Source organism: Cyprinus carpio, chromosome A20 (assembly GCF_018340385.1).
Source record: "Cyprinus carpio isolate SPL01 chromosome A20, ASM1834038v1, whole genome shotgun sequence".
In the NCBI taxonomy this organism is placed as follows: domain Eukaryota; kingdom Metazoa; phylum Chordata; class Actinopteri; order Cypriniformes; family Cyprinidae; genus Cyprinus; species Cyprinus carpio.
This window is the reverse complement of record NC_056591.1, coordinates 15,887,840-16,128,587: the sequence shown is the minus strand read 5'-3', so window position 1 is coordinate 16,128,587 and position 240,748 is coordinate 15,887,840. Positions and strand designations below refer to the sequence as shown.

The window sequence follows — 240,748 nt, the reverse complement described above, 5'->3', positions numbered from 1 at the left end:
GGCCTCAATTTAACTTTATGTTAATTATCTGCTTAGTATAAACACTAAACATGTACGAACAGTACATGAATAATTGATAAGAAGATGTCTGCTAAAAATATGTACACATTTACACATTTATGTAAATGTTTATGCTTTATGGACCAGGATTGGAGCTTTCAGAAAATATATTAAAATAATGAAGTTAATTTGAATGTTCATAGACCCATGTGCATCTATTAAACTTTTCATATTATATTAAGTGGTAACCTTAGATGAGCAAAAGTTTTCAATGCTACACTGACAGCCCAACTGTCCATCAATTTAATCAATATGTTTAAATATAATGTATTTTAAATGTTTTCACTGAAGATGTAACATATAATCATTGCTGTTAATAGTGTTCGTCGTCTGTTTGATTAAAGTGACGTGACATACAGCCAAGTATGGTGACCCATACTCAGAATTCGTGCTCTGCATTTAGCCCATCCAAAGTGCACACACACAGCAGTGAACACACACACACGCAGTGGAAAGCCATTTATGCTGCGGCGCCTGGGGAGCAGTTGGGGATTTGGTGCCTTACTCAAGGGCACCTCAGTCATTGTATTGCCGGCCCGAGACTCGAACCCACAACCTTAGGGTTAGGAGTCAAACTCTCATCATTAATTGCATCATTAACTGAATTTTACCATACATTTCTGCCATGTGTACATCAATTTGACATAGTCACCACTGACAAGCTACTACTAAATATATTGTAGAAACTTAATTTTCTGTAAAGCTGAACAATTTGTATCGTGAAAAGTGTTATACAAATAAACTTGAATTGAATTGAATGTACCAATTTACAGAGAACATCACATTAATTTTGTGTTCTCACTTTGTGTTCATGCCAATGATCTTTAGCTAAATAATAAATAAAAATGAAAATGTTTTCTAATGTTTATGTTATGAAAGTTATTTATGAATGTTCTCTGAACATTCAAAATGTCCAGGTTTTTAAAAAAGTTTATGCGAACGTTAAGAGAATGTTTCCTGTTAACTGGATTATTCATTGTGCTTGATTTAAGATGTTGTGAAAAGTTATAAGTGATAAGGTTATGAGCTTTTTTTTCTGTCTAAGACATTAAATGCATGCAAGTAAAGAAAATAAACACTCAAATTTGACTTTTAAATTGAAGCACCCAAAACTGAACCAACAAAAGGAATTAAATAGGGAACTGGATTGAAAATAGTAGACCTTTAGCTCTAGGTCAGACTCGGCTCCACATGGCCTGCTCTGAAACAGAAAAACTGCGGATCAATTACCAAGAATGATCTCTTGCCCTGTAATCCCATCCTTTTGTTATAGACTGGAAGGGTGTATGGGGTTTTTTATCACTGTATGAAGCTTTTCTAAATCATGGCATGGCATTCCTCAGGTCTGTTGTGTAACACATAAATAGGCTACTTTCAATTTTTACAGATCAGCTTACACTGGATCTTCCAGCCAGATCATATTTCACTGAATCACAGGAACAAAAAATGATAGAGATGCTATTAGGCATCTGTTTATATCTTACACCATGTTATAGTGCTGTCTTTTTAAATCTTCCACTTTATACTTCCTCTTACTCCACTTTATATTCTTCTATCAAACCTAAAATTATATGGTGACATTACATCGATAGAGAATAGTAATACTCTGAGCCTCCTTCTCAGCACACATCCAGCCTACTTGGCTTATCTAACACTCACATGGAGCCTGCTGTGGAGAATGTGTGAGAGTCTGCATATGATGAGTGCTGGGCATTTATGTGAAGTTTCTGAACTGCTGCTCCCTCTTTGGCCTCAGGGCTGTAAAACATTCATAGGAAGCGGAAGAGAATGAGGGAGAGGGAAAGTGTTCCCTGATTAGAAAAACCTAAGATAAGGAAGATGTTTCTAATGAAGTTTGACTACGGTACTATAAGTACCCCTTAAAATATATAACAATCATATACGATGAATAATAAGTTTTTATTTTTTATTTTTATAGAGCAACATTATTCGTGTAAAAAAAAAAGTGAAATTAAAAAACAATGTTTTGATTAAAAATCACATAAATATAAAAGCAACCAGAGGAGCACTATTCTGAAATGAGGGGCGAAAGTGTAACATATTAATTGTTATATATTTATTATGTATTTTTATTTTATTTTATTTTTTCTTGGATAAGCTTCAAATACTTTAGCTGATGCACCAATTTTCTTGAATTAAATCACTTAAAAAGGACTTATTTAGTAAAATCCAGTGGATCGTTTCAGGGTACCTTTTATTCCTTTTACTATTCTTTCTCTTATTTGGCAGCTATGAAAAATATTTAATCATAACATGATATTACCTTCAGCAAAACCATAATATATAATTCTTTTATTCTTTAAAATATTTCTTAACTGTTTCTTCTGGACAATATTTGAAACTGTATTGACAGTACTTCTTATGTTATTGCCCCCTTAAGTTGAACTGCCTGTTGTATTTCTTATTTGGAAGTCACTACCAAAAAAAAAAAAAATCTGTAAATGAATAAATATAATAATATCAAGTTTTTGTCTCAATTATACATCTAAATATTCCTTACAATATCAGATACATCTATATTAGATACAATAGGTACAACATTTTAAAAGGATTATATATAAGATCAGGAAAATTTGGCAATGCATAATGATATACACATCAGTGGTAAACTTCATTGTGAGCACAGAGCAAGATAAACCCTTCTAGTGAAATGCATATTGCATCGCTCACACCCTCTCCCATCTCTCCACCACCTCCTCCCAGCCCGTCTGCTGTCATGCACGCTCGCAGACTGGATCAGTCAGGCTGTCGGCTCACAGTTTCTACACAGGCGAGGACTATTACGTAATGGGTTCTTTTTCAGTGAATAAGCGAAAAACAAACATAGAGAAGGAAAAATGACTCCCAGGGCGCCAATGTTAAGTCATCCAAAACTCCTGAAAACCTGCCAAGAAAGCTTAAACAAACCTTACACAGACTTGTTATTACCACAAAAAATAATTACTATTTCTATTTCCCATTTCATCCCCTAATCTAAGAACAATAATAAAAAATCAAAAAACAAAAAAACAAGCATCAACAAAAAAAAGAAAAATTGCTCTGGGAGTGACCTAAGCAGAAATGAATTCAGTGGGGTATTTCATAGGCGACTGTCTCAAATGTGCCTGAGCATGACTGTCCTCTGTGAACCTGTGATCCAACACAGATGAATCAGATGCTTTGGTGGAGTCACATCTCTGGGGACTATTATCTTGTCATTCCAAACGTTCCTCTAGTGCTTCTCCACTTTCGTCATTTTAGACAAAGCATTGTGAAATCTACTGAACGTGCCTACAGTTGATGTCCTTCCATCTTTGCTGGTTGAGACTTTTTCTCCTCCCTGAGAGTGATCAGCTTGCACAAAAACTCCTGATGCAAGGGGCTATTGATTAAATTGACTGGAGGGACATAGAACCAGCCCGCAGATCTTCGCATCTGCTAACAGATGTTGATCAGAGTCGTCGTTCAGGACGCGATTGAGGTAGTTGACCTGGTAGTGAGCCAGGCCCAGATGCTCTCGATGGTGACCTTCTTGTACCAATGTCTCGTACATGATGGGGGTGGGGCTTCTGTCTCTCCTCAGTCTTGCGTGAGGAAGTAGAGGACGCCATGCGGTGATTTCCATATGCCAGTGGCTGCAGTGTGGTCGGTCCAAGGAGGGTGGGGCTCGAGTGGATGTTCAGCTTCCACACGAACTTGGTGCTGCTCCTTCAGTCTCTCTCCAACAGTATCCACCTCCTTGATGGTCCATGAGGAACGTGCTGAGTGTGTGCTCATCCTGAAGTCTAAGCAACAATCTCCTTGCGGTCTTCCTCCCGATCTGTTTCAGAGAGAGATTGTTGTCCACTGCACACCCGGCCAGGCGGCTCACACTCCGCTCCTGTAGTTTGTCCTCATCTCTGTTGCAATGAGACCCATCCGTCAGGTCGTGTCAATCCGCCTTCTGTAAAATGAATGAGAGGTTGGAGTCTTTGTGACGGTGGTCATCCTCATGGGTCGCAGAGGAAGAGGAAGGGGCTCAGCACACTCCTTGCGGTGCCCCAGTGTTTCGTTGTGATGGTGCTGTAGTGTTGCTGTGCGGTGCCGACCCGTACTGCAGTGAGGCTCTTCCAGTCAGAAAGTCCAACACCATTTGCACAGTCGAAGTGCTGTTTAGTTCTTGCCCCAGCTACAACCATTTCCTTCGCTTCTGAATGAGCTTTTGCGGATGATTGTTTTGAATGCTGAACTGCCAGTCTATGGCTCACCTCGCTCATGAGAGCTTTGGCTCATCTGGTGTTGCTGAAGGAACCCACCCCAGTCGGAGATCCGCAAACTTAATCCAGAGGTGAGTGTGTGAACGGTTGTGACCATTCCATTGGGGTCCAGTGAAGAGAGGTGGCGCAGCACACATCCTTGATGTGGTCCCCCAGTAGCCTTCATCTTCGTGATTTGTGCCTGATGTGTTTGCTGCCGACCGTACGGTAGGTCCCGTAACAGCAGTTGCACAAACTTTGGTGAATTGAGCTGTTTGATGGGGATGATCTGTGTTGGAATGCAGAACTGAATCTATATTTATACAGATATAGGTGCATGACTGCAGTGTGTTTGGAGTAACACCTATTGCAAACTGGAAAGGGGTCCAGTAAGAACGGGTATGGTGCATGAATCCCGTTCAAGCATGCACCAGACGGTTTCCTAAAGTTTTAAAGCTTTGGGAATACACAGCCTGACTCAGTGAGATTTCAAAAATCTGTGAAGCTCAGTGAGTTCTGCTGCACAGTCCTTTCAAGTAACACGCCCAGGGATGTTGTCAGGACCCGGTAGCTTTGTCGGGCATGGTAATTTTCTCTGAAGTCCTCACCTGGTCGCCGGGAGAGGTGGAGTCTGCTGCAGTGGTGCGTGTTTTTGCTCAAACTCGAGCGAAGAAGGTTTCATCTGCAGGGGGTGCTAGGTCCGTCTAGGGGGCTTGTAAGTCCTTAGGTCATGCTCCCTCCAGACCTCCTGATGCACTTTAACCGCGGTGAAGCTCGGTGTTCTCAGGCCCACCTCATCTCCAGCTAAGCTTCTTATCTCTGAACTGCTGTTAAAAACCACACTGTGTGTATATATAAAAACAAAAAAAAAAATACCACAAACAACACTTAAATATCTAAACTCTGAACTGCTGTTAACCTCCTCATCTGCTCAACTGTACTCCTCATCACATTAGCCATGATCCCTCCAGACCCCAGATAAACCTGTGTCTTGCCCTTTATAAGTCTGCTTGTTCCCTGCCACTTTGTTCATTCTTGAGCCTACATACATCAGTCACCAGATCTCAAGTTAAGCTTGTGCCTTATTGTACTTTTTTGACCCTTGTGTTTATTTTTATTTCTCTGTTTTGTGAAAGCTCTGCTATCCTAGTTTAACCTTCAACACCGTCTAATGTGGACTGTATTTTGGCAGCGCTCTCAGATCAAGCAGTATCCATAAAGCAGCATGACCAAGCTCTGTCTGAGATCCTTCATCTTTTGAATCTCCAGTCTCAAGCTTCCTCACTCTGAGAACCTCAGTCACCTCCTGATCTTCCAAACAGATCCATGCTGGTATTCCCATCAGAGCCCAAGTTACCAGCACCAGAGAGATGCAGAAGGTTCATTATCCAGTGTGCCCTGGCTTTCCAGCCCAGCAGTTATCCTACTGAGAACAGTAAGGTGGCTTACACTATTAAAATTCGAGTCTTTAGTCATTTTCAAAAAACATCTAAAGACACATCTTTTTCGCCAGCACTTGACCAACTAATAATAGCACTTACCTATTCTATTCTATTCTATTCTATTCTATTCTATTCTATTCTATTCTATTCTTTAAAAAACCTAGCTACGTGTACTGTGCTAGACTAACTGAGACTTGTCATGGCACTTGTATACTGTTGTTGTTCTCTTGTTGGTCTGATTGCTTCTATTGTTCTCATTTGTAAGTGGCTTTGGATAAAAGTGTCTGCTAAATGATTTAATGTAAATGTATTACACTCCTAACGGGAAAAGCTTTGGATTGGGCGTCTGCTTTGTGGGATTAGAAGTCTCCACTGACAACCAACTGCCATGGTGGGATCAACTAGCCTTGAGGGCTACCTTTCACCATGCCTTTTCTCCCGAGATCAAGGATGAGTTAGCCTTCTGAGACCCTGCACCTGATCATGACATTGACGTGGCTATCCAGGTAGACCATTGCCTCAGGGAATGCTAGCAGGAGAAAACTAGATTTCTTGAGTCTGCCAGCCCTGTTAAGCTGCCTCCATCTCTTAACACCCCTGAGGAACCCATGCAGCTGGAATACAGCTAGAATGCAGCTGAATTTCCAAAGCTTAGTGCAGCCGACAGATGAGGGAGAAATGCTGTCTCTTTTGTGGCAAGCTAGGTCACTTTAGCTTTGCCTGTCCTGAGTTATCGAGAAAAGCAAAATCTCATCCAGGAGGACAGGGGCCAGGGTGAGAAAAGGAACCATCCCCTGCTTGGATACCTTAGGTTTGACAATCCAAGTTACTATCGCACAGGGCAACCAACATCACCAAGTATGTGCCTTTGACTCTGGGACCACTGGGAGTTTTATTGACTATGAGATGGCCATGAAACTTGCCATTCAGCCAGTTATCCTCCAGAAACCCCTTAACATCATGGCAGTTAAGGGTTCAGGAGAAGTCAGTCAATGTAGTTCACCTCTCCAGGTGGGGCAACACCAGGAATGGATACAGTTCTTTTTGATTCAGTAAAGTAAGGTTCCTCTAATCATCACCTTCCCTTGGCTGACTATACACAACCCACACACTGACTGGTCCTGAGGGGATGTTAGAACCTGGGTAACTGACTGCTAAGTTTCAGATAATGCCTTCTGCCATTCTTCCAAGCTATTAGAGACATTTCCAGAACCCTCACTAGACATCTCAAGGTGGAGATCTGCATCTATTTCTGAGACCCAATCCATAAAGGTCATGGCCATTTCCGAAATATATTTACTCACAACAAAATCTCTAGCTTATTGTCCCGAGTTATCCAGAGTTCCCCAGGAGTATGCAGACCTCCAGGAAGTTTTCAGTAAAGCCCAAGTTGCCATACTACCACCTCATTGATGTTATGACTGTGCTATTGAATTGGTTCCTGGTACTTGCCCACCACGTGGAAGGCTCTATTCCCTCCCCTGCCCTTAGAGATTGACCATGGATAAATCTCAAAGAAACCCTAGAGAGTGGATTCATCCGTCCATGCACCTAACCTGCAGGGGCCGGATTTCCTTCATTGAAAGAAGGAGGGGGGTCTCAGACCCTGCATATACTATTGAGGTTTAAACCGTATTACCATCAAGAACCAATACCCACTTCCTCTTATGTCCATGGCTTTCGAGATCCTGCAAGGTGCTACCATCTTTACTAAACTTGACTTTCATAATGCATACCATCTAGTTAGAATCTGTGAGGAGGATGGGTGGAAGATGGCATTCACCAACCTGACGGGCCACTACGGATACCAGGTAATGCCATTCGGCCTGGTAAATGCCCCAGCTGTCTTCCAAGCCTTTATTAATGATGTTCTTAGAAAAGTGCTAAAAAAAATTGTTTGTTTATCTGGACTACATTTTTGATGTTCTGCTACAATTACCAAGAGCATGTTCAGCATGTCTGAGGTTTGTGCTGAGGTTTTGCAGTGGGGTCATTTTTCTCTCCTTTCTGGACACCCTAAGTCATGCAAGCTCATCCAGAGAAAGTTCTGGTGGCCTAGATTGCAGAGGGACGTCCGGGACTTGTCGCTGCTTGCGCCATCTGTGCCCAGAACTAAGAATCAAGGACCCAGCCTCATGGCCTGCTGCACCTGCTGCCCATTCCAAGACACCCTTGGTCCCTCATTTCCTTGAACTTCATCACAGGCTTTCCACAGTCTCAAGAAAATATGGTAATCCTGGTAGTGGTAGAGGTATTTTCAAAGGGTCCAAGCTCCCCACAGCTAGCCAAACTGCGGAACTGTTGATGAGGCATGTGCTCAATAATATTCACTATAATGGATCCTTAAAGAAGAAAATTAAAATTATTATCAATTTGATAAACCAATTTTGGAAGTGGCATCTGCTGCTGAAAGAGACTTTGGCAACAGCATATCTTAATTTTTACTGCTGGCACCATCTCAATTCAATTAATCTCTCACTACTCACACTCATAGCTACTCCTAACTTGGCTGCATCTGAGCAGGCTGAAAATTGAAGAGCAATGGCTTTTTAAACATGACAGAAGAGTTTCTGATGTTATTGAAGAGAATGGCATAGCTCGATTAAATTCCTGGGGTCTTCCAAGAGAAGGAGACATGGAAACACTGTGCCACATCATCTCTGAGGTGCTTTGGTGTATAAAGCTTGGGTACAAGTTTTCGCCCTCATTTCTGGCTCTGTCAATATGCTGCTGGCTGTCAGGGTTCATTTGTCATTTTAAAGGAGCTGTTAAAGTATTTAACACTGATGCTAAATATGGCTGCTGTGTTCTTGGGCAGAATCTTCCATCTGTGCATGTAAAAGTTTCACCAAAAACAAATACAAAATTTCTGTCTTGTATTATTCTTACACACTTAAAAATAAAGGTTCTTTATTGGCATCTATGGTTATTAAGAAGCTTTAACATCCATGGTACCTTTTAATTGATATAATGGAAAAATGTTAGATTATTAAAATGTTCTTCTCACAAAGAAAAAAAGGTATTTTTAGGTACTGTTTACTGAAAGGTTCTTTGGGTAACCAAAAATGGTGCTTCAATGGCATCGCTGTAAAAAATCCCTTTTGGCACCTTCATTTTTAGTGTACTTTGAAAATGTAGCTTGCCAAGTTACAGTCCAATGATATTTTGAAGTAGTTACAGTCAAGCTACTGAATTGAAAACATAGTTAGAAACATTTCAAGCCACAAACAAAAAAGTAGCTGCAAAGCAATATGTTATTTATAATTAAAACATACATTTCCAATTAAATAATTTATACTTTTTATATAATTATATTAAATCTATATTTCTACACATATTTTTACTGTATTTCCCACATATTTATACCATATTTTTGCTAGTACATAAGCAATAAGGGTTTTTAAATGAGTGATCTCAATTATAAAACAGATAAATAAAACACAAACACAACTCAAATAGCTGAATCATTTTTAATCCGTTCATTTACATGAATTGTCTCAATGGACCTATTCATTGGAATGAATCAGACTTCATGTGAGAGAGAAATTACCATTTAGAAAGAACCTAATTATGACCCCATCTCAGACGTTAAAAAGCTATAGCTTTTCATCGTTCTACACCACTAAACAGTAGCTTGTTGTCAGAAAAGCTACACTATTTTGAAAGGAGCTAAACTAGTTACACCTCTGAAAAATAGTAAAGTTAATATAATCACTATTTTTACTTAGTTTTGCTTGAAATAGCTGTAAATCTCAAATCATAAGGGAGCTATTACAACAATCTAAAATATGAATTAGTGTTAAAGCCACTGTATTTCTGGCTTAAGGGTGTTCTATAGTTTAAAGAGAAAATGACTGCCTATGATGTTATATAAGTACGATCTGCGATCAAAAGCGTAATGTATAACACTAGCAGACAAATGCTTAATCACATCCCGCATCCGGTCATTTTAGCCAGAAGCCAAAGGCAAGGATTATACTTTGCTGTGGTTTCACAGCGCGCACACACACATATACACAAAGGAAAATTCTCAGTCATTTTCTCTTTCCCTCTTTTTTGCGCGCACACACACACACACACACACACACACACACACACACACACACACACACACACACACACACACACACACAGTCAAACATTCCTTTGGTTTGTTCTTGGATACACAGTGAATTTGCAGCAATTTCATTCAGTGCAGTAAGGGCTTCTCTCTCCAGACCCTGATAGGACATGGAGCTCTCATTTGGCAGAGTACCAGCGGGCTGCTCAGTCCAAAAGAGAGTGAAAGGGATAGCCAACATATGGAGTCTGTAGACCACTCACCCACAAAAGCGTGCCTCAGCTCTCAGGGTGATGAAAAATTCATTGAGCGTGCTCAAATTCACATTGCACGTTTCCTCCATTTTTTAAGTGGCACAGAAGTGGACCTTCTCATCATACTGGCCATAATTCAATTAGGTTTTCTTCTGGTGATCGTCAAATGCACACATAAAGCAGCCTAGCTGGATAAACACTTCCCAAAGCTATCTTATTACTCTCAATGAGGTGACTGACTGACTTACTTGGGGCCGCTGTAGTTCTGTCAACACTTATTCTAATCCATTTGTATTGCACAACTTTGTAATTCAGGGCTGTCCTCGACTAAAGAGTTTTCTGGTCGACTAGTAATCATTCATTTTAAGCATTAGTCGACTAATCGCACATTTATTAATAAACCATTTAAATCATGCTAATGAGCCTTTAATTGCTTACATAGCCTAATAAACATTCAAGCACATGCATAGCTTGCCACACACCAGCAGAAGTAATGATCATGAATGTGTCAGAGAAAAACAGTAAGATTAAACTGCATTAATATTTTAATAATCTATTGATGAACTAGTGTTTTCCGTGTTAATATAACCGCATCATCGGCTGCTTTTAATGGCGGTTCAGTGTCTTTATAGAGAAAGAACACACGGGACAAGTTTAAATGAAGCCTGTTTGGCTCTAGATAAAAATATTAGAGGACAGAACATCGAAAGATCATTACAATAAGGTCATTTTGTCAGCTGAAAAATCCCTCAAGGCCTCATTTTCATTCCTCTCAAAAATCCCATTAAATATGGTGCTACACTGACTGAGATCTATGAACAAAGGCAAAACAACATGTCTAAATTACATATTTGTGACATCTGATATGTGTTTGAGTTCTGTCTTGAGTTGAACTGAGTTTCTTGTGTTAGTTTCTCATGTTTCCTTTGTCCCTGTTTATTAGTTGCCAATGCTATGGTCCTCAAATTCAGTTGTTCCTTGTCTGTTGTTGTCAATGTTTGCTGGTTGTTCTGGGGTACGTTTCCCAGAAGCATCATTAGCTAACTATGAACATAATTTCCTTTGAACTCTATTGGTAATGACGGAACTTGCAACCACAGTAGCTTTTGGGAAACGCAACCCAAGTATTTTATCTTGACTTTATTATTAATAAAGACTGCTGCACCTAGATCCTGCTTTTTATTCTTTTTTGCAACCAGGCCATGACAATAGTGCACCTCAACAGTTCAAGTCCATATAACTGAAATGTTATATTTTCAAAAACTGCACTATGAAGTATGATCTGCAATAGTACACACATTGCAACACAACTATTGGCTATTTCAGCCCATTAAATACTGCACATAGTGCAAGATGGTTGACTGAAATAAACAGTGTTTTTATTCAGTTTAACCCAGTTTGTATGCGTTTGTATAAATTGTGCAAATTGTGAAATGTAACTGTCATGATTATGAGCTTATTTGTCTTATTCAAACCTCTCACAAGTTGGCGAATGTTTCGTGAATCTTTTTGAATGACTCAATAATAAGAACTGGTTTATAATTCATTTGTTTGCGAACCACCTTGCGCAGCTTCTTTTTTTTTTTTTTGACTCCTTCAGAAGAGTCTGAGGAGTTGAATATCAATAATTCATGTTGTTTTTATCTCACTTTTACAAATATGTTTGATATAAACCAGGAAGCTCAGGATCCCTACATACTGTGTTGCTGCTTCCACCCACATTGCCTCATTATCCACTGAAGGTCTGAATAAAGCATAGACATTAAAAAATGTGTTTTGAAATACTGCTGCAGCATTCTAGTTCACACAGATTTTTGCAAGACTGCATCATTCTTCTGCATAACTTTAAAATATATAAAACTATGGCAGATAGACATGTTAAATGAATTACATACAAACTCCTACTATATGAACACTGAAGATGAGTTATAAAACAAAACAGGACACTTAAAGAAGCTTAACCTTGAGTCAGCGGGTGGTGAGATGGTGGAAGGACAGTGCCTGGAGCAAAGAAACTAGTGAGACATGCAGCCTCAGTCTGGTCATGGGATTTCATCACTCTAAAAATACATCCTCTCAAAAGCCCAAAGAGCTTTTCTGTGCTCTCAGTGTGTGTGTGTGTGTGAGAGAGAGAGAGAGTGTTGAATAATAAAGTGTGAGAGCTGGCAAAGCATGCACAGTGTACATATTGTCCTCAGGACAAACTAGGTTTCGCCACATCATTTGGACTCTGCCCCTTTGTGGAAAGATGGAATAATGCTGGGCTCTTCTGTAGTTCACTTTGCTGTCCATTAAGGGGGTACTCCACCCAAAAAATGAAAAATCTCATCATTTACTCATGCTGTCCCAAATGTATTGACAGAGATGCAAAAATGACTCTTTATCTGCATGTAAGGCCTATTACTTATACAACAGTTCAATAAACATTAAGTTAATTATAATAATTGATCAAATATAATATATAGCAAAAATATAGTTCCAAACAAATCAGAACAGCTGTGTCTTCAATGACACATTCATAAACACAGTGGCCACTCGCTTTGTTCATGAATGAAGCTGGTTAAAATTAGAGAATTAAAATTTTTAGATGGAGTATACATTTCATTCTCCAGCTTTGTCCATTAAATAAAGTGCTTCAAAAATGACCCTAAACTTCTGTTTACATATCAAATGGATCAATATATTTGGCAAATTACAGTTGCTGTACTAGCAAAACATTATTTACAAAGAAGTCAAATGAACATAGAGATCAATAACTAAAATGAAGAAAATAACAACTGGAAAATTGTACAGGCCCATTAATTTACTGAAAACTGTTATCCTGTCTTCCCTTCTGTTATTAGTTTTTCTTTTGATGTCACATGATATTTAAATGTCCTTTTAAAACCACTCTGTCTCTTAAATCACACACACTTTCACACATGTAAACACAATCATTCTGTTGCCAACAAGGGAAGGGTAAGATGTGAGTGATGAAGGAATAAAGCTAGGCTACTTAATTCATGTGTGTGGACAGGTGTCACATTATTCTGACAAGAGAATTCTAGTGACAAAAAGCCACATAACTTCAAATTAACACTAATGAAACATAAGATTGAGTGATCCTTTGTTCTGACTTCAACTTCAACTTCATCTTCAACTTTATTTATATATATAGCACATTTAATGGCAAATAAGTTGCCCAAAAAGTGATTCACAATAGAATTGTAAACAGTACACAAAAATATATAATCCAGAATATACATAAACATAAAATATAGTATAACCATAACAATACCCTATGTTCACATGCACCCCCCTCAAAAGCCAAGCTGAACAAATAGGTCTTCAGCAGAGTCTTAAAAACCTCTATAGAAGGGGCCTGCCTAATATAGAGTGGGAGGCTATTCCACAATTTAGGAGCAACTACTGAGAAGGCTCTGTCACCCTTTGACTTTTTAATTTGAGGGACTGCCAGCAACAGTTGATCCGCTGATCTTAAGGTCCTGGCTGATGTAAAAAATCCTAAAATATTACTAGTATATACTGGAGATAAGCTGTGGAGTGCTTTAAAAACCATTATTACAATTTTATAATCAATTCTATACTGAGCCGGCACCCAATGTAGGGAAGATAGCACTGGGCTAATGTGATCACTTTTTTATATGCCAGTCAGAATCCTATAGCTGCAGCATTCTGAACAAGTTGCGAATGGGATAGTTGTTGCTGACTAATCCCTGCATAAAGGGAATTACAATAGTCTAGTGTTGAAGTAATAAAAGCATGAATAATGATCTCCAAGTCTTTAAAAGTAAGAAAGGGCTTTAACCTAGAGATCAGACTCAGTTGATAAAAACTGCTTTTCACAACAGATTTTATCTGTTTTTCAAAACTAAGGGATGAATCAATTATAATACCCAGATTCCTCACACTGTCTTGCACAGTTATGCCTAAGGGAGCGATAGTGCAGGCTATCATATCTTTCACTTTTGGTGGGCCAAATATTACTATCTCTGACTTCCATTCATTAAGCTGAAGGAAATTATTTGAAAGCCAAATTTTGACCTCATTTAAACAACCCAACAATGTCTTCAAGGACTGCTCATTCCCAGCTTTTACTGGTAGATACAACTGTGTATCATCTGCATATATATGATATAATATATTGAAATGGAGACAGATCCCAGGGGGCACATGTACAATGAAAACAATGTTGGACCCAAAATAGATCCTTGAGGAAGACCATATTTTAAAGAAACCACAGAGGATGTGGTATTAGCTAAATTAACAGAGAATGTTCTATCCTGAAGATATGAATGAAACCATTTTAAAGCTGTTCCGTGAATACTAACCTCACACTCCAGACATTCTATAAGAATCAAGTGATCAGCGGTGTTGAATGCAACACTGAGATCTAACATAATTAAGTCCCAGAATCACCATCCCAGTACTGTGATTAGCTCTAAAACCAAATTGATCGAAGACATCATTCTCTAATAAATACAGGGAGATAACTATCTTCTCTAAAACTTTAGATAAAAACTGTAACTAAGAGATAGGACAAAAGTTATTCAGATCAGTAGAATCTAGGCCTGGTTTCTTAATTAGGGGTGAGATCACTGACCCTCACCCACTGATGCAATTAATCTATTATGAGTACATGACTACATGCCAGCTGAGTAATCATGAAATATAAATGTTTTTTTTTCTAGTTAATGCATGTTAATACCTATTTTATGCAGCATAAATATAAAACAAATAATGTAGATTGGAGACATATGTCCTGAGGTTTTCCTGAGGTTATCAAACTGAAGTGCAGGTTAATGTTTGGTTTGTAATCTCTTTGATGTGTGAAAGTGCAATTTAAGTAAATGGCTCAATAGCCACAGCAATAATAACAGCCCTCTGTGAAAAAAAAAAGTGTAATGCACTGCGGTAACCAAACACTTGGAAAATTATTACTAATAAACAAAAACTTTTTCACTGTCTTCCTAATATTAGGAATAATCAGGGAATGATATTGGGAACTGCTTGAAAAATTATTTTTATTTAAGAAAATACATCATTCCATAAACCTTTAAAATAAAACTCTTAAAAAGAAATTTCTAAAAATTATTACAATTTTAAATAAATATTTTTATTTAATTTCTTACAGTGATATTGTGAAATATTATTACAATTTTAAATAAATATTTTTATTTAAAAATATTTAAAAATATATTTTATTCATGTGATGGCAAAGCTGAATTTTCAGCAGCCTTTACTCCAGTCTTCAGTGTCACATGGTCCTTCAGAAATCACTCTAATATGCTGATTTGGTGATCAAGAAACATTTCTTTTTATTATCAATTTTGAGAGCAGTTGTGCTGTTTAATATTTTTTTTTGTGAAAATGTTTTCTTCATGATTTTTGTGTTGAATAGAAAGTTCATACACCTTTTATTTAAAATAAAATGTAACACTTAATATGTCTTGTTACTTTTGATCAATTTAATGTGTCCTTGTTGAATAAAATATTAATTTTGTTTATTAAAGTAAAAAAAGTTTGTTTTATACATAAAATGAAAACTACCCATTGAAACAGACACACTAAACATTAAACATTAATAATAACAGTGTTAAAAGAAAGAAGAAAAAGTATTTGCACAGTCCTATAATTTTATTCTGAAATGATGCACAAAATTAATCAAAAGTAACTTTAATACAAAAAATGTGTGGTTGTTGGGATACTTTTATTCTGAAATGATGCACAAAATTAATCAAAAGTAACTTTAAAGAGCTTTACATTATTTTTATTCTGAAATGATGCACAAAATTAATCAAAAGTAACTTTAAAGAGCTTTACATTATTACAGAATAATTTTTTCATCAAATATCTTTATATTCAAGAATCCAGAATCCTTTATCACAATTTGCACAAAAACATTAAGTGCGCAGTGTTTTCATTGATAATAATAAGATATGTTTCCTGAGCAGCAAATCAGCATATTAGATTGATTTCTGAAGGATCATATACTGAAGACTGGAGTAATGGTTGCTGAAAATTCAGCTTTGCCATCACAGGAATAAATTGCATTTTAAAACATTGTATTTTTAATAAAATAAATGCAACCTTGGTCAGCATGAGAGATATCTTTCAAGAGCATAAAAATAAATCTTACCAACCCCACATTTTTGAATAGTAGTATTGTCAGAAATACACAACTTTTTGCTTTTTGCTGTCATATTGTGTAGTTACCAGCAGGAGCTAATGGGGACATGCAAATCAGTTAAACCATGTCACCGTGGATGAGATAAAATTAGACAAAGCTTAGGAAAAACAAAGAAACATTGTGCTGTTTTATCATTGTTTGCACATCCCATGTGAACAGGTAATGTAATAGCTCTTATCTACTCAGTTAGAGATACCGATAACAGGCAATTAGATAAATGTAGCAACACTTTATGAATAAGACATGAAATTACCCTCTCCATGGGATAAATTAGTAAAACCTGGCAGCCAGTTTCCACCATAATACTTCAAAGTTGAGGTGGACTATAGGCTTCGTTGGCCATGACATAATCAGGAATGATTTAATGCAATGTTTTTTTGCAAAATCAATCTTACATGATTAGCACAGAAACTTGCTTAGCACTGGGAACCATGCGTTGTTCTGGTAATAACCAAACCTGCACTAATCTACAGGGCAATAGAGTTACCTTCATATGTTTGTAACATTGAACCAGATGTGATATTATTAAGCTATAAACATTTCTACTTTAGCTAACTTCCTCAGCAAGATTCTCTTTAGGTTTTCTTTTTCATGACAGTAGTCGACCTGAAGGGAAACACCAACACACTCTCATGGCAATTCATAACTATTTTACATTTAGGTGAATTGGTGGCTAATTCACATGAATTTGTGCCTTATTCCTACATTTTTATACAACCTCTCTGCCAATTAGATCTAGGGGTGGATCTTCATGTTTATTTTTTCCTAAAGAGCATACATTTTCATTTAAAATCACATCAAACTAATTAATTGAAATCACAATCACTTTTTCTCATAAGATCAGGATGGAAAAAAGCAGAAGACAGTTTATGCTAATGTCCACTATATCCCTGCTTAAAGCAGTGTTGAGAATACAACATGTTCTTGCACTGTATGAATCACAGTTTGATACATTTCTGAACACAAGAGCAGACAAAACTGAGTTTGTGTAGCTAAAAGCATCTGCAGTCACATACTTGTAGAGTAGGCCTTTGTTTTGTGCTTAAATCTCCATGTGTGCCACTCCATCAAAACAGAAGAGGCTTTTACTATGCACTACCCACACAAATCTTTAGTTCTTTACTATCTTCAAAAGATATTAAGCATGTTCAAATGAGGTGTTTCCTAAAAGACTATGCAATTACTGTAATAGGTGTATTGGAATGTAGGAGACGTGACATACAATGGATCTATTTTTAGTAGGATGCAAGGAGTTAATTACCATAGATTTCCTCTTTCTCTGTGCCTCTTTTTATCTCACACATACACACTCTATCTCGCATTGTCGTAGCATCCACCGTTAGCTAGAGTCCTTCATAGTTGCTATGGAGACAGCCCCTGTTATCCCACACTTGGTATTGTATTCTGAACGACACTTTAGCAGGTGGGGGAGCTGTGGAGACCAGATCCGCAGATGGGTACGTAACAATCACAAGATCAGACCTCACAGGGGCACCCTGGCTATTTGTACCTTTCATGTAAAACTGCTGTCTGTTAAGTCTTTACTCACTGGGCTATGTTCCGTTTCAGATACAGCCTATATTCATAATATAATATGGCCTCGCATGCTGTACCGCTTAATTAAAAGAAAGAAACTATTGGTCATGTGAATGCCACAGTGCATTAATTTCAAAAAAAAACCAATAAGAAACAAACACTCAAAACAAACATAAGGAATTACAATCCAAATGTAAGAGATAATTTATTAAATATAGTTTTACATAAATATGCAGCAATGCCATATTACTAAAACGGTCTATATCCATCTCCTACTATTTAAACATTGTGACAACAGACCTCAGTTACTAATAAACTGAGCTGAAAATGTCTTGTGAGAGTATTATGAATCTGAATTATTCTAAAAGAGAGCTTGCCCAGCAGAAGTAATTTGCATAAAGAAATATCCATATAAGGTCTTTCTGTACAATCTTACATCTCTCTTTCTTTGACTCTTCTAATGTTCAAGTGCCAATTCTTAAAACCAGTTAAAACACACACACATTTTATATAGGCCAGACTACACTCGACCAGACTCTCATTTGCATTTGCTGTGCATTCTCATATAGACATTACTCAGGTTAGAAGCCATATATAATTATATCTTTATAGAGTCACTTAACTATTCCGTTTCTAATAAAATATTTTAGGCTATCGGAAATGCTATTTTTGCATGGTAAGTTGTTTCAGTTGGTTTTAAATGTTATTGTAAATTTAGATTAAATTTCAGTAGAAGTTTATTGATGAATGACACCAGTAATTGTAGAAAGTGAATCACCCTCCTCAGCAGCTGAAGGAGTCAGCTGAATTTCAAAGGTCATCCCAGGACACTGGGAAATGCTTCATTCCTTGACCACAGTATGTCCTAATGGGGCTGTCAGAGTAATGTCAGTCAATCACTGACCATGTTCTGAAGATCATATTGCTGTTGTGGGGAAGTAGGAAAGTTCTGAGTCTTTTGTTTGCAGAGAAGCAGGAATAAATAACCATCTGGATATGGAAAACAAGAATCTGAGCTGCTCATTCATCCAGGGGATCTGGGAAGCATGTTGAGCTTTAGTGTTCCACAGATGTGTTATGCTTCCTGCACATATTGTGTAGGCAAATGTATGGCACAGTCATCGTGACTTCTGCTGTCCTCTAAACATATGCCTGTCTAGAGTATTTCTGAAAGAAAGGAAATATGTGCAGCTCTTATCACCATGGTGATGACAGGCTGAGTAAACAGTGGGTCTGCTGACAGGCTACCACAGTGACTAATGACGGCAATGAGGTCATTTGTTCCAAAGCAATGAGAGGAACTAAAATCTGGTCTGTATGTGTAGCCTTACCCATAGATGGAGTGAAAATTACCTGTGAGTGTATAACCTACTTGTTTATCCTGCACCCTGTTGTGCTATTCACCTTATTTTTAACGTAAGAGTTGCTGTGACCATTTGTACATTGAACGTATGAGGTTTCTGGTGTCATGCGCTTCCAGTTATTTTTAGCAGTACATAACAGCTCATTTTGAAAACTGGTATTTCTTATGATATTATTTTAACATATTATCGTGGGATTGTAATTTACGTTTACTGCACTTTGTTATTCTTCTAGTTATTTAAACATAATGGCTAATCAGAGAAAAAAAAATCGTACTTCCACGTTGAAAAATAAAGTAGACAGAATGGATTCTATTTGGAAATATAGATCCTGCAGTCTATTTACAGACCAGTAAATAGCTCTAAAGATTTTAGTGATATCTTTAGAGCTTAACTGATTAAAAACAAAAGAGTTTTTCTCCACATGAAATTTTTCTGCAATCTTTTACTGTATTTTCTACTATGAGTTTTTGCTGTGGTCGAATTGACCTCAAACAGAAGCATGAATGTCACTACAATGACTGACAGTTAAATTTATGAAATTTGCATGTCTACTTTGTGATTCAATAAACAAGTTAATGCTGCAATCAATTTAAATTACTATTTTTACACATATAACTTTGGAGTTTTGGGACCCCAAACATGAACATAAAGTCAGAAAATTATGGTTAACAACAACACCACATTGGTTCTCCAATGTGCCTCTGCATATTAACCCTTACTTAAAATAGGTAAAATCAAACCATCTTATTAATGTGTAATATTTAATTGCTTCCAGTAAAAACGATGGTCGACCCAGACTCACAAAACATCTGCTCCTTTGTGGGTGCATAATTCTAGCAGTTCTGACAGCCTCTTTGAGATGAGAACTGTGCACAGTACACACACTCTCATCTTTGATTATGCATGAACTACCCCCTCCGTTTTCTCCGGCTGCCACTACGTGGTGCGGTTGCCTTGGTAACCGACAGGACGCAGACCTGAGTTGGGCAACAATAGGATTTTCCATGTGTGTAGTGTGTAAGAGCGAATGAAGGTTTTACTGCCTTCATCTCAGCATATAACTGTATTTGATGCCGGAGAGAATCTGCAAAATTGAATCAAGAATTAAGTTATAGATTAAATATTTTAGTTTTATTTAATAATGCATAGTGTACATAATTAGTTAAACAGCAATGTGTAAACAGAAGGCTTTAGTATGCCAATACAATGCCTGTCAACATTGTGAGAATTTGACTGATCATGGTTGTTTGTCTTTAGATATGTGGTTCAGCATGTTGGATTATTATTCTCTTTGGCTTTCCCTTCACTAAAATGATTGCATCACACCAGCCTTCATCCTAACTAAACAAAAGAATGGTGCCTATCAAGAAAGAGTGATTTTGTGGCTGAAAAGAACAATCATGTTAGTTCAAGTGCTGATCTAGTTGATGATGGACCAGCATAGCCATGTAATGAAGCTGGTTGACCAGTTAAGGGAGGTTAACTGGTTAACAGTGATGTATAAAATTGCTATTATTTCCACTACATTTCTTATTTGAAATCTTTTTATTTTTCTTTCTTTTTTTGTAGTTGTGAATTGCTATTTTCTTGAATTTTTTATTATTTTCATTCTGGCAACATTTCAGCAGTAAAGATTTGTGTACAGCATTTTCTCTTGGCTTTTTAGAATCAGAAGAATGAATGACGCTTTTGAGTCGGTTGTTTTCATTTGAACGGATCGAACCTGTTTGAGATCGGAATGGTTCCATGTCATATATGACAGCAAATATTGCTTAATGGTTAGGTTTTTATTAATTTTCCAGTGAATTTTCCACTGAACTGATTGATCGGTTACACCAAACTAGGCCTACCTCAAGCATGGTGTGCGTATATACTTATGTACTGAGTGTTACATCAAGGCTAAGTATAAACCCGATTCCAAAAAAGTTGGGACACTGTACAAATTGTGAATAAAAACAGAATGCAATGATGTGGAAGTTTCAAATTTCAATATTTTATTCAGAATAAAACAGATGACATATCAAATGTTTAAACTGAGAAAATGTATCATTTTAAGGGAAAAACAAGTTGATTTTAAATTTCATGGCATCAACACGTCAAAAAAGTTGGGACAAGGCCATGTTTACCACTGTGTGGCATCCCCTCTTCTTTTTATAACAGTCTGCAAACGTCTGGGGACTGAGGAGACAAGTTGCTCAAGTTTAGGAATAAGAATGTTGTCCCATTCTTGTCTAATACAGGCTTCTTGCTCAATTGTCTTAGGTCTTTTTTGTCGCATCTTCCTCATATGATGCGCCAAATGTTTTCTATGGGTGAAAGATCAGGACTGCAGGCTGGCCAGTTCAGTAGCCGGATCCTTCTTCTACGCAGCCATGATGTTGTAATTGATGCAGTATGTGGTCTGGCATTGTCATGTTGGAAAATGCAAGGTCTTCCCTGAAAGAGACGATGTCTGGATTGGAGCATATGTTGTTCTAGAACTTGGATATACCTTTCAGCATTGATAGTGCCTTTCCAGATGTGTAAGCTTCCAATGCCACACGCACTCATGCAACCCCATACCATCAGAGATGCAGGCTTCTGAACTGAGCGCTGATAACAATTTGGGTTGTCCTTGTCCTCTTTAGTCCGGACGACATGGCGTCCCAGTTTTCCAAAAAGAACTTCAAACTTTGATTCGTCTGACCACAGAACAGTTTTCCACTTTGCCACAGTCCATTTTAAATGAGCCTTGGCCCAGAGAAAACACCTGCACTTCTGGATCATGTTTAGATATGGCTTCTTTTTAGACCTATAGAATTTTAGCCGGCAATGGTGAATGGTACGGTGGATTGTGTTCACCGAAAATGTTTTCTGGAAGTATTCCTGAGCCCATGTTGTGATTTCCATGACAGTAGCATTCCTGTATGTGATGCAGTGCCGTCTAAGGGCCCGAAGATCACGGGCATCCAGTATGGTTTTCCAGCCTTGACCCTTACGCACAGAGATTGTTCCAGATTCTCTGAATATTTGGACGATATTATGCACTGTAGATGATGATAACATCAAACTCTTTGCAATTTTCTCTGAGAAACTCCTTTCTAATATTGCTCCACTATTTTTCGCCGCAGCATTGGGGGAATTGGTGGTCCTCTGCCCATCTTGACTTCTGAGAGACACTGCCACTCTGAGAGGCTCTTTTTATACCCAATCATGTTGCCAATTGACCTAATAAGTTGCAAATTGGTCCTCCAGCTGGTTCCTTATATGTACATTTAACTTTTCCGGCCTCTTATTGCTACCTGTCCCAACTTTTTTGGAATGTGTAGCTCTCATGAAATTCAAAATGAGCCAATATTTGGCATGACATTTCAAAATGTCTAAATTTCAACATTTGATATGTTATCTATATTCTATTGTGAATAAAATATAAGTTTATGAGATTTGTAAATTATTCCATTCCTTTTTTCTCACAAATTGTACAGTGTCCCAACTTTTTTGGAATTGGGTTTGTATTATAAATGGTAGGTAATATTGTTTCATAGGGTTTAATTGCAGAAAAAGTCTCTCCCTCTACTGTCTGGTGCAGCTCCCAGCAAGCAATGGCTAGTTTTTGGCCAACCTCAGCTGCCGTGAACAGCAGGAAGCAGAGTCGTGATGGGAAAGCCAGTGAGAGCATGTAATATTTATACCAGAGAAGAACCAAGTGAGCAAGACTCAGTAAAATTTTCTGTTTGCCCACAGCTTCCCACAATCTTTATCTACACCATGCGACGTCTGTGGAAGGCGAGTGGGGATGTAAAACCTGCCATACTGGAGGAAGAGCAGTCCGCTGTGTTTCAGTGTGAAGAATAATCCCCACACCTGCAGTTACTGACTGCTCCTGATTTCCATTGGCAACAATGCTGTGTTTTGCATAGAGAACAGAAGAGAAAGCATGGGAGGCAGTAAACCATGAAATTGGCCTAGTGGTGAAAGAAGCAGCTTTCTACAAAGAGGAGGGGAGGAGGATGGGGGAAAAAAGAGAAGAAAAAAAAACACCTCACCCATATGCACACAAACACACACTGGCACAAAAGACAAATTTCATATTGCACAATGTATCCACCTTTAATTTGTCCGGCACATATGTTTACTGAAAATGTGTTAAAAATTCATTTTGAACTTAAAATGCGTCTTCTGGACAGAAACATCAGACATTAATGAAAAATTTTATAAATATGTTGTACTTATAGATGGCAGAAGGAATGTCGAAAAAATATTTGATTTTAATACTGCGGTAAATTTACTTTGTATGCTAAGAGGCCCTTAAAGGTATACTCCACCCCAAAATGAAAATTTTGTCATTAATCACTTACCCCCATGTCCTTCCAAAGCCATAAAAGCTCAGTTCGTCTTCGGAACACAATTTAACATATTTTGGTTGAAAACTGGGAGGCCTGTGACTGTCCCATAGACTGGCAAGTAAATAATAGTGTCAAGGTCCATAATAGGTTTGAAAGCCGTCATCAGAATACTCCATCTGCCATCAGACGTGCAATCTGGGTTATTTGAATCGACGGGAACACTTTTTGTAAGTGAAGAAAACAAAAATAACGACTTTATTCAACAATTCCTTTGTCAACAGTCTCCTCTGTGTCTCTCCATATCACCATATGCTGTGTATGCTCTTCTGTATCATCCGCGCCACAAAGATGCGCGTCCTTGTGGTATTTTTGTTTTATTAGCTTACAAAAGATTACAGATTTCTTACAGATGCAGGTCTGATGGCAGATGGAGTATTCTGACTACAACTTTCATACCTTTCATGGACCTTGACACTGTTTTTTACTTGGCAGTCTATGGGACAGTCGCAGTCCTCCCGGTTTTCAACCAAAATATCTTAAATTGTGTTCCGAAGACGAACGGAGCTTTTACGGGTTTGGAACGACATGGGGTAAGTGATCAATGACAACATTTTCATTTTGGGGTGGAGTATCCCTTTAATGTGAGGCATCTCCCTTTCACTGTTGCTAATTTCCAATGTCATAACAGTAATATAGGTAAGGATAGTTTAATATCTGTCATTATGGAATGAGGAGACCAATGGAAAGAAAGGGAATGCTGTTCAGGACTTTTTTGGGAAGAAAATTTGTGTGGAGCATGTAGCTCAGGTAGGGAGTACAATAATAGTGTTTACACCCAAAGATACTGACAGCATCATGGACTTGTGCGCCATCTAGTGTCTATTGTCCATCATAATCAGAAAGAGCTTTATTGCCAAGTGTTAACACACACAAGGAATTCGTCCTGGTGTCAGGGGCTTCCTTCCAGTACTGAAAGTACAGAAATAGCGCTCACATACATATAATTTAAGGTAATAAATTGAAATAAAAAAAAAAGAAAAGGATCCTTTTTCTATTTTCTTATTCATTCTTTGATCTTGCACCTGGTCAAGATTTTTTTGGATGTGCATATTTTGATTTTTCTTTATAATAAATTTAAATAAAACACTAATAATAAAGAGAACAGACAAGAAATAAAAACATTTGGTAATAAAATATTGTGAAAAAGAAAATATCAATAGACAAAATTGTGAATGTGCATATGTGTTATTTACAGCTGAAAAGTTTTAATAAGTTATTTACAGATGTACAGTCCTGAGATGTGGAATATGGCCTGGGGGAAAAGGTTGTTCTTGTGTCTGGAGGGACAAGACAGATAAAGTGGCAGTGTTTTATTGCTTAGCAAAGAAAATTGTTATTGTCAAAGCAAACATTGGTGGAAATAAATAAATGAAAAGTAAATAAATACACTAATTACAGCATAACATAAATAATAAAAATTATATAAAACATAATAAAACATAATAATAAGAAATATATAAAATAAAAAATAAAAATATATAAAATAATGAGATAAATAATTGAATTCTTTATTTCTTCATACAGTTTGCATGAATGCATTATTGAGCAAATATGCATTTTACTAATTTATAACTTCCCTATAAAATATTTTATTTATTTGATTTTGAAGTTATATAATTATTTAATATAATTACGTAATACAATTAATACGTAATTCTTTAGATTAGGTCTATTTATGAAATAATATATACAATAAAAAATATTAATATTAAACAGTACAATTAGAAGTAAAAATATATAAAATAATAAAAGACAGAAGAATTGAATTAAATATGTTTACATACATGAGATAGTGTGCAAATGTGCATTAAAGTATGTTTTTACTAATATTTTTTAACTTCCTGGTTAAAAAGTATTTATTAAGTAATATATTTATTTTACATACAATTTTTACAGGGTTTTTTTTACATTAAAACCCAATTTCTTATTACATAATAAACAGTATAAATAATAATAAACTATACAAATGAAAAGTATAACATGGGTCAGGTGTTTACATGAAGTTTGAGGATGGTAGTTTAGTTTACTATATCACAGTGTTATGGGTGACAAAAAAAGTATCTCTCTAAAAGATTTATCACATTTTGTTTTGACAGACAGAAATTTTGTGGAATTTCTGAAAGAGATACCTGCAGAACACACAGCAAGCTTTTACCAGAAATCCAGTGTACACTCCAAGGTGATAACTTTCATTTTGAATTTAAGGTGTGGATTAATGTAGTTTTGTCCTAAGCAATGTTTCTGCTTAGTGTGCAGCATTAAACATTGCTGTCAGTGTGTTTAGATGCATTATCAATAATAAAATTATGCCTTTTACACTGTGTATACTTGTACCAGATAATTTGCAAAACATCTGATTTAGTGATATTTCTTTTCAGCATGCTCTAAAACACCAGTAAATTAACCACAAAATTGACCACAACAAACAACAACCTTTAAAGCTCCAGTATGTGACTTTTGTAATTGACCACAAGAGGGCGCATTTCCAACAATAACAAAGGCGAAGCTTGCTGACGCTATGAAGCAGGTGACGATGGGAGATGTCGTTTTTAATGCGTTTTCACCATAGAAATGTATCTAAATTGGATAAACGAATCATGATCACGGACGAGGTAATTTATTCGTTTTTTTGTATTACCTGTATATATGATCGTATTATTTTATGTCATCATAATTAATGAACTGCAAGGAACGTGAAATGTTATACTATATTATCCCGTTACAACTTACAGCTATTTGTTAAATGATTTGTTGGGTTAATGTTGTGCAGTGTTACGTGTTTATGGTTAATGCCGTGTTGTTTAACGTGCTCAAACCAATCGTTCTAAAAGTAAATTTGAACGAACATTTGCAAGTAATGACTAAATATATTCTTAACAACACATATCCGATTGTATTTAATTTTACTGCCACAATCTCGGTCACCACACGTGATAAAAATCCTTACCTTAGTACAAAGAGCAATATAACTTACGTTTTACTGGCACTTCAATACTCGCCAAAGAGTTATCGTGATCCATAACAACGACAACCAAACCATACGCGCGGCTATAACATAACCACCACTTCCGCATTTGACCATGTGATATTCCGGTGTGGTGGAACATCATTGCGTCACTGAGAGGCGACATATTTTTTCCGGGACGGCCAGTTATTTAAAATCGGAATTTCTCTGAAATAAAAAATCTTTGGAGACTATTGAGATATTGTAAGTACACAACTGGAGAGGTAGACAAATCTACACAACATGTATTTATATGCTTTTCACAGTTTTCCGGTTAAAAAGTGGTTCTTTAATGTTCGGCTGAGGTAGACAAATCTACACAACATGTATTTATATGCTTTTCACAGTTTTCAGGTTAAAAAGTGGTTTGATGTTGTACAATCTGTCTTAGAACTAGCCAGGAAGAGGGAAGAATGAGAAGAAGCCCAGTAAGACAAATCTGTTGTAATAGTTTCAATGGCTTTTTTAAAAAATCTTTTACTACAACTGTTTTCATTCTGCACTTTCAGACGGAAATGGGGAACCACTAAGCCTTTCATTACATCTTTAAAATGCAAGAGCTTGATCCTTGATGTCTGGTCACATCTCAGTGTATCTCTGTATGTCATCCAGTGTATAGCCTACCTTCACTTCTCCAGGTGTTGCTGAACATCTGGCACACAAATTTCAGAAATTTACTGACTCTGCACCAGAAAAATAATCTTCCTTTACAAATCCTCACGCCAGCTTTCGCTTCAGCTGGGGAAAAGACGAGGGTTCAGATGCACCCAGTATGTATAACAATCGTTTGGACTGTACCATTAAGAAAGACTAGTTTAAAAAATACAACACTTACATTGATTGTAGCTACACAGATGAACCAACAGGGGGCGTAACGCATCTGACAATCGAGTGCTGATGGATTATTTTGTCCTGCAGCTCACTAAAATTTTGTCAGTTATTTGTGTTAGCAAAACGGACAGTTCTAGAATATGTAAAGTAATTCTACTGGGTCTTTCTACTGCCTGAGGGTTTTGTGTCTAGTAGTTTTCTTTGTTCGTTGCAGAATTTTGTCCCAGATGAAGGGTCATAAGAAGCCATTTCAGTTGTGTTGAGTACTTTAGCCTGTAAATACAGCAGGGCAAGCCTCCAGGCAAACCAGCTGACTGTGTGTGTGCATGTAAACACCATCCACATGCTTCCTGCAAGAAAAGCCCTGACCTGTACAAACATATACAGACATGCATAAAAACTCTTTGTTTCCAGCGAAAAACCTTACCCGGCATACTTTTCAGAGTTGTTTTCCCTTCTCACGTGTGTAGGAGGGCCGTCTGCAGAGTTTTCCTGGCAGGATATCTGTTTGACTTGGGCTCTCCCAAACAGACAGCACTATTTTTGAGCCGCACACATTACATGGTGCCAAATGGAAAACACTCGGTCTGGGGATTGCACTGCATGAGCAGATTTTAACTTTGACTAGGACCATGGTTTGTGTACACACAGGTAAACACGGAAGAAAAACAGCAGCAGCAACATGGCTTTAAGAAAAGTTTGGATACAAGAAATGGAGTGAAATTTTGCAGAACAGATCATCATGTAAACAGCTTGCAGCACTAATTTCTTCCCAACATTTTCAAATAAACAACTCCTGTTTCATTTGTTGTTTCGCGTCATTCCCATTGAAATTCTCACATTTGTTTTCATGACAAAACGTGGTTTGGGTACTGGACAGAGTTGTTGGGTGAGAGAGTTGTTTGTTGTCAGCCCCCTGTTGTGGATCATTTAGTGTCACGTAGTGTGAACACCACAACGACTTCAAGACAGCGCAGCAATCTGCCGACATTTAAAGTTGTGTAGTGTGAACTAGGCCTTTATGTCAGTATTTCTTGCTTTGACGCTGAAGTTTAGTTCAACAGATTTGTCTGTGTCTAGCAATATTAATCCTCAGAAAGTTCTCACAAACATTTATGTATTATATCATAAATTTACATTAAAAATACTGAGGAAAATGTTTATAAAATAGTTGTCACTTTTGTCAGAACTTCCTTGTTAGTTTTTTAATTGAAGCAGTCTTATTTTTAATATTGTGACTTAAAAGCCACACCACCTCAAAATTGATTGCTTAATATTTTTTTCCATGTTTTTCTACATCTTTTACCAAATCACCTATACAAAAGAGCTTTCAGTGGCAAAACCTCCAAAGTCTTTATTTGAAATGGTGTAATACTTAAAAAAAGTATTATCATTTGTGTGCACTATACAGCACGCATTTACTTTTTTATCTGCAAAAATGCTTTGCAAAATATAAAATGGAATCAGAATGTGCATTTTTCTCAATATGCTGTGTGCAATGTATTTTTAGACAGGACCTGCTGTAAGTGTAGCAGTAGTAAGTGTTTTTCAGTGGTTCACAGTGAAATCAAATGCTAGTTCTGTACACTAGGTTATCTTCTGAAATCAATTTCCTGTTTAGATGGAAACCATAAATGGTTTACATTTTCTCACTGTTAGTTAAACCAAGAGGACAGACGATCTGCTTTACAGTTGTTTAGTTAGTAGTTGCTAGTAAACTGGTCAGTGTAAGTCAGTGTGCATTTATCCTTTTTTGCACTGTTGCATATTCAGTACAGGGTCGTGTGAGTACTGTGAAACTTTTTCCATCCTCCTGTGTGAGTCGTTGGTGTGGAGGCGAACTGTTTGCTCTTACAGTTTCAACTCATGTGACCATGGCTCTGAGAATTTATAAAACTCAGTCAAAATGCTAGCGTGTCTCATTCCAGGACAGAAATTGTGAGAATAAAGCAGCAACGTAAGATGCTCTTACTTTAGTTTATGATGTTAATTTCTAAATGATCATTTATTTTCTAATGAACAGGATGCAGAAGATGTGGGCTACGCAACACGGAAAGCATGTTACATCTCAGAGGTTAAAAGCACGTCCGCCCTTTTTGGATGACCTACTTTTTAAGAACCCCACCTATCTGAGCTCAAGTCATTCAGTTCAGACGCTCTGCAGCAACACATACTGGATCGAGCCCCAAAGTTTCAACTGTTTTCAACTGTTTTTCCTCAGCAGCCCAAATCGAACTACCCTCCCGAGATTCCACGGTCTCTGAGTTCAAACAGCTCATTCCATCCATCCAACACTGATGATGAATCTAGAGTCTAGAAATTTGTTTTTTTATTATTATTATTTTTATTTAAACTAATCTGTAAGACTGCAAAATTTGGTTATTTGGGAGCTGACAATGTTTGAATTTTCTCAGCTTCATTTAAAATTTGTGTGCAAAGCAATCAAAGGTTGTATGTCTTTTATAGATCTCCAAAATTGTATATATAATTCTATTCCTCATTGTCTTTTGACAGTCTCTTGTAAAAAGTTGCCAAAGGCTTCACCTTCACCACCCCTACTACCATACAAAATCTTTATTCATATGCAATTCAGCTCACTAGGAAGGAAGCAGAATCATGCACCGCAGAGGATTTTTTTTGCTGTCACATAGTGAAATGGAAAACACATGACTAATTCAAGTAGTAATATCTTGTGAAATATTTTCCACTTAGTCACTTGTATTTTATGCAAAAACTTTACATTAAAATATTTATGTAACTTGAGAAACAAAACTAGGGGTAGAATGGGGTGTAGAAGGCAACATCTGATTTTGCTTTGTAACTGTTAAATTTTGCAGAATAATGATCTTAATTTACTCTTACGTACTTTTGAACAAAAGTGTATTTTATGGTATATTATTAAATAAAAAGTCAGACATAAAAAGTATGCTCAATGCTTGAGTGGAATCCACACTATTCTACTGTTCAGAAGTTTTAGGGTCAGTAAGAAATTAATTTTATTTAACAATGACACAATAAAATTGATCAAACTTGAAGACATTTATACACTTACATTTAAATAATATTTGACAATATTACTGTTTTCATGTATTTGATCAAATAAATGCAGTCTTGTTGAACATATGAGACTTCTTTGAGTCGATCACTTACTTTTGTCAGGGTGTTTTCAGTGCAACTTTTCTTCTACACCCCTAAAGAAATGTTTCTCTAACAAAAATCCTCTTTAGTTGTTTAAATGTGTGAGTTTACCATTTATAAAAGTAAATCTGTGCCACTGGATTACCAAATATTACCAGATCTGTGGCAGAAACATTCAGTCTTTATTATCAGTCAAAATTGCTGAACCTCCTGTATATTTACATAGAATTAAATATTGCTGTTTAATAGGACATAATAATATTTGCCTTTATCCATGTGTCAATTGTTTAGGACTCATTTTATATTATTAGCTCATCTTTGTGGAAAAAAAACAATCAAAGTGTTGCCCATTTATATGTGATACATTTTAGAATTTCAACAATAAATTTACTTTATTTCTTTGATTTCCATTCTAAGAATATTAATGATTCCTGCAGTTTTTCCAAGGACACTAAATGCTTTCCTCAGCTGTACGACACATCACAGACAGACAAATAAAATCTCCTCTGTCGTTTTCAACGGATATCTGAATCTCTGAAGAGGAGGGGGCGACTGATGAAGCCTTTTGTCTGCTCAGCTCTGCTCACCCAGACAGACCTGAAAAATCACAGGCCCTCCTGCAGGGACATGCATTTAGGATGTATATGATTTGCACACACTTACACTAGTTCATACTAAAATTTTTAGTGTAGGAACAGCTAATTATCACGACAAAAACACAAAGAGAAATACATGAAGGTTAGTGTAGCTACAACAAAGAGATGCAGCAGTCGTAGGCCCCGCCCTGGATCCTTTCACAGAAAGCAGAGGTTCCTGAGTTCAGTTCAGTTCACTAAAACCAGGTCTGTGTAAGCACGTGATGCGGAGATGTAATGATTTCCGGACGCTTGTGACAACTGTCTTTGTGAGAAGACATACAATTACAGAAAAACATGCATCCTCTCACAAAGAACTTTTTTTAGCATTTTTTCTTAAAGTGTTTATTTTCGTTAAAAAAGGCTAAATAAATATGTATATGAATTATTTTGATATTATTATTGCTACTATTAGTTACTATTGTTACTATTATTGTTGTTTCATTATTAGTAGGCGGCTATTATTCATTATTTCCATTGTAGACTGTTTCTTTCATAAGCAGCATCTCACCGTGTCCCCGTTTCCCCTTTGTACACCTACTAAACATTCATGATAACACTATAGCAATACAATCTATCCATAAAAAAAAACAACAGCCATATTTTATGTAAAATATATAGCCTACTATACGGTTTTCGCTTCTTTGTTTAAAATTGTTGGCTCGCGGTACTTCATTGTGGACTCGTCTGCGCATGCCAAACTCCACTAGCACAGCTAACCAGACGCGCGCGAGTATCTCACGATTCCGCTGGTTCTCCGCGCCGACCTTTCCCCCAGTTCTCGAGCACCGGGTTCACCGGGTTTACTCTGACACCGCTGACTCCTCTGTAACGCCCCCCAACAGCCACGCACCCCGTTTCAGCCAATCAGCGAGCGATCACGTACTGATCACGCGCTGCCTGCTTTCCCATTGGTCCGTTCCTGCTACACCTTTGTTTTTGATTGGTAACATGTTACCACCCGCCAGAGTGCTCTGAATTTTGTTTCTGTTTTTTTTTTTCTTTCTGTTGTTTTTTTGCGCTTCTGATTCATTCAGCTGAGGTTGAACCTAGCTGTAAAAAGTGATTAGACTTATGTGCAGAGGCTTCGTATCACAGCTGTCTTCCCGTTGCTTTTCATAGACGTACACATATGCTGAATTTTGCTTCTGACTCCGGCCGGGTGAGTTGATTATACTACTGCCGAAGTGGTTTTATTGCTACTTTTAAGTTTTTGCGCATTGACCCACTAATGACATCCGCTTTTGCTGTAAGTTGCGACCCATGTAAAATAATTTCACGCTGATTGACTGAGAATAATTGACTTAGAGCAGAGCAATGCTTATAATTTCTGTTTACACACATAAAAAACACATTTGATCTTCTTGACGCTTGCAACGAGCAACATTCTTTGTGTTACATTGCTTTAATTAAATTAAGTCATGACGAACCGTTTGCCGCAATCATTGTTGTGCATTTCCCTCCTGCATTAAGCTGCAGTGTTACTTTACGTTCAAACTATTTTTTATTCGCTAGCGACCTTATTTGAACCCTGAACATACTCTAGTTTGAACATTTTTCTCCTATTTAATTTTTGCATTAAATTGTCAGTTATTTTAGAATGCATTGTTTGTTTGTGTTATTACAACAACGTTGTGCATTGTTTCTATCACGCTTTGTATATCACAAGGGCTCCGTTATGGCGACAAGAGTAAGAGTAACCTTAATGCAATATGTCTTGATATGGTTTACCACCCTTGGATGATACTTTCTTTGCATGGCATACTCACATGGCGCTTTGGTTGGGTGCACGTCACTCTTAAATCTATATTTGGCAATGGGAGGTTCCCAGCAGCTCACAGTTAACGCTGTGCGAGGCTCTGGGTGGATGTAGTCCACCAGCACTGGGGCCCGTTTCTTTGCTTATGAATGACAAAAGCTATTTACAGCAGATGCATGACAAACATCGCCCCTTTTGCCACTTTTCATGCAATTACATTGAGCACGTTTCATTATAATGGTATTGTCAATTCAGATTCAGTGTTATTGCAGTTCAGCAACCAGCTCACTGTGGCATTAAAATGACAAATGTACTTTTTTACAATCTGTAGTCCAGTCTCGTGGACATCTGTGAAGCGATGATGGAGAGAAACAGGCATGACAGTGAGAAGTCCTGCTCCTCCACTCTGGAATACAACGACCTGGAGGCTGCAGAGGCTTTGGTGTGCATGAGCTCCTGGGTCCAGAGGACACACAAGCCTCGCCCACTGACACCCACATCAGACTCCTGCGATTCTCTCCCGTTGCAGCCTGAACTCAATGAGTCCTCTAAAGACCTAGTCTCCCTCTCGTCACTGGTGAGTGACTCTTTTTTTAAAAAAAGAAAAAAAAAAAAAAGAAAAGAAAAAAGGTTTGGGGGTGCTGCAGAAGTGAAAGCTGTTATGGCCTAAATCATTTTGAAAGAGAAAGTGTAGTGTTGTTAAATGCAGGAATACACTACATGAGTTTAAGATCAATTTTAAAACACTAGGCACCATACACCTGCCAACTTTGAAAATGGTAGCATATACTACTACGTCATATACTACCAGACTATCAAGTCGTTACGTACACAGAAACTAGGAGATGCATTACAAATGACAACAATATTTGTTCTAAAATTGGCACAAAAATATGTTTGATATTCTTTGACTGGACGCACTCATAGTCTGAGTTTGTGCCCATCACACACTATTTGATTTTCTGTGAAATTGGTCAACTCTGACTGGCCTTCGCCAACTAGCATCAACTCGTCCAGACTTAAAATTAGTCCAAAAATCTAGGTACAAGTTGTGTAGTATACTCCAGCCTTAAAGGCAATTCTCAGTTTTCAATGCAAATCTCTTCTCTCCAACAGTGCATGACCCCTCCCCATAGCCCAAGCTTTGCGGAAACTTCAGGCACAGCAGTTCTTAGTACCTCAGTGGCCTGCTCAGGTCTCAAACCACATCCCAAACTATGCTCAGCCTTGACCAACAGGGCTGCATGTCACGTCAACTTGCATCCCAGCACCACAGTCCAGCTCAACCCATCTCTACCAACAGAACAGCCCCCACTTCGCAGAGCCACCAGCGTTATAAGGCACACCGCCGACAGATCAGTGCACCACAACATTCCATCTCCGACCACAGGGCAGGAGAAGCCATGTTCCTCAGAAATCCCTCTACAGCACACAGAGCCAATTGCCAACCTCACAGCAGAACTGCAAAGCTGCAGTAGCCCATGTGACACTGCAGAAATGGAGAGAACTTCCCCTTCTCCTCACTCCACGGGCATTGCTATCCCAACATCACAGCCCACCATTCCTCAGACGCCCATATCCAGCCCGCCAATGCTCTGTCAGGTGTTTCCTGTTAACGGGCAGACTGGAATCATCTCCGCATTTGTTCAGACTCCAGTTCAGATGCAGGCCTTGGGATCAAAGCCCATTCTTCCACATTCTCAACCTCTTCTGGTGGGCTCACGTGTGGCTCAGGGCACTGTGATGTTCGTCGTTCCGCAGTCTCAGGTATCCCAATCCTCCACCTGCCAGCAGAGCATTGTTACACTTGGGAACACGAAGCTTCTGCCCTTGGCACCTGCTCCAGTCTATGTGCCCTCAGGTCAGAGCAGTGGAGTGGCACAATCTGACTTCTCGCGCAGGCGGAACTATGTCTGCAACTATCAAGGATGCAAGAAGACTTACTTCAAAAGTTCCCACTTGAAGGCCCATTTGAGAACTCATACAGGTTTGTATCTATCTGGCAGACGATATGCTTTTGTTCTAATAGGTTGCATCCATAAAACATGTTTCTTGATCATCTTCCTCTGTATCTCAGGTGAGAAGCCTTTCAGTTGCCATTGGGAAGGGTGTGACAAAAAATTTGCCCGTTCAGATGAACTCTCCAGGCATCGTCGGACGCACACGGGTGAGAAGAAATTTGTCTGTCCTGTCTGTGAGCGTCGGTTCATGCGAAGCGACCACCTGACCAAGCATGCAAGACGTCATATGACAACCAAGAGGTCCACAGCGTGGCCTAACGAAGTTCTCGACGTGAACAAAATGGCCACTTCCCAAGCACCATCTTCCATACCCCTTAGTATGCTTCTTCCTGCCTCAAACTAGGTCGAGACTTAGACCACTCACCTCAGTCACCTCAGGACAATATCCAACTGACCATTTAACAGGGGAAATACACGAAAACCAAGGCTGCTACACATCCATGTACATAAAACAATATGACATTGCACTGGATTTTTATTTTAATCATGGTTGTTTATAAGGAATTCTTGTTTACTTTTATATGTTATGTCTCCCGATGTATATTTACTCCCTTTGCCAAAGTCTTTACATCAGTTCATCTGTTACTTACTCTTTACTGTTGTATAGTTGTATATAAATATCACTATCTATATGAATGTAATGTGTATTCAAATTTGCATTTATTGTTGATGTATGAATAAATGTTATTGGTTTTACTTCTGTTAATTGGACAGTATTCCTGTATGCGATACTACCTGCAATATTCCTTATTATTTAATAATAAACATTTGTATTAAGAATATAGAATTTGTTTTATTTGTTACCACTATTTTTGAGCTGAGTTTATTGAGATCTCAGTCATTTATTTAAAAACAATTTAAGCATTTTAAGCCATTACACACTGCCTAGATTTAAATTACCAAAAACACTTAAGAAACCCATTAAACTTAGAAATTACACAACAAAAAGCATAACATATAACAGGCTGACAAGTGTTACACAACGTGTAAAACGTCGAAAAGGAAAACAATAGAATCATTACATAGCCATGAACTGGTGTGACGACACAGTTACACAACATCAGCTCAACATCAATTCTCATCATCGTCACCCCACAGCACCCAGTAACAAAACTCGTCCAATCACATTGCTCCACTGTGGAGCGGTTAGGGGGCGTGACCAATCAAAGAGGATGACGAGTATTAAATATGGCACCAGCAGCTTGACTGACAAGCCTTGGTCTCCGCCCATTTGCCTTACTGACCGATATTTCCAAATGAAAAAACAAACACAAAGAAAAAACAAAATACATGGTTACTGGACTGAAAGTTGATGTAAAATACAGTTTTTCTATTTTAATGATGAGTATCTAAATCAAAGTGAGAAGTAAGAAAAATGGGTAAACTTTGATCACGTCTTTTTTTTTTATCTTGTGGAGAACCAGTTTTATGTCATATTCGCATTTGACCAATAGTTGTTTGTCATATATGATGATGATAACCTTTTAACAACTTTTCGCAAATTCAGGCAATTCATTTTAAATGTCTTTCAAACGGCAAATTGTATTAAAGGTTAGGTGCGTCCCCTGCTGGTTTCTTTAGCAATAGATGCATAACTGTTCGAGGATTTGTTTTATTTCCACGTATGATTTCCACCAAGGGGCTGATCGTACTATCGCATCTGGTGATTTCATAGTAGCTAAAATCATTTATATCTTTATTTTAGGTTGAATTATTTTATGTATAATAATTCAGCCAGAAACATAGAACAGACTATTATATTAATAACTAAATAAATAATGTCATCTGAGAGTAAAATAAAATATTATGAAGAAGACATGCACACAGCTTTTTTCTTAACACAAATGTTTCGCTGTTATGTGATAAGTGTCCTCCTGCCACGAGGGGCAGTATCTCAAAAGAATGCTGTGTTTTATCCCAGGCAGTGACCTCTTGGGCGTTTTTATTGTTCTTTGTCGACTCCCGCATCCTGAAAATGTTTTTGTTATGAAACAAAAAATGGATTTCAGTGTTTTTGCAAAATACGTTTGTAACACAATATTTGTAGATTTGGAAATTAATCTCAAAGCTCGTAGGACTCCGTGTTTTGGTTTGGTTGTTGTGAGTGACTTGGCTTAGGTTAGCAGCTAATAGTTTGTTGTTGCGTAAAGTTTAATCAACAATAAAATACGTATACTCAGAATCTCTCTTTTTAGACACTTAAGTAGCGTGTTATATTAATTAATGATGCCCAACGTGATCTTTGTGCTTGTGGAAGAGAAAAACAAGAAGAAGAAAAGAAAAAAAAATCTGCAACGTCAATATGATTCTTTTATGTAGGTAGTAAATTCAAAGATCACGTGTAGTTTTGTGTTCACCATTAAAAATTAATATTTCAGTTTTTCTGGATGATAGTACGGGTTATGTATTTGTTATAATCGTTTATTAAAAATCTGGCGCCAAACCATTGCTTCCTTTCGGGAGTGTGTGTTGTTGGAAATATAGTTGGATTTGTATTTTTGAAAATATATCTTCCCCATACAGCAGTGGAGATGTTGTTTAACTTAAATAATATTTATTGTGTGCTGTTTAATGCGGCATCTGTATGTGACTGATAAGTGGTTTCATTAGTACTACGTGCCATTTTCATTAATCTTATTCTGTTCAAAGGGAATTACAAACGATGCCAACTTATTAATGTAAAGTGTGAACAGAAATACTATTACTAATCGTATTACTGATACTATCTGTAAATGTAAGGATTTCATTCCATTCGTTCCATATTCGCGCCTTTTTAAACCTGTTTGTGTAATTACACGTTCAGTTTTGTAACACTTTTTTTTTTTCAGTTTTGTAACACTGCATCATCCCCCAACGCGTTTGAATTTCCCGCTAGGCGTAGCTCTCGCGAGAACTCTTGGAGAGTTCTTATTGGTCCATCTGATGATAGAATTAAAAAGACCAAACGACGCAGTAAAGTTTGCCCTTTTTCTATTGGCTGACAATGAGCGCCAAGATTCGTATAAAAAAAGAACCCCCGGCATTCAAACTTCGTTTTCTTTTCTCCAGCTGGACTGTGGACCTTCAATCTCCTACTTTTAATCTTATTTATTTGTAGCTGACTTTGTTTTAGAAGTTCTATTTTGTTTTATTGATTATCCTCATATTCTGTTTTACTTCACACTCTAAGCTTCACAATGATGTCAACTCGCTCTCCACTGAAAGCCAAGAATGAAAACGCCGTTTCTGCAAAATTGAGTAGCATGTCCTTGGTGGACAAAGAAAACACGGTAAGTTTATTATTTTAGGTATATTTAGAACGTGCTGTTACTTTTAAAACGTGTAGTGAGATGCGTTCAAGTGTAACTTAGGTGTCTTGATCAATAACGTTACTACTACTAACGTATTTTGATAGAAACCTTATATTTGCTTAACTAAAAAGCCAAATGCTAAACAGTTAATCATGCTTTATATCCTAAATGGGTTATTTTTGTCCTCAGCCACCCAGTCTGAGCTCCACCAGAATCCTGGCGTCTAAAACGGCGCGCAAAATCTTTGACGATTCAGAGGTAAGTTACACTCACTTTAACTGCATTCCTGCACGTTTCTCCAAGACTTACAACATCAATGCATATAATCTATCGCATTTTAGATGAACGTTAGTGATTTCTGGAGTGATGTCTTTAAAGTGACAGATGAAATTTGGCGGATCCAGAGCGCGCCAAGTTGGGCTGATCAATCAGTCCGGGCCTCTAATAAGAACAATAGCTCGTAAAGCGAATCTTCCTGAACTCCATGATACATGTCATTTAAAATGATTATTTTGTGGTTTGAGACTTAACTTATTGGGTAATATTTTTTTTTTGTTGGCTCATTATCTCGAGCTGACTTAAGTTAATGTTTTTACTAACGTTACACAGAACTGATGTGAAAGCTTGTCTAACTATGAAAATACTCCCATTCTGCATGACAACCGTTTGATAAACAATGTTTATACGACCGTATTATTTTCTTAAACTTTTATCCGGTTAAACGGAAGAGCACTCTTGTTTTACCGGGAAACTAGACCGGAAGTGCATCACTAGGCGAGAGGAGTGAAACGCACAAAGCTACTTGTTTATTTCTGGTGTTTAAAGTAATATGAAAATGGTTACCAAGGCAACAAAAGAAACTAGCTTTTCAGGCATATTCGTCTAAATGGTAAATATTTAAGTGTTTAATGCCGCGTGGTTTTTTTTTTTTTTTTTTTTTTTTTTAAAAAGTCGTTTTTAAAATTTGATTCATGACAATGGCAAGTCACTAAACATTTTGTGCATAGTTTTTAGCCTTATTGGCAATAGGTGTGATGGAATGACTTTGTTACTATTCACACTGGCTTTTTTTTTTTTTTTCTTAAATTTAGTTTGTTGCCAAATCTAAAGTTTTACCTTTCTAACTTGGACCAGACAAAAGCTAGAAAAAGGGCTGTGGAGGAGGAGCCCCTTCTGAAGGACAACCCCCACCGCTTTGTCATTTTTCCAATTCAGTACCATGACATCTGGCAGATGTACAAGAAGGCAGAGGCCTCCTTCTGGACTGCAGAGGAGGTAAGCTTCAAAATATGATACCATAGATAAAATTTGTTTGTCATTCTTATGGTTCTTAAATCGCATCAAACAACCTTAATGCTGCTGTCATGCATGCTTTGATTTTTAGATTGCGGCATTTTAAATGTTTTGCATTTTATTTTCTTCAAGGTTGACCTGTCCAAAGATCTTCAGCACTGGGATTCCCTGAAAGACGAGGAGAGATATTTCATCTCTCATGTTTTGGCTTTCTTTGCTGCAAGTGATGGCATTGTCAATGAGAACTTGGTGAGTTCAGAGGCAAACTTGTGCAAATATGTAAAGGGTAACTCTCTTCTAACTGCTTGTCTTGTGATGCTCTAGGTGGAGCGATTTACTCAGGAGGTCCAAGTGACTGAAGCCCGTTGCTTCTACGGTTTCCAGATTGCCATGGAAAACATACACTCTGAAATGTACAGTCTGTTGATTGACACCTACATCAAAGATCCCAAAGAGAGGTGAGCTGTTGGGCATGATGTTGGAGGTATTTGGGGCAATGATGAGTGGCGCAGGGGTACGGACCTCAGCTGATAATGGGAGCTGAGTGGTGACTGCTCAAGATCAGTGGACATGTGGTCAGCTGGTTGTAGGGCGTCAGCATGAAACTATCGCCTTACTGAGCTCCATAAACATGTTTGTCTAATTATGATCTGTGTATTTTAGTCATTAGCTGACTTGATGTGTTATGTCTTGTAGAGAATTTCTTTTCAATGCCATTGAGACGATGCCTTGCGTAAAGACAAAGGCTGATTGGGCGCTTAACTGGATTGGTGACAAAAATACACAATACGGTATGTTGTATTTAATATACTGTTATTGGGTATCTTATTTTAAATGGCTTGAGCTAATTTAAGTCCTTGAATTCAGGGGAGAGAGTGGTGGCTTTTGCTGCTGTAGAAGGAATCTTCTTTTCTGGGTCTTTTGCTTCTATTTTCTGGCTAAAGAAGAGAGGACTCATGCCTGGACTCACCTTCTCCAATGAACTTATCAGCAGAGATGAGGTAATGAATTTGAGACGCACCCTAACACTGGTATGAATGCTTTTGGAAGTGTAGTGTGAAAGCTGAAGATGTGGTCTTAATGTTACTATCATACATCCAGGGTCTTCATTGTGACTTTGCCTGCCTCATGTTCAAGCACTTGGTCAACAAACCTTCAGAAGAAACTGTAAAGAAAATCATCATGAACGCAGTTGCAATTGAACAGGTTTGTGTGCTTTAACATCTTAGGTTTTAGGGTTTCAACAGGATTAATTTAATTTTGTAGAAGCTGTACTGTAACGTCAATGAAATGCATTGTATTGGCAAGAAGAAAAATCTAGTTTCTTTAACTACTTAGGAATTCCTGACTGATGCTCTGCCAGTAAAGCTAATTGGTATGAACTGTGACCTGATGAAGCAATACATCGAGTTTGTGGCTGACAGACTTCTGCTTGAGCTGGGATTTGACAAGGTTGGTTTATTAGGCATAATTTTTTTTTTTTTTTTTTGTAGTTTTAAATCTCTGCTTATGGTGGCAGTATAGTCTTTGTGACTGACCTCGGATCAGTAGCCTTATGTGCCTCTTCAACAGATGGCATTTTAACTTGACCTTTAATTGCTTTCTAGGTCTATAAAGTGGAAAATCCTTTTGACTTCATGGAGAATATTTCCTTGGAGGGCAAGACCAACTTTTTTGAGAAGCGAGTAGGCGAGTACCAGCGGATGGGAGTCATGTCCGGACCCACAGATAACACTTTCAGACTGGATGCTGATTTTTAGAGACTCAGAGTGCCTGAATGGACACTTATAAACTCTTTGGACTCAGGAGTTTCAACCTCACTAATTTCTACATCGTTTACACAAGATTCTTTTTTTTTTTTGATACTTTGCTTTGTTTTAATGATCAATACTAAAATGCCTTTATTTTTTAAATGATTAAAAAAAAAAAGTCTACTTGCTGCTTTTCTCTTTGCTTTTGCCTTTTGGGCACGGTGAAGACCAGGAATAGTTATACACTCGTCTACAACTCATCTTATTTTATAGTAACGTGCATCTGTCCACTGCAAATAGTGTGGGTTTAAGTTATTTTTTTTCTTTAATAAAGTAGATTTAGTAATTGGTGTTGAAGTTCCGTTGTTACCTACCACCTGGTATTGTTAATTTAATGGCATTTTTATGACAAAAGTGCTTTAACTTTTCAACAGTTCCACTGAACAGTAGAGTAATAAAACTATGTAGGTGTATGTAGATCAACTTCCAGGAAAAAAAGTTTAGCTTTTGGCAAGTTTTGCCTCTTTGTTGCCTACACAGGCTTAAATTATTCCAGCTGCTGTAAAGCCTTAGCATCTTCCCAAACTGGAACAAGCTTACTGACTTCAAAGTCTCTTTAAAAATATTACCCCTCTTGGTTTATCACATTGAAGTAAGATGACGACTCGAGATAAATTCACTGAAGTCTGGTTTCCAAAGTGTTACTGTTCATAACTGATGTTGAAATTCTTTATATGATAATTACGGTCCAATAATGGTCAATATTTGCATATTCACAATGCAATAAATTTTTCACTTTCATATGAAAATGCGAACAGCTCAAGTTTAACTACTGACTTAATGTTTTCGTACACTGATTAACTGGTTTTCACCATGCACAACATTGCTGATATGGAAACTTCTAAAGCACTTCATATATTTATAGTAGTCATTATCTCTAGGGCACTCTTGGCATAAGCTGGCCACCAGTCATTCTCGATGTGCTCACAAGATGCTGCAGAACAATTTCTGCATGGGACTGCATGAACTTTAAGTTGCAGAAATATTCCTTAACTTTGAAAAGAGTAAACATTGCTCAAAATATTTATGCTTGTATTTGCGTATGCTGATATCATTTTTCTATTGTACATAAGTGTTAAATCTGCCCCATGCATTTCTATTAGAGTTGATCTGTGCTGCTGTAAAACTGATGTCATGAACTACACAGTGACACAAAGGTAGAGGATCCATCTGAGTTTTACTGTTCGAGTCGATATGAGTGTCTGAATCTGAACAGTGATTGACTCTGGGACATGTACATGTGAGGATCATTTATATGGGGTTTTCTCATTAGCATGCCTGTCAGCAGTCCATTCTAAAAGAGTCCTTTGTTGACAGCAGCTGCATTAGCTGACACATTGACACACAGTAGATCTTGTTATCAGACGTTATATCACTGAAACAACCCAGTGTTAAAACAGGCAGAATAAGCAACACTTGTATATAGAAATAAATACACCAAAGTGACGCATATGTTTTCTATGAAAGCCCCGTCTTGAGTCTGTTTCCTACAAAAACATTTCTCACCTGTCTTCCTTGTCTTTTTTCCCCCAAAAAACATTTGTCTGGAATTTGTTTCCTTAAAAAAAAATTGACACCAAAAAACAATCTTGTTAGTTTAGTATTTTATATACTATTATAGTATTTACATGTATTTAAATTATTTATAGTATCTAACATATCTCTCTTGTTGCTGTTACGGAAATAGCAGAACATTAACTCAGCTTTTATGTACTCACATTTGATAAATGAAGTGAATTCAATTTTAAATTGTGTGTTTCAGACATTCTCCTTTATTAAAGGCCCTGTGAACACTGTAGCTGCCATCAGCGCAGCATATAATCCACATCACTCTGGTATGGCCCAGCAGGGTCATGTCACAAAATCATTGTTCCCAATATAATGAATGTTAAAAAGCATTTGGGCCCAACAGTTGGCACTCTCCAATTTGGGGTCTACTGGTAAGCGCAGCTGTCTGAAACAGGCAAATCCTGTGTCCCCTCCATGCCCTTTTAAGGAGACAGGACCCTGTCAAAGTGCCTGTGTTGGTTGCTTGCTTTGTTTGACCACTGGGCCTCCCACACAGCAGCGCTAATAGATCACAACCCTGTAAATATTGCCACAGCAGAATTACAACTGTTACTGTACATTAATAGCGTAATAGGGACACCCAAATGCCTTCGTTTATCTTTCCTGAATGTCATAAATGTACTTTTTCAGTGTTTTTTCATCAAAAAGATGCTAATTCCATTAGCAATGATCACATTTTGGAAGACAGCATCATCAGAGCTATAAGATACTAGAATTGGTCACGGTACATGAGGGTTCAAGGGAATCCAAACAGATTGTGTTCTCTAGGTATCTAGCAAGCTAGCTTGAAAAATGGCTAATAATAGCACATTAACAAAGAGGCTTAAACTTCATGGTGCTCAAAAATGCTCACACATAATCCAACTTTGGCACAGCAAGCTGAAGGGTCTATAAGAAACTCCAGAAATCTGATAACAAAAGGTTAGAAGATACTATCACGCTGATATCACGGTCTTTTTCAGTCAGGCTTGAGCTTGAGGATCACAAATAGAACATTATCTCCTGTTCACCAAGCCTGAAACAATGCAAGATAACAAACACATGCCAAAACAGGAGGCAATGCTACCTTTAACGCCAAATGGTCCTTCTGAGATGTTGAAAGAACACAAATCATTTCTGAAAGGTACGTTTTGACCCAAAGTACATGTGTAGCATTTTACAAAACCATAGTCATCATAGTGAGGTTGTTTTCTCATTGTGTTGAGTGAAAGAGATAACGGGGGAGAAGGTGACAAATAAGGAGTTGGAGCACCGAGGAGCAGCACTGATGTGTAGCCAGGAGCACCTGTCACTCAACATGACCCTAAAAGGACAGAGCTGAGCCAATCAGAGAACAGCAGTTGCAGAGAAAGGACACAGGTCCTGCTTAACACCCCCATACCTCTCAGCTGTCTGGCATGTTATGGGTCCCGATCACATACCAGGGCCCAGGCCATTTGACAAAGGTGCTGTTACTCAGGTCTGGCTCCTAAATGTGACCTCACACATCTTTAGTCTTCCAAATATGTTTGATGTCAAACCATTTTTTGACATTGTAGGTCATACATTGATCTTACACATTTAGTTGTATATTGTTCTGGGTCAAAGGTCATGATGTGGGACTTCCTGACATTCTTATTGGTACAAATAGTAGCTAAAAGCTTAAAACAAACATTTAAACATGTTATTTGTACATTTTTGTGTGTATATTGGCAATCACAAACTCTTTTCCATGCATGTGCTTTTGTCTTCTTATGCTTGAATAATATAAATATTCTAGTCAATACAATTATTATTGGACAAGAAATTATCAATATTTAAAGTATATACAATTTTGACTAATTTAAAAATAAAACACTAAAAATTTAAAACCAGTCATTTTAAATGCTACAAGTGAATTTCATTCAGTATTATTTTTGTATTATATTTAAATGCTATTATAGTATTTACTTATTTTTTTTAATTAGCTTTTAATTTTATATTTTCAGGTTTTGATTTTAGCAATTTTGTTATGTGCTTTTGTTAAAAGATATGGAGAACAATCAAAGAAAAGTACTTCCATTTGGCTCTGAAATCATAACATACCATTTCCCACTGCTTATTTAGCTACCAAAGAGGATCTGTCACCTCTTAAGAAACATCTGTCCATTTTGGTAATCAAGTCAGAGACCATGGAGTGCAGGATATACTGGTTATGGGCCATTTTCTAGCATCTCTTATTTGGTCTTGTGTGAACTCCTGAGCCCGCCCCTGCACCCCAGCCACTAGCATATTTAAGAGGCATCCTTCTGCCATGCCCTTCATCCCAGCGGAAACCCCAGTCTTGTGCTACAACTTGGTGAGTGTTTGCTACTACCTACTGTATATCTCTATGGACTACTTCAGGGAAGACAGAGAGATTTAAAATGGAATAACCCAACACTTCATCTCCTACATGAGAAGGAACATTAATCTCTGGAACTGTTGATGAAGATGATGGATAGCTGGCTGGTTTTACATTGAAATTACTGACAACATAATTGCTCATTCTCTGTGATAAGATTGTATCTGTAGCTGTAGTTAGAGAAATGTATGAAAAACAATGGTTGACCGTTGCTAACTCAAAGAAATGATGCTGTTAGTGATGAGAGTTGGAACCCACATCTCATAAGATGCACTAATAAAGCGATTCATCAACAGATGAATGGGCAGAAACGGTGAGAGATTTGGACTTGTAACCAGAAGGTCGCAGGTTCGAGTCTCGGTGCTGGCAGGAGTTGTAGGTGGGAGGGAGTGAATGAACAGCGCTCTCTTCCACCCTCAATACCCACGACTGAAGTGCCCTTGAGCAAGGCACTGAACCCCCAGTTGCTCCCCGGGCGCTGGATCTATAGCTGCCCACTGCTCCGGGGGTGTGTTTCACGGTGTGTTCACTTCTCACTGCTGTGTGTGTACACTTGGATGGGTTAAATGCAGAGCACCAATTTCGAGTATGGGTCACCATACTTGACAAATGTCACGAATTCAACAACAGATGACATAAGATGCACTAATAAAGCGATTCATCAACAGATGAATTGACACACGCTGCCAGTTGAGGAGGTGACCCTTAGGTCCTGCTGTCATTTGTTATCAGACAACTGTGAAATAGCTACAGATAGGACACTGGGTCAGGGGCTTCCGTTCAGAATGACAAGAGCTGACGCCTAAAATAGTTTAAAGGGGATCTGCTGTGCTGCTTTTGGCCTTTTGTTGACCTGATGCTGCGTTTTAGAAATGTTTTCTAAAAAAAAAACATTTTAGTGGATTGTAGAGGATATTTAGATATATGGTATATATATTTATTAAAATGATTGAATACTATTAAAAATGAATGTTCTAATAAGGTTATTATTATTCAGATTTTAACTTGTTTTAACTTTACACTCTCCTAACACGTTTTCTTTCTCCTAGGACCATCCTAAAACAGACCCATCATGTGCGACGACGATGAGACTACCGCACTCGTGTGTGACAACGGTTCTGGTTTGGTCAAGGCTGGATTCGCCGGTGATGATGCTCCCCGTGCTGTCTTTCCCTCTATTGTTGGCAGACCCCGTCACCAGGTGGGCCTCCAAAGCATGTAGTAAATTCCTGGTTCCGGCAAACAAATTTGCATATTCGCTGTGGAAAATCATTGCAACATATTATACAAACTAACTGCACAACAGATGCTTGGTGATGATAACCCACGACTCTTTTCCTTTAGGGTGTGATGGTGGGTATGGGTCAGAAAGACAGCTACGTGGGAGATGAGGCTCAGAGTAAGAGGGGTATCCTTACTCTGAAATACCCCATCGAGCATGGCATCATCACCAACTGGGATGACATGGAAAAGGTAGCAATCAAAGAATTAATACAGAATGCTGAATTGTTCATTTGATGCTGATTTATTATTCATTAAAAGCAAAAATAAAAGGAAATGTATTCCTATTAGCGAGCTACATGCTGTGTTCAGTCACCTAGTTATTCACACCAATGATTTAATATATTTAAATATTTTTAGATCTGGCATCACACCTTCTACAACGAGCTGCGTGTCGCCCCTGAAGAGCACCCCACTCTGCTCACTGAGGCCCCCCTCAACCCTAAAGCCAACAGGGAGAAGATGACACAAGTAAGCTAATGCAGGGGTTTACAAACCTTTTTTTTTTTTTGCCACGGACGCTCTAGCACCCCCTTCTGGCCCCTTAGCCTTGGGTTTTCATAAAGCATTTGAGTGTGTTTACCATTGCTGAAACCAGGGTTATTTTTGTATTATTGATAAACCTATACTATTATAGTTTTTGTTAATATTTTGAATTAGATTTTATTCATTTTTTCCCCCCTCCCTTTTCAGATCATGTTTGAGACCTTCAATGTCCCTGCCATGTATGTTGCCATTCAGGCTGTGCTGTCTCTGTATGCCTCAGGCCGTACCACTGGTCAGTGTCTATCAAGTCACTAGAAGCAATAAGTAACATCAATACATTAATTCCTATATAAATCTGCAATACTTAACATGCCAATCCACCATGTTATAGGTATTGTACTGGACTCTGGTGATGGTGTTACCCATAACGTCCCCATCTATGAGGGTTATGCTCTTCCTCATGCTATAATGCGTCTAGATCTGGCTGGTCGCGATCTGACTGACTACTTGATGAAGATTCTGACCGAGCGTGGTTACTCTTTTGTGACAACCGGTGGGTGCTAGAAGAATTATACTTCAATCTATCCTGATGAATTTTGTTTAGAAATTAACAAACGCTCCCCTGGTCTCAAGATGGGGCACTTTTTTCATGAACACAAAATATATGTTTTCATTGACTTTTCCTAATATAAAATATACTTACAGTACTCTCTCTTTTCTTCCATAGCTGAGCGTGAGATTGTGCGTGATATTAAGGAGAAGCTGTGCTACGTCGCTCTGGACTTTGAGAATGAAATGGCTACTGCTGCTTCTTCCTCCTCTCTGGAGAAGTCCTATGAGTTGCCTGACGGCCAGGTCATTACCATTGGAAACGAGCGTTTCCGCTGTCCTGAGACCCTCTTCCAGCCCTCTTTCATTGGTATGTTTTGGCTGGGCCTCAGATTACCTTATTGCATTACCCAATATTGCTGTGTTTACATCACAATTGTTACCTTGCTAACATAGTTTGCAATGTTGCTCCTCACAGGTATGGAGTCTGCTGGCATCCATGAGACCGCCTACAACAGCATTATGAAATGCGACATTGATATCCGCAAGGATCTGTATGCCAACAATGTCCTTTCTGGTGGTACCACCATGTACCCTGGTATTGCTGATCGTATGCAGAAGGAGATTACAGCCCTGGCCCCCAGCACAATGAAGATCAAGGTAAACGTCAATCAAAATAAATGAGCTTGTTTCTTTTATAGCTGTAATTTTACAGTCTAACTACATTTATGTTCTTGTGTTTGTCCGCTAGATCATTGCTCCCCCTGAACGTAAGTACTCTGTCTGGATTGGCGGTTCCATCCTGGCTTCCTTGTCCACCTTCCAGCAGATGTGGATCAGCAAGCAGGAGTATGATGAGGCAGGTCCCTCCATCGTCCACAGGAAGTGCTTCTAAACCTCAAATCCTCCTCAGTTCAACCCAACTAACCCTCCGTATGCATTTGTACTGTGCTTTATGCTGTATATACATTTACTGTTGTAATAAAAGTTGTGATGAGTAACTATTTTTGGCTCGCATTGTGTTTTGTGTTTGAGTATTTGGTGAAGAAGTTGCTGCTGACAAATACAGCCTTTTCCATGTTTCCTCAACAAAGGCTATTTATTATCAGTTTGATCCTAAATTATATTAGCTATTAGTAGATTTTTTGAAAAGCATTAGACAAAAAAAAAAAACCTTCTCAAACCTGTATATGAACTATCTGACAAGCCGATAATAAAAAATAAACCTGTGCATTTAGTGATTCAGACTAACTACAGCAGCAAGTCTGTATTGGCTGAATATATTTAGTAGATTCTACAGTTAAAGATAAAACTAAAAATTAATTTAATTTTTATACCATTAATAATTAAATTATTTAATGTGTAGTTAACTATTAAGTATTTAAATAATTAACCCTTCTAGGCTGTTGTGTCTGGGCTTTAAATGACATAAGACTTTGTGACTTCCTGCACTTGTTATACTTTACTTTAGTACCGTACTAAAATGTGTTACAATAGTCATTTTATAATAAATCCAAAAGCAAGTCGTGAAAAAACTAGGGAGTTGAAAAGGTGTCTGAGCTAATGAGTGATCCTCTGCTGTCATCTACTGGTTATAATTCTAATTTCATGTCATTTTCATCTTATGAAAAGTTTTTGTTTTCCTCCAGGAGACACATTTTTGGTACATTTTTTTTCCATGTCATAAATGAAAAGTGAATCTTTAATGTGAATTTTACCACACAACTGTAACTAATCTCACTTCAGCCGGCAACCAAAGTTGGCAACCCTGTGTACAGTTACATTCATGACTATGAAGTATTGATTATCAACACCATTATGATGTCATTAACGAGACAGCATCCTAGTTAGCTAAAGTTAGCTTAAATATTTACATAGTGTTTAGTTGTAAGCATTTAAATGTACAATTACGTGTCTAGGTACTCTCCTGGGTTTGCAGGCTCAGCATATAAACAATTATATGTTGTTAAATATCATGAAACTATGCCGCTTTCATCATTTAAGATGTTGCAATTATTTTGCTTCTTAGTTTCTGGAAAGAACGTGGCAGGAGAGGTTAGTTTACGATTTATTTGCACTGTAGGCTATATTTGTAAACGTTAAGCCATTATAATTATAATTCGATTAATCTGACAAGCCCATAACATTACCGGACTATGACGACACGACACAGCTATATGCGATATAGGATACGATATAGCATTTTTAATAAGCTACCTTCCTGATATATACCTTATTTCCTTAATCTTTGTCCTTCTACCGTTCCCAATAAAATACAGCACAGCAGCATGTTTTAACGGCTATGTGCTGGCCACTACGTAAACCATTGATCATTTGTGGAGGTGAGATGATTTGGCTGCTTGGCAACAGAGCAAATGAAGCGAAGAGGAGGAGGACGGCATCTGTGTTGATCCCGACAACCTCTTTCTCAACCCAGATTGCATGGTAGGTTATCGCTTTAAATTTGGTTAAATGTTTATTTTATATAGCTACAACAAGCTGGAATTCAGTTTTAATGAAATACGAATAGGTATGCTTCTTAATTTGCGCTTGTAAAATAGTGGCCTATGTTTTTATGCAGCCTGTGCACTTGTGACGTAGTTACAATCAGGAATGCGCGAGCTCAATAATATCTAAATGATAGAAAATAAGCTTTAGATTTATAATCCAATTTCTACATTAACTTTTTATATAAAATATTAAAAACAATGAATATTTTTATTAAAAACTGTAGTTTTAGCATACATTTAAGGCGCAGCAATACTCTTCCACTAACGTTAGATGTTGTGTTAATTGTCGGTGTTTAGTGTACGTCAACGATGGGTTCTGCTCCGAAAATGACACACACGGTTCTTCTGAGTGTCATCATAAGCTCGATGGCCGTCGTTTCTGGCCGCAGTCCACGCACGGTGGATCAGGTGTCGGAGGCGGATATCCAGCGCCTGCTGCACGGTGTGATGGAGCAGCTGGGAATCGCGCGACCCAGGGTCGAGTATCCCGCGCATCAGGCCACCAACATAGTCGGTCCACTCAGCATCCAAGGTAAGAGTTTCTCATTGGTGGCAATTGCACATTTTTAAAAATGTAAAGTGTCACTAAGTTTAATAGGTTGTCATTATAATACTCCTCATCTCATTGCGTGGTTGCCTTCAGGTGTAATTTTAGACTTTGTCCAATAGGTGGTGCCCATGAGGGACTTCAACATCTCGGGCCATATGGGAACATCCCTAACATTGTCGCAGAGTTAACTGGAGACAGTGTTCCCAAAGACTTCAGCGAGGACCATGGCTACCCTGACCCTCCCAATCCTTGCCCCCTTGGAAAGACTGGTATGCTGATCCAAGTGCAATCGAATGCACAAATATACAGTGGTGTCAATAGAGAAATATATATCATATATAGAGAGAGAGAATATATAGATCAGTGGGTGTCACCATTCACTTTGTTTGATCAAAAGAGGAATTAGTTTGCTGAGGCAAAATTTGTTCAATATTTCATTAGATTGAAGGTGTTTACCATATTCTCCCAAAGGAATGAAAACTGTTTTTTGAATGGTCTAAACATTCACAGAGAATGGGGTACATCCCTCTCTTTGTTTAAAAAATGTAATGTTTTTATAGCTGCTGATGGATGTTTAGAGAACTCTCCAGACACTGCGGAGTTCAGTCGAGAATTCCAGAAACATCAGCACCTCTTTGACCCTGAGCATGACTACCCTGCACTGGCGAAGTGGGTGAGTTCACACTTGGCACCTTGAAACAGCCTGGAGGAGGCTTCTGATTTTTCATTTAAATAAAATGACTGATTCATTTAAGGACTTTTCACACTGCACTTAACCCCTGGTTATCTTTTTTGTAAACCCTGCTTTTAACCCTGTGTAAAGGTAATGTCAAAGTTTAAATGATGATGGAAAACATGTAAACTGGAGTAATTTATAATCTGAAAAGTCCATTCTGTAAAACTTGATAGTACTGTCAGCAATATATAGTATCAAGATGCGCAATGCTCATGCCATTATGTAAACAGGTAGCATGCTGTGTTTGTCCAGTTAAGAACGTTAACATGGGGTTTAGTAATGTACTGTGTGATGCAACATGAAGCAAAACATGAAGCAAGATAGCCCAAGATTCTGGTCTGTAGCAGACAGCACTAAATATCTATTTTCATTCTTTCAGAATAAAGGACTGTTGTATGAAAAACTGAAGGGTGGACCAAAAAGAACAAAAAGGGTAAGCAATGAATATAATTGTCTATGCCTTTTGGTTGATTCTTTGTCAACAGATGCTCAACACATGAACTATTAGATGGAGCACTGTTGCATATACATGTTGCATTTTCAGAAAAAAATGTCACAGGATCTGTCACTGAATGTGTTTCAGAGTACAAATCCATATCTGATGGGACAGAGGCTGGATAACGTGGTAGCCAAGAAATCAGTGCCACATTTCCCAGAGGAAGATGAGGTTGAAACTGCTACAAGCAATATCAAGACCTAAACATCGTATTATTTATAAAATCTGTACAATGAAAATCTTAACAGTTTTACAGTAAAGTCAGCATTAAATTATGTGTGATATTAAAATCAATCATATTATTAATAGAGCAGCAAAAAGTGACTGTAAAATGAATGATTATTCTCTTGGCACAACTTTTGTTGTAATAACATTTATTCAAATAAAAATAGTGTATATGTTCATGTGCAGAAAATTCCAGACGTGTTTTTAACTTCATGATTCTTCTAAATTACAAACATCACAATATGCATACATCATGAAGTTCCTTACTCTCTTGAAGCACTGGACCATCCCTAAAATGCCGTGAACGATAGAGGGGGCGTGGACTGCCCCATTCTCTTAAATGTCAGCACTCAGAACAGAGCTCCAGACCTTATTTTGACTCTGACTCTTTGAGTTCTGGATCATTTGGATCATTTGGTTTTAATCCTAGTTTGTTATACAAAGACCTTTGTGAACATAGCTGCAGTCCATGTGAAGAAGTTTGAACCATTATTAATCTGAGGTAAGTCTGCATATCTACTAGAATGTATATACATATATATTTTCAAATCACATCTGTGTGATTTTTGTGAAATGTTTATAGAAATGAGTTGCCAGAGGGAATTACCAAAAAGGAATTAGTAGGAAATGTATATAAAATGTAAATGTTTAAATGATTCTGAACCTTATATATGCTTTGAAACATTTTAAGTTTGGAATCTGTGTTCATCTTATATATGAAATGTTTTGACAAAATAATAATAATTATATAATAATTAAAAACACTTATAAATATATATATATATATATATATATATATAATATATATATTTGTTTTTTGTTTTTTTTCCTGTATATTTGCTGACATTTAATGTTGTGTTTCTTTCTTCATGTGAAAGGATGACTAAAGACGCAATAGCTGTCATTATCGTGGTCTTGTGGCTGCTCTGCAATCCGGCGAGGATCAGGGGAACCGGGGGATTTCAAGGCGCCATTCCTCACCCAAATAAATACAGCCCAAACCAGTCTGAACAGTCACCGCAGACACCGCAGGCCAGGGGAACGGGACCGCCTTCAGTCGGGGACGAGGTGCTGGACTCCAGCCAGGAGGCTTTACACGTAACGGAGCGCCGTTACCTCAAACTTGACTGGTGTAAATCGCAGCCGCTGAAACTGATGATCTACGAGGACGGGTGCCAGCCGCGCGCCATCTTCAACCGCTTTTGTTACGGACAGTGCAACTCTTTCTACATACCTCGGCACGTTTATCAAGAGGACAGTGCGTTTCAGTCGTGCTCCGTTTGTAAGCCAAAGAGTTTCACTACCGTGACTTACACCCTCACCTGTCCCGGGCAAACTCCCAGCACTAAGAAGAAGCGCGTGCGCCGCGTGAAACAGTGCCGCTGTACTTCTGTTGACTTGGATTAAACTGGCTGACGTCAAAGTTGTAGGCTTCTTCTGTATGTTTGTCTGAAAGTCACAAATTCCTATAGCTGAATAATGTAGGAGCATGATCGATTTGTTTCCTCCATTAGTTCTTCAGTCATCAAAATGTGACCTTTTATATTGTGAAGAAATACAATTGATGCAATTAAATGTACAAGTTGGATAAGTTATAATACTATAAAATAGTGACATTAAAATATGCTTATATTATTATATTCTCCACTGTGTGGAGCAAAATTTGCGCATTGATGCAAATAGCTTGTTTTGTGGCTTGATTTGTAATATAGGATACATTACATACATATTAGGCTATGGGTGTAAATAAGCAAGTTTTTTCTCTCTTTTTTCAAATCCATTCTATCATATTTTTTCCTGGTCTTTATACAATACTGCAATGTAAAACGAATGTAGTGTCAAGTTTCAGCCTTTTTAATCAATTGATGAAGAAATTCTAGGTGAACAAACATTACAGAAAATAAGTTGGATGCATGGAAAATTGTTTTTGTATTAATGGAAACTTTTACAGTGTTGCATTTATTGTAAAAGGAACAATATTACTGTGATTAAATGGCAACAAGATGTGAAGCAACATAACGGTCATCAATAAAAACGTGATGTTTATCAAAATAAAACTGATAGGGTAGTTTAATATTATATTTTTTCACATGTACATTATCTTTGTTTTGTAATATTCTGTATTGATTAAATGACCTTACAAAATTACTCAACTTTGTTACTCAATATACAAAATAAAGGTACTGCCTTTTCCAAGTCAAATATCGAGATTGCTTTTTTCAACCCTTAATTGTTTAGACTGGTGAAAATCCCAGAACATATAGATCTAACTTGCAATATAAACATTTCTTAAATGTTTCTCCTTTTGAACAGCATTCATTCATATCTGAAACAATGTCAAAGGGACTTTTGGTGATTGATTTGTTGTTGGGTTTTACACAGGATCCACTACACTGACAGACAGGCTATCATCCGCACACAAGCAGGTGCACTTCATTCTAACCCTGCCAAAAATGCAAGTTCCTGGGTCATATAAATAAATGTATCTGGTCCTCATTGGAAATGGCAGAGGGGATTAGCTGGTGGTCAGACTTGCTTCTTTAAGACGCAATCTCTCTTTCTGAAATATGCAGAAATATGCATCATTATGAAGTCCTAAGCTGTGCATGAATTTTGTAGTATAAGGGATTAGTTCACCCCAAAATTTTCTGAAAATTTACTGAACCAGGCCATCCAAGTTATACTTGACCTTGTTTCTACAGATTTTAAGAAGTTTATCATTACATCTTGCTCAGCAATGGATCCTCTGCAGTGAATGGGTGCCAGTGGAATGAGAGTCTAAAAAGCTGATAAAAACTTAGCAATAATCCACAAGTTATTAACATGACTCCAGTCCATTAATTAAAGTCTTGTGAAGTTAAAAGCTGTTTGTAATAAACAAATGAAATATTAAGGCGTTTTAACTTTAAACTTTTAACTTTATGGATTATGGTCCGAAGTGACGGTCTTAATGATGGATTTGTTTCTTAAAAACACGCAGCAATTTACTTCACAGGACATTAATTGATGGACTGGAATCATGTGGATTATTATGATGTTTTCATCAGCTGCCTAAACTCTCATTCTGATGGCACCCATTCACTGCAGAGGATCCATTTGTGAACAAGTGATGCAATGATAAAGTTCTCCAAATCTGTTCTGATGAAGAAACTCATCTACTTCTTGGATGGCCTGAGGGTGAGTAAATTTTCAGCAAAATTTCATTTTGTGGGTGAACTATTCCTTTAATAAGACAGATGTTCAGAAAGGTTTTAAAAACCTGATTCATTAAAGTACAATAGTCACTAGTGTTTGAACCACTTATCAATCTGCCACTCACACCTCAGCAAGAATGAAGGCAGACTCTTACCAGTCCATTCGCATGTGCCTTTCTGGTCTCAATCTTCTTCTCTGTTGTCATGCTGTGCACTGACTGTTGGGCCTCTTTGATTCTGAAGTCAAAAAGAGCACAGATTGTATTTTACGTAAGCGTAATGTAATGTAAATGTTTTAATGCTGAAATTCACTAAAAACAACAACCGCCAGTGAAAAAGTTACCATTAACTAATTTATCACACTGTGCGGTTGGTCAGAGCAGTTTTAAAGCACAAATTATGATACTATAGATTATCAAGATGATATTAACTTCTCACCTCTCTTTGGATATGACCTTGTTCTCTCTCTTCCATCTGATCTTGAAATCATTGCAGAATTCAAACCAAAGTGTGAAAACATGGCCAGGCACAATCTCTTGCTCTCCGGAACGTGGCTTCAGTCCAAAGTACTCCACTAGGTCAGAGAAGCTGAGGAAGGAAAGACATGAGGCAAAGCTGGAGATAATGTCAAAAATGTTTATGAAGTTAGCATTTTTTTTGAGTGATGTGCTACCTTTTATGTGCCGATATCACTTGATGTTCCACAGTAATTAGCTCTGTTTGTGCTGTAAAATGAAAAATGTATATCAACAATTAGCCAATTAGGACATTTGCATTTATATTAGATCATAATCAGTACCACGGTCAATATTAAGAGCCAATATCTCTTCTATTACTTTAGGATCTTAATTTTTCCTCTTTAAAGGAATACTCCACCCCAAAATAAAAATGTTGTCATTAATCACTTACCCCCATGTCGTTCCAAACCTGTAAAAGCTTTGTTTGTCTTCGGAACACAATTTAAGATATTTTGGATGAAAACCTGGAGGCTTGAGACTGTCCCATAGACTGCCAAGTAAATAACAGTGTCAAGGCCCATACGATGATATGGAGAGACACAGAAGAGACCGCTGACGAAGGATTTATTGAATAAAGTCGTTATTTTTCTTTTCTTCGCTTACAAAAGGTGTTCCCGTCGCTTTATATAACCCAGATTGTACGTCTGATGGCAGATGGAGTATTCTGACGACGACTTTCATACCTTTTTATGGACCTTGACACTGTTTTTTACTTGGCAGTCTATGGGACAGTCAGAGGCGTCCCGGTTTTCATCCAAAATATCTTAAGTTGCGTTCCGAAGACGAACTGAGCTTTTACGGGTTTGGAACGACATGGGGGTAAGTGATTAATGACAAAATTTTCAATTTGGGGTGGAGTATCCCCTTAACAGCAATAATGCACTGCTCTGTCATTCATACTACAAACAGCATTATTATAGCCTTTCTACAAGGGCCTCAAAGACAATGTTGAAACTCCTTTACTAAGAAGTCTGCTCCATTGCCAAAGTCTCACTGATTCCTATCTCTGCGTCTGTCTTCTGAACCTGACCAGCTATCTCACACAGGTACGGAGTCACAGACACTTATCAGGTCCCCAAAAGGGCACATGGCAGATATTCTTCATGACTGCAGGATGTGTGGTGTCTTATCTGTGTAGCAGAGACAATCAAATAATTGTAGTAGGAAGAATGTGAGGAAAGGAAAAGCTTTGGTGCTATGTACATAACATAAACATGTATATAAATATATACATAAACTACAAACAGAATAACTTTTATTTCTCTAGTTCACTACAGCTAGTGTTGTCTTGTCCAGCTGTACTGTAAATGTAAATGACAGCAAGTTTATATCTCTATATATCTGCCTCTATGATCTGCAAAACAAAACAATCCTGTATACAATCTCAGCAAACTTTTGTACTCCTTTCCATCAATCATCTAGAGAGGCAGGTCATCTCAGAGACCAACTAGATGTTATATCTGAACAAGGTAGACAAGAGGGATTGAAGAATAGAAGACTTAAAAACTACAGCTCCTCTTCTAAAAGGTAATGGGGGCTAATCTCATGCATCTTAGCATAGCTCACCGTTGGCAATGAAACATTCCATTTTCTCCTTGAAGGGATGTATGTGCTCATGAGATGAGTTGGTACACACAGTTAGGACATCCTTTTCACAAACTGTACGAGACAAAAACAATAACATTGGGTTAGAGTAAAGTCCCCAATCAGGTCCAATTTGAGAAAGTCATTCATTGTAAAACAAAGTTTACACTAACTTTAACGCAATATTTTAACCAAAAATAAACAGTCCGATTTTTTTTTTTTCTGTTAGACCACCATGAGTGCTTACTTTTTCCCAATAACCTAGATCTCGAGGAATAAATGCCATTATTGGGCAAGTAGAATTTCTAAAATATTATGTTATTTGCAGATGCCTTCTCACTAGGTGATTTATATAAAGTGTACATTTATATTACATTAAATGTAATGTAAATATATATGAAAAAATGGATTAGGCAAAATACCGTCAAATTCTTGAGGAAAATCTGCTGAAAGATTTCTGAAGGATCATGTGACACTGAAGACTGGAGTAATGACTGCTGAGAATTCAGATTTGCCATCACATGAATATATTACTTTTTAAAATATATGAAAATATAAAACAGTTACTTTAAATAATAATAATAATAATATTTCAAAATGAATATATTATTATTATTATTATTATTATTAATACATGTTTTACTGTATTTTTGATCAAATAAAACATATTATTGGTGAAACCAATACACATTTTAATAAAAACATATTTTAAATATAATGTATGTGGTCATGTTGGTCACTCTTGCCACAATTTGGAGTGCATTTTTTGTAAAAAATGTTTTATCAGAAATCAACCAGCTTCAGCAACTTCAGCTTAAGATGGTTTTATCAAGCCATATGAAATCAGAGCTACTGTCATCAAAGCCATTAGCACATAACTGATTACTTGCAGATGAAATTAAATAGCTTTCGGCTGATAAAGCAAATTCTGTTAGTGCCTTAATTACGACATCACCGCAGTGAATTATGCCGATTACATCTGTAAAAACAATGATTACAGTAAATTGATTTTGATTATGAGCAGTTAATGTGAAAATGTGCAAGATGAGGGAATTTCCAAAGTCTAAAAACAAGTTGAGCGACAGCATTCTACTGTAGGTATGTGTGATATTGTACTCTATATGTAACTGTGACAAGCTAATTAGAGTAATTGCCTTGTGTTATAAACAAATGAGAATAGTTACAAACTATCCCTTTAAACCCTTTTTGTTTGCAATTGTTTCTAACCTACCGCCTCTAACCAAAGAACAAGAAAACACAAAAGAGCTGAAGCTCCACCTGTGACAGAATCAGAAGTTATCAAATGTCTTTTTCTCTGGGTAAGATCTCAGTTTGTTCACCGTCCAATCAGAGGATCAGAGGAGCCAGTCTCCTGCCTCAGTCATAATACACCCTGATGGGAACCCAGGACTGTTGGACATGCTCCATCTGCATCTCACTCCAGATAAGGCTACACACACTACTGTTTTCATTAAGCATTTGTGTAAACTGTGAACACAACTGGCAATGACGAAGAAGTTGTGTATCTTTCCCACAGCATTTCTACAAGAAATATCAATTAATTACAGTCTAGCTTGATTAGGTCCTTATATATAAATATAGTTTCTGCCATAGCGGCTCATAGTTACATTCAGGTTTTCTCAACAGTGCACTGTGGCGAGCCAAACCACAATCACAAAGAGATCAAAAAGATGTCTGAAACGCAAACCAGATGAATCAGCTGTGGAGACGGAGAGCATTAGATGTGCTTCATAATGTTGTCATAATTGTCTCTGGAAAATAAAATCACAGGGACATTCCCTTTTTGTGTAGGCACACAGTGACTAATTTGATTAGTGCAGCACTTTCTTGCTCCGCAGAATAACATCGCAGACAAATGCGGTCACCTTGAGCAGCCAAAACCTCATAGGGCCATAAGTAATGCACCCAAGACACCAAAAATCGAACAAACACAGCACAAGAAAACAAAAAAACAAAGACATGATTCTCTCGCAGTCATGAGGGGAGTTCAAACAGCAGGAAAAAAAAAGGGAGAGCGCGATGGGCCAGATTTGGCAGTCTCTCCGTCGCCCGATAAGAAAGGCTTGTTGAAAGGTAAAGAAAAGAATCTCTGACACACATCTGCAGGGCCACACTGAACTCGGACTGATACAGTGTAGCACGAGAACGGCAGTGCATCTCTGTGCAGATAAAGCTCATCCCACCGGCGATAAGCTGCTCCTCTCTCAGATTACATAAGCGCCAAAGCACTGTAGCCTTTGGCCCCTCCGACGGAGCTAAAGAATCACACAATGCCAGAAGCATCTGATGGGCAGGATTAAAGTCATATCTAAAAGGCGCCAGGGCAAAATCACATAGACTCCACTTCGTCTCTGCATCTGTACGTGCACATGATGTTCATACGCAAACATGTCTGTATATTCCACCTGATCTAATGTCATTTAATAATGAGTTGTTGCTAACAGATGCTGTAAAGTCTTCAGGATTGAGCTGGAGCCATGTTGCAGGATTGTAGTCATTCATCCACCCAAACCCATGTAATCTTGCTTCTTTTGAAGCTATAATAAATCAGTGGCATGCTAAAATCGTTTTTTGAAGCCCTTGAAGTGTTTTTTGGTAATTCTTACCTGTCAGATCTCTGTTGATCTTCTTGAGGTCCTTTGAGAGGTCATCAAACTTCACTTGAGAGGATTGGAAAACGTCTTGAGGTTCGGGCAAAGGAAAGATGCTCTTTTCTGTCCCAGCATTCTGAAGAGATTTAAGGGTCAGTGACATAAAAAAGAGAAGACTTAACCCCCCCCCCCCCAAAAAAAACAATAATAAATAATCCCACACTTTTGAACAGTACTGTACATTTTTATTCATGTAGGTTTCAAAAACCATTTTTAAGAAAAAAGAAAATTCATTGAAAATTCATTTTTCTTCATTTTGATATCATGACGACAGCACCCTGATTTTTTAAAATCTAAATTTATTTTAATTTAGAAATTGAAAACTTTGCATTTTATTATATTCAAGTCATTGTATGCGTGAATTGCATTTCTCGTGTATCACTAAATATATCAACAGAAAATAAATAAAAAATTTAATTAATAGAAAATTGAGTCATGTCATTGACCCTGAAAATAATACGACCAGAAGTGTGCAGATGTGCACTATGCAAAATAAAACATTGCATGTGATGTGAATAATTACATGTTCATGCTTTACCTTATCAAGGTGACGCAGATAGTAGGAAACAATGTAGTCCAACAGACTCATGTGGTTTTCCTGTAGATTTATAGATAATTATGACAAAAACGTGCATCATCTTGTAAAAAACTGCTAGCAAAAAGAAAAAACAAACAAATTGAGGCTCTATCAAACCTCAGTGTGTTTGTGTGCAGCTAGGGCCTTCACAGTGTCAAACATGGGCTCATGAAATTGAGAAAAATGTTACCCTGCTCTTGACGTCTTTAAGTTTGGGAAGAATCTCAAATCCAAAGCCGTCAGCCTGTCCTCGAGCTCTGCTGCCTCCATTCATGTAGTTTCCCAGAGCAAGCACCAGTCCCATCACCTCCCTCACGCTCTCTTTCTCCAAAAGATACTAAAACACATCAATGTGTATTTGTGCATTTATCGCTCGTCATAATGGAGATGTTGGAGACAAAGCATGCACTTAGACCTCACTTGAATAAACGGCAGCTGCCCGAAGGGCTGTTATTTGACTGTTAAGAATGCCAGCATTGATACTTTATCAAATGTTTAAAAATATCTGAGGTCTGACCCCTTTGAAAAGTGCCTTTGTACCTTACAGACGTGGAGAATAATCTCGGTCTTGCACTGTATGGAGGCAACAGCATCAGTGAACTTCGACTGAAAAATTAAACAGTGAACTCGACTGGAAAACTCAGGGATCTGGGAGAGTTCATACAGGAACCTGTCAAGGAAAAGCAATGAATATCTGTCAACCTTGAACACACTACTCTGTCTTTGTCTGTCCTCAAATGAAGGAACCTTAGAGAAATATACATTGCAAAAAGTGCCCTTGTAAGTGGCAACTGATGTATCAGTAGTCACTAGCTGCATAAAAAAGCGAGTTATCTGGTGTGTTTCTGGAATATCTCACTGTTCAGGCTTGTCCAGTAGTTTGACCTGCTCCTCGTCTGAGGTTTCATAGTGTTTCTTAATCTTCTCTAACTCCTCGGGCTGAGCTCTCTGGGAGAAACAGAACAGACGCATTCATATGACAACTGACCAATGATACGCACATAAACTTATGAAACCACACAGGAACTATCAATTATTTAGTTACGCTGGAACTGGAACTACAGCGAAAAAGCAGGGTGATACAGAATCTGCAGTCTTTATGTGCATTTTCTGTAGTGATTTTTCTGAGAAATGTGAGTGGAATGGATTTAAATACAGCAAATATGTCATCAAACATATTTAAAAGAATATGTTTGGTTCATTACAAGCTAAATTTAGTTGCTTTCTAACCTTTCTAGCCTTGTCACCATGACAACATGCAACATAAACCCTAAAATGACTGTAAAAATGGTTACACAAGAATAATTACTGTGCTTTATATAAAATTATAATCTCCATGTGTCTGCTTTTAAATCCTACAAACAATGGCCTCATTCACTTTTATTGTAAACACCTCATCATATCCTCCATTTTTGCTGTTTTTAAAGAAAACTAGAGAAAGGGGTGCAGGATAATGCAGAACTTTGCGAATGATGGCTGTTCAAATTCTGTACAAAACTACTGTTTCGGAGGCTGGGATTCACCGTGGGCCTGTGCATAAGTAAATTTCCAGTGTGGCAGGGTACTTACATTTTCATACAGGGCTTCAATAGCATCCAAGTCAACCACAGAATTGTCCAGAGTCAAAACAGCTGTGTAAGGAAGAAGTATTAGCTTGTAGACAAGAAGACTGATTAGTTCTTGGACATGTGCATGTCATGGACATGATATGTGAATGTAAAAGTCGCTAAATATATATTTGAGAGCTTTTTTCCTGAAGGAATTCACTGCTCAATTTACTAAAGCCATCAAAAAACATCTGCCTGTCTGACTCTGTTAAGCCAAGCTGTGATGACTTCAAGATTGTCAACGTGAAAAGTATACGTTTAGTAAGTAGGACTAATGTACACACCATAAATGTGGAGAACCCAAAGAATATTTCTAGTGGTAAACCACAAGACAAGTTTATTTAACGAACATACAGCCAATTTATCCTTAATAAGAGCTGGAGCCAATCACATTGTTGCAAGACATGTCTCTATATACAGAATTATTTCAACATCATGTCTTAGCTTGCCTTTCGCTATCCAGGCCACACAAATATGTATCATTTTAACATGTCTGTTTATTATTAGTGGAGAAAAAATGAGTCTGGATAGAATAAAATGACACTCTGCTGAGCTGGTGGTCGAGTATTTCTCAGCATATATGAGGCTGTTCTGTGTGATTTACCTTGCTGGATGTCCTTCATCTCCAGATGGAGACTTGAGATTAGGATGCCCACAGCCTGAGAGCGCTTGCCATCCAGTAATTTAATGACCTAAAAAAGTTTTTGAAAAATCCACATTCACAAGACAAACCCTAGCACAGAATAGCATTTCACTTAAAAATGACTTAAATCAGAAGTTAAGTGCATTCTGCTTACTCTACCATACGAACACAAGGTCGCATGGACTCACACTTGTATTATGCAAAAGTGGAATGAATGAATAACAAAAGAACCTTTGGGAAATTCCAAACTTCCATTATAAAATCAGCCGGCCAAAGGTAACAATGGCATGATCACATTTCATAAACAGGTTCATTTATTTCAAATGATTCCCATTTCCTATATAATTATATCAATTTCAAAGGCATTTGTGGGATGCTGATATTACACATAAGCATTTATGTAAAATTTGCAGATTGTATAAAGTGACAGCACCTGATAAATTATGTCTTTGTTTATAGAAACAATTAATTGTAATTATCAGAGGTGACTGAAAGAATGCATCAGTTATGCTAGTGTTCCAGTACTATAGAATTCGGAAACTGCTCCACCTAGTGGACACTTCTCAAATCTGCACGTTCTAAACCTATTGAGCAATGCATTATTACATTTGTGCATTTTGGCAGACACTTTTATCCAAAGCGACTTTTTTCATTAGTTAAATCAAAGCCACAACCTTGCATTTGCAATATAAATATCTATGTAATAATAATTTTTCTCATCTTCAGGCAAGAGTGGTACCTTCCTGGCTTTGGCTTTCTTCTCATAGGCTTCGGATAGGGGCTTTCTTTTGGTGGGCGATGTGGCTTTAGCAAACAGTTCCGCAAACTCATTGGTGTTTATTATCTCTGGCTGTTTCAGGGAACTCCATAGCATATTGTTTTAGAAAAGACAAACAGATGACAACAGATTTTATGTTTTTCAAATATTTGACATTTTCAACAGTTTCTGCTCAGTTTAAGGCTTATCGAGATTGAATCTTCACACTTCAGAGTCACAGAACAGACCATGACCAAAGCATTTCCTAAAACCGACATCAGTAAAAACCAAAGTTACATGAGTTATTTACTGTTGCTGGTTAACCATGCCTAAAAGCAGGAAAAGGAAAATCAACAGGGGCTCAATGTGAGCAATCTGATTTGCTAAATTTTCTCTCCCATAAAAATAATTAAGGAGCCAGGACGACGGCACACAGCTAAGCTTGACTGGGTTCGTCTTTGGCTTGACAAAATGCTCACGGAGAGAGCAGAAAGCTTTCATGAGGAGTCAAATAACATTGCAACAGCACAGAGGTGGCTGGGGAGCCGAATGCCACAGAAATCCACACCGCCACTAGAGGTCCTGGAAAGAGAGCCGCTCGGCCTGTGGCTGGCCCCTCATGCAGACAAATGTCTGCAGTGGTCTGTCTTAAACTTCCCATGAGGTCTGACAAGGGAGAGTTGAAAATGTCAGCGTCACTTGTGGACATTGTGTGTTTGAGGAATGTTAAGAACAATGGAAATGTTTATATGGGATACAGGTAAAGTGGGATGATGTATTTTTTAAGGTTTTATATTTAGTTTAGAGCAGTTATTTGCTATTTAAAAGCACATTGTGTCAAGTGTTGTTATTGTGAACTAAAACTCTTAAAATTAAGTTTTGCTAATTGAAATAAAGCTGAAATAAAATAAAATATAAATATTAGATGAAAACGTAAACTCATGAAACTTAAAAAAAATTGAAAATGAGAAATGTCTTCTTGGCAGCTAACTGAAATAAAAGAAGCTTACATTGAAGGATAACAATTACTACAACTAAAACTGAAATAAATGAAAATTGAAGCTATATAGAAATATTTAAAAATTAAATAAATGACAAAAGCAAGTATCAAAAAAAAAAGAAAACAAGATATAAAAATAAAAGCTAATTCAAAATATATATAAAAAAACACTATAATACTGTATTAACAATACTAAATGAATACAGATTGTGTCAGTGGATGAGCACTTTGTCATGATATCTTAAAACAACGCAAGTGATGGATGATCAGAAGTGTCTCATTTTACATTTTTCATTTTTGTTTGGGTCAATGACATGTATGTGTGACCAAGATAAAGAAAAGGAAAATTCTTTTAAAAATCTATTTTAAATATTTATCTGATATTTTATTTATTTTGACAGAGAGTCATGAGGGGGCTTCTTGAACATATAATTTCCTGTTTTATGTTTTTTTTTAATGCTTCTGCATGTTGAACGCACCTTGCCACTGCAGTGAAGTAATATTGTTAAAACTTACGTTTTTGAATAAGCCATAAAATGAACTAATAAATATTTCAAAAATGTAATCCCTTTAGTAAGTTTTTTTTTCATTATAATATCGAGGCATAAAAAATAAACAAAAATAAATTAAACAATAACAGAAACAACAACAACAACAACAAAAAAAAAACGGACTGCTATGTTATTGACCTGCGTCAATTAAAATATGAGGTAAGGTGAAAAGAGATACCTGTAATCTTGAATCTGTATTCGTGTCCAGTACAGCGGTTTCATTGGACAGACTGGCTCCATTGATGGTTTACTGGGGAAGATACCAACTCCAGGAGGTGGGGGATGGGGGACAGAGTGGAGGACGGGTGGTGGTGGTGGTGGTGGCAGACCACATCCTATCACTGGTGGAGGTGGTGGAGGAGGCACAGTTCCTGGCCTATCTAGTGGCTGAGCAGGAAGTGGAGGTACATTAGGAGTACAAGGACCTGTTGGTAGAGGAGGAGGAGGAGGAAGAGGAGGAGGAGGAGGGGGTGGGGTATTGTTGCTATTCATCTGTAACTGAAGTGATACAGGTGGAGGAGCTGAAGGAGGAACTGTCTTTTGTTTGCCAGTAAAGATTTTTGTTGAGTTGAGGTCAGCATTTTTAGGCAGGGGGACAAAACTCCTGCTCTGGGCTTCCTTGGCCTCCTCAGGATTGATGACGGTCTCTCTTTCTGTCTGAATACACACCGAGCGGAAGGCCCGTGGTTTGATGTTGTCTTCAGTGGACACAGCAACATCTCTGTGATCTCTGCCTCTCTCTTTGTCTCTCTCTCTTTGTAAGCTGGCAATGGTTGATTCTAGTCTGGACAGATCCTCTTCGTTCTTCTTTTGTAACCGGAAGAGCTCAAGTTTGAGGTCGGCCTGCATTAAAAAGTCCAAGCCACAGCATATAATATATTACAATTACATGATATTTAGCAGACACTTATATTATACATTTTCTATCATATATATATATATATATATATATATATATAATATATATATATATATATGATAGAAAATGTATAATATAAGTGTCTGCTAAATATCATGTAATTGTAAGCATATACTGTTGTATACTAGCAGAGGGCACAATATATATATATATTTTTGTGAAATGTTATTCTCAAAAGGAAACAAAGCATAACATTATTCAAACAAGCAGAAAGCACAAATTGTAGAAACACGCTTTTCCTGGCAGAGATTTCAAATTCTTGATGCTGTTAGTAAAATGTTCCCATAAACTTTTGTATTCGTCAGCTTCTCACCTCCAACTTCTCCACCTCTTCATTACATTCTCTTTTTAGCTGCAGAAGAGCTGCCTGATGCTCTGAGAACATAAAACAAAGACATTGTGACTAAATGTATTACAAAAACCATTAAATAGTACCAGAAACCCTATAAAACAGATCTCCGTGCCATGATGTATAAAGATATGGATTAATATGTGACCCTGGATTTTGGTGCTCAAGAAGCATTTCTTCTTAGTATAAATAATGTATACATCATCTGAAAGCTGAAAAAATAAGCTTTCCATTGATGTATGCTTTATTAGGATCGGACAATATTTGGCCGAGATACAACTATTTGAAAATCTGGAATCTGAGGGTAGTATATTTACGGTAGGGAATTTACAAAATATCTTCATGAAATATGATCTTTAAGTTCTTAGCAATGCATATTACTAATCAAAAATTAAGTTTGGTATATTTACGGTAGGGAATTTACAAAATATCTTCATGAAACATGATCTTTACTTAATATCCTAATGATTTTTGGCATAAAAGAAAAATCGATAATTTTGACCCATACATTGTTTTTTTGTAGCAACTTAAGACTGGTTTTGTGGTCCAGGGTCACATATGTATGTATACACTATACTATTCAAAAGTTTTTTTAATTTGAAAGACATCTCTTATGTTCACTAAGGCTACATTTAATCAAAAAAGTAATGCTGTGAAATATTACTACAACTAATTTTTTTTTTCTATTTTAAAATATTTTAAAAGATATTTTTGAGATGGCAAGGCTACATTTTCAGCAGCTAAAAATCCATTCTTAATATAAACACTAATAGATTTTGTTATTTTTTATTTGCTGATTTTGGTGCTCAAGAAGCATTTCTTCTTAGTATAAATATTGATAACAGTGCTGCTTAATATAAACAGTGATATATTTTGTTATTTTTTATTTACAATGACTTACAGTTGAGGAATACAAGAAGTGATGCATCATTTTACACCATTCTTTGATTAATAGAAAGTTCAAAATAACAGCATTTATTTGAAGTATAAATCTTTTGAAACATTATTGTATCATTTGCGACTTTTGATCAATTTAATGCATCCTTGCCGAAAAAATATCTTACTCTATTGTATATGAGATGAAGAATTGGACATCCATCAAATATTGCAGACGTAAAATTTCCAATAGATGGCAGTGGTGGGACTGTTATGTAGGGATGATCACTGCCTTGTCTAGCGAACCATGGGAAAAACTGTCAAGAGAACTAAATTCCTCAACTATAATCATACCAAGACATATGGCAACACTGCTCAGACTGTGTGTGCTTAGGTGTGGCTGTGGACTCCACACCCTTTAAATCTATAAGACACTGCAGTACAAGCAATGGAACTTTCAGTAAGGGGTGATCATAAAACTATATAGTATTGAATGTACACATTTATGTAATTTTCAATGGTGCAAGATTAGTAAATGCATTGCTAAGAAAACATATTGTCTTACAAGTAACAGATAATGTGACATTGAGTTGTTTCATCTGTAAGAACACATTTTGGGTGGAGGTGTATTGGAATTTGTTTGGACAGTGTAAGGCAAATATGGAATCAGAGCAAACATTTACACTTACAGCTGTTGTTTTTGATTATACAATAAGCTCTTACCAGCTTCAGTGTATTTTAGACCAATCTTTTCCTCTTCATCTTTGGGTTTCGGTGGAGGCCAAACAGTCTGGAGTCGCTTTGGGGTGTGCTCCTCACTCACCTCAGCCTATGACAAAAAACAGCCACAGTTAATGTGCATTTACCGTTTAAATATTTTGAGTTAAAGGACCTATTAAAATAAAATAACTAAACTAAAAATAAAATGATTACATTTTGTAGGTGCACATAAAATAAGACATTTTTTACATGTATTGATACTGAGATGCTACCAATAAATGCAATCATCTGTTCACTTCATACTTTGGAATCAGTAGTTTCTTTGTTGTCTGGAGACTTGCTTGAGCTCCTATCAAAGAAGGCTTTGAGGACGTCTTTGTCCCTGTTGATCTTCCTCTTTACAGTGTCCAGGTCCATGCGATTTGAAGTGTCTTTCTTGGCAGATTTAACTGTGAAGAAAGCCTTAAATGCACCTAAGGCCGTCTCCGCATTTGTAGATTTGTTTGTTTCCTCAGACTGGGGAATGGCTGGCTCCTCTACAGTTGTCTCTGGCTTTTCTGCAGGATCCTTACTGATTGGAGACAGTGGGGGGCTTGTCATGCCCTCTTGCTTTCTCTTTCCTTCCCCCTTGCTGAGGAATTGGGTAAGCTGTTCTAAGAAGTCTCCCTTGACTTCTTTCTTGTTAGACTGATCGGTAAAAAGTCCTCTTTTGGCAGGGCTTTGGGGTTGCTCTGGAGTGTCTTTTTCCTCAAGGGCTTCTTTCTTGGGGCTGAGCAGCACGGTGAAGAGGGACGACAGTTGGAGCGGGTTTTCTTTTACAACTTTAGGGGTTTGATCTGTTGTGGTCTTCTCAGTGGAAGATGAATCTGTATCTAACATGGCCTCTGCTTGTATTATTTCTTCTTCATTCTTGTTATTCATTTCTCCTTCTGTATGCACTTTTATCACCTGTTCCTCCAGCTGGATGTCTGAAGATAACAGTTCAGGTTCCAAATTAGTCTTTTTATTTAGGTCAGATGAATGGTGTTCTTCAGTGTCACAGTGGATGCCTGATTGTGGTTAGTCAGAGTGTGTTCATTTACACCACATTTGGTTCTTCTGGCATGTGTTAGATGAATGGACTTCTGCAAAATTGCTGTCTGATTCTGTGCTGCTTCCATTGCATGTAGCTTGACCATCTGCAGTCTCATCTCTCGGTTGCATCTTTTCAGTATCAACATATGATTCTGCAGAAAGATCTTCAACTTCACAATATGTTAAAGTGCTCTGAAAGTCCATGCTTGTGGATGCCTGATTGTGGTTAGTCAGAGTGTGTTCATTTACACCAGCTTTGGTTACCTCTGGAACATCTGCAGAGTTTTGAAGATTTCCATTAGGCTCTATTTTGCTCTCAACAGCAGATACTTCCTGCTGAATTTGCACTGACAAGTAATTATTGTTATTTGTGGATGAATTCAAAGACTCTGTTATTAGAAAATCAGTCAGATAATTTCTGTCAGATGGAATATTTGTACTTTGAATCACGTATGTGAGGACATCCTGACAGACTCTGTCTTTCAATGGTTCTTCCGCGGCATTCTCTCTGACAATCTTCATTGTTTCTTTGCTGCTGCTGCTGGTTTGTTCAATGTGGTCTTCTTCTCTCTCATTCTGCACAACATCAAACAGCTTCTCATTGCTGATACCTGATTCCATAACATCTCCAGATATGTCCTGATTGAGTCTGTTTTTGCTCATATCCTTATCATTGCTTTTTGAAACCAACTGCCGATCATTGTCTAAAGATCCTTTTCTGAAAACAGTAATATCCACTGTACAGAGTGCTGGGTTATCAAGTTGTTTGTCCAGTCTGTTAGCACTGTCACAGGCTGAGAACTCGCTAAGTGATTTAGATTGTGTGTCAGCTTGACCATCTGTTACATCCTGGTCAGTCTGGCATGCTGCTGATGTTTTATTGTACTTATCTGTCTGGCAGTCAACATTCAGGTCCAAATTCACTTCTTCCTTTTCTGAAGAAAAATCTATTTCATTAATTTCATTAACATTCTGATGCTCTGATCTGTTGACATGGCCCTTTGTTCTGTCTTCCTCATCATCTGTTTGTGAAGTCTTAATTATATCAAAAGCATCCACTTGATCACTGAAACCATCCTGCCTTTGAACACTATTTTTTTTATCATTAACATCTCCTTTCTCAGTCAAAGAATGAAAAGAATTCACATTTTGACTTTCCTCAGTCAGTGTTTGGAGTTCATGCTTTTCATGGTGAGTAAAAAGGTTTGTTAATTTGTCCAAAAATGAATTGATAGGCTTACTCTCCATTTCCTTCCGGGACAGTCTACAGCCTCTTTAAGATTTTATTTAGTCTGTCTGTATTCAAACAACCATATTCCACAATTGAATAAAACAGCAATCAAAGTCAAAATTCAACAATCCAGAGTTAAAACAGAAGTGTGCAAGTTTGCCGTTACAGAAAGTCCAGGTTCTTTCCATTAGCCTTCCCAAGTCTAGCCAACTCAGAATTTCCAGTGCTCATGCTGACTAATTATGAATATGAAGAAGATTTATATATTATCTTATACTGTTTTAAAATACTGTTCTGTTTTACTAAAATAATTTGAGTTTAAGTCTGGAGTGACTTTTTTGCAATGTTGTCCTTAGATGAAGTTTCCAGAATAACAGATGCCAGGAAAATGTGCATTAAAAAGCAGAGATGCTGGCTCCCATATAGGAGAGCTCAAGAAATGGAAAAAAATAAAAATAAAATCTGCAACGACATTCCAAATAGCGCCAGCATGCAGTTTGGTCCTTTTATTCCACCTTAACATTCTTTTTAGCCTCTTCATTCTTTTCCATTCTGGATTTTGTAATGTCTACTTGCTTTTAATCCGCAATTCACAACAAGAGCGCATACACCAAAATATGAAATACGCATATAGGCAGTAAGCGTTCCACCCACCTATTTTCTGCCACATGACAGGATTTCTGGTAACACACTCAGTCATCCATGAGGAAGAAGCGGCACCTCAGTACCACACCCACAAAAAAAAACAAAAAAAAATCTAGAGAAAGAAACTGTCCATACAAAACAGTCTATCCTGCTTCTGTAAGGCTGGATATCTCCTTATATCCACTTTACATTGGATAACATCACATTACTCAGTACGATTAACTTGTTAACCCCACCTACATCCTTGTTTTGTCACCTATGGTTTGATTGTATGATCTCAGATATGTCTTTTTACTACAGTTATCCACAAGGTAAGAAAAATGTAAATAGACATTCTTCACTATTGTTTTAAATAATAAACCTAATAGTAAGAAACACATTTTATTCACCTCAAATAAAACCTTTAGATAACAAAACAAATGAATTATGCTGGACACTTAAAAATATAATTGTATTATTATTATTTTTTTCCTGAATACTGCATCAAGCATGAAAAAATTGCTTTAATATTACAACTCTTAAAAAATAAAGTATGTATATTATACATAATTATTATTTTTAAAAGTTCTAAAAACTCTCATATTATACTTAACCACTTACGCACTTAATTTATTTGAACACAAAATGTACAGGTAATTTTCTGCCAGGACATTATGTGCTTTTTAAAGGATTTTTTTCTTACGATGTACAGTATTCACAATCAAGCAAACAAATAAAAATTAGGAAGAGCTAAAAGAGTGGATTTCCTTAAAATTCAGGGCTTGCAATAATCATGGGTAAAAAACATCTACTGTTTTGTGACATTAATAATACACACTAATACATAAATTAATATACAATAGTTAGTTAACTGAAAGTCTGTCACTAATAAAGAAGTATTTTCAAACACTCACAGTGCGGTCATGGTCAAAAGAGACATGTGGAGCACTGTTGACCTCATCTTCTTCACTTTGTTTTTGGACACAGAGTTGCACAATGACACATTACCAATGTGTTCACATGGCCACTTCTCATCTGCATGCACTCTGTTCTCACTCTCCTCTGTGAAAAAACAAGAACAAATTTATTCATCCTCAAATTTTAATATCCTCAAAATAACCCACCAGACAGGTGACTTTGGATTTGGACTCTACAGCACAAAATATAATAAATATGCATTAGCCAAATGATGAATGAGTCAAAGGTTATTGTCAGTTACAACTGCTAGTTCACATACAGATCACGGCACATAATTTTAAAATGAACATTTAAAAAGAGACATTTGAAAATCCACCTTCTTTCTTATTGACTTTCTTCTTTATTTCTTAGCTAACAGAAATACACAGACTGCCACACAGTGGACAGTGAAGTGTACTGCAAGTTTAAGGTAAAGTGACAGTATTGTCTTCATTCAGTTTATCTTTTGCCTCACATTTTGCTTTAATTTCAAGACAAGACAATTTCTATATATAGTAAAAATAAAAATGCAGATCCCAATAACTGGACATTCTGCAAGTGAACATAAATTTTATTAAACCAGACAAATACATGGAAAATCTTTACACAATTGATTTACTCACAGCATGATATCAAGTCCAAGAATCAATAAACCTTTTATCCATTAAATAAACAGCTGAGGGTCACTGTGCATTCTGTGAGAGTGTATAGGAGAGCTGAGATCCACTCCTCTCTCTGCAGCTCTGCAGAGCAGGAAACATTGTACAAACAATCAATGAACAGATTTCATTGAATATGCAGAAGAGAACAGGAATGTGCTGTGCAGCTGACAGTTACATAATTTTAAAAGGGCACGGGTCATAGACTACTGTCTAAAGTAGGGATAAAATCGTGTTTGTTCTTTCTATAAGATGTTACATTACTTGAAGGATTGTCATTGGGTTTGTTTTCCATCATAATTAGAAATGAAAGAATGTGTTTCAAAATGGTATCTGCTCCCTATTCTTTAAGACTGAGCAGAAACATCTGTACAAGCTCACTTGACAACATTCTTACTGACATAGAAGATATATATATCTGATTATAAAGCCTGAGCAGAAGGGATTTTATGAATCTAAATTTATGTAGGGATATAATAGTTTTTGCAAACGTTTGAAAAAAAAAAATTATATCAATACAGTCAAATACAGATGGCACTTGAGTCGCGCAGATTAGCATATACAGGCCTGTTGGTGTAAATAAATAAACATTACAAGTTTCATATAAAATGTAGGCCTATATTATAGATCTATACATACTTTTATATAGAAAAATTATTACATTCAAACTTATTACATTCAATACCCTACTCGAAAAGCCCAATATTGTAGTCTAGAAAAGTTGCAACGTTCAATTTGTAAATGTAAATAAATATAAATCACAAAATTTAACTGAAGCATTATATTCGAAGATAAATGGATTTGTATAGTAATGTACAATATGTTTTCAGCTAAACATAACGGTTAAATCTTGTGCACATTACTCCAGCAAAACTGCTTAGCAACCACTCCTGAGGTAAGCTTAAGAAAAGCTCTCCTCATTCCACGGTAAACTCCATTTTTACCTTGTTTCCCTGCAATGGCTGGTGGGTAAATTTTCTGTCCACCTGAGAAGTGATATGTTGTCGCTGTAAGGTACACTTGACACTCTTTTGCCATTTACTGTGCCATTTGGACTCAACATAGGCTACGCTTCCTGCTTTTTGTAATCTTATGTAGGTTGTTCGTTAACGAAGAAGTTACCTGACTTGACATATTAGACCACCCTATATAAGCTTATAACAAGTCTTGTAAAGACAGTTGTGACTGTTGATGTCTGACAGCCCCAGATGACTGTTTATTATGCATGTGATTTAGTTTTTCACACATCGTGATTAAACCATTAATCTTGGACAGCTCTCTAGTAGAAATGCAGAAGTAATGGCACTAGCTCCTTGCTGTGAGTCATTTTTGTAAGCTTTGGACAGCACCCCGAGGGGAGTGATGACTGATTGTTTTGTCCAGATAACAGATAGGGCCAACTGCAACTGAGTGATAGTAGTGAGAAAACAAGAACATTGTCCTCATTTAAACATTCTACTCCACTACATTCTAATTACAATTCTGCATCCTGAGTTCAAATTCATGGTTTAGGATTGCAACAGACATTCTCAATTCAATTCTTACTGAGGCACACACACACACACACACACACACACACACACACACACACACACACACAGACAGACAGACAGACAAGCCTACCGTCACACTCAAATCGTTTTGTGTGCCTCTAATCTCATTTGAGAGGGTGCAGGCTTGACTCATCTTCAGGATGCCATTTCCAGTAAAGCTCGTGGGATCGGAACATTAACAGCTGGCTGTTGGGCTGAAACTGCTGCTACTGTGAAACGTGAGAGTCTTAACAAAAAGCAGCAGGTAGCCACATTCACATTGCTGTCTCTACATCCTGTATTCATATGGGGACTGTGCATTGTACACATGCCTAAAAGGAATTTAAATAAGGTTAAAGGACTTAGGCCTGTCACCGCAAAATCAATAAAGTGACTAGATGTTGCTGTATAAAGCAATATAAATATCATTCTAAATAAGCAATTTCACACAAGATTGATTGCACACCCATATGTCATGGTCTGTTCAGCATGCTGCTTATAACAGAAGATAGGTCACAAGCCTGAAGAATTAGCTGACTAGCTTTATCAGGAACAGAGCGTCTTTACAGCCAGTAGATGAACAGGTGTAAGTACAACAACAAATCACAAAATCTCATTACCAATGTGTTTTCAAACAGGCATCTGTATTGAAAGATGCTCCCAAGAGATACTCAAAGGATTCTATGTAATGTTAGCCACAACCACTAGTTAGCCAGAAGATACTTTTAACTTTTTTGACTAATTCTTCATTCTTTATCATTTTCCCTTTTTAGGCAAGTTGGGCATTGCTTTAACAACAACAGGGAGATCAAAAATCGAATACATTTGCAATCTTTCCTGCCTCATTTATGTTGCATTTTAATGTTCATATTCCTAAAAAAAAAAAAAAAAAAAAAAAAAAAAAATGTCAAGCACAATCAGTTAACAGACTACAGACCCAGACTATAATTTTTCATTCTTTGACCCCTGAAATCATATGATCGTTTGCAAACTACAGAAGTATCAAGGCTGAGACAGCATGCATCAGGGTTTTGAATTGCAGGTATTCAGTTTTTCAGCATCTCACCCGTGTTAATCTGTATCATGACAACCATCACAAGGTTTAGGTTTAGCATTCCTATCCACCTCAGTAATCACAAGCTCTGTGAGAAGTAAAATACTTCTGATAAAAATATGTGCACACTTTTCTGAAGCTGAAGAAGCATTGCATAAGGCATTACGTGATGCTACACATCTTAATCTTGCCTCTTTAGTGCCATGAATTTGCTAAATGAATGTAAATGACAGTAAAGCATTCTATTACTTTTGAATTCAAGAAATTCTAAATATGCTGTTCTATAAAATATAGAAAATTATGAAAATGATATTATATATCATTTTTGAAAGAACTCTCTTACCCAGGCTGCATTAATTTGATTAAAAATACAGTGAAAACAATAATATTGCGAAATATTATTACAGTTTAAATTAGTATTATTATCCATTATTCTTATTATTCTTAGTATTATTCTTATCATCCATGTTGAAAACAGTTGTAGTTGTCTAATCGAGACCCTTGTGCTCATTCATCAACGGTCCCACCTCCTTCTTGCCAGAACTAATCAAAGCTTTACCCTTAAGAGCTGCCCCTGAATTCTTAACAGAGCTCAGACCGTTAATGACTGTGAGAAACTTAGTTATCTGTTTTTTCTCTCTGATTAGTTTGTAAAACTGAAGAACAGTGCTGCTGCCCTCCATGAGAGCCTGCTTGCTTATTAGAGTGTTCACCATTATAAGGGTCTTACTAAGAAAGTAAAGATCAAAATAAGTTAACTTTATTATTTTAAATTATAACATAGCATTTGACAAATATATTTGATATAATTATATATACACTGCTGTTCAAGAGACTGTGGTCAGTAAGTTTTTTGGGGAAATGTTCTTATATCTGCAATTTGTTAAAATTGAAACTTTATGCTGATTTTAGTTTTGACTACAGCTGCATTAATTTAATGCGCACTTGTGTCTTGCCTTAAGAAAGGCAAAAATTAAAGTAGTTGCTAGCAGATTGCAAAATAAAGCAAGTGAAAATCTTTATAAAACCCACAACCAGTGCTCTAATATCAGTAATCTGGAATGAAAATTGTAATTCTTACCATAATCCACTGCTGGTTTTCTGGTATTCATTCGAACTGTAGTCTGTCCCATGTGTGTTTCCTATATTGTCCTCTCTGGCTGAGATTGACAGATAACTGTTAAATCAACACTGACTCTTGTACAGTCATCATACAAGATCTGAGGTCAGTGTTACAGTATTCTGTAAAAAAATAAAAACAAGCTGGAAGGATACAGATGGGATAAATATTTTATGAACTGGACAAGCAGTCAATAATGTTAATTATTATCTTTTTCAAGAAAATCAAAATGTTTAATATTTACAAAATCTGTGTTTTTGGAGACATGATCAAGCAGGAGAAATGAATGATCATGATAGCGTGCCACGACAGCCTGTTGGCACACAATCTAGTGGAGCTGCACTGTGTCTCTACCCAGTAATGAATTTTGGGATCCAGCGAATGCTGTTGGCTGCCAGATGGAGCTGTTACACCAGACTTTCATCTGAGACTCTGTCAAACCTGTAGAACCAAGAGAATGCTGCCGTGGCATTGGTAGTCAAGCGTTCAGATAAATCTAGCATAAAATGCTATATTATTCAGCTGAATACGTCTCATATTTGAGATGCATGTCCTCAGAAACTTATTGTTTCTTAAACGTCTATTTTAAATATCTATTTTATTTCATCTTATTTTTTTTTTGATGTTTTTAAGTGTTGTCTAAATATATATGTATTAGTAACCTGTTCTTGTTTATTATAATATTATATTTTGTTTATTAATATTACTGCTATTTTACTGTTCCTGTCACTTCACTGATGATGTAGCAATTTTGTATGTAAAGTAGCCTAATTATGCCAATTATGTACTTTAAAATTGAGAATTAAAATGCTTCTCATATTTGAGCTATTCCCTCAGAAACGTGATGTTCATTTATGTTTTGTTGAATGTCTATTCCATTGTCTTTTGTTTTATTGTAAGGGTTGTCTATTCCTATATTAGTAGGCCTAGCCTATTCCTGTTTTATTTGATTTTATAAGATTACAGCTAGGTCTATTTTATTTTTTGTTTACCTTTTACATTTTGTTTTTTATTTTTCGTTATTAATTTATTATATATTTGTTATCAACATTATGTTTTATTACTGGCACCTTTTTATTCGCTTTTCTTATATTTTTCTCCAAAACGTAGGGTAATGATTCACATCTAGGCCTATATTTTTTAACTTGAGCCAATGAAAAATAAATAACTTGCCCTTAGGCAATTTTTTTTTAATTGGATGAATGAAACACTTTTTTCAGTGTAATAATGATATTTTTCAGTGTAGATTCAGTCTTTCTTCGTGGTCATAACCAAGTAAAATGCAGTTAGCAAAATTCTCAGTTGAATGGTTTGTATAACAACGTCCCGGTGGCTTTAATGAAGCAAAAAAGCGTTTACAGCGTCACTCCTTCTCATATTCAACCTGTTAACCCTGCTTGTGACAGACGTTTAATATTGCAGTATGACAGTCTTTTTACATGCTGACTTAACCCATTCATATTTTCCGTTCGATTGAAAGTGCATCAGCTCAGGTGATGCAGATGCGATCGTCCTCGTGACGGAGCTCCACTGGCACTGAGAGCGGGAGCGCTCGTGTCAGAGACTGACAGCAGCGGCAGTGGGCTTGCCCGCTCTCCCCTATATGGCTGTGGATGGAGCGATATGCTAATATCGGCAGGACAGGAGAAGCACCGCTCCGCTGCCTGCTGTCAGTGGTGGCTTTCGGAGTCTAGGCAGGCTCTTCTACAGCCATGGCCGAAGGTGGTGAAGGGGAAGATGAGGTTCAGTTCTTACGAACTGTAAGTAAAAACGCCGTTCTTTATTTTGCAAATGCAATATTGTTTTTGGCGCATTCTTGATGATTAATTGCGATAAAGGCAGTGTAATGCTGAGGCATCAAAAATGTTGGCTTGTACGCCGGGTTTAAAGCAACGCTGTTGGGCATATCTTTGTTGTCATATTGATTATTTGGCATCGTTACGCATATATAATAGCAAGATGTTTTATTAGCTGCTATTTAGAGTATTATTCCCTTATTAGGAACTTGACTCAGGTGCAAGTTTGCGCTCGCGACGCACCTGTAGTCAACGCGCGTGAATGGGAATTCAATGAGCATCAGGCAGGTGCAAGGACAAATGATGTTTGCCACTTTAATTTTAGCCAGTTTGTGATGTGCATGCTTTTCTAAGAAGGAATAATTTTTTTTTTGTGTGTGTGTGTGTGTGTGTGTGTGTGCTTTGTTGTAATTGTCTCGAACGCAACAGGGGAGTTATCCAGTTGGCGCTCGTGTGCTGTTAAGAGCATAATTCTGCAGTATTTTTCATTCCTTAAAGAAGTGCCCTGTTTGTGTGTTCATACAGTCCTACCACATGCGATTACTATTTGACACGATCCTCTCACCTTCTTTAGGACTTTTCTATTTCTGTGGTTAGACGCAGATTGGTTACATATGCCTTGGCGCATGGCAGTTCCTACCTGTGTAAACGATATAATACGATATGACACCGTGGTGTGAATTACTGTCACATTGAAGTTAATTAGTTAGTTATAAAAATGTGTTAGGTTAGGTAGAGATGTTATGCAGAGTAATTACCATATTTTAAAGTTTTTTACATACACTCATGTACACCAAGATCCAAGCAGCATTTTCTTCTTTATTCTGAATTTTTATTTTTAATTGAATTAAATGTTGTTGTTTTTTTGGATTAAAACTATTTGGGCAAAAGGGACTTTAAATTGCAGAGATTCCAGACTTGCTGGGATAGTCACAAATCCCATCTTCAAGTCTACAAGTAGGCTACTGAAGGTGTGTCTCATTTTGTCTACTGTACTCCCACACTATATTCTACGCAATTTTGCAGTATGGTGGAAAAGCATGTTCACAAGTTTGATTTCAGATGGCACTCATTTTCTAAAGACCATACACTCTACCATAGTTTAAATTGTGTATAGAGTAGGCTAATGAACAGTGCACAGCACATTATTTATGACGCAATTCATGATTTCTTTTTCCGTTTATTATTTTTACACGGCAATTTTGAAAAAATATGAAAAATATATTGTTTTTTTATTTTAGCAGCTAATATCTTAAATTGTGAACTGCTGATCATTTTGAGATTTGACATTTACAAACAGTGTGTCCAGATGAGGCATCGCATCAGCCTTTGTGATAATCAGTCACAAAGCTAATTTAAAGCGATAGTTCACCCAAAAATGAAAATTTGATGTTTATCTGCTCACCCAGGGCATCCAAGATGTAGGTGACTTTGTTTCTTCAGTAGAACACAAATTATGATTTTTAACTTGATTTTTAGCAGTCTCTCAGCAGTACAGTGCTTGGCAATGGTCACAGAATCTATGAGAGAAAAAAAACATGCACAGAAAAATCCAAATCCAAATGACGATACATTGATGTGTAAAGACACAAAACAATCGGTCTGTGCAAGAAACTGAACAATATTTATATTAATTTTTTACCTATTATTCGTTTTAATTTGTGTTCTACTGAAGAAACAAAGTCACCTACATCTTGGATACCCTGGGGGTAAGCAGATAAACATCAAATTTTCATTTTTGAGTGAACTATCACTTTAAGCTATTTATATTTTTTTGTAAATAATACCTCAATTGTAAAGGTCAGATTCCTTCCGTACCAAAATTTAATTTTCATACGCTTTTCCATTTCTGCAAAATTGTTCCCTATTTGGAAATAAAAAAATTAAAAAATAAATCATAGATAAATAAAAAATAAATATGCAGAACAAGTAGATAAAGCTATGTAAAGATGCTTGTGACATAAGCAAGAGTTTAAGACTAATGGCCAAACTTGCTCTGCAAAGGTTGTATAGAAGCACTTCTGAACTGGCATAAATTTATTTACACAAAAATGACATCTGTATATCTGTAATAACTTAATCTGCCCATAACACGCATAATTTAGTCTGGCTTTTATCCGGCATTACATTTTTACACAGAATTTTGAGAAGGCCCATGGCAACCTGAACTCAGCTGTGTAAAGAGGCCTTATGAAATTATCTAATGAAATAGTTAATTCGGAGTACTGAGATAAGTCACAGTTTAGGTTAGAACACAGTGCTTTTAATAGTTTATGCATATGAAAAAGCTATTGGGTGCTTCAGGTAGAGATCTAATAGAAAATGTGTAAAATATATATTGAGTTATTGTCTTGATTAATTTGTGTCAGCATTGTTTTGATGCTTATGCAACATAAATCAAATCTATCATATTAATTTATTGCAGTCTGTTATAGCATCTTGCATGAGGCAGGTGTGTGACATCTCACTTCCCTGTTAAAGCGTTAGAGTGAGAACTCTGGCAGTGAAGGTTACAGTCTCAATGAATAGCGGACATTAATGCCCCCAGACCTCTGTGAAAGGTGCCCCAATTCTGTCTTTGCTGTTGGGTGGCTGTGAAGTCGCATGGTTTTCACACTCCAGTTACTGGGCATTTTAAATGCATCCAGATGTTATTCGTTCTCTTTGGCTTCTTTTTGTTTATATAGTAGAAAATGGTTATTTATTTAATCAGAAAGAAGGCTCAGATAATCAAGGCATTTTTTTCCTCTGAATGGCATAAATAATGGGCAGGATATAATCAAGTTGTAATAAATAAGTGTAGAGTAAGTGCCCATGGGAAAACATATGATTTATTGTAAATATAAATAATAAAAACAAAACTAAAAACAGAGTTTCATAGTGACTCAGACTATAGACTTAGTTTCTCTCTTTAGAGAAATGGCAAGGAATACAGTGTCCAGTGTGTAGTGTTGGTCTGATGAGACTTAATCATGTTGTTTAGGCACACTTCTTTAAATCCAGATGTAGAGTTTGCCAGTACAGTAGCACTGGGCTTATTTGGAGTTTATGTTGTTCTGGAAGCCTTCTGCATTCCAGGGTTTAAATTTAGCCTCTTAAAAGTTAATACTTCCACCACACATACACACACAGTTCTCAGGCTCTCCGTAGGTCATTGCATCAGCTAGTTTAACAAGCCAGGCCACTGAGGTTTCAACACCATTTTTATTTGAACAGTATCATATTTTAAAGTCAACAACTACCACAACATATTAAAAAAATACTGCAAAGAAAACTGTGAATCTGGATTAGTATAACATATCCTCACCTTACAACACAGTGCTCTGGAATACTTCATTCTGATTGATCAATTTTGGCATTTGACATTGATTGATGGATGGGATATCTGTATAATGATGACTGCGATATTTCTCATATCAGCATATCAGCTATAAACTGTAAATTTGACTCTGCATTCTCTGTCTGCAACTACAGTAAAAATGGCCTTGGAGGACTTCTATATTAATTTTATAGTGAGCATTAAACTTTTAATGGCAAGAAGCTCAGGAGGCCCCAGTTAAAGCAAGAAAAATCAAACGTTGCTCAGAAGAACTATAGGAGCTGTTGGAAATCAATTAAAATACTTAAAACATTAAATTCATTAAACTTAAAATAGAGCAAGATTTTACATTACAGCTAAATATTTTAACAAACTTGTATATGAAAAGTAAATTGGATTGGAAATTAGTTTGTGTTTTTTTTGTCATTGATAGGTTGATTTATTGTTTTCTACATTGTAATAGACTGTTTCATTAGCTTGTAATCACTAAATGATACATTTGTTATTTAATGAATTTGATTTAATGCTGTCAGATTTTGTTTTCCAGTGACATGTATCTTGAGTACAACAAATGTTTGACAAGAATGTTTTTTTTTCTCACAGTAAACAAGTGTAATTATCCCCAAAAGAGTAAATTGCATAATTTCTCCTCATGAGCTGCAATTTACTTTTCCTTTTATATTTTCCTTGCACTGACGTGTAAAACGCTGTGGGTATCAGGAGATATACGCTGACATAGGAGTTGTTCATGCATTTTGAATGTCATTCAAAGGACTGTTGCAGATATAGGTCATCTATGCATGAAGAGTATAGGTGTAGCATCCCTCTCGTATTGTATTTCACAATGGAAATGTAATCAAATGTTTGCCGAAACTGTACTAAAAATAATTATGTTATGGAGTTTTAGTTTGCACATACCTTTTTAAAATGCAGCAATGAGCTGTAGTAGCTATAAAGTAGCATTTTTGTGTATTTATTTATTTATTTATTTAGTTAGTTACATTTCATATCTTTTGTTTTAATATCACACATGCTACCATGGTGGTGTTTATTGTTCTTTAGGTAACAGTTGTGGAAAGACAAATTTGATGAAGTTTAAATGATCATGTGGTTTTCTATTTGTCTCCTGTATTATTATGGTGGTTATGAGTGTATTTTATTTTTTATATAAACCCACACGCACCCACACCCACCCACACACACACACACACACACACACACACACACACACACACACACACACACACACACACACACACACACACACACACATATACATATAGAGATAACCTTTAATATACACTAGTACATTTGCAGCACACCGGACTGTTTTGACAGCTCTTAGCGTGTGTATCTTTGATCAGTAATTGAGGTGGAGATTTTAAAGTGTTTTGTGCTTATCTGCTTTCACTATTCCACCATCACTGAGGCTCTGCTGAGTGTTGATAGCTTCAGTGACTATGAGTAATGAGAGGCACCTAGGTAAAAGGTAAACCACAGAGCTTTGGGCCACAGCTGAAATCCGCAGTACGTGAATTGAATTGTGTGTGCATCCCTCTACTGTTTGAATAAGGCTGCTGGCTCGTCTGTGGTTTATGAGCTTCATGTGGCAGCCTCAGCTCATTGAGCTTCCTTCAGATTAACTGAACCCAGACTGATGTCACTGCTCTTGTTGTGGCCTCTGGCATTGGTTTATCCCAAAGGGAACAAGCCATCTGTGCTAAAGCACAACACAAGTGCTCAGACTCAAGAGTGTCTGTGTGGGTGTTTATTGTACTAACATTTGTAAAGCATGTTTAGTGTGTTATTCATCTGACGGGATTCTATCAGATGGTTGCATAGGTTGAGCTCGTTAACTGTTATAAAATCCACTTCAGGCTATTAGTTTTAGCGGGATTACACAGGAATTCTTGTCTCAGCAAAGTCAGCAGATATGTGGCATAGCTTTTGCTTGTCTAACACATGGGCCTCGCAGCAGTGAGACTGCCTTGGGGGCCCCTCGAGCTGACAGCTTAATTAAGAGCACAAAAGCATTGGTCAGAGGAAATACCCAAGCAAGTTCTTAAAGTGAAAGTTCAACCATAAATGACAATTCTGTAATATTTATTCACCTTCTTGACTTTCTTTTTTTTCTGTATTTTTTTTTTGAAAAATATTCTGAAATACACTGCTGTTCAAAAGCTTAGATTTTTTATTTTTTTTAAAGGCGTAATACTTTGATTTAGCAGGAATGCATTAAATTCATTAAAAGTGACAGTAAAAGCATTTGTAATGTTATAAAAGATTTATATTTCTTAAATGCTGCTCTTTTGAACTTTCTGTGTATCAAAGAATCCTGGTAAAAATGTAACATGTTTTCCACAAAAATATTAGGCAGCACAACTGTTTTCAATATTGATAATTAGAAGTGTTTCTTGAGCAGCAAATCAGCATATTAGAATTTTTTCTGAAGGATCATGAAGACTGGAGTAATAGCTGCAGAAAATTAATGTTGCCACCACAGGAATAAATTACATTTTACAATATATTAAAATAGATAAGTTATTTTAGATTTTAATAATATTTCTCTTTTTTTTATTTTGATGTGAGAAACAAACTGAAATGTACAGTGGGTATAGAAAAGAATTACGCCCTTAAAATAATCACATTTTGTTGCTTTGCAGCCACCTGAAATGAAGACGGACACAGTTTTTGTTTTATCCAGCTGTATTTACTCAGTGTAACTTATAACATCCAAGTGAAAGATAACACCAACATGTCAGAAAAAGAAAAAAAAAAACAATCACTGAGTTGGAAAAGGATCACCTCCTTGTGTCAGTATTTTGTTGAACCACCTTTTGCTTTAATTACAGCCTTTAGTCTGTTGAGATTTGTCTCTAATAACTTTGCACATCTTCACAATATTTACCCACTCTTCTTTGCAGAACTGCTGAAGTTCAGTTAAATTTTATGGTGATCGTTTGTGGACTACAGTCATTAAGTCTGGGCTCTGATTAGGCCATGCAAGGACATTCACCTTTTTCTCCTTCAACCGCTGTGTGCTCAGGTTTGCTGTGTGCTTCGGGTCATTGTCATGCTGGAACATAAACAGTCTTCCCATTGACAACTTTCTGGCAGAGGGCAGCAGATCTTTCTCAAGAATTTGATTATATTTTGCCCTGTTCATTTTTCCTTCTATCCTGACAAGTGCTCCAGTCCCTGCTAAAGAGAAACACCCCCATAACAAAATATAACCACCTCCATGTTTTACTGGAGGAATGCTGTTTGGATGGTGGGCTGTATTGGATTCCCGCCAGACATATTGTTTGGTGTTGAGGCCAAATAATTCAATTTTACTCTCATCTGCCTCCGAATCTTCAAGCTGCGTTTTGGCAAAGCTCAGTCGTGACTGCATGTGGCCTTTCTTGAGAAGTGTCTTTATTCTTGCAACCCTCCCATACAAGCCACATTTGTGGAGAATTTGTGATATTGTTGTCACATGCACACACTGATCACTCTTCGGAGCTTCAGGGCTGTTGTAGGCATTTTGATAGCCTCTTTGACCAGTTTCCTCCTGGCTCTTTCATCCAGTTTGGAGGTCCTGATCCAGGGAGGGTCGGTGTTGTACCAAATACCTTCCACTTCTTAATAATAGACTAAATAGATAAAAACTTTGAATTTTTTTTTGCATCCATCTCCTGACCAGTGTTGGGTGTAACACGTTACTAAGTAACTGAAAAAGTAAAGTAAGGGATTACTGCTCATTTTTAGGTAATTTAATTACAGTTACAGTATTTACGTTACATACATTAAATCATTTTAACAGTTCTAAAATCAATATTGAATTTGAAATCTAATTTTACCATCTAAAGATAAAATTGAATGCAGCGTCTTTAACCCTAGTGCCAGCGCGTTCACTTTCAGTTTTTCCTGATTCACAGAGAAACCTTAAATACTCAGATACAGAGAAGACTAAAATCAAAAAAATCTAAACAAAATAAACAAAAAAAAAAGCACACACAAAAAAACAAAAACTTTTCCAAATTAAAACAAACAGGGTGCAATTTCTGCCGTGTATGTCTCTGTGAGCAACTTTCTACACATCACAAAATTACACAAATATTTGGTACAGAGACATGAGAAATATGTCTATAGAAAGCTTGTGTCTACTTTTAAATGAAAACGAATATTCTCTGATTATGTGAAACTAAAGTGAGGCACAGTCTTTCCCGTATCTGAGCTCATTATATGCAGTCACCAGCGCGCAAACACCCTCATCTAGACACAAAAAAATAGATTAAAAAAAAAATTATTTTCATTGTTTTTGAAAGAAGTCCTGCTATGAGGAATTTACTTCAGAAGAACAGTGTGATCTGACATGGCTTTATTCAGCAGAGAAGATAATTTATGTTATTTATACTTACCTACATTAGTTAATGTGTTATTTTTACATAAACCTGTATGGATTTTACTAGCTGGGGTTTTCCTGAACAACTTGTCAAACTGAAATGTATTGTTTAACTTTTCTTAAGCTTTTTGTTATTAAGATATGTTATTATTCAGAGTATTTCTATTTGTTAACCAAACTGACTCACTTTAATAAAAATGTTTAAGTATTACAGTTGTTTTAAAGCTAAAAGGCTAAACTATTATATGTTTGACTCAAATTGAAAAAATGAGTTTAATTTCTATTAAGGTTTATAGGAATTTTAAGATGTAGCCTAATTAGCGATTTGAATAATTAAGTTACTTATTGAGTAAGTAAGTTACTTTTCAGACAGAGTAATTAGTAAAGTAATTTAAATACAATATAGATGATGTAATTAGTAATAGTAATTAATTACTTTTTGAAAGTAACTTACTCAACACTGCTCCTGACTTCTGCCTGTCCACAACTTTATACCACAGATATTTTGACAGTGCCTTGCCACCCATAGTCGATTGTTTGCTTCAGTTGCACTACCAAGGACTGAAATGCTCCAGGAAAGCTCTTTTCACGCTGAACTCTTCAAAATGACCACAGCTGATAACAGCTGAAAGTCAAATGGCTTTGTGATCAACTAAAAATGATATAATCTACAACCCATTTATCTTACAAGTCATCCATATTACCAACGTCACCCATTCTCCAACTCAGTTATTCTTGATATTTTTTTTTTTTTCTGACAGGTTGGTGTTTTATCTTTCACTTGGATGTAATAAGTTGCAATGAATAAATACCACCGGATAAAACAAAAACTGAGTCCATCTTTATTTCAGGCTGCAAAGCAACAAAATTTGATTATTTTAAAGGGGGTTATTCTGTCCAGTACCCGCTGTAAATCATTATTCGCTGAAAATCTTCATATCAGTCCTAGCTGCATGACCATTAGAGAAGAAGCAATATTTGATATGGGAGTAAAATGTTCTTTTGAGTCAGATCTTTTCAATGAATTGATTAATCCAGTTCACAAGATCAGTCTAAATTATTAATTCACAAAATCATATTGATTAGGTTCTCATGTTTGCAAACTCACCCCATAGAGCATGACTTCATGTCAAGTCAAGTCAAGTCACCTTTATTTAAACAGCACTTTATATAATACCGATTATGCCAAAGCAGTTTTACAATGTTAACCAGGAAAAACTTGTGCTGATAATGCAAGAGGACAACAGAAAACGTTTTCAGTTAAAGTCAGTTCATTGTTGATTCAGTAATATCATCGTCCAGCTCAGTTCAGTTCTCTTCCAATAGTGTCTGCAATTATATGGAAACAGGACAGCGTACATTTAAAAAAAAAAAATTTTTTTTAATTTATGTCATTGGGGTTTGGAATAACATGAAGGTGAGCAAGTGATGACATTTTTGGGATATTTCCCAGTGCATTAATTGCTCCTCCAGCCATAGTCAGTGAACTCAGAGTTCAGACCTTCTTCTCTAACCAAACCTCACCTGATACATCTGTATTTTATCCACATCCAGAGATATCTCTGTCTACTGGGAGTCTGTCTGAATTCATTTGTTAGTTTAGATTGAGGTCACTCAGGCATGCATACAAGCCATTTTCTATTGCGTGAGGCTATTTTTCCCCAGCAGTGTGCATGCTAAGTGAGCCTAGACTACAGCATAGTACAGTTGTGGCCTAATGGTTATAGAGTTGGACTTGTGATCCAAAGGTCGTGGGTTTGAGTCTCAGTGCAGGCACACTGTAGAAAATGGTATAAGCTATCTACTTTAAAAAAAAATTCTGGTAACAGTATTACAGGTAATATTTTTGAGTAGTTTTTAAGGCTTGATTTTTTATTTTAATGGAATCTACCTGAATAAATCATGTAAAATCTCCTAAATTATTTAATCTATGACACAATAATTTTAATATTTTTGGTGCAATGTGCTCATTTATTTTAACCCAAAGGTCTGTGATTTTGAGTAAGGCCTCAAAGCATCATGCCTCGTAGTAGTGCATGCGGTTATTCATAACCATAAGCTCTTCTGCTCAATGGTAACGATAGAAACTTCAATGTAACAGAAACTCTTTCAAATGTCAAACTGAACATTAAACATTAATAGATGATTCCCTCTATTCAAAAACACATAAAGTAGCACTTAATTTCAATATTTACTCTCCCTATCCAGCCATATGCAAAGCATGCTGGGAACTAACAATCACCGCCAAAATAAAACTGCAAAATTGAGCTAATTCTCTTAAAGAGCAGGTCATATGGTATTTTAAAGTGTCCTAATATTGTGTTGGAGTCCCCTACAACAGGTTTAAATGCAGTCAGAAAACACTGTAATTGTTAGAATATACATTTAATATTAAAGTCATTTGCCAGTGATTTCGAAACGATTCGTTCCAAGCAAGTTCGGACCAAACCCCTCCCTTCCATAAGCCTACTCTGCTCTGATTGGTCAGCTGGCCAAGCCTGTTGTGATTGGCACAGAGAGGAGTCCTTGAGCCAGTTATCGAGTGCTACCACTGACAAAGCACCTTTACATAGAACAGTAATATAATACTCCAATCAGTTCTTATAATAGTAAAATTAAATACAAAAACACTTATGCAAGCGAATCTTGCCCACAGCTAAAGTTTAGCTGCTAAACTGTAAACTTAAAACAATAATGGTGGATATGTTAGATGAGTGCTAACGTGACTAACTGATGAAACAATAGTTTGTAAACCAAAATATGTCTACTGTAATGTTTGAAGAAAGACAGACAAAAGTCTCTGTCTTAACTTTTAATCAGACTGCAGAACAGCTGTATCAGGAGCACCAGCCTAACTAACTCGCTCGTCTCTCCCGCATTAACCCTATAACTGCCGGTGCAGCAAAATAAACAGCAATTTCACAATGATTATAAAGTCTGTGTGCAACACTACATTCTTTATTTTTAAACTAAGTAATTAGAACAACTTCAGTCTACATTAATCGACACATTCTTAGCAAATTATCAGAACTACTTCAGTAAGACAGTAATATCATGCTTTACCTGGAAACCTAAAGCTGCACTAGGTATACATCACATGTTAGCAAAAAAACTTAATATTTTGAGCACTCATTTGAAAATGTACACATAACGTATCAGTCGTACTTACAGGTTGTGGTTTCGGAGACGCTTGTTAGTCCAAATAAAGAAGATTAGAAGCCAACGAAGATAAAAAGCCAAGATTAGAGAAGCAGTCCTTGGTAAAATGACAAACACACAACAAAAGGTTCAAATTGTATTTCTGTGCTATCCTTGAACACAGCGTCTTCTCAACATGATGTAAACACACTAACTACCGGAAGTGTTTGTGGGCAGGTCAGAGTGTTCGTATTTTGTGGTCAGGCGGGGATTAAGCAAATGTGTTACTCAGTGACGTATACCGGTAACAGGCAAAAGATTCGAAAATATGATGAGACGCTTTAAGGCGATTCAGAACCGACTCTCTCTTTTGAGAGACAATATCTTTATTGATCATGCACTTTTTTGATTAACAACTTTGCAGATTGTTTTAATTTAAGGATAGCTACGTTATAAACTGCAAAAATAGATATTTTTCAAAAACCCATATGACCTGCTCTTTAAAATAAATAGGTAGCCTTCTTTCCTTAATTTTTTTCAGTTTAATCAGTTCCTCAATTCAAGGCTCAAAACTGTTTAAGTTTCCTTAAAAAAATGAGAAAAACATAATCTCTTGTTTTTATTAGTGAAAAGTTCTCAATATTTTCTATACAACACGGACTGAACCAAAATTTCTTTAATAAAATATTCACACTATTTTTAATTATCACCTTAATTTTTTTAATGAAAATGACAAGACCCATGATTCATTTTTTTACAGTGCTGGAATTGTAGGTGGGGGGAGTTAATGACCAGCGCTCTCTTCCACCCTCAATACCACTACTGAGGGGAGACCCTTGAGCAAGAACCCGAACCCCCAATTGCTTCCCGGGCACCGCAGCTAAAATGGCTGCCTACTGCTTCGGGTGTGTGTTCACAGTGTGTGTGTGTGTGTGTGTGTGTGTGTGTGTGTTTGTTCACTACTCACTGCTGTGTGTGTTGGATGGCTGAAATGCAGAGCGCAAATTCTGAGTATGGAACACCATACTTGGCCACACGTCATGTCCCTCACTCACTCACTGACTTACTCATTCACTCACTGACTTACTCATTCACTCACTGACTCACTCATTCACTCACTGACTCACTCACTCACTGACTCACTCATTCACTCACTGACTCACTCATTCACTCACTGACTCACTCACTGAGTCACTCATTCACTCACTGACTCACTTACTGACTCACTCATTCACTCACTGACTCACTCACTCACTGACTCACTCAATCACTCACTCACTCATTCACTCACTCACTGACTCACTCACTGACTCACTCATTCACTCACTGACTTACTGACTCACTCACTGACTCACTCATTCACTCACTGACTTACTGACTCACTCACTGACTCACTCATTCACTCACTCACTCACTCAACCAACTAACCAACCAATTCACTCACTCACTCACTCACTCACTCATTTACTCACTGACTCACTCACTCATTCACTCACTCACCGACTCACTCATTCACTCACTGACTCACTCATCCCGTGGTAACTAGGATTTACACAAGCTCCAGTCTGGATCCAGAACACCTGAGAAGAGATGATGCCAACCCCTCAGAGGACCTCAGATGATGCTAACCCAGAGACAACATGCAGAAATACCACTTGCGCTATAAGTTTGATTGCATAATTGCTGTTAATAGTGTTAATCGTCTGTTTGTTTACGTCTTTTTATTGATTTTTCTGAACAATTCTGCTATATGCACATGAACTGACAGTCACCACTGATAAGCTACTACTAAATATTGTAGAAACTTAATTTTCTGTAAAGTTGCTTTGTAATGATTTGTATCGTAAAAAGCGCTATACAAATAAACTTGAATTGAATTGAATTGAACTCACTCACTCACTCACTCACTCACTCACTCACCGACTCACTCATTCACTCACTGACTCACTGACTCACTCACTGACTCACTCATTCACTCACTGACTCACTCACTGAGTCACTCATTCACTCACTGACTCACTCATTCACTCACTGACTCAATCACTCACTGACTCACTCAATCACTCACTCACTCATTCACTCACTCACTGACTCACTCACTCACTGACTCACTCATTCACTCACTGACTTACTGACTCACTCACTGACTCACTCATTCACTGACTCACTCATTCACTCACTCACTCACTCACTCATTTACTCACTGACTCACTCACTCACTCACTCACTCACCGACTCACTCATTCACTCACTGACTCACTCACTCACTCACTCATTCACACACTGACTCACTCACTCATTCACTCACTCACTCATTCACTCACTCACTCACTCACTGACTCACTCACTCACTCACTCACTCACTAACTGACTCATTCACTCACTCATTCACTCACTGACTCACTCTCACTCACTCTCTCTCACACACACACACTCATTCACTCCCGGACTCACTCACTCACTCACTCACTCACTCACTCACTCATTCACACACTGACTCACTCACTCATTCACTCACTCACTCACTCATTCACTCACTGACTCACTCACTCACTGACTCACTCACTCATTCACTCACTGACTGACTCACTCACTCATTCACTCACTCAGTCACTCATTCACTCACTGACTCACTCACTGACTCACTCATTCACTCACGGACTCACTCACTCACTCACTCACTCAATTTTGTAATTTGGCTGCAGCAGAAGGCATAGTTCTTGCTGCCTGTGAACTTCTCGGTCTCAAACACCCTGAAGCTCGTCTCCCTGACCCAATCACAATTTTAGCAGTGCTCTCAGAGTCCTTTAAAACATCACAGCAGGACTTCTGCTGTGTCACTCTAGGAGTCAAGAGGGAAATGTCTCTGTAAGGTTGCTTGACAGCACTGGGGAAAAGGCTTTTGCAGTTTTAATCAATTTTCTCTGAATGGCCTCTTATGTTAAACCTTTTCTTCATAACTTCGGATATTATGTCAAAGATGCTGGCTCTTTGAGAGTCTGATCACCAACAAAGAAAATCCACATCAGTTGTAAGACAAAGAAGAGAGTAACTTACAGTTGTAATGTGCAGTGGTGATTTCTTTAAGACTGCAAGGGAAGCTCGGCTTCCCTTATAATGTCACAAAATTAATGGTCAAATATGTACTATTGTATTAACATTTTATTGACTAAAAATGCGTTAGAAAACGTTCATCTCAAAGACGAGTTCGTTCAGAATCAGTTACATATAGCAGGTCGGCTGACTCGATTTCCTTCTCATACATTCCCGCAGCGTCACAGTGCATTTCCCTATTGAAGCCCAGCTTCCATTGACTTCAATGGGGCTGCTTTGAACGGTTTTTTTCAGCGCTTCGAAACTAGACGGTCATTGGATAAACGCTGCGATTATGTCCCGCCCACGGACGCTCAGCGTCTCTGGGGGTGAATGGGGAGTGGGCTGGCCCGGACTCCGAGCTTCTGCGTGATGATTGGAGGGTCTGTCGAAAGACTGCATCTCCTTTTGACAGACAGCGATTCTGTACTATAAGGAATCACTGAAGCTATTCGCGCTCAGTCCCATCGCGGATTTCTCAAGTTCAGTCGAAATAAAAAACTGCTGCAACCTATTTCTTTGATATTTGCTTGGCGAAATTGCTTGATTTTCATCATACATTTCACACAATTATACACAACATTCCTTGTTTCAGTTTTACAGAGTTTAATATTTTTTTTTTAGATCGTTTATTCAGTATTTCCAGAGGAGGCCTTCCAAAGTGTCCTGAAAAATTATGGCCATCACTTTGATTCAGGAAGACTGAGGTCAGAACTTCAAGTCCTGTATTCAGATCAGGACTTGCAGGGTAACAGGGGAAAGCTGTGTGATTACTTGGTGTTCCTTAAAGACATGGTGGGGACAGTGCAATGCCTCAGCTTTACAAACTGTTCTCATTAGTGGCAACAATTGGAGCTACATCTGCAGGTGTAGAAAGGAGCTTCTCCTGTTTAAAAGCGACTCAAGTCCTACACCCGAAACACAATGGCCCAAGGCCGGTTTAAGCAGCCTAGCTCTGCTGGCCATTGAGAGGACACTGGTCAAGTCACTTGAAAAGACTCCTAGTTGGTACGACAGGGTCACAGACCATTTTCTTGAAAAGGAACGTAGGGCAGAATTTACTTTTAAATAAATAGACAATTTTATGATGTAGGCCGAAAATGAGCTTCCCCTCTCTGACAGACCAGTAGCCGCCACTGGTAATGTGCAAAGATACTCTGTCTGCATCCAGCCTCTTTAGTTACGTTGTGTGATTACTTCAGCTAAAGAGTGAAGAGTGAAAAAAATCTAATTAACTGCGTTATTTGTGCAAAACAAACTCAAATTTCAATTAATAACCTCTTTGCACATGTCTCTGCAATGGAATCAGTTTGAACTGTGAAAATTAGATACATTAAATTAGAATCATTCATCCAATAAGACAAGGATTTTATAGAGCACAAAGAGTGATTCTTTCACACAGTACTTCTGTATTAGTGTTTCTCAGTCTTAGATAGCCAAAGGCTCTGTTGAAAATCCTTGAATTGTGAATAAAAAATATTGCTATAAGACCATGGCAAGCAATATTATTAGAATACTGAAGGCTTACTGCAGTATACTTTCTATTTTCTCCTTTCAAATTTCAACATATTAATATACAGTTTTAAACCTTGAATCAAACAACTCTGAAATGAATTACAACATTACAATTTTTGATTTGAAGCAAAAATGTTTTTGAAAAAGCAGATTAAAAGACTAAGGTAGTCTTTTATGAAATAAAACTACTCCCATGAAGCACTATTATTTATGCAATCAGATCAGCTGTGATAATACAATATAATAAAACTACTGGCTATAATTCATTGAGTTTAAATCAGGGCTGTCAACGTAAATAACGTTTTGATGGATGAAGACTGCAATCAAGTTAATCAAGGTTGCAATCAACACCTGAAGTGTGCACACAAGGAAGCTGTCTCTCAGACAGCAAGCAAATACCAAATTGAGTTCTTTTTCACGTCTTGAGCAAATTGGCACAAAATTTTATGTCTTAAAGGGTTACTCCACCGCAAAATGAAAATTTTGTCATTAATCACTTACCCCCATGTCGTTCCAAACCTGTAAAAGCTTTGTTCATCTTCGAACACAATTTAAGATATTTTGGATGAAAACAGGGAGGCTTGAGACTGTCCCATAGACTGCCAAATTAATAACAGTGTCAAGTTCCAGGAAAGTATGAAAAGCATCATCAGAATAGTCCGTACTGCTCAGATTTGTCAAAATGGCGCTACGCTGATTTGGAGAGACACCTTGACATTGTTATTTATTTGGCAGTCTATGGAACAGTCTCAAGCCTCCCTGTTTTCATCCAAAATATCTTAAATTGTGTTCCAAAGACAAACAAAGCTTTTACAGGTTTGGAACGACATGGGGGTAAGTGAATAATGACAAAATTTTCATTTTTGGATGGAGTATCCCTTTAAGTGAATGTAAATAGTTTAGAAATTATCGGATGTGCGTTAATATAAAGGACCCGTGCATTTCTTATAAGACTATGTTAATAATGTTAATCAAGCAATAAAAGAAAAAGAGTAAATCACTCGCTGCTTTTGACTTAGTAACTGTAGCTGTTTTTTTTTGTCTATTTGTGTATATTTACTTAACACAATTTCAGTAATTTGGTTCTTTTTATCTAATGGTCTGTTTGAAGGCTCAGCCCGCCTGTGGATGAAATCCTAGAACCGCCCCTGTATAGCGATATGACCCAGCACCCAAAATACTATCAAAACACTCCAATGCAGCCTCCATTCTTCGCTAAAGATGGAAAAAAGACGCAGAGGAAAAAAAAACCTTGTTAAAAAATTATATAGGACCCCGCCATATCCTGGCCAAATCACAGATATGCCGAATCGCACGGGACTAATATTATCACAGGACCTCGGTGTTCGGTGAAATATGGTAGATTATTTGCTGGGAAATTTTTACTTTACAAATTACAGACATGGCCAATTCGCACGGGATTATGATCCCAGACAACCTCCGCAATTATTACAAATGACTAGAGGTCACCAGGTAATACTAATTCCTTGCGAATAGGCCTTTAGACACCAAATCTTCATATTAAAATGATTTCTGAAGGATCATGTGAGGATGAAATCTGGAGTAATGGCTGCTGAAAGTACTGCTGTCATCTGATTTGTCATTAAAGGAATAAATTACATTTTAAAGTATATTATAATAGAAAATGTTATTTAAATAAAATTTCACAATATTACTGTTTTACTGTATTTTTGATAAAATAAATACAGCCTTGGTGAGCATAACATCTTTAAAAAAAATCCTACCATCCCAAAAGTTTTGAATGGTAGTATACAAAAGTGCTGGACTGCAAAGTCCATCAATTCCTGTTTCCATGGTAACAACTTCTCTGATTGATAGATCTCGCTTTAACATGAATCACAACTTAACATGAATTAAAGTAACAATTTGCTATTGGATTCTCTTGAAGGGATGTCTGTCAACAGTTTGTAGTCATAAATTATGTATTTGGCCTTTAAAAGTTTGAGAAATCCTTTGTAACTTTTTTTTACTTTTAGCTCAAGGTGAGCATATCTTTCTCATAGAGCATTATTGAAAGACTCTGCAAGTTAACTGGATGCAGATATGGTGGTGATAAAGATGTGTGCTCATTCAACCTTCTCATTAAGCTGTCACATACAGGGGTGTGAGCCACCTGCTTGGTGAAGTGCAGTAGCTGGCAATGGATTTAAGTTATTTAAGGAATAAGAGTTCAGCTGAGATGAGGAAAAGTCAAAGAACCATCTCTTCAAACTCCCACTTTATGAGAGAGCATCATGAAATGCCAAAATTTACTCTAAATTGTTCTTTTTATATTGACACCTTGGCAGTGGAGTCTGAAGTCAGAATTTTTTCAGACCCGGAAGAGAAGAAAATGCTGAATAAAGTCGTAATTTTTGTTATTTTTGGACCAAAATGTATTTTCGATGCTTCAACAAATTCTAACTGACCCTCTGATGTCACATGGACTACTTTGATGATGTTTTTATGGACGTGGACAGTATACCGTACATACATTTTCAATGGAGGGACAGAAAGCTCTCAGACTAAATCTAAAATATCTTAAACTGTGTTCCGAAGATGAACGGAGGTCTTACGGGTTTGGAACGACATGAGGGTGAGTCATTAATGACATAATTTTAATATTTGGGTGAACTAACCCTTTAATTACTGCCTCAATTCGGCGTGACATGGAGGTGATCAGTTTGTGGCACTGCTGAGGTGGTATGGAAGCCCAGGTTTCTTTGACAGTGGCCTTCAGCTCATCTGCATTTTTGGGTCTCTTGATTCTCATTTTCCTCTTGAAGATTCTCTAATACCTCATAGATTCTCTATGGGGTTCAGGTCTGGTGAGTTTGCTGGCCAGTCAAGCACACTAACACCATGGTCATTTAACCAACTTTTGGTGCTTTCAGTAGTACTTGGTAAATGGGTGCAGTGACTTTGGTTTTCAAAAAACACAATGGACCAATGCCAGCAGATGACATTGCACCCCAAATCATCACAGACTGTGGAAACTTAACACTGGACTTCAAGCAACTTGGTCTATAAGCTTCTCCACCCTTCCTCCAGACTCTAGGACCTTGTTTTCCAAATGAAATACAAAACTTTCTCTCATCTGAAAAGAGGACTTTGGACCACTGGGCAACAGTTCAGTTCTTCTTCTCCTTAGCCCAGGTAAGACGCCTCTGACGTTGTCTGTGGTTCAGGAGTGGCTTAACAAGAGGAATACGACAACTGTATGCAAATTCCTTGACACGTCTGTGTGTGGTGGCTCTTGATGCCTTGACCCCAGCTTCAGTCCATTCCTTGTGAAGTTCACTCAAATTCTTGAATCGATTTTGCTTGACAATCCTCATAAGGCTGCGGTTCACTTGGTTGGTTGTGCATCTTTTTCTTCCACACTTTTTCCTTCCACCCAACTTTGTGTTCACATGCTTGGATACAGCACTCTGTGAACAGCCAGCTTCTTTGGCAATGAATGTTTGTGGCTTACCCTCCCTGTGAAGGGTGTCAATGATTGTCTTCTGGAGAGCTGTCAGATCAGCAGTCTTCCCCATGATTGTGTAGCCTAGTGAACCAAACTGAGAGACCATTTTGAAGGCTCAGGAAACCTTTGCAGGTGTTTTGAGTTGATTAGCTGATTGGCATGTCACCATATTCTAATTTATTGAGATTGGTGGGTTTTTGTTAAATGCGAGCCAAAGTCATCACAATTAAAAGAACCAAAGACTTAAACTACTTCAGTCTGTGTGCATTGAATTTATTTATTACACAAGTTTCACAATTTAAGTCGATTTACTGAAATAAATGAACTTTTCCATGACATTCTAATTTATTGAGATGCACCTGTAATTAGAAAAATGCATATTCCCTAGTGGTCTCAGACTTTTAGACGTCACTGTACTTATAATGATTTATGATGTGTTTGGAGACAGAAACGTCATCTTTTAGACGACTGAAAAATTTAGCAGTGTTCAAGACCTGGGCTGAGAATGTGCGTACATTTCAAAATAGCATTGTGGGAGGGGCGATTTTGTGTATTCACCTTTTCTTAAGTTCATGTCAGTGGCAGGGCCGGGTGAGTTGTGAGCATTTATTTGGCACCAGAGCACATCAGGACCTCTTGGGTTACAGTCCCTGAAGTCTTCAGGCCACACACACACACACACCTGTTCATGTCTTTAAAGACACAAACTGAGCATAGTGAAAGAAGGTGTGGGGGGGGTTGGAGTGACCCCACATTTCTCTGCTGCACCTGTGTTCGAACTCACAGGCACGGTGGCTTGTATAGAGTTTGTCTGTCAGGCACAGATTGGTTTGGCAGAAGGTCCAGGCAGTCATGCGTATAGAATATGGATGCATAACAGATAGTTTGGAGAGTTCTGGTTCTTGCCCTTGTGATTTGCTGACGCACCCCACCCCCTGTATCCTTAAACACGCAACACCCCTATAGATAGACTGTGACTCTGCCCCTTAGCTGTTTTGCAGATGGCTTTGCGGCTTTCCCCTGGATCACTTTGCTGCAGATACACCAGATTTCTTGGCAGGGGATCTAGATCTAGACCTTAGAAAAGGAAGATCTCCTCTTTTAGATAAAGACCACTCTACTGCATTAGGTGGATAATGCTTTATTGTAAATAGATACATGCATACATCTGCAGATCACTGTATTTACAGTCTCAAACACAAACATTTGCCTCACTTATCCTAATGCTGAGAATTAATCAGAATCAGAATGATCTTTTATTGCCAAAAATAAGTAAATAGAATATGTTTAAAGTAAACAGAGTATATATAGAACACTTAACCATTGTTTTCTATAGATATATCCAAGGGGAAATGTAATGCACAGAATTTGTGACAGTATGTACATGCAGTTTAATAAATATGTTTGATTTTGCATATTGCATATGAGATGTGTTGCACAGCTGAATGTGCCAAATGGTAAAGCAATAGTTCATCTAGGGCTGGACGATATGGCCAAAATTTATATCACGATATATTTCTTAATTTCGGTCTATACAATATAATTCCGATATCAATATGAACACAATTAAAAAAGCCTCATAAAAACTACCAAGAATGGCCACAACAGATATCTGTGCAAACAAACTTATGAAAAATTAATTTGCCAAGTATGACACCTCATTTAAAACCATATAATATTTTAGAAAAAAAACCCCAGCACAAATAAGTTAATGTTCAACTTCTTTTTATTTTTTATTTAGCCTTCATACAAACAATAAATATGAAATCACTGTCAAATAATCATCTCAGACTCACCTAATTAATATTAATATCTTTAACTTCAAACTATAGGCTAATATACACTACCTGTCAAAAGTTTTTGAACAGTAAGATTTTTAATGTTTTTAAAAAATTATCTTCTGCTCACCAAGCCTACATTTATTTGATCCAAAATACAGCAACAGTAACATTTTGAAATATTTTTATTATTTAAAATAACTGTTTTATATTTGGAAATATTTTAAAAGGTCATTTATTCCTGTGATTTCAAAGCTATATTTTTAGCATCATTACTCCGGACACATGATCCTTCAGAAATCATTCTTATATTCAGATTTGCTGCTCAAAAATAATTTATTATTATGTTGAAAACAGCTCAGTAGAATTTTTCAGAAAGTTCAGAAGAACAGCATTTATCTGAAATAGAAATTGTAACATTATAAATGTCTTTATCATCACTTTTGATCAATTTAAAGCATTCTTGTTAAATAAAATTTCTATAATTTCTTTCCAAAAAAAAAAGAAAGAAAGAAATCATACTGACTCGAAGCTTTTGAATGGAATAGTGTATAAATAAACAAAAAACTTTTAATCCATATAAACACCAAACATTCCATAAAAAAAAAAAGTGCTCAGCTGTTTTAAATATTGATAATCAGTTTATATATATATATATATATATAAACAAAGAACAGATAAGCATATTTTATATATATATATATATATATATATATAAACAAAGAACAGATAAGCATATTTTTTAAATGTTGTGCACAGAATTTGTGACAAAATGTACATATTATAGTGTTTTCTTTTTTGTACATTGGCACTATTGCACATACAGTACAGGCTTATTTGTTTACATCAGATGTTGGTTTGGCATCTGCATTATGCTACTAGGTTCTGATCTGTTTTACTGTCAGAGTACCAGAGTTCCTGTTGTCATTCTTCAGTTTTAGCATAGCTTAGACAGCAGAGTTAGACAGCCCACTTTAATTAGCATAACTCAAGCCCAAATACACACAGGTTATTATGCCTGTATTCAGAATGCTGGATGTTCTTGCTAACTCTCATCTCATTAACGTGTCTTGAACCTGATGGATGAAATGTAAAATATGAACTTATGCACTATGACTGTGTTAAGGAATTGTTACAGCTCTGATGGTGTTCATCAGAACCATGGCAACCATCAGCTAGGATTAATGAGATACGTGTGCTGGCACACTAGAAAAGGAAACACAAATGAGACAGAAATCAATATATTCCTACTCGGAGAGATTGAGGGTGTACAGAGATTCATTGTGGATTCTAATGACATAAGTGTCTCCACTCTTCTTCCTTCCATCCAGTGACAGTTTGAGATAATTTAGCTGTTACATCAATAAAATGTATTATTTATTTGTTTATGAGTTGATATGAAATTGCTTTTCAATTACATTTCTTGAGAAGTTCAGATTTTCTTTATAAGTGCTTTTTTTGTATCTGTAGCTATTTTTATTTGTTTAGCTATTGATAGCCATTTTATCTATCAGTATTGTTGCTATTGAACATTGTGTAACTGAAATGTATAATGTTTTTCAATGGTAAAAAACGTTCTCATTTCCCTTTTAATATGTGACTAACTATAAGTAATACATTTTTAGACTAATTCCCCTGAAAAGTGTTTTAATAGCACTGGGGCGCTATTAAAAAAAAAAAAAGCTACTAACCACCCTGACACAACAACAGTAGCTCAGCCAATGGTGCGAGTTTGGGGTGGGACTATTTGTTTGGCTGGCCAATGGCAGGTAGGGGGAGTGGCTAGGAAACATGTTTGAAAACAGACCTTATTTTTGCTGTGCTGTTTGGTAATGCTGGTTTCACAGAAAGACACACTTTATCTTCAAGTTGTGTTGAATTTTTTGGTCTACATTGAGTGAAAGTATTTGGTGTGTTTTTGCTTTTAAGCATAAGTTAAATAATAATTTTTTTTTGTCCTGGCAGGATGATGAGGTGGTACTGCAGTGTGTCGCCGCCATTCAGAAGGAGAATTGCAAATTCTGCCTATCAGCAGAGGGACTCGGCAACCGCCTGTGTTATCTAGAGCCCACATCAGAGGCGAAGGTAAAGCCCCATGTGTTCTGAGAAACTAATCACTGCTTCAATATCTCTAAACCTCCCCACACAAACCACAATGCAGAGATTGAAGCAAAGCGGTTTAGAAAACACCTTTAATTTGGTGCCTAGACAGCTACAATATAGAAGTGCATAATATTACACAATATGTTTTTTCTTTCAGTATGCTGATTTAGGAATGTTTTAAAAAATGTAGCTCTTGAGAAAGAAAATTGCATGGTTAAAAATACATGTAGAGTGAAACAAGGAGACTTACAATGGTTCAAAAATGTTTGCCTTTGATATGTTGTCCTCTAGCAATACATCAAATTAATGGGAAGAGATTCATGTAGTTGAAAACCATGGCAACAGCAATTGATCCTAGTGCTCTGCACCATATTTTCCATGCATCAGGAGGCAAGGCAGTAGAAGCTGTGTGGGCATCTATATGGTTATGTGCAGTGTATTTACTGAGCCTGACCTTGGTCTTATATTGTAAAAATGAAGGTGGATAAAGATGATAATCTTTCTGTTTTCATATAAAGTATTGGTCTTCTTCATGCATATCAATAAATGCTTATGGATTCACTTGCATAATGCATAATGAATAACCCTCAGTGACATCTGCTGTAATTGCCTGAGTGACGTAGAAGATAAATAAATAAATATATATATATATATATATATATATATATATATATATATATATATATATATATATATATATTTGTATATATGTATGTATGTATGTATGTATGTATGTAAAATACTAAAATAAACTAACAGATTTTATAATTATTTGATATTAGTAACAATAATATTAATACAAATATTATTTAATAATTGTTTAAAAAATTAGATTAATATATTTACTCGGTGCAACATAAAACATCCAAGTGTAAGATAAAAAAAAAAATGTCAGAAAAAGAAATAGCAAAATAGAATCACTGAGGATCACCTCCTTGTGTCAGTATTTTGTTGAACCACCTTTTGCTTTAATTACAGCCTTTAGTTTGTTGAGATTTGTCTCTACTAACTTTGCACATCTAGACTTTGCAATATTTGGCCACTCTTCTTTGCAGAACTGCTGAAGTTCAGTTAAATTTTATGGTGGTCGTTTGTGGACTGCAGTCATTAAGTCTGGGCTTTGATTAGGCCATGCAAGGACATTCACCTTTTTCTCCTTCAACCACTGTGCGCTTGGTTTTGCTGTGTGCTTTGGGTCACTGTCATGTTGGAACGTAAACCTTCTTCCCATTGACAACTTTCTGGCAGAGGGCAGCAGATCTTCCTCAAGACTTTGATGGTATTTTGCCCTATCCATTTTTCTTTCTATCATGACAAGAGCTCCAGTCCCTGCTGCAGAGAAACACCCTCATAACAGGACATTACCACCTCCATACTTTACTGGAGGAATGCTGTTATTTGGATGGTGGGCTGTATTGGATTTCCGCCAGATATATTGTTTGGTGTTTTCAATTTCCAAGCTGCATTTTGGAAAAGGTCAGTCGTGACTGCATGTGGCCTTTCTTGAGGACTGTCTTTATTCTTGCAGCCATTCCATACAAGCCACATTTGTGGAGAATTAGTGATGTTGTTGTCACATGAACACAATGACCACTCTTCAGAGCTTCAGAGTTGCTGTAGGCCTCTTGATAGCCTCTCTGACCAGTTTCCTCCTGGCTCTTTCATCCAGTTTGGACGTCCTGATCCAGGGAGGGTCTGTGTTGTATCAAATACCTTCCACTTCTTAATAATAGACTTCACTGTGCTTCTAGGCATCAATAAAGCCTTTAAAATGGTTTTTGTATCCATCTCCTGACTTGTGGCTGTCCACAACTTTATCCCGGAGATCTTTTGACAGTGCCTTGCCACCCATAGTTGATTGTTTGCTTCAGTTGCACAAAAAAGGAATGAAATGCTTCAGGAAATCTCTTTTCATGTTGAACTCATCAAAATGACCACAGTTATCACAGCTGAACGTCAAATGGCTTTGTGTGCCATTGAGAAGGTGATTAGCTACACCTGAGTGAGTTTACAAGTGATTTTTAGGAGGGGGAGATCCTTTTTCCAACTCAGTGATTCTGTTTATTTATTTATTTATTTTTACATTTCTGACATGTTGGTGTTATATCTTGGATGTTCATTTTATATTATTTTATATAATTAATCACAGTGTATGAGTTACATTCCTTTGAATAGAGTTGTGTAGAGGGATTTTTGACCTGACTGAGACGTGATACTTCTATAGTATTTTCTCTTTGTATTTTATGGCTGCAGATGGCTTTCCCCAGAGGCATCTGTCATGCTACTTAGCACATTCTCCCCACTTTAATGTCATATTAAAACCTGAAAGGGCACTGGTCACCATAAGTCATGGCTTAATTGTTAATGCAAAAGGGAGATATTAGTAGGAAAAGGGTTTATTAAGTATACACTCGGTAAGACTGTACATGACTCAGACTCTAGTTATCAGAAGGTGACAGAATGTTCACTTCCTCAGGATAGCTGAACCAGACAGTCAAGGGGCTTTAAATAGCAGCCTGATAAACAGATGCAGGGTGGGAGAAGACTTCTCTAGACCAAGGGTGGAGCTCACCACTTGCCCATGTTAATCCTTGCTGGCCTCTCAAGCTAATCCTAATGAACACATATCAAAAACAAAACATCTATTTGGGACTTATGAAGGGCTTTAATTTATAAACATAACCACTCTACCAATTATGTCACTTTATCTATAATCAAAAGACAAATAAGCAACAACACACACACTTTCTTTCTCTCTCTCTCCACAGTACTTTCCTCCTGACCTATGCATCTGTAACTTTGTGCTGGAGCAGTCGCTCTCAGTGCGGGCTCTACAGGAGATGCTCGCCGGGCAGAACGGTGAAGGAGTAAGTAAACAAATCACAGTTATTACAGGGTTACTATGCTGAATATATCTTCTACTAAGAATACTCAAAACCTTTCACCTTTGAGTGCATTTCAATGTCAATAGGGAAATATAATGGTGCACTTTCATGGGAAGACAATATATATATATTGCTAAAACTACTCCATTGACTGTAGTTCTTCTGCATTCTATATGACCTAGAATAAGTTATCAAGAATAATGACACTGATATTTTGTAGTAGATAAATCACAACTAAAATTCAGGTTTGATTTGGAGAGTTTTAGGAATTAATAATTAATAGGAATAATTGCTTTAGATAATGATAGTAATGCAAATCCATTATCCCTTAATCATTTAAACATCTACTTACTAACCAATGCAGGTGAGGTATGTATTGTCATAAATGTATAAATAATCGTATACTGTCATCTTTTTAATGTCTATGATAGTATGGTACCTCACTTACACCTCTTCATATACCAATTATACTCTCACACTCCCCTATAAAACTTAAAATTATTATTTTTTTGTCTTAGTGTTTTTTTTTTTTTTTTTTTTTTAATAAAAAAATGTACTTCACAAATGCACATTTTACTGAAGTGTTTTTGCTCATGGGTTGCCTCATCATTTGGCATCATTCAGTTGATTATATCCAGTATCCAATCAATATTTTATTTTTATTTCTAAAAACAGTAGCTAGAGTGAGTGTAATTAATTAATTTGGTGTGCAGAGAGACATAATGAACTGAATGTGCTAAAGTGGTGAGGGTTTTCCAGTTGCCTTTTTTAATCATATCTGTATCTTTGTTCATCATTGCAAGAATCCTGATCATGAGCATTGGGTATGTTCACAACTTTTTGACCAACAAGTATGCATGAATGTCAGTCCAAATTATGTATAAAAATGTAACTTACATAATTACACCTACTGCTCCTTTTTGAGCATCCCAACCACTTTAAATAAACTGCATTTTTAATTGTGCTTTAACTCATGGCATAGCTAATACAGTTCACAGAGCTAACCCTGTCAAAGAATCGAGGTCTCTGTCCTTTATCTCAGCCTTGTCTCCATGTCTTCATTTTTATGTTATGATTGAGAGTGTGAAAATGTTCCTCTAGCCAAAAGAAGATGAATTAACTTGTCAAACCTAGAACCTAGTGGCCCTGAATTATGCAAATCCCAAAATAAAATCTACTGGCTAAGCATGTTCTGCACAGGGCCGGTTGAATGCTTTATTTGCCCTCACTCCAGCTCAAAATGGCATGCTTGATATTAAATTTTATTGCAGCCTTTTGAAATAAGATTGTCACAGTATATATTTTATTGGCTTGGTGCTGTGTATCTGTTGCGCTAACATTAATGTCTGAAGAGAATACGTTTTTGGAGAAGCATTATGCAGCAGAGTTACATACTGTACCATACAGTAGTGCACTATAGAGATCCATACAGATGCGTGCCATTTCTTTAATGAATTCAGTGTTTAATGCCTTTTTGTTTGAGATGTGAACTGTGTTTCTTCTTGCATTTGAACTCTGGTAACAGTCAAATTTCAGGAGTACCAGTGACGAGGAAATGATCTGGAATGCCGATTCCAGAACGAATGTTGCTTGATATGTTTCATGATTTAGATTTTTTGATTTTGATTTAGTTTTCTTCATTTTTCTGGTTTCTTCTTTGGATGCTTTGCTTCTTTTTCATCTCTGAAATAGTATAGTAGTGTACTATATACTACACTACCGTTCAAAAGTTTAAAGTCGATTTTCACAGTTACAAAACACAAAAGCTGTTCCTTTGAACACTCTATTCTTCAAAGAATTCTGAAAAAAGTTATATCACGGTTTTCACAAACATGTTAAGTTAGTCAGCTGTTTTCAGAAATGATAATAAGAAGAAATTTGAGCACCAAATCAGCATAATAGAATGATTTCTGAAAGATCATGTGATACTAAAGACTGGAGTAATGGCTGCTGAAAATTCAGCTTGGCATCACGGAAATAAAGTAATTTAAAAATGTATTAAAATAAAATTTATTTTGTAATAAATTTTAATGATATTTCACAATTTTTCTGTTTGTGCTGCATCATTTCTGTATTTGTTATCAAATAAGTGCAGCCCTTGTGAACATAAGAGACTTACTTCAAAAACAAATTATACCGACCCAAAACTTTTGAATGATAGTATACATCTTTTTTTTTTTTTTTTTTTTACATCAAGATGCTTTCTTGATCTTTTTTATCAACAGTCCAGAGATCTTGCCATTTTTAGTGGGCTGACAACCGGAAACTGTCTAGAAGTGGCAGTTTCTGGTTAAATGTGGAGCTAAACTGTGCAGTATCACAGTGACTCAGCCAAGGACTGTTGTTTATCATCTGATGTATCAGCAAGACAGCAGGCATACTCTTACAGCAACAGCTGGGAGTAGGAAACACATGTTTAAACGTTCCTCTTAGTCAAACTCATTCGTTTATGGACTATCGGTGAGGGGTTCAAATGGTGTTCAAATCTAAAAAAATATGGTGGTCAAATGTAGCAGTAATTATTATCGTTGATCATGAAAGATTAATGAACCGTATCAACAGGTGCAGACTTCACATGTTTTACCTGAGGTTCTACATTATAAATATCTTTTTGAATTAAGAGAAACATCTTTTTCCCCCATGCACTCAGAAGCTTATAAGACGGGTAAGTATATTTACTCTGTTCCTCTCTTTCTTGTGGGCCTTTTTAGGCTATTTTTTTTTCCACACACTCCTTACATTTCCTCATCTACGGTACAATAATGAAATTTTGTTCTCGTTTAACCAACTGAACAAGAAATCTCCTTTTAACATCCGTCCAGCATGTTCTTCCCATTGTCAATGTTTCTGTTTCAGTGACTCTTTATTTTAGCAGTGTCTATTTTGTCCATGTCTCTGAAGCCTTGCCTTGTGTTCCTAACAACATTTTACTGTCCCTTCTGTAGGCAGCACAGGGAGGTGGACATCGGACACTGCTTTACGGTCACGCCATCCTCCTTAGGCATTCCTTCAGTGGAATGGTGAGAATGCACCACACAGATTGAAGCAGTGGGGAGACGGATTAGGCGATCTGTCACAGCTTACGGCTCACACACTGCAACTTCATGATCAAGGACTCCCTACAGTATACTGGGGGTAGATGGGGAGTAGTGAAAATGCTTTAACATCACGAATGACAGGACGGCTTATGTTTGAATTATCTGTTTATATTATAGATAAACATTAACTATAAAGCTTGAAGCTTAATGAACTTGTTTTTCTGGGGGTCTTTACCCATGATGCAGTGCTGCAGATATTTGTTATGATTTATTAGCAGAATTTACACTTGTTTCCTTGTCTTCCCACAGTATCTGACTTGCCTGAAGACTTCCAGGTCTCTGACAGACAAACTTTCTTTTGATGTTGGCCTTCAAGAGGATTCAACTGGTAACAACATCAGTGTTATTCTAGTATTAATTATATACTATTTTAGTATTTATTAATATTTTGAAATGGCTTTTATTTTTTATGTTTTGAATTTTAATTTAATTTTATTTATTTTTAAATAAATGTTAAAATTTTTGTAATTTTTAATATTTCTATTAGCTTTATTTTTTATTTAGGTTTTAGTTATTTTAGTACTCAGTACTAATTTAATTCTATTTAGTTTCCAAAGCAAAATTTCTCATTTATGACAGGTAGTTTTTATTTTATTTTATTTTACATTACATGCTCTGTATAGGTGGGCGTCATGGGACTACATCAATAAAAAATGGACAGTCTTCATTTTTGAATGAATGATTACTTTAAGGCCTCTTTCCAGCTGTGATTGACATTTGAACTGTAGGTAACAGATGCACTGCTAGGACTAATTCCCAAGCTTCCAAATTTAAACACAGATATCTTGCTATATTTGTGTATTGTGTCACCCAGAATAGAGGAACATGAATATCAGTATCAACATCTAAGTTTGTAAACACCCGAAAGGTCTTACAGGTGATCTCAATTCATCAATGTCAAAGGTTGATTGAATCATTGACAGCTGTAGGACATTGATAATCTGTCTCTTTATTTACATCTAATCAGTTTCTTCTAACTGATGATATGTACTATCAAAGGGGAAGCTTGTTGGTGGACAATTCACCCGGCATCCAAGCAGCGGTCAGAGGGTGAGAAGGTGCGCATTGGAGATGACCTCATCTTGGTCAGCGTATCCTCTGAGAGGTACCTGGTGAGTACCTGGTGTGTTTGAGGTTAAAAGAGCAATGCAGCAATTTCCATGCAGCTATTTCCATACAACATCAAGTCATAGTGAGCATGTCTTTAAAGTTTCACTAAAACACTAAAATAGTCCATCCGACTCATGTACTTCTTCACATCTTCTAAATGCACACAATAGCTTGTAAGTAACAGACAGATTTTTTTTTTCTCATCCAGAATTCAAAAATGGTGTTTTAGTTTGTAATGTTGTATATTGTTTCATGTTTTTTTGTAGCTTTACAGATGTGGTCCTTACAAACTACCGTTTTATGGAAAACTTTGGGTGATCTATTCTTTTTAATGGACTCAGGCCCCCACATTCAGTGCTTAAAATTTCCCAGATAATCTTTTAACATTAAGCAATGCAAATATATGGTACATACAGTAGGCTGATAGTCTCTAGAAAAAGAAAAGAACGAGTTCCATAATTTCTCATTATAATTTCATTTGTGTCTGGCAAGATGGCTTCACCAGATGTGCTGACAGTTAATATACCTCTTTCATACAGAGGGAGACCATCAGGTTTAATCAAGTTAGTTGTCATGGTGACGTGCTCAGTCTTCCAACAGAGCACTCTAGATGTACAGGAGGAGAATAGATGCACTGAGAGACAAAAAAAGGTTTTACCCCATACTTAAAGCCCACGTTTCCGGAGTATAGGATTATGTTTGACTGACAGGGTGCAAATTATGGGTAATTTGGGGGGTCTAATACCCCTAATAAAGGTTTTAACCCCAACAAAATTTGGTGGTCTTATGAAATACAAGAACGTACAACAATTTCAAATAGCTCTTTTCTATTTTAATACATTTTAAAATGTCATTTATTCCTGTGATGGTAAAGCTGAATTTTTATCAGCCATTACTCCATTAATACCACATGATCCTTCGGAAATCATTCTAAGATTCTGATTTGCTGCTCAAGAAACATTTATTTTTATTTTCAATGTTAAAAACTGTTTTTAGAGTCGCTTATGAATAAAAAGCTGAAAAGAACAGTTTATTTGAAATAGAAATATTGATAAGAATGTAAATGCCTTTACTGTCTCTATTGAGCAATTAAATGCATCCCTCTGAATAAAAGTATTAATTTCTTTTTAAAAATCGTACTGACCCTAAACTTTGAATGGTAGTGTAATTTGACACATTACATAAGTCCTTTCAAAATTCCTCAGAAAGTCCTCAGAAGTTCATACCCCTGAAGTTCATTGTGTAATTCAGATACTGCCAACATAAACCTGTTTTGTTCAGGTCAGTTGCATTGTTTTTGTTCCAGCTATGAATTACCTTAAGTCTCTTGAAAGGGGTTGCAGAGTTTGTAGTCCTGGGAAAGACAGTCGCTGTTTGTGTTTTCTGGACAGTAATCTTTTAAACACAGATTTGTAACTCAGCTGCTGACAGCACAGACAGGCTGGCAGCATTAAGGCCACACGTCAGCATCTCTTTTCCTGTTCTCTTTTGCTATAGCTCTTTCTCTCTGTCTACCTCACTCTCACTGCCTTTCTCTTTTTTAGATTCTACAAGCTTATTCAAGCAAAAACACGCATGCATTAGTTAGTAGTTCAGTAAAACACTTGTGTCTTTCCCTCTTTTGTAGCACCTCTCCATCTCCAATGGAAGCATACAAGTGGATGCCTCATTCATGCAAACACTGTGGAACGTTCAGCCTACCTGCTCCAGAAGCAATTTGGAAGTGGGTGAGTTAAAAAATCTGTGACTTTTGTCTTGCTGTACTAACTTTTAAAAGCACAGTTGTTATTAGAAATTGTCTCACTGTTCCCTTGTCTCTGTAGGATTTCTTTTGGGTGGTCATGTGATACGGTTGTTCCGTGGCCACGACGAGAGTCTCACCATACCAGGATCCGAGCAAAGCCAAGAGCAACAGAGGTGAATCTATCTATCTATCTATCTATCTATCTATCTATCTATCTATCTATCTATCTATCTATCTATCTATCTATCTATCTATCTATCTATCTATCTATCTATCTATCTATCTATCTATCTATCTATCTATCTATCCATTGGTCTGATAGAACATGACATTATTTTCTACAGAGTGGTGAACTATGAGACCGGCAAAGGAGGGTCCAAGGCCAGGTCTTTGTGGAGACTGGAGCCTCTTCGAATAAGGTGAAATCAAACACAAACGTACCTTCTGGTTCACGGACACACACACACACACACACACACACACACACACACACACACCCTCAATACCATGACTTAGGTGCCCTTGAGCAAGGCACTGAACCCCCAACTGCTCCCCGGGCGCCGCAGCATAAAATGGCTGCCCACTGCTCCGGGTGTGTGTTCACAGTGTGTGTGTGTTCACTGCTCTGTGTGTGTGCACTTCGGATGGGTTAAATGCAGAGCACAAATTCTGAGTATGGGTCAACATACTTGCATAAACATCAAATAAATACAACTTTCAAAAAAACTGCCTTTGGGCTGCAGTAAACTGCAGTCAATTTTTGATTACCCAGACTTGTTCCTCCTATGTCTTTTCCAACTATGCCCAAAATGGTAGTTCAAAGTCGGGTCAGTGAGCAGTGCATCTAATCCATGACCATGACTATTAGAAAATCTATCTAATCTTCTGCAAAGGCCTGTCGATTGATTAAGCATTAAAATGGTTAACAACTCATATTTAATAGATTGTGTGGAAAATGAAAAAGATGCATACTCACAGGGGAGTCTTTTTTTTCCTGAATTGTAGCTGGAGCGGGAGTCACATCAGATGGGGTCAGCCCTTCCGCCTCCGCCATCTCTCCACCGGCTACTATCTGGGCCAGACAGAGGACCAGGGCCTGATACTGCTGGACAGAGAGAAGTCTGACACCACTGCAACAGCCTTCTGTTTCCGGTCAAGCAAGGTTTGATCCATTTATTTTAAAGTTGTCCATACATTAAAGGAATAATTTAAACTCAACCAAAACACATGTGGCATTGTTGATTACCAAAAAAAAAAAAAAAAAAAAACCCTGGGCAACAATGAGGCACTAAATAGTCCATCTGTAAATGTTAAAGTACCCACTGTTTCAATAGTGGAGACACAATATAGTGAATGTGTTAGTGTAGTGTGGGAAAAATTACTTAACTTTCATGTATAAAAGTTCATCCAGTTTTGCAACTTTGTTACCATACAACATGATGCCTACAATGATTAAAAATTATGAGAACAACTTATAGCTTTAAAAGATTTTTTAATTTGATAAAATAATTGTTTTATAAAATTATAAGCTTCCGTTGTTAAATTCTCAAAAATTGTCCACTGTAAATGCCTCATTGTAATTTTTGATTTTCTTTGTGCTAATTAACATTATGACTGTTCTTACGTGTACTGAACCAGTAACATTTCTTAAATTTAATTAAAAAGTTAAATAAATCAGATGAATCAATGACTTTCAGAGCTACACCACATCAGCTATTGGACAAATTGGCTTGATTAGATTGTAACCCTGCTAGTCAGTTAATAGACTCTGTAATTGCTACATCTGTTTCCCAATTACTAATCTTCAGTGCATTATTACTGTATATTGGAGTTTCATTAGCCTTCCTCTGCTGCAACAAGCCGAGAGGTCACAAACCCAGCTGTCCTACTGCCTATTTTATATCAATAAAACTTAAAATAGGCTCACTAAATTATTGACTGTGACTGTGCAAACTGAACAGATGACAATAGTTGGCACAGAAATGGCAGGACTCATGCGATTTGACTTCCCTTCGCAGGAAAAGATTGACTCCGGCCCAAAGCGTGATATTGATGGTATGGGGGTCGCAGAGATCAAATACGGCGATTCGGTCTGCTTCATCATGCATGTGTCCACGGGCCTGTGGTTGTCCTACCTGGCGCCTGATGCCAAAACTTCTCGCCTGGGACCACTGAAGAGAAGGGTAAGAGTTAGTGTGCTTGTGCTATTTTGTCCTAAGAGGCCGAAGCTATCTCTGAACTCCCTCTCCAGGTTACAATTACATGATTACAACAACTTTGTATGGCGCATACATCTTTAATAACATCATGTGTATTAAGTTATGATCCCGTTAAAGATTATGGGGCTCACAGGATAGTCTAATGTTGGCTCAAGCTTAACAGCTCTGTGTAGAGTGTAGGACATATGAGGCCATGGTTTAAATGTGATAATGAGGTAGACATGGTGACAGCGTGTTTTTGGGGAGTGGTCAGGATTACATGTTCACATGGACTGCACATCTTTCCAGCACTGTGGTATGCAGCTTAGCTCTGGGCTAAAGGCCAGAAAAAGCTTTCCACCTTTACGCACAGCCAAGTCAGCCAAAGTCGTAACTTTGGTGACACTTGGTTCGATTTTCACTTCGAAAATATTGAACCACTCTTTTATTTTTTTGTAGCTTATGAAGTCTGCTGGACAGACTCTGCCTTTCCTTTGAGGAGGAGTTGCCAAGTTGAAGATAAAACCCAAAGGCAGTCGCTCCAATTTCATTAGAAAAGAACTGATAAATGCAATATAACAACCAGTATTGACTAGTACACTTTTAGGATGTGTAGTAATCACAAAACATTAAGCAATATTTTCAACATTTTTAATGATAAGAAATATTACTTGAGCATTAAATACAGGATATAAGAATGAATTCTGAAGGATCATGTGACACTGAATACTGGAATAAAGGCTGCTGAAAATTTACCTTTGCCAGAACAGGAGTGAAATGCATTTTAAAGTATATTAAAATATAAAACACTTATTTTAATTTGTGATAATATTTCATAATATTACTATTTTGACAACCTAAGATAAGAGACTTCTTTAAAAACTTTTTTAAAAATCTTATCGACCCCAAACTTTTAAACAGTAGTGAATTAAATGCAAAGATGATGATGTTTGTCCTCTGTCAATGTACTGTTGCATTATACTAGCAACACTGGTGATGGATCGAAATGGGATTTAAAACGGCCAGTGCTGATACAGATACAGTATCTACAGATAAAAAACACTGACACAAAATTAAAAGAGACTTACAAAACTCTGAGACCAAATTTAAAATCTGGGATGCAAAATTTAATTAAAATGTAAAAAAACAAAAAAATAAATCAGACTGATTCAAGATAGATTCCAAGTCATTTACGATGTGTGCAGGCTGTCCTGTCTCCTGAGGGCCATATGGATGACGGGCTGACTCTGCAGCTTTGCCAGCACGAGGAGTCCCGGGCGGCTCGCATCATTCGTAATACCACCCGCCTCTTCACTCAGTTCATCAGGTACAACAGACCCAAACTCACTGCTCAAATGCAAACGCTTGTCCCATCGTAAATGAGAGCCATTTGAAACAAGAATACCACAAGACAGCATTATTAAATTCCTAATGTTTAATATGATCATTTTAACATTATTATCCTTTTCTCAGAGGTCTGGATGGTTTGAATGGGGAGAAAACAACAGAGGTGACACTGCCTGTGTGTGAAGTGCTGCAGACACTCGATGACCTCATTGTGTACTTCCAGCAGCCTGACTCTGAACTCGAACATGAGGAGAAACAGAGGCAGCTCCGATCTCTCATCAAGCGCCAAGATCTCTTCAAAGAAGAGGTGAAATACAACTCAAATGTGTCTTATTAGACTTATGATAATACATGCAAATGAACAGGCTGACACTTATTGTGATTATTTTAGGGAATGCTAACCCTGGTCTCGCACTGCATCGATCGCCTAAATGTGTACAACAGTGCCGCTGAGTTTGAGGAGTTAGCAGGCGAAGAGGCCGGAGAGGCGTGGAAGGACATTCTCAACCTCCTCTATGAGCTTCTGGGTAAGAATTCAGTCACATGTCCACAGCCTTCAGCTGTTCACAGAAGGTGATGATGGAGAGACATGACAGTTATTAGAGGCAGTTAAATAGCAATTCTATTCTATTTTATCACCTTGTTGTTGAAGCTCAGCCTGATTTATGGAGGGCAAGCATACAGTTAGAAAAAGAGGACCTTGTTCAAGACAGAGATGAACACTCGAGTTAGACCTGAAATGACTTCAGACTTGACTGAACTTGACAAGAATATTTTAAACACAACTAGAGTCTTTTACCCTTAAAGGGTTAGTTCACCCAAAAATGAAAATTAGCCTGTGTTTTACTCACCCTCAAAGCTTTCTAGGTGTATGTGATGTTCTTCTTTCAGACGAATCCATTCGGAGTTATATTAAAAATAGTCCTAGCCCCTCCAATCCTTTCAGTGGGGCTAAGCGGGTGTTGGTTGCCAACAGTTCAATAGACGTGAAATAAAGTGCACGCATCCGTAATAATATACCTTTTAATATAACTCTGATTGGATTCTTCTGAAAGAAGAAAGTCACATACACCTAGGATGCTTTGAGGGTGAGTAAAACATGGGCTAATTCCCATTAACATATTTTTCTTTAAAATACAACAATTGGTAAACAATTTGTAACTTGGCAGACTTTTATCATAGTATTTGATGACGTATGTGTGTGTTCAGGTTTCAGTAATCATAGTGCAAAAACTGAAGCTTCAGATAAACATTTTGATAATCTCTAAACATTTATTCAGATGCAACACCTAATAAAAGTAATTATGTCTACTTACTGTCTTTTATCTGCATGATTGCTAATGTAATATTAATTTTATACAGTAGTTCAGTAAACAGTAAGTTAATATTATGTGAAATTTTGGGCGGTATATTCTCAGCAAAATTGATGTGTGATTAAATTTTTATTAATTAGATCTAGATTAGATTAATTAGCATTTAGTAGATATATTTTACATGTATTTTTGTATCTTGGATTGACTCTGTTTACAGTATTCAGATAGACGAAGACAAGTTGAGCTAGAATCCTAGTAGTATCCTTGGAACATATTTTTCTTTAAAATACAACAATTGGTTAACAATTTGTAAATTTGTAAATGGGAAGTCGGATTTTTAAGGATGAGAATTTATTTGCAACAATTAATGAAATGACTCCATACTTGGCTTGGACTCGTGATAAAAGACTCCAGACTTTACTCTGACTCCAGCTTAAAGACTTCAGACTTGACTCGGACTTCAGATGAAAGACTTATGGACTTGTCTGATTCAAGATATTAAAAGTTTAGATCGAAGCAAAATAGTTTTTAAATCTTATATGAAGACAATTTCATTTCTGCTACTGTTTCCAATTTTCTCCTGAAGCATTTTTTAATACTGCTTCTTTATACAGAGTGCTGCAGAGACTACATATTTTTGTAACCCAACACAAAAGTTGGCATCATCCTGGTTCCCTCGACAAAAAGCCAATAGGATTTTTGTCATTGGCTTTTGCAGAAAATAAGCTCTGAGAGCAACAAAAGTATATATTTCATAAACATTTTGGTCATCAAGATAATCTTCACAAATGAACACTTGAATTTTAAAGCCTAAATACAAGAAGTAAAATGCTAAAGTTAGCCTATAAACAAACTACACCACGGGTGCTCTATTTTAATGTCACCACCACTAAGTTTGCGACAACACTATTTAAAAATTTAGAAGCTGGAAATTTTTTCCCAGAAAAATTATTATAAACACAACGAGGCTGTAAAAGTGTAGATGAGATCTCCTGTTTGACGTGATCATGTTTAATGTTCCTCTGCAGTCCAGTTTAGCCAGTTAGAAGCAATCGCCTTTTTCAAGAGAGAACTTTAAAAATCATGATTGGGGTAATTCTGATATTCTGATAAAATATTTTGTATTGTAGAATAAAATATGAAAATATCTTGAGCTTGTGTTAACCACAGACCCATTCAAAAAACATTGGCTTTGGGGCGATGGAAAGTCATTGGACTCTACAGAACACTATTTAGCGATTGAATTTTGCATGAAATTGTAACATCACATAAGGATCCAGTGAGCGTGAACGCTCTCCTCGGTTCACCTTGACTGGCCTGGCATTTATCAGCGCCCCCATCGAGGCTCGTTCTGAATTTTGCTCGTTCTGAGTTGTTGAGGTCACCCTCGAGAGGCGCCGTGCTGAGTCTGTCTGGCAACAGTAGCATGATACATTATGCTGGCGACAACAGCCAGTTTTTAACATCTCCGTACGGATGCATTTGCTGCCTCAGGAAACGGCTCTTTTCGTTTGGGCTTCAAAACTGCCTAGACAATCTCACCACAAAGTGCGTTTAGCTCTGGGCTTGAATTTGATTAATTGCTCTCTGGGAAATATAGTCTAGTTTAAGATTACTCCCATTTAGTATTTTACTCAGACCGGAGGTGCATTCATTTCAAAATATCACCACTTAGGTGGGGAACCTTGTGTGAAGGATAGCGAAAGGGATTTGCAGGTGTTAGAGTGAGGTATGTTAGAATAACGGTGAAACAGTGAGCTTATTGCCATTGATTTTTGTCCATTAGCCGCTCTGATTCGAGGCAACAGGACCAACTGCACACAGTTCTCTCGCAAGCTGGATTGGCTAGTCAGCAAGCTAGAGCGACTGGAGTCCTCATCAGGTAAATACCACTATACCTCAAATCGGACACATACATTAGCACTGATTATAGAGGTGTTATTAACCAGTCTGTCTTACGTAGACACAAACTTAGCGATCAACCATCAGCATCTGCACAGATCAGTGATTTTAGCTCAAACTCCGTGTCACAGCAGTATTACAGATTCATAGCAGCATGTAGACAATTTTCATTAAAAAATCTATAGTAATTTGCTTAAACAACTCTCTGCTATCTGATTATATAATGCCTTTATCATGCCTTGTGTTTACTGCAATGCAATATTAATCAAGCAATTCTATACAGGCATTTTAGAGGTGCTTCATTGTATCCTAATCGAGAGTCCAGAATCTCTGAACATCATCCAGAAGGCCCACATCAAATCTATTATTTCTCTGCTGTACAAGCATGGACGCAACCACAAGGTCAGCATTTGCCTTTTCTACAACACACACACACACACACAAACACAGATGAGTGTGGAATATAAAGGATGTTGCTGACCATCCAAAGCATTAAGATGGAAACTTATACCTGCTGCAATGAATACTATAAATATTAGATGAAGATGCAAGAAAATGCCATTTTTACCAGTTACATATATAAACCCTCATATCTACCTTCCATTTAGTGTTTATTTCTGTATTATGGGGAAATATAGACTACCGTTTAAAACTTGATGGTTGGTAAGATTTGTAATGCTTTTGAAAAAAGTATCTTATGCTCACAAGTCTGCATTTATTTATAACAAAAATGCAGTAAAACTGTTTTAATATATCTTCATTGTCACAAGATCCTTCAGAAATCATTCGAAACATAATTTTTAAAACATTTTTAAAACATTCAAGGGTTTTAGGTAGGGTGACCATTCATCCTCTTTTTCCTGGACATTTTAGGCAATTTTGAAATCCCGGCCAGGACATGTCTGGGAAAAAGAGGACATATGGTCAACCTAGTTTTAGTGGTGCAAACATGCAGACATTTTAACAAGGGGCAGGTGTCTGCTGGTGTAGACGCCTGCTACTTGACTTGAGAATTTCTCTGTCTTATAAAATGTGGGTCATGTAAACTTGTAAATACATTCTAGGAGCAGCACAGCATGTTAGGCTAGCAAACACTCTCAAGTATGCACTTGAGAATATGCAGGCATAAGACTTGTGTGTAGGGAAAATGTGCACTATAAAATGAGTTTAAAGCAATAACAGCATTGTTAAAATGTCTCCTGTACTCCCTTGCAGATTCTAGATGTTCTCTGTTCCCTGTGTGTCTGCAATGGTGTGGCTGTGAGAGCCAATCAGAATTTCATCTGTGACCACCTGCTTCCCAGGAGAGACCTTCTGCTCCAGACACGATTGATCAATGATGTCCAAAGGTAGACAAACCAAACACACACACAAACACACACACAATTTTCTTAATCAGTGTGTTTGTTTTTCCACTAAAAATACACTCCAACTTGATCTCTGTGTTTTTTTACAGTATAAGACCCAACATCTTCCTGGGCATTAGTGAGGGCTCGGCACAGTATAAGAAATGGTACTTTGAGCTGATCATTGATCAAGTAGACCACTATGTGACCAATGAGCCCACCCACCTTCGTGTTGGCTGGGCCACCACCAAAGGCTACGCCCCCTATCCTGGGGGTGGAGAGGGCTGGGGAGGAAATGGTGTGGGTGATGATCTTTACTCCTATGGTTTTGATGGACTTCATCTGTGGTCAGGTACATTTAAGATTGTTTTACCCATGTTCCTCGCTGCCTGATCTAATATGACATTATGAAAAACACAAATATGAACATGATTTCATCTGAATAATTTCTCTCCACATCTGATAGGGCGAATCCCACGGGCCGTGGCCTCTATTAACCAGCACTTGCTGAATTCAGATGATGTTGTGAGCTGTTGTCTTGATCTCGGAGCCCCTAGCATGTCTTTCCGTATTAACGGTCAGCCTGTTCAAGGCATGTTTGAAGACTTCAACATAGATGGCTTCTTCTTTCCCGTCATCAGTTTCTCTGCAGGGGTCAAGTGAGTTTCTCTAATATAAAGAACCCTACACTGATTAAGAGTTTCAGTAAATAGCAAGAAGCAATATGGTTAGATTTTTAGTTTACATGTATTTTAATATTAATGAGGGCAAAAACCTGAAGCAATTGTTCAACATGTTATTCTACAAATTTACTCTGAGCATAGCACTTCTGCAGTGATTGTACAGGAGTTGTGCTGTGTGTCAAATGAACCCTTTCTTCTTTTGCGCTGTATCTGCCCTAAAGCACATTATGTTCAATCAACAGTTACAGGCCATTACTCACTTGACTTCTCAACCAACTTCAAACAAATTAAGTAGCACCAAGACTTTTGTTGGACAACCCAGTGTTGCTATTAGGATTAATCAAGTAATTGATCATGATTTTAAATGCCTTCTTTGTGTTTTTTTCTCCTCAAGGTCCGTTTTTTGTTGGGTGGTCGCCATGGAGACTTTAAGTTCCTGCCTCCAGCAGGCTATGCGCCATGTTATGAAGCCCTGCTTCCCAAAGAAAATATGCGTGTGGAGCCTGTGAAGGAGTATAAAAGAGACCTGGAGGGAGTAAGAGATATGCTGGGCACCACAGAGTTCCTGTCCCAGGCTTCCTTCATTCCTGTTCCTGTTGACACCAGCCAGGTGAGATATTATCAGTAACTGAGTAATTCACCATGTTTTTTCACTCTTTTCTACCTGTTCTCAAGTTCTGCCAGGGCTTCACAATTAATCCAAGATTAATCAAAGCTTTACTATAAAAATTATTACTACTACTATTATTTTATAGCGAAAAGTAATAATTCTTATGTTTAAAAAAAGGATTTATTCTTGTTATTATTACTATTACTACTATTATTAAATACTTGTTTTTATTTTACAATGAAATATATACAAAATAATTATTATATTGTTTACAATTTTTAATAATTTATCTGATTTATGCTGTTCAAAAGTTTAGTGACATACAAGGCTTAGCATATATTGTTCTTATTTTGTTGTCATGTGACTCAGATTGTCCTGCCTCCGCATCTGGAAAATGTGCGGGACAAGTTAGCTGAGAACATCCATGAGCTCTGGGGCATGAACAAAATAGAGCTTGGCTGGATGTATGGCAAGGTAGGAAAACATTTAAGTGGATACTATAACAAATACTACACAGCATTATCAGAATTTCTCAGCAGAATCAAAATCATTTCTGTATGACACAAGCAGAGATATTAGTTCCTGTGGCTCAGTGGTATAGCATTGCGTTAGCAGCACAAAAGGTTGTGGGTTTGATTCCCAGGAAACACATGTTAGGTAAAAAATATTAGCCTGAATGCACTGTCTGCTAAATGTATTAGGATAATTTCTGCTGTGTGACTTTAACTACTGGAGCAAATCAGAGGAGGATCACTGAAAATTGAGAATTGAGAGTCTTTGGCTGCAGCTTAAATGAATATTTAAACATCCCAAGTAGCAACACAGCAGATGGGGATACAGATCCCATTTTCAGATAGTAAGGGCAAAAGGAAACTACTTTGATCCGGTTTATGCCTTTCACTGATCGCTGCAGGAGAGTAACTCCAGAAATTGCATAGCACAGTGAAAAAGCTCTCTGATGACAAAGCTTTGCAGTATCACAGTAGTTAAGACAATCTTAATGAGCAGCATGCTGTCCAAGAGCTTGCCAGAAAAATTAATTATGGTTGAGTGCTGCCTTTACTTCTGAGGCCGGATCTTAGCATTTATTAAGAACAAATATTTCAATGATTAATCAGATTTTAATAAGACTTAGCTGGCTTGAGGTGGCATTGTTGTGAGCATGTGGGGTTACAGGACAAGAGCAGCTTGGCAAGCAACATGCCACTTTCCTTCTGCCAACATTATTCAATCCTAAACGCTTTAGCATTCTCTCTCCCATCACATCAATCTAAAACGCATTACAGGTCATGAATTAAAGAGCAGGATTAGTATTGGAGTGTCTGACTTTAATCATATCTCTGCTCTTTCCAATTCATCCCTATCTCAGCACTGATAAATTATTTCACCTGTAGAAAACACTAGTTAGAAACACTAGTTAAATGAAAAAATATTCTTATTCTCATACAAAAGCATTCTTATATGCTGATTTGCTGCTCAAGAAACATCTCTTATTATTATCAATATTGAAAGCAGTTGTGCTGCTTAATATTATTTTGGAAACATTGATAAATTTTTTCACAATTCTTTGATGATTAGAACATTCAAAAGAGAAGCATTTATTTGAAATATAAATCTTTTAGAAAACATAAATGTCTTTACTGTCACTTTTGATCAATTTAATGCATCATTGCTTAATAAAAGTATTAATTAAAAAATATATATGTTACTGTCCTCAAACCTTTGAACGGTAGTGTATATTAAACATCAGCTAGTGTAAAAAGTTAAAATCAGTCTCCTAGTAGATGTACAGAATAATAGGCAAATATTAAATATTACTTCTCTGTGAATGTTTTTACTTTTATAAATGTAGTATGCATTGCATTTTGTCGCATTTTGATTTACAGGTAATTTGAACATATTTGCTATTTTTCAGGTCCGAGATGACAACAAGAGACAGCACCCTTGTCTTGTTGACTTCTCTAAACTGCCAGAAACAGAAAAGAATTATAACCTGCAAATGTCAACTGAAACTTTGAAGTGAGTATATTATTAAAATGCTTATGGTAATTAAACGTATGTCAGTAAATATTAATGAGCCGTGGCTGTAAAATTCATTTTATTCCAATAGACTCTCTAGACTCAGCAGTATTTCGATCAAAATGCAATAACCAGCTCAATGAGGTGTTGAACAGATTCATTTCTTTTGATAAATATTGTAATACATTACTTGACACTTCGATTCGCATCTTTCATAATGTATTGCCCGTGTTGTTTTGCTGATCATTTGCTCAGTTTTCTGAAAGTTATTCTCTTTCAGGACCCTGCTTGCTTTGGGATGCCATGTTGCACAAGTCAATATGAATGCTGAAGACGACCTGAAAAAAACGAAACTCCCCAAGAAGTAAAACCAAGTTTTAATACTGTAAAATATTTGGCCTTTTCTGTCCTAGTTCTTTTCTCATTTATATCCTCCTTATTAAAGCTACATGATGGCAAATGGTTACAAACCTACACCACTGGACCTCTCTGATGTGAAATTGACACCTGGTCAAGAGGTTCTAGTTGATAAAATGGCTGAAAATGCTCATAATGTTTGGGCTAAAGATCGCATAAAACAAGGATGGACCTATGGTATTCAGCAGGTAACAATCTCCTGTTCATTAAATGTAAAATGAACGTCCTTATTTTTCCATAAAGTTGTGTAACATCATCTCTTCTGCATTTTATTCGAAGATTTGAAAAACCGTCGTAATCCTCGTCTGGTGCCATATGCTTTATTAGACGAACGCACTAAGAAATCAAACAGAGACAGTCTTCGAGAGGCCATCCGTACTCTGGTTGGATATGGATATTTCATAGACCCACCTGATCAAGAGAGTGAGTTTTAATGTTTTTATATATATATTTAATTGTTCATAATTTTCCCTTTCCTAAAATTGCACCCATTTTTCCATTCTGTAGCTGCTCACACAGAGAAGGAAGGCATTGAATCCTTCCGTCTCTTCCGTGTGGAGAAGACCTACGCTGTGAAGACAGGGAAGTGGTATTTTGAGTTTGAGGCGCTTACTGGAGGTGACATGCGGGTGGGCTGGGCACGGCCCGGATGCAGACCTGATAAAGAACTAGGACTAGATGACCAGTCCTTCGTCTTTGATGGCTACAGGGTGATTATCTGATACTGTCACGTTGGTCTATTTTGTTTTTGTTTTATGCTGGTACAAGGTACAAGTGGAGTTCAAAACATTTCAGTCTGGATTCAAAACAAATTTAAAATGTATAGAACATAATAGAAGTAAATAGAATAGAACATAATAGAAGTATATTCTGATTAATCTAAATAATAATGTTTGCTAATATTGTTTTAGTCAATGATACATGATTTGAATCTAAAAATGACTTCCAGGGCCGCCGGGTTCATATGGGCAGTCATTTCTTTGGGAGGACGTGGAATAAAGGAGATGTGGTGGGCTGCATGATCAACATGGAGGACAAATCCATGATATTCACCCTGAATGGAGAGATCTTAATCACCAACAAGGGCTCTGAGCTCTGCTTTGCCGACTTTGAAACTGAAGATGGTAAACAGACAGTTATCATCATAAACACAAAGCATCTGTAATATATTATATATAGGAAAATCACATATTATCAAAATGAAAGTAAAGGAACAAGACATTAATTTTCTTTTATTGATACAAATTGATACACACTGACCTTTGTCACCATAGGATTCATCCCAGTGTGCAGCCTGGGTCTTTCCCAAATTGGCCGCATGAATTTAGGAAAAGACGCTAGTTCTTTTAAGTACTACACTATGTGTGGCCTTCAGGAGGGCTTTGAACCCTTTGCTGTCAACATGAATCGAGAGATCACCATGTGGTTCAGCAAACGCCTGCCTACATTTGTTAATGTACCAGAGGACCATCCCCATATTGAGGTACATACAGAGGTTGTGAATTACTGTATCTCTTTTTACTTTCTTGAAAAATACTGGGATGGATTCTGTAAACTGCATCTTTTTTTATTTAGGTTACTAGAATAGATGGGACTGTGGACACACCTCCATGTCTAAAGGTAACACACAAGACATATGGGACCCAGACCAGCAATGATGACATGGTCTGTTGTCGTCTAAGCATGCCTGTTGAGTTCCACTCTGGCCCTTGGAAGACAACTGATATCAATGAGGTGATCGCTGAGGACCAAAGAGCCAAGAAGGATGATGGAGGCAAGATTGATTATGGCAGCATTACAAAGGTAAAAAAAAAAAAAAAAAAAAAAATATATATATATATATATATATATATATATATAAATATATAATATATATATATATAAAAAAAAACAACACTAACTCTTGACACTTCTTCTCACTTACTAAATGCTAACCAGTGTTTTCTTATACATTGAGAACAATACAAGAACCTTAATATAGTACTCATTTGACTTTTGATGTACTTGTGCTTGCACTTCTACTCTGTGAGAGTGTTTGCTGGACAAGATCCATCGTCTGTTTGGGTGGGCTGGGTGACACCAGACTACCACTACTACAGCAAATACTTCAGCCTCAGCACAGTTCGCACCGTCACTGTAACACTGGGAGATGAGCGGGGACGTGTTCACGAGAGGTCAGTTCAAAACACTGGTTCACACTTCTAAAAGAAACTCCAATATTTCAGACTACTGTTGTTTTCACACAGCTATTTTCACAGTACTCCAACATAGATTCCAGACATATTGGAAATTTCTCCTGATTGAATCTGGTTGTTGTCTTTTCGTCAACTCTTTTAATTCAGTGTGAGGAGGAGTAATTGTTACATGGTCTGCGCTGGTGATGTTGTCAGCGGCTCCACAGGCCGTAGTAACACTGATCTGGAGATTGGGTGCTGCATAGACCTGGCCTCAGGCCTGGTGTCTTTCACTGCCAATGGCAGAAATCTGCCTACTGCATACCAGGTAATCTCAACTCCTAACCTTTATACATACATGCTACTCTTTTCACAATGTATGGATATTAGTATAGTAGGGATGCTTGCATATTCTCATGATCACTTGCTGCGTTTTTAGTAAATTCCAATCTAATTTTCTTTTTAAAAGTTGGGCAAATTATAAGGGGTTTTATTTCAATAAAAAAGTAAAGCATCTAGAAGGTAATTCCCAACTTTGGGTTGATAGTGAGACTTTCTACAGAGCCAATAATGGATAGTGCAATGTAGCTTTAATGAAGCTCTGTGCTTTTCTATTCTTAGTTTGCCTAAGGCTCTAATTTTGAATCAGACTCATAATAGCAAATATTTAAAAGGCTGTATCATGTCTGAGGAGTATGGATTTAAATTAATCCTAAGTAATGTGCAACACTTGCTTGTCCGAGTAGAGCAAGTAAACCTATCAGAATAGACTTCATATGTTTCTTCTGCCTTCTCTTAGGTTGAGCCTAACACTAAGCTCTTCCCTGCTGTGTTTGTTCAACCCACGAGTCCCAACCTCTTCCAGTTTGAGTTTCCAAAAATCCCAGTAAGTCTAAACAATTAATGTTTTCAAGTTCCTCCATTTCACACATTATAAGTCACTGACATGATCTGCATCAATCCTCACGCAGGATGCAATGCCCCTGTGTTCAGCCATCTTTAAGAGTTTACAAAGAAACCCAGAGCCCCAGTGTCCTCCTCGGCTGGATGTGCAGACACTTGTGTCTGTGCTGTGGAGCAGAATGCCCAACACCTTCCTGTCGGTGGAGACGGCCCGTGTGAGTGAGCGGCATGGCTGGGTGGTGCAATGTCTAGAGCCCTTGCAGATGATGGCTGTTCATATACCAGAGGAGAACAGGTGATGCATTACTCATACACTCTGTTTTCCACATGCAATGACTGGCAACTTTGTGATCCTGGGAATGTAACCTTTCATTGAAATAAAACCCCTTACGTGCTCATTTGGCTCCATGCCAGCTGGCTTGAATGAAGATCTTAACCTACTTCCTGTTTGCCACACTGTAGGTGTATCGACATCATGGAACTATCAGAAAATGAAGATCTACGGCAGTTCCACTATCACACTTTAAAGCTCTTCTGTGCCCTATGCGCCCTGGGCAACACCCGTGTTGCACACGCCCTCTGTAGCCATCTTGACCAATCACAGCTCTTATACACCATTGATAATCAGTACCTGTCTGGTCAACTGCGTGAAGGCTTTTACAATGTCCTCATCAGCATTCACCTGGAGACGGCCAAAGAGGCCCATTTCATGATGAACAATGAGTTTATAATCCCAGTAACGGACGAGACGAGGAGCATCCGCCTCTTCCCTGACGACTCTAAGCGTCACTCTCTTCCTGGCGTAGGCTTGAGCACTTCACTTGCCCCTAGTTTCAACTTCACCCCTCCATGTTTCATTACCCTCAAGCGCGATCAGCCTCTCCTCAGCCCGCAGATCCCCCTGGGTATCCTCAAGGAGAAAGCCATCAGCATGCTTACGGAAGCCGTGCAGGGCGGAGGCGCCCACATTCGAGATCCTGTGGGCGGAAGCGTTGAGTATCAGTTTGTGCCGATTCTCAAGCTTATTGGCACCCTGTTGATAATGGGGGCGCTGACCAGCGAGGAGGTGAGGACCATCCTGCTTCTCATTGACCCCAGTGTGTTTGGGGACCGTAAGGAGGAGGAACAGACAGCAGTGGCAGAACAGGGAGCCGAGAAAGAGGAAGCCACCAGTAATGAAGAGAAGGCTGTGGAGGCTGGGGAGGAAGAGAGTAAAGAGGCCAAGCAGCCTCCTAAAGGTCTACTGGAGAAAAGCTTGCCTGAATCAGTCAAACGGCAGGTGAGTAACTTGTTATCTTGTTCATTATGATCTGTCATTTGCATTCATATTATTTTACAATTAATGGCCATATTGTGGTTAAGCCGATAATGTGAAAGTTGTTTACAAGTTTCCTTTGTGATTAGTGCACTTGCTCATGACTTGCTGATAACTTTAGACAGAAATGTAATTTATTTTATTTATTTTTAAATTATCTCATTAATAACTCATAAAACTCATTAAGGTTTCTTTTTTTTTAAAGTAAGAAATAAAAAGTATGATGATGTCGTAATTACCATAATTACTAGATGACCTGAACCCAAATGTTCTGCAAGGAGCTGTTCACATCCTCAGTATTGGAATAATCCATTTCTATGGCAACACTATTAACGCCAAAATGAATATGTGTAATTAAATAACCAATAGACAAAACATTATGCAAATGTTTTATTAATACATTTTTAAAGTTCATTTAACTTATTTAGCAGGAGATTGGTTCCAGCTCTACACTGGCTCTATGCTTATACTTTCATATTAATCTTGTCATTATTAAAGGGGTCATATGATGCGATTTCAAGTTTTCCTTTCTCTTTGGAGTGTTACAAGCTGCCCTGTAACACTGCCCAAATGTTCACACAAAGAAAGAAAGCTAACTTTTTTTCTCGCTGTTGCCACTGGCTATTATTATCTGGTTATTACAGTAATTTCATGATAATTGATTAAATTTACCTTATAATTTCGCCCATCTTTATTTGGACATGCACAATGTTTAAGCGCAGTGAATATTGTAAATCCCAAAATAATGATTAAATGGCAGTGGTCTTATTCACATTTCTGAAAATCTAAATATTGGCTTAATTTGTTTATTCCAATCAGTGATATTTACATGATTCTTGTGCATTTAACCAAGGTGAGTGAGTATGAATGAGTATGTGAACTATAAAATCTTCCTGTGGAGGTTTATATTTCCAACCAATTTTTAGGCCTTTAACCTCAACTGTACCTCTAAAACATCATTACCAAGATATATGTGGTTCTTACTGAATATATGGGTTCTTATTAGTGATCTTGTGTAATTGTTTGTTTGTTGTGCAGATGTGTGAACTGCTGCACTATTTCTGTGACTGTGAGCTGAAGCAGCGCATTGAGGCTATAGTGGCCTTCTCAGATGATTTTGTGTCCAAGCTGCAATACAATCAAAAGTTCCGCTACAACGAGTTGATGCAAGCCCTCAACATGTCAGCTGCTGTCACTGCCAAGAAGACAAGAGAGTTTCGTTCACCTCCCCAAGAGCAGGTATGCCTACTTCATAGATCTCAGAATGTCCAGAAAAGACCTTTAATGAAACTTGAACACTTTAATGAAAGATGTCTCCATCTCCATTGTCTTCAGCACATGCAGCTCATAATGTGATTTGCAAACTACATCCTTGTGAATGGAGGCGAGAAAACAAACACCTTGGCATCAGAACAGATACTTGACTTTTATTTGCAAATGTACAGCAGTACTACCAATAAACCTGTGCCAAGGTTTTGACTTGTTGTCTTTTGATCTGTGCTGAGCACAGCTTCAAGACTAAGTCAGAGTGGACTTTTCCCAGAATTCTTCATGTTTACTTTTTTAATTACACTTCTGTTTTGGCAACTGAAAAGATGCATCTTTTGCACCCACTCCATTATTCTCAGAGCCAAAGAATAGGACTGCTTGGCAGAACTCTTCACCCTGTTTTAAATGCACACCACATCTAACTGAGAAAACCCCTTGTAGTTTAGCTCATGTGGCCATCGTGAGCTCATGTCGGAAATAAACTGGTCTGTCTCTGTAACCAGGGCAACAGTAAGGTTTCTTTCAGATACAGCTGATTTCCATTAGAATGTTATATAACTTCTGTTAAAGGTTAGGCTTATGAAATCTATATTTCATGTTCCTTTATATTTAAAAAAAGATTTCAGATTACTTCTCAGTTTTGGTTGTGGTGAAGTGATGCTTTTTAATAATCTTTTTTATTGCAGATAAATATGTTGTTGAACTTCAGTGCTGGTGATGATTGCACCTGCCCTGAGGAGCTGCAAGAGGAGCTTCAAAACTTCCATGATGACCTGCGACTGCATTGTGGTATATGTTTATCCATTCTTTCAATTGTTTACCTCCATTCTCACCCTATTTCTCACTAAATAAGTATACTGTATTTTGTGTACTGCTTCGTATAATCTTGTGAAGTTCTTTGAGTTTCGTTCAGTTTTAATTATACTTCCTTAAATTTAAGTTTAAATTGCAAACCTACAGCCTGTTCTGCCATAATTCAAAATAACAAAAATAATCAGAAGATGCAGATACAGTTTTCATCTTTGTGTATATATACAGGCATCCCTATGGAGGAGGAAGAGGAGGAGCAGGACACATCTCTTAAAGGCCGCCTAATGTCCCTGGTATACAAGATTAAAGGTCGTCCCCAAAAAACTGAGGAAAAACCAACTGAGCAAGAACAGGCTGCTCCTAGTAAGGCTTGTGAAAAAAAAGATTCTTCAAGCGTTTTTTATTTGTTACTGTTTATTATGTTGTTTTTTTCTGCTGTATCTGGTTACAAAGACTTTCTCTTGAGTGCCAGAACATTCTAAACCAAGCTGCACAAACATTACTAAAGAAAAAATACTTCCCAGGCAACTTATTAAGCAAAACATACATTATTTGACTCGTACTAAATGTGTTTAAAGCTTAGCTGCACTCCCAAAGAAGTAGATCAAAATTAGTACTAAAATGCTATGAAAATAAGTCTTAAATCATGACCTAAATGTTGTTAAGTATATGTATTTTCATTAAAGAGGCAAGGAGGTTAGGGCCTTAAATAAAAAATAAATTAATAAATTAATAAATAAAGCAACAGTACATAAATAAAGCAAAACATATATATTTTTTCTATTAACAACAGTTATAATGTATGACTTGGTGTCAGTAAACATGGAAAAATATTATGGCATTAATTACTTGTTGAAACCATGTAAACATCAAATGGAACATAAATTTACATTAGGCAAAAAAAAAAAAATGCAGAGACGGGCTTTTCTTGTACCCATACACTATTTTTTATTAAGTTATATATTTTAGTCCAAACTGTAAAAAATAAATGGATCAACTTATGATCAGAAACATTATTTGCACTGTTTGTTTTATAAATCCTCTGAAATAAAAAGAAAATCAGTACTGAGCTCCAAATCTGCAAAAAAGTGTATTAAGATGGCTAGTAAATTAGTATAGACTTAAATCATGTTACCAGCCATGGGAAGACAGGTACGTATTAAAATGGATGTAATCTGCAGATGCTGTATAAAAAGCGCCAGTGCTGCACTCTCTTGATGAGAGAAGTATGTGATTAGAGCAGCTATTCTAAGAACAGCACACGGGGCAATTTGTGAATAGAAAATATTAATAGATGTAAACGACATACACTAATGGTCCTAACACATGACTAGAGCAGAGGTTTGAGAACTCTTCTTTATGAAGGGCCATTTTTAATTTAATATTAGTAATCACTGTTCCATATCACCTTAATCATTTATTAATATTAGTATGCTTTATGCAATATAATACAATACACCAGTTACAACACTAATCAGTATTCAGTGCTTCATATTGCAAAGATCTAATTAAAAATGACTAAAGAAAAAACAACAACAACTAAATATACAGAATCCTAAACAAGGCAAATATCTCTTTATCTAACTCTACCTGCTTTTGTCTCCTTCAGCTAACTTGAAGGAGCTGATATCACAGACTATGGTCACATGGGCTCAGGAGTGCAAGATCCAAGACCCAGAACTGGTCCGCAGCATGTTCAGCCTTTTGAGAAGGCAGTATGATGGCATCGGTGAGCTGCTCAGGGCCTTGAGGAAGAGCTACACTGTCAGTGCCAAGTCTGTAGGGGACGCGATCAACCTGCTGGCCTCACTGGGCCAGATCCGTTCACTACTTAGCGTCCGCATGGGGGAAGAGGAGGGCCAGCTCATGATCGATGGCCTGGGGTAAAATTTCATCTTCCAGACTTTAAGAGGTTTACATCATACTAGGGAAATACATTTATCTGTACCATACCATTATTGTTGTTGGTCAGTATTTTATTGTGCATCATAATTTCTTCCATTTTGCACATTTAGATTGCCCTTGCTATCATCTAATTCTCACACACTCACTTACTGTTTTAGTTTACATTTATTCAGACAAAATAGTACAACATTTTCATATCAACCATCGTCTGATCACATCGGCCAGATGTTTAGTATCAAAACATCCCTGCATTGTACAGCTACAGCCTCTAAAGTGTTTGTCTTATTCTTGCACTCAGGGACATCATGAACAACAAAGTGTTTTACCAGCATCCAAATCTGATGCGTGTTCTTGGCATGCATGAGACAGTAATGGAGGTCATGGTCAATGTGCTGGGAGGAGACAAGAATAAGGTACTTGTTTGGATCAATACTTCCCCAAAAGGTGCTTTTTCTGGGGTGGGGTGCTCTGGTAATTTTCAGCATATGTCATTTGTTATATCCTGATGGTGTGACTTCAGTTGTAATGCACATACTTAATAAGTTTCCATTCGTTTTATCAAATCATAAAGAAAAATATTTCTTCACAAGTTGCTTTGTTCCTCTTTTAAGTCACTTTGGATAAGCGTCTGCAAAATGTATAGACTTTAGATAATATTGTTTATGTTTGTAAGAACCCATGACTCAATTGGACACTTGTGCATCCAGGCCAAACCTCTCTCAGCCAAGCCTTCTTAAACTAAACACGATATCTAGAGGGATAACACATAATACATGGGAGGATAAAGTACCTATGGTGCTTCGTGTCTAACAGCTTAATACCTCCTTATGCATTAGGGGTGGCAAAAGGGCAAAAGCTAAGACAAGAACAGCAGGAATGGGTCACTTCTCATGCCAGTCCTTTTTGAGGTTTGTCGGTAGTCTGGGATGTGAATTAATACCACTGACTATGCCAGATATGACATTGCCACAGTGTCTCTCATTTCTGCTTGGCAGCCTCATTAAAGAGGCCTCACGCAAAGGGATGTGGGTCCCAGACATTTAGGGTCACCATATTCCCTGCTCAGATGAAGTACAAAACATATATGTTTGTATTCACTGTGGGGCCTCACGTCTCTTGTTTCAGTCTGTCTGGGGGGTTCTTTCGATGTCTAGTGTATGTAACATTACACACATTTAGCCACCGTGTGAGGACACGCATGCGAAAAAGATGAAGATTAATTTGAAGTGTGAAGGAAACGATCTCCGTCTGTGCAGAGGTGAAATGAATGCTGTTTTTAACTCTCAGGAGATTGCCTTCCCCAAGATGGTGGCCAGCTGTTGTCGCTTCCTGTGCTACTTCTGTCGCATCAGCCGTCAGAACCAGAAGGCTATGTTTGACCACCTGAGCTACCTCCTGGAGAACAGCAGTGTGGGGCTGGGTAATCACACACATGCAAACACACAGTTCTTCAGGGATGCAGCAGGGCTGAATCGCACTGTATGTGTTGCCATGTCTGCTTATTAAAGTGGCAGTTTGTTTATTTCATTATCTTTTTGGGCTTATTTTACAAACACAGTCACGTATTTGAGTTTGCTAATGCTAGCTGTGGGCACAAAAAAAGAGAAATGCCGCACATATGGACACTGCAGAGAACAGCAACTTAAAGAGGAGGGCAAATGTTGTGTTACATACCCTATAATAACTGGGTAGTTACACCCCTGTGTTATGTATGAATAATGTATTAATGCACAAAAGCACACATTTTTCTTTCCCCATAGGCATGGGTTTATGCAGAAGAGATTTAGGATTTACCATTCAAAAGATTGGGATTGGTAAAATTTTTTAATGATTTTGAAGTCTCATATGCTCACAGAGGTTTTTTCTATTTTAATATATTTTTAAAATCGAATGTATTCCTGAGATTGTAAAGCTGAATTTTCAGCAGTCATTACTCCAATCACATGTTCCTTCTAATATGTTGCTGTTGCTGTTCAAGTTCAAAAGAATAACTTTTTCTTTTTTTTAAATGGAAATCTTAGAATTGTTAGAAATCAATTGAATACATCCTTTCTTTAAAAAATCCAAAAACCTTCCTTATCTCAATCCATAAACACCTTCCTAAAAACAAAACCGTTGCTTATGTTGGTTGGAAAAGTCATTTATTTTAGGCTTGTTGCGTAAGATCAGATTGCTTGTTTTTAGAGCAAGATCTGGCAACCCTGCACAGTGCTGTTTTGACTGTGAATAATAGCTTGTGCAGCTAAGAGCACCTGACTCTGCAGGAGTCATTTCCTATAACACCACATTAATGAGCAGCTGAGAGCCCACTCACCCCTTTATAGGCCTTATCAGCCCCAGATCAATGACAGGACAGATCAGATCAGATGTAGATAAGGCTGTATCCACGGATGTACACTTTTATGTTAACAGTTCGTTGCATAGATAGTGTTATGCAGCTACAGTTTTTGTTAATACTTTTTTTTATCATTAATACAGCTGATTGGTATGTGCAAAGCAGCAGAATCCAACCAAATATGCTGAAATGTATGGTTGTAAACAATAATTAATAAAAATTATTTACATAAATTGGGAAAGATTATAACTCTTTATAATTCCTAAACTGAAGATTACTATTTCTATATGTTTAAAGCATAGCATATTATAACATGGACAAGAGGAAGGGAAACCAAGTTGGAAAAAAAGGAAAGACTGCCATCTGTTGGTGATTTGCCTTATTAAAAATCTGCTGTCCCTATTGGTCATATGGAAATAATCTTGGTTTCCTATTTCTCTAGCATGCCCAACCATGAGAGGCTCCACACCTTTAGATGTGGCTGCCTCCTCTGTAATGGACAACAACAGTTTAGCCCTGGCACTTGAAGAACCTGATCTTGAGAAGGTAAGAGTTCAGTAACAGCACAACATAATCTCTGCTCACACGACAGTGCCTTTAATATTACAATTCATTTAATTTACAATTAATTTATATAGAAGGGTTCCTTGTAAAGAAAAAAAAAGAGGTATCAGTTAAAAAAAAGCTGACATTTTGATCCTTTATAATTTGAAGGAATATGCCCCATGCTGTATGTGCCACAATTTTGAATGAAAAACAACAACAGTAGCAGCAGCAACAGTTTAGGCACCCTAAATAAACTTATTATGGTATATTTACCATTGAGGTAGAAAAGTTGTGACAGTCACTGATTTTTATTAGAGTATCATCAGATTAAAAAGCCATGTGGTAATTGATGTATTGTGTTGTACTACCCTATAAAGTGACTGGCTGAATGGTTGCCAAATAAATTTGGCTAAGCCAAACTTTAGTGCTATTAATTTTGGACCCTATCCATGTGTGTTTTCAGGTGGTGACATATCTGGCAGGCTGTGGCTTACAGAACTGCTCAATGCTCATTGCCAGGGGATACCCAGATATCGGCTGGAACCCAATAGAAGGAGAACGCTATTTGTCCTTCCTACGGTTTGCTGTCTTTGTCAATGGTTAGTCCACTTTACCACAAAGATGAGTTTTCATTTTTTTGTCTTGGTTAATGGAAAACGACTAATTCATAATAATTCATATTATGTTTTTTTTTTGTGTGTGTGTGTGTGTGTGTGTAAATCCTGATCATCTCAGGTGAAAGTGTTGAAGAGAACGCAAATGTAGTGGTGAAGCTTTTGATCAGGCGTCCGGAGTGCTTTGGACCTGCTCTCAGAGGAGAGGGAGGGCAAGGTTTACTCGCTGCCATGAAGGAAGCCATCAAAATCTCAGAAGATCCTGCTTTAGATCTGCCTAATTTACCCGAGGGGGCTGCACCCACGTAAGACTACTGAATTCATCCCTCAAATCCTCTGTTTAATGTTAGGTGTTGAGTTGAAAAGCTGATTTGTAGTTTGAGAATCCTACCACCCCACACTTTGACTCAGGAATGAGCGGGCATGACTTAAAATAAGAATGTTCACTCTTTGTTTTGACAGCGTTGGAGAGCATGAAGAGGAGGAGGAGGTTGCCCACATGGGCAACTCTATTATGTCCTTCTACTCAGCCCTTATTGATCTTTTGGGTCGCTGTGCACCTGAGATGCATGTGAGTGCTCATTCCTGCCACATTTTATTGATTTACAAAGCTAGGGGCAAATGTTGAAATTGCCTTCAATATAATGCTGTTGCACTGTACATGGCTTCACTTTAATATTATACCAATGCTGTTTTACAGCTTATAAACAAAGGCAAAGGTGAAGCACTGCGTATCCGTGCCATCCTCCGTTCCTTAGTTCCCACTAATGATTTGGTTGGAATTATCAGTATTCCACTCAAAATACCGGTCGTCAATAAAGGTTTGTACATGTCACTAGATGCCTTTGAAAGAGTCTGAAGACATATTCTCTGAAACTCATTATGTGCCTAAGATTGATTGACGCTATTACTTTTTCAATGTCATCTTCATCCCTACGTGTCTCATTATCTGTGCTCCTTATTCCGCAGTCATTATAACCCTAATGTCATTTTGTTTAACTCTCGTTTGCTTAGATGGCACTGTGACAGAGCCAGATATGAATGCCAGCTTCTGTCCGGAGCACAAGGCTCCCATGGTGCTTTTCCTGGACCGTGTCTATGGTATTGACGACCAAAGCTTCTTGATGCACCTGCTGGAGGTGGGCTTCCTGCCAGACCTGCGAGCATCAGCCTCCCTGGACTCGGTAAGTGTGCTTTGCAGAGCAAAAAAGAGAAAAGTCGCAGACATAAATTTACCATGCTTTGTGTGAAAAAGCCTGAAAGGTTCATGTGATGCCAACCATTTAATACAGTGATTCAGTAGAGGCACTGGCACTGAATGAATATTGAAATAATTTAGCTATGAAATTAAGAATGTATTTTGTGGTTTTGTATTATTAAAGGTTTCTCTTTACATTATTTTCATTTAATCATCATAGAAATGTATGCATTCAACTTATTTACATGATGATTTGTTTTTCATGTTAATTTGCATCCATCAGGAGGTGCTCAGATCCACAGAGACAGCCCTGGCCATGAACCGCTACATTGGATCTGCAGTGCTTCCTCTATTGACCCGCTGTGCTCATCTGTTCGCTCACACTGAGCACTATGCAATGCTCGTTGACTCCACGTTGCACACTATCTATCGCCTCTCAAAGGGCCGATCACTCACCAAGGCCCAGAGAGATGCTATTGATGAATGTCTACTGGCCATCTGCATGTAAGAACCACTTGAAAAGCTTTAGTGGCTGGGATGGTTTCCTCAGCTTAGTGAAATTGCATTTTTATTCTGTGGATTTACATACTATTTTCCTGATTAGAAATTACTGGAATGTAGGTTAGGTATTATCTGATGTTATTTATACTTCCTCCAGGCATCTGCGGCCATCAATGCTACAGCAGCTGTTGCGTCGTCTTGTATTTGATGTCCCACAGCTTACAGAGTACTGCAAGATGCCCATTAAGGTGAGTTTGTAAACAGTAAATTACTATTCAAAAGTTGGGTTGGTAAGATTTTTAAAAGTCTTTTATGTTCACCAAGACTGCATTTATTTGATCAAAATACAATAAAAACATAAATATTGTGAAATATTATTAGAATTTGAAATAACTGTTTTCAAGTTTAATATATTTTATGGTGTCATTTATTCCTGTGATAGCGAAGTCTTCAGAAACAAAAAAAGTCTGACAAACTGAAAGTCTTCAGTGTCATAGTTTTTTCCCCCTAGAAATAATTCTAATATCTTTATTTAATGCTCAAGAAACATTTATTGTTATTATCGATGTAAAAAACAGTTGTGCTGCTTGATATTTTTGTGAAAAGCCTGATTCTTTGATGAATAGAAAGTTCAAAAGAGCAGAATTTATTTGAAATAGAAATAGTCCCTTTTGCTCAATTTAATGCATCCTTACTAAATAAAATAAATAATTTCATTCAAAAACCAAAATCATACTGACCCTGATTGTAGTGTACATTTCATCCATATTACCATTTGGTTACATTATTAATTTTAATAAGAACATTAGAGGCATATTAACTATACAGTTTTGCTTTTACAGTGGTGCTTTTAATGTCATTAAAAAACCTACAGGATCTATTCCATGTGATTCATGTTTAGGATATATTTTATGAGTGCTTTTTCAACATAACCTATGATTTACAAAATTTCTTTTCATGAAGCAGATGCTAAAACAACACAGACAGCTTGTGCACATGCTGCATGTTATTGCTGTACAGGGCACACGTCATCCTTGATGAAAAGTATGTTTCTTTACAGTGAGGTCACTCGGCTCATAGTCATAACTTCTGTGTTTTGACAGCTTTACACACTGTGCACACACACAGAGCATCTGGATTGCACATAACCTGATGCAACTGTCACCATGAGTCACCACAAATCCTCCTACCCATGATCCTTTGATAGGCAGGTGTGAGCAGGTCGTACTCTCCTTACAATTTCAGCACCTTGTCTCTCTGCTGGCAGCTGTCTCACCCCATCATAACCACCCTACTATAGAAGAGTGCTTGGCAGAACACACACCTTTAAATTATTTTTCAGACGTGTGAACCAAGAAAAATCCCTAAATCGAATCCAAGTATAAAATCAATCTTTATTCTAGATAATAAGGGATGTTTTAACACAATCTGTCTGAAGAGTATAATTTTAAGTATCCTGAATGTTGACAGCTTAATCCACATATCTGTTTACCCTTGCAGCTTTTAACCAATCACTATGAGCAGAACTGGAAGTACTACTGTCTGCCAACAGGCCTTGGCAGCTATGGAATGGCATCAGAGGAGGAACTCCACCTCACCAAGAAACTCTTCTGGGGACTTTTTGATGCTCTTTCTCAAAAGGTACAAAACATACTTCAGGTATAAATTTGGGATGTCAGTTAAGCAATCAATATATTCGAAATAATTGCTTTTTATTAATTGCTTTTTTTTTTAAAATTGCTCACTCTCATGTCGTTCCAAACTTGTATGACTTATTTTATTATTAAAATTACTACTGTGGAACATTGGAAATGTCTTTTAGTTTTTTTAGTTTTTTATTTTTTTTGGTCCATAATTAAGATTATTCAAAAACTATATTATTAAATTTGATGAGTGTGACACAACAATTAATTGAATATGTACTACAAAAATTTTCTTTGGAAGTCTGATGTATTTTTTAATTGTTGGTCAGGGTAGAGTACACATCTGTGGTCATTGCATTAGTTTTATGTGTTTGTATTTGGCATTTTAAATAACTTTATAAAATTAAAAATCATTTAACTTAAATCTTTTTTGGAAAGAGTAGGAAAATCCCTTACTATAGAAATATAATTTGATTAATTAGATTATTTTATATAATTAATTTTCTTTTTATGTAAACAAAAATGGTATAATTAATAACAGTTAAATAATTAAAACACCTAATTGACAGCCCCACTATAAAATGAATGTAAAGTTATTTCAAAGATCTTATCGAACTTTGCACATTAAATACATTGTCTGTTTTGCAGAAATATGATGCAGAGCTTTTCAAAATGGCCATGCCGTGTCTGAGTGCCATAGCTGGTGCCATACCACCTGACTACGTGGACTCCAGTCCAGGTTCCACATTAGTTAAGCAGGCCTCTGTGGATGCGCAAGGCAACTTCGACCCCGTGCCTATTAACACTGCTAAGTAAGTACCATTGAAACAATGAAACCGCATGTAGAAATCCTTTCATTTGACCTTTCTGGACTTCATGCTATACTGTTTGTCTTTCAGCATCTCGCTGCCTGAAAAGCTAGATTACATTGCAAGCAAGTTTGCTGACCATACCCATGAGAAATGGTCCTCTGAGAAGGTTGGACATGGTTAAAACTCATCGCATTAATCTTGCACATTTTATTGTGCCACTCAATCTCTACTTCTGTTGAATTAGAAAAAGCATGACTGCTTGTTTTATCTTTTATGGTGATAGATCGCTCTTGGCTGGACTGTGGGAGATAAAGTAGATGACAAAGCTAAAACTCATCCACTTCTGAAACCGTACAAAGCACTGAGTGAAAAGGTACACATTAAATCCAAATCACATTCTTCCGTATTGACTTTTGTCTCTAACACAAATGTCAGTTTCAAAGGATGAATTTTAATCTATTTAAATCCGTCGCTCTGTGTAGGAAAGGGAGACTTACCGCTATCCTGTGAAAGACACTCTAAAGACCATGTTGGCAATGGGATGGAACATTGAGAGGACCAAAGAAGGAGAGGCCATGTTCCAGCAAAGGGAAACAGAGAAACAGCGCAAGATATCAGAGTCCTCACAGGTAATTTTATATAGCAGGAGGGTGTTTTTTTCTTTGTTGTGTCTGTCATAGTGCATTTAGCACATTGTGTTGTTTGTTTTTCACTTAACAGGGTGAGTTTATTCCAGCCCCACAAGATTTGGAAAATGTTATTCTATCAAGAGAACTACAGGCAAGTGTGAATCGAATTGTTGCGAACAATGCATATTTCATTTATTGTATATTACATTTTTATTTTCAATGAAATCATTTCAACAGGCGATGGTTGAAACAGTTGCAGAAAATTACCACAACATTTGGGCAAAGAAGAAGAAAAAGGAACTTGACAGTAAAGGTGAAGCTTTTCTCCTGGAAAAGTCTGTTTGGCTCAATCCTGTCTAAGCTGTCCCAGATGCATTGACTCATTGTGTGTTGTCACTGAAAGGAGGAGGAAGTCATCCATTGTTGGTACCATACGACACGCTGACAGCAAAGGAGAAGTACAGAGATCGAGAGAAGGCCCAGGAACTCTTTAAATTCCTGCAGGTCAATGGATACGCCATCAGCAGGTCAGTGTACTCTTAGATTCTGTCTTATATAATCAGAAAAAAAAAACAGTACCATTCAAATGTTCAGGGTCTATATGATTTATAATTAATGTTTTTTTTCTGTGCATATGCAGAGGTCAGAAGGACATGGAGCAGGATTCCTCTTCTATGGAAAAGAGGATCGCCTATAAGTTCCTCAAGAGGCTTTTGAATTATGTAGATTCTGCACAGGAGTTTATCGCTCATCTTGGTGAGAAAAAATGATGAATATAACAGATTGATGGATTGATAGAAAAACATATCAAGGTGATCAGTTGTTTTCTCTGCTTGACTTTTCAGAGGCTATGGCTACCAGTGGGAAGACAGAAAAATCTCCCCATGATCAAGAAATCAAGTTTTTTGCTAAGGTAGCATTCAGTTTACGAGCAAACACTCTCTGTCCATATGCAGAACAGTCTTGAAACGTAATATTTCCAAAAGTTAAAGCCCATTTTTTAAAACGTTTTACTCTTGATCGCTTACAATGTAGGTTCTGCTGCCCCTCATAGACCAGTACTTCAAAAACCACTGTTTGTACTTCCTGTCATCCCCCAACATCAGCCTGAGCAGCAGTGGCTATGCATCCAACAAAGAGAAGGAGATGATCACCAGGTGCTGCTATTACAATAAAGCCAAAATCTGTTATAAGACTATATAAATCCATAATATATAAATGCATATTATATGAGTGCATACTGAAAAAGTAGAATAATAGTTAACTAGTTAACTTTCAAAATATAATAGTATAAATTTGGTATAAAAATTCCCATATTTATCCAGAATATGACAGAATTCTGATTCCATCAGTGTATATACTGAATTCAGTGAAATACGGACTTTTTTTTAATTTTCATAAAGTGGCACTTTTTTTTGCATATTTGGATGCAAGGATTGTTTTTTTACTGTCATACTAACTTAAACCATTCTTCCTTAGTCTATTCTATAAGCTGGCAGCCCTTGTCAGACATAGAATATCACTCTTTGGTAAGACATCTCAAGCATATTCAAATACTTCTTATAACTGAGCTTCATTTTGCCCGGCGAACTTCGTTCTGCAGCTTTAAGACTGTCTGTTCTTTCAGGAAGTGACTCCACCACCATGGTGAGCTGCTTGCACATCCTGTCACGCTCACTGGACTTGAGGTAGTAAGCAAAATCTCTGTGCAACTCGAATCATTGACCAGTCAATGGTGGTTGATGTCTCAGCTGTTTTGAACTGATTCTGTTATGACCCATAGGACTGTGATGAAGTCTGGCTCAGAGCTGGTGAAGGCTGGTGTCAGGACGTTCTTCGAGAATGCAGCAGAAGACCTGGAGAAGACTCTGGAGAACTTAAAGCTGGGGAAGTTGGGTCAGTCACGCACCCAGATGAAGGGTGTTACCCACATCATCAGCTACACCTCAGCGGCCCTGCTGCCCATCCTGACGGTTCTTTTTCAGCATATCACCCAACACCAGTTTGGAGCGGAGCTGCTTTGTAAGTCAGCTGTTCTTTGACCTATGATGTTAGTTTTATGAGTCAATTCTTAAAATCTCATCTCATAATGAGAATCTCATGGAATTAAGACTTTTTAAGAACTTTTTAAAATGAAATATTTCTCAAAATAATAACTTAACATCTCATAATAATGAGAAATTAAGTAATTATTAATTATTAAGTCTCTCATTATTATGGATACATTATTGTTTGATTGCATCATATAATAATTGCTGTTAATAGTGTTCATTGTCTGTTTGATTATGTCTTTAATTGATTTTCAGTACATTTCTGCCATATGCACATAAACTGAGTCACCACTGATAAGCTACTACTAAATATTGTAAAAACATAATTTTCTGTAAAGTTGCTTTGCAATGATTTGTATAGTAAAAAGTGCTATACAAATATACTTGAATTGAATTAATACATACATTTTTATTAAATTATTATTATTATTTTTTAAATCTTTCCTCAATATTAACTCATAATAATGGAAAGGTTTCTTATCATTATGATTTAATTTCTCAATTAGATGAGATGCTTAGTCATAATTATGAGAAAGTTTCTCATGTTGACTTCCAGAATTATATATATTTTTTTCCAGAATTTATTTTTATTAATGAACTGCCATGGAAACGGGGAAACAGGATTTTAATGACTTTTCCATAAGCTTGCCTTTTGCAAGAGTTATTTTCAATTTGTTATTTTGAATTGTCTCATAATTTGGCAGGGGATTTTATTTATTTTTTTATTTTTTTCTTGAAATGTACTAAAAGACTATTTAGCTTAAGGAACCGGAATCATTAGAAGTTGGATTACCATTCCAAAATCCATATGCTGCATATTTGCTCGTAAAAGTATTGTATTACTTTAAATAATTGCACTTGTATGTTTCAGTGGATGACATTCAGCTGTCCTGCTACCGCATCCTGACCAGCCTCTACTCTTTGGGCACTGGCAAGAACATCTATGTGGAAAAGTACAAAAAACTGTTTCTGAGGGAACTTTTTGTTTAGTTCTCTATCCGTTCCTTTGTGAAACTAAGACGACTATGTTGGGTTTTTACAGACAGCTTCCAGTGCTGGGTGAATGTTTATCTAGTCTGGTTGGAGCCATGCCTGTTGCATTCCTGGAACCCCACCTAAATATGCACAATCCCCAATCTGTCTTCAACACCAAGACACCAAGAGAACGAGCTAGTGAGTATAATTGGCAGGATCGGAGACTATTTGAATTCATTTGGTGTTTGGTGAGAAACCATATAATGAAAATATGGTTCATTTGCAGCCAATCATAATAGGCAGAATGATCTTTTGGTGACAGTGGCATTTCTTTTTCTAAAGAAAAAGATAATTTGTTAAATTCATTGCAATAATATTGAATAATTTTACAGTTTTGAGCATGCCAGACACTGTGGATGAGATGTGTCCTGAGATGCCGCATCTGGACGGCCTGATGAAGGACATTGGTGACATTTCGGAATCCGGAGCACGCTACACAGAGATGCCACAGGTCATCGAGGTCATCCTGCCCATGTTGTGTAACTACCTGTCTTACTGGTGGGCAAAAGGCCCAGAAAGCTCCCCAGCTAATTCCAAATGCAGCACAACTGTCACATCTGAGCATCTCAGTCTAATTCTGGGAAATATCCTTAAGATTCTCAATAACAACCTTGGCATTGACAATGCCCCGTGGATGAAAAGACTTGCAGGTGAGAGTGAACTTAAACTGGTAGTGAGAAGCATGCTCTGATACAGGATGATTGCAATGCCTTCTCAAACATCTGTAAACTCTCTCCTATTTAGTATACACCCAGCCTATCATTAGCAAGGCTAGCTCAGATCTTCTTAGAACGCACTTCCTGCCGACACTGGAGAAACTGAAGAAGAAGACAGTGAAGATAGTGGCTGAGGAGGAGCTGCTGAGGTCTGAAAGCAGGGCAGACACTCAGGAAGCTGAACTGCAGATTCTGGATGAGTTTGCTGTTCTCTGCAGGGATCTGTATGCCTTCTATCCAATGCTCATTCGTTATGTGGACAACAACAGGTATTTATGCCATGACCTGAGAGGGAGCTGCCAAACATTTTTGATGGCCACTGCAAAATTGCTGCTAAAAAAATTGTGCTAAATTTACAGTGTACAGAGATCACTTTTTGTTAATTTCATTTAACTTTTGCCTAGATCCAAATGGCTGAAGAAACCAGATTCAGATTCAACTGAACTTTTCAAAATGGTGTCAGAGATTTTCATCCTTTGGTGTAAATCTCATGTAAGTTCTCTGTATGGCTTCAACAAATATTTTTAAGAATTTTCTAATTATTTCAAGATTTCCAGAGCTGGTTTCTGCTCTTTGTTTATAGAACTTTAAAAGGGAAGAGCAAAATTTTGTGGTGCAAAATGAAATTAACAACCTGGCATTTCTTACTGGAGACAGCAAGACGAAGATGTCAAAAGTAAGTGTGATATAATGTAATTGCCAGCTACTGTATATTGGACCCAAAAGCTCTGAGCTAATCATGTAGTGAAGCCAAAGTGGAAATATCCTCTGGATACATGTGTTCATCAATACAAAAATGCATTATAAGAGCTACAGCCATTTGTTTTATGTGTGATATATTGTTTTGTGAAACCAGTCTGGAGGTCAGGACCAAGAGAGAAGAGGAAAAAGGAGAAGAGGAGAGTTGTACTCCATCCAGACTTCCCTTATCGTAGCAGCTCACAAGAAGATGTTGCCCATTGGTCTGAACATGTGCACTCCTGGAGACCAGGAACTCATTTCCCTTGCCAAGATCCGTTACAGTCTGGTGAGTGTATTTCTTGTTGTCTTAATCATGCTTTATTGGAGATCTGTAACAAACCTTTAACTGTTTCTCTGTTTAACAGAAAGACACAGATGATGAGGTTAAGGATTACCTGAGAAAGAACCTCCATCTTCAGGAGAAGGTCTGGAGAAGCAAATCACAATCTCACATACATGATTAGATGCTGAAATGTTGACATTGGCTTATTCCCATCACAGTCAGCAGATCCAGCAGTGCAGTGGCAGCTGAACCTCTACAAAGATGTTGTGGTGAAGAATGAGGGACCTCCAGACCCAGAGCAAAACGTGGAGAGAGTTCAGGCCATCTCTGCTGCTGTCTACCACCTTGATCAGGTACAAGAGCCATAAAAATTTAATTCACCCGTGCTATGTAATGTCCTTCCTCATCTACCTACTCTGTGTCAGCATCCTTATTTGTTGGTTAACATTCACAGCAAGGTTCAATTTGTTACCTAATGTATCATGAACTAACAATGAGCAATACTATTAAAATATGTATTAATCTTGGTTAATGTTAATTTCTACATTTACACTTTTAATATTTTATTTAGGGATAAGAAAAAATATTATTTCTGTGATTAATACATTGCATTTTAACACAACAAAGATAATTAATGCAGCATAATTTTTACACTTCCTTAGCTATGCTAATATCTTTTTTCCACATCTTTTGGCTAAATTAAAGATTGTTATAAAATTTGTAATAATCTGTAATGGTTATTAAATGAAAAATAAAACCAATATAATCATTCATTCATAGTAGGCCTAGTTAGTAAAAAGATGCAATTAAACAAATATATTTATTTTGTTTGTAATATATTATATTTAATATATGAAATGTTTGGAGATTCAATATGAAAATATATTTAATTGCAAATTGTAATGTTTAATATATCATGATTAATTACATAACACTATGCGATTAATTAGTTGATTTTTTTTTAAATTAATTGACACCTAATAAATGCTGTAACAAAAGTTCATTGTTAGTTGATGATACCTGATGCATTAACTAATGTTACAAATTGAACCTAACTGTAAAGTGGTACCACTAATTTGATGAAATCACAAACTGTGATATGTTTATCCAGAGATGTAACAGTATCTTGATCTTATTTAGCTTCCTATTTTTGTACCGCCTATTTTTGTCTTCAACAGCAAGTAATACATTTTAATTTATCACACTCTGAAATAAAACACTTATTTGTGTTAAACATTCCATAAATTTTACTCTCAGATTGAGCAGCCGCTGAGGAACAAGAAGATGGTGTTTCAAAAGCTGCTGTCAAAGCAAAGAAAGCGTGCCGTGGTTGCCTGTTTCCGCATGGCACCACTCTACAACTTACCAAGGTATGTCCTTGAAAGCCTTTAAATTAGAATGACAGCTTTTGCAATATTCATTCACGGCCTTCAGCTTTAAAATATACTGACTCAGTAGGTACTTCTGAAAGTTTTCTTAATAGTTATTCCTTCCTTCCATGTGCGTCTTAATGCATTCTGTACTCCCTCTAGTGCCATCCTGTTTAAATGTGCTGCAAAGTGTTTTTATTGGTGTTTTTTCATGCTCCTTTCTTCTTCCTCCTAAAACCTGTCCCTCTCTGTTGTCTCCATAACACACTTCAGATACAAAAATAATAATTACTTCCTGAATGGCTATCGGTACGTTTGGCTGGAAAAGGTGTACCATACCTCCAGCTTTGACCGTCTGTTCTCCATGCTAACGGTAATGTCAGACTAAGAGAACTCATGATCCCAACCTCCTCGTCCTCCTCTTCCATTCTCCAAGGGCTGAGCACAAGCATACACTTAGCGCCGCCACTCTGAATGGTCACCTTCCGTTTCTGGTGGGTCTCTTCACTTTATGTAGCGTTGGGAAGTTTCAGGGTGGGTGGAAGGTTCTTGACCTCAAGTATCCTTTGTGCAACAATGACCATTTAAATGGTAGCTTTCATGGACTTCCTCATTAAGGTGACCAGTCAGATGAGGCCATGGACTGTACATCTTCCTCTCACACCACAGAATGCATCTCCTTCCTTCATCTTCCTCTTAACCTCCCTCTCCCCCCCACTCTTCAGGCATCGCTCAATTAACCTCTACCTCAGTGGCTATCAGAGACTTTGGATAGAGACAGAGGAGTACTCCTTTGAGGAGAAGCTAGTGCAGGACCTGGCAGTAAGTACCGGGCGGGCATCAGCGCTGCCCTGTGTGCTGTGTGTGCCCACTGGTGCCTTCTCGGCGGCCGAATGCTCTGTGGCCAGCACCGTGCCCGCTAAGGTGCGGGAGCACGTCTCTGCCCGCCTCATGTACTCATCCTGGCCTGTGTTCAGCTCTGCTGGTTACGTGACACACTACCGACCGAGGCACAGCAGCCAAGGCATGCATGAGTTTCGGCTGAGCCTCAGTTCCCGCCATCTCACTAGAAAAGCAGTCCGTTTCAGCGCAGCCGTGGTAAGAGGAGCGGACGTTCCCCGCGACGCTCTGCTTTGTTCTTTAGGTGTCGTCTTTCTTTCGTAAGTCTCGTTTGTTGTGAGAGTCGGTGGCATGTTCACCTCATGTAGAGATCATGTGTTAGCTGAAGTTCAGTCTGCAGTATAAATCGACCCGCATAATATTATAATCATAAATGACAAAATATAAATTAAATTAATATAAAAAAAAAGTTCTGTCAAAATAATAAACAAGATTAATTCCATACTATGAAAAGTGTTTTTCCATACTATGAATGAGTGAGTTATTATGTGTATATAAATACAAAAACATGCTTGTATATATTAAAGAAAAATATGTTACGTTTAAATATATTTTAAATATTAAATATATTTACATATGATATAAAATATAATAATATAAATATATAAATGTATATATAATACAACATGTATTTTTCTATATATATATATATATATATAATATATATATATATATATATATATATATACTGTATGTGTGTATTTATATATATATCTATATATATATATATATATATATATATATAAATAAAACAAAACTTTTATTTTGGATGCGATTAATTGCAATTAATCGTTTGACAGCACTAATTATAATATATTTCATATTTAGCGGGAATTCTTTTGAGGAGTGATGAAATATTTCATTACTCTGGAATAAATTCTTAGTAATATTATTATTAGTATTATTATAAATGGTAAACATTGATAATTGGGCACTCAATTATTAAAATCTAGTGAAGACACCCTTTTGGTAATATCTAATATTTGTTTAATAATGAAAAACGTTAAATTGCAGCAGTATGTAACACTTAACACACACTGCAAAGCCACTTCCATTGCCATGTAAATTTGCATGTTTATCCTGAGCTGGTCATTGGACCCTGTGTAATTCTGGAGCATCCAACCAGGCCCCAGTGACCATGCTCAGGCCACTATGTCATCCCATCAAGTGTTTCTCAACTGAGGCCCAGTGTATGTCCAGGATCCAGCAAATTTAACCTTGTTGTGCAGCACATCTGATCCAAGTAAAGTCACATAGCAGTAGTTTCTTAAGTTTAAAGATTGGATTTAAAGTGGCTACACGAGGCCTGAACAGAGAAAACTGATCTTGATTACATTTACAGTAAGTGTGTCTTTGTGTAAAATAACTGCATGTCTAATTCAAATCCAGAGCCTCTTGCTGCAAAATCAGGAAACAAACTATTGGAGGCATAATGCTGAAAATGACTGGAATGAAACTAAATTGCATAAAGTATCAAATGTGTTTATTTCATATGTTTATTGTCATAGCAGGGAGAACCACTTTTAGTGTTTTAATGAGGTTTTTAAGTGTATGTGATGTAATGGTTTGATTTGTAATACTGTAGAAGTTATTTGTTTAGGGCTGTGCACCATTTAGAATTTAGAATTTAGCTCCTAAATTTGAACTGAAGTAGAACAGGAAGCAGAAATGTAATTGTAATTTGAATTTAAGGAAGTAGAATTAAATTGAATGAGTTCAAAGAAATTCATAGTAGTTTTTGATGCATTGCATTTTTTCATTATGAATTACCCATAAACAAGTTATCATACATGCAACGTATGAAATATTTTCAGAAACACTAGATAATGATCATTTTAATGCACGTTTTATTTTCCAGACTGCTATAATTGATCTCTTCAAGCAGTTTACAAGACTTAGAAGTGATCTGCTATGAATAATTTGCTGTTGTGTTGAATTTCTTTGTATAGCAATTCAGTAATTTCTTTTGCTTGTAGTTCCAATTCCTCATCCTACGGGACATGGGCAGCTGAATTCAAATTTACCCTTAATTGAAAGGGAGCCAATTCTTAAATTCTGGATTTAGCCCAGCCCTGGTGATTAGGTAGAAGAGCATGGTTTGAGTGAGAGGGTGATTGCAGTGTCAGAGTGTGTTAGTGTATCATCATTTGGTTTAAAAATAAATTTAAACAATAGCTGTCATAGAAACCAATGTTTATAAAATTAGACTTTTGATTATAGTTAAAGGGAAAAAAAGCTGGACTTAGAGAGAAAAAATGCTGATTGTGGGGAATGCTGTTTTTATAACTTCAGTGGCTCTTCCTGCAGAAAACTCACATGACTGTGGTAGAAGAAGAAGAGGAAGAAGAAGCTGAAGTTCAGCCAGACCCTCTTCATCAGCTCATCCTTCACTTCAGTCACAATGCTCTGACAGAGAGAAGGTGACGTTTTCATATAGAACTACATAGATGTAAATACTTACTATTTAAATACTAACTCACTAAAGAAATACTTACTATTCAATAATAGATAAACAACTCTCTCTTTTTTTTTTTTAGTTTCCTAGAAGAGGATCCACTATACATTGCTTATGCTGACATGATGGCAAAGGTCAGTGTTGTATTTACTGAAAGGAATCCTTAATTTATATCAATCCTCCTTAATTTGTATTGTAAATGTTTTAAAGAGTTTCAGTTAAATCAATATTTTAATTTACAGAGCTGTGCCGAGAATGAGGAAGAGGAAGAAGAGGGAAAAGAAAAAACGTTTGAGGTATGAAATTCCTGGATTTTAATTAAAGTAGCAAAACATTATAAATTAAAAACAATGCATATGATGGCCTTTCATGGACTGTAAGCACTGTAAATTTCAACATTTTTGTCATCTGTCACAGGAAAAAGAAATGGAGAAGCAGAAGATTCTTTACCAGCAGGCCAGACTTCACGCCCGAGGGGCTGCTGAGATGGTGCTACAGATGATCAGTGCCAGTAAAGGTACACATCTGTATTTCTGCCCCCTTCTGCTCTCTCTAAAATCTTAATTCATTGGATTTCCTAAAGCAGCATTTGTTTGGTTGCAGGCCGACTTGGTCCCATGGTGACTGGCACCCTTAAACTGGGCATTTCTATCCTAAATGGAGGCAACGTTCTTGTCCAGCAGGTAAAGAACTTGACTGGCTAGATGTAAGTTGTGTCCCACAGTTAAAGTAAGCTTTGTAAATGTGTGTTAATGCTGTATATTTCTTTAGAAAATGCTGGATTATTTGAAGGAAAAACGAGATGCAGGCTTTTTTAAAAGTTTATCTGGACTAATGATGTCATGCAGGTGCGTGTGAACAAATTCTTGCACTTATCTATTATGCCCTACAGTGATAATTAATTTGGTATAACTTTATAAATTCTGTATCTCTGGCAGTGTGCTGGATTTAAATGCATTTGAAAGGCAAAATAAGGCAGAGAGTCTCGGAATGGTGACTGAAGAGGGGTCAAGTAAGCCAATTAACTTTATTCTTCTCTATCTGCACTTTTAATGTGTACTGCGAGTAATTAATGTATTTGATAACAGCATCTGCATTATATTTCTCCTGCTATTATACTACAAAAACAGACAAGTTTTCTGTTTGTATACTATATATATGCAAAGTATATTTGCTTCTTTTTAGTATGTACAGCATTGGCAGTTACATCAGTTCTGGTCCTTCCTTTGGCTAGCTGGCAAATGCTGCACCCTGATAACTTTGTGAAGCGCACTGTTATTGTGTACATGGATTCACTGCAACAGTGGAAGTTGCAGTATTCTCCTCATGCAATGTCAAATGTCTATGGGATGCCATTAACATTAAATGTTTTATTGTCCAGTAATTAAAGGGCTTCATATTCATAGGTGAAATGAAGACCACAGTGGTGTGATGATACTATGCACAACAACTTTAGACAAAGCAATGCAATAACTAGGACACTCCTCATTAATGCTAAACAATTTAAAATATCTAAAGATAAATATATGAATATTGTTGCTGAGGTTATTTCTGACAGGGATGATGTAAATATTTTAGTTTTTTTCTTCTTCATTGTTTGGTTTGCCTGATTTATCTCAAAATAATAATAAATAAATAAATTTGCTAAATGAATTTCTGACAGGGCAGAGGTGAATGCAAGCTTCTTTCCAATCTTTTGGTTTGCCTGATTCACCTCAAAATGAAACAAAAAAAAATTGCATTGGGACTTACTTTTATATAATTGAGGATTTTTATACAACTTTATATAAATTCTAATTTCTGTTTTGTTTTTTTTACTCTCTTGATTTTGGGGTGAAATACAACCCAGATGTATACAACCTAGATATATTCTTTAAAGGCTTGGTGATATGGCTTAGCCATATTGCTGAATTCGATAGGTCAGATGTCATATGAAAGGCAACATACTTCAAGTATGATACAGAACATGACTGAAACCACTGCATTTGAAATAACACTAACACCTTCTTTAACTACTGATTTTGCAGGATGACCCTATACTCACAACTAAACAAATAAAGCCTTGTTCGATCCCAGTGAATATATGTGTAACACAGTATGTGGTCCAGCTTTTAATTTCATTATGTATTGCATCTAAATAAAATCCAGAGGTCTTATATTCCATGAAACACATCTGAACTCTGTCTGTCTACATCTGTAACTGCATGTCCATCCTCTCACTAAAAGTTCAACGACTCTTCTTATTTCTTTCTGAAATTCAGTCTTTCTCCATTTGCTTATGTCTGCTCTCTTTGTTTGTTTTCCATCATTTTATACTGGATTGCAGTCAACAAGAGAGAGCGGGGTAAATATAGTTTAGCTCCTCATTTCGCAATGCTGTACCCTGGCATGTCGCCATTTCTCAAAACTTTTCCCTCTCCCCTGCTACTGGTGATATGAATGCATAACTCTTCAACGCTGACTTGTAGAGACTAATGCATGCTGACACAGAATTAAGACAGAACTAAGACTAAAGCCAGGCTCATTTACCAAACCTAACTTTACTAAACTAGTTCACTAAATGGGAACATTTTGTTTTCCATGTGAACATTATGAATCATCTGCACTCATACAGTGTTGAAAAAAACAAAGAATACATGTTCGAAGAGGTGTACACTAAGCTAAAGATTATACCAGAGGTACAGAATGAGCAAAGAGCTTTGCCATGCTGTGAATCTAGGGCTATTTCACAAAGCTGGATTCTCACATCCCTGCTGAAAAATCCAGCATTACTGGTCACCAGCAAAAGGTATGTTTTGCATGCTGGTACCAGTATGGGATGCTGGTTGCTGCTACCCAACATGGGAAGCAGGTGTGCTAGTGGACAGCATAAGGTATGTTTTGCACGATGAGACCAGCTTGGAATGCTGGTGTGCTGGTGGATCTTTTGGCTGCCGGTATGATCCCAGCAAAACCACAACAAATCTCATATAGCCTACGCGTTACATATCATGTTTCTTAGTGTGTGTTCATAGTTAAAGACCAATTATGTAATTAATTTTTATAAAGTAATTTAAGAAATTAGTATAAGTTTTCATATTGTCCCAATCCATAGAGTAAAAGTAACACTGAAGCGGTGTTGCAGTTGGTGAAATAAAGTAAATTCACTTTACAGGATTGACCCACAGCCACACAGCCTTAGATGAAATCAACTGCAATTGAAATCAATGATATCTCACCTGGGCATGCTTAAAAAACTCCAAAAACAACAATGCAGTGTTCAATTATTATAAACCATTTTGACTATATTTCTTTCATATGGTCTGCTTGAAGTCACCATTATGGTGATTTGGGCACTTGGCCCTTGACTTTGGTTCAATTACTTCCACTTCAGCAGTTGTTGAAAGTGCATGCTATCAATGCTCTCACTACTGTCTGCAATATTTCATGCTCCTGACTTCAGTGGCATAACTTTTACTATGTACACTTTTTGAAATAATGTGACTGACAGCTGTATTTTGACATATGAGTTCTCAAATTAGCATTAAAGTTTTTAAAAACATCAATTTTCAATTTTAAACTTTCATTATCAAGAGCTCTTATTATTAAACAAACAAAGGTATAATTATGTATTACAATAAATCATGATTTAATCTTATATGGTTTCCGCATCATTAATCAGTTAAATATAGAAAAATGCTTGTAAAAACAATGCTTGTCATACAGACAATTGACCTACTCACACTCAACCCTGCAAGACCATGCTGGTGAACCAGCTTTACCAGCTCCATCATGCTGTTCCACCAACTAGACCAGCACTAACCAGCATAAACAAGCCTGGACCATATTGGAATTCATGCTGGTTTATGCTGGATTCTTCAGCAGGGATGACTATCTTTCACAAGTATGGCTTTGATACAATATGATACAAAAGGATCTCCTCTTCATGTGTGCAGTATTAAATAATCAAAGTCATGTCAAGTATTACTGTTAATTATTTCCAGCATATACTGTACACCATTCTTGTGAAAGTTACCTCGCTAACCCAGCTTCTTGAAATTTCTGTCATTTCTGTGTATTTATTGACAAGGTTTTTATTTTTTTCCAGTCAGTTCTTGGGATGCAGTTGCAAGCGTGCAATCGTGCTCTTCATCCTAAGTGAAGCAAGCCCCCCAAAAAAGTGCTAGTCACCTGCTTGCTTGAGACTGATCTGATGTAAATTTGTCATTTAGTTTGGCTTTAAAATACAGCCCAGAAATAATTGCAGTTCTCTGTCATGTTTTAGGTTCCAAAGTCCTACAAAATGATGACTTTACGAAGGATCTATTCAGGTTTTTGCAACTTCTGTGCGAGGGACACAATAATGGTAAGATAAAATGTTTTTTTTATGTATTTTAATAACTCCACCATGACCCATACTACCATTACCTCACATTTAATAAATACAATGTTTAATACATTGCAGAAAATAAAAATCATTTTCAATGCATTACCAATGAATCAAGAATTAAGATTTCACAGAAAAACTCTCTGTTTAACTATGCTTCACTGCCTATTCTTTGCTATTTATTGTTTACATTTTAAATTCAACAGATTTCCAAAACTTCTTGCGGACACAGACCGGAAACACTACTACAGTCAACATCATCATTAGCACTGTGGACTACTTGTTACGTCTACAGGTAACACAAACTAAATAAATATGTAGTGTTTCATATAAAAAAAAATCTTAGCTTTGAATCTGAGTCCTCTGTAATGTTCATACTTGTTGTCACCACCAGGAATCTATAAGTGATTTTTACTGGTATTACTCTGGGAAAGATGTCATGGACGAGGCTGGGCAACTTAACTTCTCCAAAGCTTTGGCAGTAGCCAAACAAATCTTTAACTCACTCACTGAGTACATTCAGGTAATACATATGCTCTGCACTATTACACTATATTAGAGTTCAGTGGATGTCTGTGCATTTCATAACACTGTGTTTTGTATTTTTAGGGCCCTTGTATTGGGAATCAGCAAAGTTTGGCACACAGCAGGTTGTGGGACGCAGTGGTCGGATTCCTGCATGTTTTTGCAAACATGCAAATGAAACTGTCACAGGTAACCAGTCAGGGTACTGTTAATGCTAGCATTACCGAATATGATGCCTCTCAACAATAAATGTCATTTATTTCAGGATTCTAGTCAAATCGAGTTATTGAAAGAGCTGATGGATTTGCAGAAAGATATGGTGGTCATGATGTTATCTCTTCTGGAGGGTGAGTTATTTTTTTCTTTCAAACATCATAATGGAACTAGTAAAAGACTAGCAATGGTTAAAGCATCAACTGCATGTTACAGGTAATGTGGTGAATGGAACTATCGGTAAACAGATGGTTGACACATTAGTGGAGTCCTCCAGCAATGTGGAAATGATCCTCAAGTTCTTCGACATGTTCCTCAAACTGAAGGACCTCACTACATCTGATAACTTCAAGGAGTACGACCCAGATCACAAAGGCGTTATATCCAAGAAGGAGTTTCACAAGTCTATGGATAGCCAAAAGCAATACACACAGTCTGAGATCGAGTTTCTTCTCTCCTGTGTGGAGGCAGATGAAAATGACATGTTCAACTACAAGGAGTTTGTGGAACGCTTCCATGAACCAGCCAAGGACATCGGCTTCAACGTGGCTGTGCTTCTTACTAACCTATCAGAGCACATGCCTCACGACTCACACCTGTCCACATTTTTAGACCTTGCTGAAAGCGTTCTCAATTACTTTGAGCCATACCTTGGCCGTATTGAGATCATGGGGGGTGGCAAGAGGATTGAGAGGGTTTACTTTGAGATCAGCGAGTCTAGCAGAACCCAATGGGAAAAGCCTCAGGTCAAAGAGTCCAAACGGCAGTTCATCTTTGATGTGGTCAATGAAGGTGGTGAGAGTGAGAAGATGGAGTTATTTGTGAACTTCTGTGAGGACACCATCTTTGAGATGCAGTTGGCCTCTCAGATCTCTGAGCCAGATGCAGCAGAACGACCTGAGGAGGAGGATGACGAGGAGTTGCACAGTCTGCTTGAAGGCTTGTCTGAGGAGGAAGATGTCGAGTCGGCCTCGGCCTTCATAGCGGCCTGCACCTCTGTGAAGAAGAGCATGTCCGATTTCCGTAAAATGTTGACGTTTAAGAGTATGAGGAAACAGTTTAAGAAATTCAGGAAACTGACCATCAGGGAAATGATCACAGGGTTCTTCTCCTTCTTCTGGATGCTCTTCACCGGGTTCTTCAAAGGCATTTTCAGCATCATCTTCGGGTTCTTCCATATTATTTGGTCCTCCATGTTTGGAGGGGGTTTCGTGGAGGGTGCTAAAAACATGAAAGTGACAGATATCTTGGGTAACATGCCTGATCCAACACAGTTTGGGATACATGGTGATGTACTGGAAGTAGAAAAATCCGAGAGCAGTGAGTTGGTGGTGTCGGCAGATATGGTGCAGATGACTGGTGCTGCTGCTGAGAAGCTGGAGGCAGATATGATCATGGATCTACTTAATCCAGCTGTGAAGAAGGAGGGGAAGCATGGGGCGGAACCTGGTCTGGGTGATGTCTGTGAAGTCCTGACAGAGTCTAGCACCCCTGTTGAGAAAAAGAAGAGCCAGGTATCTACAGACTCTCTTAGTCTGCGTACTGTAGATACCATATTGAATTTTATGTGAAAATGTGGATGTGAGGGATAGACTTGCAATTTTGACAATGGCATTTAAGGCCCTAGATCACATGTAGTTTTATCATTTTCTCATGTGAAACTCACAACAAATACAATTATTTGTATTTATGAAAGTGAACTGAAAGTTTTTGGAAAGATATTTCAACAGCTGAACAGGCATGTTTTAAACAACAGTACGATTCATTGAACACCATGTACTTCTATCCTCCACAGCCTTGTTTTCATCTCTCAAAACATAAATTTGGTGCTTCCCTCACTAAGATTTATTATTGTAGTATTTGAATCAAATGTGTGATACACTGCAGTGTTTCGTGCAATTTGTAAATTTGACAGAATGTTTTTTTATTACACAGAAAGTAGCAGCAGAGAAGCCAGAATCCGAACCAGAGAAAGCTGAGTAAGTTTACTAATTAGATGTTGCATGATCATTTCTTTGTCAAATTGTTCTGACACTGCAATGTTTTTTTAGCACTGAGAATCAGGAGAAAGAAGACAAGGCTAAAGAGGAAACACCTGAGGAACCAGCAGCAGCGAAAGCAGCTCCAAGAGCCAAACGTGGCTCACCAAAGGAAGACTCTCCAGCATTCATGGCCAGCTTCTTTGCAGGGCTTGAAGTCTACAAAACCAAAATGCTGGTAAGAAAAGCTTCAGTCACATTTTTAGTTCAAACTTGTCCCACAGGGAATGTTGTTTAAGTGGCATAGAAGAAACATTAACATTTACTTCTTTGTAGAACTACCTGGCTCGTAATTTCTACAACCTTCGCCTTCTGGCTCTGTTTGTGGCCTTTGCCATCAACTTCATCCTGCTCTTCTACAAGGTGTTTTGCAGAGAACTTTTCTATTAACTTTAAATGTGTTCATGAATGTGAAGTCGACACTGAAGTAATTTATAAGCATTTTGAATCACCTGTTTGGTTATTTGTATAGTTGCTCTCTAACCCTCATGAATATTGCCGCTCTCTAAAGGTGACTGGAGAATTCGATGATGAGGAAGAGGGATCCTGGGGTGGTGAAGAGGAGGAAGGTGATGAAGATGATGAAGGAATGGAATACTTCATTCTTCAGGAGAGCACTGGCTACATGGCACCCACATTGACGTTCTTGGCTGTACTACACACGATCATCTCCTTACTCTGTGTCGTTGGATATTACTGCCTTAAGGTTTATCCCCATTTCTTTCCTTTGGTTACACTAATCAGGATTAAGAATATGTCAAAGCCAGATGCTGCACAACCGTGTCCACGTAACCTTGTTTTGTCCTTGCTGTAGGTTCCTTTAGTCGTGTTCAAGAGGGAGAAGGAGATCGCTAGGACGCTTGAGTTTGATGGTTTGTATATTACAGAGCAGCCGTCTGATGATGACATCAAAGGACAGTGGGATCGTTTGGTCATTGCAACTCCGTAAGAAACACTTTAGACAGTCTCTTTTATTCAGTCCCTTACTTTACCTTTTTAAGCCTTTATTTGAAAGAACAGTACAGATCAGACAGGAAAGCATGGGGCAGATAGAGAGAAACGGGATCAGCCATGAAATCAAACCCAGGCCTATAGAAAGATTTCTTACTATCACTGTTGAATACAGGTATGCTGCATAATATTTTTGTGGAAATTCTTTAATGAATAAAAAAGTTCAAAAAAACAAATCTTTTGTTACATTATAAATTTAATGCCATTATTGAACAATTTATTAATAAAAGTATTCATTTATTTTAAAAAACAACTTACTGACAATACTTTTGAATGGTAGTGTATGTGCATTGACATTAAATACTTTGCAAAGTTGATATGCTGTACTAGAACTTACAATAAATATACATATCAAAGTTTTTCAATAGCTTGAAAATGGTCAATGATCATATATTATCAACAGAAACATTTAACTTTTCAAACATACACACTGCAAAACTATTTTAAACAGCATTTTTATATTCTTTTGAAAGTATTTTATATTAATTGAGAAAGTACAATAAGTATTTGTAACTTTGTAAATTATATTTGTCACATTACATGACCATTTAAAAAGAATGTGAAGGCAAATGCTATTCAAAATGGAAATAAAGTTAATTGTAACAATTTACAGGACCCAAAATGCACACTTTCCTTTTAATTGATTTTAATATCAATTCAATCTCAGTATCAGTATCAGTATAACATATCCTTTGTAATTCAAGACATGATCGATTAATTAATCTATCGATCTTTCAGAGCATTCTTTAAGTACTTAGAAACTTCCTTACCTGTCTTTCAGGTCCTTCCCTAACAATTACTGGGACAAATTTGTTAAGAGGAAGGTAAGCAGAGTCATACAAACCTTGATGGTGCTTGTATTCATTGGACTGTCTGCATATCCAATTTCCACTGTCCTCTGTAGGTCATCAATAAATATGGTGACTTGTACGGGGCTGAACGCATAGCTGAACTCCTGGGTCTGGATAAGAGTGCTCTGGACTTTGATCCCACTGAAGAAGCTGTGGTAAAGGAAGCCTCCCTGGTGTCCTGGTGAGCTGAAGGGACCTGAAAACATTAGGTTTGAAAGAGCATTAAAGCATTCAGTCATGTTTTGGTTCCAATTGCAGGTTGAGCTCAATTGATACCAAGTACCACATCTGGAAAATGGGGGTGGTGCTGACGGACAACGTGAGTATGGCTCAGATTTGAAACATTAAAAAGAATATCCTGTATTGGGACAATAACGTTTTGTCTTTCATCTCCAGTCTTACCTCTACCTGATCTGGTACACCACCATGTCTATTTTGGGACATTACAATAACTTCTTCTTTGCCGCTCATTTGCTGGACATTGCCATGGGCTTCAAGACCTTGAGGACCATCCTCTCTTCTGTGACCCACAATGGCAAACAGGTAAGTGTCATCCAGCAGGGGGTGACTGTGGTACAGCTTTACACCAAGGTACTTCTGACCTGATGGAAATACCTTCTTCATGTGAACAGCTGGTGTTGACCGTGGGGCTCCTGGCGGTCGTGGTCTACCTGTACACAGTGGTGGCTTTTAACTTCTTCCGCAAGTTCTACAACAAGAGCGAGGATGAGGATGCGCCTGACATGAAGTGTGATGATATGATGACTGTGAGTTTAGCTTTTCATTTTGAAAGGATCCTTGAAGTACATTTAGTGTGTTTTTGTTCATCTTGCTGATTTGTCATCTTGGACTTATACTGAATGGATGCATTATTGCAAAATACTACATTTTTCATTTATTAATGCAGAAATGCACTATTTACTATTTAATGTGTCAGGTCATATCAAATGCTAATGTGACCTAAATGCTTCTCATAGTGACTGGATTTTTTTTTTTTTTTTTTTTTCATTTAATGACAATGTTTTTTTTTTTTTTAATCAAAAGTACTATCGATTTCTTTTCAACACTTAAAAAGAAATGGGGAAATTTCCCATTTTTGGAGTGAAATATTAAGAGTTACATTTTTATTTTTATATTCCATTACATATGTATCATGTTAAAATTTTTGGGGTCAGTAAAAAATGAATTTTATTCAGCAAGGGTGCATTAAATTTATCAAAAGTGACAATAAAGACATTTATAATCAAAGCAAAGAATCAGAAAAATAGTTTCTACAAAAATATCAGCATTTTAGAATGCCATTACAGGAATAAACTACATTTAAAATATATAAATGTATAAAACATTTCAAAATATTGTCAATATCTTTTGACTATTTTTGATCAAATAAATGCAGCCTTGGTGAAAAAACATCTTACATGCCTCAAAAATTTGAACAGTATTGTGTGTATAATACCCAAACTGCTTTGCAAGAGCATTAAAAACTCAAATGAATCCCATAAATCCTCAGTGCTACCTGTTCCACATGTACGTGGGTGTGAGAGCTGGCGGTGGCATCGGTGATGAAATCGTGGACCCGGCCGGTGACCCATACGAGCTCTACCGCATTCTGTTTGACATCACCTTCTTCTTCTTCGTTATCGTCATTCTGCTGGCCATCATTCAGGGTACTACTGTAGTGCGCTGCTTTAAATGCCTGATTAAACTCTTTATAAGCCACACTGATCTTAAATAGCAACAAAACTACCCAACTGATCATAATCTCACAGTCAATACTTGGTACATTCAGAATACCAACATAATGGTGAATGCTTTCATTTTCAAACCAGGTTTGATCATTGATGCCTTCGGTGAGTTGAGAGACCAGCAGGAGCAGGTGAAAGAGGACATGGAGGTGAGTGCTGTCACACGTTTAAAAAGAGGTCAGTCTGTTCCTGTTTTAAATTTTTTTTTTTTAATCTTGGGTGTAGACAAAATGCTTCATCTGTGGAATTGGAAATGACTACTTCGACACAACCCCGCATGGCTTTGAGACCCATACCTTACAAGAGCACAATCTGGCCAACTATTTGTGAGTAAACACGGTGTATGAAATACTGTAACATCCGATATGTAAAGCAAGAGAACATTTACATTGTTATAATGCTTCCTTTCTCAACTAAACACATCTGAATATTCAAATATTCCTTTCTAACAGATTCTTTCTGATGTATCTTATCAACAAAGACGAGACTGAATACACTGGTCAGGTAATCTACTTAAAAGTGGCTTGTTTATAAAATCAATATACAGCACCTTTCAAAAGTTTGGGGTCTGTAATTCAAAAAATAAATATAATTCTGAAAGAACTCTTTTATGCTAATCATGCCTGAATTTATTGGATCAAAAATACAGTAAAAACAGTAATATTCTGAAATATTGATACCATTAAAAATGTGTTTTTAATATATTTTTAAACGTAATTCACAGTTCTACTCATAAATTTACATATCCCTTACAGAATATGCAAAATGTTAAAACCTAAATAAGAGGGATCATCAAACTTTCATGTTATTTTTTATTTAGTACTGTCCTGAACAAGGTATTTATTTATTAGATAAATGAATGCTTTAAAAAAAACATGCAATTTTCATGATCCATTTTATTTAATTAAACTTATTAACATTTTATACGTTATATTACATGAGCCGAAATCTATTTCTGTGATGTCAAAGCTGAATTTACTCGTCTTTAGTGTCACATGTTCCTTCTGAAATCATTCTAATATGCTGATTTGGTGCTCAAGAAACATTTCCTGATATTAATGTTGAAAGCATTCCTTGATATTTTTTTCTTAATATTCTTTGAGGAATAGAGAGCACAAGAACAGCATTTATTTAAAAAATTAGTTTTTCTTTTTTGTCAAATTATTAATCTGTACTGTTCAATCAATTTAATGCATCCTTGCTAAATAAAAGTATTTATTTCTTCTTTAAAAAATGACCCCAGACTTGTGTATGGTAGCGTATGCTATTTAATCAATTATATCTTCTAATTATCCTTCTATTATAGGAATCGTATGTTTGGAAGATGTATCAGGAGAGGTGCTGGGATTTCTTCCCTGCTGGAGACTGTTTCCGGAAGCAATACGAGGACCAGCTGGGCTAGAGGACACGTTGTCCTCAGTCCTAATATGAGAGAAACCACACACCCTATATGAGCTCCTAATATCCACACAGATTTTAGGACTTTGTACAGGTTGGACACAACATCCTCAACTAGCTCTCATCATAGGCTGCTCAATAATTCATCCAATCAGAAAAACCTCAATCGTTTCTACACCAGAAATGACAGTGACATACTGAGAACTCATTGTGATCAAGCCAAAAATGTGAACTCAAGTGCAAAAAAAAAAAGAAAAAAAAAAGAAAAAGGAAGAAAAAAAACGTAGCACACATTGCCAAATTAAGACACAAAGCCATGTTTGATTTAAAAAAAACACATGGGAAATAGCCTCATTTGCTTAACTCACAAATGCACACAAACTTGTGAGATGAGATGTTAACATATGTACGTTTTTGATGTTGAATGAATGTCTACACAAATATGCACAAGAATACCTTCTTAGTATTCAATGAGTGCCAAACACAATTTATGCCTGTTTGATTTAAAAACAACAAGAAGACTATGTAGAATGTGCAATGCCTTTAAAGACGGCAATCTGACTGGTGGAAAGAGAAATATAATGATCATCTGCTTCAGTCCACTAGCTGTTTCTCATACAGAAAAGTGCCTTATGACAAGAGACTATGCAAACGGTTTGTTCCTGCTCGTATGTTTTGCTAGTTTGCATTTCAGTTTAGACTATAATTGACTGTCTCACCTGGGTTAGTAGTTTTGTAGCTTTATTTCACGTTTGTTCATAAGTAAAGATTACACTGCTTTTGAAATGTTTGGTTAAGGTTAAATAACAGAAATTGTGTTTGCCTGATCATTTATGAAGTGTGATTGCAAAACAATAGGAATCTACATTCGAAGACAAAAACGATTACATTTATTGAACAGAAGCCAATCCTGTAAACTGCTATTGTATGGCCATTTGTGTTTATGTAGTAGCTTTGGTGATTTGCATTTGTTTTGAGCAGAAGGAATGAAAATAAAGTAGCTAATGCAATAAATCCCAGTTGCTCATTGCTGCTTTTAATCGGAGTCAAATGATGAGTGAGAATATGATGGGTCTGAAAACTGTTACACAGCATTACATTACTTTTATGAGTAATATATTGATGAAGCATTTTATGTTTCACAAGACTGAATTAGTCTTGGCTATTATAAGACTTAATGAAGTGTCATAGTATGATGTTCACGTCCACACAGAAGTCTCGCTATGTCAGCATTAGCAAGCAGTGTCAGTCAGCGTCTCTGGGATCAGGTTCAGGAGATCATGCTGTCCAGCCAGTCCTCCAGATCGTCCTCTGTCACTTCCTGCCTCGTAGGTTTAGCTTCACTTTCCACTTCTGGCTTTGTCTCTTTCATGTCAGCTATTTGATCTTTTCTCTCTTTTTCCTCCGAACCTGTCAAGGCGATAAAATCACATGTTCACATCAGTGTTCAGGTACTTTGAATAAGTTTTGGGTGTGCATTTTATATATATATATATATATTTTTTTTTTTTTTAATTAGTCGCTTATGCCAAGACAGTGGGAACAGTAATATTGTGAAACATATTTACCATTATTACCATACCACTGTTTTTTTTTAATGTACTTTATTCCTGTGATGACAAAGCTGAATTTTCAGCAGTCATTACTCCAGTCTACATTGTCACATGATCCTTCAGATCTCATTCTGATATTCTGTTTTACTGGTCAAGAAAAAAAGAGGAAAGTTCAACAGAACAAGTTATTTGAAATAGATTTTTTTAAACAATGTAAACGTCTTTACTTTTAATCAAGATAATGTGTCATTGCGTAATAAAAAAAGTAATAATAATAATAACAAATAACAACATTAAAAGTAGTATATATTTTTCTTTTTTAATCTTACTGACCTATACTTCTGAATGGTAGTGTATTTATAAATAGTGACAACATTCAAGTAATATTTTGCTAAAAAAAAAAAAGATGCCGAGATTAAAATTATTCAGCAAATGATTTGTTTGATCAGTGAACTGATTTTTTTACATCAGCTGACTCACTTAAACAGTATATACCAACCTTGTATTGGGGTGTTTAGCACATCATCTTTTTTAGCGTGGGATTCAGCTGAAGTAATTTCTGTGATGGGTTTCTGCAAGTTGAGGAGAAGGTCGAGCTCCTGGTCAGCATCATCTGTGGCAGGAGGGACGGATGTGGAGACACCGAGAGAAGGTGTGGTGCCTGAATCAGGCTTTACACTGCACGAAACGCCCAGGCCTGACTCTCGGCCTGCCTGAGGAGCTTTCAGTCCAGCTGTTAGAGTCGAGTCAGTTCTGTGAGGCACTGTCACGGACGGCAGTTCAACAGGAGTCGTCACCTGAAACATATTAAATCTCTAGTACCACATTCTTCACTGGTACAGCTAAGTATTTCATAGTATTCCACCAAGAAAGGCAACAGATTCACCTGCACAAGCTCAGCCTCCAGGTTCAGTCTTGTGTGCAGTGGAAGCTCTTGAAGTGACTGAGTTAAAGCTGGCAGGTCTATAAACAGAGCTGGAATCTAAAGAAGTCAACCATGTGAGCGTATTTCCTCAAACAACAGGATTTCAATGATTGCGCTGGAAAACATAATTAATGAAAGATTGATCATGCACCTGATTTTTTGCCAGCGAGTCCATCTCCCAGTCCTTCTCATCAGAGAACCTGAACTGTGTGAACGAGTCCCCTAAAACAGAAAAACAGGTAACACATAACAAATTATAGAGCCGAACCAAGTTCATATGGTGAGTCACCGGCTAATGTATTTGTTTTCAACCCTTTTAGTTGAATTCTAAATGGGACATAATAACACAGCCAAGAAAAACAACTTTCAGATCTCCATACTGTAAACACTCAGTTCACTGCACACCTTCACAGCAGCAGCTGAACACGTGTTATCTTTTGAAGTCACTTTCACCTTGACACAAGCAGCGTGAATTCTGAGGCGGCAGCAAGTTGGGACAGCTGAAGAAAGAAGCCGTGGGTCTGTCACGCACAGCTGTCCCAGCCAGGGTGAAGCAGAATACTCTCCGCCTCCCACCTCTTTCACTCAAGACACACTTGCCAACTGCAGTTGGCCAAACTGACACGGATGATACAAGGCAGGGTCTCAAGGTCAAGAGGAGCGATCCTACTTCAAAAGAGCACTTCAGAAGCATTCTGCCACTTCATATAATGTGTGTTAAACAGATAAAGAAACACTCTAAGATGAACAGCTGCAAGTAAAAAAAAACGACATTATTATTTAATATTGTCTATTTAGCATCCCACTGTCTCAGAAGCGACGTCACAGGAAACAAGATTCCTGGCAAGTACGCAGTGCTGATGTGATCAGTGTAGAAGTGCTGTTATGAGTGGGCTGTGAAGCTGCGGACAGGAGATGCCGTCCAGGCAATTTCATCATGTTTCCTTCACTGGCAGTGACAGCGCCATGAAAACTGCTGCCATAACAATGAGCAAAGGTTCTGTCAGCATGTGCGGCGAGAGTCAATGTAGCTTTAGTGGAGCAAGGAGTGTGGCTAGTCAATATAACAAACCAGTGACATACTGCTGTGCTGTAGATAAAAACATTGCGTAGGGAAACAATACAAAAATATATTATCATACTGACACTGTTCAGTAGGTATAGAAAAAATATAGTGTGTTGGCTGATACCAAAAGCAAATAATTATTTTTATGTTATGGCTAATAAATTGTAAAATGTAACTGAGCATTATTACAGATTAGGAATGCTGATATTTAGTACTACAGCATGACTGCATGCATTTTTTTTCCCTTTTACACAAATATTTAATAAAATAAAAGCTTTTGTGTACAATGTTTAAATCTCAATTTAACATGCAGAGACTCTAATTAATTAAAAGCAGTTTACTCAATTATTAACTCACCCCTCCGGCTGAGTCATTCGGGTCATATTTCACCCCAAAATCAAATGTAAAAATAAAATATGTTGCATAAAGAAAGTATAAGTGTTTTATAGGAATGTGAATCAAATGCTGTGAATCATCAATGAACATAATGAGAATTACAAACAAACATTTTTCTGATTCATTCAAATTAAACTAAAATTAAGTAAAATAGTAGTAAAAATCAATTAATCTTTTTATTTTTTAAAAATGTTTTTAATTTAAAAATCAACTGATAAATAACTTTTCACTTTTCAAACTCTGATGTAACTTTTAAATTGCATAAAAAAAGCACTTCATTTAAAAAAAAATGACATCCCTACTGTTTACACAACCTAATAACAAATACGCATTTAACAGATTAAAATGACTGATGTGACGAAACATAAGTTGAGAGTAGCAGCTCTGTTGCAGTGCTGGCATAATGTCAGTGTGGCAGATGTGTGCCTCTCTGCAGGCTGGCGTCCTCTGAATGAGGGAGAGCGGCGGCACAGGAAGCAGCGGTACAAGTACAGGTCATTTCCTCCCAGAGAGTAGCATCATGTATGCAGCCTGCCAACCCAAATCTGGCCACCGTTCTTTGCTTTTTCAAGGGCCCTGTAAAACACTGACACCAGGAACACAGAATGCTGTGGACCTACAAGCCCAACACCATTCGACAGAGCATGAACACTGCTAGTCATCAAATGGCACTTAATCCAGGGAGGCTACAGCCCTTTGGAAGAAGCTGCTAATTTGCTTTGTCGTCATAGTTCTTCAGCAAATCTCTGCTAAGCCAATTAACACATAACGAACGGAAACATCAAAATAAATCAGTCTGTGGTGATTGCAATTAAAACATTTCAAGGCGAAAATTCAAAACAATAAGATGGTTATTTACTATACGCTTCAACACAGCTGCCATAGAGAACACCAACAGTCTCCTATTAGTGTCTAGACTTGAAAGGAAAGACTTAGTGCAGTTCACACATTTGGTTCATTTGAAAACACATCTTTAAATGTGACACTGCTTGGACATTTGTGTGAAAATGTTTTCCCTCAAATCATTAAAAGTCTAAGCTCTGCTTTTGGTTCTAATCAGTTAGCTTGATAGATACTGAATAAACTGTTGCGTAACCTTCAAGTCATTATGTTTATAAAGTGGCCTGAGCTTCCTAAACCAGAAACAGAGAGAAAAAAACCCCACAACTATTCAAATAAATGGCAGTAAAATAAGTAATTGGACCATAAATGACAAGAAAGATGTTGAATCATCAGGATTGAGTTTCATGATAGATAAGTTTTCCACTCTTACAGACACTCTATAGCTTCTCAACAGACGAGTGCATATTGCTTTAAAATTTTAATCTATTTCAATTTATTAATTCCCTATTTATTTGTGGATTCACCTCCCCATATGCCACTATAGTCCTGGCCCTCGAAGTGGCAGGGCCCCGTGCTCTCATGAGCAGGGCTCTAGTGTGAAGGATGCTAGCAATTCAAAAGCTCATCTCTCTTCAGGAAACCAGCATCTGACCTTGAGGTGTGAAACAGCATCTGAGACGTAATGACACAACTCCTGCAATGAATGAAAGGCTGTGAAAGGGCATCTCAGAGATGACCCACCAGGCCCTCGGCCCCTGCTCCAGGAACAGCAGAGGTTATTCAGAGTTCTTTTCAGAATCCAACCTGAACTAGATTACAAGGGCAGCAGTATTCTCCTTTCAGGTTTACATTTTTATCTAAACATAAAAGCCACTCAAAGTTACATAACTCTCATTGTGTGTGTGTGTGTGTGTGTGTGTGTGTGTGTGTGTGTGTGTGTGTGTGTGTGTGTGTGTGTGTGTGTGTGTACTTTCTACAAGTGGGGCCTGTATTGCAGCTGGGACGCTGGGCTGAACTGATCATCAGATTAGCAGACAGCTGTGGCTCATCTTAATAGGAATTTAGAAGAGTAATTTATTTCCATAGAGATGAATCAACCACTCAACGCGCTGCTCTTGATCAAAGGAGGTGGTTTTTCTCATGATGAACACAGAGAAAACACATCCCAGCAAGGAGGAGCACCTTCAGAAACAACTATGGGAAAATGCATGTCAACATTTAAGAGGAGGAAAATATTATATAAGTTTAAATATTATAAAGATATTATAATATTATTAAAAATTTTCTGTGTGTTAAGAGTATGTCATATAATAATGGAGTTTACTGGAGATTTTTACCCAAAGGAATAAAAAAAAAGAAGAAACTGAAATAAAAAGATTGAATTCAATTATAGAGCAAAACAAGATTTTATTTGTAGGCTGGTCATTTTCGAGTGTGAGTACCAATTACATGGCATACAAAAATATCTTGAATGATTTCTCTTTCATCTCTTATGAAAGACCTCCCAACCCAGAACCGAGACTACAGAGGAATAAATTGAGGTATTTCAATGACAGCGCCCATTAAAAACATCCATTTCTAACCAAATACCAAAGGACTTCATGACCCAAATAACAACACACTGCCCCAAATAATACATCTCTGGGCATACATGAACCCAAAGGGACAATCGGGACCATTTCCTGGTAGCATTATAAAACAGGATCATTGGGGACATGATATTAGACCATTCAGGCTATTTATATCTAAAAGCTATCGCTACACAACCATACATATGCAAAAGTGTCACTTGAACCTTCAACCTGTAAACACGGTTTGAAAAATGCTGCCACATTTCAGTGACGTGACAAAAGGGAACAATTGTCTCTCAGCAACAGGAACTCACAAGGAGTAAGTTATGGTGGACAGATGAAAAGATAGGGAAAGGCAATATGGAAATAATTAAAAACAATTGGCCTTTGTTGCTCTTCCAAACATTCATAAAGGTGTCTGAGGGATACAAAATAGTTTTAAAATAATGAGCCTCATGCAATTTGCACAGGCGCTATAGTAACAACAGCAGAGAGAGAGGAGAGCGAGTGAAGAGAGACACACAGTCATTAACAGTGGTTGTTACTGTTGCACGTTATTGCAGAGATGACATTCTGATACTCTGTGTGGGTGCAAACACACACCCCCGCATCATAATTACTGTCCAATGCTTGATGCAGGGGACTACAGTCACAGTATGTGCGTGATCAAAAACACTGGCACACAGTGCAGGTGCTGAGCATTTAAGTGAAGACAGATTCAGTATTTTTACAGAAACACCAGTTTGTGTTAAAAAAAAAACACAATTTGTGTGATCATACTAAGCAGGCTGCGGACAACTTCCCTTTCGAAAAAGCTTGACTTCTACACAGCTGTAGCTACACATTTCGAGTCTGATTTCTCCTGTGGCACATGGGCTTGAATCAACTGGGCTAAGATTCGGAAAAAACAAAGGTGTAAAATTAATATCCTATATCAATCGTAAGAAAAGTATATTTAGCATGTTACATTTCAATGGCTGAATCTGTGCAAGATAAGACTGTTGCTTTCCAACAAGAGCTATAAGGGTATAAGAGACTATCTAGTGTGCTTTTGACCCTCATTTTTGGAGGGTCCAGCTGGTGAAACTGACGGTACCAGGGCCACAGGTGGAGGTCCAAGGAACTGAAATAAAGGAGAGAATGTCAGGAGGAAGGGCAGTTTCCTACAGGTGGAGTGTCAGTGGTAATGAATTAGCATGTCTCTCCCTCTCTGCAGGGACACAGACACAATGAAGTGCAGTCAACAGCTAAACAAGGTCATGAAATTCAGGCAATATTTAGTATTAATTCACTGCTCTCTCTGCAAGTGTAACCCGAGTGTGTGGCGTGTAGGGCTGAGTTGTGTCTGCTAGCCATCTGAGACCCAGCGGAGACATACTACGTTACGGCAGACACACAGATGCAGTCAAACATGGCGGAGCTGTCACTATATATCTATGCCCTTCATTATTAGTCCTCCTCCAGGGTACGTGATACGGCTCATATCCTCCATTATGATCTCATTATAATCAATAAACTTGGAGGCCTGGAAATCCTGCCCTACATGGCAATATCTTACATAAGCCATTTCCTTTCAACATGACTGTCAGACATGAACATGTGATATTGTGCTGCTCCTGACAAAAAGAAAAGGGTGAAAAGAAACGGCCCTGAATTGGTCGATCTGGACTTAATCCCAGCTCAGACAACCCTTATACCCTTATTCATTACACCTTGCAAGGGCACAACAAACAGATTAATGGGGCTCAGCCCCTGAGCTTCCTGCACTTAGTACAAACTTCGTGTTTACTGTCTGTTAACTCTGTGTGCATTTCATCTGTTTTTTTTTTCATTGATCATTCAAGGCTTCCTTTGATGGCCTGTGATGCAACTAATTATCCCATGCAGCTGTGAGAGCAGAATCAGAGGGATCAAACCACACTTCTATAGAGTCCAGTCATCTTCATATGAAAATTAATTCAAGCTAACCTCTTCAAATAGCACAAGTACAGAATTAATAATTACATCAATCAATCAATAAATAAAAAACAAAAAAAACAAAACACTATTGTTCAAAGGTTTTGAGTTGATAAGATTTAAAAATATATATATTTTTAAAGGTCTCCTATGCTCATCAAGGATGCATTTATTTGATCAAAAAATACAGTAAAAACAGTAACATTATGAAATTTTATTACAAATTAAAATAACAATTTTCTATTTTAGTATATTTTCAAATGTAGTTTATTCCTGTGATGTCGAAGCTGAGTTTTCAGCATCATTACTCGTGACGTCACGTGATCCTTCAGAAATCTTTCTTATACGCTGCTTTGCCGCTGAAGAATCATTATCAATGTTAAAAACTAATGTAAATGTACAATGTAAATCATTCTTTTGGATCAATTTAATGCATACAAATATCAATTTCTTTCAAAACTTTCTAACATTTTTTAACACTATAATGAATAAAAAAAAATTTAAATGTAAGTTTTTTATGTTAAAATAATTAATAGTTTAAATATGGGGTGGGGCTATTCATTTGGCCAACAAATGGCAGATGAGATATTGTTTGAAAACACCAAACAGTAAAGCCAGTGGAAAAAACAAATTAATTTATGTTACAACCTTATCTTGAACACCAGACAATTACCTCAAAAACTACTGTATGCGTATTTAAAAAAAAAAAAAAAAAAAAAACTCAATAGCTTGTAATATTTTCGATGACCATTTTACTTTGATTTGAGCTGAAGTAGCTCCCACAGACATACCAAAAGTCATGAAATGACCCTCTCGCGTCTGTATTTCCAGATAACCCATCCTTTCCACCCACTGATTTGCTCACAGCCACGCTATCTGTGTCAAATGAGAGTAATTAATGCCTCCATTATGTTTTAGTGAGCATCATACCACCCCTTCACACACCCCCACTGTCTACAGTATGAGCACGAACGGTCTAACTTTCATCCCCTCATTTCTGCTTCTGTTCAGCCCCTCGCTCTTCTCCTCTTCCTCCTCCCATTCTCAGCGTCTGCCTGTTGTTCACTGCCCCAAATCATGACGATCATCTCAGCCCAATGGGAATGACCTCCTCCCAGCCATTCACATCTGTGTCTGTCAGTGCATCCACAGGAGCAGCACATATTCATCCAGTGAAACAGCGGCAGCAGCATTTCCCCATCACCGTCCACCACAGAGAGAAAAGGAGATCCTTAATCAGTTTTATGGACTTTGGTGTGGTTGTCGCAACTTGAGACAGAGCTTTTTACTTTGATTATTCCATGAGAAAACCATCCCAAAAAAAGAAGAACATGTTACTACCACTTTGAGGATTATATAATTTAAGAAAGGACTCATGACTGGATGAAGAGAGTGATGGTTTGGGATGGGTGACAGTCTGACCAAGCCAGATCTGTAGATGGAATTCAAGGCTGAATGATGAAAACAGTGAGTACTGAAGACATGTATCTTATATTAATTATAATAAGAAAAAGTAGTAATTACTAGTGGGCAATTTAGCTGTCTGAATATTAGGTGAACATTATTAAAGAAAGACAGACATCACTGACTGACATTCTAAATTCATTATGTTTGATTGTCATCGCCCACATGTTGGTTCAAACCTGTGGTAGACAAAAGCAGATATTCTGGAGAGATCCCAGAGATCCACTGAACTGATTTAAATGGATAGTAAAAGTAGTATTAGTGAAGATCAGATAAACAACAAAGAAAGTATAGAAACTGAAGTGTAAAATGACTAAATAAATAAATGTGCCAATGCTATGATCTATAATCAATGTAATAAACATACTTTCAATATGGTTCAATTTGTTAACATTAGCTAATGCACTAGCTATCATAAACTGGCCATTACCAATAATTTTGCATCTATTTATCTAGGTTAATGTTATTTTTATTTTTTATTTTACATATACTTATAATTGAACTTTATATAAATCAACATTAGTTAATGTAATGTGACTAATAAAGGCTGTAAAAATGTTAATGGTACAATGTGTTAACTAATGATAAAAAAATAAAATAACCTTTATGTGTTAAATACTATATCATAAATATTATTATATCTGCACACACTATTTTTTAATTACATGTAAATACAGGTTTTTATTGTTTTCAAATACAATATTCTGCACTGTTTATTATGGTTGCTTACCGAAACCAGAAATCAATGCAAAGCATTCTGAGGGAGCTCCTCGTCATTTTCATCTGAAGGAGATCATTATTACTTTATATTACAAGACAGCTACTATCACATTCTTCCTCATAATGTGTCTCCAAACCAGTGAGTGTTTCAGGTTCATTCAGACAAAAAAAAAAAAAGAAGAAGAGCCCCAGTGCTTGAGCCTTGTCATATGATGCTGGCCCTAGCAACAAGTTCACCGCTAGAGTGACAAGGACTGGATGACGCTACCCAGATTCAAAGATGTTATTAAGAGGTTCTGACAGATTAATCTCCAATCAACTGTGAGATTAGACTAAATAAAATTACCCATCTGTGATACAGTAATATGCACAAAAAAATGATAAAGCCTCTCGACGAACAGATTTGACGTTATCTGACAGATGTAGTTTTCTTTACAGTGACAGCCTAAAAGATTGGGCTCCTGGACACCATAATTGTACATGCACAATAACAGATCACAGCAAATCAACAGATAACAGCACTTTTGCTGCTGAATGAAAATTCATACCTTATGGAATATTGTCTCAGTTGCATATAATATTGCTAAACCCATCTTACAGGCAGAATGAGTTTTCTATGAACCACATTAGCATTTCCTCACTCAAACTGATTAAACACTAAAAACTTCCCTGTGGGCAACAAACAGGAGCAAGCACCTGCTATGTTGAAGAAGAAAACTCATCTGCTAATGTATCTGTGTCTCTTGTTATTTGCATAAAGCAATAAGGATGCAGGATGTAGGTGAGCATAAAATGATTAAAAGCTTTTTAAAGGAATAATGAAAATTGCATCAACATTTAATCACCCTCATGTCATTCCAAGCCTGTAGGAATTTGAGGGTGACTAAATGACTACAATTTTCATTTTTTGGCAAACCAACCCTTTAAAGAATGCAGATTAAGTTAAGTTTTTGGTAATTTGTGAGAAAACTCAAGGGTAAGGGAAGGATGTTCCTCCACTTTACTCCACCCCCTGGTGAAAGCTGAATTACACTCATTTTGTACCTAATCAGTCCGTTACCACCACAGTCACTAATCAGAGCCTGCTGGCAGAATCATAATGAGATAAAGGGCAGTATGTTAAGTATCGCAGGGGAGGTTGGCGAACTTAGAGCTGAACAAACCGGAACCTTCCTTCTATTTATAACTCAGCCGAAGTCATTATATTGCAATATTTGACCAAGAGGTGTGACCATATTTACTGTATATAGCTTGCAAAGTCAAACAAAACATTTAAAGATATTTTCCACGGTTAAAATATGAAAGACAGAAAAGATTCTTCTTCAAAGCAGTCAAGCTACAGCGCTGAACCATTTTAAAGTCCTATAATGAGCACCAACCTTCTGTTGTTGTCATATGACAAACAAGTGGTGCTGCACAACCACATCATTTTGATGGACAAGCTGTCCTACACAATTACTTGAAGTCATGGATACAATACTTGCTCTGGAGAACAGATACAAATTCCACCCACATTCACAGGGATCAGCAAGTTTGAACCTCTGATGACTAATCGTAAATGTGCAGGAAAAAAAGTGGAGAGCAACAAAACAGATCAAGTGCTCCAATTTTGTGTGGAGTGCAACTTTAATGGTTTGGCCACAACAAACAGAAACAGATTGCTAACTGACAATTCCTGGTATGTATGTTTGCACAGAGATGCATGAGTGATATATACAGTATATAGTCTCTCTCTTGCAATACCACAAGAGTCAGTGCGGTGCTACAGTACTTCCCTATCGTAAAATTAGATGACGCAAATATATCTCATGAATATCAATGTGGTTTTCGAGGAAGCAGATTAGGGAAATTAGAGGCAAACTAAGCAAAGAATATTCCCGCAAGAGAACAGCGTAATGGAAATTTATTCTGCACTTACACTGGATTTAGGCTCATTAAACTTGAGGAACAAATGCCTCTCTAATGGTTCATTTTAAATAATTAGACAGTTGTGTGTTAATGACTTGCCACTGAACAAAATGTACACTCTCTGTATTAATTTCACTGACATGAATGAATGGGTAACAAAAAATTCCATTACATCAGTCTCCACGGTTCTTAAATAAAAGAATTAAATTCAAACTGTTTTAACTTGCTTATACACTATCATTCAAAAGATTGTAGTCTGTGAGATTTTTTTAATTGTTTTTATGTTCACAAAGGATGCATTTATTTTATCAAAAATACAGCATAAACAGTAATACTGATAAATGTGATTACAAATTCAAGTAACTCTTTTCTATTAGAATATAATGTTATCTAATACAAAATTAAAAACAATTGTAATAATTAATATTTTTGTGGATCTGTGAGACATTTTCTTTGATGAATAGAAAGTTAAAAAGAACAGCATTTATTTGAAATAGAAATCCTTTGTAACATTATACAGTAAATGTCTTCACTGTCACTTTTGACTTTTGATTTAATGCATCTGTACTGAATATAAGTTGCCTTCTAAAAATAAAACCTAAACAAATCATACTAATGCTAAACTTCTCATTCAGGTAGCTTAAAATAAACCCTGTGGTTAGTAATGGTAGTTCACTGTGCTATTTGTAAACATGGCAAAAACTGTTGCTCATGAGATGAGTCCTCCATTAATCAGATACAATACAACAGAAATAGAGCTTTGCTCTTCTCGTTGCCCTTTCGTATCTGAAAAGCACACAGCAGGACAGCTGGTTCACACCATTGTTGTTCTACATTCGTTTTGGTTTTGATCTCCTGCCTGCATGAGCTGTATCGGAGGCACGGGGGGAAATATGACACAGATCTAAGTGTGTACTAGTCATGTCTTACCAGCTGAAGTGAGGAGGACATGATAGTCTGTGCCTCTCTGTGAAGGAACATCTTCATTAATTTCTTCTTTCTCAGATTCCTTATAACGGTCCCAGTTGGTCTCAAGTTTTCGTCTAGAGAAGGTGTTGTCCTCCTCCTCTTGCTCAAAGTTTTCTTTGTTCTCATTGTCATCTTGATTCTGGAAAGCAATCAGAAAAAGGATGACAGTGAGCAAGCAAGCATGACATAATCCAGTTGTTTTATTAGATTCACCTTAAAAGTTAACCACAGTCAACATATTATTGTACAGTAACGTTACTACATTAATACTATAAATGAATTATTGATAAAATTAACTTCATTAAAACAGTGTGAGAGTCTCTCTGAATGCTAGTCACTTTATTTTCATATATTTCGTATTGTTTTTCATGCCATTTGTCTCTAATAATACTAGAGTTTTATTATAATAAAAATAACCGGAATTATTTGATCCGCTGTATTACCAGTGAGTGGTATTTCTGCAGAAACTATGGCTGCAGTGGAGATTTTTTTATGGGTGACACTTACTCGTCGAAAGTTTCTAAAGTCTGCAGGAGGTCCGAAGTCTCGCCCTCTTCCTCTACGATGATCCCGTTTGCCTCTTCCACGATGGTGGTGTCCTCCTCTTCCGCGACCCCTGTGCTCTCCCGAACTGCTGGTCTCAGCATCACCTCTTCCTCCACCTCCTCTTTTCCAATGTCCACCTCGTCCCCGCCGGCCTTCCATAACTGAACATCAAAATTAGAACCAATGCCGAGACTGTAATCGTGTAACACCACAACAGTTGTTACACTTAAAAGAGAACCCTCTTCAACTAGTAAACCCTCATACCAAACAACAATTTACCAACTGACAAAAAATCATAATATACAAATTGACAAATGAACAACAGAACCAAAATGAATAGGGAAAACTCAAAACTGAATGAGTATGAATAGTATCAAAAGCAGTAGGACCAGTGGTTTGTGGGGAATGTGAGATCTGACCATACAGTCTATGGATCTGACTCGATGCTCATTCATAACTTTGCATAAGGAAATGTGAATGACAGTTTTTATATTTTGAAGGATGAACTCTTTGACTTAGGACATATTGACATAGGCCTATTGCAAGAAAAAATACTTAAAAAATTTAAAACTAAAATTATTAATTATTAAAACTTAAATTAAAAATTATTCAAACTTTTTTATTCAAAGCTATTTAATTATACACGGATTAATTTGCATATATTTCTGAAATCTATGAAATATGAACATGGAATAAGGCCAGGTTCAAAATCCTTGTTAAAGGCTTTTACAAAGGGGAATTTGGATATCCATTTTTATCTCTCTGAATTATATAAAAACAAACCCCTCTGTAAAAACCTTAAAAATATTAAGAAGAATAAAACAGGTTTGGTTTATGTAAATGCTATTGAAGTGGAGATTTTGGCCTTTAATAACTGAAAACTAGAGATGCAAATACATAAAAAGTAATACCATTAGCACTTAAATGTGTATTTCGGATGTTTTCTTGTTATGGAAACAATAGAATAGTGCTGAATAGCCCAAAATCTTGATCCCAAAATTGACCAGTGCATGAAAAAACAATGGTTTTGCTAGTGTTTCGTCCTTTAGAATCCCAAGTTTAATTGTAAAGCTTAATTGTAGTAGGCTACATGTTTGGCCTGTATTTGTTTGTAGGTGTCACACACAAAACATGCATTTTTTGTTTAAACTGTCCTGTTTTTAAGTGTTCGTTCTCTTAATTGTGTTTTCAGACTATCCATTGCCAAGTGAACATGAAGAATACAGTGAAAATTTCATCCAGAGTTTTCTAACCCATCAGCGGTAACAGGATGAACATGGATATTCAAAATTTAACCTCAAATGGAAATGTCTCCGCTATCTTGCCTGCCCCATACAGTCTGTTGGAAGTTATAACCATTGCAACAGTATCAGCTGTCGTGAGTCTCATCACAGTAGTAGGGAATGTGCTGGTGATGCTCTCTTTTAAGGTCAACAGCCAACTTAAGACTGTTAACAACTACTACTTACTCAGTTTAGCTTTTGCAGACCTCATTATCGGCGTGTTCTCAATGAACCTGTACACGTCCTACATTCTAATGGGATACTGGTCTTTAGGGAATATAGCTTGTGATCTGTGGTTGGCACTTGACTATGTTGCAAGTAATGCATCGGTGATGAACTTGCTGGTCATCAGCTTTGACAGATATTTTTCTATTACAAGACCACTTACCTACAGGGCTAAACGGACCCCAAAACGAGCAGGCATCATGATTGGCTTGGCGTGGTTGATATCGTTTATATTGTGGGCTCCACCCATTCTGTGCTGGCAGTACTTTGTTGGAGAGAGGACGGTTCCTCCTGACCAATGCCAGATCCAGTTTTTCTCAGAACCCATAATTACATTTGGGACAGCCATAGCGGCCTTTTATGTCCCGGTATCCATAATGACAATCTTATATTCCAAAATCTACAAAGAAACAGAAAAACGCACTAAGAACTTAGCAGAACTCCAAGGATACCCATCGCTGGACAGCCGTGAAGACCCTAAAGTACGAAAGCCAATACTACGATGCTTTAGCTTTAAAAACAAGACGGACGGGACTCAAGCATCATGGTCTTCGTCCAACCAGAGTTATGTAACTAGGACAACATTGCAGTCTGAGGACTTGTGGACAAAATCAGACCAGGTCAGCACCCTGAACAGTTACACATCATCAGAGGATGACGAGCGGTCCGTCTCTGACACAACCCCGAGAGAATCATTCAAGAACCAAGAATCGACAGCCAATAGAAATGGACAGCTACTCTGTTATGAAGACAGCAAATATCTAAGTGATCTTGCAAAATGCTCTCAGACAAACAATAAAAAATGTATGTCATACAAGTTCAAGCCGATCCTTAGCGACATCACCGCTTTGCAAGGTAGTCCCGAAGCTGATAGAACAAACACAGATCATTGTCAGTCCTCAGAGCCACAGGCTCCTTCAGCCACATCCTCTTCAACTAAACCAGAAGAACCAAACTTGAAGATCCAGATGACCAAGCGGAAAAGAATGGTCCTGATCAAGGAGAAAAAGGCTGCTCAGACTCTCAGCGCCATTCTTCTGGCGTTCCTCCTCACCTGGACCCCATACAACATCATGGTGCTCATCTCCACCTTCTGTTCTGAATGCATCCCAGTGTCCCTCTGGCATCTGGGTTACTGGCTCTGCTATGTCAACAGCACCATCAACCCCATGTGTTATGCCCTATGCAACAAGACCTTCCAGAAGACCTTTTGGATGTTAGTCCTCTGCAAGTGGAAGAAGAATAGAGGAGAGGAGAAACTGTACTGGTGTGGTCAAAACCATTAAATACTGAAGTAACACAACAGAAGTGGCCGATTTTAGAGCATTCTGAATGATCAAGATCGCTATATTAAATGGGCATTAAATTTTAATTTCAGTTTATGTTGTGCATACAGTGCCACAGACCATATTCCTATATTATTCCTTACAATTTTCTAGGTCATTTTTTTGTGTACATTTCATTTATATTGCTATAATGATTTGAAAATTGATATAATTTATTGATATTTAATGTAGCTTCTAATCTGCTTTCATTTTACATGTTTACACAACAGTGTATTTTAATGTTGTGAAATATCTAGGGCTAGGGATGGTGAGGACAATAAATAAAGATATGGAATGTGAACTTTTAAATTATTATAAATACCACATAGTGTTTATTACAAGGTTAACTTTTTGTGATAAAAAGATTTTCATGTATTGTATGGCTTGGTCATGTCAGTGACACTGCATGCATACAAACTTAAACATACTGAAATGGTCTGCAAAGCAATGTTGTCGTATTATTATCATGTTTGCAGAACTGGACAGTGTTAGATATTTTAAGATTTTGGAGCTGCCAAACCATCACTTTAGACATTTGTGTGTAGAGATACACACAAAAAGATTGTAGCATCAATCTGGATGAAATATTAATTTATATGGCATTCATTAAGATTCAAATACTGAAAGCACATTTGACATTTCTACAGCATCCCATTGTGTACTGGTCCATACTGGTGCCACGAATTAGATCAGAACTCACTTGAATATTAACACATAATATAAACACAGTTATAAATGTTGCCTGGCTGTTTTCCATTCATATCGTTAAATAAGTCTCAACTCTTGTGATGATGTGCCATTTAATTTGATGTGAAATAAATGTTTTAACATGAGATTAACCCAACTAATTGAAACAACAGTCTGGATTTGGCAGGGGTTCCATCTTCCATTAATTTCTTGAGTCAAAATAAAGCTACAACAACTACAAACAACTACCCACTGATATACTAGCAACTGTTTACCAGCCACTTATCATGAAATATGGTTTAAATGTTAATCTCAACACATTTTACCATGCAAGCATCATGCTGAGAACAGTAGACAAATAAGCAAGACAGACATTTTCCACCAGTTTATTTCCATTCACTTTAAATAAGATTATACTTCATAGCTTAAATCGTATGCATTTCTCATCTTCATTCACAGTCTTGTACAAACCCAACAAGATATAGTAAATATTATAACCTAAAAACTTTATTTCAAGTAGTTATTAAACAGAATTGGGGTCAAGGTCACCTCCTTGGGTTGGTCTGGAAATACACATGGCATCACTGCAAAAATGGACCCTCATTATATATTTTTCATCTATCTTGACCCTTAAGCTCAAGTGTGCTTTTAAAATATCCCAGAATGCTTGTGACAAAATGAGTAAAACAAATACATACAGTGAGTACTAACTTCTGAATCTGACTTTATCAGTACAGCCATACTGCAGCTGTTGCATCAACCCAAAGCACTCAACAGCCAACCAACAACATTATGCTGAATTTTACTGAAAGCTTTTATCACTATTTCGCTTTTATTCAAGTTATAACCTAGGTGAAACTGTATTGACCTCAATTCTGAGAAGGAATCAGAACTGTGTGATGAATCTTTTGCACAGCAGCAGTAAAAGCATAGACTATCTTAATGTTAATTGCATTACAAGATATTGAAATGTTTTAGCAAAACTGAATATCTTCAACTGTTCCTCTTGGAAGAGGAATCTTGACCAGTCAAGTACTTTACTTTCTCACCCATTCTACACAGAAAGTTAAAACATCCTAGTTAAGCTCTATTAAAAAAAAAAATGCCTCGCTCAATCTGTAGTGGTTTTATCCATTACTAAATTTTATGTATAGTTTTCAGAGTATCATTACAATGATTAAAATTATCTGATTATTAACAATGAATCCAAAGAAGACAATTAAGCATGGAAAAGTAGTACAGTGCAAACACAGTCTTGCTTTGTCAAGCATTTCAGTTGAAAAAAAAGAAACTGTTCATTAAAGAAAGCAAGTAAAACAGTGTTAAAGAAAACCGACAAAATACACAGCACTACCTCCTCTTCGGAGCAACACTTCTGCTGCCTTTGTTGCCTCCACCAGACTTACTGGAGCCCTTGGAGAACAATTTTGTCATGAACTCAGAAACATCTGGCAATTCTGGGTTAGGGTTCAACATATTCATAGATTGCTCCATTTCCTGCAGGAAAAATAAAACACATTAAATTGTATAAATAAAGCAAAACAGTGGATTGAAATGTCTGTACGTAACACATGCTATGTTTTTTATTACCTTTCTCATCTCAGGATCATTAGTATTTACCACCTTTGGGAGCAGGACGATGATTAATAAGGGAAGAACCATCATCATGACCTAAGGATGACAAAATATTTTAAAACAAGTCACAAGAGCTATAAGAAACCATCAACAACACTTATGGCATAGCTAAAATCATATTATTATAAACAGCTCTGAAAATGCACCTTTGTAATGCTTAAGTTAATCTAAAGTAGAGGACATAAAAAAAATCTAGTTAAAGTACAAGTAAACCTAAAATAAACAATGACTGCTTAATCTCCAGTAAATAAAGTGCAACCACATAAATTTGTAAGTATCGAGCACACAGAAACCATTATATGACTGTACCATTGGGTTCATCAGAAAATCAGTCCAGCGCCAGGTCTCCCGATCCATGAAGTACTTATGTGGACCACTGAATCTGATCTGAAGAGGGTACGGCTGTCGAAGAACTTCAGAGGTTTTGAGGTAATTCACCAAGCGTGCCCTATGGTTCAATAACACTGTGAGATTAACTTGGCTGTTTACAAAACATAACTATTAGAAGAAGGTAGAATAAATTGGGAATGTTAGCCACCTCATTTTCCCTTTGGAGGTAATGTCCACCCGAACAGGATCAAATCTAAAAGACGGTGATACGATTTCAACCACATATGAGCCAGAGGGCACATCGTTGACAGCAAAGCTCCCATCAGTCCTGTGAGGGAAATCAATGTGGTTAATTCTGTCATCTAGGCTTGTAATGAAACCACTGCCCATCTAATCTGAATTACAATGGCCTGCAATGATATTACATACAACCAACACATTTCACAAATACATTAGAAATCGTATTTATATAAGAGAAAGCTTCAAATGAGATCATTATAATTGAGATCAAGTCATTTAATCGACATGCTGCAGTAAATCGACAACTGACACACACGAAATTAATATTTACGTTACATCACTCTTTTTGACGTTAGCATTGCTGGTAACTCACTTGACAAAACCAACATATTCCTCTCCTTCCACCAGGATTCGGGCTGTGGAGACCCAGTCTTGTGTTTTCACGTTGGGAACAATCGCTCGCCCTTCGATTTTGAAACGTTCTCCATTCGACTGAGAACCTGCTACAGGCCCCGACTCTGCGTCGGAAAAACACAATGACAGCGCAAACAGCGCCTGCAACGCCACATATACATCTAATAAACGTTTTATTTGTAGCATCGTTTTTTGTCACACGATATATATGACGTTTAAAATGTACAATATTTCACTACGCGTCAACCTGGACCACGGCAATCGGACTAAAGGAAGTAAACGGAACTCGGAACGAACGCAGAGACCGGAAGAACATCTGTTACACCACGTGATTATCGTTGAGGTGGGTTTATTTTTATGGGCGGGGGTTTCGAATGGGAGTCCGACTCTTTAGCGCGAACCGGTGTCCTGACATATTTATCCTATGATATTTTGTCCTACCAGGGTTTACTGCGCATGCGCGCATCAATATTGCATCCTTTTCCTCGTGCTTAACATTTAATGTATCTGCATTACTGTAAGTGTAGGTTTAGGCTTATGATAGGTGTAGACTTTAATAAAACAATCTAATAGGTAGAAAAAAAATTGCATTAACGTTACTGTAAGGGTAGGTTTAGGGTTGTAGTAGGTGTAGATGTTAATAAAACCATAATTTTATCGGCAGCATTTTTCGTTGTCGTACTACCCACTGTTTAAATGGGAGGTAGCAAAATCTGACAGGGTAGCACAAATCGACAGAACACCGGATCTTTAAACAGTTCGTTTTGAATGAATGACTACATCACTACGGTCCAGCCAAAGACTATAGAAGGGGACTTTAGTCCACTTCCAGCATGCACACATACTCCAGGTCGTTCAAGTAAATCCCTACATAGCACATACTGTAGTTTATTGTGTCATGAGTCTCCCGGTTTATTTTGTCGCAGTGGTTCAAATAGAACACAATAAACGCAAATGAAACAATCTGCAATGAAATTAAACCAATCAGTCAATTTTTCTGACAACGTCATACCCTCTTTGATTGGGGTTTTGCCTGAACATGATTGTTATGGTCATTTTTTTAACATATATAAAAGGCAAATATTCAAATAAACATCATAAAACTTTCAGTTTATGTAAATTTATTTGAAAGTTGATTAAAAGAAAACTACTATGTACACGTTACACTGAAATATCCATTTATGATCAGGCAATGGACAACAACACACTTATAACTTAAAACTCCTGCGATTCAAGTGCATGACTGAAAGAAAAAAAAATCTCATAAAGGTTACAAATCACATCCACTTAAGCAGATTCACACTATAGCACTACAAGTGCAACAGTTACAACTTCTGTTTGGCACTTCAGTGAGTTGCCTGATTCCAGAGAGTCTCATGGAGTTGATTATGTGCCCCTAAGCAAGTCCACTTCAATGTGAAGCAGTCATTCAGTGCCTGCAGCAAGAATTCCTCCTCCAGTGCTGAAATTGGAGTGTCTGAATTGTTCAGTTCATCTATCCCCAATTCACCACAGCCTACTGGGCTTCAGAATCACCAGCTCCAAGCCAATCAAAGAGCTTAAACGCATCGAGAGTTTGTAGTGGTTATCTCCAATAGTGTGCTACAATGATACATCAGCGCAGTTGTGACACATATGATTCTATGACCTGTGGAAGAGAGGACAAGAAAGGAGACAAGGTAAGACTTTTTTTGTAAACAGTTGCAATTTTTACAAAAAATTACAAAACACTCCACCTTTGCCGTTTCTCCTACAGTTCCTGGAACTGAACTTAGGTGTCTCTTCCCCTCCCACAGTTCAAGAAGCATCGTCTTCATTGCCTGAACATTCCTGCTGGATGCAAACATATTCAGTTACACCTTCCAGCAAACATTAATAAGATGTTCTGTCATTTTATTTACATCTACACACACAAAAAAAAAATGAAGCACCTGTCATTTGAAAAGCCATCGCGCAAGCTTTTGTTGTTTGTGGAGAGCTCAGACCACCATTTTTTAATGATAGATTGAACCCAGTGTAAAGCTACAATGAGGTGTCTGGAAAATATTCAACCATTTAAAAGATTAATTTAAACTTGGGCAAAATGTATAATGATAATAAATAGCAATAACAAATAAAAAAAATACAGGACAAAATACTTACTCTTCATATTTAGTGTTAAGAATCATTTTCACTTGCGGTAAAAGGTCAACACAACAGCCTATTGAAACACACGGCTGTTCTTCCTGAAGACTATAGTGGGAGAAATTAGCATGAAACAACATGTCTATCAAATCTACAAAATGTCAAGCAAAAGTTAACAAATGCTGACTTTATGAAGGTATTAATTAGGCTACCTTTTAGTAAGTACAGGCAAACAATCAACAAGCACCCCTGTGTCTTGTATTCTGGAAAAAAGTTAATTGGTTACTATGGTATTCATAAAAATGTAGAATTGCAAGCATCAATTATGCCAAAAAACATGAAAAAGAGGGCAATTTAGCATGCTGTAAAGACAAATCTATAAATGCCTGCAATACACTACCATTCAATGTTTTTAATAGAGGTCTCTTTTGAACACCCATGGCTTCGTTTATTTGATCAAAAATACAGCAAAAACATATAGTGAAATATTACAATTTAAAACTTTTCTATTTTAATATATTTTAAAATCTAATTTATTACTTGAGTCTTCAGCCGTATCAACCTTCACAAATCATTCTAGTATGCTGCAGTTTTATATATAAATGCGTGTCAATTTACTTAAACTCTAGAGCAATTTAAAGGGATAGTTCACCCAAAAATGAAAATTACCCCATGGTTTACTCATCCTCAAGCCATCCTAGTATATGAATTTCTTCTTTCAAATGAATACAATCAGAATTATATTTAAAAATGTCCTGGCTTTTCCAAGCTTTATAATGGCAGTGAATGGGTGGTGAGATTTTGAAACCCAAAAAAGGGGGAGGGGAGGTTAACAAAGACCTTCTGAAACCAATCGATGCATTTGTGTAAGAACATTTTTCATGTTTGGGTGAACTATCCCTTAAATGCATCCTTGCTAAATAAAATAATTAACAAAAAAAAAAAAAAAAAAAAAGTGTGTATTTTGTGTCACTTTGAACATAGCTGTAGTAAATTTCAAACTGTTAACCTGTTCAAATATGCAACTAGTTCACTTGCGTTCTTCCGCCAAAGAGTCAAAGCAACATTCAGTCTCAGATTTCTTCCAAAGAGCACATGAGTCATTACTTCATGGTCCTCTGATAACTGAAATTAAACAAACGATTAGTACAAATAATACAAAGTTAGTACAAATAATACGATTTTATTATAGATCACACTTTGCCATAATTGATACTGCAGATATAGAGGGGTTGAATATTTAAGAATCAACACAGGAAAGTTTTAGCTTAGAATGACAAGAACATAGTCAGCAAAAATATTAGCATTAGCATGCAGCATATCTCACCTCAGTGAAATAATCACTGTATTTGGAGCCAGCTCCTGTCATTTTTGAGGTGTCTGTTGAGCTCACAGGGAACCCACAGTTGTCACTGTAAAGAATAGCCTGCACGTCATCAGCACAGGTCAGTTCATTTTCTTTGTTTGCCATGTCAGATGTCCTGCTTGTGGTGGGCGATCTCCGACATACTCTTGATCCCACCCCAGAGTGACGTGTTTTCTTCTTGCTAACCACCGCTCGCTTCGCTTTGCTGTATTTGTGCACACAACGGCCCACTGGAAATCTGTGGGATGGAGAATAATGCTTGCTCATAACGTCTAACTGACATTTTACAAAATCAGCTTGTCAAAGCAAGGAATAATATAAAAGGTCACTGAGTTGCTATGGCCCAAAAACATACCTCTCTTGATCGGTTTCGTCTTTAAGTGTATAATCCACCTGAAAAGAGATAACAGTTAAAGCCAGCATTCCTACAGCCTGGAATATACTACACGACACTTAAAATTGACACAATCTGGACAAAAGTCGTGTATTACAGCATTAAAATACTGAAAATTATATTTGTAAACTGAGAAACCCCTATTAATCCCACCCAGCACATACACTACAAACAATTTGTCTATTTTAAAGCAATTTTTGAAGCAATTCCTCTTACTCACCTCCCTCATGTTCTTCTCATCTCCAGAACAAACCATACGTTTGAGAAGATCATGGGGCTGGGCCTGCTTGAGCCTGTGGACTTCTGCATTACTTCCGACATGACTTCCAGTGGCCATAATAAGGGCCTCTGAAATACAATGGCAAAACACATTTTCTAGCACAGGATGCATTATGTTAAAGCAAAACAGCTGCGGTTTGTTTGCTCAAAGCCTCCATTGTGTAGCTTCTTCTTTAGAGACTGGAATCATTCTATAATCAAATTCGTACGAAAACGAGTCAACTAATCTTCATGAAATATTTAAATGTAAAGTTTTTTGCTATTGTAAGACAGTCTGGCAGTGGCTCAGTAGCAGATTTTGATAATAAAAATTAAAAATAAAATTATATTTTAATTTAAAATGAAATAAAACCATAAAATTTTTGGTTCCCAGAAAGTTCAGTGAGCGTTAGTTTTCATTCTAAAATAAAACCTAAAACCATTAAAGAACGTTATGTATAGTCACAAAAAAAAAAAAAATTAAAATAAAAAAATAAGGAAAGAGAAAAAGATACACAAACTGTTCCTAGAACGTTATTACTTGGTTCCAAAAATAACCAAACGGGAACCATATGCTACCGTTAAGGGAACGTTCTGAATTTGCTAGAATAAGAGCAGTTCATAAGGGCTGTGTCTCAAAACCTACACAGACAATACTATATACATATTACATATTAGTTATGAAATACCGTGCTAATGTAAATAATATCGCATAATTCAATACCACAAACACAAGAGATGCTTTGTAATTTTCAAACGGACGTCTTACCACGTAGCACGTTACGCTGAGTCAGAGGAAGAGGACGAATCTATGAACCGTTTGAATCAAACGTAACTAGTAAGTTTCAAATAACTAATATCTAATATTCCTGGTGAATGTCTAGATCTGTCAGACGGAGCATAAGGCCTCCAATGATGTGACGCTGCTGTTTAGGTTCGGGGTTTGATAGCACTGGCGAGCTAATTAAGTCAAATACATTTTGACAAACAGTCAATAATCTTTGACTAAATTGCACAAGACAAGTCTAGAGATTAGTCTACACTCACACTGGCCTGTACATATCAAAGCAGGTGATGAAAACACGCCAGATAGCTAGTTGCTAAACAAACAAGCCAGGCTAATCACCTGTTAGCAAACAAGGACTTAGCACGTACAAAACCTATAACATGTACAACGCTGTCAAACCTCGCGTATTTCGTAAGTACCCACCATGACATTGTGTAAAGTTGTCTATGCATCCTAAACCACGTTATATATCCGAGAGCGTTGCCATGCACAACAGGAAGAAACGGGACTTTGAGTAGATTTCAGAGGGAAGGAAGGACCTTTCAAATAAATACAAACTTGAAATGCTGATAGGGGTGAAGCGACATCTGATGGGGCATAATGGAACTGCTCGGCTTTGGAAAACATTTCAGTAGTTTATCCATGAACCATAGTCAGAATTGCACACTCTCAACGAACTTCATAAGGTGCTTCTTGTGATTCTTTAATAAAAAAAAATTAATAAAATAAAATACTTCCTAGTTTCTTCACAATGTAGTCCAACATTCATTTTAAATCAGTCATTCTTAAACTTTTTGACTCACCATGTAGGCTAAGATATTTCTGGTATTTCTATTGTAATTATGACAAAAGTTGTTTTTTTTCCAGACCCCCCCCTTTTTTTAGAGTAATAGAAACTGGTTTTGATATTAAATTAACATGAATCTTTGTTTCTAGAAATTTCGAAAACTGTATGTATTCTTCAGTAAGTATATTATTATGAAAGTTACAGTTTAGTTGCAGTTTACATTTTTAAAATGTAAATGTATTTTTTAAATTAGAGTTTGATTATGTTAATATGACATATAATATAACACCCCCTCTGGAGGTTTGCTATAAGGTCCCCTTTAGGGGCCCCCTGGTTCAGAACCACTGTTTTATATTAGTAAATGAAAGAGCATAAGCCTTTAGTTAAAAAGGTCTTTAAGATCATCAAAAACATACATAGCTTTCAGTGTGCTTCTTAAGTATTTGCCTTCTTGAGGCAGACATATTATCAGAAAAGTTAAACATCACAAACAAAGGGCCTTAATAATTATCACTGTAATGTAATGCCACTTTAATCTTCAGTGGGTATCTTGTTAGAATTGATTTTTGTTAATGGTAAGATCCTTTCGCATCTCATGACCTTAAGTTCAAAGGTGTTAACAAAGGAGATGACTATTATGGCAGTGCTGATGTGATCATTAGGCCATGAAATGCTCCCACAAGCTGGTATAATGGAGAAGGGTCTGGCTGCAGACTTGCACTTGCACTCTCAGACACTTGCGCTTCCGCTAGTGACATCGCTAACACTCTTTTTTATTTTTTATTTTGTTTTATTCGTTGATTACTTTTTGTTTGAATTGAATCAAATTAATATCACGTTTTGAAGAGTAAATAACTGTATCATCAGCATACAAGAGAATTTGACTGTCAGAGCACATTTGTGGGAGGTCATTAATGAAAATAGAAAATAAAAGAGTGCCTAAACAAGAACCTTGTGGAACACCCTTTTCCATTCTCATGAACTGAGAGAGCACCAATGGAAATTACACACTGACATCTGTAGTGAAGATATGAGTTAAACCATAAAATGGACTGTTCAGAGAGACCGATGTTATATAATTTATCAAGGAGAATATAATGATCAACCAGATCAAACGCTTTAGTAAGATCTATAAATATTGCTCCAGTGGACATATTATTGTCCAAAGAAGATGTAGCATCGTTAACAAATTTTGTAAGAACAGTAGTGGTGGAGCAATTGGGCCTAAAACCTGATTGGTTTGGAGAAAAAATAGAAAACTCTATATATATATCAAACTCTTTTTTTGTTCTAAAATAATTTTGAGCTGAAGTTAAGCTCAAAATAAATAAATAAAATAATAAATAAATTCTTACCACAGTGCTGCTGAACTGATGGGGGAATCTGAGCAAAATAGCGGACATTAGGACTCAAATTCAGACAGCCACAAAAATTCACCAACCAGTTCCCACCTTATTTGGGTTGCGCACATCTTTCAATAAAAATAATAATAATAGTAGTTACTCTTTCAAGAGTCACTATTAGACTGCAATAATAACTACTATTTCAATATATGTTAAAATAGTCTAACCAAAAAAGTCTAAAGATAAACAGACTTCTTTAGTTTTTATTGGAATGAAAATGGCAGACACTGGGAAACAAAAATTCATATTTTCACTGCACTTGTTTAAAACAAAATATTGGAATTACTTTCGAATGACCTTGACTGAGATTTTATCTACTTAAATGCAGGCACAAGCATTCATTTGTCAAAAGACTTAAATGTACACTATTCAAAATTTGGGGTTGGTAAGATTTCTTTAATGTTTTTTAAATGAAGTCTCTTATGCTCACTAAAGCTGCATTGATCTGAAACAAAAACACAGTAAAATGGTACTGTTGTGAAATATTATTACTATTTAAAATAACTGTTTTCTACATAAATATATTTTAAAATGTAATTTAGTCCTGTGATGGCAAAGCTGAATTTTCAGCAGATTCTGATTCTTTTGTAACATTATACATGTCTTTATTGTCACTTTTGATCAATTGAATGCATCCTTGCTGAATAAAAGCATTAATTTCTTTCTGCCAGTCTGTCCAACAGACTGTTGGAATCAGTCCCCCCCCCCACCGTATTGTTCATCTGTTCTCCTCTTTGTTATGATGGCTCTTTTTTCATCTCTAATGAGAATCAGGCTGATGGGCTAAAGGATTCTGCTTATGCGTGACATATATAAAAATGTGAAAGATTAGCTTGAATTTACAGACAAAATAATCTAAAGCAGGCATAAAGATAACTGCGCACTTAGAAATTAGAGACATCAGAGAGAGCAATATATCAATGATTAGTTTAATGATTAGTTTATCAGTTAAAAAGTAAGAAATCCTCTTTTCATTCATTTACAGGATGGTTCCTTCCTTGTGCTGACTTGTAGAACTGACATTCAAAAAAGAAATATTAGTCAATATCTTTTGAGATCATCTTTCAACTGTCTTTTTTCTTGTTGCCAAAAGTAATATATTAGCTGGATGGTAGAGAATGTTCAAAACTGACAAAAACGTATCTAGGATAATTCATTTTTAGTGTCTTCTGTGCGGCTTCCAAAACAGCACATTTCATGAAACCACCAGATGGCGGTGTGAAGCTGTGGAAACTGAAGCGTGTAAGGCTGAGCTGTTACTTATTAGCCGTCACAACTCAATCTCAAACTTTCTTCTGTGGCTTAACCATAATCTTTTGGAACATATTGCAATTTGTTTAAAGAAGAGAACCTAAAATTCAAGCCTCAAATAAGAATTAGTGATAGTTTAACCAATCATCTGTCTTAGAAACCCTCTGACCATAGTAACCCTAAAATAAACTTTGACCTCTGAACTCATCTTTGTTTGGTTAACCTGACATTAAACCTGGCTTATAGAATATAAACACTTGCAGGTGTCCAAATAGAAGAAACCACATTCGAAACTAAACAAAAAGCTGTATTTCTTTCCCAGTAACATAAGCCAATCCCCCATTTATTTCCATATATATTTCAAATTCTGCAAGGGCACCATTGCTGACACTTTAGTGATCATATAAAGCATGTAATTAACCAGCAATAAGAGTAATATTTACTTCAACTGGCATCCTGTCTGGCTAAATGGCTGTGTTTGGGTTTCAGGTAGCTCTCTTGATGCAGAAATTTTCAAGTTTAAAGAAATCAGTGCAGTAAGTCTTAAATGCAATAGATGTTTAATTCTTAGGAATAGTTCATCCATTTCCCCCCCAAATCATTTATTCACCATATTGTTCTTAAACTGTATTGCTTTATTTCTTGACAGTTAGAACTGGAGCAATACGATTAATAAATGAATAATTCAGTCCAGTTCTGTGAATTTCAGTTTCACAGAATTCAGTTGATCAGAAGATCCAATCCAACAGAGTGATTTCTTCACAACTCTTCTGTCTGTTTCTATCACAAAGTTACCGTATGGCTTCAGAAGGTTTATACAGCAATATACAGTATTGCACATAAATAACATGCACTTTTAAAAATAAAGGCTTCAAATAAGGGGCTTCCACTGTGAAACCACTGAGAACTATTTTTTGGGTTCTGCAAAGAATGCTTCAGTACACATTTCTTAAAATAAATATATATATTTTTTCCTAGTATGAAGGACATTTTAATAATCTAAAGAATCTTTTTCCATTATAAAAACATTTTGTGCAGTGGAAAGTTTTCATGGATATTAAAGAGCTTTTTTGTGCTTTGCTTATCATTTTTAAACTTGATATCGTCCATCCTTATTCACTTATATTATATTGAAAATTGTGGGCAAAATACTTTAAAAAAATATTTTGTGTTCCACAGGAAAAAAGATCATTTGGATTTGGAACATCAAATAAGGTAAAACAAAAGGCATTAATCAAGACAAGTTTTCACAAATATGATCCATGGTCCTTAAATCTGTTTTGACTTGTTAGAGGGAATGAGGTCTGAAAAAAAAACATTTGCAAACTCTTGGAGGATGTGATCAGCTCTTTCAAAATAATACAACTCACTGCATGTTTGAATAAATAAACACATATATGAGCAAAGACCAGACAATACAACACTGTGTTATGAAATTAGAAGAGGAAGTGCTGGAAAAACTGCACTGAGGGAAAGAAAACAGTCCGTTGTTTTTCAGCCAGTTTCTTCTGGGCAGGAGAAGATCGACAGGGCTGAGATTCCAGATCCTGACAGGCTGGCCAGACTCTCTCCTCTCTGCAGGGAGGTAAGATGATATCTCAAGTGGTGTATGAGACTTGACTACAAATTTAGAGTTCATCTGCCAACTTGCAGCAAGGATGAATATATCATAATGGTGCCCATGGATTGAAACCTGCCACTGCAGGGGGCTGAGGCCCACAACAAACGTCCAAGGGGGCTTCAAGACAAAACAAGCATTAAACTCAACTAAAACAGGCAAAAATCAAAGCTATTTATTAGTATTTGGAAATTTTTTATAATCAGTATACATCTTTCTAGTCATGCTAAGCTCTAAATCAGGGATCATCAAACTCGGTCCAGGAGGGCCAGTGTCCTGCAGAGTTTAGCTCCAACTTGCCTCAACACACCTGCCTGGAAGTTTCAAGTATACCTAGTAAGAGTGTGTTTGATTAGGGTTAGAGCTAAATTCTGCAGGACACCGGCCCTCCAGGACTGAATTTGGTGACCCCTGCTCTAAAATATGTTGAGTGAATAGAGGGGGGCCTTCAAACATTGTTGTGGGCAATGGGGGGGGGGGGGGGGGGGGGGGGGTTGGGGGGGAGAAGGCGTTGAAGTCAAATATTTTGAGATTTAATGGTATAAATCAAATTATTTATTTTTGTTATTTAATTAGTTATTAATAGCATTTGAAGCAGAACATTTTACATCCAATCACATTAATGGTAGTTGAAAATAAATCAATGTACCATCAATTCAGTAATATCTTGAAACAAAAGTCCTCTTAGTCTGAGACCAAGACAAGAAAGAGTACAAATGCAGTCAAGACAGAGACAAGACCATCAAAAAATGGTCTGAAGACCGGTCTCGATTACTACAGTACTAGTTAGGACACTAATATATTTATTATTGTAGTTATTTTTAGAGTTATTCTTGGTGTGATCAGGTGATCATCTTTTTGAGCAACCTAAACACTGGTGTCTTGCCAAATCGCACATATGCCAGCATTTTGAATCATGTGTAGATTTGCATATGTATTACGCAGGCTGTTCTCCTTTATGTACGGTTCCCCTTGTATATTGAATCGATAATGTACTGTAGATTTTCACAAGATGGGTTACTTCCTGACTGTGCCAAAGTTCTTCAGAAGACCCTGACATCAAGCAGATGCACATTTTCATATGAACGAGCGAGTGTGCTTTTTCACAACAAATTACATTTACCACAAACTTAGAGAAAATAGTTTCCATTTGGCTTTTCACAGTCAACCCTTTGACTTGTGTCAAAGTGTGATATCAGATGAGCTAAGAATGCTAAATGACTCAAACACTTTAAATTTTTTTTGCATTTGGAAGACACTTTTAATCAAAGCAACTTCATTCAATATACTTTTTAAAAGTCATTGCATTCCCTGGGATCAAACCCATGAACTTAGTGCTTCTAGTGCCCTGTTTTTTTCCATTTAGCAACAGGAACAAATATAAATCAACAAAAACTGTTATCAGAAACTTGAAGGACAATTTTTTTTAGGTAATAAGACTAATATTCGTAATGCATTATCTTGTATATTGTATGTAGGTTGGTTAAAAGTGTGAATGTCATGAAATCTTCACCACATGGTTGTAGGAGACAGCCGCACACTCAATCCAGCTGTAGTCTGAGTGATACCAGAATCACTCTGGGCATACTTTCAGAACTTCAGACACATTCAGACCAATAAATCCATAGCAGATTCATAAAGGGCCACCAAACTGTCAAGAAGCCCTGAGGCCACACGCTAAGCAGCGAGATTCTAGTCCAGCATCAGTTCATCTGTTCTTTCTTTTTCATGGGGATCCAGGGACTTAGTCACCCTTTGGCTCACTGTTTATGACATCACCATCATATTTCATACAGAAACCAAAGTGACTGAGTGAGAATAAGACTTGAAGTTCTGAACTTCCAATATATGAGGTCCAGAGTCACAGCTTTTCAGTATTTTTTTGTTGGTTTTCTCATCTGCCTAGCAGACAAAAAGACATCTGGATAATGCAAACATTTCAAGCAGGAGTTTTAACACTTTATCACAATTATGATAATAATTTGCAAATCAAAGAGATAATCCACCCCAAAATGCCACCATTTATTCATGTTGTTATAACTTTTTCTTTTTTGAAGAATTTTTGTTACCACTGACTCCTATTATATAGACAAAAAACACTGAAACATTTGTCAAAATACCTTTATGTTCCACAGAAGAAACAAAGATATACAGGTTTGGATTGAAATTAGGGGCTGAGTAAATGACCAAATTTTAATTTTTGGGTGAACTATCCATTTAAACTAGTCAAAATAACACAGTTCTGTTTATGATACTACAAAAGCCATATGCAGCCTTCAAGTGGCATATATATCATAATTATGAGGTACTGTATGTGCACACGAATAACCAAACAAAGCCATATATTCACCCGTGGGAGAGCAAGCAAAAACAACATTATTAATTTATAAGACCGAGTTTATAGTCAACACATTTTGTGGTTTGCTTTGTGAAAATTAATGTTAAATTACATTTAATGTTTTTAATAACATTTTTAGACACCGTGCATAAATACATCATTTAAGTTGAGTAAAAGTACTGTAAATGGTGCACTGAGGTCATAAACAGAGAGCAAGAGAGAGCAGCATCATTAATTGTGTATTTGCTTTGGCTACTTTTATATTTCGTTTCCAACTTAAATGCATGGCCTTGGCTTTCCAGGTTCACTTGAAGGCAGTGAAGACCAACAAATTTGGTTCTCCAGGAATCTCTTGGAAATTGCTGCTGTACCTTGAACATGATCAAAAAGGTAAGAAAGAGATGGTTCTTTAAAGAACCTTTGACTGAATGGTTCATTGTGGAACCAAATATGGTTTTTCTATGGTATCACTGTGAAGAACCTTTTGAAGCACCTTTATTTTTAAGAGTGTATGTCCATTCTGATTATGTTCTCTGAGAATTTCCAGATAATTCTTAAGTTCAAACAGGGACATGGAACATTAGTCATCAAAGATGAAGAGCTACTGCTGCTATTGTTTAAATTAGAGAATTTCCCAACTGCTTTGTTTGATTATCCATGAGAGGAGAGAAGGATCTTGTCAAGTGATCACGTGCAGCCTGAAACTGGAACATACTTGACAAATTACCCTGAAAAACAAAACAAAATCTGTTGTCATGTACAACGAAAAACTTTGCCACAGTCCATAGACTAATTGTTTATATTTCCTCAGCTTTTAGTCCAAATATGCTCCAAGATAGGTTAAAGGACCATTCTTTTCTCACCACTGTGACAAATTTACACCAAAACACTTCCGATTAACTTCAACAGATGATTTTGATCAGCACAATCAAGCCATTTTCCTTCATTTCTGTCTTTGAGGTTAATGTGATCAAGGCGGATATACAGACAGGCGCATGGGAAAGTATTGTAACAACAGAATGTTTGAGGCTACTTGTAAATGTTTGAGGAAATGTAAACACAGCAATGCACGTAATTCACACACTGGGACAAATATTGACTAACACTAAACTCCCACACGCTCATAAAGCTGAAGTGGAAACTGTTGGCTGATTCCATTCCATTTTTTTTTTCGGTTTACATCTATAAAAATATAAGGATATAGGATTAGACTGTTTCATTACTTCATTGTAACACATTGTAATGGTTTGGCGTGGACTTTAGCATGTTTGCTATACAAAGTTAAAGGCCTTTAATGACATGAAACAGCTGTCAATTGGACCTAGTGTAAACACAAACACAACTTAGAACAAACGCAGCTCAGTCCGATACAGTGATGGGAATAATCGCCGCACGCTACGTACTAATAGCCTGAACCTCAAAGGCATTTTTGTTTCCCAGAACCGTTCGGCATGGCTACAAATCCCTGTAGAGTGGCAAACATCTAATGTGAAAAGTGCAGAATAAGCTACTGAATGTTAGAATGCTGTGAAAAGAGGCAGAACACACATGGAAAGCTGACCTCCCTCTGCTTGCAGACGTGTGTGATTTATGAATATAGCCTAGATGCGGATAGGTTATTATTGCTGCTCCAGGATAACACAGCCTGTAACTGTGTTGTAAAATCTCTTGCAGGAGACACTGCTCCCAGTGTTTTGTATTCATTACTTACCACACAAATTACTCAATAACTTGAATAAAAAACATAAGTAGTCAAAAAATGTGATGCAGCAAGAATAACCGACATACTGTTCGAAAGTTTGAGGTCTGTATGATTTTTGAATGTTTGGAATTCAGTCTCTTATGCTCACCAAGGCTGCATTTATTAGATCATTTTTTTTTCTTATCAATGTTGAAAACTATGCGCTACTTAATGTTTGTGGAAACATGATATATAATGTTTCAGGATTCTTTAAATAGAAAGTGATTACTGTCACTTTTGATCAATTTAATGCATCCTTGCAGAGTAAAAGTATTAGATTCATTCAAAATAAAATATTACAGACCTCAAAATTGTTACAAGTAGTGTACATTATCTACAACGTCCAATAAAAGCATTACATTTTAGGGCTGTATGCCTTATGAACTGCTTGTATCTAATTAGCAGCAAAGCCCAATCTTTGTTATTGACTTAAGAGACTGACTTAAGATCATGAAATTTAAACACCAACAAATCCTTGTCCTTTGACTCTCTACTGCTGCCTCTATCCATTAACATAAGGAATTATAAAAACATTCAAAGCATGAGTGGAACGAAGGGAATCCTCTTGGCAGCAAAAGAGCAATGTGTGGCTGAATACAAAGCATATGTGTTAAACATGTCTGGAAAGAAAAATTACAGCAGGAGAATAGTTTAGAAACATAAACCAAAAAAATACAAACAATGTACCTTTTTGTAAAATTGTGAATGATTTGGGCATGATTGTGAATGAATTACATCCGTACTATACTTAGGTTAATGCTGCTCTAGCCAGACTGGCCTTTCTGGGCCTTTTACATACTGAAACATTAAGGTGAAATGATTCTAAACTGTCTGAAACAGTATCCAGTTCACCTCTCTGAAGGTCAGACTTCAAATTCCTCCTGAAGCTGAGCTCTCCCCCTTTCAAGAAGACCGTTCAAGAAGGGCTACACAAAAAACTCATAAACTGGGTGCAAGGGCATAGATATAACATGATGTGTGCAAATAAAGACTTTATAGTAAAATGAGTAAACAAAAAAAATTAAAAATTAATTACGATAAAAAGTCTGTAATATTCCTAACCCGGAAGATACGCCATTTCTATTTTTGATGATTATTTACCATATTACTGAAATATACATTTAAACTATTTTAGCTACTTTTAGTGGAATTATTCTAGGTGACCTGATCTCTAAGTAAATGTATGCATAAGTTGTGCTGGATGCATGCATAATCTTGTTGATCCTCTTCTCTTCCCACACATATGGCTGAAAATATAATGAATGCTCCTCGATGTCTCTTCATCTCCAGTACATGGACAAGAGATCTGTCACAACAGAGAGCAAACACTGTAAACACAAATGCCACAGTAACAAACAAATATAAGCCATTTCTAAAACTGAACCCTCTCTAATAGTAAGGGGGTGATGAAGCATGAACATGGAGATAAAACAGGTTGGAAAATATTTGGAAAATATAAACACTTCTCCTTAAATGCTTAGCCAGAAACAACACTGTCATCAAAAGAGATTCCACACAGTAGGAAAGATCCACATGGCAAATCCACGTTTAGAACTCTTTTACCAGAGTTCTCACCAGCTGGAAAACTCCCATGAGATGCCACTAATGTGTGTTGTTTGATAAAGTATAGGGATCAAGAAGACTGTATTGAGGAGCAAACAGTCTTCCATAAATTTGCTCTCTTTCAAGTGCTGTTTTGGAATTCCATCAATCCATGCACCCATCCTCATCATCTTCGTTCTCAATGTGCCACAGTGTTGGGGAAACTCCACTACAAAGAGTTCCTGTGGGTGTCTCGGAGGATCTCAGTGACTCAGTAACACAAATTCTCATTTCAAAACCATCCCACCAGCTGTGGGCCAACAGAATGTGAAGTAAACAGGATGACTACTGATGCACAAATATTTCAGAACAATGGAAAAATTACAATAATTTTTTTTTTTTTTCAGAATTGTATTCTCTTAATGGGTAGTTTTTTCTTTAATAATCATTTAATAAAAAAGTAATCTTTTTTTTACATTATTGTTTACTTTTTACAATAAGGTAACTAACACTAATAATGTGCTATATATTAGCTTCAGTGTTTATTAATCTTTGTTATCTTCAGTTATTAAAATAATTTAAAAAGTTCATTGTTAGTTCACGTTAGCCCAGGTCCATTAAATAATATTAACAGATACATTCTGATTTTAATTATGCAATAGTTAATGCTGAAATTAACATTAACTGAGATTAATTGCTGCTGTAGAAGTATTTTTTAAATTGTTAGTTCACATCATAACAAAAATAGTTAACTAATCTAGTGTTAACAAATAGAACCTCATTGTAAAGTTTTACCACTTTAATGAATTTAAATTCAGAAATTAAAAACATGCTCATGGTGTATTCAAGTCATTGCATTTATGAATAGCATTTTAATACTTTTTAATACATACTTTAGGACAAAAAAATAGCATCATTTTATTTACCGTTACAATATCATTATGAAAGAGTACAATATTGTTAGTGCATTGCTTCATTTTTGCTTGCTTGATCAGGAAAGAAGCAATAGGGTTTTGGCTCATAATTTATTGAACTTTCTGCTTAGACTGGCAAGGTTTCCTTGCAAAATACCTCTCTCTGTTGGCCACTGTGTTCAAAAAACAAGTCTGAACTTAGACATTTCATCCCTGTCCAGCAGATACGCAATGGAGCCCATCATGTACCACTGTATATTTCCCTTTCATTTTCTTTCTCCATGACACAGGTCCACAGATACACCACTGACCTCTTCGACTAATAAATTAACATATAAACATATCACCTTCAATGCAAGCAGGGTGCATCAATTGGCCTCGATGAGCGAATCTGAGAACAGAGGGGCCCCCATGGTGCCGGTGGTGTCTGATTTTGCACTGTTAGGCAGTGTTATTTTAGCCGGTGTTTGACTTTTGCGGCTGAGACTAGACCTTAGGTTTAGGTTCCACCCTTCTGCCAATGTTGTTAGCCTCATTCAGAGCAACCCTCAACATATTAGATGACTCTTAGCATTAACGCTTTTGGAAATAACATGGCTGAGTGTCCCCACCTGAGGTGTTTTGCCCAGAGAAGCATCTGATTCTACTCTGAGGTGGAAACTTTTGAACTTTCAAATAAACCTCTTTTGATTGAGAAGCATGTAAGTGTGTTTGACTTACTAAATGAAGAGGTTCACCATCGCATAAAGCAGCATGGTGATTTTGAAAGTGTGCATTTCTTCTGCCCACATTTATATAACAGACAATAAGCTAGTGTTTTCACTCAGCCACAGCTTTCAAAGGGCACCACAATGAAGTTCAAGGGTTCTTTTGAAATACATATAAATCTATATAAAAAATCCACATAAATGGCATAAAAATAACATAAAAACCTATCCTTAGAAAGAAAAAAACAACAACCCTGCAATATATTAACCTAACTTCTTTATAAACTGGGGTCTCTCACCTTAAAAATAAATAAATTAAATTAAATTAAATATGAATTCATATGTAAGCTGGGAGTATTCAGCCAGAGTGTTCAGTACTGCAAGGATTTAAGCCTTGTGAACAATGTCATTAATCTGTGTGAGGAGTGACAGCAAGTAATGTGTGAGCAAACACTCAGAGCGTGACCTTTGGCAAAACAGGTTGGAGTGCTTCCTTTTTGGGAACTCACACTAAAGTACAGAATTAGTTTTTTTTTACTTATAAGTGGCTTACAAGGCATAAATATTTGCATACTGAAAACTGGCTGCAGTGCAGAGAAGCGCTTTTAGTTACACATCACATTTCTATACAATAAATATAACTATAACAGTTTTGTGGTGTGCCACTTTAAATGCTTGAGCACGCTGGATTCTGATTGGGGGCAGTGGCCTAATGGTTATAGAGTCAGATTTAAAGGTTGCAGGTTCGAGTCTCAGGTCCGGCAGGAATTGTCGGTGGGGCGAGTGAATAACCAGCGCTCTCTTCCACCATCAATACCACTACTGAGGGGAGACCCTTGAGCAATGCACCGAACCCCCAACTGCTCCCCAGGCACCACAGCAATATGGCTGCCTACTGCTCCAGGTGTGTGTTCACTACTGTGTGTGTGCGCACTTGGATGGATTAAATGCAGAGCACAAATTCTGAGTATGGGTCACCATACTTTTTCACATGTCACTTCACTTCACTTTTAGTTTGGCTGTCACTGTTTTTATCATTCATCAACTAGAACAAATTTTTCTGAAAGTGATTCCAACAATTTCTTTATTTCATGTTGTTTTTTATAGTTATGGTGTGGAATTATCTATTCTAATACAGCTAGAACAATTACTAAAACTTATATTGTTATAGTTATTCATGATGTGAATAGGCCTTTTCATTACAGGCACTCTGCACAGAATATTTTTTTTTTTAATACTGAAAGAGTATGGAGGTTGATAGTAATATGGCTTCAGAAAATATAGTATAACACACAAATCATTCATGATACATTTATTATCCTTTTTTGTAATTTTGATGCTTGACAGACCTTCATTCGGGTTAAGATCAACATGAGGGTGAATAAATAAAAGTGGAGCAGACTAAACTATACGTTCACACACAAATGCCACTTATGTACTGCAAGCTAGTACAGGAAACCATTGGGACTGCATGAGAAGGAAATCGGTGCTTTTATAGTGAACCCCAGTGCTTTCAAGTATATCCCATCAACCCCACAGGAAGGTAAAGAATTTAGTGCAAGCAGCAAGAAGTAATAAAATGCAGGAACAACAACAAGGCAATTCTTTGTACCCAATGTACCTAACAGTACCCTCTCCACATGACGTGTCTTGATGCTGAAAGGGTGTTACTAAAGTGTTTGACATACAAAACCCTACAAAACATAAAAACACCACCACCACAGTCTGCCTCAGAGCCGTTGAAAGGTCCCCAGTCCAATCAGATCAACTGCTGCATTAACACCTCATTGAGCTGCCGGGTGGGAGTGACTGACACACAACAGGAATGAACTCTGTGTGAAAGCATGCACTGCTCATAAACATCATCTTTCATTAATAAAAAAAATAATAAAATGCTTATAAGTTCTGTGCATTAGTAAGATTCCCACAATGGAAGTCATAACCATGGCAGGACATAGTGATATAGTGAAAAGGCCAATGGCAGCTGATTATGTAAGTGTTCTATGTGCAGAGAGAGGTCAGGAAAAGGGTGCTGACTGTTTTGAAGTCCGATGCTTATGAAAAGCAATCATGCTTAACTACGGTACAATTTCTTAATTGGTTAGGCTTTAACAACATGTTCCTAATGTCATGTTCCTACAGCTAATAGATTGAGACAACACTGAATAATCTGGGATTTAAAACTCTACTTAAACCTGGAAATAGTGGTCTCAGAGTTTTGTATCATGTGAATCGATGAAGACTATAAATATCAAGACAGTTCACTTGGATTATCATTAATGGGAGAAACTGCAACTTGCAATATGGCAGAATAAGTCTTGTCTAAGTAAAAGAGTCTAAATAAAAAGGCTCAATCTCCAGTTGCTCAAGTCATCACATCATTGTAGATGTTGTTAGAAGATCCAGTAACCATAGAAATACAATGTCCAAAGACTCAAACTTGGCACTGCATATGCTCATTAGCTGGAAAAAAATAATAAAAAATAATAATAAAAAAAAAAAAAAAAAATAAAAATATAAATATATATATATATATATATATATATATATATATATATATATATATATATATATATATATATATATATTATGCTGCCATTTTGACAGTGATTATTTAGTGAGGCTTACAGTGTACATTCATCAGTTCTTTGAAGCTGTTTCCTGGTGTGTGAGATGCTTAATTGCAGCCAGTTCCTAATGCAACAGGGTGTCCTCCCTGCTCCTTAAGGTCTCCAAAACTATCAAGGAAAAACTCCAACAGTGAGGTCTATGGAAAGATCATATCATAATTTAAAGCTTACTACATATTTATTTAGTTTTTAATTTCATATATAACTCAAAGGGCTTGTAAACATTTGTTCAGTCTCATAAATCCTTTTTTATGATGCATTTTGTAGTTCTGGTTTATGGTGCTTCTAAGTGCCCTCTTTTCAGGACTGCACTATAGCTTTTAGTAGCCAACGTTTTCCATTAATACGATGTTTGGAAGTCCTGCTTGGCATGTGGTCATCGCTTTCATCAGCCAGACGGGCCAGGGTGACTGGCAACTCCTTTACTCTGGCACTGTCTGTAGGAGTCTGAGACTGTTCAAACCTGCAGCCAGGCACAAGGGGAGACTTGTTCCCATTCACTTACTGACCTGAGACCAATCATGAAGCTCCCATAGACTGCAAGGGAGAGTGAAATCAAAGACACGATTCTGTCACCTTCGCAAATTATTGCATCGTTGAACGTTTGGGTCAGAAGTCACTGCTGAGAAAAACTTTGGCCGGCAGTAAAGCTAAGCTCCTGACAAATCCTCTTAAGAAATCTGTAGCTGTTGGGTGACACTTTATATGTTACATGTAAAGGTTCTAGTTGTAAACAACTTACAAGAAAAATATATACAAAATCCAAATCTGTAATTTGAACCATGATTTTTTTAAAAAGAAGAATGGAATTTTTTTTGTAGATATATTAAACAATTAAAAAAGAAAAAAAATCATAGTACAAGTTGTTTGTACTGTATGTTTCTAAAGTGTATAAATACTATAAAACTTGTATTATAATTTTTTTTTATTATAAAATTCTATATGTTTTTTCCGTTTCCTTCTTAAGTCAATGTATCTAGATTTTTTTTATATATTTGTAGTGGAAAACAAGACAAAACCACAAAGTAAAACCTCTTTTACAGTGTAGCATGACTTTCATTTTATTGCATTTTTCATCATATTATCAATGGTCATTAAATTTATTGCATTTCTCATCATATTATCATACTAGCCCATGGAAGATGGGGAACTGGAGACAAAATCTGTATACTTATACACCCCTAGCATCATGCATCCATCCATCTCTCCATACTTTTATTCCAGTGCACACAGTAATCAAGCAGATTAGACTGTCAGCTTGAATCCATTGACTACTGCAGGTGTCAACAGGGATCTGCTTGTCTTGCCTATGGAGCAGGTGAGGTATACACAACCTGACACATGCACAGAACAACAACACCTGGAGAAAAGGAAAGAGAGGCAGTCAATCTAGTCTCAGCCTCAGACATCATGCCCACGGACTGTTGGCTGAACTTCTGATGCATACGGCACACAGAAGTGCAAACACTTCAGGAGTTTCGAAGTCGTCATTGGATTGGTTGAATTATACAGGATTTCTGGGAGACGTGTGTGTTGCATTCTTTAACGTTCTACCTGAAAACATAGATGGCGTGACGCCAAACCCCCTCATGAAAGAAGAAAGCCATTGTGTTTACAACTGTTGAGCGCTTATCAGGATCAACTAAACGCTGGATTTTCAAAAGTATGTGCATATTTATAGTTCGCTGCATAGAATCTGAACCGGTCTGTTATTGTGGCGACATTTCCACGCTCCGAAACGTGACGCTGAAAGAAACGAACTGTAATTGGTGGTTTGACATGTCTGTCAAATGGCCTCATGGGCAGGCCTTGGCCAATGAAAACTGCCATGGATTCCAGACCTTCAGCTGTCAGTCTGAAGGTCTGGCTACGCGAGACTAGAGTCAATCTTACATGAGGTCTATGGCGAGGTCACAGATTAAAGAGGCACCCACAGGCCTCAAATGTGAGTAAAACTGGAAGTATAAGTCATATGAGGGTCCAAGCTGTTTTAACAGAACAAGATCAGGTGTTGAAATGAATTTGTTTGGGACCGTCAAGCTTTGCTGTAATGCAGTGTTTGCGTGTTAAACTTAAGCCTGGGGTTTCATGTCTCTTTAGATGTTTCTTCAAATAACAAAACATCTATGTAGGCAGGAATAATTATTTGAGGATTAAATTCTTTGTAATGCAATTCAAAGGCTGAAAAAGTAAAAACAAGGCTGAACAAGGCAAGCAAAAAAAATAAAAATAAAAATCACAATGTCGTATACCAGCTAAGGAATTGGAAGAGATTAAAAAAACCCTGGCAACTCCTCAAAAAAGACATATCTGATACTGTTTTTTGCATGTTTTTGATCTGTATGATCTCTTCAGGCTCTTGTAGGTTTGTACAGTGTTGCAATCTGGAAAGATTTTAATTATACACACAAGTCCTTTCCTGGCAGTACATTTTGGCAGGACAACCAATCGAAACAGTCATACCTACCAAAGGAGGTATCGTTTACGGAAAGCAGAGGGGTTTTCCTTGGCCGTTTCATGAAGGATTATATGAGGATATCAGCCCACAGTTCCTGAGCAGCATGTACCTGTACACAAATTTCAATCTTAGGGTCATTATCATTGTCACTGGGAAAAATTCCTGGAATGTTTTCTCCCCTCTGGCCCATGAGGCCATATTACTGCAGCCCTAACATGATGCTCTATGTTCCCCGAGGAGATCCCGTAATCTTTTGAAGAAAGACTTAAAAAACTGGAGAAACATTCCTCACTTGTTGTTGACTACAATTAGATGAAAAGAGTTCTCTTGTCTATCGGTCCTTAGCACGCGAAGTGGAGACACTCGCTGTCTCTCAGGATTGTCGGAACAGTACTATGGTAACAACCCGGCTGCAGCATTGCTGTCACTTAAGAATGAACAAATATTAAAAATTGAGACTGAAATCCGGATTCCAATCTAAAAACAAAACATTTTGACCAATTTCTCATGCCAATCAACAGAATAATCTTAACCACAGCCATGTCTAAAATCCTTTAACTCTATTCTGTGTTTTTGTGTGTGCTTGGCATTAGAATAGGTCAAACAAAATGGAAATTCTGTTATTCCATTATGTCTGTATATTTTTTCAGTGGAACAGAATAGTAGAACATTTTGAACAAATATATAAATTTCTATATAAATATATAATATAAAAATATTTAGAACAACACTAAAAAAAACAAAATGTGATAGCTCTTACAGTTGTAAGCTGTATGAGTTTGGTTCACTAAAAAGAATCATCACATAAGAGTAATTTGTTCTGTAATCGGACTACACTGGTCATGCTTTATGTTTTTGATAAACTTTATAAAAATAAAAAAAACTATTCATTAGAGTGATTTGTTCAGGAATCACACTACATTGGTTTCACTGTACAATGTGTTTGATTCACTACCCAATTCATACTATCATTCACTCGAACTACACTGATCACACTGTATGCTTTCGATTCACTAAAATCTATTGCTCAACACTAATTTTGTCTACGACAGCTGCTCACAAATCAGGTAACCAATTGGACCTTATATTCACACACTATTGCTCCACTGACAACACTTTAATTACTCCATTGCACACTTCACCTCAGACCACTTCCTCATCACTTTTAACCTCAAACTGACTCCTGACACAACACACACTCCTCTGCAGGTCACCTTTCGACGTAACCTATGCTCACTCTCTCCCTCTCGCCTATCCTCTATGGTTTCATCCTCACTTCCTCCACCCTCTCAGTTTCCAGCACTGGAAACTAACACTGACACTCGTTGCTCCACTCTAACATCTTGCTTAGACAAACCTCTGGCTGTCCGATGTTCTCCATGAACATCTCTCACTTGTACACTGTTGCTTTCTTGTTGGTCTGATTGCTTCTATTCTTCTCCTCATTTGTAAGTTGCTTTGGATAAAAGTGTCTGCTAAATGATTAAATGTAAATGTAATGAAATGACTACAAAATACCTGAAAATGGACCTGGGGTCCGTTCTTCATACCTCGCTAACTCAGTTAGCTGGATTTGATTGTTGATGATTTGGCATGATCTTGGATTGTTTGGTTCTTCGAAGCTCATCCCAGAGTTGCTTTCATAGCAACAGGTCCGTAAGCTTACACCTGCTTGGGAGGAGTCGGACTCCCAATCGAAGGGTACCAAAACCGACATTTTGGGGGAGTCGTGGCCTAATGGTTAGAGAGTCGGACTCCCAATCGAAGGGTTGTGAGTTCGAGTCTCGGGCCGGCAGGAATTGTGGGTGGGGGGAGTGCATGTACAGTTCTCTCTCCACCTTCAATACCACGACTTAGGTGCCCCTTGAGCAAGGCATCGAACCCCCAACTGCTCCCCGGGCGCCGCAGCATAAAATGGCTGCCCACTGCTCCGGGTGTGTGTTCACAGTGTGTGTGTGTGTTCACTGCTCTGTGTGTGTGCACTTCGGATGGGTTAAATGCAGAGCACTAATTCTGAGTATGGGTCACCATACTTGGCTGAATGTCACGTCACTTTCACTTTCTCACTTTTGACCAGAACTGATACTCAAAATATGTCTGTTGCCACCGCTACTTTATTACAAGAGTATCCTACTGATCCAGGGACAATAATTTAAAATAATAATCATTTAAAAATTAATTTAAAGATAATAATTTTGTGTAGTCCATAATAGCCTACTATAGATACAACCAGTCACTTCATAATTGTATTCAAGTCTTACACACATGCTATACAGATAATGTAGAGTCGTGCATAAATTTGAGTGATGATGGTTATTATGGGACTGGCTTGATGGAGCAAAGGAGATGCAGATAACATGATCTTGACCCTTGCGTAACAAATCTGTCCAAATATAAAATTAAATGAATAGCTAATTACTACACTGAAATAAAAATGTAAAAACTGTACAAATATTATAAATCTAAAAAAATCTAAATAATTGGGAATCATGTAAAAAAGAAAATAAAAACAGTGCACATTTAATTCTTCTATTTTAACATTTATGTAGTTTTGTTCGCTTGGCTGATTCCTTACAAAAGTCCAGAAATTTGTCAAGTTTTTCGTCAGGTGTCTTTTTTAATTATATGTCATTACATTGCCCCCAGCCAATCGCTGCATTACTGATCATGGTTTCGAGTATCGATACATAGCCCCTTTTAAACCAACCCATGAATGCACAATTATCTCAGATAACTCAATCCAGCCATACTAATCATCAACAACAGGTGCGTTCAAAGAACCGAATTAGCCAGATCCTGATCACCATGATGATATCATCTCAGATGTTGTAAGTGATGTCCGAAGAATGGGCCCCTGGAGAGATCTCTGCTTTGTTGTTCTTACTAAAAAAAAACTGAACAAGAGTCTGACTTATAACAAGAGCTCTGGATCTTCATAGCTGCAGACTGCAGATATTGTGCCATGGGCCACTACATTGTTAGATGATATCAATATCAACCACCTAAAACTCTAGAAGAAGCTTGGGCCACATCTTGTCATTCTCATGATGCTTAAAGTCTAGAAAGAAATTCAAAAATGCAATGAAATTGACTGAGGTTGTTCTTTTCAAAACAGAAGAATTAGCATGTCATTTTTCTTGCATGTGCAATGCAATATTTCAGTGAATGAAAACACTTATTCCAGGAAAGAATACTCTGTCCATAAAATATTTTTTTCTGATTGAAAATGTTTATATGACACTTGTGGCTACTCCAGTGATTATAAGATGGATTCTGGTCCATTTGATGTTGTTTCCCAGTGCGTTCTTGATCCATTACAAACATGGTCACCGTCTACACGGAGGATCTTTTTTTAAACTCCTCCTGTTGTGGCACTGTGCTTTGAGAGTCTACTCTATTTTAAACTGAAATGTGTATTTTTCCCAAATAGTTCTCTGCAAATGTACCCAAATAACATTGCAAATGTAACCTTTTGCACTTTCACGTTTCCATTTGAACATACTTTAGCCATACCACTCTTTCTTGTGCTCTGACATGTTATGTTCACAGTGTGTGTGTGCTCTCCCTCATTCCCCTGAACTCAGTGGCTCTATGCATAAAGGTATCTTTGTGATAGCCTAAGGTCTAAAGTCATGCAAGGGAGGCCACCGGTTGCAGCTGCACTACCCTCCTTGGCTGGCCTGATTTTTCAGACCCTCTAACACCACAGACAGCCCAGTTATGCAAACATGTCAATCAAAATACTCTTGCCCCTGTGCAAAAACAGACTGCTCTAAAAAGTTATGGTATCTCTTCCCAAAGGCACTGTGAGTACTAGGGTTGTACAATATTGAAGAAAAATGCGATACCTTCTTAATTAATCTGATATGAGATACGATATTGCTTTAAGTGTGTAAAATCTATTTTAATTATATTTAAAAACTAAAAGTTATATAACCAAAGTTTCACATTCTTTCTCGGGAAAAGAAAGTATCACTACAACTTCTAAAAGTGACCAGCAGTGTTTTAGCATTAAATAAAAAGCAATGTCACAAATCTAAAAACAACTAAGATACAAATGAAATAAACAGTGCTTTAACTTTCAGGCAGGCTTACATTAGATACAGGTGCATCTCAATAAATTAGAATGTCGTGGAAAATAATTTCAGTAATTCAACTCAAATTGTGAAACTCGTATTAAATAAATTCAATACACACAGACTGAAGTAGTTTAAGTCTTTGGTTCTTTAATTGTGATGATTTTGGCTCACATTTAACAAAAATCTCAACAAATAAGAATACTTCATGAGACCAATTAAATAAAAATTTAAAAAAAATTAAAAAAAAAAAACCTTTTTAGTAAATTGTTGGCCTTCTGGAAGTATGTTACATTTACTGTACATGTACTCAATACTTGGTAGGGTCTCGTTTTGCTGTAATTACTGCCTCAATTCAGCGTAACAGAGGTAATCAGTTTGTGGCACTGCTGAGGTGGTATGGAAGCCCAGATTTCTTTGACAGTGGCCTTCAGCTCATCTCTATTTTTTGGTCTCTTGTTTCTCATTTTCCTCTTGACAATACCCCATAGATTCTCTATGGGGTTCAGGTCTGGTAAGTTTGCTGGCCAGTCAAGCACACTAAGACCATGGTCATTTAACCAACTTTTGGTGCTTTCAGCAGTGTGGGCAGGTGCCAAATCCTGCTGGAAAATGAAATCAGCATCTTCAAAAAGCTGGTCAGCAGAAGGAAGCATGAAGTGCTCAAATTTCTTGGTAAATGGGTGCAGTGACTTGGTTTTCAAAAAAACACAATGGACCAACGCCAGCAGATGACATTGCACCCCAAATCATCCCAGACTGTGGAAACTTAACCCTGGACTTCAAGCAACTTGGGCTATGAGCTTCTCCACCCTTCCTCCAGACTCTAGGACCTTGGTTTCCAAATGAAATACAAAACTTGCGCTCATCTGAAAAGAGGACTTTGGACCACTGGGCAACAGTCCAGTTCTTCTTCTCATTAGCCCAGGTAAGACGCCTCTGGCGTTGTCTGTGGTTCAGTAGTGGCTTAACAAGAGGAATACGACAACTGTAGCCAAATTCCTTGACACGTCTGTGTGTGGGGGCTCTTGATGCCTTGACCCCAGCCTCAGTCCATTCCTTGTGAAGTTCACTCAAATTCTTGAATCGATTTTGCTTGACAATCCTCATAAGGCTGCGGTTCTCTTGGTTGATTGTGCATCTTTTTCTTCCACACTTTTTCCTTCCACTCAACTTTCTGTGAACAGCCAGCTTCTTTGGAAATGAATGTTTGTGGCTTACCCTCCTTGTGAAGGGTGTCAATGATTGTCTTGTGGACAACTGTCAGATCAGCAGTCTTCCCCATGATTGCCTAATGAACCAAACTGAGAGACCATTTTGAAGGCTCAGGAAACCTTTGCAGGTGTTTTGAGTTGATTAGCTGATTTGCATGTCACCATATTCTAATTTGATGAGATAGTGAATTGGTGGGTTTTTATTAAATGTGAGCCAAAATCATCACAATTAAAAGAACCAAAGACTTAAACTACTTCAGTCTGTGTGCAATGAATGTATTTAATACACAAGTTTCACAATTTGAGTTGAATTACTGAAATAAATGAACTTTTCCATGACATTCTAATTTATTGAGATGCACCTGTATATTTAACAGTTAATTAATGGCTAGTGGTAGCCATTATCTTCTTGCACACCTTGCAGATGATGGTATTTTGATTGGTATAAGTTATCTGAAACTTTACCTGGCTTTGGCCACACCTTAGACCTACTACTTAGCAAACCGAAACTCAATAGCCACACGATACGCACAAGAACGCGCCTTCAGCAAGCATTTACCATGGTAAACACAGTAATTAAAACAATGTTCCCTAGCAACGACAACCGCACTAAAATTTAATGAGATAAAGAAACAAAACACTTACAAGCTACTGCCCTCTTCTTTTGCTCTACTGCTGTTGCACCTGCTGAAGTACCAGAGTTATACAACACTCACAGCAGTTCTGAGGGCTTTAGAGTAATTCTCAGAAACTTTCAGTGACAATAAATTCTTTCAGCCAAAATAAAGCTGTCTGTCAGCAATAGGCTTTGGGGTATTTCCTGTAAAATGGTCCTAAGTATAAAATGCTTGAATTTGATGACAGCTATAAATCATCAAGTGTACATTTGGCCTGAACTATTTCTAAACCAATTAATGAGCCAACATACAATATCAAAATTCTTAATATATCCTGAAATATCATATAAATGTTTATAAAAACTTTCTCCTTTTTTCTAATTACATATTTCTGTACTTAGAGCAGGCTTTTAAGATAATCCCATAAGTCTTCATATTGTTTTTGCAAAGCATGCTACCAGTTACAGTATATCAAAACACTGTAGAGGTGAACACAGTTGCAGTCACCTTTAGTTTCCTGTGTTAAACTTGTTAAATAAATAATAATAAAAAAGAGCCAGCTGCTAGGAAGTCAGAGATATTTTTTAATAGACTGAATTCTTGGAGGCAATGAATTTATTAGTTCTAAATTTGACTTTGTCTTTTATATCTGTTTTTATAATAAAATGCTGTTGCAATACATTTGTATAAATTGTAAAACAACACTACAGGTGCTGACATCTACAGTACACATTCAATTTACAATTATTAAATAGTCCACATATGAGTATTTTAATCAACCTTAAAATGCATGAAAGAGCATTACTGTCTCCCTGTTCTGTGACTTTGACTTTATACTGTGACTTTGTCCAAGACAATCCACAATTCAATTCCTCACACAAACCAAAAGGCCAAAAGACTAAAAACCTTGTCACCACAAACCAGAGTGACCCTGAGATGAATAGCCAGTGTTGACTGTACTAATGCAATTCTCACCAACCAAAGTCATCCAGCATAGTAGCAGTGCCTGCTGTGTAGAGATGCTGCCTAACTGCAACCACACAAAGGTCTCATTCTGTACTGCAGAGGAGGTTCAGGAATGCCCATGGAAGGTATTAGACAGCGGACATGTAAATATTTCCACATCGCTTCAGTTCAACTTCCTGGGGGCAATTTTGCTTCGCTCTCAGCACTACATTTAAAGGAAATTAATTCTGGCAAAATCTATGGAAGTGTATTTTCTGTGGAAAGGGCTGAGGGATACTGGAGTTTGCTTAAGGTTATAAGACAAGAAACATTTTTTTAGAGAAAGGCAGACAGAAAGAGGAAAGCTTACATATGAAGATGGATAAAAATAGATGGATGTGTAGAAGTTCAGATTTATGATTATGAGGATGAGTCCCAGTCTTCGGGCAAAGGGCCAGTCCAGACAGACAGTGAAGTGTTACTGGAGAAGGAGGAGGACCCTCCTGTATGAAAGGTGCTTCATAAAATTTGTAAACCTAGAAGTACTCATTGCTTATTTTTTCATCAGCTGACTTTAATGATGAAAAGGCAGGGAGAATTTTGTGGTGAAGCTGGTGGAAGTATCCTCACAAACACTTCTTTATGCATTTCACGCAGCGATGCGCACCTGCGGAGACACACTCATGTGTCAGTGGAAATGCACTGAGAGCTGCAGATAAACACATAGCCACAGAGTGCCTGTGTTTGGCCGTTCACTGCACATAGGAAACTTTATTTGTTGAGCCAATCGCTCCTCGTGAATTGAAAACACAAGGGCAGTTCATGAAGAAAATTAGCAGGAAAGTAAAAAAGTGCATATGTTTCCTATAAAAGCATGAGGAAATGTGACCAAAAAATGAAGAAAAGAAAAACAAAACAGACTGCATTGACTTTTGAGTTTTCTTACAAATATTCACACTTAACAGTTCTTCAATATATGGTCTATTGATAAATGCCATTTGCAGGTAAAGTAACTTATTTAATATAAAAGTCATCAAATGTTTAATTTGGGCTATTCATTAAGGCAGCTCAAATCAAATCATTTAGCATTTTAAAATATTTCATGCCTTCAAATTTCCTACGGTCAGAGTCTTTCACATGTATGAAATTCATTTTAACCTTTAACCCTCTAGGGTCTGAACGGGTTTTGAAGCCTTTGAGAAGTTTTGACATGTCCTGACATTTGTGACCCTGAACCACAAAACCAGTCATAAAAGTCATTTTTTTTGAAAATGATACATCATCTGAAAGGTGAATGGATAAGCTTTCCACTGATGTATGTTAGGATCAGACAATATGTGGCTGAGATACAACGTTTTGAAAATCTTGAATCTGAGGGTGCAAAAAAATCAAAATATTGAGCAAATCATCTTTAAAGTTGTCCAAATGAAGTTCTTAGCAATGCATATTACTAATCAAAAATTACGTTTTTATATATTTACGGTTGGAAATTTACAAAATATTTTCATGGAACAGGATCTTTACATAATATCCTAATGATTTTTGGCATGAAAGAAAAATCGATAATTTTGACCCATACAATGTTTTTTGGCTATTGCTAAAAATATACCCAAGCGACTTAAGACGGTCACATTTGAGTTTTTTTTTCAGTATATTAAAAACATATTAATGGCTAAAGTCTGATTACACTGTATTCAGCACAAACTGTGCTACAATAATATGTAATCCACATGAATGGACATGTTTGTGTTTTTGAGAAAACTCAAGGAACAGAAGTAAGTCTGCTGTGTTTATATACATATGTATACCTCTTATCTTGTTATCTGAGTTTATTATGAATGTGCTCCTCTCATGTTAAATACATTAATTATCTGAATGTGCTCCTTCTGAACTTTGTTAATAAAACATCATTTCATGAGTTCACACTTACATATAATAAATGGACTAAAGGTTATGCATATTTGGGGAGGGCTCTTGTCCAAGGGGAGGGCTCCAAGCTCGGAATTTGGCCCAACCCCCCCAAATGGGACAATGGGAAAATGACAGCGGCCAGACGAATTGACTAAACCCCCCAAAATGTCAGATGTCGGATGGGTAAGCACATTAAACCAGAGGGTTAATGTGTGTTAATGTGTAGTAACCCATCAAATGGACCTGACAGCTTGGCTGTTAAGCCACCATAAGAGTTCCTCTACTGAATACTGATGAAGAGCTTGGCAGTACCATAGGCTGGACACCAACACTAGAACAATGTTAAAGCTCTTGGACTAAAACACATTGGCAGTAATTTTCTGGCATTATATAAGTTACCGTTTCTGTCTATGATGAATGGAGGTCTGGATGATGGTTATCAGGGCCTGGCCTTGGCTGTTACATGATATAAGAGTTCCTTTACTGAACAATGAAAGAGCTTGGCAGTACCATAGGCTGGACACCAACACTAGAACAATGTTAAAGCTCTTGGACTAAAACACATTGGCAGTAATTTTCTGGCATTATATAAGTTACCGTTTCTGTCTATGATGTTGCCAGGTTGTTGATGGAGGTCTGGATGATGATTTGAGGGCCTCACATGAGTTTTGTTTAATAAATTTTAAATATATATATATATATATATATGTGTGTGTGTGTGTGTCTAAAATGATTCCTCCAGAATCGTATTTAAATATCAAGAGCTGGTGGGTTTGTATAGTGATCAGATTCACCTGGATGGCAAACCTACCTGATGTATTGACACAAGGTTTAAGAACAATCATGATCGAGAAAGACCTAAGAACGTGCTCTTTACATAAAGTGTACAGATGATACCTCCTAAATCAAATGCAACTTTTTCTTTTCCCTGAACTTTAACAGAGCTTTTCCAACAACATCATCACCAGGCTTCATTTTTGAGGGAAGACCATAATACACAAAATTACTGGAGACATACAAACTCATAAAAGAGGGAAAAAACTCTTTGAGACACGTGTGGAGAAATCGGACTCACGTGATAGGAAAAATACAGAGCCACAATACTTTCAGGCTGTTACAGCACTAAATCTCATACTTTTTACAACCACAATCTTTTTAAAAAATTAAGTTTCTAACATACAGAAAAACACTTAGAAATAACATGTTTAAAGGTCTCCATTCACTTTCACTCTATGGAAAAGCGCAGCTTAGACATTCTGCTAAATGTCTCTTTTTGTATTCTACACAAAACAGAGAGTCATACAGGTCTTAAACAACATAAGGGTGAATAAATGATGACAGAATTGTAATTTTGGGGTGAACTAACCTTTAAAGACTGAATTTCCTTAAGATATCAAAGTATGGGTCAGGTTTTTCAACTAAATGTCTGTGTTGATGAGCACTGGAAGCACGTGCAGACTGCCCACTAACAACATTAATTCAGCAAAAACAAAGTAAACCTCTGTAACGTGACCTCACACTAGATGCATAGCCTTAAATTTCCTCTCTGTGCCACTCCAGAAAAGCATTTCTTAGCAACTGTCAAAAATTTTCCCAAATTTATTGCAAAGAATTTTAGTTCACTATCACTGCTATGAAATAGAGTCAAATATTATCCTCACAAAAATAAAGATATCCTGGGACTATCATGTGTAAAGAAAAACACAGAAATTAGATATACAATACAGTTCAAATGTTTGTAGTCAGTAAGATTTTTTTTAAAGATCTTTACAAGTCTATTATGCTAAGGTGACCACACGTCCTCTTTTTTTTCTGGACACGTCCTGGCCAGGATTTCTATATTGCCTAATATATCCAGATTTTGGCTTTGTTTTCCTGTTTACATACTTGCTGAAGGTAATGATCAAGAAAAAAGTAGTTTGAGCAATAAAATGGCATTGTACATAATTGACCAATTGTGGAGCATGAGAAGGTGGGATCTGCAAAGAAACATAGAACTCCTGGTCAGGACGTGTCCGGGAAAAAGAGGATGTATGGTATGCTCATCTTATGCTTGGGGGAAGTCGTGGCCTAGTGGTTAGAGAGTTTGACTCCTAACCCTAAGGTTGTAGGTTTGAGTCTCAGGCTGGCAATACCATGACTGAGGTGCCCTTGAGCAAGGCACTGAACCCCCAACTGCTCCCCGAGCGCCGCAGCATAAATGGCTGCCCACTGCTCCAGGTGTGTGTTCACTGCTGTGTGTGTGCACTTTGGATGTCACTTATGATTTTTTTCAAGATTATTTAATGAAAAATTCAATAGAATAGTCAACAGAACACTTCTATTTGAAATACAAATATTTTGTAACAAGTTCTTAGAGTCATTGATCAGTTTAATGCTACATTGCTGAATACATGTATTAATTCCTTTTAAAGGGGTTATAAACTGCCTTTGTTTTTTATTTTGTACTGTTCTCTGAGGTCCATTTTTACATCAAATTTTTACATCAAAAAACATCATAATTCAGAAGTAATAGGCTATTTTCTGTGCTATATGTCAAAAGATCAAGGTAAATTTGATTTCTCAGTTCATGACCCCTTTAAAGAAAATCCTACAAGTTTTGAACAGTAGTGTAGAGAGAAATCCAAGAGCCTGAGACCATATTGAAAAATCAAACCTGAAAATAAACAAAATTTGTTAAGATTTAGGCCCCGTTTACACTAGTATGTTTTTGTTTTAAAACGCATAACTTTTGCTACGGTTACGCCTATCGTTTACACTACTCCGGCATTTTCAACCCTCAAAAATGGAGACTTTTGAAAACGCTGCAGACCCCGTTTTAGTTTGAAAACTCCGGGGTTGCATTTCAGTGTAAACGGACCAAAACGGAGACTTTTGAAATGATAGCGTGGCTGCCCACATTCGCTCTGTGTATCCTTGACAACCGTGTAATATAATATAATGCACATTTTTGTACCCATAGATGTATACGTAGATTCCCCATTCGACCGCTCCAAGCACGTAGACGAATCTACCTATTCATATCTATGGCTGTACCTGCATGAATGGTCACGTGACATGCGTTTTAGGTTGTGTAGTGTAGATGGAGATCGTTTCTGAAATGCTGCAGAAATGCCCGTGTAGACAAGGATCCTTTTCATTCTAAAACGCTGTTATAAAACAAAATCGCACTAGTGTAAACATGGCCTTAGAATTTTATAATTTAGAATAATAAGAACTATTTAGGTTTCTATTTTAAAATTTGTGATATTGACCATGCAAATTTTTTTGTACAGATGGTCAGATGTTCTTGCTTCCATTGCACAAGCAAAAGATGCTCTTTGGATCAAATCATGATCAAACTTGTAGAGCAGCTTGAGTGCTGCTGTCATTAAAGCACAAAAAGGTACACTAAAAATACTTTAAAAATAAGATAGTCATAGTAATTTTTACCTTTTTGCTCAAATTGACAAAATGATAATACATTTTGCAATGGAAAACTGTTATTAACTTAGAAAAATGTTAAATAGAAACATTGTAATAGTTTTTTTCAGATTTTTGGACCCCTTTGGAAGAAGTAAATATGTAAAAGAGAAGACCACTTTACTCAGAACATCGCGGCTTGATGCTTAATTTGTTTAAATACTATAAATGTGCCCATAAACCAGCTATTGCCTCACATACATGGTTTTTCATTTCACGTTGACCACAGATATGTGGCTGACACAGTAGGACTAGCTGTGTGAACCCAATGTGATTCCAAGCCCTGTCTAACACAACACAGACTCATATCAACAGTCTTCTGGTGTAACGTCAGAAAGATGGTTACTATTCTAAAATGTCTTGTGAGTCATTTTTGAAATGGCAAAGACTGAAGGAATTAGGCTTGTACTCACTTCAAATCAGATGTCCATGAGAAAATCTACTTTTGATTCCTGTGCTATCATTCTGCTTGTGACACCAGAGACGGGTCATGATGAAACAGGGTGCAAATATGAAAAACTAATTGCAAATAGGCAAGAACAACATGTGATATGTGCTCAGAGAGGCCCAGGAAGATTTAATTCAGCATGTGGAATCGATTCACTCAACCATCAGTTCACTAGTGACTGTAATTACAACCTCAGGGAAAAATGGATAAGCTTTATCATATGTAGAACAATGTCTTCTTGAGGACAAATAACAACTCTGAGGAGCATTTAACTGTCAGAATTCAACAGACTATACGAGAAACAATCCACATATGTGAATCCTTCCTATTTACATTATACAGTTACAACTATACATCCAAACACCTGAACAGAAGCAAAAATTAACCAGCATTAATTAACATTTAATAAACAACTTTCTCTAAAATTAATAATGTTTAAATTTAAAGACTTGATCCGAAACACACACACATTAGATCTAAGCAATGTCTAATTCGCATAATATTTTTTAAAGCTCAGTAATCAAAAATATTGAGTATTTTACATTGTAGATACAATATTGCCTGCTCCTTTATCTATTAGCTCTACTACTGAAAATAGTTCCAAACAAAGCTTATGCCATAAACAGTATTAAGTCCCAGTGCAGTACTGAACTTCATAGCACTCTTTATTGAAGATTTTCAAAACAGAACGGCTTTGATTCCACTTTACCTTCTGGCAATCCAGTAGAGAAGGAAAAATATCCTTCATGAACCTGACCAGTTTCACGGTGAACACAGCTTGACCCCGTGTACTGAGGAAGGGTGTGTCAGTGGAAGGCTATATTGCAGCAGAAGGTGGAATATAATGTGGCCCTTTATGTTCAACATACCAGTGGCTTTAATTTTTGCTAAATAAATGAGGCAACACAGAACTTCCTATGTCATGCTTGGCTGAAAGTACTGATGTCATTCTCCTACCACAAAAAAACTGGCACTGGTGTTCTTAAAGAAAGTTAGCTTCTGTCACACTGGATGTGAACTATGAGCAATTAACATTTTCAAACATGATATTAATAAACTTTCAAGCTGAATATACAATACCACGCTCAGGCTTATGACTTTAAGGTCTGGTGCTATATTTAATGTTACAATAACTACAGTTTTATGAATTAAGAAATCTGGTACCCCATCATAACTAAACTATGTGTTGTTTTGGCTCTGAAAATGTCTTCTGGTTTGGGTGAAGTCAGTGAACAGTCAAACAAGAATAATGACCATCTCAGAAGCTGTGGTGATAATAATATCACTTAGAATTTTTATTCAGTCCCTGTGGGTTTTTAAACCTGGGCCTGGTACCATACACATGTGCCGGCTTGTCATAAAAGGAGAGCATATTTATAACTTTGCATATAATTTCTCAGGCTGATCTGCATGAGACTATTTAGCATGGTTTTCAGTTGAATTAGGTAATTGAAAGACTTATCCTACAATATTTCTAACGTCATAACTCGTGACCTTATTTCCATTTAAAAAGATCATCTGGACACCACTCTCGTTAACATGTGTACGACAGTTATCAGAAGCTAGAGATTAAGGTTTATAAAGTTGTAAATATGGATATTTTTCTTACACAAACGCATCGCGTCGCTTCAGAAGGCCTTTATTAACCCCCCGGAGCCGTGTGGACTTCTTTTATAATGGATGGGTGCAATTTTTTGGACTTCAAATTTTGGGCTACCATCCACTCCCATTATAATGCATGGATTAGCTTGGACATTATTTAATATAACTTTGATTGTATTCGTCTGAAAGAAGAATGTCATTGTACACATAGGATGGCTTGAGGGTGAGTGAATCATGGGGTAATTTTCACTTTTGGGTGAACTATCCCTTTAAGAGACATAATTAAGGAACAGATTGAGAGTCGTTTAAACAATACTGTGAGTGATCAGTTTGTGTCTAATGAGAATGAATCTGATGTGTGTACACAAACACGGATATCTCCTATATACAGACAGACAGATTCTACTAATACATTGACACACACACACACACAGTTAAATGAGTGCAAGAAACTGCTCACTAGTTAGGGAAAAGGCTGTCAAAATACAAGATCACATAGGGAGATGCCAACTACACAACAGTTTTCTTTCCCAAAGTACTTAACGTGACATCAGAGTAAAGGCATGGTGTGTCCAAGAGATTTTCCATATCTACCATATAAAGAGTTCAAGATATATGGTGGTCAGATAGGTAATAGTACTTCTGACATCGGTTACAGTAGCCTATGTAAACAGATTGATGAAGGCCTCAAGATGAACTATTCAGGAAGTGAAATCATTCAAGCTGTCCTGTGGATATTTAAACCAGGACAGTTCAAGGAAATGCTCATCAGTAAAGATGATCTGACTGTGACAGAATTGAAAAGTTTTCTGCAGTCACATTTAAGTGAGAGAGACAGTAATGAGCTTTTCCAGGAATTAATGAGTACAAGACAATGGGAGCATGAACCTTCACAACAGTTTCTATGTCACGTTATAGGACTGAAAAAGAAAGTCATTTTCGCTTCCAAGCAAAGCAACACTTGCTCTGGAATATGAATGGTCTAGAATGTATTCCTGCTTACCATACACCATGGTTTCCTTTCTAAGTACAGCGATATCAGAACTTTCGCAGGTTCGCACTTACATATAATTGTATTGAGCAAATAGTAAGCATATTTGGCGTGCTGTTCTGAGGGAGGGCTCCAAACCCAGAATATAGCCCGATCCCAGAGAACAGCCCCCCCATCTCTAGTCTGGGATGAGAATATTTAAGAGAGAGGAGTTACATATATACATATATATATATATTGTGTTAATTAAATTGATTATCTAGACGAGCTCCACATGTGCTGAATGGATTGATTATCTGAATGTGTTCCTCCCAAACCTTGTTAATAAAACATCAAGAACTGAGACCTTTGCTCACAGACCACACATTAACTGATGAAGCACTGCTGAAACAAGTGACAAAGATTTCAAGCAAGGAAAGTGAGAGGCATTGAAGGTTAGGCCAAGTCATACAGGGAATATCAACGACTCAAGCTCATAGAGAACCAAACTCCAAAATGCAGAAAAAAAGGGCAAGACAAAAACCATGCAAGAATTAAGTGCCCAAGTAGAAGCTTTAAAAAGTACAGCTGACACTTTGAAATAAGCTAAATGACCATTTCACTACTTAGCACAAATGGGAGCTGATTCACATGCTGTACATAGACCAACACCAGCGAGAAGAAGAGTGCCATACAGGGGCCCGAGGTGTATAGAGGAGGGTAACAGCTCATGCAAAAATTGCTTTATCTGTGGAGAAGAACACAGAACCATTGAATGCAGTAAAAGGGCAAGGGGCAAGGGGCACGAGGAATTACCAGACTGCCAAACTGAGATTGTCAACTGGAGAAAGATCCCCTGGGAACAGAGCATGTTAAGCCAATGCAAACAGTGCAGCTTGCTCTTCTGTGTTTAGGAAGACAAACACAGAATAGAGTAGCAGAGCTAATTAGACGCAAATGTTTTTTAAAGTGTAACATCAATGGTTATGCCATGACAGCCCTACTAGATCCAGGTGCTCAGGTCAGTATTATTGACCAGGCCTGGAAAAGAACTTATTTACCTGATCAGCACTTACGACCTCTGAGTCTACTAATGGGGTCCCAACCTCTTCATGCCTTGCCCGTTGTCTATGAGTTGTCTTACGGTTTGATAGGTGGGTAACAGTGGCAACAGTGATCCACAGTAAAGTCATTCAAGATCCTTTCCTGGTGGACAAAACGGCCCTTTGAGCGACCCCTTCTGGTATTTAATGTTGTTGAACAGCTGGTCAAATCACAGACAGGTGGTGTTCTCGCAACAATCACTACAATGCTAAAGGGAGCAATGAAGATTGGAGATGATCAGGCTGAGGAGACAGTAAACTTCTTACATACACAAAAGCCAAAGCCTTTGATACTGAGTCCATGTCAAAGTTGGACTTCAGGATGTTTTTATTCCTTCGGGTTGACTGGCATACATCAAATGTTCATTACCTGTAAATTTTGACTTGTCAGAGCATGCCATCTTGTTTGAGTCCAATAAAGAAAATCCACACCTTGAGGAACTTGATCTCAGAGATGGATTGCTGGAAGTATGTGGAAACCAAAGGCATGAAGGCTGGAAAGAAGAATGATCAGTTACCCTCACAAACACCCATTAAGTGGAAGGAAGAACTTCAAAGAATTCTATGCAGATTGGTTGAAGCTTGGACTACCCCACCTGTACTTGCATATCCTAATTTTGCCTTGCCTTTCACACTTCATACAGATGCCTCAGAACAAGGACTTGGGGCTGTACTTTATCAACGGCAGGCTGGGAAAATGAGAGTCATCAGATACAGATCCAGAACACTGACACTGGCACAGCAGAATTACAGACTCCATTCAGGGAAACTTGAATTCCTTACACTGAAGTGGGCAATCTGTGAAAAGTTTCATGACTATCTATTTTATGCCCAACACTTCATGGTTTATACAGACAATAACCCTCTAATCTAGATAATGAGTACCGCCAAACTTAACGCTGTTGGCTATAGATGGGTTGAAGAACTCTCAGACTTCAGGTTTGATATCAAATACAGACCTGGAAAAGTGAATGTGTATGCGGATATTCATCCCTGGTGTCCACTGAATATCAACCAATACATCACAGAGTGCACAGAAGAGTTGTCAATTGAAATGGTCAAAACGCCAAGGGAGGGCACTAGGGATACAGAACAAAAGGATGTTGCTTGGGTCATTGCTCTTAACCAGGCCCAGGAAGATCAACTTGAGAGTGATGCTGGTCAAGTCATGAGGAGTCATGAGAAGCTGTGGAAGGCATAGAGACTAGACCCAGTTATTGGTGAGATTATTAAACTGAAAGATTTCAATGCATGCATCACTAATGATATGAGGCAGAAAGCCAGTGGGCCTGTAAAGAAACTAAAGAATCAAATGGCCAAGACTACAGCTAGATGTAGGTAAAAAATGTTAGCCTAAATGCACTGTAAGTCACTTTGGATCTCACCACATTCCACCTTACCTTAATATACCTTGCGTTAGTACAACTTACTCTATCCTCATGCCACAAGTCTCATTTCCATATTGGATACCTCCAATGACAATTGGGTACTAAAAGAGTAAAAGTAAATGAGATTTTATTATGAAAGAATATGCTGAGAGGAGCCATCTTTTGTTTGCTGGGGAGTGTGTAATACACAGGTGTATTTATTTATTTATTTATTTATAATGTGATAACAAGGGGAAAAAATAGTTGATTGTACAACAACTCATTTATTAATTATCACCACTAAAGACTGAGTTTTGAAACAATACAGCTCTAGCCACTAGAGGAAGCACATGTTGTGATTTGCCATGGTGATGGACTCTGTGTTTACCTCAGACACTACCAAACTACCAATACGTGCCAACTGTGGTCCATATTCAAGCTTGGAAGACACAGCAGGGAGAGCAGCTCCTGAAATTATATTTCATTATATTATTTTTATTTATTTAATTCACATTAAATAAAACGACCCCTGCAGTACTACTGTGGATACCCTAGGGATGCCCAGTGTTTAAGGAGAAAAGGGGGCATTTTCCTGCCAATTTACTTGTTTACAATCTTAAATTTGTCAGAGACTGCCAAAAGGCCACAATAATGCATTTCAGAAAGAAAATTGTGTTCCATCAAAAATTGCACAATAACATGACCGTGCATCTCACACAACTCACAAAGTTAGTGAAACATCAGGAAACTCACTATTAACTCTCAGGAAAAATGGATAATAGAGAGGAAACAATCAAAACCAGATGGAGAAAAACACATTTAAACAGTTAGGATATTAAATGCAGGGAGAGCATGGAGAAAACCTATGCCTCAAGGCTCTGAGCTGTGATCCCCAAGTGAAAAAAAAAATGTTTAAAATCCTGTGTAAGGGTGCTGCAACAAAGAGAGCGAGATAACTTGGTAAAAATGCTATGATCTCCATGACCTATCAATCTACTGGATAATGGAAGTTCTACAGTGCCTTGCGAAACTATTCATACCCCTTCATTTTTTTTTCTCCACGTTTTGTTATATTGCTGCCATATGTTAAACTGCTTTAAATTACTTTTTTCCCACATTAATCTGCACTCCATACACAAAATATTAAAGCAAAAAATGGTTTTTAACATCTTTGCAAATTTATTAAAAATAAAAAAATAAAATGATTCCATTGCATAAGTATTCATACCCTTATCTAGGACAGTTGAAATTTAGCTCAGGAGCATTCATATTGCTTATAGATGTTACTACACTTGAAGTGAAGTTAACCTGTGGCAAATTCAATTGAATGGGCATGATTTGAAAAGGCACACATGCCTTAATAAAAGGTCTAACAGCTGATAATGCATATCAGAGCAAAAATCAAGCCCTGAGGTCAAAAGAACTGCCTGCACAGCTCAGAAACAGGTTTGTGTCAAGCCACAAATCAGGGGTAGAGTTCAGGAAAATATTCTGCTTCACTGAAGGGTCACAGAAGCATGTACTCTCTGTTACCCTTAATGGAAAAAGTTTTAAACAAACCAGGACTCTTCGTAGAGCTGGCCTTCTGGCCAAACTGAGCAACTTATGGAGAAGGGCTTTGGTTAGCGTGGTGACCAAGAACCTGATGGTCACTCTAGTTGAGCTCCATTATCATATGTGGATGTGGAGAAACCTACAGAAGGACAAACATCACTGCAACACTCCACCAATCTGGGCTTTATGTCAGTGTGGCAAGACTCAATCCTCTCTTCAGTTTAGACACATGAAAACACACTTGGAATTTACAAAAAAGCACCTAAAGGACCCTCAGACTCTGAGAAACAAGATTATCTGGTCTGATGAACCTCAATTCTAAGCATCATGTCTGAAGGAAACCAGCTCTGCTCATCACCTGCAGAGTACCATCCCAAAAGTAAAGTGTGCCTGGGATTGAACCCAATCAAATATTTCCAGAGAAACCTGAAAATGTGCATCTGCCCCCATCCAACCTGACAGAGCATGAGAGGAGAAGAGGCGAGGAGAAGAATGGCAGATAATTGCCAAATGCCGATGTGCAATGCTTATCGCATCATACCCAAAAAGGGCTTGAGCCTTTTAAGGTTCTTCAGCTAAATATTTAGTTAAGGTTATGGATACTTATGCAATGTACTTATTTCAGTTTTTTATTTTTAATAAATTTACAAAGTTGTGACAATTCTGTTTTTGCTTTGTCATTATGGTGAATGGAGTGTAGATTGATGTAGAAAAACAGTAATTTAAAGCAGATTAACATAACGCTGATTCATAACAAAACTGCACCAAACAGTCCAATTTAGTCCAAAAGGATTTCATCCCAGGTCATGCACCAGTGTTATTTTAGTATAATTGAGATACTATTGTAGTTTTATTAATATTCCTTATCAGTTATATTTTCAGATTTTATTTAAATTTTAATTACAATTTTTAGTAATTTTCAGAATGTTTTTGTCATTAGAATTTTAAATTAAATTATCCATAGGTGATGTAAGTGATGTAATGCTAAAAACATAAAACAGTTTTACTACTTAGTAGTAGTTCACCTAAAAATGAAAATTAAAGGATCCATGGGTGATGTAAGTGATGTAATGCTAAATTTCTCCATCTGTTCCAATGACAAAATAAACTCATCTACTGTACATCTTGGATGGCCTGAAGGTGAGTATATGTCCAGCAAATTAATTTTTTTGGGTGAACTATTCCTTTAATTAAAACTAAATTAAAATGAGAAATGTTGAAAACTAGATGTTTTTAATATTATTATTCTCTTTCAGTTAATGTTCAAGCAATAAAAATGTCTTTATGATTTTATTTTTAGCTAGTTTATATGCACAGAAACCTCACCATGCTGCAACACCAGTAAGTGAATCCTCGTGGTACCTACAACACGTAGAGTGCACAAAGAGTACATTTGTGGAAGGAAGACCAGAGCAACCTCATGTCATACCTGACCGATTTCTGCAAACTTCCCCTAAACAGAGTGAGTGAGTGAGTGAGTGAGTGAGTGAGTGAGTGAAGGACAAGGCCTCCAGAGCACAACATCCCTATCAGAAGTGATGCAAGTATACCAGCAATTACATAATGGGCTTAAAAACTGCAAAAAGAATAAGAGAATAGCAAGAGAGCTTGGTTCCATGCCACTGGGCTCTTCACCTATGTCCCTCAACAGAATGCCTGGAATGTCCTGAAATCTCATTCCTGGAGGTCACCATAGGAACAACATGGCGCCAATTCAACTGAGAGCAAACAGAGAAATTATTGTTCCATTACTCAGAGGTCCGTTAACCCCCTACAAACACACAAACTCATATGCAAACAGTCAAACCCAACAATTTATTTTTGTTTTGAGGCAATGGCTTGTGCGAGCAGCAGCTCCTCATGGGATGCAGGTGATGACAGCTAGCAGACCGAATTCATCATTGCATATCATAAACCAGTGGCTCGTGCAAAGCTCTTGCAAAAAATGGCAGCTTTGAGGAACAGCGTGAGGCATAAAACCACAAAGCGATTATTACAATACAAAATGATTAATTGTGAGCAGTGGTGTGGGTCTTTTCCCACAGCTGCCTACGAAAACTATATTTTGGATAATTCTCACAAACAACATCAAGGAAGCAATTTAGTTATGATGTATGAGTCCTGCAGAAAGACAGGAGACAAACTGTGCATAATTAAGAAATACCAGACAAAAAAACACATAAAAAGACATAAAGTGCATCAACTCAAAGCAAAACTGTCAGCTGAAATGATATTATGTAGAATGTAGACACTGGGAATTAGTATTTATGCTTTAAGTTCTTTCTCATTGTCACATTATATCTGTGTTTAAGTATACTTTCTCTAAAAAAATGTACATAGACTAAATATCAAAGCAACATATATCTGCAATCGAATGATTCTAAAGAAATAACCTCACTTTTCTGAGCCTTTTATTTTTCAGTTGCTAGTAATGTAATGTAATATACTGTAGTATTGCCCACAAGGTTTTTAGTGTATGTATGAAGTCAGTTCCCCTCAAATGCATGTAGGTACTCAAGCAGGAACCACAGCATTAGTTCATCACATTCACTATAGACATGTTCCACTGGTTTGACAAGCAGAATATGTCCAAATTATTACTTTATTAATTTGAAACATTAAATCTGTTGTTTTAATGGCAACATTTGTAATTAGATTTAGTTCATTAACATTAGTGAATGCATTATCTACCATGAACTAACAACGAATATTATATATTGTTCATAAAAATGAATGTTTGTTTTAAACATTAAAAATGGGAAAAAGGCATTTATAAATCCAGGTCAAATGTTATTTTTCTACATATACTAATACATTTGTAACATTTAAAGCTCCATATTCAACTTTAAATGTCAACATTTTTATACACATATATTAATGTTTTATCACCAGAAATTAATTAACAATGAACAATAATATATTTATGAATAAACATTAATCTAGGTTAAGAATTGCTGTGAATATTGCTCAATGTTAGTTCAGGTTCCCTAATGCATTACTTAATGTTAACAAACTAAATTTAAACTTAACAAACACATTTTTGTGAAATTAAACAGATATTCAATCATTTTTGTGTGTGATTTAAGTGTCTATTTTGGGGCCATTGTATGTTTGTATTACAATACAGCAGTTTTGTGAAAACATTTTTGGAAGAATACAGAATTAACAATGTAAACTTGAATAATAGCTATTTCAAAGCAACACATGCAGAAACACAAACTACTATACAAAGAGGCACAGTCACTCTTGGTTACTGTTTTGTGCTATCAAAGGTCAATGCTTCAAATACATCCTGACATCATCTAGGCTGGTGGTCCAGACTTCCGACTGCTTTTTAGAGTCCAGACCACATGGCTGTTGATTAGCAGAGAAATCAGTGACATCACTCTCCCTCTGGGCACCAAACTCATTTGTGTAAAAGACTGCAGTAACTGCTACCTAAGAAGATCAAGTACTCCTACAGATGCTTAAGAAGTTCATGATAAATTTAACAGGTGCTTTTCTTTGGCTGTTCAGTATACCTTCCTGCCTGTGCAATTTAGATGTGTTTATCAGGCCATTTGGGTGGCCTTGAACACTAAGATAATTGAAATATGCTTATCTCTGGAAGTGAGTGATATAAGTAGCCTTCCATGTTTTAAGCAAACATTTCTGAGATATGGCTGTTTGATAACCATTGGAAATTATATATATATATATATATATATATATATATATATATATATATATATATATATATATATATATATATATATATATATAATTTCCAATGGTTATCAAACATCCAACATTTATTTAAAAATGTATAGCAAAATTGGCAAATTGGCTTTGTTTATTGCTCTTTATTTTTTGCCAGTTGACTGAGGCCAATCAGAGAAAGTAATATGCCAAAGGAATGGACAGTGGATATAGATGTAAATTTCCTGGATCTCTATGACAAGCAGCAGTTGGCAGAACAAAAATGTAATTTCCACAGAACTGAATACTCTGTGCTCTATCATACTTAATGGTTGATTAATCCAGGTCTCAAGGGAGTCTTTAACTTAAGGGCAATTGAATTTAAGAGTGATTCTTATCCCACTGAATGACTCTCACAGACTCATGGTGCCTCTTATAAAGAATCCCTCTATGAATATGCAGGAAATACAAACAAATGCAATTTGCTCATCATTTTTACCCATATCACTGACATTTCATGTATATAATGCTTTAAATTGTATAACATAAAAAGACAGAAACCAGCTAAAAGTTGAATCCATTGGCAGGAAGTAAACACATTTTTGTAGCTTTAGTCTTTTTTATAGTTTTTTTGACCAACATTTCCTGTTATACATATAAGACGTTTTAAAAGACAAAAAGGGATTCAAATTATGTTCTCCTGGAAAGTGATAAACTATGCATTGCACTGTATATGTCAGGAGCTACAAATATTTAGAAATTTTGACGACATTCAAAATCAGCACAAAGAATCCATTCCTGAACAGTTTGTTATAGCTAAATCTAGATTATTTCAAATCCAGACACATCTCCGATGTCCAGCTCTGCAGATCATAATCTACATACAAGATGAACTTGGAATAACATTAATGTGACATCATCCTTCTAATCCATCTCCATGATGCCTTCCATGGCTCACAGCCCAACCAGGCCAGTTTATACACTACTAGCTGTAACAGACATTAGCTATTCAGCTGCACAGAGGCCTGTAGTCTAATCACTGATAATGCTGCCTTGATATAATATCAAACAAAATACGAATACAGTGCTTCTTAAGTGACCCACTGCCTAATATTAGTCAAATCAATGGGTATGAATACTTCTCAGTCAAACTGGTCTTCTTCCCCAAATATAGCCAACACACTTTACCTAATCTCTATAGTTTAAGGTTGCATTTGACATGAGACATAATCTCATGTTGTGGATGAATAGAGAGATCACAGACTTATTTAGAGGAGATATTATCTCCTGCAAGGCTTGTTTGGCTGAGGTGTGAAACTCACACAGGTCCCCTCTCAACTTCAACAGGGCAGTGACCTCCACTGGCCACCCACCTGCACACAGAACAGATCGCGTTTGTCAAGGCTTCATTCCTGGGATGGGACGAGGAAGTTAAGAGTCACTCTGTGCAGTCTGAGAACGTCTATTTATGGCTTTTAAGCTAAGCATGAAAACGACCAGGACTGATGTGGTGGTGTGATGTTTCAGAGCACATTCCCTAGACTCAGGAATGCACTGCAAAGAGGCCCAACGAATCACACTTGAAAGTGAATGAAAAATAAACAAATGTATAATCAGTATACACCACAATAAACTAAATGTCAATTTGAGAATATTTAAATGTTATCAAAACACACTGATGGTTAAATAAGTTATTTGCAGTGGAACCAAAGTCTCAGGTTTCGAGTTTTTAAACTACAAATGAAAGGAATTTCATAAAAAATATTACACCAAGTCTTTGTTATACATTTTTTTTTATATTTTATAAACAATTAATTAAAAATAATAATAATTATTATTATTTCAAATCTTTTTTTCTTTCTTTTTTTTTTGTCCCCAGAAGGTCTGACATGAAGGTGAATAAATAATGACAATTTTTCTTTTTGTGAGAACTATCCCTTTAGTGTTTTTCTGCAAATTATACCACACACACAACCTAAGAATATCTTTCCTTTTTATGTCTTTAAATTCATCACACTATATTTATCAGTCATTCCCTGAAGAGACACCACAAACGAAAACATTTGGCAATTGGGAAAACCAGAAAGGTTCATGTCAAATACTTTTGCACCTTCATAATAAGACTCTTGCATAATATTTCTGTGAAAGAAAATGAAATATGTCACTCTCCATTATTATTAGCCATAATGGCTACAGACTGGAAGGTATTACACATAATTGCTAAACATATGCTACAGAATCCTACAAACACTGTGGCAGAGGCTTTGATTTAGTCTGATGCTCAGACTGTTTTGTCATACCTTACAGACAGAAAAGCCACAAAAAATGTAATGGCACTGCCAAACAGCTCCTGCATGAGTGTATTCATCAGATATGCAATACACCCTGAAATCTGACCATGATTTGATGAGATTTTCCATATTTACAAGATGTCACTTCAAGATGTTTTTTAATATCTTTATTTATTTATAAAAATTCCTCATGGTACACAATATGACATTATTTTTTTGTGTGTTTATTTGCTGACAGCTCCTCACAAAATGAAACACAATCCAACTCAACAGATTTTTTTTCTGGGTTTCATGCTTAAAGGGATAGTTCATCCAAAAATTTAAATTGTCATTATTTACTCACACTCAGGGTGTTCCAACACAACCGAATTTCTTTAAGGACACTTTCTTTTTTTCTTTTTTTTTTTTGCAATTTGGAATTACATGAGAATGAATCAATTATGAGAGAAAGCCTTTACATCATCTGTGACCACAAGAACTGTATTCTTTATTCTGTCATGAGCAGACAAACACACACACTCAATTTCAGTTTCCTCTTGTATGACCAATCTTAACTGCCTGAATTATTTTTCTTGGTCAAGTGATTGCGCAATGTTTTGGATTAAGGAATAATCTGAGTTAAACTAAAAACTTAAAATCAACAATATAGTTTGAGTCCTGTCAGCTGACTGTGGACCTCACATGGTGGCTCACCCATCAGTTACAGGTGATTAATGTGGATTGCAGCTTATTCGCTTTTAGTCTTCACTGCGTTCTTACAGTAAGCATGAATGAAAGGACCCATCTGCATCACATAAGATTAGATCAACTCGACTATTATTAAGTGGTTTTATTCAGTCGCCAGCAAAAAACTAAAAAAAATTAATAAAAAAAAACACATTTGACACACTGAAAAGGAAAGTCATATTACACTGAAAAGATCACAATCCTTGCAAATCTACTTCCTCTATAAGGGGTTTGATAATGTAAAGATTTTCTCTGATGTCTAAGTATTAAATGTTGATTTTAGTCTAAAATGTTGCACTGGCAGATCAAAGGCATTCTTAATGACCTTTTTGTGATTTATTCAGCTGCCATGATATACTAGAACACTGGCATAATGGTGCTTTGCACTGTATTTAAGTGGTACAATAGATCTAGATCCACAGATATACATTTCCCCTTCCTTTCTCATCAATCTTCAGTTCTTTAGACTTTCTTGCACCCATATCATAACGATAATAGCACTATATCAGGTAACATAATAGGTCTGATGCAGAATGTATAGAGGCATAATTTAACAGTATTTGACACTCAGGCCTGAGGTCATTTTTTGCCAGACAGTAGCGAATGAGAAATTCTGAAAATATGAGACTTTGCAGAAATATAATACATACATAAACAAAATCAAAGAGGAATAAATACTCTTTTTTTTTCCTGCTGACTGGACAGCTTCCAGCTTTCATGAACTTTGCTTTCTAAACATCTAAGGAGTAAACTACTTCAATCTTCATTAGCTAAATTCTACAGAAGATATGCCTGGGAACTGAGGGAAAATATTTTGAGGAAGATAAAGACTTCTCCACAATTTATTACATACTGTAAGATTAGATCGGCTGTATTAAATGTTATTATATAAATATTATTAAAACAAAGTCCATCTGCTCACAACAGAAACTTATCCTAGAAAGATGTGAGATATAAACTATATTAGCTGACTGATAGTTTGGTTCAGTTCCTACAAAATCTGTGTGCTTCCTTTTGGTGACAGCTTAAGCTTTTTAATCATCTGAAGGCTGTCATGGCACAGGAGATAAGATCGGCACGCTTGTAAAACTCACAGGAGGCAGCGTGACAAGTTTAGGAAGTATATCAGCTCGAGACTCATTAAAGTGAGTTAAGCATTCTTGCCTGATTCAATATCTGTCACGCCATTAAACAATGCATGAGCTCCCAGACACAACAGATAACTGCCTTTGACAAATAATTTCTCATGTTATCTATTTTTAGACCTTTACTTCATCAGATCAGGAGTCGTGTGTTGTTCACAATGAGATGCTTTGAGTGTTAGGCGTAAATAACATTTTATGAGTATAATTTTCACAATGGATCCGTGTGGACAAACACGTTTTTTTCAGGGCGTAGGCCAAAACAGCACTACTAGCAGAAAAAGGAAAAGGTGTGGGCAGAATAAGAAAACACAAATTTTCCAAGAATATTAAAACACAAGCAGGGGCCTCATTTCTAATAACACATGTACAAGCACCCAAACTGTGATGATAATCTGAATGTTCCTATGAATGATTTAGAATGATTTAGAAGAGCAAACAAGAGACTGGAATGTTACAGCATTTTTGTTTGTCTGTATATAGTTTAATTTATTGTAATGTTGTAACAAAAGGCTACAAATAAAACTGGTCAACTGACCTCATAGGACCCAAAATGATCTGCACATATACAGTATAAATGCAAACTGTAGATAATATCCAAAAGATATACTAAATGTCTGGGGTCAGTAATTTTTTTTATAATTTTTATTTTTTAATTTTTTTAATTTTTATTTTATGCTTTATAAATGAGGCCCCATAGCATAAACAGATGGCCAATATTACTCATGTGCCTGACAAGATAGTTAATCACATCTTGCAATGGAAAAAAAAGCTATTCATCACCAAAACAATTTATTTTGGAAGATGAGAATGGGATCATTTTAAAATGCATTGCTTACCTATACTGTGACAGACTACTGCAATACATTGACAGATGTGAAGGCATGCATTGACCCTGTTTGACTTCAGTGTTTCTGACAAACAAATGTGTTAAGGTTTTGTTGCTGGAGCAACGGAGTTGTGAGAAATGGCATGCTGAAGCTCTCGCAGTCTAGACAGCAAGAAGGAACAAGATTAGAGAAACACAGGACAGATAATGCAAAAATAAATAAATTTTAAAAGGAAAAAAAAAAATTTAAAGAATTTTTTATTTAAAAAAAAATTTTAAAAAACTTATGATATTTTATTAAAACAAAAACATTTTGCCGATTTTTATTCTCTAAAGAAATTATAAATATCTTATGCTGTTTTGTTTATCAAGTACCATTTATATTGTTTCAAGTAAATTTAGATAATGTTTTTAAAAAACAAGACAAAAATATTAATAGAGGTATTATTATTATTACTATTTTCATCTCTTCATTATAATTTCTTTATTTAATCAAGACGTATTATTTAATCAAGACGTATCTCCACAGTCATGGGGAGGGAAAGCAGAGGAGTTCAGTGCTGGAGGGGGACTGAATGTTTAATCCAGTACTGACAGTGTATCTCACTCTGGCTGTTTTTGGCTGACATCCCAGGCGAAGGTCTTGGTGAGCTCTCAACTTCTGTCATGGAGTCACCAGCACAAAAACAGCGCCAGTTCGTCTGCACTGTTTGACTGAGCTTGTACCCATCATCTCAACTGTTCCCATGAGTATCAGACACAAACTCTCTCACACACATTCACAGGCCATAGATTTCTGGAGAATGGGCTGTTTTATCAATAATAAAAAGAAAGTATTATGAGATTTTGAAATGTTATTATAATTGCTATAAATGTAACTGCTTTGTATTTTAAATATATTTCAAAATGTAATTTATTCCTGTGATGGCAAAGCTAAATTTTCAGTAGTCATAACTCCAGTCGTTAGTGTTACATATTCCTTTAGAAATCATTCTAATATGCTGATTTGTTTTGGTGATCAAGAAACATTTCTTGTTATTATCAATATCGAATACAGTTGTCTGCTTAATATTTTTGTGGATGCATTTTTTCAGGATTATTTGATGAATAGAAAATTTATTTGAAATAGAAATTTTTGCAACATTATAAACATATTTCTTTTCACTTTTGTTCAATTTAATGTGCCATAAAAACTATTTTATTCAAAAATATTACCATATAGAGGTCCACTTTGTATATTAAAGGGGTCATATGATGTTGCTAAAAAGAACATTATTTTGTGTATTTGGTGTAATGAAATATGTTTATGCGGTTTAAGGTTGAAAAAAACACATTATTTTCCACATACTGTACATTATTGTTTCTTCTCTATGCCTCGCTTTCTGAAACGCGTTGATTTTCACAAGGCACATCTCTCAGAAAAGCGAGGTGTGCTGTGATTGGCCAGCTATCCATCATGTTGTGATTGGCCGAATGCCTCAAGCATGTGATGGAAATGTTACGCCTCTTCCTATTTTGTGATCGATTGTGATGCCTTGTCCGGCCAGAGCGACGAGACATAAACATAAAACCCATTATAAACGTGATATAAACATGATTTCTAGTCGTGTTTTCTTTTGGAAGGCAAAAACAAAGTAGTTTCGCTTTCTCAACAAAACAACTCAACTTTCTCAACTTTGCAACTTCACAGATCTTCTTTATTCACCAAGAGCTTGTAACACTTCAAAGAGAAAGGAAAATTTGAAATCGCATCATATGACCCCTTAAACAAACACCGAAGTACTACTTATATCACATCATGCTCAAATTGCTAGCATGTTCAAGTGATTTAATGAAACATTCAAAACAAATGCCCAAAACAAAGATCTGAGACTCATGCAAGTGAGACTTTTCCAGCTTTAGTCACTGGTGTTGGTGTCATTCCAGTCATCTTTTTGACAAACACCGGCAGAGTAAGATCTAGGAAAGGACATAAGGTGTATAAAGGCACGGGACAACATCTGCACATACTGTGAGTCAAGAGAACCAGCAGGCCAAAACCATTAACTTGGCAGAATCCCTTAAACACCATGATTATTCCACACAAGATGTTCCATATTTTAGTGACACCTTCAAAAAGCTGCTCATTTGTGGGCCTTCAGCTAGCATTGTGGAAATGTAAAGCAGTGCCAAATACATTTCAGCGATAAAATGGACCTTTTGCAACTTAACCTCTAAGGAGAAACATACAAGCATGAGGTTTTCTGTTTGTTAATGCAGAATGTTCAACCCTAAAGTCAGCAGAAAGGCTGTGAGATCAATTAAAATGGTAAAAAAACTTTTTCTTTTCTTTTTTTTTTTTTGTCAAAGCAAAGTTATGCAGGTCAATATATTGGCTGCCATTCAAACGACTGGGGTCAGTAAAATTTTTCAATGTATTTGAAAAAGTCTTTCATGCTCACTAGGGTTGCATTTAATCAAACAATAACACAGTCAAATTGTGAAATAACATTACAATTTCAAATTTAATTCATTTCTGTGATGGCAAAGCTGAATTTTCAGCAGCCATTACTTAGAAGTCATTCAATTTTTTCTAATTTCTAAAAATTGTTGAAAAGAGTTTTTCTAATAAATATTTTTTACTGTCTTTACTGTCACTTTTGATCAATTTAATGCATCCTTGCTGAAATATATATATATATATATATATATCATCATATGTATATGATATATATATATATATATATATATATATATATATATATATATATATATATATATATATATATATATATATATATATATATATATATATACATACATAATTTCAATTTACACACACACACACACATATAGATAGATAGATAGATAGATAGATAGATAGATAGATAGATAGATAGATAGATAGATTATGTTCAAATTATGTTCAAAATAATTAGTTATTTCCCATCCCTTACAACACAATAACATAGAATAAAAACTGTTTACTTGTCCTTCCATGAAATATATTCAAATGAATGTACACCGGTGATGAGCTACTGCTCTGACATGACATCTGGCATGACATCACAATAGGACAGAAGTATGTGCAGCTCTTCCAAAGAAGAGGTCCCCATACTGGAAGAAAGGACCTTTGTTTAATCATCCACAGGCCTAACTCAGCTTTGTCTATAATGATTTTAAAAAAGAAACAAACTTGTGGTTAGAGACCAAGCTAAGTCTTGATGAACAAGTAGAGACTTGAACAAATCTATCCGTTCTGCCAGAATCAAAACAGATTGGTAATACAAATTAGCCTTGTTCACAGAACAGTTCTGCATTTCAGATTCAATATATATATATATATATATATATATATATATATATATATATATATATATATATATATATATATATATATATATATATATATATATATATATATATATATATGAGTGAAAAAAAGGATAGTATGTTACCTAATCTTTTCAACTATAAACCTGAATGGTTTTCCTTTAGACTGACACAAAGCTCACTGTAAGATTTCTACTGCCAGGAATATGGTCTTGTAAGGGATTTTATATGCAAACCTCAGACTTTTAAAACTGGACTGGAAAAGGTTATGCTTAGCTGACCTGAAATAATCCTCCGCAGGGGGTAAAATTGGTGAAATATTAATTTTAAGCTCTCTGATGTGACATTAGTTTGTGATTTGCCAGAAAACTGGTTGCTCATTGAGCTATGGCATGAATATTTAATTTTGAAGTAAATATACTTCTAAACATGGTAAGAGATCTGCCTTGTGATGTCAAGTCACCCCACTGCATCTTTTAGTCACACGAATCAATGGTGCACAAACGGAAGCATAATGTTGCTTCAGATGGGATGTATTAGGCATGAGATGGGACATGTCTCAGCCAATTTCAGGTCACAAAAGACTGCCCCAAGCTGCTAAGATGTCAAACAAAACCTAGCTAAAGGTAGGTTTTACATTGTCAGTACACAATGTCATCTATTAAGTCCAACATATACATTACATCAATGATTTATTACATAAAACATAAAAAGTACTCAAATTTAGACATCTTTTCCATCAACAAGAGCAAAGGTGGGATTTGTCTTTAATAAAGTGCAGTCAATGGTTTTTCTGTGCTGTGAATATCAAGCTAAATGGTCCAGCAAGGAGTGTAGGCGAGACAGAATCAGACAGGTATGGCAATAACGTACAACACAAACATATGGCTGCTATTACATGAAGTGCACTGCTGAGAAGTACTACACAGACAGGTGCCAGCTTCAACCATGTGAATTTGCAATTAGTGGTACTGAGTGTTGAGTTCAAAGGCTACCATCTGGAAAGGTGTGGGATTCAGTGGAAATTAGGAACAGTATGTGGTAAAACGCTCCTAGTAGTTGAAAACTACAACTGTTGTACTTCCGACCACCCAAACTCTATAAAGAAACCTTTACAGTTACCTTCTTAAAGCTACATGGAATAATATTACAATTCTATACTATTCAGTCTAAATAAATTCAGAAAAATAAAACATTAAAAGTTAAAATTTATCATCATGAATGCCAAAAGTATATTTATGCATCACTACATTATGTACAATATGAAAACATATTGATTATGAGATCTGGTAAAGATTACATTTAACAGTGCTATTCAATTATTAATATTGTTAAAGATTTACTTTAAGTGAGTGTTAGAAGATGGCATAGGTAGTCTAAATTTAAAAAACAGACCGTAAAGGACAACACTAAAGTTCATAAGTTTGGGGATAGTAAGATTTAAAAAAAAAAAAAAAAAAAAAAAAATCTCTTATGTTCACCAAGGCAGCATTAATGTGATCAAAATACAGTAAAAATAGTAATATTGTGAAATACTATTACAATTTTAAATAACTATTTTTTTTTTTTAGATATTTTACAGTGTAATTTATCCCTGTGATGCAAAGCTGATTTTTCAGCAGCCATTACTCCAGTCATAATTCACTCTCAGAAATAAAGCGACCAAAACTGTCACTGGGGCTGAACCTTTTCTAAAGGTACACCTTTGTATAAAGTTGTTATTTTTGTTTTGTTTTCATATCTTCACAAAAAAAGTAAAATAATATCTAAACAAAAATATCACATAAACAATTATGCCAAATGTACCATTTACTCAATGTTCCTGGGCCCTTAACATGGTAGGACCTTGAACCTGGTAGTTACCTTTGCTGTCTATGGAGGGTCAGATAGCTCTCAGATTTCATCAAAAATATCTTAATTTAACTTCTGAAGATGAACAAAGGTCTTATGGATTTGGAAAGACATGAGGATGAGTAAGTAGTGACAGAATTTTCATTTTTGGGTGAACTATCCCTTTAATGTTACATATTATTACCTAAAGTGTACCTAAAAGGTAAAAACTTTTGGAAAGGTACCGCCCCAGTGACAGCTTTTGTACCTTTTTTTCTTTGAGTGTTGTCGCATGATTCTTCAGAAATCATTGGTGATTTGGTGCTCAATACACATTTCTTGTTTTTGGCTTAATATTTTCATGTAAACTGTGATACTTTTTATTGGAAATCTTTGATAAATAGAAAGTTTACAAGAACAGCATTTATTTGAAATAAAATGTAACAGTAAAGTCATTTATAACATTACTAAAGATATCAGTTAAATGCACCCTTGCTGAATAACAATCACTGATGCTTGAGGACCAAGGGTAAATTTTGAACGGGGCATTTGTATACATTAAAATATATTATAAATAGCTTCATCAAAGCAGCACTATATAAACAATAATACCCTTTTTTCATGTCTCTTACAAGTTCAAATGCACCTTGGCACTGTTTCACATACTTCTGAATAACATGTCTGTTTGGTCTTCTTCGGAAACATCAGGTCTACCAGGTTATACTGCGATTCCATTAAACACAGCCAAGTGTACATTGTGGGATTTATGGGATTTATGGTCTTTGACAGCATTCTTGGGGTTCAGCTCTTCAAACAGATTATTTTCTGAGTAAAAGACATAAAACTGCCAGTCCAGGGACCTGCAGGGGTTGAAGAGCATATACGCTCTCCAAAGAACACAAAGTGAGCCGTTCGCTTCTGTTCACATGTTCTTTACCACAAAGAGCACACAATACATGTGGAAACTCATGTTGCTACTCTCAGACTCATTGGGAACCACAAACCTGCAGGATGGAGTTGCAATTTCTGAAACATACAGCACATGTTGAAGAGAGTGATTTAGATATCCATATAAAGTAATTTAAACATAATTGTGTTATATAGAGAGTTTTCACTTGATCATTCATGAGGTAGGCTACTTGTAAGCTTTGAGATGATGAAATCCAAAATAGGACAAATAAGCCTTTGTTCCACCGAGAACCGATGCCACTGCACTCTCACAAATCTCTGAAACACATTTCATTTAAAACCTCACATCTAAAGCCAAAACAAACACAAAAAGGAAATTGCTAGGTACATATTTCAAGGTAATTTGCAGTTATTTACAGAAAAAATTACTTCCAGCACCTCCTAGAGCATATCTGAGAAGCACTTTCTGAGCCTCTGGAGAGGAAGACTGCACAATCACAACCACGTCTCAAAGCAAGGTAAATAGGCAGTAAATTTAAGGTGGCTTCTAACAAAAATGCTGCTCCAATCAATTCCAAATGTTCAGTTACATAAAGCTTAAAGATATGTCCTTGTTCAAGTGTCAGTATTGGACTACACTATAAAGTATGTTGTTCAGTCTCCAAACACAAAACGTCTGTTGATGAAGGTCAGATGGTCATGTCTGATTTCCAGGGACTGTGTTTGAAAATCAAAAACAGCTGCCTCTTTGCTCAGTCAGTCATTGTCTTACCAGCAGATACCTTCTGAATAAACTACAATGCTTATTTAAATTGAATCACACATTAAAATAAATGAAAAATGATATTTTATGAATTCATTTACCCCTTTGAAATGCTTCATTAGACACCATTTTATTCTTTTCACCAGTCGCAGATCCACACAAACAGTTTTATTGGATATCATAGCGAAGGACACAACTCCAAGATCTGTCAGGATGTTACAAAATATTGACACTTGACTCTCCACATATTTTCATATATTGCCTGTGAAAGCAGGGTTTAGCAATCTACAGATGATTATGCTACAGTCTTCTCAGGAAATGAAATGGCCAGAATTACAACAGTAAACAACATGTCAGTGATAATCCTTTAGTCCACAGTTGACCGAAAACATCACTAACTGTCATATGCATTACCAAGAATGACTTTTCTTACTTTAGTGATTAGTTTTTTGAACTGCATGTAAACAGTCAGGACCACATTAAAATCAGGAATTCAAGATTTACAAGATTAAAAAAAAGTAAAAAAAAAAAAAAAAAAGTAAATGTTTTGACCAAAAATTTTAACATAAAATGAATATGAAATATTTAAGATTTTAAACAGTTATGAAATGTGCAATTATAAAGGCAATGACCATCTAAACCACCCCCACTCCTTTTTTTTTTTTTTTTTTTTTTTTTTTTTTTTGCAAATACACTTATTTCAGAATTTCTTGCTGAGTGTTTCAGATTTCAATTTCAACTCAAATTTCAAAGAGTCAATTTTTTCAGGTCCACTTTCAACTAAATGCTGATAATATTTAATAAAATGAGAAAAATATCAAATAAAATCACAAAACTGCACAATAAAAACCCTTTCATTTAATTTTAAATAAATAAATAAATTTACCGACCCCAAACTTTTGAACAGTAGTGTATAGTGCTAGTAAGTCACATAAACCTTTAAACTGCACATAAGTTCAACATTGGTATTATTATCACAAAAGTTGACTGCACAAACCAATAGGTTTGAAATGCACAGATTAGAGATGCCTTTAACCGAATGTTTTTTTTTCCCCCTGTGATACTATGCCTAGCCACTGAAACAGCACCTGTTGTGAGTATATCTTTTTGGCCTCACAAGTCAAGTTATGGGAGAGGGGAGGATGTTAGACAGATGAGAGAGTACAAATTGAAAAAAAAAAGACTTTTGCCAAGAGAATGTACCAAATATGTAATTCCCGGCACACTGTCAAGACAACATGGTAACATTTAGGCCTGTGGTCAAGCTGTGGGGGAACAAAGTAAAAAAAAAAAAAAAAAAAAAATTTATGTTGAACCAAAACATTTTTTTTTAAATAATCTGTTGCCAGTGGTGGAAATTGGTTTATGTAACTTAAGTTTAATCAGGAACATACAGATAAACTCACATTAGAACATTTTGTTCACACACACACACACACACACACACACACACACACAAAAGTGAAATCTGAGGGAAAAACAAAATTTGATATCTTTTATTGCTTTTTAATTCTAATATCTAAATCATATCCAGACCATCTGCTCATTTTTATATAATTAGATCCATAACATTGTAGCAGGAAAAGGAGGCAGGTGAAGAGAAATCATTACTCTCCAAGTCTCCATCCATATATGTCACTATTTTGATTTTGATTGGATCACACCAGGAGTGTTGAAAGGGACACATTCCAGCAGATCTCACCAAGGGTGAACTGAAGAGCCGCTATCTGCGATAAGTCCAAAGCCTTCTGTTATTAACTTTATCTGTGCTGGAGCTGCCACTGAAATATTTAGCTTACAATGCCCTCAGGGATAATTTTGCGATAGCAACTGGACCTAATTAACCCTGCAGCCACATTAGAGGCTCGAGTGATGGGGCTTTCAAGGCTAACACATAAATGCTGCTTCTGGCTTAGATTGGAAATACTATGTTTGAACAGCAATACAATAGAGATCTTGTCAATCAAGTCACTCTGATGGTATTTAAAAAAAAAAAAAAAAACTAGTACTGTAACTCTTTCCAAATTAGAATGAATTTCATCTGTTTTGCAGTGTGACACTTGAACCACTGACAATCAAAGCAGACAGTAGTTTAGTCTATATTTATAGACATGAACCTTTTGTTTACCAGAGTTGGGTATAACGCATTAAACACTAACATGTTACTGTAACATAACCAAATTTCAACATAACTAAACAAATTAAAGTTCCTAATGTCAAATGTATGTCATTTGATTTCAGTTAATAATTTCAATAAAATTACGTTACTTAAGTTACAAATGCAGATGTTGAAAAAGTATAAAGTAAATGCATTTTGAAATCATGTTTTGCGAGTCAGTATGCCCTTAAAAAATCACTGGAGATTGTGAGCTACAATGCAGATGAGTCATAAAGTTACATTTAGATGCAATGAAAAGTTGCATTTTAAAATGTTGCATTAAATTTCACATAATTTAGTATGGTATTATAGTTTGCCAGCGGCTATTTGCACTAAGTGTAAATAGTGATTGAGGCTATTTACACTAAGTGCAAATACCAATAGATGCTATTTAGACTAACTGAAAATAGCATAATTTCTTACCGATAGATGCTATTTACACTAAGTGGAAATAGCAATGGATTCTAAGTGAAAATAGCAGTATTTTTTAGTGATATGCTATTTACACTAAGTGCAAATAGCTAAAGATTCTATTGACACTATGTTAAAATAGCAGGATTTTCTGCTATTTATACTTCTTATTGTAAATAGTGGCAATTATCTGCACCTCAGTATTGTAATACATTTTAAAACAGTATGGAATAATAACTTATTGAGTGTAAATTTTTATTCTAATTCAAATTATTAAATGGATGCCACCTTATTGGAACAAAATACTCCCTACACCTACCCAAACCGATACTTTATTTTCAACTTTTTTATTATTTCCATATTTTTATTAAAAATAAATGCTTTTCTGATGTGATTTGAAATTTGAAAATGGAGTAAAAAAAGGCAGATTCGAATCCGGGTCAATTGTGTCAAAAGGAGCATAATACAGGCTTTATTATCTGCGGCATTGAAGTTGATGACAATCACCTGTCTTTTGTAATCTTGACTAGCCCAATCAGACGTTGGGGGGTGGAGTTAGTGTAAATAGCCTCTGCCAACAAGGGGGATATTTGCACTTAGTGTAAATAGACACTCTGTTAGAGTTTTGGGAAAAGTCCAACTTGTAAAATGCTTACAAGTTTATGTCACAATAACACTAATATAAGTAAGAATAAAGGACCAATCCACGTGTCACATTGCGTTCTTCTTCTGAGGTAAAAACAAGGCTTAGGCTATTCCTCACAGCTCATCTTCCTCCAAAATTGAAAAGTAGCTTAGATGAACTTGATTGTTGCTTTGTTTATGGAGGTGATGGGGACGTTTACAGGTTTGTGCATCTCATGTGGATGGTTACCGTGTGAATAGTGCGCGTTGCACGTGGGTGTGATCACATTACATATAATGAGCTCAGACCACTTTTATACAATCTATGGCTCAGACCATGTCTGATGTGAAAGTGACATCATTTGGACCCAGAGTCTGCGCAGTAGTGATCGTGAGGTGGAGCCGCGGTATCAACATCCAAACTCACGCAGACATCGCAACATCACAATCATTATGCCTCAAATAACTAATTAAAAGCAAACGTATTAAAAAACAAACACTTTAACATATATCAGCATG

The 240,748-nt window shown here is 36.8% G+C and overlaps 12 protein-coding genes, 1 long non-coding RNA gene and 1 other non-coding gene across 20 annotated transcripts; 9 read left to right on the top strand and 5 right to left on the bottom strand.

Annotated features, from left to right (window-relative positions):
- The first annotated feature begins 32,094 nt into the window (after positions 1 to 32,094).
- On the top strand, positions 32,095 to 35,694 carry LOC109112778 (Krueppel-like factor 11). The gene is made up of 4 exons (XM_019125677.2): positions 32,095 to 32,296; positions 33,225 to 33,470; positions 34,010 to 34,880; positions 34,971 to 35,694. The coding sequence occupies exons 1-4, from the start codon at positions 32,267 to 32,269 to the stop codon at positions 35,255 to 35,257; spliced, it is 1,434 nt and encodes a 477-aa protein (XP_018981222.1). The 5' UTR covers positions 32,095 to 32,266; the 3' UTR covers positions 35,258 to 35,694.
- Positions 35,695 to 37,941: 2,247 nt separating this feature from the next.
- LOC109112777 (ribonucleoside-diphosphate reductase subunit M2) lies at positions 37,942 to 41,431 on the top strand. The gene is made up of 10 exons (XM_019125675.2): positions 37,942 to 38,183; positions 38,394 to 38,462; positions 39,333 to 39,479; positions 39,630 to 39,746; positions 39,822 to 39,955; positions 40,194 to 40,288; positions 40,365 to 40,498; positions 40,599 to 40,703; positions 40,836 to 40,949; positions 41,105 to 41,431. The coding sequence occupies exons 1-10, from the start codon at positions 38,091 to 38,093 to the stop codon at positions 41,255 to 41,257; spliced, it is 1,161 nt and encodes a 386-aa protein (XP_018981220.1). The 5' UTR covers positions 37,942 to 38,090; the 3' UTR covers positions 41,258 to 41,431.
- On the top strand, positions 39,988 to 40,122 carry LOC122149124. The gene has a single exon (XR_006162870.1). It is a non-coding gene; the product is annotated as a small nucleolar RNA SNORD94 (small nucleolar RNA).
- A 3,618-nt stretch (positions 41,432 to 45,049) lies between the features above and the next one.
- LOC109044918 (actin, alpha cardiac muscle) lies at positions 45,050 to 48,559 on the top strand. Its single transcript, XM_042777822.1, has 9 exons — positions 45,050 to 45,194; positions 46,289 to 46,440; positions 46,584 to 46,712; positions 46,881 to 46,991; positions 47,214 to 47,298; positions 47,398 to 47,559; positions 47,734 to 47,925; positions 48,034 to 48,215; positions 48,307 to 48,559. Exons 2-9 carry the CDS (start codon positions 46,312 to 46,314, stop codon positions 48,448 to 48,450), a joined length of 1,134 nt encoding a protein of 377 aa, XP_042633756.1. The 5' UTR covers positions 45,050 to 45,194; positions 46,289 to 46,311; the 3' UTR covers positions 48,451 to 48,559.
- Positions 48,560 to 49,769: 1,210 nt separating this feature from the next.
- On the top strand, positions 49,770 to 52,251 carry LOC109113566 (neuroendocrine protein 7B2-like). The gene is made up of 6 exons (XM_019126378.2): positions 49,770 to 50,000; positions 50,363 to 50,597; positions 50,735 to 50,884; positions 51,176 to 51,288; positions 51,731 to 51,784; positions 51,935 to 52,251. Exons 1-6 carry the CDS (start codon positions 49,998 to 50,000, stop codon positions 52,049 to 52,051), a joined length of 672 nt encoding a protein of 223 aa, XP_018981923.1. The 5' UTR covers positions 49,770 to 49,997; the 3' UTR covers positions 52,052 to 52,251.
- A 152-nt stretch (positions 52,252 to 52,403) lies between these two features.
- On the top strand, positions 52,404 to 54,112 carry LOC109113570 (gremlin-1-like). Its single transcript, XM_042777821.1, has 2 exons — positions 52,404 to 52,574; positions 52,951 to 54,112. The coding sequence occupies exon 2, from the start codon at positions 52,952 to 52,954 to the stop codon at positions 53,477 to 53,479; it is 528 nt and encodes a 175-aa protein (XP_042633755.1). The 5' UTR covers positions 52,404 to 52,574; position 52,951; the 3' UTR covers positions 53,480 to 54,112.
- Positions 54,113 to 54,137: 25 nt separating this feature from the next.
- LOC109044916 (formin-like) lies at positions 54,138 to 69,078 on the bottom strand. The gene is made up of 17 exons (XM_042777820.1): positions 68,343 to 69,078; positions 68,043 to 68,148; positions 66,408 to 66,469; positions 65,353 to 66,018; positions 63,607 to 63,747; positions 62,829 to 62,916; positions 62,187 to 62,248; positions 61,477 to 61,565; positions 61,158 to 61,287; positions 60,808 to 60,954; positions 60,579 to 60,638; positions 59,996 to 60,116; positions 57,351 to 57,443; positions 55,940 to 55,991; positions 55,705 to 55,854; positions 55,422 to 55,503; positions 54,138 to 54,632 (listed from the first exon to the last, which is right to left on the bottom strand). Exons 1-17 carry the CDS (start codon positions 68,958 to 68,960, stop codon positions 54,588 to 54,590), a joined length of 2,712 nt encoding a protein of 903 aa, XP_042633754.1. The 5' UTR covers positions 68,961 to 69,078; the 3' UTR covers positions 54,138 to 54,587.
- A 35-nt stretch (positions 69,079 to 69,113) lies between these two features.
- On the bottom strand, positions 69,114 to 70,992 carry LOC122149059. Its single transcript, XM_042778328.1, has one exon. The coding sequence runs from the start codon at positions 70,359 to 70,361 to the stop codon at positions 69,114 to 69,116; it is 1,248 nt and encodes a 415-aa protein (XP_042634262.1). The 5' UTR covers positions 70,362 to 70,992.
- A 6,798-nt stretch (positions 70,993 to 77,790) lies between these two features.
- On the top strand, positions 77,791 to 160,405 carry LOC109113555 (ryanodine receptor 3-like). Of its 4 annotated transcripts, none has more exons than XM_042777812.1 (103): positions 77,791 to 78,050; positions 100,751 to 100,870; positions 103,657 to 103,755; positions 104,577 to 104,597; positions 106,719 to 106,793; positions 107,121 to 107,199; positions 107,871 to 107,983; positions 109,609 to 109,708; positions 109,805 to 109,898; positions 110,070 to 110,144; positions 110,731 to 110,887; positions 111,744 to 111,908; positions 113,129 to 113,250; positions 113,397 to 113,577; positions 113,662 to 113,797; positions 116,370 to 116,465; positions 116,769 to 116,887; positions 117,701 to 117,834; positions 117,942 to 118,183; positions 118,298 to 118,490; positions 118,908 to 119,124; positions 119,494 to 119,598; positions 121,040 to 121,143; positions 121,424 to 121,507; positions 121,589 to 121,748; positions 121,839 to 121,983; positions 122,068 to 122,270; positions 122,510 to 122,684; positions 122,835 to 123,043; positions 123,136 to 123,363; positions 123,574 to 123,734; positions 123,903 to 124,062; positions 124,534 to 124,620; positions 124,706 to 124,932; positions 125,100 to 125,916; positions 126,991 to 127,191; positions 127,908 to 128,010; positions 128,260 to 128,394; positions 129,641 to 129,914; positions 130,235 to 130,349; positions 131,224 to 131,356; positions 132,714 to 132,817; positions 133,281 to 133,416; positions 133,553 to 133,736; positions 133,894 to 134,002; positions 134,132 to 134,252; positions 134,446 to 134,615; positions 134,913 to 135,133; positions 135,288 to 135,378; positions 136,631 to 136,771; positions 137,422 to 137,585; positions 137,673 to 137,751; positions 137,869 to 137,958; positions 138,068 to 138,214; positions 138,306 to 138,365; positions 138,452 to 138,527; positions 138,618 to 138,741; positions 138,855 to 138,970; positions 139,060 to 139,127; positions 139,250 to 139,371; positions 139,694 to 139,743; positions 139,842 to 139,902; positions 139,998 to 140,236; positions 141,137 to 141,218; positions 141,308 to 141,438; positions 141,633 to 141,950; positions 142,045 to 142,285; positions 142,421 to 142,508; positions 142,600 to 142,692; positions 142,873 to 143,043; positions 143,123 to 143,182; positions 143,259 to 143,393; positions 144,298 to 144,410; positions 145,136 to 145,508; positions 147,618 to 147,730; positions 147,848 to 147,899; positions 148,008 to 148,061; positions 148,183 to 148,282; positions 148,369 to 148,448; positions 148,537 to 148,613; positions 148,704 to 148,777; positions 150,092 to 150,109; positions 152,030 to 152,110; positions 152,338 to 152,426; positions 152,526 to 152,654; positions 152,741 to 152,845; positions 152,922 to 153,003; positions 153,086 to 154,383; positions 154,805 to 154,848; positions 154,921 to 155,086; positions 155,185 to 155,271; positions 155,420 to 155,614; positions 155,723 to 155,853; positions 156,701 to 156,743; positions 156,824 to 156,951; positions 157,029 to 157,089; positions 157,167 to 157,313; positions 157,403 to 157,537; positions 158,281 to 158,437; positions 158,600 to 158,664; positions 158,741 to 158,841; positions 158,968 to 159,019; positions 159,822 to 160,405. In XM_042777812.1, the coding sequence occupies exons 1-103, from the start codon at positions 78,003 to 78,005 to the stop codon at positions 159,915 to 159,917; spliced, it is 14,850 nt and encodes a 4,949-aa protein (XP_042633746.1). In that variant the 5' UTR covers positions 77,791 to 78,002; the 3' UTR covers positions 159,918 to 160,405. The 4 variants fall into 4 exon arrangements, with proteins under 4 accessions (XP_042633746.1, XP_042633747.1, XP_042633748.1 ...); XM_042777813.1 differs by having other exon boundaries at positions 77,792 to 78,050; positions 145,136 to 145,232; XM_042777814.1 differs by lacking the exon at positions 104,577 to 104,597 and having other exon boundaries at positions 77,792 to 78,050; positions 145,136 to 145,232.
- Positions 160,406 to 160,927: 522 nt separating this feature from the next.
- Positions 160,928 to 174,067, bottom strand: LOC109113561 (apoptosis, caspase activation inhibitor). Of its 2 annotated transcripts, none has more exons than XM_019126371.2 (6): positions 173,792 to 174,065; positions 173,246 to 173,423; positions 162,543 to 162,613; positions 162,353 to 162,448; positions 161,966 to 162,263; positions 160,928 to 161,323 (listed from the first exon to the last, which is right to left on the bottom strand). In XM_019126371.2, exons 1-6 carry the CDS (start codon positions 173,987 to 173,989, stop codon positions 161,184 to 161,186), a joined length of 981 nt encoding a protein of 326 aa, XP_018981916.1. In that variant the 5' UTR covers positions 173,990 to 174,065; the 3' UTR covers positions 160,928 to 161,183. The 2 variants fall into 2 exon arrangements, with proteins under 2 accessions (XP_018981916.1, XP_018981917.1); XM_019126372.2 differs by lacking the exon at positions 160,928 to 161,323 and adding an exon at positions 161,483 to 161,613 and having other exon boundaries at positions 173,792 to 174,067.
- LOC109113557 (muscarinic acetylcholine receptor M5-like) lies at positions 169,277 to 176,761 on the top strand. The gene is made up of 2 exons (XM_042777817.1): positions 169,277 to 169,690; positions 175,023 to 176,761. Exon 2 carries the CDS (start codon positions 175,101 to 175,103, stop codon positions 176,622 to 176,624), a length of 1,524 nt encoding a protein of 507 aa, XP_042633751.1. The 5' UTR covers positions 169,277 to 169,690; positions 175,023 to 175,100; the 3' UTR covers positions 176,625 to 176,761.
- A 959-nt stretch (positions 176,762 to 177,720) lies between these two features.
- Positions 177,721 to 180,351, bottom strand: LOC109113565 (ER membrane protein complex subunit 7-like). The gene is made up of 5 exons (XM_019126377.2): positions 179,929 to 180,351; positions 179,524 to 179,643; positions 179,295 to 179,433; positions 178,941 to 179,021; positions 177,721 to 178,847 (listed from the first exon to the last, which is right to left on the bottom strand). The coding sequence occupies exons 1-5, from the start codon at positions 180,153 to 180,155 to the stop codon at positions 178,701 to 178,703; spliced, it is 714 nt and encodes a 237-aa protein (XP_018981922.1). The 5' UTR covers positions 180,156 to 180,351; the 3' UTR covers positions 177,721 to 178,700.
- Positions 180,352 to 181,073: 722 nt separating this feature from the next.
- Positions 181,074 to 185,480, bottom strand: LOC109113562 (KATNB1-like protein 1). Of its 3 annotated transcripts, none has more exons than XM_042777818.1 (10): positions 185,322 to 185,480; positions 184,074 to 184,201; positions 183,815 to 183,852; positions 183,421 to 183,697; positions 183,103 to 183,218; positions 182,306 to 182,356; positions 182,112 to 182,201; positions 181,901 to 182,005; positions 181,706 to 181,802; positions 181,074 to 181,617 (listed from the first exon to the last, which is right to left on the bottom strand). In XM_042777818.1, the coding sequence occupies exons 2-10, from the start codon at positions 184,188 to 184,190 to the stop codon at positions 181,585 to 181,587; spliced, it is 924 nt and encodes a 307-aa protein (XP_042633752.1). In that variant the 5' UTR covers positions 184,191 to 184,201; positions 185,322 to 185,480; the 3' UTR covers positions 181,074 to 181,584. The 3 variants fall into 3 exon arrangements, with proteins under 3 accessions (XP_042633752.1, XP_018981918.1, XP_042633753.1); XM_019126373.2 differs by having other exon boundaries at positions 181,706 to 181,799; XM_042777819.1 differs by lacking the exon at positions 185,322 to 185,480 and adding an exon at positions 184,881 to 185,019.
- LOC109113575 lies at positions 184,831 to 196,086 on the top strand. Its single transcript, XR_006162762.1, has 5 exons — positions 184,831 to 184,949; positions 189,519 to 189,554; positions 189,856 to 189,924; positions 192,598 to 192,685; positions 192,843 to 196,086. It is a non-coding gene; the product is annotated as an uncharacterized LOC109113575 (long non-coding RNA).
- Positions 196,087 to 240,748: the final 44,662 nt, after the last annotated feature.

What these genes read in the sequence shown, in the direction of transcription:
- LOC109113566 (XM_019126378.2), top strand. An exon ending in CGGTCCACTCAGCATCCAAG is followed by an intron (nt 50,598 to 50,734) that starts GTAAGAGTTTCT and finishes TTTGTCCAATAG; the next exon opens with GTGGTGCCCATGAGGGACTT. An exon ending in GACCAAAAAGAACAAAAAGG is followed by an intron (nt 51,785 to 51,934) that starts GTAAGCAATGAA and finishes AATGTGTTTCAG; the next exon opens with AGTACAAATCCATATCTGAT.
- LOC109044916 (XM_042777820.1), bottom strand. Translation starts at nt 68,960, where the DNA reads ATGAATAACAAGAATGAAGAAGAAATAATACAAGCAGAGGCCATGTTA. An exon ending in AGAAAGCCAAAGCCAGGAAG is followed by an intron (nt 62,917 to 63,606) that starts GTACCACTCTTG and finishes AAACTTTTTTAG; the next exon opens with GTCATTAAATTACTGGATGG. An exon ending in AAGGTCATATCCAAAGAGAG is followed by an intron (nt 55,504 to 55,704) that starts GTGAGAAGTTAA and finishes TTTTGACTTCAG; the next exon opens with AATCAAAGAGGCCCAACAGT.
- LOC109113570 (XM_042777821.1), top strand. Translation starts at nt 52,952, where the DNA reads ATGACTAAAGACGCAATAGCTGTCATTATCGTGGTCTTGTGGCTGCTC.
- LOC109113561 (XM_019126371.2), bottom strand. Translation starts at nt 173,989, where the DNA reads ATGGAAGGCCGGCGGGGACGAGGTGGACATTGGAAAAGAGGAGGTGGA. An exon ending in ACTTTAGAAACTTTCGACGA is followed by an intron (nt 173,424 to 173,791) that starts GTAAGTGTCACC and finishes ATTGCTTTCCAG; the next exon opens with AATCAAGATGACAATGAGAA. An exon ending in TGGAGGCTGAGCTTGTGCAG is followed by an intron (nt 162,264 to 162,352) that starts GTGAATCTGTTG and finishes AATATGTTTCAG; the next exon opens with GTGACGACTCCTGTTGAACT.
- LOC109113562 (XM_042777818.1), bottom strand. Translation starts at nt 184,190, where the DNA reads ATGGCCACTGGAAGTCATGTCGGAAGTAATGCAGAAGTCCACAGGCTC. An exon ending in ACAGTGATTATTTCACTGAG is followed by an intron (nt 183,219 to 183,420) that starts GTGAGATATGCT and finishes GTTTAATTTCAG; the next exon opens with TTATCAGAGGACCATGAAGT. An exon ending in GATGGCTTTTCAAATGACAG is followed by an intron (nt 181,803 to 181,900) that starts GTGCTTCATTTT and finishes GTTTGCATCCAG; the next exon opens with CAGGAATGTTCAGGCAATGA.
- LOC109112777 (XM_019125675.2), top strand. Translation starts at nt 38,091, where the DNA reads ATGATGTCAACTCGCTCTCCACTGAAAGCCAAGAATGAAAACGCCGTT. An exon ending in CCTTCTGGACTGCAGAGGAG is followed by an intron (nt 39,480 to 39,629) that starts GTAAGCTTCAAA and finishes ATTTTCTTCAAG; the next exon opens with GTTGACCTGTCCAAAGATCT. An exon ending in TTGAGCTGGGATTTGACAAG is followed by an intron (nt 40,950 to 41,104) that starts GTTGGTTTATTA and finishes ATTGCTTTCTAG; the next exon opens with GTCTATAAAGTGGAAAATCC.
- LOC109113557 (XM_042777817.1), top strand. Translation starts at nt 175,101, where the DNA reads ATGAACATGGATATTCAAAATTTAACCTCAAATGGAAATGTCTCCGCT.
- LOC109113555 (XM_042777812.1), top strand. Translation starts at nt 78,003, where the DNA reads ATGGCCGAAGGTGGTGAAGGGGAAGATGAGGTTCAGTTCTTACGAACT. An exon ending in CCCGAGGGGGCTGCACCCAC is followed by an intron (nt 133,737 to 133,893) that starts GTAAGACTACTG and finishes TTGTTTTGACAG; the next exon opens with CGTTGGAGAGCATGAAGAGG. An exon ending in CCACTCTACAACTTACCAAG is followed by an intron (nt 144,411 to 145,135) that starts GTATGTCCTTGA and finishes CCCACTCTTCAG; the next exon opens with GCATCGCTCAATTAACCTCT.
- LOC122149059 (XM_042778328.1), bottom strand. Translation starts at nt 70,361, where the DNA reads ATGGAGAGTAAGCCTATCAATTCATTTTTGGACAAATTAACAAACCTT.
- LOC109113565 (XM_019126377.2), bottom strand. Translation starts at nt 180,155, where the DNA reads ATGCTACAAATAAAACGTTTATTAGATGTATATGTGGCGTTGCAGGCG. An exon ending in GAATATGTTGGTTTTGTCAA is followed by an intron (nt 179,644 to 179,928) that starts GTGAGTTACCAG and finishes TTTCCCTCACAG; the next exon opens with GACTGATGGGAGCTTTGCTG. An exon ending in ATGATCCTGAGATGAGAAAG is followed by an intron (nt 178,848 to 178,940) that starts GTAATAAAAAAC and finishes TTTTTCCTGCAG; the next exon opens with GAAATGGAGCAATCTATGAA.
- LOC109112778 (XM_019125677.2), top strand. Translation starts at nt 32,267, where the DNA reads ATGCTGAATTTTGCTTCTGACTCCGGCCGG. An exon ending in TTGCTTCTGACTCCGGCCGG is followed by an intron (nt 32,297 to 33,224) that starts GTGAGTTGATTA and finishes TACAATCTGTAG; the next exon opens with TCCAGTCTCGTGGACATCTG. An exon ending in TAGTCTCCCTCTCGTCACTG is followed by an intron (nt 33,471 to 34,009) that starts GTGAGTGACTCT and finishes TCTCTCCAACAG; the next exon opens with TGCATGACCCCTCCCCATAG.
- LOC109044918 (XM_042777822.1), top strand. Translation starts at nt 46,312, where the DNA reads ATGTGCGACGACGATGAGACTACCGCACTCGTGTGTGACAACGGTTCT. An exon ending in TGCCTCAGGCCGTACCACTG is followed by an intron (nt 47,299 to 47,397) that starts GTCAGTGTCTAT and finishes ACCATGTTATAG; the next exon opens with GTATTGTACTGGACTCTGGT. An exon ending in TTACTCTTTTGTGACAACCG is followed by an intron (nt 47,560 to 47,733) that starts GTGGGTGCTAGA and finishes TTTCTTCCATAG; the next exon opens with CTGAGCGTGAGATTGTGCGT.